Genomic DNA, 231,995 nt, shown 5'->3' with positions numbered 1-231,995 from the left:
TGGGGTTGGGGTGGATAAATGAAGGAAGTATCCGACTTGGAGCTGACCCCTTGGCAAAGGAGGGCAGGTAGCAGGGAGGAGCCAAGGGGCAGAGAATGCTATGACTGGAGCTTGGGCTTGGTAGAATGGAGTATGAGACTTAGCACTGCCTGGCAGTAGTACGGTCATGAAGGTTCACGCTTAAAAATGGGGAGGATCAAGTGTAAATCCCAGTCCAGGCAATGTCCTTGAGCCATCACCTGATTGCAGTGATAGCAGGGACAATAGAGCCAGGGGATAATACTGTCCTGCTGTTGGAAGTTGTTTGCGGAGCTCCACTGACTCAGAATTTAATTGACTATGTTTTTTTAAAGGTAGTGATTGCAGAAGAGTATTGTCCCAAAACTGGTTCTTTCACCTTTTCGGTGTGCAAGAAATTGATTCCCACAGCGAGTGGAGGTTTTTGATTTGTTTACAGTTGTGTGCAGAAAGGGGAGCTGGCTGGTGAATTGTCAGAGCTAGCATGGAGACAGACCAAGGCAGGCACACCTATAGGTTCCAGTCTCAGGCCAAGCAGGTCTTTCTTCACTCCATGGTTAGGTGGCTGTTAGCTTCTCTCTGTTTCACTCTCAAGGTATAGTGCCCAAGAAGTCGTGGTATGTGCTCAGTGAGCAGCGGGCTCTTGGTGGGCAGAGAGGGCTGAGCTAGGAATGTGGCTTTTACTGTTATAATTATGATCTAGTGAGGAAAGTTCATGGCAAGGGCAAGTTCTCACCACAGAAGCAGTCAGACTTGGGGGTTTGTTGGCCCATCATATAAGGTCCTGAATAAGAAGGGTGTGATCTTTTTATTCCCTCCCCTTCAAGGACCTAGGACATCAATTTTCTGTTTTCTACATTCCTGTGGCTGTTTCTCCCATTGCTTAACTGCTTTGTTCTCTGTCTTATTATTTGGAACTTTGTTCCTGTTATTCATCAGTTCCCCACTTCCATACTTATGATGCTTACACATATCATAAGTCTCACTTTGGAACTGTCACATATTTTCCTGAAAGGAATCATGGGGCTGACAGGTAAATCAATTGCTTCATGATTTCCCAAATGCAAACACATAGTGCTACAGTTAAGACAAAACATGATAGGGTTAGTATTAGGAGAACAACAAGGTAAGACATCTCATTTAAACTCCCTGTAGTGATGGTTAGTGACCATCTGAAAAGTGTCCTACCACCCCTATGCTCTGTCTCACTTCACTTGTTCTTGCTTTCCACATCGTGATGGACAGTGATCAAAGTATTTTATCCATTCTTCTGAGCTTGTTTCAGCAGTTGTTGAAGATCATCCCGCTATAATAATTTTCTTACTCAAGTGAGATTCATCCCAACAGGAGTGGGCAGCAGATCTTGAATCAGTGTATAATTATACTGCAATAGCTGATATAATGTGACAGGAGCTGAATAATTGAAATCCCACCCATTGATTTTGGAGAAATTGCGAACACAAACATTAGAGTAATTATCTGTATCTACAGTGAGGTTATCTACAAACATGAAGCCACAAATTGTTCTCATATAAGCACATTGTTTTCCAGTATATAAAAGTACATGTTCATGAGCTTCATCAGGATGGACTTCAAAATGACAAACACTATTCTGGATGCAGACAAATGTCAGGCCTTTGGTGTTAGTGCACAAGTGAGTCCCTGCTCCCATATAGTGCATGTGCTAACACTGATGGTTTGCCATTCCCCATGGGCATGTGGCCTATGCTCCGGGGAAGGGTTTGGTTATGATTCCGGCCTGGTGGTGACTGAGTGATGGACACCGAGGCTCCTATATGGATTAGTACCCAGGACTGTGCTATTGATGGTATTATAACTGACTAAATGCCACCAAGGCTGGAATTCCTTTGCAAATTCAGTCACTATTCCAAATTACTTTTTGAAGTTCAGTGGGTGAAGCTGCCTTCTTCACCTTTTCTTAAAATTGCTGCTGCTGCTGTTGATGGTATCCACAACTGAGCTCAGACGTAGCTGAGAGAAAAAGAACCTTCACCTTGGTTTGCACCAAGTGCCTCTGGGATCAACTACGAGCTCGCTCATTGATTCTTTCCCACTGAGGCAATGTGTCAGACAAGAGCCATTGATTAGTTTCTAATGCTGGTAGAGAAGACCACAGAGGGTGTTGCAATTTGCTTAAATCACTTGTGGTTGTGCTGAGGTTGTTTATAAGTACTTCAGCATCTGTACAATTTAAAACTCCCAAGTCCCTGTGGTTCCAGTCACAATTCTTCTTATTCCTTGTGGGGGTTTGCCCATGTAGCCGAGCTAACTGTCTTGCATGGGAAGCACTTAAGGATGGTGACCACATTGGTTAAAGTGTAGAAATATTAATCTGCATTAGTTCTATTTGTATAAGAAACCAAGGTGGATTAAACAACATTTGTAGCTGATCTGCATTTTTGATCGCATGGTCTAATTTCAAAAATTTGTGGGGATTGAATTTCCTCATCCTCTTTGACTGGGGCAGATGTAATTGTTTTGGCTTCAGTAATATCTACCTTGATTTTAAATGTTAGTCCCACATTATGGTGGTCCCAAAGTCATATAACAAAAACAGGTTTAACCAGGGTAACATTAGACCAACAAACCCACCTTTTGGTGGCACAAAATTTTGAGTCTTCTGCACTTGATTCTGTTGTACTATGAAGCATTGAAATCTGAGTGGCTTTCCCATGTGTAGATCCATTGATCATTTTGCACCATATCTGAATTTTTTCTTGGGTTGTTCCTTTCAAGAGAGGAACCCAACAATACCTATCCTAATCCTACCCATGTTCTAAATACGCTTTAGCTCCATGCATAACCAGAGTAGTGAAATTGTGCACTAAAATTGTATGCTTAAATTCATGCTTAATGTGAAAGGTGATACTCAAAAAATGGTTATACTGTCAATGAAGATTCTTTTTAAAGTGCACTTTCCACATGACTGCAGTGGAAAGCTATTGCAAATATGAGACACTCCCTGTAAAATCAAGGGATCCTGGGAAGGTTACCAGAGTTGGTGTTGCCATTTAACAGTAATGTCTGCATCTTTTCATCCATCCATCAAATGTAAATACCCTTGTGCTCATGAAAGATTCAATTATGATCACAGGAGGTGGTGGTTAGTAGCATGTGCAATAAATAGTTTTGTTACACCTTGAATAAATAGAAAAAATTAAAATACTGCTTCTCCTTTGAAGACAACTGTTTTTTTCCTCTGGTTCCATAACTGACTGATAGCCACTTGTGAAATACTATCAGTGTCATCCTGGACAACAGCAGCAGTATACTTTATGGGTGTTGAAGTTACAGGTATGGGATTTGGAAGCCAGTCTGCTTTTCTATTGTTTACAGCACACTTCTGTTCCCTAGGCTGGCTCTATGGCAGTGAATACTGATATGAATGTCAGTGAACCAACAGGACTTGAGTCAAAGTTGTCCATGTGTCAAATGACTGTCCATGGTCTCAAAGCCAAAATTTGCACGGTGCACTCTAATGTATCGATGGCCAATACATGCTCCCTATACAAAGAATATTTGTAAAATCTTTAGAATTTTAATCTTTATGTTTTTTGTTTCTGAAGAAAATCAATAACTAGGGAAAACTTGTAGAGTCTGATTCTTCAGGCCTTTATGAACATCAGCTTTGTATGAAGCTGAACGGTACTTAACTGTTTAAGGCAGTACGTTCAGGGAGGAGGGATGTGCTTGGTGTAGAAGGGAGCTGTAGTAAATCCCTTCTATAGCACTAATCAGGCAGTCATACAGGGATTGCTAAGGATGGAACAGCTCTGTTAAAAAGCCCCAGGCACTGCTATGTGCAGTGCACACTCGGCAAGTGCAGTCCCACAGAGATGAAGTAAGTACATTCAGTAACTCGAGTTTCTGGCAAGACCATGTCTGTGGGCAAACAGGAGTTCTGCAGCATGGGCTCAGCCCAGGTATCTGAGCTGCATCAGTCCACCCAGCCCAACAGATCCAGGTGTGCCCTGCAGCAGTGCCCGGGCTCCTGTGTACGCGGAACACTTCTGCAGGGTGCTGTGGGAGTGCCCAATGGCCTGCCAGAGAGCAGGCTGGAATGGAAAGGATCTTCCAGGTGCTACCTGGGTAAAACTTTCACATGTAGAAACAGGTCCAGACAAGAACCTAGGAGGTCTAGTTTTGATAAACTTTGTTTCATGGGTTTGCTAAATGTAGAGCAGGTGCAATCTCCTCTTCTGCTATAAGATGAATCTTGCAGAGCAGGAAATCCTGGCAAGTGTTCTGTTCCATGTCCTGCTCGTTCAGGTGGTGTCCAGTTTGTGTTTGCACCATCACTGATGATACTGTGATGAGGCTGTTGTGCCTTCTGTTGCAGGGAGTTTGTTTTATTTAGTTCAAGCTGTAATACTTAGCTTTCATTATTTAAATATTAATTGCCACCAAATTCAGCACATAAAGAACAAATACAGTAGGTTTGCTAGAAAAATCAAACTCCTGCAGGAAGACGGTTTTCAGGCTTTTTATCAGCTATTTCAAACAATGCAGGCATTCAGTGAGAAGGACATGATTTCAGGAAAGTATTTCTGCTCCTGATCTTCATTTCACCATATTGGAGGACACGATGTTGGTTAATATGTAGTTGTTATTAGCTGTAGCCCTGCCCAGAGATGGGAAGCCAAGGGACAGTGAAAGCTGTGAAAAGAGATTTCAGTACATGTTGGTTGGCTCAGTGTCTTTGTCAGCTTGGTAATGTCACATGTGCTGTTTGATGGCCTGAGACACGCACAATCTATTGGACTTCTCTGCAGGGAGGAGTTTCCTCTGGGGCAAGGAAGAGTCTCTACCCTTAGAGGTTGGGTGGTGCTGGACAGAGCTGCTTGGGAATTCAGAACCGTGCAGCTCGTCACTGGTCTAGCAGGAGCTACAGGATATGCTGTTCAGTGCACAGACCAAGGCCTGAGTTGAGACAAAGGGATTCCTGACTTTTATGTGAAACTGCAGCAGATGAAAATGGCAAAGAAATTACACATGATGAGACTGGGAAGCTGCAATAAAACAGAACTACAGCACAAGACTTAATTTTAATAAACAAATACTTGCTGTTGTTCAAAGCCTTTGTGCGTTCCAGGATGTACTTGTTCAGCCTGTTCCTCTCTAAGTGGTATGCATAAATCTGCAAATCATTTCAAGCACAGTAACCTTTGCCTGCCATATCAGCTCCAAAAGTCCTGGTAAGTGGTGCATTCATAAGTCAAATAATTTCCTGAGTTCACCTTTAATTCCAGCATAGAAGACTTTATTTCTACAATGTAAAAAAACCCAAACAAACAAACCACCAAACCAAATTCAGTGGTCTAATCAGTGTCATCTGCCATACTCGTATTGTTCCTGTTGTGGGCAATTCCCACACCATGTTCCCAGGAGGGCACCTCTTGGTTTGGAAAATCTTGCTGTTGTTGAATGCCCTTGTTTTCACATGTTGTCATTTCTCCTCTTCCCTTCTTGCACCTTCTCGCTGCCCTTTCCTCCTCGGCCTGCACCGGACAGCCAGCTGGTCAGGTGGCTGGAGGAATGTGTACTTTTATAGTATGTTTATGGTTCTTGTCATACATGGCCACAGATTCTACTTGTGGCCATTATGCCACTCTTGCTCAATTTTAATGAAAAACTTCTAGATTATATTATTAACAGAAATTTCAGTCTGACGCTTCATTTATAATGGGCTACCGAAGTTTAATTCATTCTAGAATTGAAGAGAAGGACTACTACAGCTCTGAAGTCTGAGTACTGTTGAGTGTGCAGCTAACAGGGACTCTCCAACCCTCCAGCTGTTTGTTAAAGCAATTTTATAGAGGTTTGTAACTCGTATCAAGAGAAGCTTATGCAGTTTCAAAGGTTATTAATTATTACATGTGTAGTGGATTTGCCACAAGAGGTTGCTGTATGCCTACAGCTTGTTCCAGCTCTGGCAGCTGAGCTGCCCTCAGAAATACTGCTGTTTTCTGCCAAGGAGGTATATTTTAATCTGCTGGAAAAGTTTCAAAGAAGAAGAATAGATAAGTTTATAAAAACCTCATTTGGTATTTCATGGGGGACATGACTACCTAGAAGCTGTGAAGATACAAAGAGTATCCATGGTACCATAATTCCAGGGTAACAAGAAGTTACCTTGGAATTATGACTTGGAATTATTACCTTGGAATTATGGGATATCAGACTCGCCACCCTTCCTCCAGTCTCTGAGTTCCCTGCTGGAGTCAGGTGCAGGTGAGGCAGCACAAGGAACAGGAAAGAATGCAGACTGTATTGGTCTTAAGTACATTCAGTATGATTCTCTCAGTTTGTAGATGCTTACATAGTATGTTTCTGAATGTGGTCACTTCATAACAAAATAATTGCTCCATGAACCAGGCAACACTAGGAAGTTGGATATAGCATCCCACAGTCAACAGTTATGTATCGAGAGATGAAGTTTCTGAACCCCTCTCTATACACAGTGTATTTCTTTTATATTTGGTCCTGACTTCTGGAGAGCAATTCAGAAGTTATGGTTATGTAAAGGAATTATTAAGACTTTTCTTAAGTTATGATACAAATGTTTATATAATAGGTATCATTTTAGTTGCAAAATATGCAATTACCATATAGTGAAATAGAACAGTCACTAAAATGAAGATTGATATAAAAATTTAAATTCAACTTTCTACTTTCATTGATCACAACTTTCTTAAACTCCTTCTAGTTTAATTTTTTCACATTCAGTATGTTTCTTCAAAGTCAGAGAGAGGGTTGGAGCAAACTGAGCTATCTTTAAGCTACATAAGCGTGATATATTTGTTTTTTATATGTTACAATCAAGAAATATTAAATAATGAAAAGTAAGGTTATCTATTAAAAATAGCTGAAATTGAAAACTTTCAATTTGGTTTGTTCTGTGGATCTCAGAACAAACTTTTTTTTTACTTAAAAAGTAAAACAAGTAAAAAAGAGAAATTTAGACTTAATTTGCTGAAGCTGTTCACAGGTGCCAGCCAAAGGTGATAGGTGTGTTGCTCATCTCTGGTGTGTGTGCATTTGAACTCTTCTCCACTAAAGTCTGTTGAGGTTTCTGTAGACGGTACTTGTAAATATGTCACAAGGAGCTCTCCAATTATGTCAAAAGTTCTAGCTGCTGGTTCTAAAATTGGTTTTGATGCCTTGAATTGTAATGAATAAAAAGGACAATAAAGGAGGTGACAGGGAGGTGGCAGAATGTCCTAACCCTTTGCAGACCTGGGCTGTGAGGAATTCAGGAATTTGGCTGGCAGAAGTGGCTACACTGCATGCTTCTGCTGGATGAAGTGCATATACTGCTCTAACAAGCTTACAGCTCACAAACAGGACTCTTTTTTTCCTTGTCTCATGCTCTGCCAGTGAGGAGGTTCACAAAGGAAACGGGGAGGGAGCTTAGCTGGGACAGGTGACCGAAGCTGACCAAAGGGATATTCCATAGCTAAGAATTTCATTCCCAGTCTGTGAACTGGGGGAGGTATCCAGAAGGGCTTATCTAGATTTGGGAAACAGGGGGTCTGGCATTATTCAGCCAATGGTGAGCAATTCCACTGTGCATCACTTGTTTTGTTCTCTTTTTATTATTTACCATTATTACTGTATTTTACTTTATTTTCAATTATTAAACTGTTATTACTTCAACATGCAAGTTTTACTTTGATTATCCTCCGCATTCCACCGGGGTGAGGGTGAAGAAAGCGGGTTGAGGGAGCAGCTGCATGGTGTTTCATCTCCAGGTAGGTTTAAAATCATGACAGTCTACTGCCTTAAAATCAGTAAATTGAGGATTTAATTCCAAATTACTATGTTGCATGAGAATGAATCTGCTGGGATAAAAGCATCTACATTGAATGGAAGCCTCTAAAATTTACAAATTACCTTCCTTGAAAGCCCCTTCCAAAACCAAGAATTGGAATAGTAGGTTAAGATGAGAAGCATGAACTAACATAAACAACACTGAAGCTGAGCTGAAAAAGGGAAAAAGTCTGATTTCTAATTTCTCTAGCCCCAGCATGTACGCTAATACAATGAACACTGCTGCCATTATATTGCAGTGTGATCTGATTCCTGTTTTCCTAAAATAAAAAAGCTACTAGAAGCTTGTGTGATAAGTGCGAGACTGAGGAGAGCCATAAGCTTTGTGAGAAGAAAGAAGGAAGAGCTGAAGAATTTCAGTGGCTAGGAATGGATAAATCACGTGAACAAATGAGTGGAAAGAGCAGAAGGCAGAACAGTTAAAGTAGAACAGCTGTGAGCTAAACACTTCCCAGAAGGAAGCTACTGATGAGAGCAAAAATCTTTACATTCCTGATATCAAAAGCATTGCTCTACTGAGACAAATTGGGAGGCACTAGAATCCATTGTGAGCTTTCCTGTGAAATAGCAGGACCTAAATCCAATTGACTGTAAATACTATTTCAAAACTTTGGTGTTGATATCTAGAGGAAGAGAGTGCCAGCGCTGGACCTGCTGAGGAATAGATCCCACAACAGTGGAGTCACTGCTCAGTTTCTTGTCTCAGATTTCAGAGACAAAGACAAAATCATAAAACGCTGCCCAAACTTTTGACATTTCCTCTTAGAAGGAAAATTCCTTTATTTCCAGATATAGGAAAGGCCTCATCACACTGGCAAAATGTAGGGAAGAGGATGTGATTAAGAGGATTCTCCACTGGAGAAAAGATACTGTATGCTTGCTGCGGGCTGAGGTGCATACAGCATCCTCCCCTTGTTTTGGAACCAATCTTCAGCTACCAAGTTGCTGAAATGACAGTGAAAGAAGAGTAATGTCACTAATTGCTGTTGTTCTTGTCACCGTGAGGGCTTTGTCCCCAGTTGCTCTGCTCTTCTGACACCAAACAAGGCAGTTATGGCCAATGTTCTGCAGAGAATGTGCTGCTTGTGTATCAGCCCGCCACTTCTTTCTGAAAACACGCATGGATTGTCTTTGTGCTCCCTACAGACACATTGGAAGACATTTTGTGAAATGCTTGCATAGTGTGAAAAATGTTCTAGAATATTCTGGCACTGTAAGTTTGCAGTTAAATTCAGATTTGTTTTGTCATGAGGAATTACATATGAAAATCAGAGTTTGCACAGAAAACAGCAAATCCTTATTTATCCATTTATAAATGTATTTTGGATTGTCCCTACATTTTCCTTCTTGGTGTGAGGAGGATTCATTTTTTTAAATTTAATTATGTGAAATTGTAGAGGTTGTGTGTAGCAGGGCTAAGCACTTTGGCCTCTATGCAGGGAATAGCTGCAGTATTGGACACTGAGGGTGGAAAAAGCAAGCAGCTTCATGTTGGGAGAGAAAAACATGTCAGCTGAGTGTTTCTGCTGACATTTTTGATTGATGTGCCCATAACAATGGCATGCAGATCACCACTGCTAAACCTATGTTACACTTAACATAGTTAATCCCACGGGGCACTTCAGTGCTAACGCCATTGATGTAAGACAGTTATCTCTCTCCGTGTGACATTCCCAGCCAGAGATAATGCTCTTTGGTGGCTACTTTGGTACAGCTCATCGGGGTTACCATGGGTGACCCACAGTAAAATTACCAGTACCTCGGGTTTTTGCTCATAAGCTACCATCTGAGCTGTCTTTTCGAGGAGCTAAATATTTTGACACTCTTGCTGCCTGGCATCATCTTCAGCCTTCAGTTTTGTGGATTTCTTCTGCAGTCTCTCATTCTTCAGTATCTTGGAAAATATGGATGGATGACTGGGAATGCTGTTCACGGCTGTATTCAGAGGTAATGCCACCTCTCCACGTGCCTGCGATCCCTCATTTGTACCGGTAAAGAACACACCGGCTTCTTTTGGAGCAGCGGCACTGATGTCATGTGGTTTTGCCATGGCAGCCCCATACCCTTTCAAAGATGCTGCTTTCCAGGACGCCGTTTGTCTTTTGCCGTGTTGTGGGCAGGGCCACACTCCTTGTTCCTACACCTGGCATTTCAAATCTGGCTGTCTGAAATGCCTTGCGTGGTCCAGTTCAGAAAGGAACTAGGATCAGTCTGAGATCTTCACAGAATCACAGAATGGGTCAGTTTGAAAGCAACCCCAGCGGCTCATCTGGTCCAACCTCCCTGCTCAGTCAGGGTCATCCCAGAGCACAGGGCACAGGATTGCGTCCAGACGGTTCTTGAATACAAGCACCTGTGGAGGGAGACTCCACAAGCTCTCTGGGCAATCTGTTCCAGACTTGCCGTTATTATTTATGGTATTTATATTATTTATATTCCACTCGTCTTTTGCCCTGTGCAGCTTTTATAAGCTCCGATGCCATTACTTTCATGTTCCCGATGGAAGGCTGCTTTGGTGGAAGTGGACGGCCTCCGGTGCGGGGCTCGGGGCAGGAGCCCGGAGCTGTGCCAGTGCGGTCAGAGGCAGAGCTCAGCCGGGCAGAGCGCACGGATGCGGGGCGCTCCGAGCAGCACACGCTCCGCGGGCCCGGCTCTGCGGGGCTGCGCGGGCGGTGTTCGCGGAGCGGCACGGCGGAAGGGCGGCCCGGCCGAGCGGGCACGGCGCTGCCGCGTCTCAGCCGGCGCTCCAGCCCGGCGCCGCTCCGCCCCAGCCCGTCCCGCTGGGCGGGCGCTGCCGCCGCCCCTCCCGTGAGCTCATCCCGCCGCCGCGCCTGCCCAGCCCGGAGGAGCCCGGAGCAGCCCGGGCTGGGCCGCGCGCGGAGCCCGAGGCGAGGGGCCGGGCCCGCGCTGGGTGAGACTCCCTGCCTCTTCCTCACCCTGCCTTTCCTCTCCTTCCCTTCTGCGCCCCGCGCCCGCCCGGGCCGGGGGCTGCGCGGGGTCGGCGGGCGCGGAGCCGCCGCTGAAACTTTCTGGCGGAGGAGCGTGTGCGGGCATGTCGGCAGGCACGGCCGGGGCCGGGAACGGGGCCGGGGCAGGGCCGGAGGGGCGCGGCCCGGGGCCAGCGCGGGTGGCCCGTGGCCCGTGAGTGGCCCGGGGCGGCCGGGGCCGGGCCGGGCCGGGGGGGGCGCTGCCCGGGCGGGGCCCGGCCGGGATTTCCGCCTCCCCGGCCCGCGCTGTCACGTTTCGGTGGCTGGGGCGCTTTCCATGCCTTTACCGGTAAAGATTGGGGGGAAGAAAAAAAGAGCTGCTTTCTGCAAAACTTGGTTTCTTGGCGGTGTTTGGTTTCGGTATTAGAAGGCGAGGAAGAGCCGCTGAGAAGAGAGGGGCGCACGGCCCGGGCAGAGCCGGGCTGCGGGTTCGGCCGTGCGCGGGCAGAGGCGGGGATGGCATGGCATGGCATGGCATGGCATGGCATGGCATGGCATGGCATGGCATGGCATGGGTTGACATGGCATGGCATGGGATGCGACACATGCGTGTCTGTGGGCAGCGACCTTGTTTTGACGGCTGGAGCAGAAGGGCCTGCCCTAGAGGTCATCAGTGTTCCTGCTAGGATCCCAAGCATAAAATGATAAACCGATAAGTTGATTAGTTTTTAATACATGAGTTACTGATAGTGTGTAGTAACAGTGTGTTGTAAAGCAGACTTTCTTAAAGCTTTCCGATTTCTCAGTATTTGTTTGCCATAGCCTCCTGAGGCATATTTGTTGGATAGGGGACTAGGTCCTGAATTACTGTTTTCAAAAATAGAATGTGGCTGGAGACCTCTTTGTGTGAGGCTGGACCCGGGGGCTGGCAGGAGATGCGCCTGGGTGTGATGCGGAGTGTGTCCCCTGCCCGTGGTCCCTGCTCTGCAGCCCCGGGGCCGGTGGCAGTGGCACTCGCCTGCTCTGCCTCACATGGCGCTTTCTGACGAAGACACTGCTTTTGCACCGTTTGGAAAGCTAACAGCTGAGGATGTGGGAGGTTTACTTTGGGCTTCTGTGACTGCTGGGTGTAAAAACAGTTGGCAAGAGGTTTGTTCGCTGGTCTGGAGTATTTTAAATGTTTTACTCATCCAGCCTACTTCAGAGTTTTGCAGGATTATTCAGTGTATGCAGAAGTCCTGTTACCTCATATTTTTGATAGCTGTTGCATAAAAATAGCCTGATACTTGAAAATACCATGGAATTAGGGAAATAAGTGTGATGCCTTAGATCCTAGAAAATTTCCTCCCACTGTTGTTTAATATACAGTGGCCAAAATGAACCTTTCCCATTTGTTCTGATCTGCTGTATAAGTGCTGTTTAAGTGACAAATGGTAATATATTATTAAATAGTGCCAGTGAGCAAGGTAAACACAAGTACTGCTTCTTTTTGCCACTACTCGGGTAGTGCATTCAGCGCTTCATTTATGTGGATGCTCTGAAGTTCTGGTTGCCTTGCTTTCTCAGTGTAGCTAACCATTGGAATGTCCAAATGGTGATGAATTATATCTGCTTTAGAGCCAAAACATATTTGGTTCATGGCCAGAGTTGCTCAGCTTCCCATAAGAGTATGTAGGAAAAAAGACATTTTGTGTGTATGGCCACAGTCCTGAAGTTGATGCCATGGCAACTTGGTGATCTGAATTATATGTTGGAAGGCAGCTGAGCAGTCTTAGCAGAGGTGTTTATTTTTCTTTAGCTGAACTTCTTCCTCTTATCAAGATTAAACCTTTCTTTGAAGGTGAAAGATTATTTAGCAAGCTTTCAAACTCCTGTGCATGTAAGAATATCAGCCTGATCTGTTATTTGTAATGACATCCATAAATATCTGTAAATTGTAATTTATATGCATTATTTTAAAATTAAGGTTTATATGTTGGGATGCTGTTTTGACTAAAAAGTGGTATTTCAGGCTCTGTCAGGAGCTAGATCTTCATTTTCTGGAAATATAGATAAAGGTCAGCTATGTGTGGGAAAGTCTGAGAAAACTGGGTTAGTTCAAGTCTTTTTGTTGCTTTCAGCTCCCTAGACTTGATGTGGAGGTTGGAGAGTTTTAGTCACAAAGCTGTGGCAATGGAAAAAAAAATCTCAGCATATGGCCTAAAAAGTGTGTAAGGTTTTATTTCTTAACAATATGTTCGTGTACCACTGTTAGAAAACTGACCTCTGAGTATTGAAGGCGTAGTGTAACAGCAAACTGAAGAAACCCCAGAAGCAACCTCTGGAACATTACGTGGTTCTCACTGCATTTGCTTTGTGTTTAGTTTGATAAGTGCATTTTTTTTAAAATTTTTAATAAGTTTGTTTTTGTAGAGCCTTAACCTCTCTGATCTTATCCTGAAGGGAAGTAAATAAAGGGATCAGTTGCTCATTAATGCAGAATATCTGTTGTGTGGTCTAATGTTAATATGTCTGTTTGCTCTGCTGTCTCCTACTATCCTTTCCTTTTAAAATTCATTGTTTAGCAGGACTGAATTAATCCTTCAGTATTCATTGTACTTGAGAAGTTCTGTAGAGGTATTTCAGCATGCTTAATCGACTAGTTTATTTATCTAAGTATAAAACTGTAGAGCTTGGGGATGATCTCTATGCTGTGTTTGGGCTTTCCACAGATATTTTGGAGTCTTCTGTGGTGTCCATCTCCTGCTCACTGGGGTGTAGGAGAGTCTGAACTGGAGCACAGGTTTTATTTCACTTGGTTTGTGCTTCAGTCAAACAGGGTGCTTTTGGTCTCCTTTCATAGCTAAAATGTCCTCTGCTCCCCCTCCCTGTCTTCCAGCTTCGTAAACCTTGAGAGGCTTTTCCAGCGTAGTGATTTCAGATTTTTGTGCTGTGTAGATGATACATCCCTGCGTAGGCTTTTTTCATCCATCATTGCCACTCCTGCTTCTTAAAGTATATGCATTCTAGTTCATGTTCATGGAATTACCTTAACTTCTAAAAGTCCTGTTTCTCTTGCTGTGTTTCCATAATTTTGGTTTTGCTCCCCCTCTCACCAGGAGGAGGCTTGCTAAGCCAGAGGCTTAATCTGTAAAGGTACTTTGTTACTAGAATATTCGACTTTGCAATATCTTGGTTTCAGTGCTTGGCCTCCTTGTGCAAAGTATGGAGATCCTCCTGTGCCTGAGGGATGTTCTTCAGAGTGTGGGAACGAAGGGCCAGGCAGCTGTGCCTGTGAGAGGTATTGCTCCAGTGAGTGATTGGGAGCATTGCTGGCACATGGGCTTTGTTTCCTGAGGTGGTGTCACCAATTTCGTATTTCACATATTTTCTCCTCTCGATCTGGAATACTGATGAGTTTCTAATGAGGGTGCCAGTTTGAAAGCAGAAGCTCCTCTGTCTTTTGGAGTGACCAGCTGTGCAGATCAGCCAGCTTGGCAGGTGTGAGGTGTCCATTGGTGTCTTGTCCCACGGGACAAGTCCTTGGGTGCTGGCAGAGAGCAGTTTGCTCTCAGCCTCATGGCTGGGGTGACACCTCAGCCTGGGGTTCTTGCTGGGCTGCAGAAGTGATGTTCAGTGATGGCAGCAGTGAGTTCTGCCACAGCCCTTACTGAAATTTAAATCTCTGTGGTCGGGTCAAAAGCTGCCGTTACAGTCTTGGTGCTGTGGAAGTTGGTGGCAATGCTCACTGGATTATGCCTGCCTGATCTTTTTCTGTAAACACTCTGTGGCAACGGGTGCAGGGGTTTTGGTTTGCAGGGTTTGTGAGGTGACTGACTTGGTGAGGCACTCTTTGTGAAGCACTTCTCAGGCACTTTTGCAATCTAAATGGCAAAAATAATTTTGGGAATGCAGCTGGTCTTGAAGTCATCTAGTTCTTCCTCATGTGCATTAGGGAATTCAGGTGCATCTAGATGTGTATGAAATGGATAAACTATATGCAGCCAAAAGTTCTAGTGATCTTAAATATTGTAACTGCATAATAAATATATACAATATAGAAAATATATACAAAGTTACAGATACGTATTTTGAATATTGGAATGTTTTTTATCAGCTGCCCTTAATTCATGGTGATGCAAGTTAGAGCTTGTGGATTATCATTAAATACAGATTTCCTCCATGTTTTAGATTTCTGTAATACAGGGTGGTCGTAAAAGAGAAAAAAGTCTCCGCAGCCTGCAGTGGAATTGTTCACAGTCTCATTTCCCTCTGCAGCAGAATTCCCCCCGATTAGTGATGCAAGTGTTAGTGGAATTTATCATCTTTTATTTTTAAGAAATGACACCTGGTGGCCCAGCTCTGTCAGAATGACCCCATGTAGGAGGTGTGCCAGGTGACAGTGGAACATAGCCCACCTGACACAGAGGTGTCACAGCTGTCAGGGCCCAGGGGGGATCCTGAGGGTGGCTCAGGACAAGCCATGGGCACACGGGGCAGTTGGAGTGTGGGATCCTGAGGGTGGCTCAGCACAAGCCATGGGCACACAGGGTGGCTCAGCACAAGCCATGGGCACACAGGACACGGGGCAGTTGGAGTGTGGGATCCTGAGGGTGGCTCAGGACAAGCCGTGGGCACTCAGGACACAGGGCAGTTGGAGTGTGGGATCCTGAGGGTGGCTCCGGACAAGCCGTGGGCACACGGGGCAGTTGGAGTGTGGGATCCCGAGGGTGGCTCAGCACAAGCCATGGGCACACGGGGCAGTTGGAGTGTGGGATCCCGAGGGTGGCTCAGCACAAGCCATGGGCACACGGGGCAGTTGGAGTGTGGGATCCTGAGGGTGGCTCAGCACAAGCCGTGGGCACACGGGGCAGTTGGAGTGTGGGATCCTGAGGGGGCTCAGGACAGTGTGGAGTGTGGCCATGGGAGCGCGTGGCTGCAGGCAGGAGCCTGAGTGCTGAAGCTCCTTGTCCCTGAGTTGTTTCTTACCTTTCTGCCTGCCTGTGCCCCATCTAGCTCAGACAAATCTGTAATTAAAATATTCAGGAATTACAATGTTTGCAGCAAAGGCTGAGGAGTTTGTAAGGAACCCTTTTGTCTTGAGGCAGGCTGTGGTGAGTGCTCTCCTGATGGCCAGGCACCCTTGGCCGCGTGGAGCCCCTGCCTGCCCTGTGGATGTCCCTAGCTGTCACATTCACCTGCTGAGCCGTGGGAGCTGCTGCCACCTGTGCCTTGGAGCCCTTAGAGTGCATTTTCAGGAATGTGTAGGATGAGAGGGTGAGGGGCTGCTGCTTGTTTGCTGCATATTTCATATATTTGATAATTAACTGCTGTGAGACCAAAGGGTTCTGTAACATGTTTGCTGCGCTACACTGCAGTTGTGTATATGGTGTAGGTTGTTTTTTTGTGTTGTTTCTGTTTGCTAGTGGGGGTTTTTTGGTTTATTGTTCGGAGGTTTTTTGCTTTCTTTTTTTTTAAAGACTCATCTTAGTCATGGTTAAATTTAGCTCCAGCAGGAGAGAAGCTGGAGCTTGTTAGCACGCAGGAAACACCCTGACAGGAGGTTTTTGATCTGTGTGTTTGTGTGTAAATGTGAACTCTGCAGCTTCACAATGGAGTCGGGCCTGTGGACCTTTGGGTAGGTCACAGTGGTTTTACGTCTTTAAATGTTGTCTTAGATCCTGGTGGAACTTTGCTTCATTAAGTAGTAAATATGTCTTAACTTGTCAAAAACTGGTAGTTTTAAGTTAAATCCAAAGCTGTCCCTCATAAAACAGCAGAGGTGTTTAATTGCTGAAAAGACAGTTCAGATTTTATCTGCTTCAGCTTTGTGTTATCTAGAAAAATACTAGAATTTGTGTAGTCTAAAGGCTGTGCTTTTCTCTTTTCAGTCTGGTACAGTTAAACTAACCCATTTCTGTCTTAGCAGGTGTCCCTTCCTTAGGATCTATATTTCTGACCATACTTTAACAATTCAGTGTTTGAACAATACCCAAGTAAGAGTAAATAGAAGCACAATATGACCTTTGCTTTTTGGAATTTAAATGAGGTGGAAGTTGGTAGAGGCTTGGGTTTTTTACTTTTTCTGTGTTGTGTGGGGTTTTTTGTTGCTTGGGTTTTTTTGTTGTTGCTTTTGAACAAGAATGACAAAACACAAAATATTCTTAGTGTGAGTTTTAGGGAGACTGGTTTTGTGTTTTACACCAGAAATGCCTTTGAGTTCAGCTGATTATTTAGTTAATATGCTTCAAGGTCTATTTTACACTGGGCTAAATACCTCTGAGGTCGCAAAGGGATTTTTTTGGTGTTAGTAAGGACTGAGTTCCTGGATTTTTCTATGAAATTTTCCAGCTATTGAAAGTTTGAAGAGGAGTATTGCTGCTACAAAGCACAGGCATGGTAGGATAAAATCTTCAGCACTTCCTAACTACTGATACAGAATATTTGTGTTCATGCAAGGTTTCCTTTGAAAAGTTGGGAGACATTGTGACAAAACATAAAGGGAAGACTTTGCTTTACTCTCAGATGTACTATACTTGGCAAAGGTAGAGTGGAGTATAGGAACATTGTGCCTTCTAGCATCATGTACTGATCTGTTGTGCAGTTTCAGAATTCAGTGGTGCTGGTATATTCAAAACTCCAGCAGTACAGAGCTGGTGTATATGTTTTTGTTTATTTATTTTCTGTCTAAGCCATTCTTTGTGCCACTATGGTATGTCACCAGCAGCTTATAAAGTGTTTTATACTCATTTTGAGGTACTAGGCATAGTTTGAAAGTCTGAGGAGAAAAAAGACCTAATTAATACTGTTTTTTTCCCCCTGACCAAAAGTGTTGCACTTTGTCCTTTGAAGACAATAAGAAAAGAAGAACAAAAATGACATTAAATTAATTTTTTCCTGCTGGAGTTCAAAGGTTGGTAAAGGTCTGCACCAGAAGAATATGCTGAATGGTTTGCCAGGCAGGACTTGTTTCTCTTTTTGCTCCTCCCATGCCCGTGCAGAAGGTGTCCCCAAGGCTCTGCACTCTGTGTGCAGCGTGTGCCACCAGAACTGCCCTGGGTCTCACTGGGGATCTGGGCTTCTCCAGAAAGCTCCTTTTGTGCGTCCCAGGCATCTGCCTCTCTGGCATTTGGGGAATCTCACACTGTCCTGCAGTCTGGTAGAACAAAAGTTTATTTTCTACCTGTTTTCATCATCTCTGCTAATAGGAAAAACAGGTGCTTTTCTTGTCAGTGAGCCTTGCTTGAGCCTCCTTTCTTCAATTCTCAGCGTTCCCCAGGAGAAAAACTGAATTTTGTTTCTTTGCAGTATTTCTTCTTTTGGCAGGATTTTGACCTGAGTTCTTGTTGGTGTTGCATTGCTTCTCTTGGTATATCAGTGGTGTACAGTGGGCTTGTAGGGTCTCAGGAGCAGGTTAAGGGGAGGCAGTATGCCCTGTCTTGGCAAACTTTTAAAGATTTACACAGACTGAAGATTTTAATGAATAATTACTTTTTTTTTTTTAAAGTATGAGAGTTTGTGTTCCTCTAGTACTCAAATTCTGGTTGTGAGGATTTAAATTTATTTGGTTTGGACACTTTCCTGTGGAAGGAATGCTTTCTGGCATCTGAGTTAGAAACTACAGTGGTGCTTGGCTGTTTAATTACTGAAAACAACAGGACAACTGTAAAATTTTAAGAAATACGGGCTTGCCGAGTATTTAATATTTTTGGTAAGAGCATGTAGGATCTTGTCTACACCAGGGAGTTATTGTAGGATGGGGGAGGGTGTGAGTGTGGAGACTTTCCCCCTTGTATAGACAAGCCTTTAATTTTCTGGAGTGAACTCTGGGATGTTCTGGGTATTCCATGCTCTTGTCCTTAATTTGAGCTCTGCAGGGGCTGAGAGGAGTTAGTCATACCACAAGCCTGTGTCTGGCTCATGTGAATAATCTCCCTAGTCTGGGGTCTGTGTGTGTAGAGAGAGCCCCCACCTGCCAGGCTGGGGCTCGGGGGAGGCCTCGTGTGTGATCCCATGGGCAGGAGCGTGCACACAGCCGATGTTAATGCTGTGGCAGGGTCTCTCCATGCAGCTGCTCTGTACCCTGAAATGAGAGGGGAAAGCAGTTGGGAGAACGTGGATGTTAGAGTGTTTGCTTGTGGTTTACACTGCAGAAGAATGCCTGAGTCTGGTCCACAAAATAACACAAGCAGGTAATTAAAAATGGAAGGTTTGCATTTCACAAGAGACAGAAAAAGGCAGCATCCCAGGATCTGAGGTGGAAAGCAGGGAGAGTAATATTTTTGTTTTGCCTCATTCTGATGAGTGAGATTTCAGGAAATAGCCAAGCTAATCTAACAGTTTGTTGTGATTCGGGGGAGTGGCATTCCTTCCTTCTGTATCTGCTGTGAGATCCTTCTTTTTTCCTGCGTCATCTCCTGTGTAAGCACAGAGAAGATGAATCGCATCTGACACAATGCAGCAGGAGCACAGGGCTGACCCCACTAGACATCCTCTAAAGGCTCCACCAGTATGACCTTGAGAAAACTGGGCTTTGCTCCCAGGTGAAATGGAAATAAGATTGTTCCCCTTCCTGCAGGCTGCTGAGATGCTCTGAGGTTGAAGGGGCAGTATATATAGATACCCAACATATCTATCTACTAAGATATCCAATGCTTTCTGAATTATGTGACTTTCATGTCTGTTCTTTAGGCATCCTCAAAAATTCCAAAGTTTGCTAATTTATTTAGTCCACAAAGATATACACCCTTCTTCTTGTGTGTGCGTGTGTAGTTGTGCAATTGTGCTAATGTGTCCTGATAGTCCAGAATGTTTGAGCTTTGTGTTCCTTGTGCTGCTGCTCATTCCCACTTTTTAGGGTCACTTAGCACTTGCTTTTCTTTTATTATTTTTGGGAGGAGGAGGGTTGCAGGAGATACTGTCATGTTGTATTAATTAACTGTCTAAGCCAAAACCAGCACAGGGATCAATTTCGACAGTTATGTTCTCTGAAGGAAGTAATTTTGTGTTTTTGATAGAGGTTTCCAAGATTTTCTTGTGTGACTTGCCCTGACCAGGGGGCTGGACCAGATGACCTCCAGAGGTCCTTTCCAACCTTAACCATTCTGTGCCTCTGCCCTAGTCAAGGAAGTCCTAGTGAGTCCTAATGTTTCCTTTCTGTCATTTTGGATATTTCAAGCTGTTGTTGCACACGTATCACTCCACCTCTAGTAACTAAAGCTAAGGATAGTTATCCTAAGGAAGAAAACATCAATATCAATTTGATGTCAGAGTAGTGTATTTTAAAAGCCACATTAAAACCTTCAAAAGTGTTTACATAGTAATATATATGTTCATCTCTGCCTGTGAAGCAGGAAGTAAGTAACATGCTGTTTGTGTACAGATTTTGGATTGGGCTCTGCATTTGATTTCTGGAAAAAGTGAGTAGCTGTGATTCCCAGCCATTTCAAGATCAGGTATTTTGCGACTTGGGTTTATAGAAAACATACTGTCCCAGAATTTCTAAGGGAAGCTGACACGGGGGAGAAAAGATTGACACCAAATACAGGTGCGTGTTCTGGTCTTTGTTTAAATAGAGATCTGTAGTGTGAGGAGAAAACTATTAGTAAAACAGGAGAAAAACTCCATGAAAAAGCAGACAATAAAATCCTGAAAATCCTGATAAAAAGGACAAAGAATATAGGAGATTTGAAATTAGATATGATAAGGAACTAAAATCGAAAGAAGTTTTGAGTTTTATCAGCACTGTCTTATGTTAGCATTCAAGGAAATAACAACTGTCATTAGTGTGATGTTTCTCTAAAAAAATAAAAATCTCAGGCATACTAGATTAATTGAGAACCTGCAAAGTAGCTGCGATGATGAAAAAAGGTCACCTCTTTTGTATTCTGGACATAAACTGACCTTGTTTGGGGTTTTGTTTGGATTAGTTAATTTTGTTTCATAAGTCATAAGTGAAGAAAGGAAGGACTGTAGAAAAAGGTAGATGGCTGTGGTCTTGGCATTTTCTCTGGAGGGTCTCAGCAGAATGGGAACAAAATGTCTAAAACACCTCTGCTGTAGTCAGAAAAGCTGTGAACAGGTAGTTTTCAGGTTGTGTTGGCAGCTGCTGCTCTTCTTTCCCAGTGTAGCCAGACAGGTGATTCCACTTGTGATTCTCCATCTGCATGATTGCTGAATCCTTCAGGTTGGTTCAGACAGGGGCTTGTGACCTTTGGAGTGAATAGTTCTGGCTTGTGAGTGCTCTCCATCTGCTTCAGGGTGGTTACAGGTAGTGGGGAGCAGTAATCTCTGAAATGATGATAAAGAGTAATTTTTGCAGTGTCTGGCACCTGCCCAAGGTTTTTGGATGGCAATCAAGTGAAGTGACCGGCTTTTCCCCTGTGTTGGCAGCCCTCAGGGACACTGGCCAAAATAATCAGCAGTTTGGTAAAAGAGAAACGTAGCAGAAAACTAGGTGATTGCGGGCATAATAGTTACATCTCTGGCATCTGAGAAATGAAATCTAGATCCAGACTGGTGGGAAAAAAGCTACTGCAGAAGCACATTCTAACAGCTAACATGGTAATGAGGTTTTTCTCACACTTCCTCATCTTTCACCTCTTACTGTATTTTAATAGTGCTTCAGGGCATGATTCCACTTCAGAAGTGAACAACAAACTGGAAACCTTGCTGTTGTTTTGCAGTTTTCTTTTAAACTGCTGCATAGCTTTCACTGGGTCAGATGAGAGGGAGAAAATGTGGAGTATCTCACTGGTAAGTTTAATAATTATTAGATGATTGAGTGAAGACCAAATTATGCAAATGTACTATGCCTTGTCAGTTTTGTATCTGTATTGTATCTGTTTTGTACTTAGATTGATCTTTCTGCATGAGAAATGCCTACAAAGGGTAAAGGCTATAATTGTTTAGGGTATTGTATAAAAATATTTCAATAATAACTATTTAAATTTGGTGGGTCTGGCTAAATATAGCGTATTGGAAACATTATATATGCCACTTTTTACTTGGCTGTAAGGACAAAGGGTCAGGGACAGACCTCTCCAGTGTATGCTTTATCATTTTCGTTCATGCATTTGAATCATCATAACACAAATATATCTCACTGGAAATTGTATCTTAAAAGTAAAAACACTTTTCTCTTCAATTGTCTGTTCATTCATGAATTAGTAGTTGCATATCTAGGGGATATGCCCTCTGTTTATTACAAAATGCTAGATATTGATGGCCCAAAATGTAGTCATTTTAAAGGATTTTTTACTTACTTGTCTTGGTTTGTTGCATCATTAATATGTTGCTCCTTTAAGTATTTTTTTTTGCTGCATATTCCTCTTGTTTGAAATCTGCACTTCAGCTAAAGGACTTTGAATTTGCCAGAAAAGGGAAATGTTGGAACTTTTCTGTGTGACACATGGAATGACACTCTGAATGTGTTGTAGGCAGTGAAAGCAGTTCTGACTAAATGAAGTTTTCTTTCGAAGCTTAGGATTTTGGGATTCAAAGATTTGAGTCTTTGGATTCAAAAATGCAAAATACACTTTAAAAAAATACAGTTTATTTGAAGTATGTGTTTAATAAATCCCACACGGAAAGGTGGCAAATACTTAAGTACTTCTGTGCAGACAGTAGGCTAAGGTGTTCTGCCCTGTATTTCTTTGCAAATAAATGCTCACTGGTTTTCAGGTTCTAAATCTGGAAGCTTGAGCACAGCTGTGGGTAGTAATGTAAGGAGTGTAAATGTCAGGAGTCCATGGGCATTGGCTCAGGTGCTTACCTGCCATGTGGGATTAGTTTATTTGACCTCTGCAGTAGTAATGAACTCCTGTGGATCTTTGAAAAAAACCCTCTCCAAAAGGTGAGGGAGGTGCAACAAGGGCTGGGAATCATCTTGTTCCTGATGTTGGTGTCTTCAGTAGTAGTTTTACGTGGAAAACACTCCCATGCAAGGAAGTTGCTGAGTTTTAAGGAGAGACTTGCAGGCTGAGTGAAAATGTGGGGAGATTTTTCCATCTCTGCTTTTCAGAGGGGATTCCTCAGGTGATGAAGTACTTAACTTACAAAGGTTGAGACATGAACTGTTGCGTGTGCCTGTGCTCCTGACTCTTTCCATGACCTAAGATTTGTGTTTTATAAGGCCGACCATGCTTTGGAGTTGTTCATAGAGAAGCTGATCATTATGAATTCTTGTATCAAGAGACTTTCTGCCCTTTCCCTTCATGCTCTGAGCAGGAAGCATGTATGGAATGTCTTCTGCATGTGAAGAAAACAGTTGAACTGGTAGGAGGACAGCATCCGTTTGAAAATGCTCTTGGTGTGAGCTGGGAGTCCACCTTTGTCAGGAGCTGACAGGGTCTTCAATTCAACAAGCAGAAGAGCTCTGTTGGGATGTTATTATTAGCACTCTGGGATAACAAGTCCACATCTAATACCCATTTTAAAATGGGAATGATAGTTTTTAAATCTTTAAAAAAACCCAACAAACGCCAAACAAGAGGTTTCATGGCAGAATTTAAAAATTGGAATTAAGACATCATGAACTGGAGTTGTTCACCAAAGTGAAGCAATTGCAGTAGCTGAAAGGGTTCCTGAAGTCTGAGTCAGGGAGTTTTTCTGCTTCAGCTTAGCTGTGAGAAGAGAGAAAGTGCAGTGTGCTTAGGAAGACAACTAATGCCAGCATTAGTGTGAAATATCCTATTAATACACTTGTCTTTAAAACAGAACAAGCTCTAGTATCTTGTGCCTGGTTCAAGGGATGAGAAATTACAAGTGCACACTATCGCTGCTCACTTTATTGGTGTTACTGAGGCGTGAACTATGGTATGAAGAGATACGTACCTGAAGCTTGAATGCTTTTGGATGTATGTCAGTAAGCATCACAGTAGGTGCAAATAACTTCGGTGTATCTTCTGGGTTTGTTTTTTTTTATTTTTTAAGTAACACTGTCTGAAGTATTTCTGAGCTGTAGTAGTTGGTTCATTCCCTCAGCGTTCACCTGCTCGCTCTGGAATGCGAATGATCTTTACTGGACCCAAGGGGGTGGTGAAGACAGTTTATCTTTTATACCTTGCAGCTTGCAAACAAAGAGCATTGCTATTGCTTTGCTGTTGCAGCCCTTAGGATTAGCTCTCTCTGTGTGCACAACTCACATAGCAAAAGGTGAGTTGCTTTATTTTTGCATTTCATTTTATAGGGGATAAGGAAGGAAGTGGACTTTATTTCTAGGTAGTAGGCACTTTTCATATCCACACTGATTGTGGTCTGAATAAGCAACCATCTTGCATGCCAGTTGTGTTCTGTGTTAGAATAGATCAGTGAAGAACTCTTTGCACAGTAGGGAAATTAGCCTCAATTCCAAAAAGAGAAAATCTGGGATGGAATTGTCCTTGATTCCTTTTATTTGGTCTCTCATTATCCCTTATCTATATTCTAAGAATAGGAATGACATATACTGTAGAGTTTCAGTTCTATATGAAGCCTGTCTGTCCTGGTTAATAGAAAATTCACACTTGTATTTGCAAAATAAGAAAGTTAAATATAATATGTGACTTTTCAGGTCTTTTTTTTCTTCCCCCTGCCACTCTATTCTAGCTCTGTATGTAAAGTACCTTTCTTAGATTCTGAAATTCATTAACACCTTCGGGTCCTACCATTGCATAATGCAGGCTTTCTAACATGGTGGATGGTTTTTGTACACTTATTTTGATAAATTTATTTTGCTCTGTATCCAATAAGTAATCATAAATTACTTCCTTTCAGTGTATTTCATTTTCCAGTCAGATGATCCAGTTTTGGGGGCGTGTTTGCGAGCTTTTTCAGTTTTGTTGATGCTGAACTTGGGGAGGGCTGATAAATTTCCATCCCTGGGGAAGCAGCGGGCAGTGCTGCAGAGCCCGCTGGCCCCGGCAGCGCGCGGGACGTGGCGTCTGCGCTGAGTGTGCGGCAGAGCCGCTGCCCGCGCCCCGGCCGACCCCAGGAGTGCCCCCCTCAGCACAGCTTCTGCCCAGCTGTGTGAAGCTGTCAGAGAGCTGCACGGGGAGTGTGATCCAGGCCCTGGAAACCCTCCTGTCTGCATATGCTTCAGGTTATTCGTAGGAGCTGAACAATTCTGTTGTACTGATTTCTCTTTCTCTGCTTTATTTCATCAAATGAGGAGAACTTTCTGAGGAATCCGTAGTTTTTGGATGGAAGACTTTTGCTTTTCCTGTTGATTTCATGTGGCGTTCATGGCAGTCTGTTACATAAGACAGCGTAGTCAGATTACCTTTTGCCCCCCCTTCTTGTTGCATATTCCATACTGAAAGTTTTCATAAATGAGATACCTTTGGAATTTTTCAGTAGAGAAAACAAATGAAATTACAATTCTCAGATGCTTCCAGAAAGCTTTTTGAGAAAGAAGTGATCTTCATAATTCCTTCCATTCTGTTTTCCTTGCTCTGCAACTGAAGTTACTTCTGTGAAAGAACTGTCTTTCAGGTTTATCAGCCCAAATACATTTTTCTTATACTTCATACTTCTCTGAAATCTGCAGCTGTTGCTTGCTTGAGGTTGACTGTTAAGTGTGCCATGTGGCAGGCAGAAAGCGTTGTGGGGATGGAGGGGTTTGTTCCTTGGCTCCCCTGTATGCCGTGTGTGGGCACAGGACGGGGGTGGTACCATGTCCTGCTGTTATCCCTGCTGTACAGTCTTGCAGTTGGCATTCCCAGCTGACACCAGGCTGTTCCCATTGCTGCCAGTCAGGCGGCTGAACTCCAGTCAGAAGTTAGAGCTTGATTTTAGTTTATTTTGCTGGAGTGTCTTACAGCAAGTTACTCAGGTTTAGCCCTGCAACTGCAGTTGGATGTGGAATGTGGAGAATGTTGCATTACTTTTCTGTACCAGAAGACAGCAAGCTCTTAGTTGCTTAGTGCAAGTATTGAAACATTTCTTGTGCATCAGTACTTTGCTTAACCAAGTGACGCTGTAAGAAATAAATGTGACTACCGAAAGGTTTCTCATAATTACCTTGCTGGTTTTTTTGTATTGATCCTGTTTTTTGTTTCGACTTGTGTGAATGGACATTGCATTTATTTTTGTTTCTCTCTGTTATTCTCTAGGAGCAGCATTTAAAATGTTAAAGGCTGTTCTAAAAAAGAGCCGAGAGGGTGGCAAAGGGACCAAGAAAGACGCAGGTATGAATATTATTGTGATGTTTTATACCCCAGGTGAGTTGAGCACTGCAGACCAAGGACTGTCCATGCTGTGGTGCAGCAGTGCCCGTCCCGGGGGCAGCTCCCTGTCCAGCTGCTGCCTGGGAGCAGGAGCTGCAGCTCTGGGCCTGCCTGGAAGGCAGCTCCAGTGCCCTTAGTGCTGCATCTCCCGTGGGCAGCACGGGGACAGCAGCTGGCTGTGGCTGTTCCCTAGAAGTACTGAGAGCAGGCTGTGAGTGCTGTGCTGCCAGCTCCTACACGGCCTTGGGCCAGGCCTGCTGACCACAGAAATGCACTTTAAACTGCTTATAAGTTACCTTACAAAAAAACTCAACACTGGTTATGTATTATGGGCAATAGAATTTTTATTTTGTATGTCTTTTGAAAAAAAAATTGAATTAGTGAAAAGTTATTAAGCTGGTTATCAGGTGGCTATTATGTTCTAATTTTTGCTTTAACTACAGAGATTTTTTGAAGGTAAAAGTAATCATTATCAACAAATTTTACTTAAAAAACCCCTTGTTTTAATATTAACCATAAATTTAGTAGGCCACTACTTACCTGCATTACCTTCCAGGAAGAAGGGTAACTAAGAGCTCTCATTGCCATTTTCAAGGGCAGAGAAGGCCCAGCAGTGCTTGTTGAGGAGGAGCAGTAGCTGTAGATGTGCAGGTGTTGGTGGCTGGTTGAACCTGCCTGCTCTGTGGCAGGCGTGCTGAAGCCTTTGCTGCAGAGGCTGGAGAGCTCATGGACCTGAGTGAAAGTCACCTGTTTTTTAGAGTTACATTTTTAACTTCAGACTATTAATGTAGACTAACATTTCTGATTTTCTGATGAGTTTGATCCTAAATTATCCATTAGAGTAAATTTATGCTCTTTGGCAACATGAACTTCTTACTCCCAGTGTAAAATACAAATAAATGTGAATACTTCTTAAATGTATAAAGAACAGAGCATAAAAAAGCTGCCACGTCCTTGTTTATTGGAATCTTTAAAGCAGCACCATCCCGTTTTCTTGGAAAGCAAGTCACATACATGTCTTGCATTGCAGCTTTTAAAACTATGCAGTAATAATGTAATGTGTTGTTCTTCAGGAAATTTCTGTGGTCTTGTGAAGTTTTCACTCTGCCACAGTTCCTTTCTAAATGACTGAATGGTGGGAGCTATGCTGATTAGAAAAAACATTGACACTAGATGAGAGATGCACAGAAATGATCAGAGAGCAACACGAAAGGCGTCCTGTTAATTTTGTGTGTGCTGCTGACTTGAAGTCACCAGCTGGGGTCGTTTAAACAGAGTGGGCTAAAGATTCCTGTGGTATCCTGAGGCTTTCACTGGTACATTTTTTGTTAAAATACTAGATGGAAGTTGGTTTTGGCTCAGAAGGAAAATCGAGCTGTTCAGAATGGAGCTCGGACCAGGCTTTGATTAAAATGTGAAGCTTGGAAAAACCCTTTTCCTGTAGGTCAGAAAGCATGGCTTTTTATTTTAGGATCTCATGGCATCTGTCTGTATTAATGTGTGCAAAATAAGTTTTTTCTCTGTTTTTGTAAATACGAGGCTGCTGTATTTCTGAGCAGCAAGAGAAGAGTTAGAGTGTGGGAAGTTTTTTGGTTTAACTTTTGGTTTGGTGGGTTTGTTTATTTGTTTGGGGTTTTTTGTTGTTGGTTTTGTTTTGGTTTTTTTTTTTAAGCAGAACTCTAGAGTTTCATGTATTAATCAGATGTTATGGAAACCAAGTATTGGGGAAAATTGGTGAATAGTGCCTGACTGGTGAGAACTAGAGCAAGGAGGAGTTCAGGAGCAGCTTTTTAAAAGGAAATAAGTAATTGATAGGTTGGATTTCAGAGATTTTGGGGTTTTTTTTTGTATTTGAAGATGATGTTAAAAGTTTGAAGAGAGATGTGTGCATTTTATTCTGTTCTGTTTTTTATTTTATTCTACACCAGGACTTTCTGTAAAGTTATGTCCAGTTCATTAGCTTTCTCTGTTGTTCCAAAGGACATTCCAATTCTTCCAGCTGTAAGACATTTCTCCACTTTTAGAAAAGATGTGAAGCAAGGCAAAGAACATTGGTCTTTGTAGAGCTTATTTTTGCTTGCTCATCTCCCTGGCCTTTAAACTGAAATCAGGGAGGAGCTGTTTTTTTGATTGCAGAATTTTCCCACTTCGTGGCCCTTTGGATATGGAATAGCAACAACAGCTTAAAATTTCCTGCTCTCTGAAGAGAGTAGAAATGCACCCCAGCGATGGGAGCTGACTAGAGAGATAAGACTGTTAACGTGGCCATGGCCATTCTTCAAACTGCTGTTGGAGAGATGAATGCAGTAGTAAATGCAGATGCTTCTTGCAGCTCTGTGGGCACATGGGCTTGATGTTTTGCTTATGAGGTTTTGAGAAATTTTTCAGGTTTTTCAGAGCTTCCGAATGAGGGAGGGAGGAAGGAGACGGCACATCTCAGCAGGCCCACCCTGAACGCAGCTGGGAAGACTGCATGGTCTTTTTTCAGTATATTCATGGTTTAGGAGCGATGCTGAGGAGCTAGAAGGTAGTAAAATCTCCATGGGTCGTGGTGGGCAGCCCAGCCTGCGTAGGAGGGACAGCAGAGTGATGAGCTGCAGCTGTGCCTTGACCACGTGTGACCATTTGGAGTCAAATTGAAAGGGGTTTAGGCTAAACTGCAGCAGCTTATTCTTAAACTGAAGTAACCCCAGTTGTCCCATGGGTTGCATGAAAGGAACGCCTGGAAGTCTGCGTAATTTAGATCTGAGTGGGATGATTCCTGTTTTACTGAATAGAACTTCCTGTTTGTGTGTTAACTCTATTTTATGGGTTTTACAGCTGGTAGGCTTGTGGAACCTGTGTGAGTAGGAATGGTGGTGGTTTTTTCTGGATTGAAGGCAGGCACAGCTGTAATATTAAAAAGTGTAAAAGGGTTAAAGGACAAAAAGAAATAACTCTAACTGTTTTAGCAGTAGGTTGTGTGGATTTTAATACTAGAATTTCTCATTTGCCCTGACATAAGGGCTTAAGAGCTGAAGCTGTGCGTAACATTTTTGAAATCTAGCTGCTGGGAATGTTGATTGCAGGTTTTAATAGATTCTTAAATTCAGGATTATCTTGAAAAAGAGGATATCAAGAACTAGTATTGATACTTTGAGAGAAAGACAGAAGTGCTCTGCTGAAGAGTGGTAGAATGTCTTTGTAGAAATAACTTCTGCCTTAATCAGATGGAAGGCTGTCACGTGGGAATGTCACTTTTGGAAAAAAGATACCTCAAGCAGCACCAGAAGCAGTAGTTATAGATACATGGTTGGGCTCAGACCCCAAGGTTGCTTCAGTAGAAATTCTTCTACAACAGTTTTGTAATAAACCCATTTTAAAATGGGTGTATTTGGATGTGTCTGGGAGGCATTGATAGGTAGGCAGGTGGCTGTTGTAGAATTAGATAAAATCTAAATGAAGCAAAATTAGTGTGTTTAAACATGCACATATGTAATTATCAGTTTGTGCAAACATGCATGAGCACAGGTGAAAAGAGCTGTGCTGTCAGCAAGTTATGTGTAGAGCAGCTTTTGCAAGCAAAACTTAGGGATAAATTTCTAAATGTGGATTTGAAGACAAGGTAGTTGGTATCCTACTTAGGTAAACACATGTGCCAAACAAACTAAATTTTTTACACAGACATACAACTTTTTCTGCATCCAGATTTTTTCTGGTTTTCTGCAGCATGAAGAAACCTGTCTTTACAGCCCTTCAGACATAGTTATTTCCATACAACAGAGATAACTATCTGTAAGTTGATTTTTCTTTTCTCTTGTCCTTCTTTGCATTAGTGATGTACATACTTGGTAAAGGACAGAACCTGAGGGGGAAAAACCCACAGTCTGCACCTGTAACCTTAAAGTAACAGAAAACTCCTTGGGCAATGTTTGAAACCAAGCAGGAAGGGAGTAAACAGAAACAAAGTAAAAAGTGGTGCTATCTCCTCTTTGTTAGCTTATTGTCATCAAATAGGTGTTATCTCTTTAAACTCTTCCAGAGTTTCCAAGTCTTCTAGAGATTGCTGATTGTCTCTACAGTGGGACGTGGCAGAGCTGTCTCCCCTTGTGCCCTCTCGTCTGTCTTTTGTTTTGCTTTGTTAATGGACTTTATTTTTGACATTTAAGGTAATCCTAGCTCTTTGTCTGTTTCTGCCCTGTGTTTTTCTCTACCTACCACAGAATTGTATATTTCTGCTCTCTCTCCTGTGTTCTCATAGTTGATGTTTACTTGTTGACCAGTTTATTTCCTTGAGGTTTTTAACTTGATCTCTGTAACCACAAGGAGATCTTCTGCCTCTGGCCTCAGCTGAAAGCAGCTGACAGTTTTTATTTTAATATAGCATAGGAATTTTGTGTGTTAGTGACACAATTCAAGCAATCAAAGCCAGAAGACTGTTGTTCAAGTTTTACTAGGTTACCTGTAAGTCCTGTCTGTGCCTATGAAGAGGTGATAGTATAAAGAATATGCATAATAAGCTTCAGAATATAAACAAAAAGTACTTCTTCATTATGATTGGTTTTGAAATTCTACAGAGCTACTCATTCTTAAATGCTTAAAAATGCTTCAGAGATAAATTTCTATTAGTATTTCCTGTTGGGTTTCTGTACTGCCAGCTGCTTTCCAGTATATAATTACATTTGTTTTTTTTAACTGTCCCAAAGTCAGCAACTCGCCTGCATTTAAGAATCTGCTTTTTTTTTTTAAACTTACTAAGCAAAAGCTTATTCAGTATAAAATACATGTAATGCATTTTAATTTAAAAAGAAAATAAAATCCTGTATATTAAGTTTCTACAGAACATACTCAGTTATTTCAGATGGCTTTGTAGTAGCGTGACCATTGTCGTTCTGTTGACCCAATATCAGGCCTGAAGGAACACGAATAATGGCAGTATTGTGCTTAGTTTGCAGTGTTCTTCCTGCACTAAATCCCATCAGAAGTTGAACATCAAATGTAGTACATGGTATGCCTGGAAACTTCATTGATGTCAGTAGAAATTCAGTGTGGTAAGTAGTTGGGACTTTCAGGTTTTCCAGATTCAGGGCTTGTTAGATATTAATAGTAGTGGTCAAAAAACAAGGGACAGATTATTACGTCAACAAAAAGATGATGTTTAGAATGCTGCAACATAGTGCTTTAAAGGCAGAGAATCTGGAGAAACAAGATGTGTGGTTTTGGTTTCTGAAATAAAAGTTATTGAAGTACTTACAGATTTGTATACATCAGACTTTCAGTGATTGCCTGCATATTTAGATTTTTTTTATTATTTCATCTGCAAAAAGGGTTTGTATTAACAAATCTTTCTTGCATCTTGTTTGATTCAGATCTGGTAGATCAGACCTAAATTTTTTCAATACTCTTTGAAACTTAATTTTCATTTGCATTAGCTTCCTTCTTATATTCAGGTATCTTCATGTAAGTATCTTTGGCTTAAATATGGGTGTACAGACTTCTGAATGTCTGTGTAGAATGGAGGCTTTATTTCTGCATTTTGTTCCGTTGCAGGTTGGCACATTGTTACTTTTGTTTGTCTGCCTTGCCCTTTAGGAATATTGTATACTGAACAAGCTGAATGAAATCTGTGAATTCAGAATTTCCTCTCTTTTATTCACATCATTGGATACAATTAAGAAATTGAGATTATACTTAGTATTCATTTTCATAAGTAAAATGGCTTTCGAAGGCATGAGCTGTGATCACTTGTATGAGCTTCCACACCCCTGTTTTACTTTCTCCTTTTCCTTTCAGCCAAGGCTCCTGTTACAAGCCTGACGTGCAGCACTGGGGCAGCACTTGGAATGATAAACAGAAATGTGCTGAAATTTACTGTCACTGGGTTTTGAGGTTTTTTGTTTATCACTGTTTTTTTGTTTGGTTGGTTTCTTATTTATTGTTTTTATTGCTAGTGGCAACTAAATTGCTACTCTGAAAAGTGAAGCTGCTGTGCAGAAAAGCCTCATTTTTTTCTTAAGACCTAGACCCACTATTTAATCTTTATTTTAAAACTGAGTGTTTTAAGAATTATTTGCCTGTAGCAGTAAAGGTTTGATTCTCAGCTGACTGTGGTCAGCTTTTAGCACCCCTGTCTTGCATTACATCTCACTCAGCGTTTCTGACTAACACACTGAACCCAGCTGACAGCATCAAGGTACCATTCTGGAAAACTGAAGGGCCATTAAATAAAATAAGTTTGCCTTTTTAAATCTAAGTACGTAAATTCAATTGGCTTTTTCTGTCCAAATGCTCTGTGATAATAGGCTTTGAATTTTAAGAGCAAAGGACATTTGTGCTGCATAAAGTACACACTCACTGTCTGGAGCATTGAACTTGGAATGGAATAAAGTTCCAATTTTAAGTTTCGGTTTGACTTTTTATTATTACTCTAAAAATACCTTGCAACAGAAGAAGCACTGTTTCATGCTTAAAATATGGAGCTGTTTTTGATTATCTTGTGTTGCTTTGCCCACTTTCAGCTGCTCTTGTCAGTTATTTAAGAGCTTAAGCTTTTTTTCTGAGCACTCAGTATTTAATGTGGTGAATGTCTTTTCAGAAGCTAATTCCAGTGATGTATCCCATGTACATACAAACATCACCCCTCAAAAAAATTCTGCCCTTGAAACACGTATGCAAATTACTTCTGTGGTCTGAATAACCTCTATTTTTCCGTGTTTTCTTTTTTTTTTTTTTTTTGAGAGCTACAGGAGAATGTTAATATTTTGTGTACTGATAAAATAATCCAGGGTGCAGAAATAAATGCCAGAAAGTGAGCAAATAATGTCAAGTACAAGCAGAGTTGGCAAAGGTTGGCCATTTAAACCATTTATTCTAATTTTGCCTGGGTTGTTTCTCACTCATTGCACTTCACTGCTTCCTTTACTCAGGCCATAATGCGTTTTCTTCCCATTCCATGCTAGTTTCTCCCTTTTTCTGGTCTTCCCAGAGTCTCGAGAGCAAAAGAATTAAATGCTGCTCTCCCCTCATGCATGTATTTTCCGTGCCAGCAGCCTGGGTCCTGTCCCAGAAGGCTGGCGGTGGATGGCTTCACTTGGCAGGAGTGGTTCTGCAGCTCCTGGTCAGTGTTTGTGCTGTGTGACTGGGCAGACTGGGACACTGGACTCCCCAGGCCTCCTGGATTGCCCTCTCCCGAAGCTGGGCTGGCTGTGTGTACAAGCACACACATGCGTGTAAGCAGTTTGGTTTTGAAAGGCACGCCCCTTCAAGGGCAGTGCTTAGTGTTTTACAGTAAAAATGAAGCACCTTATACTCAGTCACTGAGCCTGGTTGCAGAGTTCTGTGTACACTTGCCTGTCAGTTCTATTGAAAGAATATCAAACCCACTGGGTTTCGTAATCCTTGAACAGTTTCTTACTGCTTAGACATAGAGATGCCTTGTTCTGGAAGGGACTTTCCAGTTTGGATGGCTTTCCTTGTTCTTACAGCTGTTTTCTTTTTCCCATGTGTAGTTTCCTTCTGAACTTGTCCGTAAGGTTGCATCTTTTGTTAATATTTGTTAGGGTGAAACACATCCTGTGGAGCAGAGTGGACTTTGTTAAGACTGTCAGTGGTAACATGTAATCACATCAGTGTGGTGGTGTCCTTCACTCCCTGGGGCTCACAGGGAGCATTGGTCAGCAACAGCATCCTGCACTTTTTTTTTCTTTTTAACACATCTGAAGCAGAACTACAGAATTTAAGATTTCTTCCATTGTAGCACGATTTTATATCAAATTTTTTTCTTAAGTGGGTTGAGAGTCGTGTTTCACTTTAGTAGAAAGGTTAAGGGAGGGAAAGACAAAACAGGCTTTCCCAGAAGGGCCTGTTGAGGGAATCCATGGAACATAGTTTTCTCTGTGGCTTCTCTCAATATCCAAAATCAAAGAGGCTACATGGTCATTGTTTTAGTTCTCAGTGTTGTAAAGGTAGTGGTCCTGTTCCTTCATGTTAAAAAGTGATCTGAATTCCCACATCTGCATCAAACTCAGTTTACACATATTTTGGTAATGTAGGTGGCATTCTGCTTTCTAAGCACCATATATTGAATGAAGAATTAGATGCATTTTATAATGGTTAATACTGATATAGACAGGTGTGAAGGTTTCCATTTTAGTTATCCTCCCTATTAAATAGGATTAGTTTGATCTTCAGGTTCTCTTTTAGAATATTAAGCTCTACAAAATCATCACTGTAGTCAGTCATCCTTGTATCTCTTTTTATCTAAAGGGAAAAAAAAAAAGTAGTTTGTAATCAGATTATGCCATTCAGTTGCATCCTTAGGTGCAGCTAAACTGGGATTTGGTTTTCATTCGCCAAGCTTTTTGTGTGTGGTTTTTCAAACTTTTTGTTTCTGTGGTTGCATTGACCACTGAGTAAGAACTCTAGTGTTGATTGATGCTTGTGGAAGGTTTTTGTTCCGAGGCTGCTTGGCAGTGGAAAATGTACAACTCGGAGGTTTTAAAATAAATGGAAATGGGGTTTCACAAGACCTTCCCTTACGTGTTTCTTTTACACTGACAAACTTCTGAGAGGTCATCTTCCTTCCACTCCAGCACTGATGCAGCCCGCTTTATACTCTGGTAGATGCCAGGCAATGTCATGTAATTTTAAAGTATTTTTCTGGTAGCTAAAATAATTTAAATGACTAACCCTTAAGTTAGTAACAAGTGATTTTGGGATTTTTTGTTTGTGTGGCATCTGCTAGTATCTGGGCATTGTAACAGATTGTATTTTGACAGGTATTTCTCATGCATTTTTCTAGTATTGTTTCCCTAATGTTAAATTGCTGTGTGGGAAGGATAATCTATCACTGGGTGGATCCCACAAGCTTGGTAATTTTGGGGTTGTCTTGTCCTGTGTAGAGCCAGGTATGTTACGGGAATTTTCCTGTTATTTGGATGAAATGTGGAGAGTGGTCATCAATCCAGTTTACACAAAATGGAAAGTGCAGGATTAGAATCATTGAAATCTCTGGGATAGATATAGAGACTTGGGAAGGGATGATGTAAGCATGTCAAAAGCATGGCACCCCTCGTTATCCCACATGTAACTGAACTGGAGGCAGCCACAGATGAGGCTCCCCGTGCGGGTCTGGATGCTGCCCTGCGGGGGCCACGCGTCTGTGGCTCCATCGGAGCTGCCCTCGCTGAGGCAGGGACACCGAGTGTCCCCAGGGGAGCCCTGGCAGCCTGCCCCGGCCACGGAGCGGCCCTGTCCCTGTCCCTGCTGAGGGAAGGGAGCCACGGAGCGGCCCTGTCCCTGTGCTGAGCTGAGGGAAGGGAGCCTCGGAGCCGGCCCTGTCCCTGTGCTGAGCTGAGGGAAGGGAGCCTCGGAGCGGCCCTGTCCCTGTCCCTGCTGAGGGAAGGGAGCCTCGGAGCGGCCCTGTCCCTGTCCCTGCTGAGGGAAGGGAGCCTCGGAGCGGCCCTGTCCCTGTCCCTGCTGAGGGAAGGGAGCCCCAGAGCCGACCCTGTCCCTGTGCTGAGCTGAGGGAAGGGAGCCTCGGAGCGGCCCTGTCCCTGTCCCTGTCCCTGCTGAGGGAAGGGAGCCCCAGAGCCGACCCTGTCCCTGTCCCTGTGCTGAGGGAAGGGAGCCTCGGAGCGGCCCTGTCCCTGTGCTCGCTGAGGGAAGGGAGCCCCAGAGCCGACCCTGTCCCTGTGCTGAGCTGAGGGAAGGGAGCCTCAGAGCCGTCCCTGTCCCTGTGCTGAGGGAAGGGAGCCCCAGAGCTGGCCCTGTCCCTGCTGAGGGAAGGGAGCCTCGGAGCGGCCCTGTCCCTGTCCCTGTGCTGAGGGAAGGGAGCCTCGGAGCCGTCACTGTCCCTGTGCTGAGGGAAGGGAGCCTCGGAGCCGGCCCTGTCCCTGTCCCTGCTGAGGGAAGGGAGCCTCGGCCTGTTCAGCGAGGGATGTGCGCTGTGCCAGGCTTCCACTGGAGCTGCTCTTGGGCTGTCAGGGAGTTCTGGGGAGGAGCTGGTCTGTGCCCATGGCTGGGGCAGCATTGCAGGGGCTGTGGTGTACATGCTCTGCTGGTTCCCTGCTATTCCTGCTGTGCATGTTTTTTGAGCTTGCAGGTGTGGCGTTGGTCCTTGAGTTTAACAGCTTTTTAGAAAGGGCCTGGAGGATGCTCCTTTCTTGGAATGATATTTGTCTAATAGGTGTCTGTTATTCCATTGTATCATAACCGTTTTACACTTAACACAGGGGTTTTTCTGCTTCAGCAGAATGCAGCACTGTTGAAATACACTGACCTTCACTGAGGATACAACACCCTTAGGCTGAAGCCTTGGGTTTTCTCAAGGTGTGGGTTTGCTCCAAAGAGCTGTTCTGTCTGAACACCATGGCGATGTGAGTGGTAATGTGCAAAGGCGTATTGCAAAATTAGGAAATGAAGTGACTGAAAAGGGGAATTTCTGTGGTACACATTTTACATTTCTGTCTTTTAAGTCATACTGCTCTCAGAATCTGAGTCATGGAAGCCTGCTCTCCACAGCATCAGGAAAAAGAAAAACCAGAGTACTGCTGGAACAAAAATTCCTAAGATGCAGTAGTGTCTCTGTATATTGATGGTAAAATATCTTTCTTGTTACTGTCATGATCAAATACTCCTAACTTACTGATTAAAGCTATTTAGCTCCGTGCAGCTCTCTTCCATATTGTAATGTTTCATATACAATAGAGACAAGTAAATTAATTCAAAATTCAAAAGTCTACTAAGACGGCAGTGAATTACATGGATTATACCATCATAAAAGGGAAAATAGAAATGAAGGAATTGCAGGTGGATGTGTCAACCCTTTTGCACCCCCCCCACCCCTCAGCAGTCTGCCTGGAATACTTGCAAATTCCAAAGTGCAGCCTGGATATGTATCTAGTAAAAAGCTGTTAACAGGAATTCTAGTATTTTCTAGTTACATTTAGCTGCATTACCATTCTACTGTGTTTTTCAACACCTTTGAAGCAAACTCACATGTTCCATATTGAAAAATAAATAATAACATCACCAATGTTAAATCTATGTTTAAATCGGCTGTTGTAGAAGTTTAATTTTCAAAAGAACAGAGAAAATCTTTAGCCTCTTTACTAGCACTGAAAGTGTGAAAACAAATCTTAGCCCATCTCTGTACGTATTAGTAATCCACCTTTTCATTACATGTAAGGGGTCCTTTAACTAGTTCAGTAAACAGTATTTCAGGTGGTCCTGGTTTCATGCTAATGCAGTGATGCTAAAACACCTTTTTAGGTTGAAAAATACTGTTATCTTCATAGGGAACTGGATGTTAGCCCTAAGGATGGAGTCTGAAAAGTGCTGACTGTTGAAAGTGAGATTTTTCTTCCCCTTTTTTTTTCTTTATTACATTAGGTTAGAGTGTTGCTTATTTGTGCATTTACATTTTCCCAGTGGTTATCTGTATTTTGCAGTGGAGGTGGCATAGTAGGGCGAGTCATGCTCAGTTGTTGCTGGCAAGTGTTTTCTTGTGTTAAATACTTGTATTTCAATGCAACTCTAGGCTGTTTATTTTGGCACATCACCAAATAGATGACAAAATTTTATTTTTAGCAGGTGACTGCTGCCCAGAGAATGCCTCGCAGGTTACAGCAACATCTGGCCACAATGCAGATTTCCCCAGTGGCGAGCAGCCAGGCTCCCAGGACACTTACAGAACAAACTTGGCCAAAGGAGTCTCAATGTCACTGCCGTCCTCGCCTCTGCTGCCACGGCAGTCCTATCTGATGCAGGCGAGAGCAAACAAGAAGTCTCCAGGTAAGATGAAACAATGAGCAACTAAAATCTTCATAACATGTTAACTCAGTTATTGATAAATGCTGCATAAATTAATGTAGTAAAATCACATTGAACTTTTGCAACAAGAACAAGAGTAGTGCATGTTTCCAGGTTAAAAAAGTAATTGGTTATTAAATAGAATGTATTATTTCATGTGGCAAAAAATTAATCTCTTTGGTGTTGCAGACACTTATATTGAGGTGTCTGAATATGATTAAACCTGGTTATTTATGATTAGTGTATCAGGTAGAGGACTGCTGCAAAAAGCTTTGTTTGTGCATGTGTTAGTGACTGTGTAAGAGTGAGTATTGTTTGTGGCTTTTACAGTTCAATTCTTTTACTTGTATCTCTATACACAAATGTATTAATAGATAAATTGCTCTGGCAGTGACAAGGAAGTTGTTAGTTTTCAGCGGTTGTATCCTCAGTGGTGCCTACCCACTGGTGTGGGAGCCAGACTAAATATGGGGCTCCATGGGGCTCCTTTTATCAGCATTCTGTGCATAGAAATCATTCCAGCACGCCGGCATCACTTGGGTTCACTCGGGTCAGGGCGAGAGGGACAAGTGAAACTCTCCCTGTTGCCTGTGGAGGCACTCAACAGGTTTGAGTTTATAAGGTCTGGGAACAGAGTGTCAAAAGCTGGGCTTTGTCAGCACAGAAAATGCTGAACAGTTGATGAGTAGGGACTGAAAAGCCATATTCACGATGACTGCAGAGTCATTCCACTGTGACCCACAGCCAAGGGAAAAGATTTCCTGTGATTCTGCAGTGCTGGGAATGCACTGGCATTTATGCATCATTATTTTGTACAAAGACCTAACCAGGTCTTTGATAGGAGGCTGACAGAAACATTGTGCTATTCCTTTGACTTTCACCAAACTCTAGCTAATGGAAGATGATTCAATATAAATTAGCTGTCTAGTATCTGGGGCAGGAGTAGTAACAGGATTATACTAATGTCCTGATTTCAAAGCTCTCTATTTCAGTAGCATGACACCAAGTTACAGATCTTTCAGGATATGGTGAGTGAAAGAAGAAAGGACTGCACAGGAGGCTGAAGTAGTGTCCTGAAGTTGGGTTGTAGTGATGAAGTTGTCTAACAGTAATTAGAACAAAATTCTAATTTCAGTCCTCCCAGCTGAGCTGCTTCTACTACGAAGCTAGAATGAGCATTGTTTGGATTGGTTATCTTACAGATGTGCAGCCAAACCACTATTTGTTTTCTCAAAGGGGTAATAGTTGATTGTAGTCTGATTTAGGAGGCTCAACTAAAAGAATGAAAATACTGATTTATAAGGGATGTTCCAAAAAAATGGATTGTGGAGTTTAAGATATAAATGAAAGATGATGCTGTTGCACTTGTAAAAAAATGCTTGCTGCTTTCCTTACATTAATGACACAATAATGCTTTAACAGAGAAAGGTTTCCTTGGAAATCAGTGAATTTCCATCAGTGCCAGAGGTGACTCCTGGAAGAGTCTTGCATAAATGTACAATAGAACTTTAGTAAGTTTTGAAATTAAACTTCAATTAAAACTTCTAATTAATAAGCAAATTAATCCTCATACTGATTGTTGAGACTAGACTAGGTCAGAGAACTGGTTTCATCTCAGGCTGCTGTTCTGTGCCCTACCCTTGGGAGCCCTGGGGACTGTTCCTCCTGCAAGCACTAAGCTGTCCCAGCTCCAAGGTCCTGCAGCGGGCAATCTCTGGGGTCAGTACAGCTACAGATCCACTTAGTGCTGACGAGAGGGAAAGGATGGAGCTGCGCAAGTTACAGTGACCTTCTGAGACATCAGCTCTCCTGCAGTCAAAAAAGCGTTAAGAATTGCTACAAAACAATAGATGACTTAAAAAAACTATTGGTATGGAATTGTATAAATCTATAGTTTGTCCCCCTTGGGAGGAGACCAGCTTTAAAAATCTGCACTAGATTTAGGACAGAGCTAGAACAGGCTTCAGGAATGACTGTTGGTGTGGGATGGTACTGAAGAGAAGTCGTGGTGATAGACTGGAGTGGTGTTTGTCTGCCTAGAAGAAAGGCAGCTGTAAAAAGGAGATGGTGCAGTCACTGTGTCTGGCAGTGTTGTGTTCACCTGCTGATGTTACAGAGCATGAGAGGAAGGCTGGAGTTCGTTCCTGGAAGAAAAATGCATCTAGAACTCCTAAAGAGCAAGTGGCCGCTTTTGCCTCAGGTTATGATAGTGCACTCAGCAGCAGTCACGAGAGCATAGCAGGGAGTGTGTTTTCCCTTACTGAGATTCCTCTGCAATTCGCTGCTGATAAAGCCCTGTCCCAGATGAACATTCCATCAGACCTGATTCAGCCATCCTACGCTTCTGTAAAAGAGCTGCTGTTCTGCTGATGCACTTCACATTTAAATGAGTCCTTTTCGTCTAAGGGTTCATTTATGTGTCCTGTTCTAGATTAGTGCATGAAAATAAATTTACCATGAATTCTCCTACTTGTTGCAATGTTGTATACTGGATTTGCAAGTACTGTAAGTCATTTCCACAGCAGTTTGTGAGGAACAAAATTCAGTAAAGGGTTTTCCCCACAGCTTAAAGCATGAATGTTAAAAATACATCCTGAAGATCTTTCTGTGTTGATCTAATTTTACAACTGCTACACAGTTTTTTGGTTCTTCTAGAATGAGTGCTTTTTGTTGTCCAACTTTGATATATTTGATTATACTTCTGCTTACAAATGACAGGTGTGGACTATTGTCTCCTTAAAGAATGTGATTTTGTTTCAAAGGAATGCATTTTTAGCTGCTTTCACCAGGGCCAATGGCCCTTGTTTTTGCTAGACAGTAGTGTTGGAAGAGCCCCCTCTGGTGTTGGTGCTGAGCTGTTCGTGTAAAAAGTGAATTGACTCAAGAATCTCTGCTAGAGATATAAATATGTGTTCATATAGGACTGACACTTCCTCACCAGTATTTCTTAGCTAAGAAATTAGGTTGTCACCATGTTCCCATATTGCGCTTCTAGGTGGAAATCTGAAAGGGCAGATAGGTCCAGCCAGATTGTTCTGGGCAAGTGATGTGTGTTACCCTGTGATGGGGTAGCCAGGCCTCCACAGCTCTGTGGCAGTGTGACCCTGGGAGCCTGAGGCCACAGAGGAGAGATGCAGCTTTTCTTTAAAAGTAGTCATGAGTTTTAAAGTGCTCAGGAAAAAGAGCAAGAAATCGATGTAATTTTCAGAGGCTTAATGTAGCATCTGCGGCTGCTGCCAAAAGGAAAGATGGGCTGCTTAATATGGCTGAAGTGCCACAGCCTGAACATGGGGTGGGGTTTTAATAAACAAAGTGTGAGAGAGCTTTGGTGTACCCTTGAACTCTGAACCAAGGAGAAGGATGCTTTTTGAAGACCTGAACTGAGGAAGGGAAGAGTCTCTTTATGAAGGGCAATGTGGGACAGTTGGCATCAGACCCACAGTCCCCCTGCAGTGCTCCCTGGAGAGGCTTTGCTCTGTTAGCGTGGGAAGTACAGAGCAGGAGGAGGCATGGCTGGGAGCTGAGGTGTAGTCTTGAGTTACACAGCAGTACTGAGAAAAGTAGGGAGACCAGCTACTGGGGTTACATGCAGTATGCAGCTTACACACATACACTGGGTTTATTTTCTAGCAGCCTTTGTGTTCTGAAAGGCCTGGCGCACGTGTTTCTCACGAGAGTGGAAGTGCAGCAGCTTGCTGATCTTTGTGATAACAGCTGTGTGTGTAAGAAGTAATTTCTCTGCTTTTTTTACATCGTAGAGAATAGATACAGGTCACAGGAACCTTTTGGTCCACGTGGAATCAGTTCGGTATGCTCCGTTCATTCCCATTGCAGGTCCGGTCCGGAAGCCCAAGTATGTGGAGAGCCCCAGGGTGCCAGGTGAGGCAGCCCTGGCCCTGCAGAGGAGGCCGGAGCCGGGAGAGCCCAGCGCCAGTGGTGAGCATCCGCCTGGCCAGCGTCTGTCTGTCCGCGCGGCGAGCGTCTGTCTGCTTGCTGAGTGTCTGTCTGCCCAGCCGTGCTGCCATGTGCTGTGGGGTGAGATACTCACTCTGTGCAGGAGGAGCTGCTTGCTGTTATACCTGCACTGTCTTTAGAGCTGTCTCAGTTCCTGGGGCTGGTCATGGGCTGCAGGCAAAGTGATGTCCCGGTGTCGTTGACTGCCACGTAGAGCAAAGGCCTTCTGGCATTTTTCTGAACTTGTTTTTTATTTTAAATTGACTCAAATGTGTAGCTTTGCATTCCTTTTAGTGCTTCATTTTAGAAATTTTGTAAAAGTTTGCTGATTAAGGCTGTAACAGCTAACTCCTGTGTTGGCAAAGCTGGGAGAAGCCACCTCCCTAGAGTTGATTTGCATTCTTGGAAACTTTTGTGTTGTTAAAATCTGACTAGTACATGACAGAGTGTGGCTTTTACAGCGAATGTCATGGCATATGTCAGTATATGTCATGAATTTTTAGATTAGTTTTTAAGTTTAAACTCATTAAGGTCAGTGGATATAACTGATGATGTTCCAGGTGAAAATTCTTTTGTCTTTCTTTTGTTTCAATAATGGATGAAAGAAATAAATGCCCTGTAAAAGTTCCTGTCAGAGCAGGTGGTCACAGGTTGGTGGGTGATGCCAGATTGTGGGCACCAAAGAAGGAAAAGGGTTGGAAATGCTTGTTTGTGAGGTGTCATCAGCAAGAGTGTGTGCCAGAGCAGAGCTGTGCTTGGCTGTTTTTGTTGCAGGTTGCCTCATTTTGAGTTTTGTCTTGTTATGTCTGTTGGATTCTAGAAGACATTTCAAAGCACTGTACTGATAAAATTAAATATCTTTGCGCCAGAAGAGTTGGGACTTTTAGAACTGGTGTCACATCTTTTGCATAGCAAGCAAAACAAAAATGTATGGTACTAGTTCTGGTGTTAACTGTGAGATTACAGAGCGTCTGTGTTATTAACCTCTACTCTTCACATTTTTATATGACAGAAATGTCAGGCCACAGGCCCTGAACACCAATTTCAGCTTGCCACAAAGCTTTGATAGCATTGAGCCTAATACTGCTCTTAGGAGAATCATTGTGTTGTGTCGCTCATCAGTCCAGTGATTAACTGATTGCTCTTAAACATTTCTGGTTTGACTGGCAGGTGGGTTTTTCCTCCCCTAGATTTGTGCAGTTATGCAGAGGATCCAAGACCCACCATCAATTAAAAGTCTGATGGACAATTTGTTTGTACATTTTCTACCTCTTTTAGTAGTTCCCAAATAAAAGACTCTAACCTTCAACTTTTTTCCTCCCAATCCAAAGCAAAGCCTGACAAAGACTCAAGCTGTTCTCCTGCAGCACAAGAATTGATGACAAGATTGGGGTTTTTACTGGGAGAAGGGATCCCAACTTCTGCTCACATGGAAGAGAAAAGCGAAGTTATGGTAGGATAATGGAATAAAATCTTATCATGTTCATCCTGTTTCGTAGAGGACTAATCTTATTTTGTCTATCTGCTAGTTGCAGTTACTTGATATCTACCCAAATACCATCCATTTTAATAGAAATATAGTAATAGGATCGGACTTCAATTTTAGCAAGTGTTTGTTTTCAAGAATTCAAGATCAGTTCACAATTTCAAAACACACAAGCTGAATAGATTTCTCATCACTTCTGGAGGTTAAATCTAGTCTACTATGAATGTGAATAGCTTATAGAATTCTCTCTGCATTTAGTATTTAGGAGGAAATTTTTGCCTTCTCTTTTCAATGATTTCCAAGAATGGAGAAGGCCAGCATTTTGTTAAAATGGGAGCATGCTTGGGGAGAGGGGTATGTTTATTTCTTCCTGAGAAGTTCTCTTCAGTCAGACAGTCCTTCTCTGTCATTTGGGGTAGAGGGATTGGAGTGAAGCAGGCAGCTACTGTCCACATGAAACTCATCTGCTAACTAAAACTTCACAGTAACTGCCAACCTCTGCTCCTCTCCCTTGCTCTCTCCACTTTTAGTCCCAGCCCTCCTAAATCTTTGTGCATCAGTTTGGGTTTTCACACTGATAGTGAAAAATTAATAAGACTGCAGTTCTAGGTTTTTTCAACTCAAAGAATAAATACAAGAGGTGGAGGGGAGGGATATCCAGTAAAGTGTTAAATAGAGAAGAGATCTGCCTCGCTACAGCTTTTTTACTGAACTGTGAAATTCTCTTTTTAATTCAGTGGTCACTTTTTAAGAGTAATGTGGAAGATTAAGATTCCCAGTCTAGACAAAGCTTTCACTTCCTGAAGTTTTTACTTGAAAAATGGGCTCTTTGCTTTGCTCTGACTCGACCTCAGCTCAAGGTTTCTAGTTTTCAGCCCAGCAGGGTCCTGCCTGCTGTGCAGTGAGTGTTTCTTGCTCTTCCCTGGCAGTGTGCGGTCGCCAGCCAGGGAGTGAGTCCCTGTTCCACCCTCACCAGCAGCACGACGTCGCCCAGCACCGACAGCCCCTGCTCCACCCTCAACAGCTGTGCTGGCAAAGCAGCAGCCAACAAGGGCAGTCCCTGCGGCACCATCAGCACCCCCAGCTCCACCCTGGAGAGCAAGGACAGTGGGATTATAGGTGAGCATTTTCATTAGCACGTAGTAGAAATCAGTTTCCTCTTAACTGTGCAGGTCTGAGCAGCTGCTTTATGTCACCGTGTTCGGTTTGACACTGTCTGTGGTTCCCATTTTGAAAGGTTGGAATCCTGTTCTTGGCTACAACAGCTGCTGTTATGTGTGCATTTCTCTTCTTTTGTTTTTCTGGTGCAATTCTGATTTCTCCACTTTTTCCTTTCAAATAATTAATTTCCTCTGTTTTTTCTCCATTTCTTCTTTTCTTCTGCCTTTTTTCTTTTCCATTCCAGAGGTCTTAATGGTGCTTTTCATAATGGTGAAGCACAGCAGGGCTTGAAGTTGATTTAATTTCCAGCTGAGGAAACAATAATTGATGTGATTTCTTATGAGAATAACCTAAATTAAACTGTTTAAAAGTGCAAACTTTTGAGTAATTGGCATGAAAATGAAGCTGATACGGGGCATTGTGGAAGAGATGAAATGGTGTGATCCTCTGTTGAAAGATGGCTGAATTGGGGGTATATGTGCATCTTGTGTGGGGAGTCTATGACCACTGGAGGCAGCCACCCTCTCAGCCCAACTGCTACCAGCTCCTTGTACCAACCAGCTGAGTAAAAATCATTTTTACTGATCAGTTACCCTAAGAGACATTGTTTGTCATGGGTCAAAAGACTCCTGTATAAAACTTCAATGTTTCAATTGAAGAAAATGATGTTGTGTACTCATTCCATGTCAGATTGATACTTGATCAACTTTGTATAAGATCTAGTTTTGAGATAGCATGAACATCTTGATGTAAAGGAAAGGATATATCAGAACTGTTGCTTTTGGAAAGAGAGCACAAATGTAGATACTGATATGAATATACTAGCCATGCTTGACAAGCTTGAAATAGTCCAAGAGTATGTCCATGCTCTAAATAAGGTCAGAATGGCCTCATGTTTGTTTGAAATAGTGTACTGGCATGATGACATCATTACTATATAACCTTGTAAGTACCAGTGTTTTAAAGAAAATGTTTTAGAACAGTGATAAAAGTTACTTATTGAACTACTGAAAAGGAAGGATGAGTGTATGAGTGCAAGAGCAGGAGGAATGTCCTGGTGGCTCCTTCAGTGAAGTTCGTGTGGTTCGTGGCTGCGGGACCGCGTGGAAATCATCCGCCGCTCCTCTGCAGAGCTGCCGTTCGTGTCTCAAATTCCAGAGGAATTTGAACACCCTCTGTCTCTTGGCTGCCCATGGCAGCACCCCTTACATCTATAAAGGCATGAAACCAAGAAGGGAAGGAAGAGACACCTTTCTGATAAGTGACCTGTGCTTTTGGATTTTATATACGAGTGTGTCTGTGCATTCAAATTTGTTATTAGTACATGTGCATTTTAAATTATGTTTAGCAAGTGTATGTTTTCTAATGTCTTTGACAGAGTTCATCCAGCCATGAAAATATCTTGCTCCTTCGTGCTACTTATGTGGGCCTCCTTTGTATTTCTACTCCCACAATGTTTTCTGGACCAGCAGACTGATGGGAAATCAGTCTTTTCTCCCTTCTACTCTTTTTTGCTTACAGTTCATGTTTTCTGTAGTTTTCCAGTGTTTTGCTGCTGTAGCTGAATTCTTCTTTGCTTCTGTAGAAGTTGATGTAGTAGCAGTAAAGGCAAGTTTTAAACTTCAGCAAGCAGCGAAGCAGGAGAAAAGATTGGGCTGCTGGCCAAAATAAAAACTTTGCTGGATCCTTGCTGCTGTGTCAGGATGGAAATCTTGAGCAGCCAGGTTTCCTGGAGCTGTGCTTCACTCCAAGGGGAATCAAGGTTTTGAAGATTTCATACTTCAGGAGGAGCCAGATTTTTTTTGACACAACAATAAAAATAAAATAAATTTGTCATATGGAAGTACAATCTAAGTGTGTGCAAATATTAATGGGGTGCCTGGAAACTTGGGTTTTTTTCTTCTACTGCCTCTAAATTGTATGTCATATTATTGGCATTTCTTAGAACACAAGCTGTTGAACTGAAGCACCCAATTTTCTATTTCTTATGAATGTGAGCCTAAGCTGGAGGAACGCAGAGTTGTACAAGTACCTCACCATCCTGCATGGCTGAAGCTTCAGTGCAGCTGGTGTGGAAGAACAGTTGGTCCTTCCTTGACTGGACCAGGCTCAGCATTGCAGGAGCCACCCCTGTGGCTGCCTTTTGTTAGCAGTCCAATATGCCAGAATGTTTTCATTAAAGAATGGGCCAATTGAGTGTAGAATAGCCACAAATATGGCTTTAACTTTTAAATTGGTAGCCTGGGAAGGACCCAGAGTTCACAGAGATATTATAGTTTGAGCTGGTATTGATTTTGTTTAATGGGTTTTTTTTTTTGATCCTGATGCCCTTTCTTCCTATTTTGTATTTTCTTCTGCTGCATTAAAGTGTTCAAAATGCATTGAGTGTTGGCTTAATCTTCAATAAATATTTGTTGTTCAGTTATTTTGTGAGAGTTTAATGTAAGTAGTTGAAAAAATTTTAAATTAAACAGAGTGGTTTCAGTATTAGTCATACAAAAAAGTATATATCTGCAGAGTGTTCCTAATTAGCAAGGAAGTTAGCATAGTTTTATCAAACATTACTCAAGTAGGTCTTCAGGTATATAAAGTCTTCACATTATTGCAGGAGGCCTTGATTAAATACAATCTCAGACAAGTACAGACACACTGATAGCCCTGAGCTACCAAACTGGAACCTTTGGATCCTTCTGGATAATGCAGTTGGTGTTGTCTCTCGTCCAGGGAGTCACTGCAGCAGTGGAAACTGCTGCTCTGTACCACAGCATCCAAAAGCACCTCAGTGGTCTTAGCTGCTTTTTAACTGAGAGTCTCTCTAGGTCTGTGTTCCTTATTGCCTAGCATATGAAATTTTCATAGCAGAAAATGCCCCGTTTCCCCCCAGGCTTTTATTTGCGCCTCTGGTTTATACTGCCGCACTCTTTAAAAACATAAATCAATATATATAATATAATATAATCTGAAATTTTCTTAATACATTCTGGTATATTAGTATACTACTGGTTCTGATTCATCATGCATCTACTCCTGTCTGCTCTTTCTGACAGTGAAATGTAGTAGGCGCTTAAGAAAGGAACCTTCCAGCAAGTAAGCTATTTACTGTTCCTATCAAGATTGGTTTGCTAGGTATATGAGTACAGGCTGATTGTCATCCTGATGTGATTATGCATTTTAGGTGAGACAGACCTCTGAACAACATTGAATTTTTGTCATTTATGTTTCACAATGCTATTTGAGAGTGAAAATTCTTATGTGTGTGCCAAATTCCTCTGACTTTACTTGGGTTTTTTCCCTCTTTTTCAGCCACTATAACAAGTTCATCAGAAAATGATGATCGTAGTGGATCCAGCTTAGAATGGAATAAGGATGGGAGTCTCAGAGCTGGAAAACACCAAGGCATCAGCCGTGATCGAAGAACAGATAATTGTTCACCGGTTGCAGAAGAGGAAGCCATTGGCTCTTCTGAGAATTTGCCAAAAGAAGTACCAACAGGAGAGGGTCCCCTTCCTTACACTCAGAGTTCTGCCTCTTTAATTATGCCTCGTCCAAACTCCGTTGCAGGTAAAGTCCTGAGGTCAAAACCCAAGGGTGTTCTTAATGATAAGACATTTCTTTTGAATCTTTCTGTTGTTAGCATGAAAGTATCTCTATAGGATAAAAAGAAAAAAGCCTATGTTCTGAACCAAATAGATGAGCATTACCTCATTTGTTTAAAACCCTGATCCAGAAGGCTTTTACCATGCTTTTTGGTAGGTATTGATTAGGTCAGGACTTTTGAAACAGTTCAAAAGTCCATCAGTTATTCCAGGACACTGCCTGGTGACAGGTAGTGTATTAGTAGGTAATACCTGAACCTGTTCTAACACTTCTGACCTTGCTCTCGTGGTTGTTCCTACAGTAAAAAAGAAAACTCTTTCAATGGGAGAACTGAGGGCCATTTAAACAGAGAAAAACCCAACTAAATCTTTAGTCAGCTTGATTGAAATGCATTTTGTAAATGTTGCAACATTAATGACTTTGTTGCCATTGTCTAGAAAATCTTCTCTGTAAGTAACATGCAGATGAAGGACTGTAATAAATAATAACATTCTTTGTAACTTGTGTTAAGAGAATAATAAGCTTCAGTTCTTTTATACTCTAGCAACAAGTTCAACCAAATTGGAAGACTTGAGTTATTTGGATGGACAAAGAAATACTCCTCTACGAACTTCAATTCGCTTACCTTGGCACAACACCGCTGGCGGAAGAGTGCAGCAGGAAGGTAAAGGCAGAGATATTTGCACCTGCATCTGTCTGGCACAGTCTCACATTCCTTCAGCAGTTTGGAGCATGGGTGGGCTGCGAGCTTTGTGAACAGCCCTGTCCTACAGTGTTGTTGTGGAGTGCTCCTGGCAAGTCACTCTGCATGTTTGCCAACAAGATGCTTGCTTACACCTTTTCCTGCACTATGCTGTGGTTTAGAGATTGAGTGTGTGTGCATCTGTTACAACCAATAACTATTAAAGGCAGAAAAATTTAAGCGAACTCCTAGTAAAGCTGATCTTGAGGATCGTCTGTAGATACTATGCTGCCCTCTTCCATTTATGGCTTTTTGCAGTCATAGATTAATGCTGAAACAGAAGTTGTGTAACATGACATTTGGCTAATGAATCTTCAGAGCACATTATTGGTGAATATTATTATTCCTGTAAATTTTAATGTATTTTATGCAATTTAACGCAAATTCTTTCCTAAATCATCAAGTGTTTCCCAAATGTTATATATCAAAGTAATCAAAGGTGTAACTACTGATCCTTTGACTTGAAAAGTACAGAAGAACAAGGTAGTAATTTTTTTTATTACTTTAAGGTTTTTTTAAACAGAAAAATTATGTTATTCTCTGTACCTTTTTCTGTTTCTCTGTAAATGTTTTACAGATTTGAAGACCTAACACTGTGATGCTCAGCACATAGTTCACTCTAAACTGAAAAATTGTGCTTCCTCATTTGTAGAATTATTAATGCGTTATTAAGAAAACTTTTTTGGATTCTACAACTTACTAACTCGAGTTCAGTTGTAAAAAACCAGATTGTACCTGTAGCTTCTTTCTTCTGCAATTTAATTCATGCAAAAATTATGGAGATGACCTGAATTGAGACAATCAGATTTTATTGCTTTCCTGGTGAAAGCACTAGAATATCTGATTACGACTGATAGTAACAAAGCTTCTAGATGATGTTACCTTCTGAAACCGTGCTCTTTGATTGCATGTCAAGTTTCCTCTGGTAAACTTTCCTCCCTGACACATCTTTTCAGCTCGTTTCATCCCCTATAAGCCTCAGGACATTTTGCTGAAGCCGCTGTTGTTTGAGGTGCCAAGCATAACCACAGACTCGGTGTTTGTTGGAAGAGAATGGCTGTTTCACACCATTGAAGAAAAACTGCAGAATCCTGACCCAGCAGAGAACAGGGGAGTAGTCATTACTGGAAATGTGGGATTTGGGAAGACTGCAGTCATTTCACGGCTGGTGGCACTCAGCTGCCATGGAAGTCGCATGAGACAAATAGCCTCCAACAGCCCAAGTTCATCTCCTAAAAGTATGTTCTTTTTCTGGGTAATGGTCTGGGTTAATGTGCTGGCATCAGGAGTCACATATTTGCTTTTTTGGCTTAAAGTAGTCAGCCCTCATAAAGTCTTCAGCAAACACTTTTTTCTTCCAATGAGCAAAGGAAGGAGTTAAACTTTTGTGTTCTGACAAATACCTTGAAAGTGACATCATGTGGGCTCAGCCCATCAGACAGGTGGTATAACACAGGCAGTGTGCAGGATCTCTTCTTTTTGTCAGGCAGTGTGTACCCCAAACTCTGAGGATGTGACTGCAGCAGGCTTTGTCTCTCACAAGTTTGGCAAGGGAGCAGTGAGTGTTTTTCCCACTGTGTACCCACTGTGTATGCTTTCTATAGAATTTTTGTAGATGTGAGAATAAAGCTGTGGAGAAACCTCTTCTGTCTTCTACTGGGATCCTGTAGAAGATCCTATAGACAGGATCCTAGCATCCTGTCCCCAGACCAGTCCAGTGCCTACATTAGCTAGAAGGATGGTGAGACTGGCATTACTGCTGTTTCCCTGCCTGACACGTCAAATGTTATTATTACTAATAATAACAATGATAAATTTCCCAAGAGTTCAGTCATATAGTAACTACTGGTTTAAATGAGGCATTGTATGTGTAATTTTCTGAAGGAAACTCTTCACATCGCCATGGTTTTTTTTTCAGTAATTCTATAGTTTTGATCTAAAAGTCAGTTGAGTTGTTTTAAAATAGTAAAGTTGCAAATGCGTGCCTGTATTTATGAGACTAGTTGCAGGCTTCTTTTATAATGGTATCGCTCAGTTTCAATTTTTACTCTAGCAGTGAGACAATCTGTGGTGTTTTCCTAGAAAGCAATGTCCTATCAGCAAATTTGGTTTCTCTTGTATTTGTTGCCTTTTACAAGCAGGTGGTGACTCCTGTCAGGAGATTCCCTTAAGCCAGTTACCCCCGTGTCCCCCTCCGCCAGGTGACACCAATACAATGAAGACTCTGACTTGTCCTGGTGCTCTTGAAAACAAAACCCAAACAGGGGATTCTGTGAGACGCCTCGCTTCAAAGGTGAGTTTTCACCTCTTGAGAGAAGTTCAGTGTGTTGGAACCCTCTAGCCTGGGGGTCAGTTTGCTCTGCAGAGCCCCCGGGAGGCTGTGGGCGGTGCTGGGAGAGGGACAGCGCCTCGGCACCTCAGCATGATGGCTCTGTTTGGCTGGTGAAATCAGCTGCCTGCCTCTTGTACTTGTCAGGTGATATCTGAATCCTGCGTGGCCTTAGAAAGAGTTACCTTAACAATTTCTCATCAATTTTGCATGGGTGTGGGACGTTGGGATCCTTTCCTTGCCAAAGCAGCTGCAACTTTTCTGCAGGGAGCTGCTCAGTGTACCTTCAAAAAGCAAAATTTGGGGTAGGGGGAGGCAGGGAAGATAAAATGTTTGGTTCTTGTATGACCCATCTATGTGCTATGATACAGGTTGAGTCTGAATGTAGTTTTATTTTCCATCCTCTGAAAGCCTGAAGTCATTTTTGTATTAATCAGTATGTTAGGTGTTTTATTTTTTGCCTAAGTAGTAAAATTAATGAGTGTCTGAATTGCATATTTTATTTGAATAATTTTAAGGAAAACGTGAGATCTTTAACATTTGCAGTCTTTAAAGTGATACATACTCATTTGAAGCAGTGTTATGAAAACTTCTGAAGTTCAGGCTTTTTATTCAGTGTGAACACCATGTTTTCCTTATGGTTTGTTCTGGGGTTTTTTACCCCAAAGAAATAGGGGTTACGTCCTGGTTTATTTTTAAGTAATACACAGCTTTGAAATACTCGGAATAAAGCCGGTTGTTGTATTTCTCCATTTGCTTGTGTAAGCATGTCTTTAATAGCTGTCTGTCATTTACTTTTGCCTGATGATCAAATTAGTCCTTAGGTCATTACAGTGTGGGACATGGTCTTGTTAAATTACAGCTACTAGGTTACCTAGTCAGACCCTCAGGTTACTTTTGTGCTCAGTTAATCAGCTGGTTACCCACTGTATCCCAATGCCATGAACTCAAATTATGTTTTCCTGCCAGAATCTGACACTTTGATTCCTTTTCCTCTCTGCATGCCCTGCAAGGTCAAAAACCTATTTCATTGCCTTCCTCCCTGTGTTTGACCCAGGCTACCAGAGACTGTTACAGCATGGGATCTTAATACTGAAAAGGATTTTTTAGTTGAGAGAGAAATTTAAAAACACTTTATCCTAACTGCACTAACTAGTAACCAGCCAAAATCCTGAAAGAGTAATGCTTTTTACTTTGTAATTCTGCAGGTCGTTGCTTATCATTACTGCCAGGCTGATAACACATACACGTGTCTCGTCCCCGAGTTCGTGCACAGCGTGGCAGCTTTGCTGTGCCGCTCACATCAGCTGACAGCCTACAGAGACCTCCTCATCAGAGAGCCTCACCTGCAGAGCATGCTGAGCCTGAGGTCGTGTGTCCAGGATCCAGCAGCAGCTTTTAAAAGGGGAGTGTTGGAACCACTTTCAAACCTCAGGAGAGGTACGTTAAGCAGGAAATTACTTGGAAATGGAATCTAAACTGCATAAATAGTGGAGAAAGGGATTAAAGATAAATAAAGCAGAACATTCATGGACAAAGGAATTCCTTAATCGTGCTAGTTGTTTGTAACAATAATAGATGGGTTTTAAACAGGTGATTTGTGTTTAAATTATAATTCTGTGAAACTTATTAAAGGTTGTGGAAACTTTATATTAACTTTTTTTTTCTAGAAAGTGGGAATACAGCTATTAGCTTGAAGTTAAAGCTGGCACATTACCATTAAAGGATTTTGTTTTAAGATGCATTTGAGTTTTGTCACATACTTTATAATTTTCTGGGGCTAAACATCTGCAAAGTGGATGTAGGTTTTGCTTGCTTTTAAAATGGATGTGGCAGTTTTCAAACAATCACAGAATCTCCTAAGCTGAAAAAAACCCACCAGGATCATCAATCCAGCTCCTGTCCCTGGACAGACACCCCAGCAATCCCACCCTGGGCATCCCTGGGAGTGGTGTCCAAATGGTCCTGGAGCTCCAGCAGCTCTGGGAATGTGACCGTTCCCTGGGAGCCTGGGCAGTGCCCAGCAGCCTCTGAGGGAAGAGCCTTTCCTGATATCCACCCTAACCCTCCCCTGACACAGCTGCAGCTGTTCCCTCCAGTATGGTGTGTAAAAGGAAGCATGTAGCAACGTGATTTTTATATTTAATAAAACCCTAGCAAACTCCCCTTGAAAACAGCTGCTTCCCAACAAATGCTAGCTTGAGCAGATACCTGATATCTGTGGCAGAATGGGGGCTTTGCCTACATATGAACAGAGTATATCATTCCTGTTAAAACTGTTTTTAGTCTTCTAATATTGTTTTTAATCTCCTAAATAATGCTTAAATGCCGTAAGATGTACTGGTGTGCATAAAGATACATTTTTGTTTCTTGACATAGGGACTTTGAAGATAAAGGTGTGTCACTTTAAGGGAGAATGGGTTTTTATCCTTTCCTTTTTTATTCTCAAATTGCAGAGCAGAAGATTCCTGAGGAAGACTACATAATTTTGGTAGATGGTTTAAATGATGCTGAATTTCATAAACCTGATTATGGTGACACAATTTCTTCATTTATCACAAGTATAATCTATAAGTTTCCTCCCTGGCTGAAGCTCATAGTGACTGTAAGAACTAATTTCCAGGTAAAACCACCTTTTAATGCTTTTCTTACTCTCAAAGACCAAATGATCACTTATATGGGTGCAGCTGCATTATTATGAAAAATACTGGGTTTAGAGGAACTCAAAGTCTCCTGGATTTTTTCATTGCTTCCTTTGTTACATGTTTATTTGCAGTGGACAGATACAATATTGGAGGCCTTTTCCATTGTGAATCACTTTATTGCAGCTGTCAGTAGAGTTGCTGATACAAGAAATGATGAAATTTGAGTCTGTTCCCTTGTACCTCAGGAGTGCAGTGTTAAGGTGCAGCTGAGCAGTACTGTCTCTGAGAGTTTATTTCTTCTCTGCCTTCGTACCACTAGCACTCAGAGTGTTTAACTGGCTGAAGAGTTTATTTCTCAGCTGAATTTTTGGGTTTAAAAAGGGGTTTCTGTAGCAGAGACTATTCCCTCTCTGGAGACTGGAGAAGTGTGTCTTTGCTTAAAACATCTCACTAGTCTGAAAGTGCAACTTTCTGAAATCCATTTAATTACACAAAGTGGAATAGTTCCTTTTTGTGTTGTGAAGGTTGGGAGATGTTTGCTAAACATTTCTAATATATGACTCTGTGTAAGAAGTTTCTGGTTTAAGTTAGAAGTTACAGAAGTGTTTCTTTTAAATAAAGGTCTTTTGGATCTTTGTTTACATAAACATAAAAAGCATTCTGTGTAACAGAAGCATGAAAGTGTGTTCTGGTGAACCTGCTGAAATGTCTGTGCTGTACTTGGTACTTGTACCTTCAGGCCCATGGGGCTGGGCATGTGTGCACAGCACCTTTCTGGTACATTGTTACTGGAAGGTGAGATGATAAGGGGAGTCTTTTCTCTCTTGCCATTTGTGATACTTCTTAATAAAACATTCCTGCCTGATAGATCATTCCTTTTGCCTCCCCCTTTCCCTGACCTGTCTTAGGGTCCAGTTCTGGTAATTGTTTTCCATTTCCTTGACTTTGAAGTGGTCATTTCTCATCCCCTTCAGTTGTTGAGTTTGGTCAGTGAAATATTTGAGACCTTCCTATGAAAAATGATAAAATGTAAAAATACTGTTCTACCTCTTACGAGGAGGCAATATTTGCAAAACCATCTCAGGGTTACTGAATTCCTTTTTAATCTGGTACTCACTACAGAAGGGAAATGTAGCAGAGGTGCATCGTTGAGTTCTCAGTGCTGGAATACTGTAATGTCTTTGATTTTTTTTTTATTTTTTTTTTCTGTTTTTCCCCCCTCTCTCCCTCACAGGAAGTGGTAAGTTTACTGCCATTTATCGCAATATCCCTGGATAATTTTCCAGACAACAAAGGAATTCACGATGATTTGAATGCTTATATTCAGTACAGAATTAATAACAGTCAGGAAATTACAAACAACATGTCTTTAAATGGAAAAGCTGATGCAGCTACAATTGGGAAAGTGAGTAACCACCTGATCATGAGAAGCCTGGGATCTTATCTCTATTTGAAACTCACTCTGGATCTTTTCCAAAAAGGTCATTTAGTAATCAAAAGTGCAAGCTACAAGGTTGTTCCTGTGTCTCTGTCAGAGCTGTACTTGCTGCAGTGCAATATGAAGTTCATGACAAACTTTGCTTTTGAGCGAGCTCAGCCCATATTGAATGTGGCATTGGCATCCCTGCATCCCATGACAGATGAGCAGATTTTCCAGGCTATTAATGCAGGACAAATAAACAGTGAACAACAGTGGGAAGACTTCAGCCAGAGGATGGAAGCCCTTTCGTGTTTTCTGATCAAGAGACGTGACAAAACACGCATGTTCTGCCATCCTTCCTTCAGGGAATGGCTTGTCTGGAGAGCAGAAGGTGAAAATACTGACTTCTTATGTGAGCCAAGGTAAATTAAAACTGCAGTAATTCATGTTCAAATAACCAAAATTAGGTTTTTTATATTTGATTGCAACAACTGGTGAGAGGAAAGAGTGATGTTAAAATACAAGTGCACCTAATGTTTTCCAAAATGAAATCCTTTATATATTTAGAGGTAATATGACTTAAGATTCAAAGTTTACAATGCATAATTGACTCAGTGGAAGTCAGAAGTTTGCATCTGACTTTTCTACCTTCATGGAGAAATTAGAGTGCTATATTGTTACTAACACAGCAAAATTGTTTAGAATCCTGTGCAGCAGCACTTTGTCTATGTAATGTAGAATGCAGGAATAGAAGGAACAGATCATGTGTGCTTTTTTAAACGTAAAAATAATGAGACATTTTGTGCTGTAATTATATCCTGCTGGCATTGTTCTAGTTTGTTCCAGCTCACTTTCTGTAACTTTGGGAGCCAGAGTTGGTTGAGTTGGAGACAGTGGCTGTTACTGTTTGCCATGTTCTCACAGTCAAATCCCTTTTTTTTTTTTTTCATGTTCCTTGGGGTTTACAGCTTTTGGGTTTTACAAAAAAATAAATAATGCTGACATTTAAAATTATCACCAGTCCAAGCCTTGTCTGAGCTTTCAAGTGTCTGTAACTGAACAAGTTCTGTAGGTGGGACTGGGGGCTTGCAGCCTTGTGGAGCTCTGGTCCCACCACACTGGGAACTCCCAGCGCTTGCCCTAGCAGCAGTGGGAGCTGCCTGGGCCCAGCTAAAGCTTCTGATTGTGGAAAGTTCTGTTCAGAAATGTCTGAAGATGGGGTGAGAAGATGCTTCCCACAACTTTCCCCCTCAGATGCAGAGTCCAGCTAGCATATGGCTAATTGCCCAGCTCCAGTGTGTGGTCTGATTAACAAACAGTATATGATAACCTTGTTTTCTTAGGGTTGTGCTGCTCTCACTGTTTCCTAGAACATTGACCACCACTAATGTAGATGCAGAATTACTAAATACGTGTTTTTGCTCAAATTTCACAAGCATTCTGATCTTGTGCTTCTAAAAGGATTGGCTTCTTTCTGACATGCCTGCAGTTCCTGGCTCTGAGAATGCAAAAGGGAGCAGTATGTAAACCACTTCACAGCTGACACGGCCCCCTGTGAGGGGACAGCACAGAAATAAATACCAGGAGTTTTTCATCTTCAAAACTTGCTGGTTTTCATTTTGCATTATTTCATTATGGAAAGAATTTTGTTTAGATGTGATGCTATGTTTCAGTAGTGTGACAAAGTCAAACTGTTACAACAGGCATAAGGATGTGTATTTACTGAAATACAGTTATAAAAGTGGTTCTCTCTTAATCCCTTTTATTAGGAATGGACATGCTCTACTGGCTTTCATGTTTTCTCGACAGGAGGGAAAGTTAAACCGCCAACAAACTATGGAACTTGGCCATCATATACTTAAAGCTCATATTTTCAAGGTAAAGCTTGCAGCTTAGTAGGCTTTATGACTTATTCATATGAACACATCGTAGAGGTTCTCCTCTGACTTGCTTGAATAATTTGTTGGGAGCTTATGCAAAATATTTGTTAGTGCTATCGATCCAGATTTTATTTCTTTTGATACTGAGTTGTAGATTAAAATAGGATTTCTAATTCTATAGAGAGATTTCCTGTTGTGTCATTTCTCTTAGGGTCTCAGTAAAAGGACCGGAATTTCTTCCAGTCATCTCCAAGCCTTGTGGATTGGTTATAGTACTGATGGACTGTCTACAGCCCTGGCTTCTCTAAGAAACATCTACACACCCAACGTGAAGGTAAGAACATCAGCAGGGCTGTACAGCTTTGTCTGGCACTGGGCAGGGGAATGCTGAAGTCAGTGTAACCCTTCAGCAGAAAAGCACCTGGATCTGAGCTCTTTAGTGACAAGCTTTCATGTACTTTTGTAAGCTGTTGCTAAAGTTCAAATCAGTTTTCCTTGATAGTATTGATGGAAAGAAGGGTTTTTACTTTTTTCTTCTGTGGCTGTGCTCTGTAGCACAGATGAGTGTGTGGCTGCATTTTTGGGGGTCAGATGTCCCACATGGCCTTGCTGGGCAGAGCTCAGTGCTCTTTGCTTCTGTGGGAAGGTGTCAGTTGTAAAAGGGGAAAATACTGTGAGAGGAAGGGATTTAAAATACCACAACTTTGCACTGTTATTTGAACCCCCAGATGATGGATAGTTAAATGCAAGTCAGTCAGTTGGAATTTGAGCCACCTGCTAAGGCTTTTAACTGGAAATTTGTGTGTACAGAAACACACACATGCATGCTCTGGCCATTTTTTTTTTTTGAGATTTTCTTTTTATGCAATCTGGTTCTCTCTTAATGGAGGTAGTTGCAGAGTAGCAGCAAGTCACACATGCAATTGTGATGAGAGTAGTGAGTTTCAGGGGAGAGACAGGTCTTCTCTTGGGAGTGAAGTGCTCAGTAATACAATAATATATTTACTAAGAGAAGATTTTAAACTGCTATATTGCTCTATATGTGTTAAAGTTGATGTCTGCCAATAAAACCTGCATCAAAATTAGGGCATAACAAATGAGTACCTGATCAAGATTCAAATTCAGACAAATCTGAGGAAAACATTGTTTTGTTTAAAATAAATTTTAGGTGAGTCGGCTGCTGATTTTGGCAGGAGCAAATGTGAATTACAGAACTGAAGTACTGAATAATGCTCCAGTGCTGTGTGTTCAATCACACCTTGGCCATGAAGAAGTGGTCACTCTTTTACTCGAATTTGGAGCTGCTATTGATGGAACTTCAGAAAATGGAATGACAGCCCTTAGTTATGCAGCCGCTGCAGGTCACATGAACATCGTGTCACTGCTGTGCAGAAAAGGTGCAAAGGTAAGCTGGTGCACAAAGATTGCCAAGCCTGCAGCCAGAAGAGTCATACAAATACCTAAAAAAGCTGTTATTGATTACTTAAGTGTATAATTATCAGGCATAAGCTTGAGGGTGAGTCCAGACTTCCGTGAAGCATTTTGCACGCGCCGCTGGTCACAACCCTCTGGCAGAGCTGTTCAGCCAGTTTGGGTGCCCCTCACTGGGCACCTTCACGACCTGTTGTCACCAGCTTGTCAGTGACTGTTACCGAGAGAGTGTTGGAGCCCTCTAAAGTCGAGGTCAAGGGCATCCCCAGCTCTCCTCACCCACCCTCTGGTCCCCTCAGAGCCGCTGGCTGTCCAGCAGGCTAAGCACAGTCTCCCCTTGGCCAGCCCATGCTGACTGGTCCTGCTCACCTTGTCCTCCCTGTGTTTGGCAGTGCTCTCCGGGATTAGTTTTTCCATCACCTTCCCAGCTGCTCAGGTGAGGCTGTTGGGCCTGTAATTCCCCAGATGTTCCTCCTTGTCCTGGAAGTCAGGAGTGAGAGCTGCTCTCTCATAGGGCCCTGAAGCATCTCCTCCCCACAGCCTTTCACTGCATCTCTTAACCTCAGGTGTTCCCTTTTCCCCCCTGCAGGCTGACCTTGCAGACAAGAAGGGCCAGTGTGCTTTGGTCCATAGTGCACTGAGAGGGCACTGTGGAATCCTTGAGTTCTTGCTCGGCCTGCTTTGGGTGGCTCCCTCCCAAGAACAGGATTCACTGAGGAAGCGCCAGGCACTGCAACAAGCTCTCACAGCAGCTGCCAGCATGGGGCACTGCCAGGTGGGTTGGGAATACAGGTACTCCCAGATCTGTTTGAAATCATCAGAACTCTACAACAGTGCTTGCAGCTATTTTTAAAAGAGGCTTGGAAAGAATCGTTGACACTTCTGATATTTATTGTAGTATGTATTTGCAGCTGGTTTAAATGCTCTATCTGAGTATCTGATAATATAGTTTGCTTCAGGATTTGTTTTTATGTAATTTTCTGTCTACTTTCTCCTCTCTGTCCTTGGAAGTAGTCCTGAATCTTTAGTGGTGGTGATGATTTTCTGTATCACTGATCCACCCAAGTATGTTTCTACTTCAGGTTGAATTTTTTCTCCCAATTTTTCATTGCACACAATCACACAGGCTTCAGTTTTAGCTTGATGCCCATGCCAACATACAGACTTCAGCTCAGTGTCACTTTAGACAGAAATTTGGGAAGGAACACTAAAAATAAACACATAAGAAGTACTTAAAATGCTTTAGATATTTAGGTAATACAAGGGTGTCTTCTGTTCATTGGGAAAATGAACTGTAAACTGTTACTTGATAGGAAAGTAATGGGTAAGTAAAGATACTTGAATGAGGATCAACTATGCAAGGGGACTTAGTTATGTAGTAAGTGATGAACCAAAATGGAAACAAATTCTTTTCAATAAAGCTGTTTCAATACTTACTTCTTTTAATTCTAGTTTTAAGTTGCTATAAGATAAAGAGTCTGATCTTTTAAGTTTTTTTAGATGATCCAAATACAGAAATATCTATGTGCAGTTAATTTAATATATGGTATACAAGCCATTGCTGTCTTACAGTATAAACTTGAGGATTCTGAGCTGTGGTTAACTTGGATGAATGGATAATTCCTTTGCTGCCTTGAAAGTTCTTGTTTGCTGTCCACTGATTAAATGAAAGCAGTCAGCTCCTGAATATCAACAAAAGAGATCACATTAATCATAAATACATACTTGAAAAATGTCCATCTTTCTCTATTTTTAAGACATTAAGAAGCTGTATTCTTAGCTGGAAAGAAGATCTGTGTCTTTCATGAATTTTAATAAATTATGTCCTAGCATTTTGAATCCTAGGATTTTCCATACATTGTATACAACAGTTTTCAAACAGCCTGAAAACACACAGAGCCTCTCTCCTTTCCTGCCTTTGTTTTTTCCTGTAGCACCCAAACTTTGTTAGTATGATTCTCCTCCCTCGCCTGTTGACTGCAGCCTCAGTGACCATGTGCCCCATTAGAAAATCTATTTAAAACAGTCATGAGAAAAAGTTTTCATTTAATGATCTTTTAGGAGGTGGTTTCAAAACACAGATTTCCTTAATATTGTAGTAACACAGCAAAACTTAAGCTTATCTCAGCTTTAAAAATTACCATTTATTGATGTGTGCTTAGACCATTCTGGGAAGAAATTTAGAAAAACAGGTAAGCTATAACCAATGTGGAAGGAAATACCTAGGTATCACCATTTTACAAAATTCTCACTTTTGCTCTCTTGTTTTAGATGATCTGGAATTTCCTCTCTGAAGCGGGAGGCTTTATTCTTGCCGTTGTTTATTTTGATTATTCTGTTCTATATTGGCCACATGGGGACTCATTAAATCATAGTCATGCCAAACAACAAATTCACAGAAGAGCACTGGGCTCTTTTTAAACTGTTTTCAATAACATTCACTTTAGAATGTCTTCAGGTCATTGTAAAGTCCTACTGAATTTGTTTTGAGTAATACTGATTTTCTTTTCTATTGATTATATGCATTGAGAGAGAAGCACTCTCACTTGTTTTACATCTTTTTCTCCCTAGTATCAGATGAGTGACAACTGAGGCTCTTGTCTCTGCTCTCTGTTTTTGGCAGGTGGTTCGTTACATCTTGACAGTTGAAAAAGACCGTGACATGGACATCAATGACACTGATGCGTTGTGGGGAGAAACAGGTATTTCCCTTCTTGTGTGTTTCATCATTAGCATTGCTAATTTAAAAATAAAGGAGTTTTTAATATTTTTAAATTTAATTCTTCTTAATAAAAATAATTGAAAATACCAGTTTTAATAATAAAATGGAGTTTATAAGTATGGTTTTAACTTGTTGAATCTATGCATCTCAAGTATTAATATTTTATATTAAAATTACTGTAAATTACGGACTTTTTGACTAAATGGAAAATTGTGGAAATACAGGGCTTAGGTTTTAGTGTGGAATTTTATGGGATTCTCTGTCTGAGAACCTTTGTTTAAATGTCATTAGTTTCCTGAAAAGGAAATGCTGGGCCACAGCCTCATTTGTTCTGATTAGGCAGTGGAAGGACAGACCTGCCTTTGGACGTCTGGGAAAGGCCAAATGTAGTTTCTAAGGCAGACTGTAGTGCCTGCACTGCAGCTCCCTGGTGTGCCTTGTGAGTGGCATCTTCATTCCATGGGAGCAGCTCTGGGATGGTGGTCAGTGGCCTCACATCCTAGAGAAGCACATGGGCTTTGTTTTTACATGTGTACAAAACCCTTGTTGCAAATCCAGTGAATTCCAAAAGCCATACATCTGTTTCTAAATTAATTTTGTTCTTCAGTGTTTTCCTGTCAGTGTTTTTAATTGAAATCCTTGCATAATACATTGGGAATCTTCACTCACTGAGGAAGTGAACTCCCTAAAAGGGGGATTTTTGAACAAGACTTGACTCTTTTGCTTGTAATATTGATATCCATAACAGTTACTTTCCAGTTGTTCAGCTCTAAACAGTTGTTACAACTGTTACACAGTGCAGTTTCGTCAACTGAGGAGGGAATGGGTAAGATAAGTGCTAAAAAAGAAAAATTTACTTCTTCCTGTAGTGTTTGTAGTTTCCTTTACTTTCAGCATTCATTAGATTTTTTTTAAAATTCCATTTGACCGTGTTTGAAAATTATAAAAATGAGTAACAGGAAATTCACAATTTGACTCGCTTCTCAGAAGAAAATGGAAGTTACTAGGCTTTAGAAGCTGGAGGAGCAAGTCCTTTGCTGATTCTTGCATAAGTCACACATTAACTAATTTCTTAATACTTATTGGCATGACTGGTGAGGCTTCAACACAAACAACAAAATTTAAATTTCAAGTTCTATTTAAAACACAATATGAGCAAAATAGAAGAGGGGGAAAAATCATGATGAGGAAAGTATTTTGTTTTTTTGTTCTTTTCAGCTTTCAGCAAGTGTCACAGTGAAAAGCTGAAAGAATGGGGATTCAGTGACACATATTGTGCGTGTGTCCAAAGGCCAATTAAGCCAAGAGCTGATGTTGATGCAAATGCTTTCTCTAGCCCTGACAGCTGCTGCAGGAAGAGGAAAGCTGGAGGTGTGCAGGTTACTCCTCGAGCACGGAGCGGCCGTGAGCAGAGCCAGCAGGAGAGGCGTGCCCCCGCTCCTCTGCGCTGTCCGGCAGGGCCACTGGCAGGTCTGGCACAGCTTTGGGGATCCTCTGGGAGGTGCTCCCTGATTCCTCCCATCTCTAGTTTTGAAAATAATTAGTGTCAATTTTCTAATACATGTTTGCATCTGATTCAGAGGGATGTACTCAGAAGCTTCACTTCCAAACCCTTTGTATCCCTGGAAATAACTTAAAAAGCACATTGGCGTCACAACAGTCTTAATTATAATATACCTGAAAAATAACATGAGTTTAAAATACTTTATTTCCTACACCAAGATCAGAGGAGATTTCAGATCTTTTGTACTGCTCCTGTGCAGAGAGAGATCCTTGGATTCTAAAGCCTTCCTCATGCTGGTCTCTCCTGTCAGGAGAAGGCCTTGAACTGCACTCAGGGCTTGAGCTACATAGAACTTCTCAGTGGTTGCCATAAATACCACCTTAGTCCTCTTTGTTAAAAGTTCATGATATTATGGCTGAAATCTCATCTGCCAATCTAGTAAAATCATAGAGTTGGTAAGATTGGAAAAGCCTTCCAAGACCATCAAGGCCAGTTGTTCCCCAGGACTGCCAAGGCCACCAGTAACCCATGTCCTGAAGTGTTGCATCCACGTGGCTTTTAAATCCCTTCAGGGATGAGGCGGGTGGGAAGTCCACCCCTGCCCCTGTGCCAGGGCTGGACAGCACTTTCTAAGACATTCTCCTGATATCCAATCTAAACCCCCTCTGGTGCAAGGAATGTATTTTTAAATTGATATTTTCTGTTTCAGATTGCTAAACTTCTAGTGGAGCATGGGGCTGATGTGAATTTAAGTGACAAGCAAGGCCGGACACCACTGATGGTGGCTTCTTGTGAAGGACATTTGAGCACTGTGGAATTTCTCATTTCTGAAGGTAGAAAATAAATAGCAGATTACAGCTGCACCAGGGATTGCATCTGGGTGAGTTAAGGAATTTTTCCATTTAAACAGAGAATCTTCATAACAAAGTTCATATTAATTTTTCAGGTGCAACTGTTTCATCTCTGGACAAGGAAGGACTGACAGCTCTGAGCTGGGCATGTCTGAAAGGCCACAAGGAAGTAGTTCAGTATTTAGTAGAGAAAGGTGCAGCAACTGATCAGACAGACAAAAATGGACGAACACCCCTAGACTTGGCAGCTTTTTATGGGGATGCTGATATTGTAAGTATAACAAGACATAACATTCAAGAAAAAATTAGAAAAATTTAGAGTTTAGAAAACATATTGCCTACCATAATAGGAAATTTGGGGAAGTAGCCAAGAGGGTTACACTGCTCTCATCTTGACTGCAGTGAAAATCTTTGCTCAGGAAAGCATTTTCTAGATAGGTTGAAGCCCAGAATTACACTGCAAACCCACAGAGGTCCCTTCTTAGGGTCCTGGTCAGTTGGTGCCTTTGTAGAGGAAATACCCCAAGAAGAGGTGTAAGAAGAGGAAGGGCACACTCAGGTCTGCATCACTGTGGACAGATCTGAGCAAGGAACTGGACGGAACAGCACACACAGCCTCTCACACTCACTCACATCTGTGTTTCTGCAGCTCGCATACACAAGGTCTGTTTCAGGTGCTGCTGTGGCATGTTGGCTATAGTATGTTGTCCCATTCAGCCTTTGTCTGAATTAACTTGAAATTGTAAGTCCTCAGGTTCCACAGTGGCTTTGGTAGTTTTCAGATGCTGTGTGTGTTTTTGCCCGTGCCACTGGGTACTGGAGACTCTGCTGGAGAATGAGGGGTGTCCAGGTTCCTTCCTGTCCCTACATTTGCTGTAGGTCATTGTCCTGCAGTGGTGCCAGCTCCCATTTCCCTGCCTAGACCAGTCCCATCAGTGGCTCTGTGCTCACCTATTGGCCAGGCTGGAGCAGGGACAGTAGCAGGGACAGTGCCAGTAAAGAGGTCCTTGAGCAGGCCCATGGCTCTGGGTCGTGGGGCTTGTCCATGGGCAGGACTGTTGCTGCCTCTTCCCTTTCAAGATCACTGCTGGTGGCACTTGAGCAGGTAATTGTTATGGGAAGGAACTGCTGCTTCCCCCCAGGCTGCCTGTGCTGTGGTGCCTTTGGTGGGTTTTAGATGGCTGTACTGTACTCAGCAGCATATGCTCAGTGTGTTTCAAAGAAGATTACATGGTACCTTAAATATTTCCTTGGTCTGCCTTTCCTACCAAAAGCCATGCTACAAAACATGTCTCATTTCTCTTCCCAGGTGCAGTATTTGGTGGAGAAAGGAGCAATGATTGAGCACGTGGACCACAGTGGCATGAGGCCACTGGACAGAGCGATTGGCTGCCGCAATACCTCAGTCGTGGTCATGTTGCTGAGAAAGGGAGCTAAGCTGGGTTAGTGAAACTGCCCTGCACCGTGACAAACACCTGGCTTCTGCTCTGCCAGAATTAGTTATTTCTGTATAGTAGATGAAATAAAACACCAGATTTTTGCAGGCTGTCTGGTTGGCAGATGCCCGCCCAAGAGAAACAATCTCCTTTAAAGGCAGACACGCAAGACTCACTTTAGAAGTGAGGAAATGCAAGGACTTTTATTTTACTCCTTCTTTGATGTCTGCTGATGGTCAGGTCTGGAGGAGTCACTGTATATGGTTACTCTGTCTTCATACATTGCCTTGAGACAAAAAAGTGGTGATTGTGCTATTACTGATACATAATTGTGGCACTATTAATGATTTAGATTAGGAAGTTTTACTCTTAAATAACATTCTTCTAATAAACTATAGAACTGTGTATTTTTGCAAATTGCAGGCCAAAGAAATATAAGTTATGTATTGCCAGCAGGCAAGTACATAATACAGTTGTATACGTGATAATTACTGAATATTTAATACATTTGAATCACTGTTTCATATTATTTGGGTAGTAAGTGTGATCAAATACAGGTTCTTACTTAGGCCTAAATTTAATTGTGACTTCTGTACATTTCTTCACAGGGGTAAAATGTCTCAGACCATTTAATACCTGGCTGCTGTCCAGGTGGCGGCATAGATGCGTTTTAAATGTGTACACCCTAATTACGATGACAATAGTAATACTGGTGCCATGTAGGTGGAATATATACTGAAGTAGGACCAGGCTTTCTACTGTGGTAGACAGCAGAAACATGCTTTCTTCCCTTTTGTCAGAGAACCTTAAAATTTAACTTGCAGGAAATGCAGCGTGGGCAATGGCCACTTCCAAACCCGATATTCTCCTGATTCTTCTGCAGAAACTGATGGAAGAAGGAAATACACTCTATAAAGTAGGTGGATTTTTCTTTTTTTCTGGCAGCAGAACATTGGACTTCTGCCTGAAGGTAGACTGAATGCCTTTATGCCTCTTCAGTTATATAATCCAATATATTACAACTCTGTTTAAAACAGAGTAGTAATATATCAGATTATATGATTTTTTTTCTGGTACTAGTAGTACATATTAGTGCAAGTATTATCCTTGTCAAATGCTATTAAACATTTGAGTTCAGAAAGGGACACAAACTCTGATTAACAGGCAGGCTCTCACTGTGCTTTTCTGACAGTGTAGTTCATACTGTGTATATTTATTAGAAAATCTGTCTCTCTGTTTTGTACTTGAAGGGCATCTCTTGGTAGATGTCAAATATAAATATGCTTTTTGGCAACAGTATTGCAATATTAAAAGTTTGTGAAAAACCTCTTGTTCCTTAAAATTTGCAGAAAGGCAAGATGAGGGAAGCAGCACAACGCTATCAGTATGCACTGAGGAAGTTCCCAAGGGAAGGGTTTGGTGAGGAAATGAAAGCCTTCACTGAGCTGAGAGTTTCATTATACCTGAACTTGTCACGATGTCGCCGCAAAACAAATGTAAGCTCTTGCTGTTAGTCTGCTGCCTCTCTGGTGTTGGGAATCTGAGACTTACATCCTACTGCATTACTGGGGCTGTATGTGGCCATCTAGCTGTGCTATTTTAGAATCCTTTTCACTATATCCTGATCTTGGGCTTTATCATGTCAGTTAATGGGTGGCTTATAAGATGAGGGCATGTTGCCGTGGGGCATTGTTACAGCTGGTCTTACATCACACAGTGATGGTGGAACGATGAACTGCTGGATCTCTGCTGTACTTTTAAAAGACTGGATGAAAAACACTGCTACCTTTGTTATCAGCCACACAGCCAGGTGCCACAGCTGTGCCCGTGTGTGCTTTGAGCAAATACCTGCTCTTGCAGACTGGGGCAGGAGCCCCTGCCACGTGAGCCTGAGCTTGACCTGCAGCTGGCAGCTTGCTTTGACTGGCGCTGTGTAACGAGCGTGTTTGATTCCTTTATTAGGATTTTGGAATGGCTGAAGAGTTTGCTACCAAAGCCTTGGATCTGAAGCCTAAGTGTTATGAAGCCTATTATGCCAGAGCAAGAGCCAAGAGAAACAGCAGGTACTGCAGAGATTTTTTTTAACTTGCTATTTTTATTAACTTTTGCTTTTCTGCTAGTTGCATTTCAAATTTGCAAAGAAAAAATTATTTTTTAGTGCACCTTGCATCTGTACTAGGTCTCTCTCATCAGATAAAGCCAACCACATCCAAATAGTGATATTGAATATTCTGTAAGTACTTATGAGGCAGTTCAGAAAGTAAGAAATTCATTTGAAGGGGATTATTTTAAATGTCACAGTGAATGGGTCTGCTGCTCCACATGACTCAGCAGAATGTGACCAGCAGTGTGCCACCCAACTCCAGCACATCATTATTTATTGCCAAGCTTACAATTTATTACTGGCTGATTTTGATAGGAAAGAATATGATGAATCATTAGCAGTTGAAGACAAAAACAAGGAGAGAGAGAGAGAGAGGAGGAACTATCTCTTTAGGTTGAAAGAATAGTAAACTGTAGTGGTGTAGCCAAAGTACAGGAAGAGAGGTGCCTTTTTGATTCACCATGTCTTTTCTAAACATCAATAAATGGTCATGAAGTAGAGTTCAGCAGGTTCCCTACTCTGGAGGTTACTGTGGAAGAGCTTGTGAGACAAATTTTCAGTTCCTGCTGTTCCCAGCAGAGAGTTCTGCCTGCCTGCATGGAGTGTCAGGATACTTTAGAGAAGCATTCAGGGTTGGGTCTGCACTTCCACCCTAGTTAAGAATTTCCTGAGGTGGAGAATTTCCAGTTCTAATTTGTCACCTCCTGCAGCAGGAAGCAACAAACCAGGACATTTCACTTAAAGGGTGGAGATGGATTAGTAGCAGGCAATGATGGGACACAGATTTGCCCTAATTTTCATTGTTTACTTATTTCTTCCTAAACAGAAAACTACTTGCTGCTCTCTCTGACCTACGGGAAGCCACTCAGATATGCCCCAGCAACCAGGAGATAAAACGTCTCTTGGCTCGGGTGGAAGAGGAGTGCAAACAGTTCCAGAGAACACAGCAACAGAAGCATCAGTCTCCACAGCTACTTGAACAAACCAGCAATTCTGACAATGAGGAGGAAGGAATTGTACCAGGTGTGAATGATAATTTGAATCTTCAAGACAGGGAAGATGACCTGCCACACCCCAATGAATCTGTTTCTCCTCCACAAAGGCTGCAGTGTTCCTCAGCTGCTTCATTATTTAGCAGGACCCTTCAAGAAGGTGTTCAGAAAGCTCAGTGTGTGTCCCCTCAAAGCAGAACAAGCAAGTACCTGAGAGAGCCAGGCTTGATTATGCAGCCAACAAAGCAGGCACAGATTGTAAAAACAAATCAGCATCTGAGCTCCATCCAGCCTGGATCTAAACCAGGAAGCAGTCAATGTAGCACCAAGCCACAATCATCTTTGCAGCATCTTCCCCACAGTCCTTTGCCCCTCCGGCACTGTGGAAGTCAACAGGTGGATGGGGCAAGCATATTGTCATCCGGAAGCACTTCCACAGATCCCACTGCTGAACTGCACAATGAGAAGTTTGTGTCCAGCCAGCGTTCACATCCACAGCATCATGAGACCCTCTCTTCTCGTTCTTTTGCTACTAAATGTAAACCTGGTGACACATCAACAGCCTCTGCTCCAGTGAATTTCAGTGACTCAAGGCAGCAAAGCCCTGTACCCAGTGGTGGCTCTTCTGGCTCTCCATCCAGTAGTGTGGTTCTCGCCAGCTCATCAAGCAGCTTCACTTCAGCCAGCAGTTTGTCAGGCAGTGTTAAGGGGCTGGGCCCAGATGTTCGGCTCAAGGAGACCAACATCAGTCAAGCTCAGGGCACTGAGCACCGGCCCCGCAATACCCCGTTCATGGGAATCATGGACAAGACTGCAAGGTTTCAGCAGCAAAACACACAGTCTAGTCGCACTTGGCACTCTCAGGCAGCAGATGGATTATCCACAAATGTTGCTTCTGCAGGCATTCAGCCCTCCAACTTGGAGCAGTTCTCAGTTAAACACTACTCAGCTAAGGGATCCTCTACAGGTGCTGCCCCGGGAGATGGCAGCCAGAGCAGCGTGCAAGCAAAAGATCGTGAGGAGCGCCCGTGCCAAATCCCTCCCCACTGCACAGACAGCAGATCACCCAACCAAGGTTCTCATTTGTACCCCGAAGCTGTAGCCAAACTGCCATCCCACAGCACTCAGGACAGCCACCACAGCCACGTCACCACGGCAAAACCAAAGCGATCGTTCATTGAATCAAATGTATAAATACTGTTCTGTACATTGACAGGGTAGACTGGGCTCACAACATCTACAAAACACTGACTGCCTCGGCATGGCTGGGTCCCAGGGAGCAGTCTTTAATGGGAAACAACCACTTCCAACTGTTCCTACCATCACAGGGCAGTGACAGTAACTGGAATAACAAATTAGCGTAGAAAGACTCAATTAGGTTGGCCTAGGAGCTCGAGCAGAGAAATCCTTTCCATTACATGTTACCATTAAACAAGCCTTTCCTTTCATAGACGGCTTCAGTCTTGGCTTTTGGTTCTCTTGCATCTCACACGTAGTACTCGTGCCTCTCATATGCTTACGTGCTGACGTCTCACAGCAGCGCTAAGGGAGATAATCTGCTGCAGAATACTCAGATCCATACATGCATGCATTTTTTTCAAATCAAATTATTTTATCACTTTTCTAGTGGGATCTAATTTGGGTTGCATGATGTACATTTAGGAAGCATAAATAATTTGTGTATGAGTAAACTATAAGCAGCCATGCTTTGAAGTGTAAATATAACTATTTTTAGTAAATAGAAGAAATTAAATAAAAGAGTGACATTTGCATGTGTATTGGGAGGCTTTGACCATATTGGTTATTGCACTGAAGAACACACTATTATGGCCTATTAACAATAATCGCACTTTATATAGGGTATCTAATCACCTTTGGGTGCTATCTTAAAGCAAAATGATTTCTTGTTTATTTGTGACAAGGTACAACAACTAAATGCTTAGTAAATGTTTTTATGGGAAACCCAAGAAAGGGATGGAGTGAACGTGAAAGTTTGAGGAACAGCATATGTGCAGTTGCATGACAGGATGAAGTTGAGACGTTGGTTTTTTAAGGAAATGAGGATTTTTATTGGCAAGAACATACTAAAGCTGAACTGCTGCAGTGACATTCCTATGAGTGCAATTCAGTTGAAGTGCTCAGCTTTATACTCTTCCCATCATGCTTGATTCCAGTGTTCTGTGTACATTGTAAACAGCTGTACCCAGCTCTACACATTCTTTTTGCAGTTTGTATCGTTACACTTTAGCTTATTTATTGTTTACTGTTTCTTTGATATTTTGTACAAGTCCTATATTAGTCTTGTCCTGTAGTTCTATTTTTGCACAGCTACTGTACTCTTTCCATACAAAATAAAGATTATTAATATACCTGTGGGATGAGATGCAGTCCCTGATGGTTACAGGAGAAACTCTCTCCCAGCTTTTCCAACTATGTGTCCAGTAATGGGGAACAGAGAAAGATAGACACATTTTGGTTTGTTAGAGTAGAAAAAGAAATACAGGTCCTGTACTTTGCTGTTTCTTACCTTCTGAAAGACTGACTTGGCAAGATGAAGACTCAAAACTCATAAACGTAGTAAAAATGACAAGAAAATTTTATTTGAAAAACTGAGTTTGAGTACTTGATTCTCAAACAGAAATACCACAAAGTAGAACTACCAGGAACTTAAAGTTGTTCTGGGAGTTTCCACCAGTGAAGGTTGAACCAGCCACAGACAGAAGAGAAACACAAGTTTTTCTTTCCATTTGTTTCTGATACAATTAATTCCTCCAGCTGCATAAAATGTAAGTTAATTTTAACAACCAACTTCAAAATTAAGTGGTTTAACTATTTCTGCTGAGTCTCTAGCCAGCGACTAATGGCCATTTTTAGCGTTCTGTTTGGTGTGAGCATAAGAGAGTGGAGAGGAAGATTCGTCATGGGACTGGATCGTCTATTGCTGAGCCAGTTTTCCATTGCTTCCCTTTCATAGGAATAGCCATCTGCAAAGAAACCATCAACAAGAGCTCATATTACAGAGGCTTGGCCACTGTGGCACTGTGCAGATGTTAGCTGTTTAATGTAAAAGGGAAGTAAGGAAATACATCCAAACAGGAAAGTTGAGATCTAGAATAAGTACACAGTATGTGAAATCTTTACTGTGGATATAAACAGTTCTGGCTAGGTTCATGCATCTATCTCTGCACCAAAATATATTATGCACAAGTTAGATAAGACTTTCTTTTCAGTTTGAATGATCCATGATGTGAAGTAAAAGCTCATTACCAGCAATTGCCTAACACAGCTAAAGCCTTCTGCTTTGCTCAACAGGGGGCTTGTCCACCTGGCTGGCCCAGCCCTGAGCTGTGCCTGTGCAGAGCCCTCACCACCTGCCCAGGCTCAGGACTTCGGCTCTTAGAGTCGGTATCTGAACCAGCTGATCCTCAAAGAACAAAAACTAGGCCCCAGCTAAGTGTCAGTCACCCAGGAATATCTGTGGTGGAATACAAGCCCGGGCCCTGTGCCCCTCCTCTTGTCTCCTTACTCCTTATTGAATAAATCACCTATAACTCCAGCAGTTAGCAACTGTCTTCATATTTTGGCCGTTTTAATTCTCAGAAGTCTGCCCTAACACCTCAGAACTGGATGAAGTTACTTACTGTTACAGAGCAACAAAAAAATTATACTGATCTTCTGATGTTTGTATGCTCCTCCTTCCCTCTCTCCCCAAGAACAGAACTACAAAACAATAGTTCTTCATAAAATGTTTTAACTACATAACATCTTATGCTGCTGGCATATCACAGTTCCAATGGCTGCTGCATTTAAAGGAGTCTCATTCTGTACAACCTTTCAAGTGCCCTATAGTGTGCTAAGCATAGAAATGAGCCTGGGGTTTTTTGTGGTTTTTTTTGTGGGGGGCTGGTTTGATTTGTTTATTTGCTTTTTGCCCCACTGAATGCACAATTCTATTTTGCATTTACTGAGCCAACACTGTAATTAGGCTTGTAATTATATTTACAAAGGCACATAAAGGGAGTTACATTAAGAAAAGGAAGAAGTTGCTTGATACAGTATTTTTGTCCATATCAGAGCTGTGATTCAGCAAATTAATTAATTCTGGTTTGTTGCAACAGCTATTTAGAATAGTTTATCTTTCTAGGTCTGCTGCTAAAATAGGTGTGGGAACACAAAAATGGGCCTATCTTTACCCTCACGTAGTTAGTTTTAATCCATGTCTCATAAAGACATACCTGTGGCAATGACAGGATCGTTCATAAGCTCTCTTGTTATAGGACACAGGAACTCATCAGGAACAGAAACTGAGGTCATTGTCATCCTCAGTTCTTCAATTTTCTGGAGAACTTTGCTGCGCAGGCCTAGAGACTCTGAAAAATTATTCGTACATGAAGTGGACAGCACAGACAGATAAGGCAAAGAGGTCAGGTCTTGGAATAGTCAGCACTGTGTTACAGGAGACATAGCTCCATCTCACCACCCCCGAAACCAAAAGCCTGCATCCAGCCCTGGCTCCCACTCCGCTCAGCTCTGCCACAGGTTCTCTCTCCTGCTGTGCAACAGGAACTTCGGGTAGTAATGACAACAATCAGTAAAAGCAGTGCAAGTGCAGCAGAGCCATGGCAGAGCAGCGGCCTGGTGGCCGTGCAGCTGACTGACACAGCGCGAGTGCCCTCAGCCACACCCTGCCACGGGACACTGCAGGGCTGGCCCTTGGCACGGGACAAAGCAGTGCCAGTGGGAAGGTACAGCTGTGCTGCCAGCACCTCCAACAGACTGGATTTCCCTTCGCCTTCACACTGGCATTCAACAGGCCAGGTCATACCCACCTCTGATGCACTACACCTGCCGAACAGCACTGCTGTCTGGGGCTTACAAAGGCTCAACTGAAAGGTGCCGGAGCCTGTGCTTTTTTTAAAGAACACTGATGTCCTCCAAACTGCAAAGACTGTGAAAAACTTCTAGAGATCTGATGTAAGATCTTCTTAGATCTTCTAGAGATGATGTAAGATCTTAGCAAGATGTTACATCACAGTCTCAGAGGAAAGAAAACAGGTTATCGAGAGAAAGAACACGCTCATGTCAAGAATTTGTATGGTGGTAGACGCCTAAAATTTAGTTAAACAGGAATTTAAGTAACAGAGAAAATGTTGTCCATTTTAGGCAAATAGTATTTTCCTACTTTGTAAATGCTTGAGCTATGGCAGATAGAGAGCAATATTTCAAGTCAGATATATGAGGCCATATTTTCTAGATCTCTGTTGATTTCTTTCCCCACAGAGAACTCTCTTTGTAGCAAGTCACACTACATTCAATTCTCACAGGACTTTCTAGTCAGTGTTATCTGATTAGCCTCAGCTGGCAATTGCTGCAACAAAGTTTTAGGCTACTTCAATGCTAAGGAAAACGTTTGCATAAACTGAGGAAGCCAAGTGTCTTTCATGGATGACAATTCCTGACAGATTCCCAGCATTTCTGTTATTTCTAGATTTCAACAAAGCCAGCTGTTACACAGAGATAATATGATCCAATATGGACCAATTCCACACACAAACACAAAAAGAAAGGGAGCGGTCTTCCTACAATGAACAATATTCAACTGTACTTTTTAACAGGTTTTTTACATCATTCAGCCTTTTGTCATACTTGACCTCATTTTAACAAATATATTAGCACCTAATTTACACCTAAATTTGGCCATCAAAATTAATAGAGAACTTGTATTTCGAAAGTTCCAGTGCAGTTCATTATCTTTAAACTTCTTATTTCATAAGGACCACTGTGGAATCATTACTAGTATGGTGCTTCTTTTTGATTCCTTTTAAATTGTAATCACAGTTTTGCAATAAAGCAATAGGACAGTGTATGAACCTGATGTATTAGAAATTGTCTGAGCCAGGCAAGCTTTGCTTGGTCCTTACCAAAAGTCATCTTAGGAATTCCACTGTTCAATTCAAGGTTGGTGACCACCTGCAATTCTAAACATGGCACTTTGCAGACTGATAGGAAAAACTATAGACCCCCCTATTTACCAAAGTGAGAAACATGAATTATAGAGAAAAGCTGAAATTGCTTTTCCATAGCTTAATCATACAAGATAGAACAAGGAAAATAGAAACAAAATCAGGTAAGACTATTTAAAAGTATCATTAGTAGAAGTGCATTGTATGTCTTCAGGTATGAGCAAACACACACACAAAAAAAAAGGAATACTGTGGACAATGTAAAATAAGGGGGTTTTTAACAGCCCTGGAAATGAAATAAAAAAGGCATTTCAGGGAAAAAAAATACATGTATGGAACTCCTAACTTGCTTTCATTTCAACATTTCAAAGTACTCCAGAGATTAAAAACTATTTGGATTTCAATACTCTTACCAATTTTTAATTCATTAGCAAGACTTTCCTTAGTAAGATTCAGTAGTTCCTTGCCATCAATATTATGCATTTTGAAAAGTCCAACAAAGTCTGCTAAATCCTGTGCACAGAGCCAGGCTGAAACATCATCCTCTGACCAGTCCTCAACAGCCACCTTGGATTCATTTTCTAAAGTACCTCCTTTGAAAAAGAGTTTAAAAACAAAACAAAACAAACTAATTAAAAACAAACAACACCACTCCCCTCCCCCACAAAAAACCTCACCACAACCCCCCAAAAGAAAACAACAATGAAACTCTCAGTTCAAAGAAACAATGCCATTAATAGATCCTGTTTTTAAGTGTTCTCAGTACTATACATGCTTCAAGAAAATAAATGTTTCTTAGACATTGCTTTGTGAGGGAGGGCAGTAATTTGGGTTTACCTTTTACCTATCAATTTTCAAAGTTTAGAGGAATTTAATCTCTTAGATGCCTATACTTCTTCAATTTGACTATACTGTCAAATTTGAATTGAACAAACAACCAGAAAAGTGCTAGCAGACACTGGAATCATCTTGCACATCCTTAGAAGGCACACCAAAATCCAAACTTACTGGTGTGTTTTGCAAAAAGACAGTATGTACCTTTGTTTGACAAACTTTAGGTGCTGGTGTAATTTGTACCATTAGTTATCCTATGTTAATGGCACTAATGTAATTTGTACAATTCATTTTTCACCTATAACGACTGGTAAGGTGCATTTCTAATTGACAATTACACTTGCAATTAGCATATTTTCAACTCGTCACAAATTATGGGTGTCCAAGAAGTCTTTCAACACTCTGGCAATAACATTCATCTCTTAAATGCTGTCCAAAGAATAAGCAATTGCAGAATATCAGAATATCAGAAAAACAGATAGAGCAAATTAATAAAATTAAGATACATCTAGTATTTTTTTCTTTACAAAATAACTAAAAGAGAATACCTCTTCTGGACATTAATCAGGTTAATTAGAAGATAAAAAGCATGCACGCAATCCTGATGTTACACATTAAGTGCAGGTAAGAATGAGGGATTTTTGCATCCTCAGAGGGTGTTTTGAATTTAAAAGAACATATTTCAAATACTTCACACACTGACCTGCACAGGGTTGCTTAAGGTCAAGCTGCCATATGTGCACAGTTTTATCCATTGAGCCTGTGGCAAGTAAGGGACTACGTGGTGCAAAAGCACAAGTTGTAACATATCTACAAACAACAAAAAAAAAAAAAGTCTGAAAACTCATTAGAAAAGGATTTCTTTTATCAATGAAACAGAATAATCATGCTGATTTCTTACCTTGTATGCTGAGACAAAGTATGAAGGGTATTGCCAGTACTCTGTAAAAGAGTTTTTGTGATTTTAAATCTTAAAGAATAAAAAAGTGTTTCTTCACTTGTTTGCTTCCTTTCAAAACAGGGAATATTGCTTCTTGAAAGGTGACAGAAGGTACCTTCAGAGAAGTTACAGAACCTTGACAAAGCTGATCAGCAGCTGAGTCAGAAACACAACTTGAATTTCCTGCTTTAAGCCCCTGTTCGACTCCCTGGAGCACTGCTCCCCTGCACAATCAGCCAGCATGGAACATGCAGGGAGAAGAGTGCTGGAAACACTGACCAAATTAAATCCACATTGGCTGGTTGGCTGTGTAGATAAAGACATTTCTTCTACAAATCTTCGATTAGAAATGACCAAAAGGGTCATTGTGGGGGTCAACCCACAAGCCTTCAATTGGACCAATAATTAACCACACCTATTTGGCCTATTCTCTATTTGGCCACTAAATACTAACTAAAAACAAAATTCCTGAATTTTGGCAGTTTTAACTTATTATGGAAAGATTTTCCCTTCTATGAAAAATAGCATTTTTTTGACAGGTACATACAGGTTGGAAAGATGATGAGCAAAATTATTCTGAATCACTAATAGATCTGCACTCCAATACTTTGAGCCGTCCAATATGATTAAAGTTCCCTAATATAGGTTGAAATCTCTCTCCCTCCCACAAAGGTTTATTGTCCCTACTTTTCCCCACAGAATCACAGGATGGCTGGGCACCTCTGGAGATCACATAGTCCAATCTCCCTGCTGAAGCAGCACCACCTAGAGCAGGTGTCCAGGCAGGTTTGGAGTATATCCGAAGGAGAATTTCAGAACTAGAAAAGTTATTGTCCCATTTGATAAAAACCTAAGGCCACAAAAGCTGATGAACAGTATTAAGAAATGTTTAGGCTGTGGTTTCCTTCATCTTCCAATCTTCTGAGGCTCCTGAACTCTAGAGGACATCTTACATACCTGTCTAAACTTCAAACTACTAAAATAATTGGGCCAAAAACTTTGCAGGTATTGTATTAGTGATTTTGGTGAAAAACTTTAATGGTAATTTAAAAACTGTATCAATACACCAAGTATGTGCAGAGCAAGCTGAAGTTGTTTAAAATTTGTTCATCCTTCATTTTCAGCAAAATTATTATTTTTAATACTATAAAGTACTGAAGGTATATATACCACATACAGGTGAATCATAAAGGAGATAACAACAATATTATAGAAAATACTTAAACAACAGGTTTTTTAAGACATTGTAATTAATATAAAATTTTTCTTGAATTATTTATTATGCTTCTATTTTATGTGCACTTTACATATAACTAACTACAGAATTTCTGTGTCCACCATTTCTGATTTTATGTCAAAAGTTACAGTCTTGCTTTGGAAGCTAAGCTGAAGTTAGGATAAGAAAACAATCCTTCAGCTTCAATATGAATCTTGCAATCCTCCTAAGTATGGAATTAATTAACACCCTGCAGCAGAGAAATCAATTGACAAATCCTCACAATGTAAATAAAAGTGAGAAAGACTGATCAACTCTCAGGACATATTTTTCCTTAGACTCCTTCCCACCCTTCCCCCAAATACACAGTAGGTATTTTGGCTTAGTGTAATTTGTATTCTTTAGTATTTTTTCCCTGGTACGACACTGCAGAAGCAGTGCTTATATTTAAAGACAACCCCAACAAATGACCCTGTATTATGCTATACTTACAGTCTCATAGATTATGACGCACTTGTCCACAGACCTTAAAAAACACATTGACATGAAAGTGATGCAGAGAAGGAAAAGGAAAATGTTTCATTAACTTTTTCAACAACCCGAGATTTCAAACTCACTCACCTACAAGACACAGACTGATTGTAAAGACACTTCAACAGCTCTAGAGGTCACAGAACTATTCCTTAATTATTGATAATAAATATTTAGAAATCTTTAACTCTTTTGAACTTTCTGTTTTACAATACTGAAGCATGAACCTGGACATCCTGACATTTCAACAAGGTGCTGCTTACCCCGAGACTACCATCTGTCCATCACATGAAAATGCACAAGCCAGAACTGGGGCAGAGTGCCCACTCAGTGTGCATTTGTATTTTAACTGGACACCTAAAAATACAAAAAGTAAATTATTACATATGGCTATATTTGACAAAGTATAACACAAGCTGCACTAAGAAGCCCAAAGCTCCCCCAAAGATGTGACTCTGTGACATAGTGTTCACAGAAAAGGGGATAAAAAGATCACAGAGACAACTTCCCCTTTAAATATCTCAAACTTTATCACTTTGTAGTCTTAGCATGTCTCACAAGGTTTTAGATAATTAAATGTGTATCTGGACACACAATATTAATCCTTACACACTTTTTATAAAGGAGATTACAAAAAAGTACCCACTGAAGATATTTTTGGCGATTTACTTAGTCTCTACATTGTAGTTTTTGCAGGAGCCAAAATTCTTTTCTCCAGCTCTTACTCAAGGCCCAGGATATACTAAAACATGAAAACAAACCTCTCCCTCCCTGGCCAGGCAGATGAGGAGGTTTCAACCCATCGACCCGTTGAAAGGCCACCGTAGAATTTTTTTTAAATCTACTTTCAATACTTGTTGATAAATAGATGCTGATAAATGTTGATAAATTGTTGCTAAATAAAATCTACATGGTGCAGCATCACAAAGTGCTGAATGCCTTAGCTGTTCTCCAGCTAATAATTAAAAGAAAACTTTCAACTTGTGGTTAGTTTGGCTGTGAATCCAGTAGTATAAATTTGATCTTCGATTTAAATTGTCACAAAAGACCTAAGACATTGGTATATTCAAAAAACATTTCTATACAAACCTAAGAAATCTGCAAACAAAATAAGCCAGAGTTTGATATGATTATCTTGTCCACAGGAAGCCATCTGGAAGTATTTGAATCCATTTTCACTATCTGATAAAATTAAAATATATAAATGGGAGTCAGAAACATTGAAAATAACAGCAGATCAGAAAACTACACCAGCATAAAAATCATTGCTGAAGTTCTAAAATAGTCTGGATGTAAGAAATAGGTATCATTATACTCTTTCCTGAATAAGTAGATTAAGACCAGAGCTGTGCTCATGTTTTAAGTTTTCTTGGTGGGAAATGTTTGAATCCTCTGATTATACTCTTAGAGTCTTTAAATCTAAATGATATGGTTATATCTATTTTTCTACAGTTCTGCAATTCTCAAAATTACCCACATACACATGTACAACATTTGAGAGTATCTGACAGGGAATTTTCATACTTCTACACATTCAACTTTTCACTTTTATAATCTGACATTTCATGACTGCAGTCCAGCCAAACAGTAAATACTGCAGTAAGTGTGAAATACAATAATCGTTTTATAGCTTTCCCTTCTGGATTCAGTGGCTATGAACATTTCTGAATCATGTTCCATGCCTGAACTCTTAGATGCATAAGAAAGTGGTTGGATGGTTGCAACCTGTGGGTGGAGGTGAATGGCTCTGAGTCCCAATGGACGGTGGTGTCCCTCAGGGTTCTGTATTGGGAACAGTGCTATTTAATATATTCATTATGATTTTTAATAGGCAGCAAGAGGGAAGCAAGCACACCCTCAGAAAATTTGCAGACGACACCAAGCTGAGTGGTGCAGGTGCCACAAGAAGGACAAGGATCTGGGATTACCTCAGAGGGACCGGGAAAAGCTCGAGCACTGGCCCATGGGAACCCCAGGTGCTGGTGCAGCAACCAGATGGGGGCAGCCCCCACAACAATCCAGGCTGGGGGGAACAGGGGAGAGCAGCGCTGCCAGGAAGCATCTGGGGGTGCTGGTGGGTGAGAGGCTGTGAACATTGCACCACTTGACAGGTTCAGTTCCAGCTTCACCTCGGCCTTCCTCATGCCCTCCCCACACAATCGTAACTCATCTCTACACCTTTCCCAGGTTACACATCTTTGTTCCCGCTGCCTGTGCACTTACTTCTTGCCTTTTAGTTTGACCAGCAGTTCTTGACTCAGCCATGCAAGTCTCCTGCCCTCCTTGCCCAGTTTCTGGCTCCTGGGGACCACTGACTCTTGCACTCAGTGGAAGACTTTCCTAAAGACCTGCCAACTCTGCTCCATTCCCTTGTCCCTGAGGGCAGTCTCCCAGGGGATCCCACTGACAACCTCTCTGAAGATGTGGAAGTCTGCCTTCCTAAAGTTGAGGAGCCTGCCTCTATTCCTTACCTGACCTATATTCCTTATGGTAAACTCCACCAAACTCCACCACAGCTGCTCTAGATCCCATGAGCTCCTAGGCACCTGTGACTGAATCCACTCCAAAGGCAGAAGAACCACCTGTTACAGCCTAAAGCACAAAGAACCTATCAGACACTCTGGATCAAAACTTGCTCAGAATTAGGCAGGTAAAGAGAGTCTCAATTTAAAACTATCTCTAATTGTACTGGGTAAGCACTACTTGTATGCATTTCATAATGTGTTACATCTGGCAAAAATCCCAGAATGTTCAACCACTGATGATTAAGCAGCAACACACAAAAAGGAAATACGTTGACTTTCAATAATAAATAGATAAAAAATCAAGAATTATCATAAGTCAGCCAGAACAAATCCACAGTGTAGGAAATACCTGCTTTGTTGTCTGTTTATCTTGGCAGAAGGCTGTAATTTTTAAACCAAGAGAATAATCTCAACATGAAATGGAGTGGTGAAAATTACGCTCTGATCTGTTTCAGCTGCAACTTATTTTTTGCCCTCAGATGCAACTCTTAGTTCACTATGGAGTTTTTTGTGTAGTATTTTCACCAAGTAAGATCCTACACCTTTCAGAGGGCACATATTTGTTTGATTTGGTATTGTCAATCACTAATTCTCTGTTCTGAAATGTATGTTCACATCCTTCTTCCTCAGACTCCTCCTGCTTTCTTCCCCACTGCTTCTCTCCTGTTTTCTTCCGCTCTGCACCTCCTCCTTAAGACAGGGTGGTACACAGACAGCAGTACTTATTGCCAGGTTCAGCACTTGAAGATGCAAGGGGCCGCTCAGCTATAACTTTTGGGGCCTTTGAAAGGGCAGCTTGTGTATTCTGAATACAAAAGCCTAAATACATCTATGAAGATCTGGAAAGCACAAAAGTATACACACAAGGTTGTTAAGTCAAGTTGCTTCATTACTCCCTAAAGCTGACAAAGAGTTTCCTTCCCAATTTCTTAACCTCCATCAGAAGCAAATGACTATGTGATCAAATGCTAAAACAGCTCCAAGATTTTCGAACATCTTAGTGGAATGCAGGAGATTCTGGGCTCATTATTCCCGCAAATTCCTCTAAATGACAAAGTCAGGTGCAGGAAAACAGCCTATCTGCTCATATTCCACAGTTCAAGCACTTAGCTTATTAGGTTTACAGCTCTCTGCATTGTTTAAATCCAGTCCTGCTCCTTGGGAACCAAAGTATGAAAGAGTCAAGTGGGAATGGTAATCAAACACTGCATCTCCTAACACCCTTGTCTGCCAGGGGGGTAATTAGCTACTCAAAGTTATCACCTTGTTTGTTGACCTAGTACATTCCTTGCCACCAACCTGACCACAACCGCTACTGAAGAATATTCAGAATATTCCAAAACATCAGCTCTTCACAAGGTCATTTGTATCTTGAACACCAATGGCAAAAATAATATGAAAACAAGAGCTAGGGAGAAATAAATATCTCTTTTTTTAAATGTTCCTCCTCTGATGAGCTGAATAACTAACCAGATACTGGATGTGAAGAAATATCACAGCAGGTAACGCCAAGATCATGTGCTTTTTCATTACCCAGGCATCTCATTTTATCATCCCAAATGGTTAAATCACCACTTGATGATCCAGTGACAAAGAAGTTTCCATTGGGAGAAAATGCACAAGCCATCAAAGAACCACCTTTAACTTTCCCAGATCTGAAAAGCAAGAGTACACAGGATTTGAATTTAGAGTAGGTAAAGTTCTACAAAGTGACCTCTCAAATGCAGTCTGATGCAATAAGCCAAAGTCTTCTGAGGTTTGCACTTTGGAACTAGCTAACAGAACAAAGAGAAACTCAAACCAACTATGAAAAGAGAGCAAAATAAGCTCTGCAGCAGGCACCAGACTGGCTCTTTGACAGCAGGAGGAAAAACATGAGATGGAGGCCCAAGGCAGTAATTTTATCTGAGTGATAAAATAATTTTCAAACTAAAGACAATTTGCATGGATTTAACACTTAAAAGGCACAATGCACTGCTAAAATTCTATGGCAGGACACATTTTAAAAGTCAAAGATAAATATGCAACTATAATTATATATTTTATATATTATATATAATATATATATAATTATATATTATATTATATATATTATTATATATTTATATTATATATTATATATATTATAACTATAATTAACACATGTACACAAACAAGGGGGGAAAAGACTGACAATTCTTCTGGTTTTAGAGACAAAAGAGAACACCTACTAGCCCATATGATAAGCTGTAGCTGAGTACAATACTTCGTGATTTATGATGTAGGATTCATTTTGCACCACTTGTACACAAGAGAAAGCAATGTGGAAAAGAAATTCTGTATTTTAATTAAGTCAGCCAAAGCACTTTGTAAAACTGATCTTCAAAGAAAACTTCTAGCAGATATGGAAGTGTGGTCAACCCTCAGGAAGGAAGTGGGGTGAACCTGACATCCTTTACATTATCTGACAATCTAAAGTTAATGGAAAGAGTCTCACTCCTTTCAATGGACACCAGATCCAGCCAGGCGTGCACAGCTGGGCCTTTAAGTGCAGGGAGAAAATCACAGAAAGAGAAACAGTCACATGACAAGAAATGTCAGAACTATTTACTCTGTCATCGTACTCTGTAGAACAGCTGCTAATGCTCCTTACTGATAGAAATTTTATTTACTGCCAGAGGTTTCACACTTGATGTCACAGAAAGCAAGTCAATTAAATTTTCCTCAGTGTCACACTAATCAGACCCATGACCTTCTAAAAAGCCTTGTCTCCCTTAATTCTTTTATTAAGAATACTATCAAATCCACTACAGTGCTTCCCATTTTTATATGTACAATCTTTTTTCCTTAGTGTAGCTTTTACAAATTTCCTTCTTTCACACAAGAAGTTGCAGATTCTGCTCTGAAAGCAACAGTAAAATAAATAGCATTGTGCATGCATTTAAAATTTGCAGGCAGTTTAAATAGCAGTTTTGTAACTTACTACTGAACAGGAAATGGAGACCAGTAAGAAATACACATAAGTCAACTTGCTTTCCTGTTTTTCACATCCAACATAGAACTTATTTAAATAGCCACCTTACTTCCCAATCTGAACTGTCAATTACAACAGCTGAGTAGATAAGGAACAAATTTTATGTAATTTTATTATAGTTGCCATCCATATGTTTAGTCAAGTGACAAAACAGTGTAGTAAAATGCTTTCTCATTTTCAGCATCAACACAATCAACTGTTTCAAAAGAAACAGAGGACCACAGATTGACATTAGATGGTTAACTAACTTCCTCTGACTTAACTTTGATGATTTCTATGTTATACTGATTTCAACTATTAAAAACAGGACATGTGCATTTTCCTACCTGCAATTACAAATCACAATAAAAATATTCATCAGCTTAAAATACATACACACATACACATCCCAAAATAGATATAAAGTTGACTACTGCTGGCCTGTTAACACTCTGAAATGAACTTTTAATGGCTGAAGGGGACAGGAACGTGATGTTCAAGTTTTTTCTTATTTCTCTACAATGAAAACACCAAAACAGAATAATTTCTGCTTGTAATAACAATATAGTTTCTAAGTAGTCATTACACAGCCCCCATTCAACTAGAAGAAAATTAGGATGTAGGTCTAAAACGTGCACCACTGCATGTATTAAGAGCATACAATTGTAGGAAATGTTGTTTTCACATTTCTGGGTTTTTCCCTTCAGCAACAAGCATTCTGAATTTTAAAAAAAAAAAAAATCTCTTCACTAGTAATGTCACAAAACAAATAAACCAGATTTCAGAACACTAATGACTGTATTTCCCAATTTTTCTGAAAGATAAAACTAGCAAAAAATTTGTTTCTTTATGTATTACAAAAAACATGATGGCAAAAATCTTGGACAATTGATGGACAAATTTCCAGATTTACACACTTTCAAGTAACTATAATCAATTATTTTGAACAACTGTACAGTTTTCCACATAAATCACCGCTGTGGAAGGCAAAGAGGCCACAAAACAAGGGACATGCTTGACAGGAGACTACCAACATCAAACCATTCTGTCTTTCAAAAACAGCTGCTCCCTCAATCCTGAGTGAAACATCAGTTTGCTCAAATTCTTAACTACTTTTCTAACTTTAGAGAGTAATTTTGCTGCATAATAAGCCCTAAAACCTAAATAATGTCTTGCCCAAGTACAGATTACAACAACTGGCCTAAAGAATTCACTGAAAGAAAAAGATGTAGAGGACAACCCTGAAAATAGCTCTAAGGTTCATGCCTTTAAGTATGCAACACCAATAAATATGCTCACCTGCTTTGTTTCAAATGTTTCTTGGAAACCTACGTGAAATGTTGACTGTCATGCTTATTTAGCACCAATACTTCTTTCAGTCACTTTATGTCTTAAAATGTACAGTTTCAGGACAGGTCCATAGTTTCCAAACTCTGGTTGCTGGACTACCAGCAAGCTTCTAAGACTTTCCTGGACTCCATACTCCCAGTAATTAAACAATTTATACTACTGTGCGTAACGCAATGCAAAGCACACAGTACAGTTAGGCTCCACTAACTGTGTATTATGTACCACAGGTTGCTGACCCAGTGTTTAGAAACCAGATGCATACAGTGTGCAATACATCCTGATCTCATGTTAAATCAATGAAATGAACTTCAAAAAAATCAGGATTTAGATGTACAATAACCTTATAAAAATTGAAGCTTCTTGAGTTAGGATTGTTTAACTAAAAAAACCAAAAAGCTACTTAGCACTTCTCCCTCTCCTACTGATAATCTTTTGGTCATCTGAATCCCATCCCTGTTTCGTTGTGATATCCATCAGTGGTGTAAGCCTGCGTATCTCGCATACAGTACAGCATACTGCTTGAACTACATTCACCTCGAAACAAAGTATTTGTCAAAAAATATCTGGCACTCACCGGTACAGTTTCGTGGACTGCACGTTCCACAGAACCACGCTGCCATCCGCCGCCCCGGCCAGCAGGTAGGCGGCCTGAGGAGAGAAGCGGCAGACGCGGACGGGGCTGGCGCCGGGCTGCGGCAGCACGGCCAGCCGGCGGCCGTCGCGGCTGTCCCAGAGCGCCGCGGTGCCGTCCGTGGAGCACGAGGCCAGCAGCAGCCCCGAGGGCGAGAAGCAGCAGCAGTGCACGGCGTACGCGTGGCCCTGCAGCGGCGAGTACGGCAGCTCGGCGAAGGTGCTCAAAGAATAAACGCGAATTGTTTTGTCCAAGGAACAAGTAGCCAAGCACGATGATGAGAAGGCACAGCAATTGACATCGTCGCTATGATCTGCTAAAGTGTGAATTAATGTCGCCATTTGAAAAAACAAAAATCTGAAAAAGAGTTTAACAGACTTAATTTTCCTGTTTCGTAAATGAAACACGCTACCTGAGCAAGACAAACTCCGAAGGGAAAAAAAAGAAAAACTCATTTGCAAAGTAAGATTTTCCCCTAGCACTGTTTAAGCAGAGAACCATAAAATCACAGACTAGTTTGGGTTGAAAGGGACCTTAAAGGCCATGCAGTTTCACCCCCTGCCATAGGCAGGGGCACCTTCCACTATCCCAGGTTGCTCCAAGCCCCATCCAGCCTGGCCTTGAATGCTTCCAGGGATGGGGCAGCCACAGCTTCTTTGGGCACCCTGTGCTAGGGCTTCACTACCCCCACAGCGCAGAATTTCTTCCTAATCTCCAATCTAAACCTATTCTCAGTTTAAATCCATCCCCCTTTCTATCACTGCATGCCCTTGTAAAAAGACCCTCTCCAGCGTTTTTGTGGCTGGAGCACTTTCCAGAGAAGACCGAGACAAGAAAGCCATTGAGTACCTCAGCCTTCTCCACATCTTGGGTAACCAGGCCTTCTGTTTACTTCCAGGGGGAGGCCACATTTCTCCTAATCTTCCTTTTATTACCAACATACCTATTAAGGCTTTTCTTGTTGCCCCTGACATCCCTGGCTGGATTTAATTCCATCAGGACTGTAGCCTTCCCAACCTAATCCCTGACTGCTCGAAAGATCTCTCTGTAGTCCTCCCAGTCTACCTGTCCTTACTTGCATCCTCTTCCTTTTTGTTTGAATTTGTCCAAGAGCTCCCTTCTGCTTACTCTCACAGACAGCAACAGCAGTGATGGCAAAACATCAGCGGAATACCACATACTTGCATTGCCAATCCAAAGTTTGAGCAGACTGACTAAAACATTTAAGTCAAAATGTGAATATTAATTGGGTGATCAGCACTGGAACCTCTCCAGAAGGTTCAGAAAGTCCAGAAGGTTGTGTTTGCTGCTACACAGAACAACAAAAGGCAATGTGAACTTCATATGCATTTTCCCAGGATGTAAAACTGCTAGAACCAGTTTAAATTGTATCAGACAAGTGATTTGCACTGCCGAGGTCCAGGAAATCCCCAAAGAGGTACATTCCAACCAGTTACTCCCCATGCTGCAGATCATGGACAAGTTTCCTGAGAATAAATGCACGGAGCCAAAATGAAGTGCCTACAGCTCTTATAAGCTGTTTATAATGAAAAAAAAAAAACCCAAAACCAAAACAGTAATACTATGTATATTGAGTTAACTTGTATAATAGTCTGCTGCTTTAGATAAGTGCTTCATTCTGAATAATTTCAGTGCTGAGGCATCTGCGAACAAAACCATATATACTCACACTTTTTTTTTTTTAACATAGAAACATACATACACACATGTTTGTATGTATGTGGACATGTAAATATGTATAAATGTATGCACACATATGCAGAGGTATGTACATATACACAGACACAAAGGTGCATATGTAAGGGCAAAATACTTGTTCTCTTCAGACAGCACACCGATTTAGTTAAAGATCATTGAATACTACCTACTTTAGCTTCAGGAGGCTCACTTTTACTACCACTCTCTTTAAAGCCATTAAACAAATGAAGGAGTATCAATAACATAGCTGCAGAAAAAAAAATAAACATACTTTCTTCAACTACGAGAAACCGAAGAGTCAGGGAAAACTTAACATCTGGAAAGATGAGCTGAAAAAGGCACCTTGACCTCACTGTCAGGAGACTTTCAGGAGCTCACTGCAGGAAAGCAAACCTAAGAACAAGAGGTTTCAATATCAATAAATCGACTGAGGGAGCTAGGAGCAGCGGGAGCATTCGTCACCAGAGAGATGTTCAGCACCACAGCATCATCTCTGGCAATTACGTATTATTCTCATAATACACAAATAATAGACAGCAGCACCGGCCCACAGGAAGAGCTAGAGCAGTTCTCGACAGGCAGGCAGCCCCTTCCCTGTCGCTCCTTCCCGCAGCCCAGCCCCACCCAAGCCATCGCGCTGCCGGCGCGGCCGGGATGCGCTCGGAAGGTCGGCGGAGTCGCCCCGAGCTGCAGGGGCCCGTGTCGGGTAGACAGGGCCGTACCCCGGCAGCGCGGGGCCCCGCGGCCCCCCGCCGCGGCACCCGCCGGCCCTGAGGGGACCCGCCCGCACCTCTCGCGCTCCGCCCGCGGCGCCTCCGGCCCCGGCCGGCCCAGGGAGCTGCGCACGCGCTGTGCCCCCCCGGCCTCCCGGCATGGTGCGCTCCGGGCCAACCCGCCCCGCCCCGGGCCGCGCCACTGCGCGCCGGCCGCGGGGGGAGCCGGAGCAGCGTTTCCCGCTCTCCCCGCCGCCACCGGTGCCGGCCCCGAAGCAGCGGGGGCGCGGATCGTGCGACCTTCAGCCCTCCGCGCTCCCAGCTCCGGCCCGGGGCCGCACTGCGGCCGCTGGCGCTGTGGCTGCCTTGGCAGGAAGCCTGCGTGGGCGCGGGCCGTGCCAGCGCCTGTGGGATGGTGGCGGGGCCGGATGCGATCCCGGCCGCGCCCTCACGTCAGAGCGGGGCAGGGGCCGGCCGCGTCCGAGCGGGCAGCGGGGCCACGCTCTGCCGCCGAGAGCGGGGCCACGCTCTGCCGCCGAGAGCGGGGCCACGCTCTGCCGCCGAGGTCCATGGGCACGGGGAGGGCCTCAGCCCGCCGCGGGCGCGTTCCTCCAGCACAGCGAAGGGGAGCTCCCACACAGAGCGCTCCCCCGGGCACAGCAGCCGTCAGGTAACTCACACCACCGTCCTCTCCCGCCCTTCACATACACGCTCAGCAACTCATACATAATAAATGCTTTAGCCGGCACCTACACGTTTTGAGGAAGACAGAGTCACTTTCTCGGAGTCACTGTGCCCATTCCGTAAATGATCAGCCTTCCGTATTTAGTCTGTACCATCTCATGCTCTGTTTCACAGCATTTTATTTGATTGCACACTCTGTGATCCACGGCTGAAGCCTGGCCTTTCATTGTTCTGAATCCTAGGTGACAGCCACTGTTAAAAAGAAGGCTTTCGACCTCCTTTTAAAGATACATATTTTGATTTTCAGGAGCTTTTATATAATCCCATTTTTTCCAAAGAGATGACAAGAGACAAAAGAGAACTCCCACTCCACCATTAACACTCTTCCTTGGAGTGCCATTACAGTATTTATAAAATAGTAAGTTTGAAAGTTTCAGAATAAATTCTGTAAACTAAGACTGGCACACTTTGTTCAGAAAGGATGAGAGCACACTGGAAAATTTTTCCTCTTAAGAAAACATACAAACATCAACAGCAGAGAAAATGAACAAAGAGGAAACATTGCAAACATTTTTCTAGTGGTTAAATCCCTGCTCTTTTCTATGGATATATGAGGGCATATGCACGACTCAAGCTTGCCATTCAAATACAGTATTTCCTGTAAATTTATTTTACTGCAAGAGTAATGAAGACACTGGCTGTTAGCAAGGAAATTAATACCCTGGCCATGTCAAGTTAGAGGTGATGCTTGTCTCACTGTCATCACTATAGTAGCAGATGTTGCCACCTTCCCAGCTGTAAGGCTGAACTGGGATACAAACTGAAAAAAATGCAACTTGTATTATAGATATTGTATGTAGTGTAACTAGTGACCTGTCTGATATTTCAGAAAACTAACAGTTCTAGTATTGCAGACAAAGCATTAACCACCACAGAATCTGAGAAAAAATAATTTTCATGATTTCTCAATTGCCTAAGCATATTTATAACATCTTCTTACAAGTTTACCATCTTAAATTCAAAACATTGATTAATCTTCACATCTCTGGTACATGTCAGCAAACCTCTTCACTGAAGTCTTCTGAAAGGTCATGAAAAGGAAAGGCACGTAGCAGTCTGTGTGGGAGTTCACGTTAGCATGCAGGACTGTCTGACACCCAAATGTGATTTTTTATTCAAAGTAATAAAAATTATTCTAACAGAACTTTGGAATAAAGGAAAATATTATTGATCAAGATATTCTGGGGAGAGCAATGGAAACGTTAATTTAAAAATAGGCACTAAGACTCAAACATGGCAGACCTAGTTTAACAGCAAAAACCAACACCCCAACATTATTTTGAGAGAACTACAGATATTGTGGTTCCACAGTATCTGTTGGTAATGTCTGTGTTTTCTGCAGTCAGAGCAAGGATTATGATTAATGCCTTTCTACAGGCCAAAAAAGGGACAGAACCTTACATGGACAGTGGTTTTCAGAAACATGACCAGACATGTGCATTTCCATGTCCATAAGGACAGTGATCAACCTTGCCCACCTCCGTTATTTACAGGCAAGGAACTTCTCTCTGACTGCTTGGCAATTGCTTCCATATGAACTAGCATTAAAAGCCCAAGAGAGTTAGATGCATCATAAAAAGAACTCAATGCTAAATGCAAGACTCCCAAGATATTATCTAAAAAATACCCCAAACCAAAAAACCTGTATACATAAGACCTGAAGTATTAAAATTGTCAAGAAAATCTGGTTTGCAAAACAGTCTTTTATTGTATCCGTGCCACACATACTAGTGAAAAATAACACTCCTAAAAAGGGAAAAGAAAAAGAATGCTACCTTTCCACAACATTTCTTTTAAATAAAACTTCAAGTACTCTTACATTAGTACAAAAAAAAATCCGATCTATGTGCCCCAACAGGCCACCACAACACACAGTAGATAAAACACAGTGGTTACAAATGTCTTCCTTTGTTATTCTGTGGCAAGGCAAATGGAGGAAATGTTTCTATGAAAAAATACTGTGTGTGTAGGAAATTGTCACAATTTTCTTCCACATGGATACAAATAATGATTATACTTGGATTTGAGGCCGAGGGGGCTTGAAATTATATAACAAAATAGAAAAATGGAAAACTAATATCCCCTACACCCTGTTTTAAAGGCAGGCACTACCAAGATTAAGGAGACTCCACAGTGTTGGTAGAGGATAATTACTGTACAAGCCATAGAGCTATAATTACCTTAAGACTAAAATAAAATGCTACCATCCTCCTAAGGCATGAACAAAAATGTCTGCAAACAATATGTACACATCATACATATTTAAAACAAGACTTAATATAAACAATAATGAACAGTATATACATGTCTCAATTTTTCTTCACTGTCTTGAAATACAATTTAACTACACAAGTGATGCAGCAACATATATATAAATGTACTTGTAACTCTACAGTAAAGTTTAATTTTTAGTGCCTTCACAGCACATCAGTGTAAACAGTTTTACTTGGCTTTGTTTTATATTTTAAAACATTCCTTGTTGTATTTTCAATATTTAAAGCAATTTTCTAGTTCTTCCTTTTCACAGAAAACGAAGATTCTGAATGCTGTATAATCATAAATAATTCATAAAATTAAATACATTCACTAAAAAATAAACTACAAAGTAAAAAAAATGAAAAATAGATATTTATTGAAAGGGAAAAGAGAACCATTTCCCCAAGTAGAGCTCTGGTGGTTGAATATTCAGTGCGTTTTGATAAATTGCTATTGCACTATAACACCCCTTTCTTTGAAATTCTTTGGGTGTGCTTCCCTGTTCTACCTAAATTAGTTTGTTAAAACACACAAACCAATAACCAAGGGGCCATGGTTGCTGTAGGAGTGAAGCCTTTAAAACTAGTATCACAACACCGTGATATTTTGAAGGAAAAAATTAGTTACGTATGTGCCTTGCACTTCCATGTAAATATAGTTCACATTGCTGGTCTTATCAGTCCTCATTTAAAAGAAGGAAAAAAAAAAGAAAAAAAAAAGAAAAAAAGAGTCCTAGTAGCTTCAGCTCACTTTGAAAATCTCTGTCCATTTTTTTTCAAAATACTTCCTCATGTTGTGGCCAGCCCTGCCTATGTCAGAATCATCTTCATTGAAAGTTTCACAGTTGTCAAAAACAAGCCTGACATCCAGCGAAAATGCTTCAAGGTTAGGGTACCTAAAAGAAGAAAAACGTGAATGAATTTTGGAACCCAGAGAATCAGAGGAAAAATATTTCAACTACATGAGAAAATATTTAGGTAAAAATTTAAATGAATATCAGTGAAAAAAAATACTCTCTTGTCACTGTTTTGTTATTTTCCTCACAAGTTTTGTAAGGTAGAATTTCATGCCTGCACTCAAAAACAAACTTTCAGAAAACTAATTCCTTCCTCTCTTCAATAGCTTTCTAGCTAAAATGCTATGGCTGTTTTCCGTTTATGCATCTATTCTTGCGTTCAGCGTCCTTTCAAAATGTTGAATAGAGCTGAATTTATCTAATGAGGAAGAAATGGGTACAAAAAAAGGCTGCCCAAATAATCTTGTGATGCTGTCTTTGCTAATTCTTTTTATTAACCTGAACATACCCCCTGAGTGGCCCAAAGAGTGTTCCAATATTCATAGGAATTATTAAAAATAATAGAAGTTACAAGTCTAGTGATATGAGCACATGGGGAGCATTCAAAGCTCATATTCATGGAAGAAAAAGTCTGAAGGGGTTAAAAAGCTCCTTGTGCTGTCCTGGGGAAGTTGCTCTGTGTGGAGCCGACAGACACTGCAGAGGGTCCATCTTCACAGATTCACGGGAGCACAGGGATATTAACAAGGAGGGAAGGTACACAGAGCCATGCAGTGTGGTCTTCTCTTTTAGGAATCCGTGCAGTCTAAATTGTAGGACTGTGAAATGATTAACCACCCTTACAGGAGTGTTACCTACAACAGAGCTGGCATTTCACTCCACAGCCTCATCATTTACAGGGACTCCAGAAGCTTAACGCCTACACAGCTGGTTCTCTGTGACATGCAATAACACTAAGGTGTCTCCATGAAAAAAGGTTCCTTTTGATTGTTTTGGTGCACTTGACCTGGCAGTTTTATCGTTTTTCAGCCAGTTCCACACATTCTCCCATCCAACATGCTATTTCACTTGGATATGGCAAAGATAAAAGCATACAATTAAGAATTTTTATTTTGACTGTAAAAGTAATCACAGATGCGTCAGAGCAGAACAATATGGTTTGGCTAATTTTAAACATGTATTGTATTTCAGTGTTTAAATATTTTTAAAATGTAAAGTACAATTTACAATAGGTTTACTTACTGTCCACTACTTAGCTTGTCTCTAATGGTAGAAAAGTCCATAGGTTTTTTAATAACTTTCTTATAACCAGGAACAAGTTTCAAGTTTACAGGAAGTAAGAAAGGCCAGGCATCTTCATGAGTTTCCAATTCTGAGAGAATCATACTAAATAAAATAAGGTTTCAAATCAGTAATTTTAAATTTTATTCATACATTCACAGTGTTTTCACTATTAAATTCCCTATGAACTGCCAAACTATTCACTTTTAGTAAAGAAAAACACTTTATTCTGCACCCCGTTGAAGGCTGAGAACAACGTCCGTAGAGACAGACAACTCAGTAACTAACATAGCATTAAGTTCTCTCCAGGTGACACATGTGAGATGAAATTCTAATGATCAACATTCCAAAAAGAAAACACGGTCCTGCAACTTTGATCCTCAGTGTAAACCATTTGCAAACCAGCTGCTAGTACTGACTTTCCAAGAGTGTGACAAAGCTAAAGGAGGCCTGTTGACTGAGCAGCAATGCTACCACAGGAGATGGTTCATGCGTGCCCGTGTGGACGCAGCAGACATTGGCTGTGGTACCCCTGGGAAAGGTGCCAGTGCCACTGCTGCTGGGGCTGGGCTTCACTCCTCTCCCAGAAGACACGTGTGTGTAGGTACACATACACACACACACACACACGATGCGTATAGATACATACATTTGTCAAAGAATACCATTCCTGTTTCCCAAAACAGAGAGAAAAAGGATCAAATACTACTTGTTTCAACAAGACTTAGCCCTAAATTTAACATCTGACACTTTACCTGCATATAGCCAGGTCCTTGGAGTCTCCATCTCTCTTAGGTTTCTTAACAGCAGTGCAGGTTTCTTGCTTTAACTGGCTTACACAAACATTTTCATCCATTTTTCGTTTTTTAGGGTCTGTTTTTCCTCTTTTTAAGGCAACACTTGTAGTTGCAGAGTCTTCATCCTCTGTTTCCCCTGCTAATTTCCTGCTTCTCTTTTGTTCATTACTTTTTTTACCTTTAATTTGAAGTTTTTTTATCTTTAGAGTTTGACCACTTGCCTACAATAGAGACAACTGAAATAAGTAATAACCTAGAAATTACAGAAACCTCTGTTACCATTGACAGACAGTAATGAAGATCAGAAACAGAAGCACCAAACCAAATATTTAATATTAGAGATTATTCACGTTTTGGTCTTCTTCAAAGGCAAATAAGGCAGCAGAAATTCCTGGTACTCATGACCTAGGCTCTCAACTTGTGACAATATAAAAGCACTTGACATTCAAATTAGTACAACAATACCTCCTAACAACCAAGCTGGCATACTAAATGATTGATACAAACATTGCAAAAAAATTCACTATGTTTTTTCACTGATTTTTCTTTTGAAACAGAACCTGAGACATTGGTCTGTCAACACTTAATGATGAAATTTCAAAGACAAATACTGAATACATTTTAAAACTGAAATTAAAAATTATGGTATTGAATAAGCATGAAAATTCTGGACTTACCTTAAAAAACCCATAGTTTAGAACAAATAAAACTGTAGCCTTTACTGCCATTAAAATACAAGTTAAATAAAACTACTAATTTCATAATTTAATGAGAGCTCCCCATAAAACACGCAGACAATTATTTCCACTGAAAAAAAGCACTGGTAGACCTGCAACTCTACCACATATAATAAACCAGTCACTTGCTCCAGCCCCTTCATCCTGACAGGAGTGTTACCTTTGCTATGCAGGCAGGACAGAACCAGTCCCCATCTGGGATGGTGCTGATCTTGGGCCTGTGGCAGTAAGTGTGACAGCCTTTATCACAACCATCACAAAGGAGCAGCAGTTCCTCATTATCTCCCTTTCGACAAATTTGGCAGTACTGCAATTGATGAAAAATGGGTTTAATTCAATTTTTAAAATTTTAAACACATAAATGGTATCTAAATTACCCTTCTCCTTCAAACACATAAATTCACTCTCAAAAATACTTTCATTTTACTTCAGTCAGAATCTGCCAATGATCATATCCATAGAAGAATATTCAGATATGTAAGGAACTAAATTAAAGGCTACATTTGGGGAACATGTTGGAAAAGCAATTCATTTATTGTAAGACAGGTGTCCCTAGAGCACAGAAAAAGATGAGCACTTTTTCTAATTCATTAATGTCAGTGAGAAGTAAAAAAAAAAACCTATCAAAACCTCTTGGCCCAAACATACTATCTCAGAAATCTTCTCTTCATTTATGCCCATACTGTATGTGAACGTTGCTATTTAATAAAGAAAATTTATATTTTACAAGGGCATTCCCACCTAATAATTGGTAAGGATCTTATCCAAGGGCCACCATGAACAAATGCAGTAAAGCAAAACAAATGATCCCAGCACTTTCTAAAATTCACACTAGAAAATATCTACAGGACTGCCAATTTTCTTAAATACATTGTGTGATTTTGCTAATTGCCTTATTTTTAGACATCTTTTTCAGGAACTTAAAAAAATCTCCAAGTATTTTCACCAAATATGTGATTAAACATATTAAACATACACCAGTATCTTTAAACATACAGTTTAAGCATACACCAGTATGTTTACTGGTATCACAGAATATTCTGAGTTGGAAGGAACACATGAGGATCAAGTCCACCTCTTAAGTGAATGGCCCATACAGGGACTGAATCAGTGACCTTGGCGTGATGAGCACCCTGCTCTAACCAACTGTCTTGTAATTAAATGCAAAGAACATTTAAACCAAATTGAGAGTGATACATTTTTTTTCTGAATAATAAATTACTTAATCTTGAAATGTTTCAATGCCTTTTCAGGTGCTCCTACCAAATTCATAAGCGTTTTGCACTAAAGCTACTGCTTAAAACTAACAGCTATATAAACCCAAAAGTAAAGCCTGACATTACAGCTTTTATTTAAATCATCCTTCAATTGTCCAGATGTTAATTAGAATTTGTATAGGAGTGACACAAATTTGAAAATTAGGAAAAGGACCACAAATGGAAGAATCACTTTTGCGACCCTCTACACAACACTCATCATACTTGATCACATCATAGTCACTTCTGCTGTAGTACTAAGTTTTGTTTTCAGGAATTTGATGTTCAGAGGTCCTTGCAAACTTTTATATATCCCCTTCGTGTGCTTTTTTTGTGTATGTAGTTGACATAGATTGACCTGCTGAGTGTACAAGGAAACAGATATTTCAGCTTGTCTCTCCACACACTTGCCTAATCTGTATGTTCAGCTGTGAGAACTCTGCATGCAAAGAAGCTGCATATTTGGAGCATCTCAACTTTGTGAAAAATGAAATCCTTAATGAAGGATATATGATGCTGAACCTCCATAAAACTTGCATCACAGGTGAGGTTAGAAACACTCCATTAGAAAGAGTGTATTTCATCAGATGGAACAAGGTGACTTTTACCTTGATGTCATCATGAAAGAATAATTATCATCTTAAATAAGGTAACATTTACAAGAGCTTTCTATCTTAGCAAGTTCAGGATGCTGAATTTGGCAATCCAGGGACAATCTTTTCCATGAGGCTTATTCATCTGTGCACAATGTACAGTTCAACTTTGTGAGGTTTTATGTGAAGTAATAAGAAATACATTAACTTAAAATGCCTGAAGTTGGAACACAGGATACAGCAAAAGCAGTTGAGATACTTACAACTTTCATAATGGATTTTTCCCATGCTATTGATTTCTGTAACTGCTGAATGCACAGAGCTACCTGGGCAGCACTGCGTGCTTCTGACAGTGCCCTTCTCCACACCCTTAGCCCTGGAGCAATATCCTCTTCAGTTCTGCATTAAAATACAAGCAAATTAAGTAGGTCACACCTGTGTTTGTTCATGTTTAAATGTGAGACAATCATTATCACACTGAAAGCCAAGCAATGACAAAACATACACAGCCAATAAGTATAAGGTTTAAGCAACTAAATTTCATGTAGTGCACAGACTGTGGCTACGTGCCTCAAAGCTTAGTCACAACCAGTTAAATGTAAGATAACTTTGCAAGATTATTAACAAACATAACAAAAAAATTCTTTACAAAGCACCATGCAGAATAAGATGATCCATATGGATCACAGACATACAAGAAAGTACATAGATAACAGGCAATAAGAAAATAGGCTCCAATTAGCAAAGAAGCACAATAATTTTTCAAGTTAATCTCAATAACCTACCCGTCACCATCACCACTAATAGATGGTGCAGGAGCAGGGACAGTAACTGTGCCCACATTATCCAGTTTGATCTGAATGGTGGTACTTAAGGGGCTCTTCAGATACCTTCGCTCTATGTTCCGCTCCAAGTCAGCGAGCCTGGTTACAGCTATATCTAGAGGGTTGTCACTCCTCCGCTCTAGAGAGCTGGCATTGCCTTCTCCGCCTCCAGCACAATCGCCATCGTGCTTCTTGTGCAATCTAGTAATTGACTTATGTTCACGATATACCAAGTCGTCTCTCTCTGATGCAGGTTCAGGACACAGCCAACCCTATGTCAATAGAAAGGTTTGGGCATTTATTGGTTGCTGTTAACTCAGTGTGTAATCAGAGGAACTGTTTTATGGAATCAAACTAAGTAACTGAAGCGCTGTTTCCAGTAGATCTTGGTTACTTGTAATCCATCTGTAGAGACATTTTCCAAAATATCCAGAGAACTAAAATGATTAATCAAGAAACACAAGCATTACTGGACTTTCTGAAGGGCCCTTTCTGCAACAGTCTGCATTCTTATCCCCTTGTGAAGTATTCTTTTCTCTTGGCTGAAACATCAGAACAGGTCTACCTGTTCAGTAGACTCAGGAGGCAGTATCAGGACACAGGAAATTAACATCCATCTCATGCCAAAGACGAGATCCCAAACACTGCACCTGTACTATAGCCAAACATACGCAATTTGATAACCTTACACCCAACTTGGAAAAATTCCGAAATCCATTGAATTCTTAACTGTATCACACTCATAACCATTACATGTTCTCCATGGTTCTACAATACTCAAGCAAATTATTCTGATGTACTTGTAGGCATTTCTGAAAGCATTAACAGCAAAAATCACACAAACCAGGCAGAACTGTGGCAAACCCCTCAAGAGTTAAGCAGTATCTGTGAAATACGGTCTTTGCATTCAGAGAAGGTTAACAAAATGTACATGGAACTGCACTGTAGGAGAACACTCTCCAGGAACTGCCATTCTGAGCATCTTCAGCTGAAGACTGAACTGCAATAAAATGTTTCAAACACAAATCTCCATGATACTGCACAGTATATTTGTTTCATTTGCAGACAATTAGAATGGAATGAGAAGGCACTTACCAATACACAAAGACCGCTATCTGCTTTACATTCACACCACTTATTTTAAAGAGACATTTTACTGAAAGTTGGTTTTACCTTAACTTGTAAACTAGCTGATGCAACTCTCCTCTCTAGATCTTCCACCTGCTGAAGAACAGCAAGATCCATCTCCATAGCTTGTTCTTCTACTGACCAGTTTTCCACAACATCCCGAGTTACCTGGTTATCTTCATTTTCATTGATATCAATAATTGCAACTGTATTTGAGAATCACATTTTTATTATTTTAATTAACATTACAACTGCACTGGTAAATTCAAGCTGATTTACCTGTCACTCCAGTCAAATGCTGAAGAACTGTTGTGAAAGTACACTATTCTTAAAATACCCAATATGGACAACAAATTCTGTATGCTTTCAAACTTGCAATTTAAGGGCAAGAAGGGGAAGGAGAGGTCAAGTGTTACAGAGATGGAAAGAGCTTCAGAAGGTTACCAGAGCTTAAGAAGGTTACTTATATCACTAGAACTATTTACATTACATGGCATTTCTCTAATCCAGTAATTTTCCAGAACAGGGCTGGTGAAAATGCAGCTACAGATGAGGAGACCTTTACCTTTTTTCTCCAACCATTACTTTAACTCTGCTGCTAAACATACCCAAGGAGAACTCTGTCTGTTGTCTGGTGCCCCAACACCACATGTAACATAAGTATCAGCTACGTACCATCCTTGTTTTTGATGCAGGCCAGAGTGATATAATCCATGTGTTTCTGTATTTGCTTTTGTAAGGCCTTTTCTCTTATTCCCCTGAGATGCAGCACTTTAAGCAAAGATTTTAGGTCCTCTGGATCAGTAATCCTCCACCATCCATACTGCATTTCTAAATCAAGACAAGCATACAAACACTTTGCAGGTGCTTTTTTTATGTGATCACACATGATCAGATTAGAAAATCAATAAGCAAATGATTAAAACAATTGTAACATGATAGAGACACTGCAGAAATTATCACCTTACTGTTGCATTACACTTACCTTCCGGTATAGGCTTTGGGTTAGGATAATCTACAGGCTTGGCCACTTCAGCTGCTGTAGAAGGGGCAGAAGCTATTTTTTCAGCTTGTACTGCTGGTGATTCACTTTTACTTGCAGGAACACTAGATGCCAAGAATGAGTTACCATTCACTTCTGATAATCCCAGCCCTGATCCAAGAGCAGGTAAAGGAGATGGAAATGGAACATTTGAAGTAAGAACTCCTGTAGGCCATCCACAAAACTGAAGTCCCATTATAGGTAGTCCTGTCTTCATCTGCTACAAAGCACAACTACCATTACTATAACCAAGAAACCTGAATTATGATTAGGATGCTATTTGTCAAACAATACTCAAAACACAAAGAAAGCCTTTACTCACTCAATACTTCAATTAGTTTCAGAAAAACTAATATAACACTGACAAGTAATACTTATTAGAGCCCTGTTAATGCTAAAAGACAATAGCTTCTAAAGGTAGGGTTTGGTGTGTTACACTTCCAAAAACTAGTTTGTATTTACTTGCTTTTCATTTAAAACCAGTAGCCGACACCCTAAAAGCCAAATTAATTACTGAAATGCATGTACAAAATATCATACATTGGCTTACTTGATACATCATAATCTAGTATTATAAAATTTCTGTATTTAGTTACTAACATTTAGAAATAGAAAAAAAATAAAGAAATGCAGATATAATGATGGCAGGTCTGTGAAATAATTTGTATAAACAGACATCCTGCCCAAATAAATTCTAAAGTCCACAAATTCAAGATACTCAAAAATTAATTTATTTACCTGCAGCGGCGACAACGCAAAAGGACTTAATCCCATGGGACTCTGTGCAGAGGTTGAGCCCAGAAGAGGAGATGGAACAGGTGATGGTGAGTTTGATGGTGGATGTGACTGAGGAGTGAGTGGAGCTGTAGTGGCTGGTGTGTCCACGTGGGTGACCGAAGTGTCATCACAGGGCACCCGCGGTAAGAGGCTGAACCACTGTCTGCTTTTCTCAGTAAGAGTCTTTAACAACTGATCATTTGGAATTAGTGGAGAACTGTAAAACTTTCCTGTCCCACTGGCATTCGGACTGAAAAGATTATTAGACTCAGGCTTCTCAATGGAGCTTTGTGATGCAGGGGGTTGAAGACTGCAGAGAGAGTTTTTGGAGTTACCTGGATAGGATAACGTGCAGCCATTTGCTGCACTGCCATTAGGTTTTGGCGACATAGTATCAGACTCAGGTGGCATTTTTGCTACCTCTAACAGTTTGCTTAATTTTGAAAATGACCCTGGCTTTTGTAAAAACAGGTTAGTGCTGTCCTTTTCTTTCAGATTTTCCTTTTGCTCACAGTGAGTTGTAGCTAAGCAATGCATTTTTTCTTCTGATTCAAATTCTTCTTCTTTGATGTGCATACTTTCCTCCTTTTTTAACTTCTCTTTTTCTTTTGCAATTTCTTCTAGACCTAAAAAGGTGCAAGAAACACAGATTACCTGTAACACATCAAGTATTTTACAAACTTTTTATAATCATAGTTTGAATTAAAACCAACTTCGTTTATGGCTCAACACGTGTTAGATTCCCATGTCTTTGCTGTTGTTGCTGTTAATGAAATCCCTTCTCGTTTTACAGCACACTTTGCAGAAGGAAACAAGTTCCTAGGCATACAGATTTAAACACTGAACACCTCTAGGAAAAATCACCTCAACATGGCTAACACACTGCTGGATTCACACATCTGAAGCAGTTTGCCAGTGCAAAGTCTCTGAAAGAGACAAATTTTTGCCTGCCTTTTTGCAGGACTATGCATGCCTCATCCAGAAGCTTCTCTGGTGATATCAAGAGAGTGCAATGTTTACAGCCCTAAGTTTGTTTCTGCAACAGATTGTTTCATTAAACAAACAGCCAACTATGAAACGGAGAACCAAAATTCCTGTTACAAAATCAAATATTCCCCAAATACCAAAATAACATTAAACATTTTACTTCTTTAAATACAAGTCATTAACAACTTTAACTGTGCAACAATATCAACAGTCTATGAAGTTTAATGAGTCTTTCAAGAGCCACCTAGCATGACTGGAACTCTACACAACTAAGCAGACAGCTAACATCTAATCAATTTAAATTACAGCAAGCAGAAGCTGATTTTAAAAAATCAAGTTTCTTCAAACATAGGAGGTGCAAAAGATCTGAAGATCTAGCTTTTATGAAAGGAAAAGACTTGGTTTTTTCTCTTCTTTGCGCTACTAGTCTTTCTTAACCATTTCTCTTCTACCTTTATACTGACTGCTAATTCAGACAAAAAGTCTTTAAAAGTATAAAATGCTTTAAAATAGAGAACTGTTAGCATAAGGGGAAGGAGGTAGAAAATCCAGCTCCTTATTTTACATTCATCAGATACCGTAGTTACAAATAAACACAAGGCTTATAATTCATGGCAAGCACGTCTACAAATATTTACTTGCTCCTGAAAAATGGTAACTTCTATAAAGAAGTTACATCTCCTCCTATTAAAACTCCAAAACGTGTTCACAGTTACGGTCTGTATCAAGATATAAACAATTTAGGTACCACCATAAACATGAAAACGACTACACAAAAGGGATGGAGAAGTTTTGTTTAAATGGAGAGATCATTCAAGACTTTATGTCTCCTATTTCCAAGGTTTAGGGTTAGGGAATTAGAAATAGAAAAACTGTAGAATTTACATAAGGAAGGCAAACTAAGAGCTGAGGGGAAGAGGAGGTAGGTGAGACTGTAAGAACACATCTGTTTTCCTTTTCAGGGGAATTAAACTTTCATTAAGACAACAGTAAAAAACAGAGGTTTGCCCTACAGCTCTTGGCTAAAACTTTGTGTGGGTTGGTTTGGGTGCGTTTTTTAACTATTTTAAGACAGGTAAATATATGTAAACTATTTTCTTTGTGTACCATTTCCAAAGCGTTTGGGAATTCATCTGGCTTAAATATAATGAAATATGGCAAACCAAAGAAATGCAAGCAGCACATTCTGTATGCAGCTACTTGTGCAAAACCATTTGTAACACAGAGCATAATTTAATGCGGAGCAAGAGACAGAGAGGAAAGTACTTTTTATCCTACCTACTTTTCATCCTATTTTAGAAAGAGAACTTGATGATCAAGATTACAGTTAGGAGAAGTTCTAGGGCTTATTTTTGAACCACAAACCAGGCTCAAATTTCCTACTATGCTGTATTGTTACAGTTAATTAAACAGCTCTCTAGAATGATGTAATTCTCGTGAGATCATGCAATTCTGATGTGCATCAGATCTTTTTCTTGTTATTTTTTGAAGGAAAAATGTTAGAGAAATGAGGTTTTGGTTCATCTGTATGAAAATTAGAAAGCATGTCTCTGTGGCCAAAATGAAGGTTTATGTTTAAAAATTCTAATACCAACAAATAAGTCAGAGTAATACATAATTTCTGCACCTATCCAATTAAAAGTGTGTGAAAAATTCAACCACAGTTAATATACAACTGTCACAAGCCCAAAATTACATTTTAGTTTTAGCAACGTGATTTCAGCAATTGCTGGTTAAAGAAACATCAATTGGTAAAATACAGACACTAAATCATGTGGTTTATTAGAAAACAAGGTACTTCACTGCATGAAAGTGAAATAATTGTCATATTTTTGCCAACATCTATCATATCTTCATGCACAGAATAGTCTGTGCATTTGCAGAAAATCTGAGGATGAAAATTTTTTCTGCATTCTATGGTGCTCCTAATTTTCATACACAGAGATCACTGCCATAGGGAAAGGTGAAATAGCTCTGAATCAAGAAACTTTGCAGGTAGGTAAAAGCATAACATGTAGAAGTATAACAACGGAAAACTTCCAAAATACCAATCCTTGTTTTGAAAAGTATTACCTGATCTTTCATAACCAGAAAGAAATACCAGAGAACCACGTAAGGGGAGAGTTCTATTGACAGCAGCCTGAGGGCATCTGGCTGAGGGTGAAGACCCTGTTGCACAAAGCCAGCACCTCCAGAGACGGGCAGCATGTCTTGGCCTTGTATGCCTCTGTGTGCCACCATTCCTTTATGGCTCTTACCTTCACCACTTTCCATGCCTTCCACAAAAATACCACCACACTGGGGCAGGATCCAGTACCGGCGCCTGTAACGGTCCTGACCAAACATCATTGAACGCAAACAGTGCGAAGCTTCAAATAACTTCTTTCTGTACTGGCTTTGTTGCTATTTAAAAAAGGGAGAGCATTATAAATTAGTGGGGGAAAAAAAATATTTCATTATTACAGAAAACATCTGGCTGCCAGACTGAACAGAGGGTCAAGGGTCAGAAAAGGAGGCCCTCTCAGAGACTCGGGATAGTGGTGTGTCTGTGTGTTGTGATATTCTACTCACAACAACTGCCTTGATGATTTTACTTACAAAGCTTCCTTTAAAAAAAAATCCATCAAAGCACTCCCTGGCTCAGCCTAGGTTTATCCTCTAAAAACACACCGCAATGGCGCACCTTGTCTTTTTATCCTTGACTCTCAAAAAGCAGTGGATTAAAGAAAGATATCACTGCACGAGAACAGCTGAAATCCTAATAATTACACAGCATCAGCAAAGTGGTAAACAGAGCCCTGAAGACAGATGATACTGCAACTGTTGATGGGAGACTAGTGAGATATTTTAACTCTTCATAAAAGAATGACAACAACAATACACAAAAATAAACTCTGTCTTTGAACATAACACAGCTCTTTGAGGGGGGCCAACAAGAACTTCAGTTAGTTTATTCAGTTCTTGCTCTGCTAAATTGACACTGATGGGAGTCAGGTGGAATCCTGGACTGCTAATTTACTGCAATTTGGAACATGAGAGAAACCAACACACGAAGTCTTAAATGACAAATTTTCTAACAGGAACAATAAAAACATAGGCATGAGTACCCCTAATTACAGCACTACATCTTCCTCATTTACAATTCTCTTCCAATTCTATTGCTGCCTCTTTCAAAATGCGAAGCCCAGACAGTTCTGTATTGGCTTGGAGCACAACAGCAGAAATCAGCATGAAAAGGAGGGCATGAAAACAACAATCCATTATATAACTGAAGCTATTGCTTCTCATATAAAAAAAAAATTGTCATCACTTTCTAAGACCAACAAACAGGAATATGTGAAGTAGATCTGGATAAAAATTACATTATTCTCTGAAGTGCAAATATATTGTCAACTATTACTATTAACTGCCTTTTGGGTGACTTCTACTTAGTGCCACCAGACTAAACTAACAGTTCAGGTGTCATGAATCGGAGCATTATTCATACTTTCACAAAACAAGAGTAGATACTCATCTCAATTAATATTAACTTGGAGCATTGAAATTTATGTTTAATATACCAACTCATAACACCCAGTGATCACATTTGTAGTAGAAAAAAGAGTCATGATCTCTCACCTTTGTCAGCTTTTCAATCTGCTTCTCTAATTCTTCAACACTTGCTGTCTGATCCCCATCATCCTATAATCACCAAATATACTGTCATATCACCTTTATTTCAGGATAAAATCATACTACTATGCCTTATCATTATTACAGGAAAAAGATGTAACAGAAAATGAGACGAAAATACTAAAGAGAAAAAATAAGTTCAAATTGTGTGCCTGTGCAAAATATTTCACTAGCAACAACACAACTGAAAAGAGGATATACTTTGAATCTTGAACACAACACTACAGAATTTAATCTGAGTTTCTATGAAGCTTTTTAGATAGTCAAAATAATTTTAAGTGTTTCTTATGCATGAAATAATGCATCTCTTAAAATCCTATCAGTAAGTCTTTGGTCAGTCCACATTTGCATTTTATTTCAACGTCTACATGAAATTGTAGAGCTACTTTAAATTATAACTCTGCTATAAAAGTTACAGCATCAATCCTGCTGATTTTTTAAGGGGAATGAATTCATGATTAAGTCTGCAGTTGCCTCCTTCTTGCCTGTTTAGAGTCTTTTCCATGATGAGAGCTTTAATTTAGTTGAAGAAAACCTTTGGAGATAGTAGTAAGTTTCCAAAAGAATATGGTCAAAATCATTTCCACCCTAAGATACAAGTCTTGTATTTCTTGACTTCGTAAAAGTGTACCAGAGTAAAGCTGCCTGAAATACTACATAGACTACAAATGCAATGGAATTTCTGGTAGATCAGAAAATTAATTTCTGTACTGTTACTGGAATTTGTCTATGAAACGCCCAGTGCACCAACACAGGAGATTGTACAAGATGGAAAAGGATTAAGGGATCAACTTGAGATTAGATATCTAAATATTACTCTGTTTAAAATTCTGAATTATTTTTAAGAACTTTGGGCTGTTCCTCTAAGGCATTTTCTTAAATTCATACAAATTGTAGTACTTGAAATAAATGCACAATAACAGCACAAAGGGCTATTCCTACACTACAAATTAGCTGGGTTTCTAATTAAGGGTGTATGCAAACGTCTGAGTTCACATATGCTGGATACATGCATTGTTCAAGCAGTCTTAAAAATCTTCGAACCTTGCATGAATGGATCATTTTCTGGCAAACAGAAAACACCCAGTGCAGCATCAAGTGCTTTAAAACGTATTATTTTCTATTGCTTGTGTCTTGTATCAGGTTCCATCCACTGGAAGCCTGTGCATTTCCATTAAAAACTAGCTCAACAAGGTAAAAATCTTTCATTGATACTTCCTGTACTGTATCCGACACTGACAAACAAAATTTATCATTGTGATCAAATAAAATCAGGCAGAGATCACGTGGGGGAAGTTGTGAAAAAAATGCACAAGATCACTCAAGCTTCAAAACAGAGAATGTTAAATGTAATGGCATTGTTTTTTAGTTAACAAAATAGAAATTAATAAAAATTTAAAAACATTGGACGTAAGTTATTCTTCCCTCCTTTTTATGGCAACATTTTTGGGTAACAGTGCCATATTATGGAAAAACAGAAGGAAAACAAGTTTTAGCTTACTTGCAAATAAAGTTTCACTATACTGACAATTCCCCACCTCATCCTCACAAACTTCTGCCTTTTTTCCTTTTTTATCATCTTTGTCCTCTTCATCCTCATCATCCTCATCTGCCTGCTCATCGCTGTCGTCATCATCGTCGTCGTCGTAGTCACTGTCCCCTCCCTTCCGCCGGCGCTTGCGCCCGGGTGCGGGCGTCTCCAGGGAATGGAGCTCCTCGCCTCCGTCCCCACTCCCCGCAGCATCTCTTTTACCAGTTTTCTTGGCATGAATGATTCTAAGCCTTGGAACAGATGAGAAAGGGAGAAATGATGGATTATGGCTGTAGCATAAACATACCTCTCTTCCTATGAGACTGAAAGAAAATCATACATTTCAGATTTGAATTAGAGCTTCTGATCTATCATGACACTGTATTTTCTCAATATTTATTGTCACTAGTTAACAAGAAAAACTGATGTGATAAAACCCTTAGTACTCGTGGTTCCGTTCTGAATAGACTTTGCTTCTCCCAAGTCAATTTTACGGTGTAACTGTTCAGAAGAAATGAAACACAGGAGGGATTTTGAGAAGTCAGGAAAGACAATACAGAAGAAAGAACCATTTCAACTTCTTTATCTTTTATTCAATACATTTAAGAACATGATGATTAAATACCTGTGTCTGAGCCAGAGAGGAAAAGGAAAAATCCTCACTTGGAAGTATGAAATTATATACATTGCATGGCAACAGCAGCTGGGTTTTTTCGGTCAGGTTTTTGTTTTGTTTTGTTTTGTTGTTGGTTTTTTGGTTTTGGTGGATTTTTTTTGGGGTTTTTTGTTGGGTTTTTTTTTTTTTAGATTTTTATGAACTTTAAATATGACTTCAGTCCTTTAGCTGAGCTTTTTATTTTAAGATATACTTTTTTTCCTGGGGAATTTTAGTTTTCTCAACTACTAAAGATTACTCAAACTGTCATTTTTCCTTTTATGAAAGAAAAGGGAAACTTACATACCAGTTATTATGGTTGTAGTAGACCTCCTTCTTCTATAAAACCCCTATAAGACAAGATTCCACACAGCAAAAATTACAGTTCCACCTATCAGGGAGCTTGCAGGCAAACATGCTGAACCACAGGAGGTGTATATAGCCAGGCTGAACCAGTCACTTATCACGCAGACCAAAAACGCAACTGACTTAGAAGAGATTCATAAACGTGTAGAAAAGACAAAGATTTTTTAAAGAGATGACTGAAGAAGGTAGGATGGGAAAAGCAGAACGGTAACGACAAACACAATTACCAGGATGTAATTTTTCCTTGTCGTACTCCTCTCTCTTCCCATCCTACAGAACAATATTCCATACAGCAAGTGGCTACAAGTACAATGAGTGCTGCCCAAGTACTGGTTGCAGGGAATACTGCCAAATGGACCAGCCTTCTAAAACGCTGATAACCAGAGCCAGTTCTCAACAGCACAGACTGAAATGAAGGTGTCACTGTTCAACTGGGAGCAGCACTTCTTTTAGAAAAAGACTGTTAGCCAAGAAATCATCAAGGGGACTTGAAAACTGCTGGGCTTTGGTTTCTTGGTATGATTTTGTTATTGCTGTTGTTTTGGGTTGGGTTTTTATGCACTAGTTAATCCACTGGAGAATTCATAAAGTTTTATACAGTAATTTTTTTCCATATCAAGTGGATGTTTACCTGTTTTAGTGATTTAAAATATGTTTAAAAAAATCTCAGGTCCTTCAGTGAATTTGGAAGCAAGTAACATTTTCAGGTATGGTGCAAAAACCCTCAGTCTCACTGTGCATCAATATCACTCAGCTATTAAGTTTTTTAGAAAACTAATTTCCTTTTTACGAGGTTAACGTCAAGCCTCTTCACGTAGACTAGAAATTCCTGCCGATACACAGGAATTAACTACCAAAATCCAGGTAATGACTGGATTGCCTGCTGCAGTGCTGGACGATTTTAGAGACAATTTACATACACTAAGATAATCTTGAAGACAACTCAGTAATAAAGTTGGCAAGTGAATGTTCCTTAACCTGCCAACACCTCTTTCATATACCTAAAGGAAATCAGAAGAAACAAAAAAGGCTACTTTTGCTGAAAGCAAAAATAAAGATGTAATGCTGTCAAGCACTAAAGGAAGCTTGCACGATACTGCAAATTATCAAGCATGCAAATGAACCAAAGATGCTCTTCTTTGACAGCACCACAAGCAGAAGAAGGCAGCAGTCCCTACTCAAAGCAGGGCAGAGGCAGAGGCAGAAACCAATGCCAGCATAACTTTAAAAATGTACAGTTATTTCAAGAAGCAGCATGATTTTTCTGTTGCTACCTAGACATATGGCTCACTGAGAGAAGAAAACCCTCACTTGTGAAACTGTTCTGTCTTTCTCACGTTCAGGTATGGACCAAATCTGCATCTGCAACTGCTGAGAGAATCATAAAGTCTACTGACCTATAAAAAGAGTGGGTGGCCCAACAGAGAACCAGATGATTGACTTAAGCTTGCTCTAATCTGACCTGTAATGCTCACTAGATCACAGAAGGAAAATTCACCTTCTGACTTAGTGCTCATGCCTACCTTGCTTCTCAAAAAATTAAAGTTTGGTAAATCAGCATTAGCATCTCCTACCTAAACTCAGGGTGTAATTTCTCCCCTTAGTGACACTGCTTTTCATATACCATCATCATTTAGAGTTGAAATGGTTTCATTCAACAGAAATTAACTTACACAAAGCATACCACAACACTGGCACGTGAAAAGAACACTGCTGCAGTGAAAAACTTAAGTCCTTTATAAAAACAAATTATTCTAATAACTGAATTATTAAACCTAATTATTATTACCTAATTCTTTAAGAGGCAGTATTTCATTTTTATTCTGTTTTATGTTGTTCTGGCTACAGAAGAGATGCCAAAGAGAAGACATGTAATAGAAAAGGAGATTCTGTGACTTTGATTATCTAGTTTAAAAAAAAAATCACAGAATCATCTCAGGTGAGAGTCTGACCACAGCTGTCACACAGAAAGCACAAAGAAAGATGACGTGCGCATACGAGATAGGTGCCTTTACAAAAAAAGGGATTAGTACCAAGGTTCACAGAAGGAATTAGATGCAACCTCTCATTGACGATCAGCTAAGCAGAAACAGTCCAGGCAGTTCAGAACTCAAATTTCCAACCATCTATATTACACTTATTAAGATCCTTGAGGGAAGGAGGAGAAAAGGAGGGAAGAGTGGGGAAAGAGGTGAGAGGGAAAGTACCCCTTAAAACAAAATACAATGATTCTGTTTTCCAGCCTGGGATTTTACTGTTGCTTATTTGCATCTGTCAAGCACAGGCTTTTGCATTTATTTTTGCCCTCCTCCCCAGCTGAGAAGCTTATGTCCTTAAAAAATGAGACTGTAAGCACAAAAAAAATCCTTCATCAAACACATGTGATGTAAATAGAATCTTTTCTCATCCCCCTTGGATATACTTGTAGCCAACCTGGACACAGTGGTTTGAAGATTAACAACAGCAAACACTGGCCAACCAGGCTGAGATTAAATAAATCCATTCCTCAGCCGCTCTCATTCATCTCCTACACATTTCCCGCAGGAGGGGCACGTGCTGAGTGGCACATAAAGGTCTGTAGGCATGTGAAAAAAGGTCACAGCTCTTGATCACACAGTGAGTACTCAACTAACCAGTTACTGCCATGCAAAACGCTTTGGGACTGGGATGCTTAAAAATTAGACCAAGATGTGGATGGATGGGAAAGATAACATGTAAGAACGAAGTCTGGAAGTGGAAAAAAATAGCAAAAAGATGACTGAAGTGTACAGATTTCATTTCAGAGAAGCCCCAGACCAATTTTAAGGGTTTATGGAAAACACAATTGACATAATAAAGAAGAAAATATTGTTTAAAATAAGAACGCTCTTCTAGAACCTTTTTGGAATTCATCAGAAAAAGTGGAAAACTCGAAAATTTTGACTCAAAGATTGAGAGAGGTGAATCAAGCTCATTGAATTCAAAGAAGCAGAAGAGCAACATTTCTGAGCTCTGCTGCAATACTTGCACTCAAAAATACGGAGAGCACTACTCGAACCTGAAATCCACACATGAGGGAGAAAAACCCAAGAAATGGAAAAAATATTGTAGCAAGGAGGATGAGCTTGGGACTTCAGAGTATGATGCTCACTACTTGACAGGGAAGAAATGAAAGATTATAAGGAAAAGGGAAGATCCTACATCTACAAGTACTTACAGTTTGATGGAGGGAGAGAAAGACTAAGCAGGCCCTAAGAAGACAAGGACAGGGAAGGGTCCCATGTTGCTAATGGTAAGTTGGCTACATCAGAACCTCATAAACACTTCTTAAACCATATCCCATAGAGGGGACACAGATGAAGACAGGAGAAAAGTAACTGGGTTATCCTGAAGGTTCAAATACATTAACTCTGTGCAGACTGGGACTTGTAGTATTAGTAGAGAATGCCTTTTTATTGGTCTAATTTTTTCCTCTACCTCCCTCTTGTCCTTCTTCTTTACTTCTTTCCTTCTTCCTTCTGAGATACATTAAAGGGAAAAAATGGAGACATAAGATTAGAAATGAAAGTACCTAAAGCAAGGACTAAGAAAGGATTTACCATTCCTAGCAAGAGGTAAAGATGACAAAGAAAAGAAAAAGCAAAGTCTGGCTATGCGTTTTTACCCCCTGTGATTCATTAACTTTATGCCGTCCAGCTTCGTGGTAGTTGGAGCCAGTATGGTTGCTGTATGGAATTTTGTCTTGTAGGATGGGAGAACAGTGAATATGAAACTGACAACCCTTGAGAAGTTCAAATTTCACCTTAAACAGAAATATAAGAAATATAAAAAATACCTCAAAGCTTGCATTCTACATATGAACCCTAGCTATAGGGAACAACGTGACATTGACAGATGAGAAACATTAAGATAACATAAATTAACAAAATTCAATTGACAATTGTTGTATGAAAACCACATTGTCTTAAAATGCCTTTCAGAATAAACACTGGAAATTATGGTAGGTCCAAATAAACTCTGACTGCCAATAGCAATTTTATGGCTCCTTTAATATTCCAGTTAAAAAGTTTTCTGTTTCCTCCAAAAATTATACAATTAGACTTGACTTTGCTCCAATTCTGAGTGACACTAACCCTCGGAATCTCATGCATCTTTAATAGACTGGAAAAGACTGGTGTTGCAACATCCTAAACCCACACCTGTCTTAATTAAGCAGTTTGATTACTAATGTCTTGGTTAACCTGTAACTTCATCAGTTGATTTCGTGCTTAGAACCAATTCCCTATATAGCAGTGTATATGAACAAAGGCAAAAAAGCAAAATATTGTAATATTTAAGGAAATGAAACTTACTTCCGAAGTTTGCCTTCAACCATCCATTTATCTCTCCTTAAGTTTGACATATAATCAATGTTTTTATCGATTTCACTGTCAAAGATGAAAATAATCCATTAACTGTGAACTTACGTATCTTTTTTTCTGACAGACATTTATGTATAGACACTTTTCCCTCAAATAACTATCTTTTGAGAAATCCTTAAAATTCAGAATAAATAATTTTACAGATAGGAAATCACAATACTAGCAATGCCAGTGTAGCACACGGCTTTACTTATGTCAAGTCTTTATCCCCAATACCACCCCAGCTTTCTTTCCGCAAGTAGCATGGCATTCAACATTTCTTTTCATAGCTCTAGCTCAGTGTCAAGCCTCCAAATGTCTTTGCCACAAAGCATGTAGCCCTGTGATGAAAAAACAGCTACCACTAGGTACATCCAAAGTATTCTACCTAGGATCTCTGGGATCTACAATCCAACATTGACTTTTCGCTGCAGAAACTGAAGAACCAAAAAGAGGGCTTCGGTGCAGTCACCGTCTGCATGCCCATGTTCGAGACATCCCAGTCTCAGCAATTCAGCAGATTACAGTTGTTTCTATGATCAAAATATAGAAACTCAAGTTCTAAGTGATCATTTCTACAAACAGGACCTAACAGTCATCTGCAACAAGAGGAAGTTTCTTTCTACAATGAATTTGACTGATATACATGAACTTTCTTGAACAGTTGATGCACAGCACTTGCACTGCCCACTTCTGCTATTTTTCAGCTTTGGAAAACCTGAAGCATCTCTTCCATTCCTGCCTTACGCAACCCTGATTAACTTTCGCAGCACAGCATACCAAACCCAGCAGAATACACCAAGAAACAAAGCAGCACTCAATTAGGTGATGAAACACATTACCACAGACAGTCAGTCTGTGGAAGAACAGGCATCCCAGAAAATGGCATTTCCGAACTTTTTGTTGCACATTGGTGGATTTTGACAAGTTGTTGAACATAGGGGGGATTTAAAATTATGAAATGCTATACACTACTGACCACAAATGCAACATATACACCTTCTTGAATTACTATGATGATATATCAAGCTTGCCACCTCACCTTATGACCCTACTTAAAGAAACATCTTCAAAAACAAAAGGAAAAAAGGGAAAATAGTGTACTGCAGAAGCCTTGAACAACTCTTCTAAATTATTCCTTAGAATACCTAGTAAATTTCTTGGCAATCAACCTCATCTTTTATTCCTAAAATTGCTAGAGAAATTTTGGTTCAAGCTTTGAAAAGAAAATTACAGACCAAATATGGAAAAGTTATATTCTTCCATCATACCAACAGTACATAAAGTTAAGAAGCAGTAACTCAACCAATTTCAGCTGTCATTGTAAGAAGAACATAGTCCCCCTGTAAGAGAATCAGTGAATACACAGTGTTTCTGAACTACAACATTTTTTTATGATTTAATTTTCACACACCTGTTTAGGAAAAATCTTACCTTACTACACTTTTGCTGCATGCTAACTCATTGACCAGAAAAGCAAGTACTGATGCTTTCTGAGCTGGAGAATGTGCCTGAAAAGCTTTTGTCTTCAAGCTCTCTGTCAGCTCTGTTTGCCCACAATGAGCCTCCATGAAAATCTGCAGAATCTCAGACACATTATCTCGATTGATACCAACATTCAGTAAGTGTTCCCCAAGAATAGTTTTAGCCTAAAAAGAACAAAGACATTTCAAACAGTCATGTTTTAAAAACACCATTTTCCTTTGTAAGCTATATATTGTTTATAGAAAATGGTATGGGTTTGTTTGCATTTTTAGGTATATCAAACATGATTATTCTTTGAGACTATTCAAATGTAAATCTTAAATACAGTAACAAATTAGAATGTCTTCACCTCTAAATTTTTAAAAACAGAGATAATATTAGCAGTAATGAAATGGATTACATGTAAAAAGGCATGGTCCAACTGAAAATTGACGAATATTGCTGTGTACAATGATACTATGAAGAGCTCTAGAGTGGAAGAAAGCTGTATTGACTTGAAAAAGAAGGCCAGTAAGAAAAAGAGCGATGAATGAATTGGGGTTTTCATGCAGTGACCTATACAGCAGACCTTAGGGAAAGAAATAGCAAGATTCACTGAAAATATAACACGAGGATAAGAATGCAAAAGAATGGACGGAAAGGAGTTAAAAGACATGGCCACAGATATGACAGTGCTCTACAAAAGGTCCAAATAAAAATGGGACGTGTGTTTGTGTGAAGAGAAAATGCACAGAAATTTATCATGTCTGGAAAATGGGAAGGCTGATGGGACACAAAGTTTTGGAATAACATAAGAATCGTGACACTGAAGAAAAGAATTGGGAAAGACAAAGGAAATCCATAGGAGAGAGGTGTCAGAGGCGCGTTATGAAGAATGCATTTGTATATACAGGGTGCTTACTATGGATTTTTTCTTTTTACCTTGTATCCTGTACCAAGTCCAGGATCGCACACAGCCGCAGAGACAAGTTTCACAAGCAAGTCCTGTACTTCTCCCATGCTGTCCCCTATGTTGAGCAAACCCTCTTGAAGAACACTCAGGGAGGGAACATCTATGGTTACATCAAAGCCAAGAACTTTACCGAAGTTACGCAGGAACTGCACTACCATGAGACAATCTGAAAATGTGCTTCCATCAAGAACGAGGCCTGGGATGCGAGGCAGCTCTGGGAAAGGCTGGAAAGCAAAGAAAAAAGTGAAAGATTCAGTAGCATATTTCAAAAGAATTTTTTTTAATAACAGCTGGGAAAATTGATTTGACACTTCCTTCTGACCTACAGCATGACAATGCTGGAAGGTACAGGCAACCTTCCTTCCATGGGGTACCCTGCACCCCTTGTCCATTCAATGCTGAAACACGTTTAAATTTTCACAAATTGCAGGAGGCAAGAGATTAAGAAATACTTCCTTTTTGGCCAGGAGACACTGTAAGGATCTATTCTGAGCCAAATTACTATAAAAGGTGGTGTAAAATTATTTAGGGCAAAAAGGGAAGGGATTTCTCTGGAACAGACTTTGAACTCAACCTTCGTCAAGTCCTTACAGACAAAAACGAAGAAGTTGGAAGACTGGGAGAGCAATTCTTTTTGAGCAACAGCTTATAAGAGTTCTCCAGATGACTATATAGTGCCTGTGTACTGAGACATGATGCACATTCCTGGTGTAAAAATACCTCGAGTAAAGAATTTTTAAAAAGCAATCATGCTTTCAGGAAGCAGGCCTCTTTTAAACAAAAAGCTTTTAATTAACTAAACATACGCTACTGTGTAGTGTTCTAGTATCTTGTATTTGTATATATTTCAAATAGCTCTCTAATTATTACTTCAATTAAAACTTGAATGCTTTGAGAGTGGCTGCAAGAAGAAAGTTATCGACAGAATTATAAAACACACAAAGAAGAAGCAAGCAAGTTAGTCTATGTTGTTGTGATTACCTTCTGGTCTGCTAAGCACATATCTTCATTAGGTTTCTTTAGCTCCTTTGCCATTTCTAATTCCAATCTTCGCTGTTCCAGTTTACGTTCCTTATTTAATCTTTTTTCATCACGTTTCTCTTGCTTTAGCCGCTCTTTTTCCTTAGGAGAATTAAAAGGGAAAAAAATAAACCCCACATATTAAACTTACAAAGGAACAATTTAAGAATTTGAAAAGCACTAATTCTGTAACCTTAATAATCGCCACATCAGTTAAGGAATCTGCATTAAAGTAAAGGGAAGGGAAAAACTAGAACAAAATCACTGAATTTGTAAAGCAATCTAAGATTCACGTTTTTCTCTTCTGTCCACAGACACAGGAGACACAGGTTTCAAGTATGTTTGCAAAGAAAAACTCTTTAATGTACCATTTAAGAAAGATGACTGAGTGAAAATATGGCAAAGAATTGCCATGCAAGGCACCTGACTTTAAAGGCTCTGCTTACACCCCAGTATTGCTAATCTGCACCTGCTACAGCAGAGACCACTCAAGAAACCTCTCTGGACAATACATGGGTTAAAAAGTCCCATAATACATAAACTAGATATGAATGCCTTATAAAACACCACTGATCTTTTCAAACACAGGTAGCTTCTGGCCTTGAATTACCATACACTTTGCACGCAACCTAAAACTAAACACTTTGTCCTCTATGTCTTATATGCACAACAAGAACACAAGCATCATCAAGTGAGAAGCCAAGCATCTACTGTCTCTTCAACACCCTCCACAGCGGAGTCACACCAATACTGCACCAACTCTATGACTGTGAACCTAGAGCTCCCGTGGCCTTTCCCATCCCCGGTGCCAGGGTTTCTGCTGCCAATCCACTGTCCTGATGACACAAATGCCCACACACCTCTGTGCAACCAATATCGAGAGTAAAATGTATGGAATCTGCCACACATCAGCGCCACCTGTTCAGAGCACAGAACTGTGTGTGTGAACAAACACACGTATGTGTGTGTGCCTGCACTCAAGAACCTGATACAATACAAAACTGAAGATGCTGCAGGAGCTTTCCACCTGTGGACACAGAAGGGCTAAAGAACCAAGCCAAGATGCCTCCCATTACTCAGAACCACTCCCCACTATTCTGTTAGTTTGAGAGGTCACTCTAGTCTCTTCCATTTACCACCACCACATTTTGCAACAATGAGAGTACAGGCTAAGTCAGGGCTCAGCTGAATTTGTAGGTCAGTATTAACCACTGACTTCTCTGTAGAGTTCTGGCAGGCCCCATGACTTCCTATTCTTCCTTTTGATTCTACACCACTAGAGACACCTGTGGATAACCACTGTGAGTGCATAGACATCATGACTTCTGCTACTACAGTTTTTAGTGGATAGCAAGATCGAATTTCACATTACACACGAAGAACATATTTGGACCAGTAAATTTACACTGGCAGAAAAAAATGCATTGACATTCAGAACTACGCATCTGTCCACCTGCTTGCTGCTCTACAGCTGTGTAAGCACCCTCTGCACTGCCAACGCAGGCCCTCTTTATCTACACTGACTTCATAAGAGTCATCTTGTATGGAAAAATCACAACACTCTAAAGCAGCACTCAAAATCCCTAACTCGATGCCCTCTGATTTGCATTTTGAAAATGGTTTATTGCATTTTATCTTAGCCTATGTCCATGTCCCAAGGTCAACCAGCATTGCTTACAACTTCTTTTTGCCAATTCAAAACACTCTACAACAGAAGAAAACTAGAGATGCATATATGGATATTTATGTGGCCACACAGTAATTTACAGTTATGATTAAAACTGAAAACTTTAGCTGCACTACGTTTCAGAAATCTATTTAAACATTACTTCTACTGATTGAAATAAACACTGTTCTATGTCTATTAGAGTAAGAATATAATTAGAGCACTGGATCAGACTAAATGACCATTTGGCCTGGTATCCTGATTTTCAACAGTAGAATGGGTGCTTGGGGTATCATCTTCCTCTATTTCCTTGTAATGAAGTATTATTCAGTTTTTCTTGGGTTTGATCAGTCGCTTTTATTGAAATTTGCAAATACATCCTAGAGAGAAGTTTTAAAATTTTCTTAACAGCTACTTGCTATAATCATGGTTATCTTATTTCAATATCTTCATAATGTGCACTTAATATACAAAAGTTTCAGGATATGGACATAAAAAAAAAAGTCCCAGGATATAGAAATACATAAATGTAAAACAAAAAGTAAATTAGTAATTGTGGGGTTTTTGTATTTTACTTATGTTTCCTCTCCGAAACATCCAGAACTCTCAAAACTCGGCAATCTGTGCCAATGTTCAACCATCTCTCTCCAAGTAAAAAAGTTTTTTTAAGTTAGAACAGAACTTCCTGTATTTCAATTTGTGCCTAATGTTTCTTGTCCTACTGCTGCAATGTACACAAATCAAATTATATGTAACGTAAAAAGACATTGCTCTTCTACAGATGACTGCAGAACAAAACTATGAAAACCTTAAACTTTCAGAGTAAATACTCACTTCTGCTTTTTTACGTGCTTCCATGGCTTTCATAAGCATCATATGTTGTCTTCTCCGTTCTCGTTCCTATTGAAGCGGGTAATATTAGAACAAAACTAAACCACATTTTCAAATCCGTAAAAAAGCAGAGTAACAAATTTAGCATTAATAGACAAGTCACAGTAAATACTAAATATAGGACAAGAATGGCCAAGTCTGTGCATGTTTTAGTTCAGGTTTAGAAAGCAAATACAAGAACAATCAAAAGCAAAAAGGTAAAGCAATGAACATGGAGACAGTGTAAATAAGAAGCATACAGATTTACTTATGGTCAGTTGTGATGCTCCTTCATAAGCTGGCCGAACAAAAAGCATAATGGTTGGCTGGAACAGGTCAGTTACCTTACATCTGCTATGATGGCACTTGCAATTTACTTCTTCAATAGCCAATTCAGCAGAAATTTTAAACTGGTCTTTTTCAAACATTGCAAGTATTAACATTCTTCTAACCAAGCAACAAATGAACATTATTAATTTTATCAGCTCTAGATCAGTTTTAATCAAGCCAGTGGTGGTGCATATACATATGCAACAAAACTTGCATTTACTGATGCCTGTCCTTCAGTAAATTATGTCAGTAGCAGTATTCTACGGCACTAAGTACAGGGGATTTGCCTTCAGCTTAACAGCTGAAGAGCAAATCTTGGCCCCAGTAAAGGCTATAGGAATTTTATAATCTAATTTGGTGAGGCTAGGATTACATGCTAATATTTCATTGTATACTTATAACATTATGTATTTACCACCAACTGAAAGCTAATTTCCTCAGTATCTTACAAGGGGAAGACATTACCCTGATTTCTACAACAGGTTAATTCAAATTGTATTTAAAATGACTAGATTCATTCCCAGTGAATGGGACAAGGCTTGCAAAAATCATCCAAGTGACCATCCTAGTGATTTTGCATAAATCCCCGATTTTATATACTAGTCAAATTTTTACTGGGACATCAGTAACATAGATCCCTGGTTAAAAACTACATTTAGTTATTGCCACATTCAATTTATACACATGTTCAAGACATGTCTTTTTTTCCTTAACAGACAAGACAAGCAGATGTATGCAATGCACTGTGCTGTAAAGCCATGCAGCAGTATGTAATATGACAGCAGCCAGTGCTACATTTTATGCATTGCTATGACAACCATATCACAACCAAATCACAATGCGGTGTTAGATGTACAAAAATAAACATACCCATACCATATCTAGTCTATGCCTCTCCAACTCCTGGTAGAAAGAGTTGGCACAACATTATGAAACAGAAATCACAAAGTCATAAAACCACTTTATAATCCCCCAAAAGACCCCAATACCAAAGCAAAGCAAAAAATCGTAAGGCTAAAGAAAATCTGTGTAGGAATCAAACCCAGAAGTTTAAAAAGGGCATATTTTGAGGATTCCACCCCCCCCCCACATACAACTAAAAGTAGTAGCTGACAATTGTCATTCTGTTTGTTTGGTCAACCAAACTTATACCAACCTGGTGCTTCAGAAGAACAGCCTGCTGCCTTCTCATCTCCTTCTCCTTCAACAGAAGAACAGAAATGTAGTTTTTTAAACATCAGTCAAAATTTACTTAACAAATTGCACAGTTCTGCTGCACTAAAACAGCACATCTGACTTAAATTCTAACTTACAGAGAAATATACACAGCATACATGACAGTAAGTCTGGTGGGTTGGGAGTTCCATGTTAGAACACACCTAGAATGCCGAAGCAGCAATAGAAGTACTTATATACACACAGACACTGTATTATCCAGTATTTGTAAAAGAGTTCTATAGTCTTGCATGCATTACAGCCTAGAAAAGACTATGCTCGCCAAGAAACAACAATTTTTCGATAGTGTGCTTGAAAGAATATTGTGAATAATACTCATTGAACACTTTGTTACGCTACCCATGGTAATGGCATATAAAGTACTGTCTCTGTATATCTGTGTGTATATGTCACACATACACAAACTCCTCTGCATATGCTTCATGCCTTTTTATAACCACACATACATGTCATTATTTGCTGTCTCTATGTACAGCTTCATTATCAATGAACAGCCTCCCAAATATATTGCTTTTATACATCAACATATGTTGTGTACAATAACACAGTTCTTGTTTTTGGAGCTCCTCTAAACTAACCTTTATTCGTTTTTCCGCTTCCAATAATTTGGCATTTGCTGCTTCTTCCTTCTTTTTCTTTTTTGCCTGTGCATGCAAAACAGGTCACACAACAGCACAATCACAACTTGAAAATAACCTGACTAGAAGTAAAGTTATGTGTCTTTAAAAGTTAAGAACATCATCACTTATTGCGTACATTGCAAGAAAGCTCTGATGCAGCTTTCACAATCAATCAATTCACATTTCAGTTACTTAAAAAAAATTCAACAAGAATTTCAAATCCCACTCAAAATTGTTTCACCTGGCTATTTTTATAATGCAAGTACACACAGAAATGGCAAAGGGATAACTATTAATTTTTATGTCAATGGAGACTTGAAAACTAGCAATCTATCTGCTAGTACACTAGCAAACCTGTAGAGTATACTCTAACACAGACATAGTATTTTTAAACCCACTACACTTCATACAGAACAGAACATAGTATTGTTTTAACATCCTACTACTGCAAAATTTTTCTCTAAGGAATTGTTCTGCTGTTAACTTATGTACACACAAGACTATTCTGATAGAAAATCGTGAGCCCAAGTGTGAACACTTGTAAGATTATGGATCAGTTTATGCTGATCTTTTAAGAGAAATAATTTAAGACATCTTTGAACTGGCCTTCAGAAATAAGGTTGTTAGAGCTGCTATATTTAGTTACTCTTCTAATTACATGTGTGACTACTAAAATACATACTAAAATGGCAATGGAAAAATTACATTTGAGCCATTATTTTTACCTCCAAAATTTGCTGAGCTCGAAGTTCTTTCTCCATTCTAATTTGCTGAATTCGCTTAATTTTTTCCTACAAGGGCAAGAAAGTTACTTCTTTAAAAAACTATGTAAAGGAAATTATACTTTAAAAAAAACCCATATACTTCTACCTACTATACATACTATACCTTTTTTATACACATACTCTTACATTTTAAAAATGACAAAGTTTATACATACTTTTTTGTTACTGAGTTTCACCCATTTTAGTCAACTGTTGCCATATGTTTAGAAATTTTACTAGTATTAGATGCCTGGTATAACCCTGAAGGAAGCCACACCTAGTTATGCGTGGGTGCTCATGTTTAAGTTGTCAAAGTTTTTATTATTTTTTTAACACCTTCAAGAGGACCAGATTAATGACCAAGTAAGGAAACTAGAGCATTCCAATTCCAGCTGACAACTAGTGAAAGTAGTTAAGAATGAACAAAAGGGTGAGCTATGCCATGAAATACATGATGTTTTGAAGTGATCTCTTTGACCAAGAAACAGCAAGGTCTGTCCAAGCACTGAGGCTCTGTTTTTGCCTCAGTTCTTACAGCCTCTCTCAGGCCTTTATGATCCCATGGGCAGCACAGCGAGCTGAGCTCAGCAAAACCAAAGCTCATGCTCTGTCAGCCAGAAACACTTACCCACATGCAACCTGGGTAACATGCTCAGCTAAGTATACTTCAGTCTCTCCATAGATTTAAAGCACTCAGGTAATTGATGCTAATTTTGGAAGCTTTAGTATGCAGTTTAGTGATGGAATTGTATACATGCTGTAACAAAAGTAATTGGAACGGGAACCATGGGTACTACAACACATTTAAGCATGTTTCATCATGGTGAGAAGAAAATGATGAAGTTATGCACTCTACAGATGGATGCTGGGCAACTATATTCTAATATATTCTTCTTCATAAATTAGTTTCTAAAATCTGAACCAAGTCTTATTACATTGATTGAGAAATGTAATCATTGCAAACACTGGAATCATTTCACACTGTGAAATGCACACACCTGTGCTGCATAGGTTTGTCTGTTAAATTAGCTATTAAAAATTCATTAGCACATTATTTGAGATTATCTCAAAAGAGCTGACTGAGCCACAGTGACTAGGAAGGACCATTTTGAAGAAAAGTGCATACATCCAGCCAGACCTCCTGCAAAGTTTCAATAGCAAAGCCCAGACCATGGAATAGCCCTGCAAGCTGGGGGAAGCCTAGACCAGAAGCTTGAAAAGGAGCTCAATGAGCTTCTCTGGAACTGCAGACGCTTTCCCAACAGTGAGGGTAAAGCCCATCTGTACCATCTGTACGGAATACATTGTTGTGAGCTGGCCTGAGACTCTTAGAACAGGGATCACTCTAAAATTTTACTCTCTGGAGAACACAGTGATACACAGTGATACACAGTGACACATACAATAAAGTATATACATAGTGATGTATGTACTTTATTGAAAAGTAACTAAAACCAAAACCAAGCTCCTAAGAAAAGATAATCTAAAATATTTAACAGTAAAAGAGCAATCACAGATGAGAAAGACATACTAAGTTTTCTGACAAATAGAGCTCTGATACATGAAGTCTAATAAACTCCAGACAAATCTTACGAGCTCCATAAACTGTTGAGAAGTCAAACATAACACAACCTTATCAAGAAAATTAACTCAAAGGCCTTGTTCAGACAGTGCTGAACTTTTTCCACGTGAAGCTTCCATGTGAAGCTCACAGCATGGACCTTACGTCTCTATTATCCCCCATTATACTTTAAAACAAAACAGTGCAAAAGTTGAAAGCATGTGCTACACCCTCTCACAGAATCACAGAATGACCAAGCTGGAAGAGACCTTGACGATCAGAGTCCAACCCATGCCCCAACACCTCAAATAAACCGTGGCACTGAGTGCCACATCCAGTCTTTTGTTAAACACATCCAGGGATGGTGACTCCACCACCTCCCCAGGTAGGCCATTCCAGAACTTTATAACCCTTTCAGCAAAAAACTTTTTCCTAATATGCAACCTGTATTTCCCTTGGTGCAGCTTGAGACTGTGTCCCCTGGTTCTGTCAGTGCTGCCTGGAGAAAGAGCCCCACCTGAGCACAGGCACCTTTCAGAAACCTGTAGTGAGTGATAAGGTCACCCCTGAGTCTCCTTTTCTCCAGGCTTAACACTCCCAGCTCCCTCAGCGGTTCCTCACAGGGCTTGTGTTCCCAGACCCTCTCCAGCCTCGCTGCCTCCTCTGGTGCTCGAGTGTCTCAACGTCCTTCCCAAAGTGAGGGGCCAGCACTGGACACAGCACTCAAGGTGAGAGCTCACCAGTGCCAGGTGCAGGGGCAGAATCACCTCCCTGCCCCTGCTGGCGACACCATTCCTGATCCAGGCCAGGAACCATTGGCCTTCTTGGCCACCAGGGCACACTGCTGGCTCGTGTTCAGCGGGCTGTCAGCCAGTACCTCCAGGCCCCTTTCTGCTGGGGCACTGTCCAGCCACAATGTCCCCAGACTATAACGCTGCAGGGGTTATCGTGGACAAAATGCAGGACTCTCAACTCCATAAAGGTTAGAGTTAATACAGAACAAACTTTTCAGCAGAGATCAGAATAAAGAACTATTATCAGAGAAGAAGGTACTCTGCACATTGAAATAATGAGTTTTACTAGGTTACACATCAAGAAGGAATATGATGATGACAAACAAGGTCTGGATTTGATGCATTTGACAATTTAAAAATTCTTGCTCCCTGGACCCCTCAGAATGTAAGGACCACTTGAAAATCACAGTGTGCTCCTTTTCTTTAATAAATATGGGTTGCCTTGAGAAGTGGACAGGTTGAAACTGTCACGATCTACAAAAGAGCAGACTGGCTGAGGCTGGGAGGGACATCTGGAAGTCACCTTGTCCACATCCCTCTGCCCAAGAAGGGTCACCTAGAACCAATTACCCAGGACCACATCCAGGCTGCTGTTGAAAATCCATGTGGAAGGCTCCACAGTCTCCCTGGGCCACCCGCTCCAGTTCTCAGTTGCCATCTTGGTGACAAACTGTTTCCCAATGCTCAGAAGGAACCTCCTGTCACTGGGTACTTCTGAGAGAAGTCACCTCTTTGCAACCTCCCCTCAGGTGCTTAGCAATATTAGCAAGATCCTCCTGAGCCTCCTCTTCTCCAGGCTGAACTCTCCAGAGTCCCAGCTCTCTCAGCCTTTTCTACTGTAACTCATATATGGTAGAGTGACAACTTCGAGCTCTGTATCTACTACACTGAGCACTTCCTTAAAAAAAAAAAAGAAAAAAGAAAAAAAAACAATTTAAGGTAGTCTGCAGTAACACCAGTTCTGGTTTACTACCCAGAAAAAAAGAAGCATGTCAGGATTTAATACCTGGATTTCAAAGATGTGAAAGGGTTTCATATTTTCATTTTTTTTAACACTTCAAGATGTCATAAAATCACAGAGTTTGCTGAGCTGGGAGGGACTCATCAGGATCATCAATCCAACTCCTGGCCCTGCACAGACAGCCCTACAATCCCACCTTCTGCCTGGGATCATTGTCCAAATGCTCCTGGAGCTCTGGCAGCCTCGAAGCTATGACCACTGCTCTGGGGAGCCTGTCCAGTGCCTGACCACGCTCTGGGTTGGTCAGCCTTTATTCTGATACCCAGCCTAAGCCTCCTGACTCAGCTCCAGCAGCTCCCTCAAGTCCTGTCACTGGTCACAGAGAGCAGAGATCAGCACTGCCCCTCCACTGCCCCTCCCGAGTATGTTGAAGACCACAATGAATTCCCCCTCAGTCTCTTCTTCTCCAGGCTGAACAAACCAAGTTCCTCAGCCACTCCTCTTAAGACTTCCCCTCCAGTCCCATCCCCATCCTCATGGCCTTCTTTGGATAGCCTCTAATGGTTTACTGTCCTTTTTATATTGGGATGCCCAAAACTCTCCCCAGGACTCAAGGTGAGGTCACCCCAGAGCAGAGCAGAGTGGGACACAGCCCTTCCTTCCCAGCCAGCGAAGCTGGGCCTGATGCTCTCCAGGGCAAAGATGTCCCTCCTGGGTGCCGGGCACTGCTGACTGACACCCAGCTCGCCATCAACCAGGACTCCCAGATCCCTTCCTGCAGCTGCTCTTCAGCCCCTCATTTCCCAATTTATAAACACAAGCAGGATTGCCATTAATATATTTGAAAAAACTTTTTTCCCTTGTCCCCCACATTTCTGGCAGCTTCAACTTCAACTGAGCTTTGGCCACATGAATTTTCTCACTACAGTGGCAACCAGCATCTCTGTCTTCTTCCCATGTCACCCTTGTCACTTACAGGAAAACAATATTAGCACTTTTTCCAGGTGTTGGGATGCTGAGATCATATACAGACATTGAGGGGATGTAGCATGTCCAGAGCAGAAGGACAAGAGAGCTGTGGAAGGGGCTGGAGCACCAAGAACAGCTGAGAGAGCTGGGAAAGGGGCTCAGCTCGGAAAAAAAGGAGGCTCAGGAGGGACCTTCTGGCTTTCTGAAACTCCCTGACAGGTGGGTGCAGCCAAGTGAGGGTCAGGCTCTGCTCCCTGGAACAAGGGACAGGACAAGAGGAAATGGCCTCACATTGTACCAATGGAGGTTTAACTTGGATATTAGGTAACATTTCTTCATGGAAAGGGTTGTCTAGCTCTGGCACAGGCTGCCCAGGACAGCAGCAGTGGAGGCACTGTCCCTAGAGGAATTTGAAAGATGTGCTGATGTGGCACCTGGGGACATGGGTTAATGGTGAATTTAATGGAGTTTAGAATTTTAACACATTTACAATTTAAATACATTAATTTTAATACAGTGTGTGCTCTTTAAAACTAGATTTAAAATATACACTTTGTAATCAGCATACTTAGTAATTTACTAAATTTCTGAAATACACTTTATTGAATGATAATGAAAACATCATTTAAAGAGCTTATTTAGCAATTGCATAGTTTACCTGTTGCTTCATTATCTTTATCTGCTCCTTTTGCTTTCGCTTTTCTTCAGCTGCCATAATAGCTAACAAACAAAAGCAAACAATATCAGCAGAACACGGCAAGAGACAGGTAACTTTTCATAAACACTTTTCAAAATAATCCCCTAGCATGCACAACCTTGCACAAGTACCTTGCTGTTTTTTTGCTTCTTTGGCAGCTCGTGCTTGTTCCTGCTTCTGAAGCTTTCTCAGTAGCTTTATTTGTGCTGCTTGCCTAGCTATTTCTGTTACAAAAAGAAAATATTAAGTTCATAAAAACAGTGCAGTCCAACAATAAAGATTCAGTTCCTGTCCAGACATTTGCATGTTGTAAAGACAGAGCAAACAGAGGATTTGTTTTGCACACACTGGCATCTACAAAATTTTTCTATGAACTATCATTAATGGCACATCAGGTATCAGTAACTGTGTCAACAGTGCAAATAAACATGGATGAACTTTCTATATAAATACTGGTTTTGGAGGAAAAAATTACTTATTAAGTGACAGAATCATACCAATAATGCTGGTTCATTTTAAAACCGTTTTCCTCTTTCTTCTAAAGCAGAAAACATTTGTTTCAAAACTACTAAATAAACATTTTATTCAGAAAGCACGGAATTAGTTTTCCTTACAAGTTACCTCATGTAATTATGTAATAATTTTTTCATAATGAAGCAAGAGCACACTCACCTGGGTCACATGCCTCTTTCCTGTGCCTACCTAAAGTCAGCCATTCTTATGCTAATAAGTAACCTCTTGAAGCACTCTACCACCCTGTGATACATTTCTGAAATCTGAATTAACTGTTTATGGACACACTCATAGAAGACAACTGTAGGAAGGATTTTCTGGAGGTTGAATTCAGCTTCCTTTTCAAAGGACTGAGGTCCAGGACCTGGCAAGCCTGAACTCCCCAAAACACTGTCAGCTTCTTGTGCAGTAACTGCAGAGTAAGCTTTTAGTCACATCTTTACATATGCACTTCCTTCTTTAAAACCTATACTGATAAGCCATTTACTGGTCTATCAAAAAGTCTTCAATAACAGCATGTAACAAATGCCCAAAATAAAATGCTGTATACTAATATCCTAGTGAGACAAATCACTGTCTTATAGGAAAAATACTAACTCTATATACAGATACCCTCTCTTTGTGAAAATATTAACACAGCTCTTACCTTGAGCCTGGAGCTTTCTCAAAAGCTTTGTGTCAGCGTTGTCCAGAAATTCACCGCTTCCAACGTTGGGAGGTCGGCCTTTGCGGCGCCTGGTCCTCGACTCCTCTCTGGAGTGCTGCCTGTCCGGATTTGGGGGGCGTCCCCTACGCCCCTCCATAGCTCTGATACGGGGAATGACCTCCTCTTCTTTCAGAAGACACCACTGCACACCCTTTTAATTGACACATTTCACAGAGAAGTATTACAAATGCAGATTAAAATAACCCGAAATCTAAGATGAGTTGTAGATATTAAATATGCAAGTGCTGTGATGTATTATTTGGGCAGGGCAATTTCTTGATGATGCACAGAAGCTACCTATTGAGAGACTATGACTAAGAACTTCTGTAAATTTCACCACTAAGATTTTGAAGACTATTCAAGCACATACAAAGTTTTTACCTTGTAGATATGCCATTACTGTTGTTATTTTTAATTATTTCTCATCAAATCAAATTGTTCAACCCTTTCTAAAGGGCAAAATAAATTTTTCCTAATTATGCAAACTCAACAACAACTATTCTGCTTTCATATAATCCACTGTTCAACATGAATGAAAAAATGTGTCAAGCTATGAGGTGCTGTTTTCCAACAGAGTGTGTTTACAGAAATTCTGGCACATATAACAAGCAAATGCAGTAATGTATTTTCAAATATTGCTTTTGAGTGTTGTAGAGCTCAACAACTGAGCTGAAAAAACACAGATGCATTTTAATCATCAAGTTTTAGTTAGTGCAACTGAGTTCTCCCCTCATTCACTGCAAAACAGTTTCTGCACCAGCTTGAATCAATGAAAAGTAACTTCTAAGCACCCACGTATCTAAAGCTACATGAACTATATTCTCTAACCAAACAAAGCATGCACTGCGGTATTTTGAGGCATCACGAAAGCAGATTCTAAAATACTTTTTTAATAAAAATATCCAAGTTAATCCTCATGAAGGAATAGCTTTATTTAACTGGCTACTAAAACTGGAGTTCATTGTGTCTACTGAGCAGAAAATGTGTACTGTCTAGGTAAGCCTGTTTAACTGAACACCAGTATTTCAAAATTTTGAACTCTTTTACCATTTCCCCAAGTTTTTGACAAATGCGGGGAAAATCTGCAAGTGAAGCATCCTTTAGGACTTCTTTATAAGTTGCCTTAAAAAGGTTTGTAAAAAATTTTGAAAATGTCTGCTAAAGCAAGAAGAAAAGTTGGTAATTTAAAAACTCATTAAATACCAGTTCAGAAGAAATATATTTGGAGTGCTTTAGTTTTCACATTTATATGTACATAAAACCTAAAATCCAATTTACCGTACCACAACATAATTGATTTTTGCTTTTTTTCATAATTTGTCTTTTAGTTATTTCTGCTCATTCTTCACAATTACAAAGGTTTTGAATAACTTCAGCAAAAGAAATGGCAGTTTGTTAATGAGACATTCAGATTTCAAAGGAGTTATCAGTATCTGCAAAGATACTTATCTAAAGTCTGAATCATTCCCAGTTAAGACCATCCCCCAAAGTACAAGACACACTTGGTTTGCACACATTCCAAAGGGCTTTGTTAATAATTACGTTCTGAAAATGCTCTGTTCAGAACCAAGACCACATCATTAATGTGTACCACATCATCATGTGCCCCCCCTAAGGACTTTTTAACCCAAAATATTCACCTCTACCACTTGACTAGAAGTTAATTCTCTTACTTTCTTGAAAAGTATTACTTAAGTGTAACTTTTATTTCTCTGCCTAGTACTTGCCTAGTACAGTTTATCACAGGTTCAGTTTATTGAGGTAGATTTAATACTTACTAGCTACACCAACTTCCAACCTAGAAAACCTAATCTTATAAAATGTACATGCCAAGGGAGGCAAAACAAATCCAAGAAGAGGAGGAGATGCAGCCATAGTTCAGAAAGTACCTTAGAACAGCAATGGAGAGATTGCTCTTGCCCTGTATTTGTATTTTCTGCAGTTAATGATACTAATGATAATAAATATGCACCACAAAAAAGTAAGAGGTCTACCAGATCATGAGTACCAGAGACCATGTTGGGTATTACATTTTCCTAATGCCACCTGAAAGAGAAACTAGAGGCCATCAAATGAAGTAAGCAATGGCTCAGGAAGCAAAAGGAGCAGGTGCTTCAAGGGATGGGAGAGACAGTTTAATGCCCTGTCAAAGGGCATTGTGGATGCACAAGTTTTCACAAACTTAAGAGAGGACAAGACAAAAATAGTCCCATTAAGGGTTAAGCAAGAGTTGATTGACCATCTACATTTTGTGCTCAAACAACTTTCAAAATCTAACCCAAAATACATTTCTTTTAAAAGAATGTACAGTCAGGATGTTCTATTAAAAAAATGTACAAAAACTCTGGGTTTTTGACATTTCAAAGATAAAATATAGGGGTTGTGCCCTAACAGGGGAGAATCACAGGCTTCCATAAAATTAAAGCTTTTAGAGAAAAAATGGGAATAACATTGTGAAATGTTGTGGTGTATTGTTCAAACTAATCAAAATAATAACTTTATTCAATTTGTCACCTTCAAGCATCTACCATGTACCACAGTACTGTGCTGCCATCAGGACATTTGCTAAAAAGACACCAGACAACTATGTATGAAAGCAGAATCAAGTTCAAATCCTGTTAATCAAGCTAATGAACAAAACCACAGGCACTTTGCAAGAAGCAACAATCCACTTAAATTTCAGATTAGATTTGTGGGGAAAAGTTAACATTGCTTTCCAAACTGAACTGCAGAACTCAGAATAGGACAAAGACTCCTATACATATTACTTAAACTCATGGGGACCCATGTTTATTCCATCAGCCCAAATCATATTCATACCAATCTTTCTAAATCACAGCAGTTTAAAGCTTCCAGGGCGAGTCACTGAATTTTCACATTTGCCAAACTTCAATCATTCTTCTAATCCTCCTCCTTTGTGGCCCACTTCTGCCAGATATGCTTCTGTTACAGCATTCAAACACTGCTTTGAATAATCCATAATATTTGATGGTTTGCATACCACAAGAGAGAAACACAGGCACTAACAGAAGCAGGCAACCCACATACTTTTGGCTTGCTATAGGTAAATATTTAATAATACTTATTTAGCCTTAAGATAATTTTCTTCACATCTTGTTTCATCTTAGAGCTGTGTGAAAATTAGACCAGCACATGCTGCATGTCTCAAAAGATAACAGAAATGTATAACGAAGGAAGGGAAGAATAATCACTAAAGGCTATGCAGAATAATTGAAATTACCAAAAAGCAGAAAAAAAAACTTCTGGAATTACCTCCAGACATGCATGAAGATGTGATTATCATATATTATTTTGAATTTGGATGATTCAAAAAACTTTGGTAAAGAGGGTGCAAGCTCTTTTTATGAAGTATAGTAGCACATACTGTTTCACTAGGCAATATTATCAGCATGAGTGTAGCTCCACTGTTTTGTAACCCCTCATGCACACATAAAATGTAAACACATCTTAGCACATCTGACAAAGCTGCCCTCAGTCTCTTTTTCTAGTAAGAAAACTTCTCCCTTGTCTACCCAAGTCTTAGTGGAACCTATCAAAAACCACATCAGTACAAAGTTCAGTGATGATATGTACAGAAAACTAATGTTCACATTGCCAGTCTTGCCTGCAGAAATCTTCCCCTCACACTGCCTTAATTTTCAAGTTTTATCATAGGGCAAACTGCAAATCAACTAAAGGGAGAAGACAGTTATAACTAAAGAAGGGGACAAGACTAATGAAGGTAACAGACACAGAAAATAGAACAGGGCAAAAAGAGAGCAGATACCCTGCCATTACAGTACATCACAGTAAAATGAATTATTTCAGTCAAGACACGCAGGTACTTAATGAAGTTCATAACTACAGGAACTTGTAACTGTTAATGGCCAAACATGAAGCAAGTTTAGCAATGTTTTAGCCTGTAAGCCAGGAAGCACCACCTAGAAGAAGCTGCTTACCATGATTTCAGTCTTTAATGCTTTCATTAAAGACATTCAATTTCATTTCACGCTAACATTATGTATTTCTACAAGGTATTACAAGAACATCAGGCTTAACTCAAACCTGAACTCAAGACTGTTGAGAGCTAGTATCATGCTCAGAACACTTATCCCTTAAAGAAGCAAATACCTTCACTGAGAAAAGTCCAAAAATTTTCATACACATCCTAAAGAAATGGCAAAATGGCCAAAATACAGTAATACAGCATGGCACAAACACAGTAACAATTTCCTTAAAATTTTAGTTTTAATTATCCTGAAGTGGTTTGTCTATACACCATCTAACAATTATACCACTGTATGGCACAACTGGTATAGTTCTGCATCTCCCTTTGTAAAAGTGTCATGCTTCAGGATGCTCAGAGAGTATTCTTGATACAGGAGACACTTGTATATAAACATGCAATTTACATATATATATAAACACACACATACACACATACATCTATTATGAACACACTGAGAGTGGGATTTAACATTACACATAAATTACTATTGATACAAGGCTGTATTCAATAAAAGAAGAAACAAAGTCTTAAGTCAGAAAGACCTGAATGCTAAGATAAAATACATAGCTCTGAGTTTTCAAACTAGACCAGGCCAGGCTCAGAGCCGATCATTAAAGCACCCTCTGGGCAAAGCCACCTGAGTGCGGCCCTCAGCACAGCCCAGGATCAAGCTCTCCACGTCTCAATCTAACTGCTGTTAAGAATACGTGCAGCCTTAGAAATAATTAGCTAAAAACAGGTAATGCTTCAGATCGTAGCAAAAATTACTTTACCTAAACTTAAGTTAATGGTCCTTGGATCAAAAACTTTACTTTTTAAAAAGTGGATACCTGCGGTCCATCTCTGGCTTCATAGAAGTCACCCACTCCTATTTTTGCACTGAAGCTGAAATTGTCCCTTGAGATATCCATTATTCCATTTCTGCTGAGATACTGAAAAAATCACATATTTTTCCACTTCAGCTTGTAAATAATTACAACCCAGCTTTGATGTACAGCTAACTTTGTGACTGCAATGTTTTGCATGTTCTGTCAAAGGGATACGCATTTATAAGACATCAAATCAGTAACAGACTGAGATACATTACACCTCACATCACAGAAAGTAAGTACCTCTACTGGAGAGAAAAAAAAAATACATATTTTAATTGCAAGCATGCTTACTAGCATTAGAACACAGAAGTTAAAAAGTTAATGTACCTTTACTACTTCAGGATACTGTCTCAGCTTCTTTCCACAAGGTGCAAAATATGCTACTTCTCCTTGAAGACGACCACCAAAGTTTCTTATTCTGGTTTCTCTTTGCCAGCTAGAGTAATATGAAACAGTTGCATACAACAACACACTTTTTAAAAAACAAGTAATTTGTGTCAATTTTAGAATTCTACAAAAAAAAGGAAGAGGAAAATGTGACTACGGTATCATAAATCAAACAGACCAAACCAGAAACTCTATCATGTAGATTGTCCAAACTGACTAAATATATGAATTTATTTGTATCAAGTGACTTACATATTACCAGATTTTAAACAGCTTAGAACTATAGGGAGTTATTTGTAGTCTATATTGGCTCAGATCATTAGGATTAATTACCAAAGCTAAACAGCTAGGAGATGGGTCATCTTTGCAAAAGAGCAAATTTAATGCACCAAAATTAACACATGAAATATGCTGACACTTTTTAAAGAGATTCACAGTCACTGGGGAGTCAGAAATCTAAATTGTTGAAGCCCTCTCCTTAGTATGCAGCCACAAAATTTTTTAAACTCATTTCTTTACCAAAGGATTTTTGAAGGCATTATCTCCCTCTCCCTCTAAGGAAAATCAGGTACATACATAACATACCCATAATCAAGAGGAACACGCAGCTCCCGTTCATCTGCTACTCTTCGTCTTTTTGAAATACCTAAAACAGAATCATTGATTAATACCTAACAGAGCTTACAAAAGAAAACATGTTCGTAAAATGCACTTTTTATGTTTCCATCCCCAAAACAAAAGAAAACTGGTTTTCCATTCTCGCCATTATGTACCTCAATTACCAAGAAAACTGATGGAAGTGTTCTTCTTCTGAAATACAATTTCTTCTAAGTTCCTGCAACCTCATCCTCTGAAATTGTAAATAGAAAACCTAACTATCCCATACCTATCAAGCATACCTATGCTTGTCCTGTTTAGTGCTCTCAATTATTGCTAGTTTAATTCCTTGCACGCCTGTTTTTCTAGACAATACCATGTAAAATTTTTTTCAGTGAAGAAGATGCAAATAAAAACACACTTTACTTTAAAGATCCATATTCTAATAGGTCTTGTCTTCCTAGAGCACTGCCTATAGACCGCAGTCAAATGCCAAATGCAGAAAATTTTCAGAACTACTTCAGCTTTTCCCAGTTCAAACAGATGTTGTGTTTGGTGCTTGTCAAGCAACTGAATCAGTAGTATCCCAGAGACAACTGCCAAATGTGGGGTTTTTTAGTGTGAAAGGCTTTCCTCAGGCCTCTCAGGCAGCGTGAACTATGCACACAGACCAACTTGTGGAAGACGCACTTCTGAAAAAGGTAATTTGGACCTTCGGTCGAGAACGTGACACATCTCTCCCCTGGGAAGGGCCACGAGTGAGGGCTGGTACCAGAGTGACCCCTGGCACCGGCTCCAGCCGCTCCCAGCCGTCACAGCAGCACCACGCCCGCTGCCAAGGGAGCTGCCAGCAGCTCCTCCCACAGCACCTGGAGACAGCCCTAGAAAAAGCACCATGGAAATCTCTGGGCTCAGATCCCAAAATTTAGACACGGGTCTGCACTCTTAACCTAACATGAAGGAGTACTGCATTGTTTTGAATGGCCACAGTACAGGGAGGGAGGCTGCTTTTCCAAATATAAGTGAAGTAGAAAGTCCAGTGCAAAACAGATACAGAGAAGAGACAAGACTCCTTCAGAGACCAACCAACTCTAGGTAGAAGTTTCACAAAAATATTTTTGTTGTATTGTGTTGGTTCTTATTAGGTGATTCGTGGGTGTAGTATTATCCTACATAAAGCAAGGACAAAAAATTTATTCTACCTCCTACTCCTGTAAACAGTAAAATCCGCTATCAGACTTTTCAAAGCATCCCAAATCAACACAGATTCTTGAGAAAAACGTCATCTTTTTAATTTACCCATTTGGATTACTCCTAATCCATATTAAATCTTTTATAAACTGTACAGTAAACAACCCTGTTTCTGGGATAAATACTAAGTAGATCACATTATACTTCTTCAAAGCTAATGCCTTTGTATGACATGGAATGAAGCTCCTATTCCACTGAATGCAAATATAAAAACCTATTTATAAGGAGATGTCCCCATTTAAAAAATCTGCTTACACTCATGTTAATAAACAGCAAGTCTCTAATTCAAAGTAGGAATCATGAGATTTAATTTAATTGTTAGCAAGCAAAGAAGAAATGTGACTTTCAAAAATGCACTCTTTACGGTAGCCACAGTAATTTCTAAATCTTACAAATTAAGTCACCAAATGATGGATTATAAGAACTATATAGTATCAGGCAAATGCTAAACGTACTTTCTATGAACTTTAAAAAAAAATCATTGCGAATAATCCATAAATTCTAGTGAGAATTTTGAAAGACTTATTAGAAAATTATGTTCTAACAAAATATGGTTACAAAGTTTGTTGAGGAAGGGATAAAAACTTAAGATTCAGAACATAAACTACAATGTTCAGAAATCAGAAGAATACCTAATTTAAAATAAAATGGAGAATTCCAAAGACTTAAGGGTTTTAATGTAATAAATATCAAATCTGGATATTTAATTCTATCTTCTCTAAATAATTACACGAGTCAAAATGTCCTGGTCTGTAATGGCATAATGTTCTAGTCTGGAGAACTTGCAATTTGGCTGTCAAATCTTAATGACTGCTGCAAACACCCATGAAAAGATCACAGAGTCACCCAACAGTCAAAGTCAGAAGGGACATCTGAAAAGACACCTGATCCAGCCTTCCTTGGGAAAGGAAGCTTTGCCAAGATTAACCTGCACCCTGACCAACTGGCATCTGAAAAGCTCACGTGAGGGTGACTCTGCCACATCTCTAGGGTGGCCGTTCAGTGAATCCCTGTTCTGAGGGTAAAAACCAGCACTGGACTAGTTCTGCAATTACTTTCACAACACATGGACCTCAGCTATCACATGGTAGTAGTGTAAGAGAAGACATTGAGGTACCACAATGTGCACTTGGCGTGAGGGTGGAGGCTGCTGTCCCGAGGAACACTGCAGGCTGGGACTCAGGACACAAGGCAGCTGGTGTCGAGCTCGACGTCTTTGCTACTTGGAGATTAAGGGGGGTGGAATGAGCTGCAAGACCGATGGAAGAGCTCTTCACAGAGGATGAAGTTTTACTCAGTTTCAGCGGGGCTTTTTCTCCCTCAGTGTCAGTATCCGATTCATCTTGGTCTTTATCATCCTCATCATCTTCCTCCTCAGACCCTTCTGTATCTGACTCAGAATTACTGTCAGACTCTGTTTAAAGAAAGGGTGGCGAAAGGCACATTATGACTTGGAAACTACTAGCAAGTACATTGAAGTCCTAACACTTGCAAAGTCTTTTCTCTTCTTATACATGCTTTTTTAATAACATCTCTTGAGTATAAATAGGAGGTTCCAATTAACTACCTAAGCTTTAAAGTTACTACAAATATGACAGCACTAAGTAACTCTGCACAATAATACACTGTTCTTTTGAATGCAAACAGATGAGTGACAGAAGCTGCAGTATTTCAAGACTGTTTACCCCAGAATGAGCTACAGCTAAATCATCCCGTTGGACGGGCAGCAGCTGGACATCACCCCAGGAAGGGCATTTCACAGGTGTGAAATCCATCATGAAGAGGAAGAAAACAACAGAACTGGATACGGGCTGAAAGGTGTCAGAATCAAAAGTATGGAAATCTGGGCAAAGGAAGAGTAAGAATTGAGGACAGCCAGGGTAAGGAACTAAAGGTGAGATACAATGCTGAGATAAAAAGATTAGTAGAGGGTGTGTGGATGAGAGGTGGAAGAGAATGATGAAGGTGGAGGCTGGACACAAGGGATATCAGCACACAAGACAAAGCAGTGACTGTGAATACAGTCAACTCTTTAAAACAGGCCTTGCCATTCCAAATTGCATAGACTGGTCTATAGACCTTAAAATTGTCCAATTACTTGCTCATGGACTACTCTGCTCCTGGATGAGGCACAGAAACACGTTTTCTTGCCTGTCTTGACAATTTGAATGCCCTTGTTTAGTCCCTCTCTGGCTAGGAAACCTGTTTTGCAGCTGGTCTCTGTCTGCCAGGATCATCAACCATCCATCAGCCTTAATGTCAATCCCTTCCTGAGCACTTTGTCACATCAAGCTGCAGGTTGGGTGACTAATGTGGAAGGCAGATCTCTGACAGCCTTTCCAAAAGACTAAGGAGCCACCTCCCCAGGACAGCTGACCAAGTATCTGAACACCCCAAACATGATTTTTGGACACGAAACAATGGAGAATGGGGACATATGCTAATTTCAACAATATGTGTAGGGCACTGTGGGGGCCATGCTGGCCCAGTATTTCCTGCCCCTATTTTAAAATATGGTGGGAAATGCATGTTTTCAAAATGCAAAAATTAAGTTTCTGCTTTTCCTATTAAAAAGGTTAAACCACCTGATTGGCTATCATCAGAATCATCTTCTTCATCGTCCTCATCTTCATCTTCATCATCGTCGTCATCATCGTTTGAGTCGTCAGAGTCTTTACTGCTGGGGGCATCTGAGTCTACCCCTCTGAACTGCTCCACCACCAGCTTTGCAGAATGAAGGCGGTGTTGTGGTTTTACTGCATTTACTGCATTATTGCTGACTGCTTTATCCTTTCCTGAACCAGGTAACACAGGAGAGGTAGAGGGCATAACAGCTGTCCGGTTACCAGTTGGCTTTTTCCCACATGCACTCAAGTTTATTGGCAAAGAAAAGGGGGCACTACTGGAAATGGCTACACTTTCATTGATCTTGGTCTGGGGTTTCGGTTTCGTAGTGAGTGCAAGAGGAGCCTCCTGGATGACGCTCTGAATAACTCCATTGGGTTGGTGATTACCTAAAAGTGCATTTGTCAGGAATGGGTTAGAATGGTTGTTTTCCAAGGATGTGAGTTTTTGATGAGCTGGTGAGCTAGATGTTGGTTTGGGGCTTGACAAAGCTGCAATAACCTTCTTCAGGCTCTTAGACGATTCCTGTTTCTTTAGCTGTGCTGGGAATGTCTGTTTATATTGTTCCTAAAGAAGTAAGAAGACAGAGAAATAAAATGTGGAGGTGTTTGTTTGGCTTTCTTTGTTATTCAGGCAGGTAAGCTCTAGGAAATTTTAAACATCTGCTAAGCCGTTTCCAGAAAGCCAAAAGCAGATACTAGCTAGAATAGAAGAGATGAGTAACTACTGGTTACACAAGTCTTGCATGATTTTTTCACTGTAAATCAAGTAGGGAAAGACAAATTGAACTCAAGATGAAGTTGATTCCAATTATGCAGGGAAGCATTCCCACCTGCTACAATGCTCTAGACAGAGACATTCATAAAGGTATTAATCATTCTGAAAAACACCATTTTTAGAAAGATACTTACTACTCTTGTGTACCAGCACAGAAAAACCTCTTCTTATAACATAATTCAGTGTATAAAAATGTGAATGTACAGCTACCTTTAACAATTTGTTCACTTTAAAACACAAGGTAAGTAAAACACACCAGTGGCCACAATACTAGAAAACCAACAGAGGACTCTTGGTGTAGAAAAAAATTATTTAAAAGAATAAGGGAAAAGGTATTACTCAGAAATGCTGTGATATGTTAACTGTTTAACTGAAAGAGTACTTGAAATTCTTCATGTAAAATTTAGTAATTGCTCAGTAATTGCTCAGAAATGCATGTAAAGCTTACAGTGTCTTTAGTCTAAAGACTCTTCCAAAGAAAAAATCCGCACATCATCTTCAAAAGAAAATACAATGAAATGAATAAAGATGGTACAGTTTAAAATCAATTTTTAAAAATTAAGTCAAACACAATACATTCTTGGAAGTTACTAACATTTAAAACTGAATAAGAAATTATGAAGATCTCTAAAATAAATATTCACACAGTGTATACCTCCAGTAAAAATTTTAGAGAAATCAAACTATGAAATGTGTGGTCTATCATCACCTAAAGACTCATAAATTTGAAAGCGGAAGCCTCTTTCAACAGCAAAGACCTATGTTATCATAATTATAATTTATTTAGCTACTCCTGGTAAATGACAAGCTTATTTGAATTTTACCTAGTAACAAGAAATTGGAAAGGAAAAACAGTTCTTATCTTCTAGTCTAGCAATAAAAATTAAGGATTTTTCAGTCCTCATTGAGGGCCTGTGAGTTAGCTGTGAATCAGAATTGAGTTTACTACTCCTGAATACTACTAGCTTAAAACAAAACTTGAAAAAATAAAATAATAATAATGACAGTTGCCTCTGTAAATGTATTTTTAATATATTTATTTCTGTATATATCCTGAACCTTGGTGTTTGTAAAATGACAGATTTCTAATTTCTTCCAATCTCCATTCAAATCTCACTGAATAGAAAATTCACCAGCAGTCACCTTAATTACTATTAAAAATAAATAAACTGAAGATCTAAAAATTCTAGAAGCCTCATAACTGTTAAGACAGACACATAAACTTATTGTACAGTCCGGACCAGTAAAAAGGAAGATAAATTGAAGGAGGGTGGGCAGGCCTGGCACAGGTGCCCAGAGCAGCTGGGGCTGCCCCTGGATCCCTGGCAGTGCCCCAGGCCAGGCTGGACAGGGCTGGGAGCTCCTGGGACAGTGGAAGTGTCCCTGCCATGGCAGGAGGGGACAGGGTAGAGCTTTAAGGTTCCTTCCAACCCAGACCATTCTAAAAAAACTACTGAAATGGCCATACTGAGTTTTTACAGCTATCAGTGCATAAATACTTGTCTTTAAAGAGCAAACAAAACTCAACATTACAATGAGCATTTTTTTAAATGGCTTTCAGCTTCTTTGTTTAAAATCATGGTTAAAATAGGTGATTTCAATTACTTTGACTTGGAACTATCTAACTTGAAAGAAAGTGAAGTCATGCTTACATACCAGATATGGGAAGTATTAAATAAGCATTTTCACTGAATCTAGAAGCATAGGAAAAATATCCAGGCCACACAATTTACATATTTTGATTTATAATTTTCTTATTTTGACATTGATTTCAGGTGCCCATTGTTCTTAAGAGATGCAAGACCCACACAATCTAGTTAATTTACACCATTCAGAAACCCAGATCAACAAAAACACAAAAAACACAAACTCCCACGATTATGAAAATAAGTATACTTATAATTTTAATACGCTATATTTAAAAGAGTTTGATGGCAATGTTATGTCTTTTTAAGCAGATGACACAGGTTACAAATAATCAAAAACTTCACTCACCCGTTTAGATCTAACATCGCTGGTCAAAGTGACAGATTCTTCAGAGGTATTTTTATTCCCTGCTTTGAGTAGATCAGGGGAAGGAACTATGAGTTTTAAATAGGTCTCCTTTTTGGCTTCATGTACCAAAGACAAAGGTTTCACATTAGGAACCAATCCCGTAGACTGTATTACACTTGTGTGTTTGTTCACAGATTCCTCCTTTGCCTGAGAGCTTTGAAAAATAAACGGAAGCTGCTGTGACAAAACCTGAGGCTGCTTCTGCTGGGACTGGAATGATGAGTGAGTCTGGGAATCAGACACAAGAGGTATCTGCTGGTGTGTTCTTTTTTCTTGAGATTTGTCCTGTGACTTTTGTCCATCGGTTTTCATATCTGTTACACCACTATGCATTAGCACCTGCAAAATATTTATTTTTGAGTGTTCATTACATAAGTTAAAGATCCTTTTAAAAAGGCTAAACATATGATCAGTCTCCCTGAACCAATTACACTAGTCTTGGCAGAGGATGAACAATAATAACTTTTAAATCAGTCGTGTAATATATTTATTGTTCATTTCCAGTTTTTTCCCCCAGATAGTTTCAGCATGTCACAACAATGTTTACTAGAGAAGGAGTATTAAACCATGGTTGCTCTTAAATGTATTTCTGACTGTAAACCTAACAGGATACCAAAGATTCCAATCTTGTTGTTCTACTACTAGGGAAAGGTAGGCATTCTGCTAGGAAAAAAGTAACTCCCAAAGCAATATCCACAATGATATATTTTCAATTCACCACCTGCACATAGTACGTAATTTCTTTCTATTTCCTACTTCATAACAAAAAATAACAGTCTACCAACTGTAAACTCCTGGCCTGTAAAGAACAGCAATACAAAGACATGCATGCACACAAAAGAACCAAAAAACCCCTCCCAAAAACCCCACAAACAGAAAACCCTGAAGCAAACCTAAATCGAGTATTCTTAGCATTTATTAATGTGCAGTTAAATATTTGTTGACTACTTGTTCACAGACGTGAGTAGGTCAGCTTGCCACACACAGCTTGTAGCAACAAGACTGTGGACAGCAGAGTGAGGTGTTATACCTTGTTCTTGCTTTTGTGATGTGCTTCATTTTCGGAATCAGATTCATCATCTTCACTCTCTTCAGCACTCTGGTCCTCCTCCTCCTCCTCTTCATCCTCCTCTAGGTCATCAGAGTCACTACTACTTACACCTTCACTTGAGGTGTCTGAAGAGGAGCCCGAATCACTGTCGCTGTTACTGGAGCTTTCCACTGCTTTTTTTCTGGGCTTCTACCGGGAAGATGAATTCTCTGTTAATGCCTCCAATTTAATCTGTTATGTAATCTTATTATTACACATAATTTTTGAAACAAAGAAGAGTGAGACTTTGGAGTAAAGCGATCTGCAATGCTTAAAGAAAAAGTGCTTCACAAAGTGATGAAAATTAAAAACTGGTCACAAAGTTCCAATGAAGTCTTTTTCTGACCACTGCTGGCATCACTACATCACAAAGTAAAACGCCAAATTTAGGACTAGAACACTGACCTAGAATTTGGGTCTAGTAAAGCTCCACAGAATGTGCCAATTTCAAAAAAAATCATACCTAAAACTTGTGGTGCGAGTCAGCACAGAAAGAATAACAAATTAGGTTTATTGAAAGTTTCAGTGATGCATTCATTTAACTACTTTCACAGTATGGGCTGTACAGCAATGTAGATTTTTGAGGACTGAAAAGAATATGTTCATCAAATTGCTTCTGGGATTTGCTTCTGAAAAATGGACCAGAATCTGCTGAAATACCCTGACAACTACATTATATTGACAGTAACTCTAGATTTTCATCAACTGTAAAAACACTTTTTTCAGGCACATATTGGCTGTGCCTTTTTCTTTTTTTCCTAAAACTAAATAAATATTTTAACAATTTTTTTAGATACCATCCTCAAAAAGAAATTATAACTAAAGAGATGACTGATGAAATCAGAAGATGAATACTAAAAAACCTAAAACCCTAAATAAAAGAACTTTTAGAAAAGTATATTAAAAGGTTTTAAAGAGCTTTCAAGAAGAGGTAAGTTTTTACACTTAAAAATTTAAAAGCATAACATCACTTGTAAAAAGCTCAGCTTTAATAATCATAATCATCATCATGTTAGAGTTCTCATTCGGAGTAATTTCTGTCTTTTGATACAAAAGGTTGTTCAAGTCATTACACTGACAAATACCATTTACCTCATAAAAAGTTTTAGAAGAAGTTATGAACATCAGCATATCAAGTAAGATTATGAACAAAAAACTCCATTTCAGTATTTCAAAATTTACTACAGGAACTCAAGAAAAAAACAACCTGACATTTATCTGCATGAGACAAAGGACTTAGAAGTCAAGATACGGAACACAACATTCTTAAGAAAGGTACTTGTACATCAAATCCATCCTTTTACAGCACCTCAGTATTTAGCCAATAAAACTGGAGTTTGAAATCAGTGCTTGCATCAAGAAATCTATCAACAGTACCAAATTTATACTTCAAGATGAAAGGTAACACAAAGGAGAAGATAACAATGCTGACAGACATCCTGACAGAAAATGGGGGGGAGGAACCAAAACAACACACCGACCAACCAACCAAAAACACAAACAAACAAACAATGGCCAAAAAGAGGTAAAATTTTCTGAATAAAGCAAAGAGCCAAAAAGTATCTTTTGGGAAGGTATTTAGAGATATTAAAATAGAAATGTATTTGGTACTCTGCCCAACTGTAGTAATAGTAATAGTCAGAAATACAGAAACACCATCTGGAAAAACCTTTACCTCTGCACCACAGAAGGAAAGCTAAATTTTGCATGTGGATACCCAGGATAAAATCAGAATTTTAGAAAGAGCCATTTTTAGTATTAAGCCTGAAAAAAGGTCAAAGATTTCCCAAATACCTTTAACCAGCTTAATACTTTCAAAAGGTGTCAACTGTTGAACATGAAGAGTGTTTTGAGGGACAATATTCTTAATAATTTCCCTACTGTCCATAACCTAAACATTGTATATCACTATACAATAATAAGCAGCCATTTCAGTGCTAACCCCTATTTTTATGCAGATACATCAAACACCAGCTGTCCTTTGAAAATGCCAATCTCTCACCTTCAAACATTTGGACTTGGTGGCTGAATGTAGTTCAGTAACAGAAAGCAAGCAAGAGGCCCAATTCACTCACAAAACAAAAATAAATAGATATAAAGAAAGAAAAAGATTTTAGCCTAAATGGCTATCAGTAGAGAGTTACTCCCTTAGCTTCTATTCTGAGTAATCACCTTCCCGGTATACAGTTTTCTGTGTTTTGCTTCAACAGTTTTGCTTCCAAGAGTAGCAAAGTTCTTAGAGTGCTTAGGTCAGTATATAAGGTTTACTAACTCACTGAGACTACTCATGTCTTTCATATTAGATAGCTAAGATTACTGCTGAAACACAGCAGTGAATAATAGTTCTTTCTTCTGATAAAGAGGAAATGACTTACAGAAAAGCATTTTTTACATCTAAAAATTTTCTGTTTTTATAAGATACATGAAAACCTAATTAAATTCACAAAAATAATCAATAATGTTATAACTGTAATACCAATATATGTGTATATATATACTGTAACAAATAATATCAAATATTAGTGTTAAAAATACAATTTTTAAAAAATTAGATAAATTAAATGAAAAAAGGTGTTGGACACTGCTATTAACTTATCATCTAGTGAAATCAGCATTAATAGCAACTTTTTGTTCCTAAGTATGTCAAAAAACCCCCAAACAATTTTAAAAAATTTCAAACACCAATACACACCAAAAAAATCCCTACAGAGACAAGGAGATAGATTTTGCTCTAATAGATCAAAAAGAACCCAAAACATCTTGTACTCAGAAAGAAAATTTAAAAATGCTCCTGCGTGCAGAACATTTATCATGACAAATTTTTTATCTGAATCTTCAGTTTCTTTCAGTGTACTTACCTTGTCTTTGATTTTGTCAGCCCTGGTGTCCAAAAGCTGAACTTTGCTTTGCTCCTGGTTGTATTTGCGTCCTCCAGCTCCTGAGGTCACATTTTTCACTGCTCCTGCCGATGTTGCAATGCTAGTGGAGAGCACGGACGTGCTGAGGGCTGAGACTGCAGTGGTACTGCTGCCATTCAGTGATCCATTCATACCTAAAGATGACAGATTTACTAAGTGACATTTAAAATTAATCTGAAGTAACAGGTCATTTCTTTGAGATGCTCCAGTCACCTAATGTTGCATAGACATGTAACAAGATCCTAGACTACTTACAAGTTACTCACCACATATATTAGAATTTGTCAAAGTGTCACTCTGATTTGGAGTTATTTTAGTTTAATCATAGAGAGCATCCGTGATTTAAAGGCCAAACACATACTTGGTATGTATCATCCTTACCCAACAGAACCAATTTTTATAGAACTGTTTAGGAATGGGAAAAATGAGGAAAGTAAAGGTGGAATTCCACATCTTTCTGCACATGCAGAAGTTCAATATGATTATTTCCAGCCATTACCTTTGTCTGTAGTGCTCCGACTACTTTTTCCTGTAGCTCTTGAATGGAATGAAGCAGAATCATGATTCTGTGCAGGAGGAGCAAACAATGTGGGAATTCCCAAGAGTGGTGGGAAAAAAGCTGCCCCAGGACGAGAGTGCGTGTCTGCTGTTCGCCACCATTCTGAACCGCAAAGGAAATAAAAACAAACTTCAGTTGTTCTAATACTGTACTTAAGTATTTCAGTAAGCATATTGCTGTGCATAATCCAGAACAGATTTACTAAATCTAGAAGTAAGAACAAAACATTAAGGAACTTCTCAATGACATACATTTCCTGAAGCCACTCTGGTCTTAAGGCATTAAAGCCATGCTGATAAAGATTGTAATGCAGTTTTATTTAAACGCATTCTAAAAATTAATACTTAATAGAAAGCTATATGACACTGATCACCCCAAAGTGAAACTGCTAGTCTTATAAACTGAATCAGTACTCACAGATCACCCTTTAACATTTATTACTATCTCAGCACTCTTCCTACATCAGAACTACAAAGTAACACAACAGCTTGACAACAGTCACCTCTGCAATCTGAGTCTTGCAACACTCCAAGGTCTCTACCACAAAACCACATCTGAAGCTGTTCCTCATGAGAAGACCTTTTAACCAGAGGAACTGCTAGCTACCCAATGCTAGCTCTACAGCCACTGCAAAAGGTTTCTATCCTTGACTTTGACACTGCATTGCAAAAACAGCTGCCTCTATTTTTTTTCCTGTAACAACCCTATTCAAATACCCTAGTATCAACCAATGATCCTGCTTCTAACTTCAGTATGTGTTATGCCACCTCTCAGACTGGGAGGCTGGAAGACAAAATGAAGATCAGACATGATGAAGAGGTGTCCTGGTTCTAGTCAGGACAGGGTTAGTTTTTGCAGTAGCTGGGAGGGGGCATGGCCAGGACCCAAAGGTTATTCAAATAAATCTTACATCACTGGCAGGGGAAAAGGACTCGCTTCCAGGGAGAAGGGCTCTCTTCCCAGTTGGTGCACCTGTGGCAGAAGTCAGTAATTGTCTACTGTTGGGATGGGAGGGGTTCTATTTGAATAGTTTGTTTGTTATACCTTCTATCAGTACTGCTGCTGTTAATACCTGTTTTCTTATCTCATCTCTGTTTCCATTAAATTGTACTTATCTCGACCTGTGACCTCGGCTTTTTGTGCCTCCAATTTTCCTCTCCAGCCCTCTTCAAGGGCAAGGGTGGTGGTGAGGGGCAGGGGAGAAGTGAGTGGCAATGTGGTCTCAGTGGGAGCACTAATGCTAGATGAACCACACTAAAAATTACGTGCAAAACGTAAGCACAGTCAGACCTGTGTTTACCTTAAACAGTAAGAAGACTGAAGCTAATACAGAAAGGAAAACATGTGAAAATAAAAACAGGGGGAAGGGACCAGGAAAAAGTAAATACAGAAGTTATTTGAGCTGCTACACACTGGAAGATTGGGGAAGGGCAGCACAGAAGAGAGCAGGCACAGTACAGTATTCATAGGGTAGGACAAGGTAAGAATATATAATAGCTGAGATGACAGACAAAAATCAAAGGCCTAGAAATTCTGTAATCCTAGTAGAGGAAATCTCATAAGAGTTTCAGAACTAAACTTCAGCTTTAGCGATAGCCTGAACACAAGTACGGAAAACAAATAATGGAACTCTCAGAATGTAAAAGCATACATAACCAGAAGAACAATGTAGTCCCTAATGGAGATAAAAAGCAGGAAAAGACTGACATTAAAGAACATTAAATTCGTGTGTGCCATCCTTTAATATAAACAGCATTCACATCAAAAAGAACAGCGTAAGAAAGACCAAGCATTCCCTGTTTTCCAGGAGACTCCCGTTATCAACAAAGGCCTCTGCACATTGACCATGCTTCTGGTGGAGTTCTACACACAAACCATTAACTTGTTAACCTCACTTCTCCCTCTACATGTTTTAAACATTATTACTGTGTTTGTGTATATAAGGAATAATTCTGGAATGAGTTCCTGACTGCAGTAACTCATCCTATTAGGTGTTAGGAACACAAGGGCATTCACTAGGATTTTTCATTTATTAGCAACTACAAGGCAACATAACGGGAATACTACGTAGACAGTGCAGGGAAATTCCTCTTACTGATTTGATATTTCTGGTTCAGGTGCCCTTTTTTCCTTCCTCCAAGACAAGAAGGGATTTTCACTTCATTGATGCTAACTACTGCAGGTGATGTGTAGAGTATTTCTCTAAACTTCTGACATGAGTTTAAAAGCATCATGTTTCAGGTCTACATTTGCTGTATTTAGTTCAAATGGCTTTAACATCACTTTGTAAATTACCACAAAAAAGACCCAAAAAACAACCATAACCAACCCAAACCTCAGTTGTGTATCTTCTTCCACAATGCTTCTCTCTCACAGACCACAGCGGTGATTCTCAATCATGCTGATGAGCAACACTGCATTGCAAAGTTTCATAACAGTTTGAAGACTTTTCAAGTTAAAAGAATCCTTGAGATTGTTCATCAACTTTCTTCATCATACAGAAAGTACAGCTAACTACACTATATTACACACCACAACGGCCTTGACAGAAGACATACTAAATGTGCTATCTAAGGCATTACCTAATGTATCTAGGAAAGGGAAGCATCCATTTTAAAATACACATTTAAACATGTGGAAGAAATAAAACACCGACAAAAAAATGGTAAGTCTTGTAACACTACACTGAACTTTAATGACATTTCTCCTCTTTCTTATCTCACGAAAATACTAACAGTCTGCTTACCAATTAATTATAGTATTTCCTTACTTTTCCTATTTTAGTGTTCACTCTTCAAGTCACTAACTTACTTTAAACATGCTCCACATAGCTAAATTTCATATTAAATCTCACTCCTTAACATTCTTGGCTTACTTTTAAATAGGTTAAATATTTTTGATGACAATTTTTGAAATTCTACTAACCACCACACAGGTAAATGATTGAAAGCATTATTCCAAAGGGGAAAATACATTTCAACAATGCTGGTCTCTTACTAACAAAGAATGACTTTGTGCATTTATGTACACAATTTTTAAATTGTTATGGATCTCATTAAGGAGAAGTAGGGAACTCCAAATAAGATTGAAGAATTTTGCTGTAACAAAAACAGCTTCTGGTCTGAGGGGAAAAAAAAAAGGTATTTAACAAAAAGTTAATGATCTTCCCTTTTCTGAAAATTAAAAAATTAAAGACCTTCCAGCTCTGATAACATCAAAACAATACAGCTAAAATGTTCAGCTTAGAATGGTTTCACACACTAGTATTATTGCTTTTCATAAAGACAAAACATGGAATTATGGTTTTATTTAGAGAAAAATCTATTGATTTATATTCTTCCAAAGTTGATAACATTCTCATGAGGGTGAATGTAAACCTATTTCCAGAGGCAATGTACTTTTCCAATGCACCTTATTTTCAGCAATGGGTGAATAAGAAGAAATCAAATAAAATATCTGTTTACTTGATTAGGATGCTTTAATTATTCAGGAACTAGTGCAAATTAACCAATTAAACTAACAGTATGTGATATATTCCACAATGGTTTCACACAGGTGTTTTGTCTTTCTGACCTGGGAATATGCCAAAATAATTTACTTGTATTTTAATCTCCCTGGCAAAGCATAAAGACTCCCAGTTCTAACTCACCATGTATCATGGGCACCTGACAGAGTATGCAATCAAGTTTATTGCAGAGACTACTTAATAGACTACTGATTGCTGTAAAGAAAATAAAGAGATCTTTTTGGGCTAAAAAGAACCTCTCTAATCTCGTGCATTAAGATGCATTACCTTTTCTTAGTAAGAATAATTGCTCATTCTTAAAAAACTATTTTATTAGATACTAGAAAAATGCATTTTTAAATTTGAAGATAATTCAATTATCTGTTTGACAGACATTGTTGGGTTTTTTAAAGTATTACAAGAGTGAAGAATGCCACAGTTTAGAACTGGCTAGTATATAGTCTATCTTGGCTACAGAGTATCTTGTAAAATCAAGACGCTGGCTGGCAGCATGAACACTTCAGTGGAAGCTTTCCACAGTGGATACAACAGTAACCACACTGCATTGTGTCAGCAGATAAACAGACATAAATAAAACTGATGGTATTGATAGCAAACTACATTCCAGCTTGGATTTGGGAAGACAAAGTGTGCTTGGAAAATTGTGTATGTTCTTAAACATCAGATGCAGCCAAGCAAACAATCTGACCATCAAAAAAAAAAAAAAAGAATGTTGGTAATTACTATCAGTCTTTTTAACTATTAGCTATCAGACAGAAATTACACTTTTTTAAAAATGAAAGATGAGAACAGAATTTTTAGAAGGCCTTTATAAAGAACCACCTGCATTTCCTAATGAAGAACAAAACTGACAGTTTAGTACCTTTATTACATTATTCATCTGCTTCAGTCTTACTGTGTTTTGGCAGACCAAATACATACCCCTATAAATGCACAGAACCTTAGCAGTAGATATAGAATTACATGATGTAATACGCACACAGCAAACGCAGCAAGGAGAAGTAAATGAGTCACAGAAATCCTCAGGTTAGGACTATACATTCATAGCCATGTGGAAATTAACTCCTGCTACATCCTAGGAACCACCAAAGGGAACCCATTTCAAGTGGCATGGGCTAATGAATATGGACAAAAAATTCTTTTGGAGATGAATCTTTAGTACTGAAGTACTGGAGTACTGAAAAATGAAACACTTTGTTATTTATACCAGGAGAGTTTTAGTTAAGAATTTTCTGGCTGATTTTAGAGAAATTAAAATAAGTAGCTGAGATGTAACTCTAAGTCTGGAGACATTCTGGTTTCAGTTTCTTGGGGCAGCTGCAAATGAACAACTGCAGGATGAAACTGGGGACTTGGAATCTACTCATTACTTATTATCAAGCTGTATGAGTTTGAAGAATATACTTTTGCTCATTTTGCTGCAAGAACAGAGTTTTTTCTGAAAATGGGGATTACCATTAATTTAAACTGAAAAAAATTCCTATTTACCATATATCACTTAATAATCAGGCTGACAAAAACAAGTTTCTTAAAAAAAAGATCTGTTTATGGAAAGTTAAGTGAGAAACAGTAGGGAAGAGTTTACCATTTCTTGTTCTGTGGATGACGTTTACATCATTCAGCTGAAACGGGAGTTTCAATCACAAAAATTGGATTCTTGCATGGAGAAATCTTCCATATATATTTCTGATTCAAGGTAAGATATTTCACTCTAGTCAAGATTACTCAAGACCGTGACCTTGTGAAATTTATCTTTTCCATTTCAAGCTACATTAGAAGAAACTATTCTGTCCAAATGTAAAACTACAGTATGGGCTGGGTTAAATGCTGAGAACAAGATGTACATTGAAGAAGTTGATTATTACAACTTAACCTGAAAGTGGCGCAGAGTTTGCTAGATGAACCCTTTATTTGATCCTCGCTCTCAAGGCAGCCTTGCAAACTGATTTTTTTTTTCCACATTTTAAAGAGGTAATTTTTAATTAATTTCATTCCTTCAATAACTAAGTTCTATGTAAAATGTATTCACAGCAAATGAATGTCACTTGGCAAAACCAAAAACCTCAGACATTTTTCTTGGATGCATCTGTGCAACCTTATTATGCTTGACTTGTAATAATAATTACAAGTGCTGACAAACACTAAAATTACATTGCAATATAGACTTGAGTCATTTTTACCACATGTGTTGATTGTGGAGTTCAGTGTCGTGGCTCCAGAGGAAAGGCCACCTTTCGACACTTCTGAAGTTACCGACGGTGCTGAAGATGCTGGAGTGGAAGCAGCTGCAGTAGAGGAGACTGATGATGACGTTAACCGCTCTCCAGACTCCATATCTGGAAGAGAGAAGATAAGTATCTGTCTTCTATGGCAGCAAAGGAAACCACAAGGGACTATGGTGCTGACTGTGTCTCAGGATCTGCACTACATTCTCAAGAGGTTCCCCGAGACCTTCACATGAGAGGTACATCCCATTAACAGCACCCATCTGTCAAGGAACTCAGCAGAGCTGCAGCACTATGGGAATTTGGTACTGCTAGTCAGAGTTACACCACATTTCAACTTGAATGCCTCTACCACACCCTGTGCTCAGGAGCTCCACTTCAGCACAGGACGGAGCCCTCAGCTCTTGCCAGAGCCAGCCCATCACTCTTGCAGCCTGCCTGTGCCCCTGCACCTTGGCTACATCCCATGTTCTAGCTGCCCTCTAGGATGGCATCAGCTCCCATCTTCTGCTACTTCTGATCAGACAACTGGATGGTTGCTGGGCCTGACAGATTCCACTATTCTGTCTAAGCCTGTGACCAGCACTCACTGGAGTAGGCAAAAGCCCTGCCTGTGTAATCCTCAACTACCAGCTTACCCCTCCTTGCAGAGCAGCCCTGCTCTTCGCTGCTCTCTGACAGCCAACTTCAGAGAACCGGTATTGCATGACAAAATGTCCACATCTAGACTCTTAATTTAAGGAAAGACCCAGCAATTATGGTGAGACAGTATAAATACAAGAACTCCTGTAAGTTGCTAGGAGTTTTTACTGGTCATATTGTTTCCTGGTGAGCTTTTCATACAAAATAAGACATTTATCTGTGCCATGAATTGTCTAAATCAAAAGTCACCAGACTTATTTCATGCAACAATCATGTGTATTTTAAGAGAAACAGACAGTAATGTTATTATTAAAAACACTAGAAAAAGCGTTTGGACAATACTCTCAGGCACATCATGCGGCTCTTGGGGACAGACTTGTGCAAGGCCAGGAGTTAGACTCAATGATCTTTGTGGGTCCCTTCCAACTCGGCATATTCTGTGAAGCAGTTTCTCAAATACTTAAGAAGTGCAGCCAAGCCAGTGATGTCTTTTCACAGTGGTAGCAGCATAAACAGACTGTCTGACTCAATCTGCCAGAGCAGAAGATGATGGTGAGTCGAGATCACAGTATAAATAAGGTGGGAAAAAAATTCCAAAGTCCCGTGCTATTAAAAAATGCCGTGAGACAAAGCACATTGAACTCTTAACTGGGAAACTTCCAAGAAACCTGTTCCCATTGTGGACTCTCCCTCACGGACACAGGCAACACCCTTTCTCAGATTTACACCTGAAACCTGAGGGGTAAGCACTGAACCTAAATCAAACAACTTATAAAATCTCATTCCCAGTACTTGTAAAGCAGACTGCCAAGTATACAAGACACACTTTTCTAAATTATACTTTAAACAATTTAGAAAACTGGTATGTTAAACACCACTTTTTATTCAAAGCTGTATTAAACAATGACTTCACAAATGCACACTTGGAAAGACAGCATAAAACCTGTTACCTGCCTCTCCAGAAAGTAGATCCTTGGTTTGTCTCAAACAGTAAAAATGAAATTTAAAAAGCCATAGCAAATACGAAAACAAAATCAATGGAGAAACACAAAATACTGTGAAGATACACTGTGCCCATTTTAATGAAACTGTTCATTCCTTGTCACTAATAGTTTTTATACACTGCAATTTCTATGCATGAGGAAAGTCTCCAGGCTTTGCAAGCTAGCAGAACGAGGCATACTACTTTGGGAAAGTGAAAACTGCTAACACGGGAGGTACAGTCTGTCATCGCCTACCCTCTGTGCCAGCTGCAGTCACTCCAGCCTCAACAGCACCTAAAGACTTCACTCCTTACAGCCCAATTTATCATGAATCAATGTCCTAGGGGGATGTTATGATGCTTGTATCCCCAGTCATGTGTTCTGTTTATGCTGGAAATTATATTCTGTGCCCTCAAGACTGACTGAGAGCAAAGGCGGGGAGCAGAAGCACAGAGTTTTGTTATCAGAGACTGGACTCCTCCACAGTCTGCTGGAACACTCAATGCCTGGGCATGGATGGGGCAGAACACGGCACTCCTTTTGCTTTTAGTTAGTTTGGCTCAGTTTAGCTAGCTGAGGCAGTCCGAGCTTTCCCTGGACTGTTTTTCTTTCCCTTTTCTTGGGACCACTCAGACCCGCTCCAGACCGGGACCTGGGGAAACACCGAGAGCTCACACTCTGCAGCCTGCCAGGGCCCACTCTCAGCCTTTCCCAGGGCCAGAGGAACTGATAACAGAGCGACCACCCAGCGGAGAGACTTTCTGAATTTGTCATCTCTTCAGAGCAACAAGTGAGCTTTGTCATCTGGTATTGTTCTTTTTCTGTGCTGGTGAGTGCTTTGCCTGCTAAATAAACAGTTTTTTCCACTTCTCTCCGAGGAAATTCTTTCCTGAACCAGCTGGGGGGAGAAGGCTGTGTGGGTTGGCTTTCTGGGGGGCCCCCTTTTCGGAGGTTTTCTCCCAAATTTGCCCTAAACCAGGACGAATAATTGGCACCCAACGTAGGGCTCAAGAGAGTGGGAAAAACCCTGTTCTGATTGCATTTTGGTTGCAATTACTCTGTGCTGGTATAGAGCACTTAATAGCCATGTTGTTTGAATCCATAACGTCTCTTGGGGGGGAGGCTTGCATGTGTTTCTGGTCCCTAGGTTTTTTTTACATCTTAAAACCTCTATGGTCCCTAGGGTTTTTTTTAGGTCTTAATATCTCTATGGTCCCTAAGTTTATTTTCTTATCCAGAAATAGCTCCGGTATTGTCCCTAACACATAGTTTTTGCAGTAGAGGGGCACTGACTAGAATAGCTATCCTTCTGGGCTTGGTGGTAATGACTTGTAGGAAGTTAATAAAGGTGCTAGGGTCTGTTCCAGGTATGAATGGTTCATGGTTATGGGTATGCACCCAGTTTGTAAGAGGAGGAGCAGGAGATAAGGCTTTTCAGCCTTTGCTTTCCTTCCTCTCCTCTGAATCTGTCACCTCACTATTGGAGAATGTTCACCTTCCCCTGAATGTTAAAGAGACTGTCTTTCTGGTATTTAATCTGGTAAGCTTCCTCTATACAGTCTGCAGCTTCTCTAGAATGAGGGCTGCAATTTCACACACGCAGAAAAAAACTTATTTTTTTCTGCAAATACAGAAAAATCAGCTATTTATACTGATAGGGTGCCAAAAAAAGTATCTAATACTATACTGAATATTAGGGGTATGACCTTCTCCTTCAGAACAACAGTAGAAGTAACAAAACTACTTCATTCAGAAAACTTAAGAAGTGAAAATGTTATTAAACATTTTAATTTTTTTCATTCAGGACTCCTAAATACATACTTTTCTCCAGTTAAGCCTTTTTCATCCACAGTTAAAGAATACCTAATTCATTTTTAACAATCAGCAACTACAATCAATCTGATGTGCTCAGATCAGGGGAGGTAGGTCACTGGAAAATACTACATATAGTGTTTATTACATAAATATGTCCATTAACTTTTACAACTATTCTGAAGGATAATAATTAACAAAAGTCCGATTCCTAAGGGACTGTGGTTTTAGTTTGCATTTACGGACATAAGTCCACAGCATTTGCAAATACACAGTAAAAAGATTTACTGTGTTTGGTATACAGACATCAACAGACACAAATTGTTATGACTGTGATTTTTTTTAGTCACTATACATGACCAAACTTATTTGAGGCTAACAAGTATTCCTTTCACAAATTAAGATTTGTTGTATTTTGATATTGTTTTAATTATGGCTACAGCAAAGTCATCATATTTACAGAGAGCATAGGGAAAATTAGAAACAAATCAAAATAGTATTGTTACATTATTTCTTTGTAAAAGGAAAGGCATTTCTAAACTTTAACACACTCCATTTGAAACTCGAGACTGAAACTTCGTATTTTACATTCCCTCACAAAAACATCCAGAACACTTAAAATTTCTAAAAAAAAAGAAACTGTAGTTCTGTGTGTAATAATAAAACACTAAAATAAGCCTTTACCATAAAATCAAAGAATCCAACCTAAATGGGTGGAAAAGAACCTTCCAGATCATCAAGTGCAACCTGTGTCTGATCCCCACCTTGTCACTCAGAGCACTGAGGGCCACATCCAGCTGTGCCTGGAGCACCTCCAGGGATGGGGATTCCATCACCTCCCTGGGATGCCTCTCCCAGTGCCTGACTGTCCTTTCCACTAAGAAATTCCTCTGATGTCCAAGGAGACCCTCCCCTGGCACAGCCTGAGGCCATTCCCTCTTGTCTTCTCCCTGTCCCCTGGGAGCAGAGCCTGACCCCCACCTGGTGGTTACACCTTCCTGCCAGGGAGTAGAGAGGGAGGAAGTCCCCAGGAGCCTCCTCTTCTCCAGGCTGAGCTCTCCCTCAGCTGCTCCTGGTGCTTCAGCCCCTTCTTCAGCTCTGTTTCAGTCTGTGGACTAGCTCCAGTCCCTCAGTGTCTTCCTTTTTGTGACAGACTCAGAACAGGGCACAGCACCCTAGTTGCCTCAGCAGTGCCAGCTAGATGTCCTTGCCCTGGTCCTGATACAAGCCAGGTGCCCTTGGCCATCTTGCCCACCTGGGCTCATGTACAGCCACTTCCACCAGCACCCTCAGGGCCTTTCTCAGCTTACCAACCTCTGCCCCTAGCCTGGAGCACTGCAGGGGATTGCTGTGATCCAAATCCAGGACCCAGCACTTCACCTTATTGAACCTCAGCTGCCCTTGGCCCATCTATCCAGCCTGTCCAGATCCCTCTGCACAGCCTTCCTAACCTCCAACAATCCCGCCCAACTTGGCGTCATCCACAAATTTACTGAGGGTGCCCACAATCCTCTCATCCTGATCACTGATAAAGATATTGAACGGGACTCGCCGCAGTGCTGAGCCCTGGGGACACCACTGGTGACCAACCCCAGCTGCAAATAATTCCATTCACCACCACCCTCTGGGCCTGGCCATACAGCCAGGTCTTAACCCAGCAAAGAGTACACCTGTCCAAGCTATGGGCTGCCTGTTTCTCCAGGAGAATCTTGTGGGACACAGTATCAAAGGCTTTGCTGAAGTCCAGGCAGACACATTCACAGCCTTCCCCTGATTCGCTAGGCAGGTCACCTGGTCATAAAAGGAGATCAGGTTGGTCAGACAGAACCTGTCTTTCCTAAAGCCCTGCTGGCTGGGCCTGCTCCCCCTGGTTATCCTGCATGTGCCGTGGTGTGACCGCACCCAGGATGATCTGTTCCATAACCTTCCTGGGCACTGAGGTCAGGCTGACAGGCATGGAGTTTCTCAGATGTGAGCATCTAAAGTATTTTATAAATAAGCATAGTTAAGAACCACCTACAAGCAATCCATGTTTGAGTCATAAATAAGAAGACATCCTTGGCAAATCAATACTTTTCAAATACAGAGAAGTAAATATAGCTATACTTGCAAGCTTTTAACTAACATAAGCCATCTGTTTGATCAAATAAGAACTGGGAGAACAGTAATAAGCTGCCCTTTTAAGGCTCTCCTCTCTCTCTCACCCCCACCTTGCTCCTATTATTTCAGTTTGCAGGGGTCTGGGAAGTCTTTTGGAGAGGGTGCTTTTTCAAACTTTATTTTAGCTGCTTGTTTAATGTCTTTAATAGAGAACTGGAATATTGGTATTTCTGAATTATTTTGAATGGAAGAAATTTACACTCTTCTCCTAGAGACATACATAGTTTTGATTTCAAACTAAGTTAACCCTTAATTATGCTTAATTACTCTAACCACAGCAGATGGCTAACTCCAAAAGCGATAATCCCCAAAACAGTCATTAGACAGGATCAGCAATAATTACACTGTAGACCTAATGCATTCTGTGACTAAAAAGTCCTTACCAGTTACAGCAGATCCATATCCTTTTCAACCTCAAGTATAAGTGAGACATTTGTTTCACTGGAGTTGTCAGTCAATAGTTATGAACTGCTATGACTGTTTTTTAATCTCTCATATTCATGAAAGAGAAAAATCATTAAGTAAAACTAGGAAGAAAATGACTTTTTAAAATTTTCCTGGTGTAGTGATTTATGTCAGTTCCTCTCAATGCTTTGCCCGAAACTCCAGCTATTTTCCCAGAATTTCCCATGGTGAATAATCATCATTAATGCAGCTTAACCCAATGAAAACACAAAGTAATCTCTAAGTAAAAAGGAACAAAGAAGGGAAGTATGTGAAGCTTTACACAAGAAAAATGTTGTCTTTTTGGGGAAAAAAAAATACTAATGTTTAGTAAAAACAGAAACACAAAAAAAAAGATTTACTGAAGGAAACAACAATCAAATAATTTTCAAATATATCAAGTTGAAATTTCTTTACAGTCAATCACCTACCTATTCTATGCTCAAAATCTTCATGGAAACGTACCCTAATGGAGAAGAAAAATCCTTTTCTTACTCTTATCAATGTTAGCTGGGATGTCTGAATATTATGAAGTATGTTTTGAAGACATCTAAACACTAAACTCATCTCCAAATTCCAGTTTAACTTCTACACTCCCATGTACTGCTTCCTTATTTCAATTATTACCTCTAACACAGTGAAAAAAAAGTTGGGTAAAAATACACTTCAGTTTCTCTCAACGACCAAGTGAAATCTGTAATAACTTTATGACCCCAAACTATAGACGAGTTCCACAATACTGTGTTCTCTTGCCTCACAGCAAGGTATTTAATTGCATGTTAATAATATTGTCAGTCTGCCACTAGTTCTCGTGTCAATGAGTGCTCCAATGCCAGAAATATTGCAGGTGATGAAGGGAAGCCCATCAGAGTCCCAGAACACACGGTCCAGCACATCACTGCAAAATGCAGTGTCCGAAAAGGTCATGCTCAGAAGGTAAACACAGAGCATAGGCACTGGCTCAGAGGTGACTCAGCAGGCCAAGCAGTACCTGTGCATTCCACACCTTCCACAAGGGCCACAGAACCAGGGAGGAGTGTGTTCAAAACAAGTGGTGTGACAAAAAAACCCACAAAACAAGCAAGCACACTGACCAAACCTCAGGTGAGAAGGAAGTGAGGTACCCACAGGAATGGGTGCAGCTCCTTACAGACAGACTATGGACACCAGGGGCTCCCACAGATGCTCCCTGCTCTCCCGACAAGGCCTGGTCACAGACCTTTCAACACACAGTCTACTACTGCTATGATCTTTTACACACTGAGATTTTTAAACTCAAATAAAAGTGCCTACATACTTAGTGAGATCCACTGTCTCAAATATTGTACAAACCAGAAAAGCCAAGTTAACTGCTACATATTGCAAATTTTGCAGAATGTCACTGCAATTATGTCCCTTTTCAATAATTTGCACTAAGTACTTTATGTAAAATTCTCCAGGGAAAAAAGCCGCCGTAACAAAACTTCTTTTACTAAATCAACCACCACAATAAAACCTTTTTTTTTTAATCAAAAGCAAGATTGGCTTGTGTTTCAAAGATATCATACAAAGACACTTCTATGCACCAATACACTTAATACCTTACTGCCAGTTACACCATGTGAGGCAGACTGTACGTTCCTGTGTTATGTTCTAAATGGGCTTTATAGCCTTCCTCTGACTTACATCACCCATATTCAAACAGTGATACGACAACTCATTGTTTATCACATCAGAATCCACAACAGTGAAAACATTCATAAAATCACATAGATATCACAATTCCATATATATTTGTTCAAACAGTCTTTACCCACATAAGGTGACTTACTAAAAGCCACTTCAAAGCAGACTCAACTCTTAAGCTCGGTATAACTGAGTCATGACTGGCCTGGCAAAAACAGAAACAGAGAAGAGAATCAGTTGCCATTCTACTCTTTAATAATAAGTAGTGGCCATTTTAAATAGTCTCAGGATAAAATGACATTTTAAACAATGCACCTGTTTTGACTCTATCCAACAGGACAAACTCATCATTAAAACAATACACGCAAAATAAGTTGCAACTCAAAAACTTATTTTCTCCTATTTTACAAGCAACTGTGTTGCTTTCCATTAGAAATAAACATAACTTTGAATATTTCTGCACTCACACATTTCATGATTTTCATTATCATGGTAAAGAAAGAATAGTTACAAATGATAGAGGGCATTATAATTCACTTTACATTCCATGGAGGGAGGCGGGGTACACAGGTCAGGTTAAACTACAATCATTCATATGCCTCACTTCGGGACAAACCTCAGAATATATTTCTAAAAGCTGCATAATGCTGAGTAAAAAAAATCTAACTTATCCAATCTGTACCACAAAAAGTGTATGGCCATACTAAGTATCCACGAGGCAATACAGCACCACAGAGAGGTACTTAATGTTGAAGTGACCCAAGCCTCCTTAAATATTTCAAATCCAGAGTAACAAACTAGGAGTCTGGTTTAAACAAATAGATAAACAGAATCATAGGATGGTTTGGGTTGGAAGGGACTTTAAAAGCTCATTTCATTACACATACACACACCACCACAGGCAGGGACACCTTCCACTGGATGAGGCTGCCCACAGACCCATCCAGCCTGGCTTTTAACAGTGCCAGGGATGGGGAGATCACAATCGCTCTGGCCAATCTGTGCCAGTGCCTTACTATCCTAAATTTCTTCCTAACATCTAATCTAAACCTACCCTCCTAAAATAAAATCTATCTGCATTATCTGTTATTCTGTAGGAGGTTACCAACTTTATACATCCATGTTTAGCAGTTACTGCTTTTATTAAGAACACACATCCCTTCACTTATTTTCACTTCTTTGTTGGTTTGGAAAGAAGTTGACACCATCACCCTCAAAACACAAAAGTAGATGGGTGGGATTAGCTTCTTACACAGATGAACACACTTTCAGTCAGGAATGCTCACCCTACAAAAGCAGCTGCCCAAGCCACTTCTTTCAGCACAGCAAATTTCAGATGACAAGAAAGGAACCATCCTGTAAGTTACTTTTACCAACAGAAAAGCTGTGCAATTCATCCAGCTCAAGAAGAGGAGTAGTCAGGATGCAGATATGCAGGTATCAGGGTGGCAATTGTACAGTGCAACTCTGTGCAGACACTAAGGCAGACACTCCGCTCATGGAGTGGAGATGACAGCACTACACTCTCACATCAATGACTGAGTTCTGGCACCTTGACTAAAAAACTTATCATTGAGGAATGCTAATTCCTCAGTTTTGAGCTCCTAAAAGCATCTTGCAGTGTCATCTAGCAGGAATGTGCTAGTTCCCACTAATAGGCTGAGACACAGACAAATGGTTTCCACATTTTCATGCAGTTGCACTCTCATGGTTCCTTGGAATTCCAGAACAAGTTCTTGAAGGAAGCGTTACGTGCCATAACAGCCACTGTTTTGAGTCAGCTTCATCACTGGCATCCATTCCCTTTTCCAAAATATCTTTCTTAGGTTATTTGTTCATTGCTTCTTCCAGTTGGAAAGATATGATGATTTTTTTTAAACCTGAGACAACCTTAAGCAAAACAAAACCCCCACAAAACAATAACAGAGTCCACTAAAGTTTAGGTAAACAGAATAACTAGAAGGAAAAATAATGGGGTGTTAAGACACAAAGAAATAAAATTAAGCCTTAACAGAACCCACAGCAGGTATTACTGTGTCAGAAGACTATTCTGGCTGACTCCTTTCACAACATTATTTTTACAAACCAAGCAGATGCAAATCTGACATCTTGATGTTATTTACAAACTTGAAATAAGTGCCTAGACAGAAAAAAACCTGCCAGATCGCAATTTTATTTCCATAAACTGGAAAGAAAGAAGATAATATGCCATCCATACTTCCATCTTCGAAACAAAAGTACTGTATCCAGATATCAAGCTCTAACAAAGCAACATGCTAAACATTACATTTTCCTACATGATCACACGAGCCCACTTTTGCTGTACACCATGTGTTGTTTTCTTGCAAAGATTGAAAACCCTTTAAAGATTAAGAGTGATACACATTGCAAATAAGTCATTCTTTAAAAATTTGAAGGCACTCTGCAAAGGCAAGCAGTCAATGATGGTCATATCTGACAGATAAAGCTGGGGCTGTCTTATGGGGTGTGGGAGCAAGAAGCCTAAGCAGTCCCAACTCCTGTTACCCAGTACTCAATTCAAGAGCTCCGTGGGGACCTGTGGCTGGGCCAGGGCTGTGCAGCCCTTCCCTGCACAGCAAGAACAGCTGTATCCTTTGGCCACTGCTGCCTCCCACACTTCCCTTCCCCCAGGCAATGGAGCTCCTGCAGCTCCCATCAGGGCTGCTCTACCTGCTCTGCAGGAATAACTCCCGTAAATTAAGCTGAAGCTTGAGCCAACAAGGTCAGCTGTGAGGCACCAAGCTTTAAGAGTCTCTTCAAGAGAGGCAGAATATGCAAAAAGATTACAAATAGCAAGGGAAACCTTTTCAAAACACTCAGATTGTAGGACATTGGAAAGAATGGAGCAGGGGTACAAGAAGACGGCTGGACAGCAAGGAAGTCTGCTGCTGGAAGACAATATATATGTTTTGATGGTCCCCCAACTAGGACATTTCATAGACATAGTCAATATTAAGCACTACTGAAATTATCTGGAATATCATATTATATAAATTTTATCTATTAACAGAAAAAATTCAGTATTTTATTTAAAAAATCAATAGAATCTTGTTTTGTAAGAGACATTAGGATAGAACAGTACTCCAGGTCACTGGGCTTCCAAATTAAATACCAGTATTAAAGGGCTTGTAAGGAAGGCAGCATCTGTACAAAACCTATGGCTATCCTGTGAATCCTTTATCTTTCACTCAGTGTTCTCAAGATGAAAAGGTCATAGTTTCAGAGAGAATGGCACTCATTCCTCAGCAATCCTCAGAATACAGCACAAGTATTTTGGGGAAAAAAACAGTTCAAATCAATGGCTTCCAAATACCAGGTCTTCACCAACTCGCAGGAAGAGAACCCTATAAAAATATTCATTGAATCCCTCTTCCTTTCTTCCCCATGGCATGTTTCCTGCCTTGTTCTCCTTAAAACAGACCTGTATCTACATGCTGCAGCCACTCCATTGTCCACACCCTTTTCTCTACAGCTAACAACTCATGTGAACTAATAGGTCAAGCACGTCCAAAAACCTCTTTCTACCTCAAGCTGAAGGAACACTGTTCCTCACCTACTTATTTTTCTCACAGAGTGAACAAAACAGATTTCTCATATATGCTGTCTACTTCACAAGTATTTTAATAACAGTTGTTTAATTCAATGTATTTTTTACCCATCTATTATAAAAAACATCTCTTTCTTTTAACTGAATCATACTTTTTCTCCATGTTTCATTTTTGGTTCCAGTTTCTGTTAACATAGTGCATATGTTCTGTTACTAAATTAAACTCTACATCCTTTTATTTCCATGTAAAATACGATAATAGAAAAAGTGGACTTTTGAAGAGCAACAATTATTTTGGTTAGGAATTCACTACAACGTTTTTCCTAATCTAGTTAACAAATGGAGAGAAAAAGTCTTTGGTACCAAGAACACAATATTGTTTTATTATTAATTTAAATCAGAACTGCAAAATTTAATTTAGCCCTTTTCTAAACTTCCACAAAATAACCAAGAACACAAATTGGTATTATACACTATAGAACGCCAGTAATGTTCATCGTGGTGCGTACAGCACTATCGCAAATGCTATGCCATTTATCCTAGCACAACAGAAGACCAACCTTAAGAAGAATAAAATCATCACAGACCCATGTAGCAAGCCAGGAAAGACCACAAACACTCTGTAACCATTGTCTGACAACATGAAATCTGTTAGACTGACAGTCTTGAGAAAAATAAGACCACACCTGTGTACTGAGTGGTAGCTCACACTCACCTGGTCCACAGCAGCAAGAGCCAAGAAATTACTTGAAGTAAAAATAACACATCAACTCTAATAAAGATAGAGACAGCACTTATAAGATCATATAAGGAAGGTTGACAAAAAGGCTGTTTTGTTTTATTTGAAGACTAAGTTTGTTACACAGGAAAACAGTTCTGGAAGTGATAAAAATATTATAAAAATACCAATACTTTAGAATTTGCATGAAACACACATTCTATGTCACTGCATTTGTCCAGTGAGTATTCATCAGAATTTTTCATAAAGTTAATACTAGTTGGCTGAAACCTAAATAAACTTCAGTGGTTTGGGGTTTTTTAATCTCATGAAAATCAGGATTTTTGCTCATCACTATTGTCAGATAAGCATTACAAGAAGCAGTAGTTGTCTTAGAATTTAAAAAAAATTGCTACTCTATATATTCTTTTTGTATTCTTCAATCTATAAACATTTCAAACTATTAACCCAGGGAAGACCGGGGAGGGGCAGGTGGGACGGAAGGAGGGGGAAGCGGGGGAAAGAAGCACAGAAGAAAAGCACTGAACACTTGGCATTACAGGAGAATAGATAAAGAACACAAACAGCTTACTGTGGAGAGGGGTTTAATCAGGAAGTAGCCATTATCCTGTCGCTACAGAGCAATGACAGCACTCCAAAAACAGGCGTTGGTTTGGTCTTGGAGGTTTTTGTTGTTTGCTTTCTTTTTCAGTCAAGAAGGAAGACAGCACACATGCTATCATGTCCGAGTTCGCTGAGCCCAAAGGTCGCCAGATGCCTATTGTCAAAAACTATCCTGAAAACGAAATCCAAGCAAGCACTGACAAAGCTGTATTTAAGGAAGCATCAAAAATCTGCCACAAGCTCCCTCTGTGTTACACACAAAACATGGCTGTCTTATTCAGAGATTAGCAATTATTGTAATGAGATACTGTCGGAGAGGGTCAAACAGTGCTTCCTGCAGTTTACACATCTTGATTTCCTGGTAAACAAACCGAAAGGCAGGTGGAGCACTTGGATCACCAGTAACACAGCTGCTCACGAACCAAAACCAGCTCAAGTGAAGTATGCAGCTTTATCTGTACTTTAATTACATGAGGGGAAAAGGTGGCAGAAAAACATAAGACCAACTGAACTATAAAGGAAAATTTTCCCAGTGTTACACAAGCATCAGTGCCAGGCTGCATTGTTTTCTCGTTTATGCCAAGCCCAAGGAAAATATCTCTATTTTTATGTAGATTATGCATATGTACACACACACTCTCTCTCTCTCCAGAACAAACTGCTCCCCAAGTTGTTTTGGTCTGTAAAAGTGCTATGAAACTACAGCCTGAAACAGCCCTGGAAAAATCTGAAACTAAGAAAACAAATTATAATCACTGCATGTGAATTTAAGCACAATTAAATCTACTAACAATATGCAGAAATCATGAAAATTAACACAATTTTAAAAGAAAAAAAATCAAATTACTTTTCTTGAAACTGCCAAAAACTTTTCCTCCACAAATCAAATAGTTGCATATGGACTAAATACATGGCAATGATTCAGTGAGAAGAGATTACAGGTTGTTCCCTACCTATAATCATTCCAAAAACTAATTTCCACAAGCTTCAGTTTAAAAACTGTATTTTCATGGTGGAACTGAAGAGGGTACTAGGTTACTATGAAAATTAAAGGGGAAAAAAAAGACAAAGCAACCCCAAAAAAAATAAGTAAGAACACTCCCCACCCAAAAAAACCCTTGACTAACAGAACTAAAAGCTCACTTCTCCTAAGCAAGTAGAATAAAGTATTTGGTAAGAAAACAGAATACAGAATTTCTGCAAGAGATCACTACAGTTAACTTACTAGACAATCTGTTGATACAAGTGAAACTGTTACAGTGACCTAAAATAACAGCACAAGGGCCTGAACCACAACATGTAATCTGAGAAAAATCAAGAAAAATCATTTGTATGGCAGTAGAGAGATGCAAAGGTACTGGGGGCTGGGGGCAGTGGATCAATTCTTCCTCTCTCAGAAATTCAACAGCATCAAAGACAACCTGGGGAACACACCAAAGTAACATGTCTGAAAAAACAAATCAAGAAACAAGACACCAAAAAAGTTTCTAATAACAATGTTAGAAATACATGGCAGCCATTTTTCACAATTACAAAAGAAAAAAGGAAACTCTTAAAAAAATACAGAAAGCATTACTGGAAAGATAATGCAGTATGAAGGGGTTCATCTGTATCAGCAAACACTGACAGTGAAAATGCAGCCTCTGCCAATGAAGAAGTGTTTCTGTCCCCACAATCTCCCAAATAACCAAACATACATCAAGAGGGATCTCTGCAATCAAAACAACACACCAAGAAGGTGTGTGTTTTGCAGGCTGTGATTGTTACAGACATAACTAGTGCAGCCACAATTTCCTCATCAGACACTTGCATATTAACTCATTGCCTTAAGTTGAACTACACCAAAACATCAGCATTTCATTCACACGATTTTTTGCTTCCTGTCTTGCAAAAAAGTAGTTCTGTCAAACCATGTACAGGGTTTCTGAAGAGAACAGTAGAATTCCAAACCATCAAATGAGAAAAGCCTTTGCAAAACTAAAGACTATCAGCAGCACTCTTCACAGTAGTCTTAAAATAGTTTTTAAAAGCAATATATGCTGTATTTAATTGGGGTAGTTTGGTACTAGTATCACTGCAAGATTAAGGAGACCATGATCTAAATCCTCAATCTGCTAATATCAGAAATTTGCATGCTAACATACAGCCATGATTAATTTGGTTCTTGTATGACTCCAGGAGAATCACGTAGAATAGTTCCACGTCTTAAAATAATAGCTCATAAATGATGATTTTTCTAAAATTGTTTCAATCCATATAGCTCATAATGTGAAAAATACTTAGTGTGGAATAGCTGTTTAGCACTGACAGAGCAATGAAGGAGAGAGAAACAAAAACATGCCACTGGAAGCAGCAAAACAGAAGGTCCATACTTATTCTCCAAACCCAAGGCTCAACCAGACCTTACTCCAGTAACAGACAGTGAAACACTAAAAGCACAGATCTGGTTTCTATCACTGTAGCCATCAGAGAGGCTAAATATACCGAACTACAACCCACTGCCTCCATGTAAGTCAGCAGGAGAGTAACAAAGATTCAGCAATTGTTCTCAGACAGAAGTTTTTACAGGCTACCAAAACACTGGTGGTCAAACACCTCAGCTTCATGAAAAAAAATATGTTTATAAAACTGACCTAATATGATATAAGAAATCAACTACTCCAGCTGTATCTCAAATACTCATCAGCCCCTGCCCTCATGAAATGGCATGGCCTCAAAATGCAGAGTTACTGTCTTTGTGAAAGATTTTCTTTTGTTAACAGTACCACTTTCTATATAGCAAATTCTAAGTATAAATATGGGTATTGAATACATCTCTAGCTATGGGTATTATTAGGTAAACTACGTAAATGAAAAAATTAAATTTTTTACTAAACAATACATATGATAACATTAAGTAAAATACTGAAGGGCTCCTCTACTGAGATTTCAAACACGGCCCATGGGAATTAAATCTATGGTCATAAAGAAATTACAAAATCCTGAAAACTTCACCGACTAGATTTCAGTCTATCTGGAATTATCTATAATCATTGAGGTAGCTCTATTCCACACATTTTGATTTAGAACGTCTCAGTTTACCCTGTGATAAAGAAATATAAAAGCAGTTAAGCCACGAATGTTGCTTACACACACTTGAGAAGAACATGTAATCCCTGCAGAACCTGCAGTGAATGCTAACAAAGCCAGAGATCTACATTTCACATCAGAACTTGATCCATCTTCAAAATTGTTGCAAAAATCACGTTACTTCATAGTAGCAATACTTGCTCAAAATAGCAAACATTTATGAATATACGCCCGATATCTGAATCCAGTGTCATCTGTGAACACAACCTGCATCAATGGTGTTGGAGAGCACAAACTTTCTGCAGTTTATTAAATCAATATGCTTATTTTTAAAAGTTTCAGATGCAGCATTAACTCTGCCTTTTGCTTCTAGCTATTTTAGCTGGAATACTCTGACACTAACTGCATCGACCAATAAGGAGGACACAAAAGGGTTAATTCATTACTTAAGGAATAACTGTGACTCTAAATAATCTTCTTATTCAAGAAAAATCTAACAAGCTAATAGAAGTGACCTCCAACTAAACTACAACAGATTGGCAGGAGGTGGGAAGTGTCCACAAAGGACAGGCCCAACAACCAACTTTCTTCCCCTCATTCAGCCTGAAACAGAAGTCTCAACTACCATTTACTCCTCAGAGACCTTCAAGCAATGGCACACCAAACCAAGTCCTACTTGCATCCCTGTAAATTCAGACTCTGACAACACTTACAAGACTAGGTACCATTTTTTCCTTACATATGCTACTGTACGGAGCCCACTCTTGAGTTCTGCTGTTACACTGAGTACCACTAGAACTCACTGGATCGGTCTAAAGTTTGGTCCCCAAACCGAAAACAGAGGTGCATCACAAGAGACTGATTACCTTACTTCAAATAGTTTCTCACCACCAAAACAACTACATCAACTAATCTTTAAAACCCATCAGCTGACAGGAAGGAATCTGCATCCTTACATTGGTTATAGTCCTTACCAAAGCCAAGGGAAAGAGGTGTCCTTTCCCAAGGAGGAGAGAGGCAACAATCCTCCCTTCCTTCTACCGCCTACATTTCCCAGTCACATTTATGGGTCATATTGCTCATGGTTTGGCTTTATTTTAAAGGCCTTTTGGTCCTCATTGAATTGTTCATAAAATGCATGAACACTGCATCTGTCAATTTGATCCTGATATAGTATCTTGAATTTGAAATGAACACAGTAGCTACCAGTGAACCATCACTCAGAGCCATATTCTACTCTTATGAAATACATCTCTACCAAAACCCTAGTAAGTACAGAATTGTTTCAGTGCACATAAGAAGTCACACAAAACCCCAGAAAACTAGCTTATTCTTTGCATTACTTCAGTGCTCAAAATCATTCTTCATGCAAGCTCGTTACCTAAAACTCATCACAGAACTACAAAAAATTACAAACTAACACTTACTTAGTAGCATTTCAACCATTTGCCGCTAGATTTCAACCCCACAAAATATATATACATGGAATAAATATTCAAAGAGCACAGAAAAAAAAAACCTAAATTAAATAATTTCAGTACATTTTCATTTTGCTGTATCACAGCATTCTTGTATATTCCTTTTCATTCTTAGCATTTTTGATTAACAAAATGTCTTAGCATAACTAAATGGTTTTAACTAGCAACTTGGAAAAAACAAACTTAAAAAAAACCCCAAACTAAAGCATATCAGGATCTCAAGGAACACACTGTCCTATGTACCAAATCATGTCATTTCATAATAAAGTTTATATAGCTTACCATAAAGTTAATATTTTTCAGTATAATCTACTAAAATTTAGTCATTTGAGATTTATGAGATTTGACACCAAGATGAGGTTTATTTCCGTGTTCTGCATACATTACTAACACCCATTTTAAAAAGCATTACAGAAACCAATATTCTTAATTTTCTTTACATATATGTATTTGGGGGGATAAATTCAGTGTTAACTGTTATTTGGTCAAACAAGATTTTGGAGAAAAGATCACATAGGTACAGAAATATACATAGAAGGAGGGTTAAACTGCTATTTTCCATAAAAATAACCATTAATTTACCACATTATTGGAAATCTGAAAATAAATTATTTTGAAACTATAACAATATTTCAGAAGTTATAAAAGCTTGTAACAACAATAAACATATTCTTTATCTACCATCAAAGTACACATACACACACAGACACTCTGAGAATACAATATTCATTTTGCTGCAGAAGAACAGACATTGCATAACAATGAGATTTGCTAATGAAATCAGCCATCAACCTGGAATACATTTGTATTAAACCAAGACCTCAGTGTCATTTTCTTTTTGCATCATTTGTTCTCTCATTTTTCGACCTTTCAAGTATCCTGTCCTCCTACTTTCAGTGCTTCAAGTACAGCAACACTGCAAAATATTTTAACACTGTATGAACAACACTTTTTATTTTACAAAATTTCTCTGCTTACTACTAAATGTAGATTCTAATTGCATAGCTCTTATCAGCATTGTGAACATAGCCTTGAAAGAAAAATCAACGGGTACTACAGAAACAAAGGAGTTTTATTTCCTCTGTAAAACTGCAGGAACATCTAATAAAAACTGGCTGTCACTTGGAACAAACTATACTTTCATAGCTCAGGTTGCATGCCCCTTAATAAAAGAATTTAACAGAACACCACATTTTAGAAAAATACCCTCTCTATTTATCTAATGATTAAACAGGAGAGAATTTAGCATCATTACATTAATACAGGCATACTTTCTTTGCCTGAACGTGCAAGACCATAATGAAAAAAAGTAAAACAATCCAGCAAGCTCAGTGACAGTATGTTAAAGTATGCACTATATATAACAGGTACATAAGACACTTTTCAGTAAAGGAGATGAATACAGAATGGAATTATTTATTCTACTACTCAGAGGTGACCATAAAAAATTTAAAATTACAAAGGTATTTTAAAAGACTTTTTTCTCTCATTATACTAATATCATATTTTGGTTTTGCAGGTTATATGCTGTCTTCATAGATAAAAAGCAACCTGTTTGCACCCCTAGCTCCAAAAGCATTAAACCTATGTTTTGAAATCACCACAAAACTATGGAAACTAGAATACAGTGCACTAATTTTTTCTACTGTTCTCATTTTACAGATTTTTTTCAACTGAATTAATACAAATAACACATTGTGACCATGTGATACTATCAAGTTAGTATTATTGTTGATAAGCTCCAAAGTCATACCAAAACCAAATACAAAACAATAGGGAATAAATGTTTGTGGACCTGTTTGGCAGGGTGGGCTTTTTTTTTTTCAGAAGCGGGTGGCAGCGGGGGGTCACACATTACCTGGTGCTTGTTTGGGTAGGCATGAGTGGGTTTTTTGGGGGCGGGCGGGGGCTGGTTTTTTTTTTAATTAACACTACAAATCTCTAACTCCATGGAAAGGGCAAATAATTACTTACTCTAGTACACAAAAATTGCTCACAACTCTCATGGAATAAATGGAAGCAATTTGTAATTTATTTTATCTGGGGGATGTAAGGAAGCCATTCAGTCATTCTATAGTTACAACAGCCATCACAACATCAAAAAAATCCAAAAGGCATAAAAGACCACGGAAAAAATAGAGGAGAAAAATAATTACACGTCAGAATATGGACTTAAACATCCCAGGAGCTAGTTGTATCAAATGGTCTCTATACAGCCCAGGAATACCATCAAGATACTGGACATAATGAACTAGGTAAGGAACTGAAAGCAGAAAAATTTCCATAAATTGTCTTCATATGTGCTACACTGCTAAGTTAACAAGCACCTATGTCATTAAGAGCCTTTGAAAGCTGAAGGCATGAAACACATGGCCTTATTTTTTCTTCCATTTTCCTCAGTTTTAAAGATATGTGGCTACAGGATACAAACATCCAGGCATATGCCATATGAAAAGGTCTTACTCTCATCCTAATAAAAAGATGTATGAAGACTATCACACACTATCAAAAAGGCTTCTTTCAATTATGAAGCATTTGTCCTTCTGCAATAAAACCATCCACATTAGATCTCAAAATGACTGAAGCTGAAGAGATACAGGAGGCATGATTAATTTACACACAGGACTGTATGACCTCTAGGCTCTGAAATAAGGAAGCTCTAATGCAACAACTCTGACCCTTGAAAGTGATAGGTCATTTTCTTCTGTGATTGCTTTCTGAAACTCCAACAATTGTCAAGTAGGCTAAAGAGTATGGCTAGCAGATGATAGCTGTGAAAAGCCTGCACTTTTAACAATGACTTACTGCCATGTCGTATAGATCAACAGTCCAATTGAGCATTTTCTACAAGATGTTACAGGCTCTTGAAGCCACATATTACAGCAACTGACATCACTGGTTTTATTGGTGATCAATCTAGTGGATATGGAATCTAAGAATATAGAAAACTGTTAAATGATACAGTATTAATTCAAATGAGAATGACAAGATGTGAAATGTACTATACATATGAAATATGTGATTCTGGTACATTGCTGTTGACACTAGGCAATCATGCATACACCTTAAGCACACAACATAAAAACTTCACAACTCACGCAACTTGGCATAAATTTCATAGGCATGAGAACACAGAAACCAGTCATTCTACTAATGAAAGTGAACCCTTATTTTAAAAGTATAGACAAAAATACAGATGAAACTGTATCAACACCACACAGAATAAGATAATGCCAGGTGCTAAAACATTTTTAATTTTTATCAATAAGAAAAAGCATTAATCCAGAAATTTATTTATTCGTATTTAAATTCTGTATTTTGCTGCAATAAAGCACAGATATAGATGCTCAGAGTACGAGCATATTCCAAAATTTAACACTATCCATTTTATAGTGTTTCAAATATTCCAGAGAATATTCATAAACATATACACGTTGACAAACAGAATACGCACATATACATATCCAGTTTGCATATACCGGTTTTGTGTTGTGCTGAACTCGTAGTCCTACTCGGGCACACTAACACCTACACTTTCAGCATTACACAGTGCTTAGTTAAATGCTATTACTGGCACTTCAATGCAGAAATTGTAAGCATCCTTCAAAGCTTACTTTTAAATACCTAGCAATAAAGCAGGCTTACACTTTTTTCACAATGAAATACTGAATTACAATGACTACCATTTATCTGCTTTTAGGGAGTAAAACTAGAGGACAATTTATTAAAGCACAGGAGGAACTCCTGAACACTGGAAGGTCACAGGCTATGTGCTGAGCTGCTAAGCAAAAGTGTCTATGATGTTGCAGAGCTGCCATTTTTCTTCCTTGACAAAGCCTCCATCTGCCACAGAGCCATTTACAGCCTCGGAGTCAGAATATCAATGATTCCCAACCATTCTGCAAGTCTGCTTTCACCTTGACATCACCTCTGTAAAATATCTAAAGCAGATAATACATATAACCCTCAACTATCTCTAAGCCCATGCTTTATTCAACTGATTCGCATTTAAGCTGTACTCTAATACACCATTTCTTTACTTCCTCTAAATTGTACAAGAATATGAAAACTCCAAATTGTACATACTTTTCACTGTTGTGTTTGCCTTAAAGAAATTACCTTTGAAAAACCTAAAAAGAAAACCTTTGACTATTGCAGAACATGTAAAAATTAGTTAGAAAACATCTGTATTTACATAATGTACATGCACACCATCACAATTTACTTAATTCATTCCCTTATAAACAAAACATGCCTGGTAAGATACTTACAACGCAGAATAAACTATCACAGCCCCACTGAAACCAGCAAAACTACTTTCAGCTCTTGATGTATTCACAACTGATTTTTTTTGTTTTTAATCCAGATTAGAGATAGGTCAGAAGAGGAAAGAGAATCTTGACTTACTGAAAGAATTCCTAATGAATTAGGTCCTCAGACAAAACTGATTATACCTGGATCAATAAAACCAATCAAGCACACATATACACACACATATATATATTGATAAGCACTAACATATATACACACATATATATATTGATAAGCACTAACATATATACACACACACATACATGCAAACACATGCTCTCTGTCAAGTACAGGAATAGACACTCCATCAGGCTCATTACAACACGACTTTAATGAAGGCATTCATAGCAACTTCTGGAGTCTTGAAATGCAGGTGAATGTCAGTACTCTAGACTAATTTCAAAACAAGTGAAGTTGCAGCTTGATTTCATAGTGAAACTGGACCACAGAAGAAACAATTTTGTATTACAAATATGTATGTAATCACATATGATAGCCAGAACTTCAACTACTGCCATACAAACTCTCAAGATGCTAAGTATACAGGAGCAAAATATTTGAACACTAGATGAAGCTTGCAAGCATCTTAATGAAAAAATTACTTTATAACATCTGTAAAGTACCTATTTTACAACCCCAACTGAATAATCAAATGTAAAATTATCAATGGTAGTCTGGGTAAATAGCAAAAAAACCCCACATACAATACGCCTCCCTCCTTGAACTCATAGCCCTTACAAAGACCAGACTCTTTGGAGCTTTCCTTGTGTGAATTAGTCAAGTCCTATTAAAACAAGCTTTCTAGTTGAAACAGGGACACAATACTCAAGATGAGTTACCAGCGGGAAAATTCCTGAAGACTTAGATTGAAAGAATAAGGTGGCAACAATTTACATATGGAAAAATATCTTTTCAATAGTCAACTAGAAATGTCTTCTTAACCTGCACATCTAGATTTCAGAGCTACTGTATAATAAGACTCTGAAATTTAGTAAGAAAAAAATATTTTTCAGTTCCAGTAAGTGGGCAAAGCTTTATTTTTATATGCTAAGAACATTTCCTTCTGTAAGAAAGCCAAAGCAAACAAAGTGAAAATTCTAATCTAATCATGTGTACTTGGAAAGATTTCTGAACTTTTAAACTTTTGAAGGAACTCTAAACAACAAAAACACTTTCCTGTGCAAACGGAATGTTGCTATTGCAAAGATAAATCAGCTGATCTAAACAACACGGTGATACTACCAAAAACTGAATTTACATCTGAGCTCCTCCAGTTGTCATCTGTACAGTAAAGTTTAACTAACCTCTTATTCCTCCTAACAGTGGATTTACAATACAAATTTAGAATCTGCCCCTCAGCAGATAACCATTATTAAATCTGGTTTGTATTAACAAAGTTGGGAGTAAGTCTTACAGAAACTGTCAGTAAAGGGGCTTTGTGCTTTGTTTTGGTTTTTTAACTGCCTTCCTATTATAACTTACAACACATCAAATGTAGACTATTAGTTTAGAAGAAAACTATAATAAAAAATAGGTGTTTCACAGAGAAATATGCAGTTCATTATTCTTTCCTTGAAACTTTCAGGCCTTTCGTAATTTTAGTTGTTTGCTCTACCGTGTTGTTTTACCCAATAAAGGCATCTAAATACATACAGGCAAGGATACACAAGCACATACGCACTAACCATGTTTGCAGACAACATACAGCAATAAACTACTTCCAACTTTTTAATAAGATGATTTTCTAAAAATAACTACATAGAAACAAGTAGGAAAAAAGGCACAATTGCCCTGCGTTTCATTTATGCTCAATATAATTACTGCAAGCACATAAAACTGTTACAATCATATTATCTTTAGTTTCTTAGTCAATGTTAATTGTTAGTATACTAAAGTGAAGATGTAATTAAATCTCCAGGTGTTACATGTGTATGAAGAAAGCAAATTCTCATGTTCTGCGGGGAATGGCCTGTTTTGGAAGCTTTTAATTTTTTTCTGAGCTTGCTAAGTGTATATCTGCCAACACAATTAAAAAAACCCCAAACTGCTACTTTTGAAACATTATTACCACAAACCATGAACAGCCTCCTTTTCTAATCTCAGAATGATTCTGTTTAGAAGGGACCATAAAGACCATCTCATCCTGCCCCCTGCCATGGCAGCGACACCTTCCACTATCCGAGGCTGCTCCAGCCCCAGTGTCCAGCCTGGCCTTGAGCACTGCCAGGGATCCAGGGGCAGCCACAGCTGCTCTGGGCACCCTGTACCAGGGCCTGCCCACCCTCCCAAATTCCCAATCTCCCAAACAGCCCTGCCCTCTGGCACTGGGAGCCATTCCCTGGCTCCTGTCCCTCCATCCTTGTCCCCAGTCCCTCTCCAGCTCTCCTGGAGCCCCTTCAGGCCCTGCAAGGGGCTCTGAGCTCTGCCTGGAGCCTTCTCCAGGTGAACACACCCAGCCCTCCCAGCCTGGCTCCAGAGCAGAGGGGCTCCAGCCCTTAGATCACTGTTGCGGCCTCTAGACCTATTTAAGCAGCTCCACATCTTCCTTGTACTGTAGGCACCAGAATGTTTTGGGGGTAATATAAAAACAGATACCTTTTCCATAACCAAATGCACATTTCCAGGAATTCTCTGCATCTTTTTGAGTAGTTACATGATGTAAAAAGGCAAACACAGCTATGCATGTAGACGTTTAAGTTAACTTTTGATGAGAAGGGGAACAGTTGTGGAGAGGGAGCTACCAATACCAATTCAAACTGCCATAAAACCATATAAATACTTTTATTAACCTGAAATCAGCACATTTTTCTTCTTTTTCTCCTCCTTCCTTCTCTGTGAAGTGTATTCCAACTTGTTATCAACAGTTTCTCATTAGCTGCCCAGACTGATGAAATTTAACTTCCGGTTCAATAATCCCAGTTTTTGTTAATATTTTTTTATTCTGAGACATAGAAGCTGCAAAGATAAAGCAGATGGTTTTATAAAAATAAAATAAAAACTGTTTGCCTAACTTGCTTGTTTCTGCAAGTCTTCTTTTATTTAGCTGCAAACAGGCTATTATTTATCTATATTTAAATTTCAAGTAAGGGTTTTTCTTGTCAATTTGCTTTCATATTTTAAACTGAAATACATGAAATCTTTCATGGGTCTGACTCACACCCATTTTTTGTTAATGTTTGCTTTCACACTCCTAGCCTCCAATTCCAAGTAGGCCACTGAATACTTTTTTACTGTGAAAAGAAACTGGGTAGTTTTCAAAACCTGTTAAATCCCTACTTAAACTTTCTGTAGGACACTTGATTTCTGAATCTTCTGACAGGGTGCTCTCCTTTGCTCTTTTTTTCCCTCTATGCTCTCCCCTCCAAAAAAATGGAGAAAAAATCCTTAAGCGTAGATCTCACCTATGAAGATGCTTCGGCTCATCACCATACTCACCCCAACACCAGTATTCTTGTAATGGCAAAATCTCTCAAAAACATGACATTTACCTTGTCATGACAATTTTTGTCAAAGAGGCCTCTCTTCTTTATTTCCTAACTTTATTCCAGAAAATTTTGTTCAGCCTTTTGCTGAGCTGATCTTTTACTCTGAACTCTTTTTTATTATAGCCATTAATTACTTGTTTAGTTACAACCATGTAGAAAATTTTTTGGAAGTATTATCTGCATAACTTTCAAGTACTGTGTCAACACTCTAAATTAGCTGTTACCCCAAATAAACTGGGACCGTTAGAATTCGCCACTGCTGTCTTTTGTAACAAATAAAAATAACCATGATTAGGAATTAAAAGAATTTTGTATTTGGGGAGTAGAAATTAGCATCTGCAAGAACTTCCTATCTAAAATGGCATCACTGTAACATGACAAAAAAAAAATCCCACCAAACAAGCAGACCAACCACCAACACCACAACTGACAACACAGAAGGAATCATTACTTGCCGTTTTTCCCAATCTTTTCAAGCTCTCCCTTCATCAACTATTTGTTACAACACAAGGCACAATGAAGTGCCATTTCTTTGTTTGGATGCAAGGGTTATTATTGCTTCATAGCGAAGACAGTATGTTCTGTAAGCTAAAGAACTGACTGTACTCACAAAAATGTTATAGATTATTAAGGATACATTTTTTTATTATTATTCAGAGATTTGATATTTTTCATCTCTCAGAAAATAATTAAGCATGGTTGGACAAACTCACAAAGAAAATAAACTGGCACACTGAGTTAGTACTAACAGCCAGCATCAAAATGAAGTTTGTTGAAAGAAAGAGATCTACACCTGGCCATTGTTTCTCTTTTATTTTTAATGCCTACAAGAATACTCATCAAAAAGCATAAACCTTTCTATAAATTCCTCCTGTTCTTCTCCAACTGCATACTTAAATAGAAGAAATACATGTCAACTTGACCATTTATGAAGCATTTTTCTCATTTTCCTAAATAAGGCACTCTTTTCTTCAGCACTCACCCTGATGGCTCCACAGAGTAACAGAGGTCAGCTGCTGCCAGCAGCAATTCCCGTTCCACACTTGGAGGTCCAGGAAAAACTGCCCCACGGAGTAGGACTTGTTGCCCCTATGAGTAGGACTCATAGATAATAACTCCCAGAATATTAAGGAGGAAGGAGCCCTTGTAACACTTGAGTGTTCAGAAGTCAGGACAAACTTTTGGCTCAAGCAATGCACCTGTGTTCTCAGTAGAATTCTATCTCCTATCTCCAAGGTAAAGGACTTTTTTTAAAACAAGATTTCACAAGTCAGAAAGTTAGCAGGTTTAGCTTTTCAAAGCCAAACATACAAGTAACGTTTAATACCAATTACGTATTTCATCCCCTTATCCTCTGCAAAACTGGAAGCCTCTTCTATAAAGTTTCTACATCCTTCCAGTCACTGGAGTCTGGGAAAGTAGCACTCTCAGTACATCCCAGCAAAAAACATTACCCCATTAACAAAAAAACCAACAGGGTTAAGCTTTTATTAAATGAAGGCTTTTTCACTAAAACCAGCTCAGGTTACAGAAACTGGCAGTACACTACCACATTACAGGAAGTTCCAAAATAGCTGATTCTGCACTAAACATTAAATACTAGATAAAGCCTTCCTGTTTCTGTCTGCTATTGCAAATTATTTAATGACTTTCCTAGATCTGCTTTTTGATTTTTTTAATGGTTCAGAATGCTGCTCATGATTCTGAAATAGCAGGCTATCATATCTCCCACCCTTACCTGCTCACCTATCACTGCCTGCCAAGCAATATGTTCACTAGAAAACTGCTCTTTTGAACTTTATTTCACTTGATCCCTCCTGCTTAGTAGATCTGTTCTCTTCATATTAACCTATTCCTTCTTTGAATTTAGCAGCTGCGGGTGGTGCCCTTACCATTCCCACAAACATTATATTGAGATACATGTAGTAGCTGCCACAGCTTCTTCCACATTGAACAGAAAGCACTTCTGAAACCTAAGCCTTTTAAATTTCATCCTACAAATTACTTTAACCAGCATGCAAAAATTACTGGATTAGGCTTTTCTTCCCTACTGTCAGTGCATATTTCACTTCTACTAACCGCAAAGTTACATCTGGGATGAGGGCCAGAAGGTCGCTATTGAGATATAAGACTCCACTGTTATCACCCAGTCTAGTAAAACAAGAAAACTCATGTTCATCATCTAGCAAAATATCACATATTCTCTGACTGTGCAAAATGCCTTTCAAAGTTTCTAAAACTGATTTTGGAATTAATCTCGCAGCACAAACTCTCAGTTTTAAATACTCTGTAAACTGTACAAGGGACTTCAAAACTACTAAAGGTATACACTAAAATTACATGCTATCAAATTTATATTTCAAGCTTACATACAAAGTAATCCAGAAAGAATGATAACAGTTTATGTTAACTGTTAAAGACCTTCTCAACAGCTAAACCTGAAGTCACAAAAATAATTGCACCCACAGACTAAGTTTTACTTAGACTAATCCGTAAATTTTAGCTGAGGCTGTACTTAATGTCTGGCTGAAATCACGACCTGGATGAAGAATTTAGCACTAAGTCATTCGGTAAATAATGTTTTCCTTTTCCCTGTATGAGTCATGCTTCTCAGAGAACTATCAGAATGCTTACTGCTACAGCTTACTTACTATGACCAACGTGGTCAGTTCTGTGACATTGCTGTTCAGCCATCTGAAAACGGAAAACAACTGATGATCAACTTGAGTCATCAAGCAACTTTTGCAAGGACAAAGACCCACAAAACAGAACACTAAAATTTATTTTAAAAAGTACATGAGGCATTTCCAGCACACTGAAAGCACTGTGTTTCCCACTGCCAGATATGAAGCCATTACAAGAGGAACAGTTGAAGATAAATGCTATATAGTAACACTTTATTTGTTTGCAACCATCTGTTTAAATACACATACCCATTTTACTATAACTAAGTTGTGAATGATACTGTACAACATGCACCCCTTTGATAAACACAGTAAGCCAAAGGAATCTGTCAAAATGCAAAGTAATTCCCAAAAAATAATGGAAAATGTTGATTTTTTTTTTTCTAATGGAACCAGAGTTTCATTCCATTAATGATGCTCTCTAGCGTGCAGATTTCAAATTCTCCTCATGCTATGAGACTTCAGAAGCATCTGTGTGTCAGTACACAATCCATACATACTGCACTGAAAATTTAAAACTCAAAACAATTTTCAGCACTTGTTACTTCCCAGATTTTTTTCCCCCCCCGGGTAGATCAAGTTTTACTAAACACCTAGTTTACACACAGTGTATAGGACACTGAAAATAGCAAAACAGATGCAACATTTCCATTTCAGAAAAATGTTACTTGCTATCGTAGTAGAAATCCAATACTGTTGGGATTTTCTGATTTTTTTTTTTTCACTGAAGACATGTAAAGATTCAGTGAAATTTTCCAGCTTGGTACTTTAAAAATACCTTCTGCAAAATTAAACGTGGATTTGCTTTACAAAGCTTAGAGGTGCTCTCTTCAGCTACACTGACAGACAATTTTAACTAAGCAAACTGGCATAATTTGCCTACATATCAAAATGCTAGAGTAAAATTGTATTTCAGGATTTTTCTCTGGGTTTGCCTTGATTGGGGCTTTTAGACTGAATGCCTTTTAGAAAACAAATACATAGAAAAACTGGTATTTTTACTCTAGATCCTTTTCTACAGTATCACACTGCTGGAAGCATAAAGCTCACCTATCTCACAGTGGCACAGACAAGAAAGCACGCTAATAAGCTAACACAAACAAAACTTCAGTCATCTACATGAGCAAGAACTCCTTAAGGAGTTAGGCAAGCTAGCTAATTTAAATCTAGGTAGGCAGTTGCATCAACAGCAGCCATACTTTTTTTAAAATGTAATCTTAAAATTACAACCTGTAAATGTGTGGGCATTAACTCTGACCGCTTTTTTTTGTTTGTTCTGGCCACCAATGTCAAGCTACACTCCCAGGCCTGCCAGGAAAGCAAAAGGTATTTTTCTCCCTTGACAAAGGACAGCCAGGAACAAAACACTCCTCACAGAAGTCAGTGGCAACATCAAGAACCTATAAAGGAAAGGTATCATTTTTATTCTCCCAAGGGGAAATCTAAACATTGATATTCTCCTTCTCTACCCTACTGCCATACTTTGACACCACGAAAAAACCACAACCTACTGGAACCAAAACAAGGGAGGAGATAGAAGATACCACATAGTAATTACACCATTTAAACAATTGGAGCAAAACATTTGAGAGAAGGGAAGCTTAAAAAAAGTATGCATTTTGCTACACTCTCAATCGTCCTGCTGGCTAACTAGAGCCCTGAACTGTCTTCCCAAATGCAGAAAACAAAGGCGTATTTCCTTTCTCAAGTTGGAAACGTGGCACTTCCTGCATTAACTGAAGCTCAAAGCTCAAGTACGTGCTCTCAGCTAAAATTCTGCACGTATGTTGTACTTCTAACTACATACATTTCTGTGGCCCTGCTGAATTTGGGGTTTGGGATCAGTCCTGAAGGCACTGAATAGCCCCCCAAAACCTGAACTTTGGGACAAAGGTTAGAGGCTCAGCAGAAGGCAGTAAAAAAACTTCTTCAGGTTCCTGCTTGCCACTTGCCAAGAATGATAACCAGCTACTTAAGCACCCGGCAGGCAGGGATACTGCACCGTCACAGCTTCTTCAGCCTTGAATCAAATAATGAAATAGTTTTGAAAACAGGGTCTACTATGGCTCCCTGATTAAAAGCACACAGACTGGTTTTGGCCTCAGTGTCCAATGTACAGAGTAAACAGATACCCTACATGGAAAAACCAAGGTAAAACTCAATAGCAAAGGTATGATTTGGCATGAGCTGAAGGAAATTATACAATACCAACTTCTCCATACAGTAAAAAATACTCTAAAGGACCAAAGAATATTGTTTCTGATTAAATATTCTCTTTCTTAACATAACTGCACATACACAAACATGACAAGCTCAGGATTAACCATTTAACTGGGCAATACTGGAAGTCCTGGAAACTAGTTTCTTCTTCCTTTCAGTACTCTCAGTTATTCTATTAAGGCCCTAGAGAGAAGCATTTATTTGCGGTTTATTTTTTAGATTTGTTTTTAAAACCAATTATTAGAAAGTGAGATTAGGGAGCATTATCAATCTGTTTCATACTTCTATTAATATTTGTAACCAGTAGTTCCCAAAAACCTTATAGAAAGAACATTTGATGAAATGGGGGACCCTTATTCCCTTGAACTTACCTGGACATTTGGAAAAAACTGAAGCAAGTTTCTCTATGTAAGACAAGACATGCTATTTTTGGTAGTTTTGGCAGTTTTAAAAGCAGAAAAGTCACCAATACCTACCAAAGACTAGTGATGAGAGACTACACGATAGTGTATTTCTTGAAAACCCCTTCTATTGAATAGTCAAACGAAAGAGAGAAGTCATGGGCCCAAACACAGTTTAAGTAAAATACCCTGATTCAAAAAACCACACACACATATTTTTGCAGGTTTTTTTAAGACTCATCTCTGGGGAACTAATGTTGGAAAACCAATCATCCAAAAAAAATTAATTTAGAGCAAAAGATCAACCAAAAATAATCTCAGAAAACACTGAAATTGCCAAAGCAAATTTATCCCTTATGATTTTGAAAACTGACAGAACAACAAGAGTTCAGCATTGCATCATCATATTTATGCATTAGTCGGTATGAAGAACACTTAATTAGCATAAATCAATTGCTTTCTCTAAGACTTTGGGTTCTGGGTTTAATTTCATTGAAAAGATTCATGTAGTTGGGTTTTGACTGCTTGCAATTCTCCCCCTGCCCTCTTCAACAAACCAGTGAACCAGTACGAAAAGAGCACAGAACTGAAAATAACTTCTGGATCAAATTTACTTCCTTCCTATCCCACATCACGCAATTCTTCTCATAATGGATAAAATATCATCTTCAAATTTGGTTTCCTTCTCCAATCTTTACATCCTTCATGTTTTCAGCTTAAAATTGTTCTTCATCAGCTTGACTATATTTGCTTGAATCCTGTAATTTCTATGTTCTTTACACCTTTTTTCTGGGAGCTTGTGCACCATGGGACATGAGCATGCAAGGAGGGTGCAAGGTTTAAATTCTGCTAAACTAAAGCAGTTTAAATTCTTTCAAATACGTGTATAAATTGACAGATTTCCCTCAAAATCCTAGTGTCTGTTCTCTTAACCTATTTAAAAAATATTATTTTTGAGTATGAACAATCCTTCTGGAACAGAACAGAAATAAACCATATTCCAAATGAGGCCTTACCAGGACGTTTTAAATGCAACAATCATCTAAGAGAATCACTAAAGTCACTGCACAAAAGCCTCCCATCTAGAGACACACTTACCTCAGTGACTCTCAGGTATTGGCCCAAGAAGACTCAGCAGTCACATGCTTCCCCACTGGGCAGAACCCTTCTGTGGATAAGCTCTTTACCACTCTAGCTCCACTGTCTAAACAGAAACAATGCAACTGAGGGGGCAGGAAGTGGGGATCCCCCCAAAAAAAAAACCCCACACTCTAAACCATCTTCAATATGATCTAGTTACATTCGGCTTCATTTCTTCAAGATGTTCTTGTTTCTTCCAGTCATTTGCAATTGAACATTCCTCAGATTATGATGTGCAGAACCACAAGCATAACTTCTACTCCCCCCAAACACCATGTTTTTTCATACTATTATTTTATCAGTCCTCAAAAAACTACCCACTCTTCACCTACATTAGACAAAATTCTGGAAGTGGGAGGAAAACTAAGGCCTTTATCCACATTTTAACTTTGTACAAACAGAATGAAGATAAGAAATGTTAAATCAATTTAACTGTACTAAGAAATCATCTTTTCCACAGCAAATGGGAGTTGTCCGTTTTTATGACTAATGCCCTAAGTGCAATAAGCCATACTTTTACAGTGAGTATGGTAGCACTGCTTTTTGAAAGCAGAAGCCACACAAACCCTTAGGTTAGTACCTGATTCTGCAGTGGGCAGACTATACCCCTCTGATGTACAGGAAATACGGAAGTTAGTTAGCTGTTGGAATGGTGCACACAGGAACTATGAATTGGCCCCAAAATGCCTGACTGAAGCTCACACATAGTTTCACTGTATATTTTTTATCCAAGTAATTTGATCAATGCAGCAGGAGACATCTCTCATATTCAATCCCTGCATACAGAGATCCACTTACACAGAATTGCTTAGGTCGGAAAAGCCCTCCAAGACCACTGAGTCCAACTGTCCCTCATCACTGCCAAGGCCACTGCTAATCCATGTCTCCAAGCGCCATACCCATATGGCTTTCAAATGCCCCCAGGCATAGGGAGTCCATTACTGCCCTGAGTAGCCTGTGCCAGGGTTTGACAAGCCTTTCCAGGGAAAAAATTGTTCCGAATATCCAATATAAGGCCTTCCCTGGCACAAAACTGGGCAATCATACCAAAGTAAATACCTTCTAGACAGAATCCTTATTATCCCCTGAACTGTCATATTTCTTTAAAGTCTCTATTAATTTAAACTTGTTTGTTTGACCATTTTCACATACTTGAAAAATATTACTAATTCTCATACTAAAACAATTGTTCATTATTTGACCTCCAAATGCTGAAAAATCTCTGTATACACTATGTGAAGAATAAAGACACCCCTCTGAGCTTATTTCTGTTTCAGTGTAACAGACCACAAAAGCATAACCATCAATTGGAGGCTTTATTTAGTTCAGAAGTATTAAAAAACAAATTCAGCTTTTTAAAGTCCTTTTTGCATTTTTCAGGTAAAGCATGTCCGCAAAACATGCCACTTTTTTGCATAATTATTCTCTGGATCAAGCTTAAGAGCAAGACAGTTCAGAAAGCTGGGCTATGGGAATTTATTCACACTGTTGACCATTTTGTGCAGCCCAACACGGTGAGATCCAACACCTGGCTACTCAGAAAAAGAAGGCACTGTGGAAGAAACAAAAGCTTCATGGACTGTCAGAGCTCTGTCAGCACTTCGGAAATACTTATGCCACGAACCTTTCCACATCAGGACCTCTCACTGTTATGATGGCTGAAAGCAAAGATGTCAGCTATGACACGGCCTACATCGCAATTAGGTATTTTGATCAGGATTCAACACTTGTGAAAAAATGATCTTTTAGCAAAGCTTGCCCAAAAGTGCTGAAAGGCTTTTGCATCGCTTTAATTAGTTTTCATCGACGCCCACATTCTACAGACATGACAGAATTTTTCTCTGACTCAGCACTTCCAGGGATCAGCAAGCACGGACTAAAAAGCATGGCCATTACATATAACCTCCCTATGTGTCACTTCCATACATGTGAGAAACAAAAATTGTGTCAAGGCTATTCTCTAACAAGTGAGGACATGCTGGTTAACAACTCTATAATGCCAGTAGAAAGTGAAGAAAAAACCATTGTCGTTAAAAATTCAAAACTGCGCCTCTTCCTGTCATCACCTTCAGCAGAAGATAAAAAAATATGAAAATAATTTTTTCTTCTAGCAAAGTGCCATTTCAGCCTTTAACATCCATTTTAAGCTAAAGAACAAAAGAAAGTCTAAGAAAAACTGCACTAGCAGGACTTGATCCTCTCTTTGAAGACTGACTGTTACGTTGAGACTGCAGATTTGCTCTGCAAAGCTGGAAGCTCTTGCAAACAAGAGGGGAGCAGCAAGACATGGCTTCAGTATTCACATAGCTAGCTGCTCCAGTCTGCCAAAAAGACACAGTAATTGTTTTGCATAGCGCCCCAGTCACAGACAAAGCTTCACTGCATCATACATGATTCAGAGACTCCTAGACAGTATTATAAAAGGAAAAATTACACAGACACAAACACAGCTGAGGAAAAGACGGAGAAAGCAAGAACAAAAAGTCAAGACTAAGGAAGAAAATAAGAAAAAAGCAAAGCTATTAGAACGTTTCAAAAGCCTTTTTTTTTAATTAATAGACTAAGTTACTTAAGAACAAAAATGCAATGCAACCAATAAAGTCTCACAAGAATTGAGACTATTAGGATGAAGATGATGATGATGATGAAGGTACAGGTACCTTTATTAGGCATGTGTTTATCACACAGGCAGCACATAGTTGAAACATATCTAAAATGTCAGTAAGTCATTTTTAATAAGTTTCCCAGAACTGAAGTCTGGTAACAAACAGCTAGAAAAGGTGTAAAATACAGGTTTGATTCACAATTAGATTATGTCAAGTACACAAGCTAATATAAGAGTCTTACTCTGAAAACTGCAACAAGAAGATAATACCTTTGCATGGAAAGAGTTATTTCCAGGTCCTTAAAAAACAAAGTTTGATCTCCAAAACTGAGATGTGACAAACAGTAAACATTTTCTCTCTTCTCCAATAAAAGCAATTACCAGCTGCATGCTAAAGCATTTCAATCAAATGAATTTTGAATTGGAAATTAATTGGTTATCAAGCACAGCTACATTTCAACATCCTTTGTATCAGATCTTCTGTGTTCATACTTCTGCATCAGTCACAGAAACCTTGCCCTGCCTGTCTACAAAATCAATTAATCCAACTTGTAAAAATAAATTTTCAAAGATGTATGTATATGTATATATATATGTGTATATATATATGTATGTATGTATATATATATATGTATATATACACATATATACGTATATATATACACACATATATATATACACATATAGATATAGGGACACCTTCCACTACCCCAGGTTGCTCCAAGCCCTGTCCAACTTGGCCTTGGACATTTCCAGGGATATGAAGCAGTCACAGCTTCTCTGGGCACCCTGTGCCAGGGCTTCAGCACACTGATGAAGAAGAACTCCTTCCCAATATCTCGGCTAAATCTGCCCTACCAATCACCTGGTGTTTAAAGCCCAAGATACCATGACAGAAAAAGATCCCCCATATTGTGTGACACTGAAGAGTATGCAGATGCAGCATTTTTGAGGCAGAAACATAGGTACTGTTTACAGTTTCTTGTAATTATTCCCTTGATGGACTACACATACATAAAATCATTTTTCCAAGTCAGTACGCAAGAAACCAGATAACCCAAAGCAGGTAGGACACAATGGATTTTCATAAAGCAGAACTCACAAATTAAAATCTGGTGAAAAATAATCCTAAGTAATGTTTTGGAAGGCTTATTAGGCAAAGAAGTACTGGAAGACAAGAACAAATCCATTTCCAAAAAAAAAAACCAACTTAGATAATGCTAGGATCAAACCATTTACCACATATCATTACTTATATTTTATAGGTGCATCAGATAAAACAGGAACAGATTTAAAAAATAAGAGCATTTTAGCAATAGAGATGGCTTTTACCTATGAACACACGTTCAGGAAAAACAATAATCTATTGCAATTCTAATTCACTCTTGCCCAAGATAGCAGTAACTTCCTTAAGCACAAATGAAACACTTATAGAGACTGGAATATTCTCACAGGGACCTACAGTTTCCATCTATCCACAAACCAAGTCAACATAATACAATATTCAAACACAGCACTCCCTTTCAGCATGGCAAACCCCTATGAAATAGAGATTTTTGGAGTTCACCTGAATTAGTAATATGAATTAAGCATTTAGAGTTTAGTCTGTAGAACTATGTGTTAAATTTTAACCTCTTTACTTAAGACACCTCTGCCATGGTACAAAGGGCATAGGAAAATGCAAATTTCTGAAGTTTCTTACACAAAGAACAATACCAGAGAAGACCAAGAGATACAAAAAGTCCAGATAAAGGAACTCTTTTGTCTCCAAGCTAATTAAAGCCTACCGACGTACTCAGATAAGTACCAAGGGACCAAAAGCACATGCACAAAGGAGAAAAGTTCAAAAGTTCAGTCATGAGGAAAACCACAGCCTTCAGCCTCAGAGACCCCCGTGAGACCACCACAGCAAACAATGCATGCCCAGAAGGGCGTGGATCTGATTACCATACGAGGCGAGGACAGGCGGGGCCAGGGGTTGAATATGCATGGAAAAGTTGTGCAATGTATTGCATATGGAACACCTTTGTGAATAAAGATGTGGGACAGGCTGAAGCTCGGGGCACAAGTTTTCACGCGAGCTATCTCGCTCGTGCCAGGCACTGATATACATACCCACTTCATAACTATATCTGGTTGTGGAGTTTATTTATTCCGCGCATCGCTTCACCTACAATTTTAGGCTCTCACTCTTTCTTCCAAGACAACAATCAGGCTCCTGCACCGGCAGTTGTCATACAAAACAACCAGAGCAACGCTTACTTCACATATTGCATAGTGCTTAGCAATACCACATTCCTTCTTCTGCACTTCCCAATGCATACTCGTCCATTCTGCTCTTGAGAACCAGAGTCTGACTTCATGCTTCGACAGAAGAGGCACATATTCACTTCTGACTTGCATAGCCTCGTATCGAAAGACGCCAATAACAAATATCTAGTAATATAACTAGCACAGTACATAAGAAAAATAGATCGCGATTCAAAGAAGCTGGAATAATAAAATACCTCATATCTCATTCAAATATTATATCTTCATTTTAATGTAAATAAAATATTTTACTAAACACTGTAAAAATCTTGTAGGCATCTTTATCAGTTTGCATAACCACTACATTTAGATCAAAACACTTCTCATATTAATCACAAAAATTACAAGATAATGAATCATACAGTAAGTTTCCTAGTTACATGTCTAGTACTAGGCAGCATTACTTTTCAAAACAACTGCTAAAAATGAAAAAATGGGGGGTTTCATTACAAACAGGGGGGGGGTTGGGGGTTTTCTGTTTGTTTTTTAACATTTGTTATATTTAAGTTTACTGCCTGTTAGCTGATAAGCTAACTTTAGCATTGCAAAGGCCAAAGGGAAACACAGGTTTTCTTAATTTCAAAAATCACAGTATGTTCATACATATACATATACACACACACACTTTATGTATGAGAAGGTGGAATTACAGCCACTAAAAAAAACCTAGTGAACAGATTTATCAAATTAATACAGTAACTAATATATTACTCCTCTGGAACAACAAAAGGCTTTAAATTGGTCCATGTATATCAAAGGCAATCAAAAAGCCTGTATCACAAAAAACCCAACAGTACTAATGGACATCTTCTGTTGCTTATCCCTGAGTCATCAGGGCATGACATGAGCCACCTACCAGGCATATATAGTTGATTTATCAGATCACATGGTAAGTACCAACATGTTACCTGAAAAAAAAAACCAAATAATCCACAACAGTGGTAAAGTCTATTCCACAGATTTTTCTAAATACAGAGTCCTGCTACAGAAGGTTCATTTCCCTGAAACTAGAAGGCAAAGCAAATCCTGCAACAGAGACAACCACTAAAAATTCTGGAATAGAGAAATTATGTTGCTCCCTGCTAGCATGCAAAATACAGTTGACAGAATGGAGCTACACACACAAATACTGAGTATTTTGTTTAGGCATGGATGAATTTGAATGGAAATAACTGCTGGTTTTCAGGGAAAAAAATGAAGGAGCAAATTTTACTTAAGTAAAAATCAACCCTTCTCCCTTTCCCCTCAGACTTTGGGTAAGGGAGAATTTGACAGTGTAAATATGTGAGGTAATCCATCAAAAACAGAACTGAAGAACTTCCTACTACATTCATAATAAAACAATCTCTAAAAAACAATTCTTTTTATTATTCTGAGGAAAAGCAACAAAGAGAACGGAAGTTTAACCTATAATACTCCGGGTTCCCTGTGCTCACACAGTTCAGCATGAAGTTACCAAAAACATCTGTGTCAACATTCTCTCCTAACATGATATAAAAGCAGCACAAAAAACCCTATTTTATACTTGACATATTTGTTGATTTTCTTCAGGCACACTTTTATTAAGTCCTCCTGTCCCAGGACATTGTGCATTAAATGTCAAAGCAGTATAAACTAAGAAATTGCAGAACAACAAAAAGTTGTCTTTTTAAAGATCACACTGGAGAGCCTGTAATTTAATCCTCACACATTCTATTTCAATGAATTCTAAAGACCCCAGAATTTGACAGTCTTAATTCAAGACTGTAGCAATATTCTACACTTCTAGTCAAAACTCATGACTCTGCATGCTCTCCTAGTACCATTCTGACACAAAGTAAGTTTAAACAGTTCACCAAAACATCCTAAATACAGAATAAGTGACACACAGGGTCACAGAGTGGTTGAGATTGAAAGGGAGACCATCCTGTCAAAGCCTTAGCTCAAGCAGTCACTTAGAATCAGTTGCCCGGATCTGCGTCCAGATGACTTTGGAGTATTCCCAAGGGTGAAGACTTCACAACCTCTCAGGACAACCTATGTCAGGGCACAGCCATCCTCACAAACAAAAAGTGTTTCCTGATGTTTGATGGCAACTTCACAGAATGGGTCAGTTTGAAAGGGACAGCAGCGGGTTATGTGGTCTTGCCTCCCTGCTAAAGCAGGGTCATCCCAGAGCACATGGCATGGAACTCCTGTGTTTCAGTCTGTGCCCATCTTTGTCCTGACCCCCTGAAAAGAGCCTGGTTCTGCCCTCTTTGCACCTTTCAGACAGGTATTTATAAACAGTGGTGAGATTCCCCTGAACCTTTTCTTTGGGCTGAGGAGTTCAAGCTCTCTTTCCTTGCAGGTAAAATGCTCCAGACCCTTCAACTCCTTAAGGGCCATTTAACAGATGCACTTCAGTAGTCCCATGCTGAGGAACTCAGAGCTACACACACAACTCTACAAACCTCACCTCTGTCCTTCAGCATGTATTTAACTGTACTTTGAACAGTGAAATGCCATAAAGAATTATAGTAACAACTTATGAACTGTAGTAATTTATTGGAACAAGAGCAGAGCCACCACCAACACCAAAAAAAGCTCCAAACATCTGCCCTTTATTGTTCTTGAGTCCAACCTTTTATACCCTTTATCTTACATGCATTCCACCTGTGTGTGCTCTGTACCCTTTTGTCATTGGTCAGTACACCTCGGCACTCCATGTCTCGCTGCCTTCAATACCGTTCACCTGTCCAGCACATCTGTAGCCCATTAGGGATGAGGCTCGGCCACAGCCCCACTCCCAATTACCACAAACTATGAGCCTACAACAGTAATTCTTCTGGCAAAAAGATTTATGGTAACAACTAGTTCAAAGAAACAAAATTTGCACACCAGTTCCACGGAATTAATGAACAAAAAACACTGAGATAGTGTTGTGCCAGTAAAACAATAGACTACAAGATATCACTGGAAGTTGAAAGTGTAATGCAAGCTAGCAATCTTACCTAGTTTAAAATAAAATTGATAATTAGGTGTGAGTGATGGGCTCTGCTGTCAGGATTCTCCACTCCCCCTATTCCTTCGGTCTTGCTGAAGTAAGTGTATTAATCTTGGCCACATACACAAGTGGGAAAGAAAACCCAAATAACCCTGTGAACTGTACTCAGAAAATAGAGTGTAAAAATAAGGAACTACTGGTAATCATAATTTTTTACTTCAAACCATTCACATGTATTACATTCATTATACTAGCATCATTCTAGTACAAAAGTAATGTACTAGACATTCTACTAGGTTTCTGCAAGTTGGGAAGCTAACAGCAGCCTGAAGATGCTATAATGGGTACCTATTTGAAAATCTAGAACTTATGTTTCAAACTATTTTTCTTCTGCTTCCTTACTCTTTCTGGGCAAAAATAAGCTTGCAAGTATTTTCTTCTGCTCTGTGAGCTTTCAAGTTCAGGATAAGAACACAGTGTCGGTAAGATAACTAAGGAATCTGCAAAAGGAAGTTGATTGTCCACTGATTAAAAGAGAAAATACTGTAAAAACAAAAAAAAAAAGCCTTAAGACTGAGAGGAAAGGACCACTACAGGGTACGACATGACAAGAGGCCACAAACTAGCAAGTCTGAATTAATAGTTTCTTAGAATAATATCCCTGACTTTTCAGCTCCTAAAGGCTGGAGTTTGAGCTCAAAAATGAAACTTCTACCACTGCTTAGCACTAATTTAACTCTGCTACTAATGGAATTCAAAATACATCTAAGAATATCAAGAGAAATGCTACACTTTTTTTAAATATTGCCCTAAGTATCAACCAGTATCTGAGTATCTCAGACAAGAAACACTGAATCAGATTAGTAAGAATCCACCATGCAATAGTTTTTTGTTCTTAACAAACTACATTTATTTAGAAGGAAAGATGGTCAAGATATAAGTTTGTTCTAAAACTCACTTTTGGTTTGATATCTACAGATCACTGATCATTTGACCTCTGCCTTTTGCTTTAGGGCTCATTAAAAAAAAAAAAACAGAACAGAAAAGCAAGCAACAGGCAAGTTGAAAATTAATCATCCTGAGGCCATACGCTTTTAAAAATGCAACTTCTGATTATTTCATTGATTTTTATATATAATCTATTTACAAGAAAAAATATTAAAAAAGGAACTTAAATGTCTTGTTTAAGAAACTAAGCTTCTCTTCAAGTCCCGTAGAAATTGTAGCCTTACACTTTTGCTGTTCAAAATTAAATTTATACTGATCTAATGGCACCTGACTTCTTTTCAACAAGTGAAAACATACTGAAACCTGTTTTTCAGCAATTCTATGACAACTTATTTTCTAGCATCCACAGAAGTTAATTACTGCCACATGCATGAACCAGTACGATTTATACTACAACAGGAGTAGCTATCTATGCAGGCTTTTTAATATCTGACAAACAAGTCTGATTCTTCTTAGTCTAGTTTGCAATTTACAGGATGGCAATGAATCTTCTTCGTCACTGAAATCCAGTCCACAATATGTAGCAGGTTGCGGAGGGGCAGGTGGTGGAGGAGGGCAGACACCTCATTTGCCTTAAAATATAACTATGACTACATCTTTTAAAACCTTGTATTTTTCACTTATATTTGACTACATAAGTAGTAGTCATTAAAAAAGGAAGCAATAAAAGCAGGTCCTGCTTTTATTAATGAAACAATCAGCTGCCTGTAAGCCATCCACGTGACACATGCACATAATCCATTTCACAGGGCACTGGTACGTTCACAGACTTCGGTTCTGAGAAGCCCTCAACTAAAATGAAAGCTCTGGAAAACTGTGTATTATTATGTGCATGCATTTCATAAATGCAAATGCTTGTTCTGTCATGTAATACTGCACTGGAAAGATAACAAGTCAGCACGACTTATGCTAGACTATCTGTGTGCCCTCAATAAGAAATAATGCGCACATGGGAATGATTATAAGGTATTTTCACCAACAGAAATTACTGGAGTGCTTACTGCTTGTAGTTATGGATGTAAACATCATTCTAGTTATGTTACTTAAAAGTGATCAACATTTTCTAATTGAAAAAATACTGAATTTATTCTGATAACAAAATTTTGATCCAAAGAAAGTAAAATACAGCATCCACTATCTGCATTCTACTGTGCACAAAACCCATGTACAAAGTACCATGCAAAAGCTTTTTACTGCAGGTCTCCTCAGGTGCTACTTTTGAGGTGGCTGAAAAAATTCTCCTGCGAGCAGTGTTCCCATGATGGTCCTCTGCATTTTCCTACTGCCATAAACCAAACTGCATGAGGAAATACAAGTCCACTTCAACACCTCAGTGGGCAAGGACAGTGCTGACAGCACATATACTTGTTGGACAGTGGGCACACACTGAGGAATCAGACAACTGCTCGGGGCATTGGTGAAGTACATTAATACTGGCCCTACCACTTCCTCAGCTGGCAGGTCTAATCTGTCCATCTTTTCAACATAGTGATTGATTTTTCAGAAAACTGTAGAACTTTACTGTTGAATATCTAGCCTACTTTCAATTATGTCTGAAAAGAAATGACAAACAAAAGTTATGGCATGGAATGGACAGGCACATGGGCAAACAGGAGAGCATGAAGCAGCATGGTCCTAAAACTTTAGGTGTTGACCACAGGTACTTGAATGGAAAGAGATACACGAAGCAAAAAAAGTAACTCAGCTTTACAAAAAGACCCCACTCACACGCATTTCCAATGCCTCCCAGAACATATAACACAGACTATTGCTTAAGACAATTGCTTAGCTATTTATTTTAAACACATTGCAAGGTATAAAAAATACCAGAATTATAAAAATTAAGCATTTAGAGGCCAAGAAATCCTTTTAAAGGGATTGCCCACGCTTGTTTTAACATCAAGTCTTTACACTATTCACAGATCTCTCAGAACACATAATTCATTTCCATGACCGCAAAAAGACTGCAGGCAACATTTCAACACTGCTCTGTATAAACTACTTATATCAACACAATAAAGTTTCCAATATGCTGTATATCTATAATATCTTAACTGCTAACACTGAAAATTTACTGGCATCGGCAAGAGTCAAAAGATTATAGATTTACCTCAATCATAACCAGAAACAGGTTGACACAGAAACACATCTCCCAAAAAACAGGCAAGTATTCCAAGCTGCTCTGTATCTTTCTCGCATATAAATAAAAAGAAAATTACATAGCATAATCTGTTCCTTTCAGTTCCCAATACCAGGCAAAAAAAGAACATTTCATAATTGACTGCATTTACTGGTGCACTTAACATTAGTTTTAACCTAAAGTGAGAGTGAGTTCCTCCCTTCCCCGCATGCCCTTTCTTTGTATAATGAACACACTACTTTTTGCAAATCATAAAAAAATTAGCTCAAAACTAAGCCTCTGGATAAGGCTCTACCATGGACCCAGTACTTCCCATTCTTGCTCAAAAATACATTTGGTTCCATGAGACAACTTGCTATACCTTCTAAGCCTTAAAGTGGGAAAATCAGGCCTGAAAAGCACTTCTAGAAAAGAAAAAAGAGAACTGCAGAAAAAAATAGTGCTAATACCACAATTAAAGGCTGAACAATAAAGGACCCTTACTAAGTCTGTTGTCATTTTAGTACTATATTCTTTCCATATGCATTTTTTCTCTTTTCTGAAATTTACTGCTCCAAACACTCTTACATGCATTAAGTGGCAAGTATATAATTATAAAAACCCTTTGGATATTTTTTTATTCGGCAAGTAGTTGGCAAGTTAAAACAAACAAAAAAGACATGAAAAACACCAAACAGAGGCACTTCAGTATGTCATCCAAATTGGGCGTACCCATTTTGTGTTCAAATATACACCTATTCTAAAACCCTATCCTCTAAATCCTCTGTTATATTTAAGGTAAGACTAAATCCAAGTGCACTCTCTACTAAGCCGGCAGAAAGATAATAATTCTTGGAATGTATCTCTGTGATTTTTTTTCAATAATCCACAGTATTTCACTCCCTTTAGTCAAGACTTGGGATCTCAACTTGCTTCCCATTTCTCACACTTCCTTTGGGACAGTAGCATTTTAACATGGTCTCTGTTGACAACACAGTGAAAAAAATTTAATCACTGTCTGCTGTTAACCAAGTGTCAGCGATTACTAAGAGGAGGGTAGGTGTGTAATCACCTAGTATCAGAATATCCTGCAATGGAGACCCACAAAGATCACTGAATTCAACCCCGACCCTGCCCAGGATACCCCAACAATCCCACCCTGTCCCTGAGAGCACTGTCCAAACACTCCTGGAGCTCCGGCAGCCTTGGGGCTGTGACCATTCCCTGGAGAGAGCCCGTCCAGTGCCCAACAAGCCTCTGAGAACAGAACCTTTTCCTGATATCCGACCTAAACCCATCCCTGACACAGCTACAGCTGTTCCCTCAGGTCGTGTCCCTGATCATAGAGAGCAGAAATCAGAGCTGCCCCTTCACTTCCCCTCATGAGGAAGCTGTAGACCCCAATGAGGTCTGACCTCAGTCTCGTTTTCCCCAAACAGAACAAACCAAGAGACCTCAGACATTCTTCACATGGCTTTCCCTATAAACCCTTAACAATTTACTTCTTTAGACTCATGTGTAAGGTAATTTCACTGAAAGAGCCAAAATGGGAGCATCTATTGTTTCTAATATTAGACTCGGTAACTAAAACCACCCAAAAACCCAAACAGGAATCCTCCTTGCTGCTCTGAAAGCTCCTACAATCGTGCTATGAAGAAACTGCTTCTGGCAATACAACTGTTGTAGAGGTTGGTCCCCCAGGGACCTATTGAGCACCCTTCCACCCCACTTCTCTCCTAAACCACACAGTTGTAGTCTCATTTACTTCTGATCTAGCTCTTTCTTCAACATTGAAAAGAAGCAGTGAGGTGCTAAGGGTAACTCCAAGAAAGAAGAATGATTGGAGATGAGACGGAAAAATACTGGTTTGCATTTCCCACGGTTTATCCTTTTTTCAATTGCCGTAACTACTCAGACAAGACCAGAGCTGTAAGGAGCGATAACATCTTTTATTACATCAACTGATACAGCTTGAAAAACTAGACTCTTTCAGGCACGTATGTTTGATATTTTTGTCTTGCTGACTGACACAGTAAGAAACCTCTCTTAATGACTTCCCATTTTCCTGGATCCATACATATGAAATAAGAATTTATTTACAACTTTCCTCAGCAATACTTTCTATTTACATGCCAGCTTATAAATTAGTAACAAATTAACAACTCACAATGTACTGGATCAAAAGATGTATGGAGAGCAGGAATTCTGGGCTCCCTTTTATTCCCACATGAACTAAGGATGTTATGAAAACTGACTTTTATTGTCAAAATTATATTACTCCTTATAAAAGTTCCAGTAACTAGGACAAACAAAAATAAGGAAAAGTTATCAAACTATTCTGCATAAGCTTGATGTTCAACTGAAAAGCAAAACTGAATGCAGGGAGATCAACTTTACATCAGGCTTATATATATTAATAACTAATATTTCTAAGTAAGTACTTTTCACATCGTAATAATAGATAAGCATACCTTTATAAGAGCGCAGTCATTCCTAATGCATCCATTATTTTCTCCATGGGATACTCAATCATGGGATACTCCACAGAACTGCTTACTTCTACTTTACTATACCTTCATTTGTGTAATACAATTACATTTTATACTTCCTGGCTTTCCCCCAAAACCATTGGGCACACAATGCATGAAAAAAAAAATCTGCAACTACAGTGTTAGCAAGGTAACACTGAGTAAATCTAACAAGGATTGCTTATTCAGAACAACAAATGTTACAAAACTACTACAAAGCTTGGCTGATGTCACTTTTTTAGTATTTACATAACAAGATTTCATGTTTAAGATGTATGTCACTGCTCACCCTTACACCTTGTTTCTTCAAAGCACAGAGTTTAACATTTTATTCTGCATTTAGTTAAAAATAAATATTTAATACAGAGGTTGTTCTATGATGCAAGCACAGCTAAAATGAAGGGCCTCTGTGGCTGCAGCGACCAGATTTCAAATGCAGGTAGATCAATAAAAAAGAAAGCTCAAGTACAGTCGCCATGTGTGAGTAGAATGGTTTATAATAGCTTGCAAACGACTATGCACTTGCTGTAACCAGCTGTTCTTAAATTATGAATATGCAATCAATTCATGTTAAAGCCAAATCCCAGCACCGTTTTTACAGGGAAATCCTAATAGTTTTTTGCTTCTTCCACATGTTAGTTCTGTTAAGGCTACATACAAACAGCAGTAACTTTGGAACAAATAGGACCAAACTGTTTGCATTTCATTACTAAGTCCATTAGCACAGCAAGGGTTGTCAATCTTTAGAACTCCCCTACAACAGCACAGGCAATACAACAATGATCTCCAAGCCAAAAAAAACCTCCACAGCAGACACACAAGCCCATTTGCCAAGTTTTCGCTTCAGCCAATCAGCTTGTCTGCCCTGACCTGTTTGAAGGCTTGCATCAAGCTTCAAACACTAAAAAACATCCATCATAAAAACAAAGACAGGACACTGAATTATACAGTATTAACCTCCAGGGTTTGCATACAAAGATGTAAGATTTATTTATGTCATAGCACGTTAAGAGCTTCAGCACACTGTTCTTTACACCAAAGTAGCTGCCAATTTGATGAACCTCTCTGCCCTCAGCAGTACAGTGTCTTTGATTAATGAGTGCATGCTTGTGGAAAAGTGCAAGAACAAAAAATGGGGCAAAATCCACACAATTATGTCCCTGTGCACCAATGGACCACTGCAATCATTTCTGTCCAACTGGCTTCCTGCTGTAGAAAGACTGAGGGCTGAGGAGGGGATTGTGGAATTATTTTGCTGATTATACTTGGATACTACGTACCACTCTTCTCAAATAGATAACTGGTAAAATGCACTGCATTGTTTATGAAATAATCTTTCAGCATTAGAAAAACATTAACACACTAACACAAATTGATTAATAAATAGGGTCACAATCCAAAAACATCATCTATGTACTCAGTGAAGGAAAAAATACTCTCAGGAAGACTTCAAGGTTTTAGCTTTTAATCCAAAAGACTCAAGGCTCAGGTTCAAGAACAGCTAGGCAGATTATTTTGTGCCTTTAAATTACTGTTTAAATATTCTAAAGAAAATCTACCTCATACTTCCTGTAATTTACAGGAATAAGAATATACTGGTAGGGTTCATCATTACTCAAAAAATGAAAAATGTTCATTATCCTTTCCAACAATTCCAGAGTAGAACTAAGTTCTGTGTGAGGATCCAAAAAGACAACAGCATTATCAGACAGTCACTGTATAATTTTTAAGCCTACCATCTTTCCCAAGGCTTTACAATGTAAACATTACCAGTGACAAATACTTAAATTTAGCAGTCCCACTAATTACTAATGTAAAGAGTCCATCAAGTAGAACAATTTTTCAGGTAGTTTTTTCTTTACATTTTTAGTAGTTTGAATTGATTCCTCCCTCAGCAGCTAGAAAAATCTCTGCAATCTCTTTTTGCAAACTACCAAAGCTTAACCCATTCAGCTCTTTACAATGCCTGACCTACATCAAGTGAAAGGAGTCTTATTTCCTTTACACACAGAAAACAAGGCGTTCAAGAGGCCCTGAAGGGCTTGGGTAGCAAGGTAAAAGGAGAGAATTCACATTAAAGGCAACAGGCATCATAGAGACACCGACAAGCCCAGCACATTTTTTCCTAAGTTTCAGAGACTATGTTTGAAAGATCATCTGTCCCTAAGCAAGGTTTTTAAATGCACACTAGTTTTGATATTGGTCTTTTTTCCAATGATCTCAAAGATATTCTATAAAAAGAGAAATAACAGGTATTAGGAATTGTGTTAAATACATAAATTAATTCTGTTAAACTAAGTTGGGGAAACCCTTGTATCCTTTCTTCCTTACTGCTACATTAAAAAAAGTGAAATAGCCATTAAGACCTCCTCACACTCCAAGAGTTTCTTTCTGATGTCTCAAGACCTGGTGTCTCATGAAATGCTAACATCACAAAACAAACCACAACTTCTCCTTCCCAAAAAGAAACAAAAATCTATTTTATACCATAAAATTACAATGCACATTTTTTATTTCCATTTAAATCTGAGCAGAATTTTGGTACTGGACTTAAACAAAGTCTACTTGTTTTCTTCTTTTAAAGGAATGGCTCGAGTCCTGGGCACTAGATAACGGCAAATTTAGGACAGTAAAAAACTTAAACACTAAAGAACTTGGATAAGAACTTAACACAGCTAATAGGTGAAACTCTATGCTAACTCGATTATATGTCCCACATAGCTGTTTTCCCCTTAAAATTTTACGATTAAGAAACAAAATAATGGCAAAATACTGCATCTTGCCTGGCCCTTCTGCAGAGGCTGAATAAATACATGGTCCCAGTTTTGTTTAATGACTACGTGCTGCATTCTGCTTACCTACCCATAGCAATTACTCTGGGCTAACAAACCACGCGTTTCCGTTTTCAAGGAAACAACTACCCAGCACACCACACATTAAAGTCAGTGAAGACAGCTCTTTCTTCATCCTCTACCACCAACTCCTTGTGATGTTGGTAAAAGACTAAACCCTTCAAGAGTCCTTATCTCTGTAACAGTGAAAATAATACTGTCTTGCCTTCACAAAGCCCTAAGAAAGACAAACCAAAAAACTAATGAGAACCTACTGTTTTCCTCACACAAATCTTCTGGTGATTCCTTGTTGGTTTGTTGCTATTTACAGTAAAAATGGTTTTAATGTAAAAATGCAGTAGCATAACAAAAAAAAAAATCTTTAAAAGCATAGATGTCCTTTTAAAAAAGGATGTTTCATTTCCTTCTGTGGTGCAGCAGGGAAGATCATCTGTACCTAGATTCCGAATAATGCATAATGTTCTTCAATACAAAACTTCCCATTTCTATAAAATATGTTATCCAACATATACCTACTACATTTTGTCTACATTCAGAATGTTGTAAACTATCAAACAACCACAAAAATCACTGCTAACCTTGACAACTGTTTCAGGGTTCCTTGTGGTGGCAATTAACAATCACGAACTAGTTTATAATGTAGTATGACATAATTCACTAAATGTACTGTAATAAAACTACAGTATTAACTCAGAAGTTGATCCACACTTGGGAGAAAACTGATAGACTATAGGAATCTTCCTGGGGCCAAATTCTCTACACGATGAAAACATTAGTATTCTACTACTTAGTATTCTACTGGAAGAGTCTGTTTATTAAAAAAAAATAAAAATAAAAATTAAAAATCAAACAAACCCCCATTCCACCATTATTTACACTTTTAAGTTTTATTTAAAGATACCTATACATTAGTGTCTCAGAGACGGATCACAGCAAAGGGATTTGAACACACAAAGTTCACACAGTGAAACCCTTCATGTGCCAGAGGGAGAGGGGGGAGTAAGGGTGTAAGAAACTGCATTGTTGGTTATACCTCCCAAGAGTCAAGATCTCCTATTCCCAAATATGCCATTATAAGAAAATTAGAGAACTAACAGCAGTGAGGTATTCCTTCCCCTCATTCTGGGATATGAGACCGGGTGCACAAGCTTCATTTTATTTGCAACTCTGATATTCCAAGTCTTGCACAGGAACAGAAATTAGCAACAAAGACCTTAACAATTGCAGTTCAAGCTGGGAGGGACTGTACTACTTGAATTCAATGACACCACTAATGGCTTCTTAGCAGTTTCATGAAATCAACCAGCTGTCAAATCGATGCATCAGAAGGAACAGTTATGCACTCCCATAAGAAAAAAGCAACACATCAGGATGTTTTGCAAAACATCTGCTCCTTTACAATGCAGTTCTACAATAAACGCGCAAACAAAGAAAACATTAAAAAGGGCAACGGGACCTATAAGGAAAGGCTTCTATTACCTTCTTATTTGCATTTTAAGTGTTGCCCAAAAAAGACCAAAAAATCTCGTAGAACTTTCTTCTTAACATAAGGTCAACATAAAGATTAAACAAATATACTACAGCAGTCAACCAATGCTCTTTCCCTCCATGATATATAGATACTGTTAGTTTACCTTTTGAAAATGCAAAACATTTTATTACATGTTCAAGAAAATCAAGACTTTTTCACCAAAAGGTATGAAGTACGTATTCAGTGTTTTTCCCCCTCTCACACCACTCAAAAAATTTTACAATGGCATTGACAACCTACAAGAATCTTAAAAACAATTATCTTTTTGTGGGAACACAGACCTGTAAGGAACCCAGCACAGTGGAATTTAGTTTGAGAAAATAATTTGGATGAGAAATACCAGTATGTCATGGTTTAGGACTGGTATTCTCCATTTCAGTGCTCCCACTGAAACCATGTGCTGCTCATTCACTCCCTCCCCTTCTTCAGTATGGAGAGGAAAACTGGAGGCACAAAAGGTAAAGGTCGTGGATTGAGATAAGAACAATTTACCGGAAACAGCAATGAGATAAGAAAACGAATAGTAATAGCAACAATACCAATGACAGAGACTACAAAAAAGCGTCCAAAGATTCACATGGAAAACAACCATATCCTAGCTTCACTTGGAAGAGAGCCCTTCTCTCCCCAAAAGGAATAGAGTGCCTTGCATGCCCTTCCCACCCGCAACAAACAGAGGTAAGGCAGTCACAACTACCGGGTCCTGGCCATGCCCCTCCTGGCTGCTGCAAAAATGAACCCTGTCCTGGCTGGAAGTAGAACACGGTATCACAATTCCAATTGATTTTCAATACAGAATAGTCACAAAACCTTATACTGTGCCATCCAGAACAGACTCTGGATTAGGAATGAAAAGGAAACAATACCTGATCCTCTAAAGAATTCTTTTTACTTTCTAGAGAGTTCTGTTTATGAACAACTTCATCACAACCTGATATGAATACTCCCCTCGCTTACAGGAATTGGTACAACCTATGATTAAACCAGCATCACACCTGCCTGAAGTGAACACAGAATTTCTTGAACACTGAAGATTGCTTAACAATTCCTATTCCTTCCTCTGCATATACTTTACAAAAATTACCTTGGCTACCATTTTCTTAACATTATGCAGTGTACTGATTTTGCAGCATTTTGACAAAAAATTGTATGTGGTTTATTATGAGATGTCAAAGCTACACTGCCATTTTCAGAAACTACTCCTCTGTTGCTCACCATTTATATAACAAATCCAATCTTCTAGACCTTCACTACATTTATAATCTAGAATCACCTGCTGTACATGCGTTCAACTGTTTAAACGTTTTCATTTACTCAGCATTCACACATACAGGAAATAGCAAATCCAACCACACTTTCTGATGCTTTTAGGAAAGAAAAATAAAGCATCTGACATTTGTTCTAACATAACCTTACGGCTACTTTAAGTACAGCATTCAATACTGACTTGGATAGAAAGAAAGTCTTGACGTACAAACAGCTATTCCTATTACTTTGTATGTTAACTGTTGTCAATATTTTCCCCAATCCTGTAGACTAAGAAAATGTGAATTAAACACAAGTAGTTTCATGTTCTCCATAGTGTGACTTTAAATATGGAGCAAGTCAAACAAGCATAGAAAAAAGAATGGAAAAACAAAATTTTAGCTACAACAATTACTCCTTACCAATTACATATTTCGCTAGGTCATGTGACCAGAAAAACTTTCATGAGATTAAAAAAAGGGCAATTGAGAACCAAATTAACATGTTGAACAATACCTCTTATTGTTCTCCCTTTCACAACAGCTGATGCAAAACTTGTAGTCAGAGGAAAAGAGATTTGTTGTCAGGTTTTGGGTAAGGAGTTGTTGTAGGGTTGGTTCTTTCAGTGAGTTTAGTATAGTTACTACATTGAGCCACACACATTATACAGTACCTGGAACATGACCCAAACTACATGTAATATTTATAGGTACTTTCCAGATGGAACCTTTTCATAATATACCTTAATAAGTTCATTGCTTCCAAACATACCTCCAAGTCTGTAACTTAAAAATGGAGGTCTGTTTAGCCATGTTCCTCATGCCAAGAAGACTCTATTTATTTCTCAGGGAAGATTCTGTAGCAAGTGTTTAATGTAAACTTCACATCAGATTCATACTTTCCATAAACAAAACCAATGCAGATATCCAGATAATTTGTTGTTTAACACAGTAACTTCAGAATGTTTTTTTAAATAACCCAACAGTTAAGCATTGCACATTAAATACTAAGGCCAGGGCAGGGGGAAAAAAAAAAAGGGGTGGGGGGGGGGGGTGGCACGATTGTTTTTCTGATATGAAACCAGACACCAGATAAAGAAGCGTATTCTCAGTGTCCCCCGTACGTGCGCGCTCAACTAGGAACCTTTCTCTTTAAAGTGCGGTTTACAACACGTTAGATCAGGGATTCCAGGGGAAAGCACAGAGTCTTTGGACGAAAATCCCCTTAAACTTTACATGACGTCACTATCTGTCCCTGTAACATTCCCTAAACTTTAATGCTTATCCAGAAGTGCTTTCAGGTTTTCTATTCATTCCCTCCTAAAAGAGACGGTCAGACTTTGGAATAAAAATTTGCCCAAGATGGCGAAAGGCTTGTTGTTTAGAGGGCAGAAAAATGGAGGATATTGTAATATACACAAAGGGATAAATTTCAACAACTCGGCCCAGCGCTGCAGCTGCTTGTTTCTCTTTACAAGGACGGGACACGCACAAAGCAGCGGACAGAGGGGCCCGCAGTGAGCCGGGTGTGCGGAGCGGCGCCCGCTCCCGGCCCGCGCCGCGCCCCGCGGAAGGGAGGGAGGCAGGGAGGGAGCGCCTACTCACCGCGCGCGGGAGCGGGGGCTGCGCGGGGCCGAGGGTCGCCCGCGGAGGGGCATGGCCCGCTCCGGCCGCTGCCCCGCGGCCGCTCCGCGCGGCCCCGCCTCGCGCCCGCCCTGACAGCCCCGACCGAGGGGAGCGGGGCAGCGCCCGCCGCCAAGAGAGGAACGGGGCGGGAGGGCCGCCGGGCGCGGAGCGTACCACACAGCGCCACACAAAAGAGCCTCCCGGTGGCCGCTAGCAGCCGCCGCGCCGCCCCGGAGGCTGCGGGCGTCCGTCGGCAGAGACGTGACCGGCACCGCCCGGCCAAGGCACGGGCGTGCGGCCACGAGCAAAGTTTAAAATCGCTCGGAACACGGCCGTCCCGTCTGCAGACACCCCGGCCCCGGCCCTTCCCCGGGACTCACCTCCACGCAGCCACTCCGCCTCCCGCCCGCAGCCCTGCCCGGGCAGGGCCCCGCAGCGGGACTCGCGCTCGGCCCACACAACAAAGGGGCGATACGCGCCGGCGGGGATGCGGCCGGCGAGGCGGGCGCTACTCGGCTTCGGGAACCCCGGCGCGGCAGAACACCGTGCCACTCCAGCCGCTCACCTGGGAGAAGCTCCGCCGCTCGGTGCGCGGGTCGCGCGGCTCCCGCTCTCCCGCTCTCTCCGCTGCGCTGTGCGGGCGGCGCGCGCCGGGCCGGCCCTTCCCGGCGCTCCCCGGAGCCGGGCGGGGGCGCGCGCGGGCGGCGGCGCGCACGGCGGCCGCCCCCAGCCGGCGGGACCCTGGAGGGGGTCGCGGACCCCGCGCCCCGGTGACGTCACCGCCGGCGCTGCCGCGGGGCTGGCGGCGCGGCCGGGCCGGGGGCGGCCGGCGGGAGCGCGGATCTCGCCGCGGGACCCGCGCCCGCCCTCGGGCTGCCCAAAGTTCTGAACAGCCCGCGTTCTTCACACTGCGACCGAAAGTTCCAGTCCGCCGCGGGTCATTAATGATGACTTTATCGGTCGGGGGAGAAACAAAGTTGCCCACCTTAAGAACCTACAGATTAAGTTCAGGTTAAAAAAATTAGTAAAGCAACAATAGAATCTGGGGTATAAACAACTGACGTCTACGAAACTAAAAAATAAGGTGATCCACTTCTAAAAGAGGAGACATTTTAAAAAAGCAACGTTCAACTTTTGAGTTCTTGAAGTACTCGATAAATTCAAGCAAAGGAAGCAACAAGGGTGGCAGAATAAAATTAAAATCAAGGGGAAGTATTAACAATCACCAGGTATTGACACAAGAATTAAAATTAAAAATACATTTTTTTAATACAAATCTTTTCGCCTTGCCTGAAACAACCCACAGAGGTTGTAGAAAATTAAAAACTATGCTTCCCTACACCAACCCTTCACACTACACACATGGTATCCTCCTCCTTTTTTTTCCCCCTTCTTTGGCATAGTCTCAAACTCAAGCAGGGTTAAAGTACACTGCTAGAGCCCAAGGACTGCTCCCTACAAACCACAACTGTAACACCATCAAGTTAAACCACAGTACAATGAAGAAAATCTAACTGATTTCAGTATGAGTTGGTAAAAACATACTTGCAGAATTCAAGAATATGTACACCTTGTTAACTTTATTAAATACTACATATAAGCATTTTAAAAATCAAGAATATTTCTAAATAAAGTCGATCTATGCATAAAGAAATGTGCACATGTAGAAAGATGCCATTGTCTTCTGTTTCCTCTTTAGCCACTGGCTGCGATTTTAATTGTGCTGGAGGATCTTCATTAGTATTAACACATGGGGAGATTTCACAAAGCTGCTTCATTAGGGGAAAAAAAAAGCCTGGCAGACTAGCTCTTTTTGCATGCAACGAGAATGTCAGCCTTACCTCGGTCATTTGTAACATAATAAGTGCAAGCACAATGATTGCAGTGCAGGAGCATTGGGGGAAGGGCAAAAACACTGCCTAACACGGATATGAGGAAAAAAAAGCTTCTCATTACACAGTAAAATTTATGCTAAAAATTAGTGAAGATGATGTCTCGTGAGACTCATGCTAAAAACATTAATGTGCTGATATGTTTTTAATTATTATTTTTGTACCAGGCTATTTCATTCCAAGGATTCACATCCGGCAGCAAAGGTTTCCTAGCATTTATTGATTTTTTTTTTTTTTTTTTGTCCACCACATTCCCGGAATACAGATTTTAATCATTTCACTACACCACACTCAGTAATTTCATTAAAAAATGGAAGCTTCCATCCCCAGAAAGGCATTTAATTTCAATGACACACAATTTCTTTTAGCAGCAAACTCTCTCAACAGTAAAAGCTGGCCTAAGGTTCAAATGCATAATTTATTCCCAAATTCTCCATGCTCTGCATTCCTTTGAAGCTATAATTTGACTAACTACCTAATAACTGTAATAAGGACAATGATTTCCTTATAATATACTATTAACCCACATTTAATTAACTCAGAGGCTGAGCTCTGTACATGTTTGATTGGGTCAGTACCTCTCTAACCTCAAAACTTACTAATAATGGTCTAAAAAACAGTGTGAGGTAAGAACTAGTACAGATTCAATAAACAGCTGCTTTGCTCAGAATGTTATCCATCAAAAGCTCACACATTTTGCAATACAACAGCACTGTCAGTCATGAGATAACAGAGTTTTGTAAGGGGAAACAAACAATGGATTTAGATAATTCACTATCAAATTTACTGGATGTTTGGTGCATATTTAATATTGCTGCTCGTAACATTTAAAAGAAATTCTAGTAACAATAGAAATTGTATTATTACAATCTCTCTAAATAACCATTGTAAATATATTTTTTTGTTGTTACTAAGAGGAATTATAGTATCTTGTGACAAATAGAAATGTGTGTATGTTTGGACAATGTTATGTAATCTTTATTTTCTGTAATGCTCAGCAGGACAGAATTTCATCTGTGAGCACAGAACGACAGGTCCCAACATATATTTCTCTTCACAAAGTTCAGTCAACTATCCAAATTTACACCACTGGGTTATATTTGTCATCAAAATATGAAAAATATCTTTCTCATTGTGCTGAATAATTATTTGGTTTTTGGTCAACTATTTAATGTAGTCTTAGGCAGCTATATAATATTTTATAGTCTACACCAAAATATGTTCAAAAACCGTTACAGTTTTTCCACTAGTCACAAACAAATCAGTTTTAATATTGCAAAAAGTACTAATGTTTTAAAAACATATTATAATTCCTTTGTTTTAATATGCTTGTTCAACAGAAGCTGTTGTTAGTGGACATTACTGATGCATTTAAAGTGATTAACTATTACATCAGAAAGGTCCCTAGCTTTCAAATTTGGCTGTTCTCCCTCAGGCAGTATGAAAGATGGAATTCTCAATTTTAAAAAAATGCAAATTCAAACTGCAGCACATATACTACAAAAACAAGATTCTTTTTTCTTTTCCTTCCTTTTCATGATGAATTAATTACAAATACAGTTAGCCTTTGCATTTTCAGGCTTCCAGTGTAAATACCATTAAAAAAATACACCATGCCAGAGTTTTGTAGTTCCCTTAGTATTTTCTGCTATGCTTTTCGACCCTATCATTATATTTTTTAATTAGCTGCATGCATCAATGCATTCATGATCTTAACTGCTGAATCGAGAGAGAAAAGAATAACATAAGCACCGTATTTACAGACATGTAACCTCACATTTGAATAAGTACACTGATGTCACAAGGGCCATTTACATACCATGCATAAATGTCTGGAAGGTCAAATCCAAAATTCCTGTGGGACCACAGAGGTAGATTTCACTGTAATGATCTCTCCAGAGGCACAGACAGTTCAAAAGGTTTCTCTCTTCTGCACCTCTATGCACAGGCTAGCAGCACAGGTTTACTGCCCTTCATTTGTAGCAATCCAGATGTTTGTGAGGCTACACTAAAGGTAAAACTCGCACAACATTTCCAAAGTCTGATCTTGTAACAGGATCTGTTCTAGACAGACCTTCTTATACACCTAAACAAACAACAAGTCTTTAAAAGTGTTCTAAAGGGCAATGCAGTATTCACTAAGGACTAGAAACTACACTATAATTCTGTTAACAGGTGTCCTGCGCACTGTTTGTGAAGCGGGCATCTTACTATCATAAAATATATTAAAACTGATTGGCCACACCGTAAGGACCATCAGAAAGTTACCATCAATCAAAAATAACAATATTTTTAAAAGGCTAGTAGGGCTAGTCCATCCCCAAGGAAGGGTTGAAATAGTTAGCATTTAATGAATACTATTAATAAAGAGATTTAACAGTTGATTTTCATAAAAACCTGATTATATCGTTCAATTGTGATGTGCAATCTGTTTTTAAAACATTGCATTCAAAAGTACTGCAGAGCCCTTTTGCTGAATTTGCTCTGTGTTTAGGAGGTTTATTGTCATCACAGACACTTGTAAGCATTTGCAGAGGTTATGCTACCACGTTCTGACAGCTATTTAAACAATTTAGCATGTCTAAGTACCCCTGGCTTTATGCTCTTATACACATGGTTTTATTATGCTGTCCTAGAGTGGTCAAATGAATATATACTTCACTGCAATGAATGAGGGTCGAAGTACAAAAGGCCAAGGAATCTTTAAAAACATAAACAAGTTTATAAAAAGTATAAAGCTAATTTAATAGTTTTGCAACTGGATCAATATGTTCTCCACTAAGCTGCTTTCATTAAGAAATGCTGTGTAATTGTTGAAAATCAGTATGTAGGGAAATTTTGTTTTGAAGTTTTGCAGAGGAGCTGAAATAAATTATTCCACAGAGCAGTCATAACTGGTGTGCTGAAAACACAGATTTGAAGTACCAAAATAAGAACTTCTGAAGGATGGAAAATAATCTAGACTGCAAGAATCTAGACTTCACACATTCTATAAAAGCCTAGAAATCTTCCTTAAGGAGTTTCTGCATCAGCCTGTGTTACAGACAACTTACCAAATACACTGCATAGGAAGTGCACTCTTCTTACAACACATCTCACTGGGAGAGAGGTGAAAGCAGCTATGTGTTATTTCCCATCACTCATAAATTCTTAAAAGATACTTCTGCTCATCTTAAAAGATAGAGAAATCTGTGATCTGTTCTTCCAATCCCATTTCAGCAGTCTCTCATACCCCAACCTTGCCTTCCATAGCTCCTCCAGCATCTCTTTCATGTCCACAATCAAAAATAGTATTTTTATTAACCAATTAAATCTCTGAAAGTGAGAAATGCCAGTTCAATTGAAACAATTAAAATATTAACCCTCTGGAAGTAGAGAGGTAAAAGAACGTTCTTCACTAGGTCCCTTCTGTACCGATATTCCTGTCAAATTTTACAGTCAAAATATCTGGCTCTAACTTGTACTCAGAACCAATGTTGGATTTTAAGTACAAGGGTGCTTTCAACTGCAAGTTGTTTGGGACATATATCCAGGATGTTATATTTACCCTTGGAATGAATTAAAAACAAGGTCATTTTAAATGTTACAGTCAGGCAATAAATTACCTCCACATTAGAAAAGACTTAGGTTTTTCTGTTTGGCTAGAAAAGCACCAGCCTCACCAACAGCAATGTTAGCAAATAAGGTATTGAAAATCTTTGATTACCATGACAGTTCACATTGTTCTATCAAAATCTTTGCAAATTAAAGTGTTTAAAAGACATACATAAAAACAAAAGAATCAGGGATTACTTTTGTATAATTTTTTTCACTAGGTGCTTTAGAAGAACTAAAGCAAGGAAATACTAACTTGCAAATTCAGTTAATTTCTATCTTCTTTCAAAAAAAAAAAAAGGCATATTTGGCTTTTTCCCTTCCTTATGTAAGTCTACAAAATACCTTACATAACAACTTGGTTAATTTTTCTTATACCTACAAAGGTCTCTTCTTCTGGACCAAAACTGCAGTTAGTTTGATCAAAGGATGTAGTGTGGGGCTTTTTTCCCCTGTTGCTTCTTTAACCACAAAGATGCAAAAAGGTCTACCTCAAAATTTAGTGTAGATCTGTAGTAATTGCACCCACAGGTGAAAAGAAGCTCTTTCAGGGTGGAACACAACAGCTGTTACATAGCAGACAAGACTACACAATAGTTTAGGACAGGAAGTGATGGCATCTCTTATCAAACTATATTTAAGCAGGAAGTAATTTTATGTGATTAGCCAACTTGGAACCTGGCCAGGTCACAAGGATTAAGAACTCTTGCAAAAATTTCAGCACAGCCTTAGTTAATTGCCCATGAACTTTATTTAAAATACAGCATATTACTACTGCATATATAGTGCTGTGTGCACCAAAAAGACCTATGGCAAATTATTTTGTAAGTATATACATTTTCAAGTTGCACTTAGGCTATTAATGATGTTGCCTTTAGTGTTCTTTTAATAGTGTTATCCATAAAACACCATCCAGTTGACTACCTTTAAGGCTACATCAAATGTATGCATATTGTCTAGATGATTTTTATATATTAAAACAGAATAATGCAGAACACTAATACTGTGACAGAACAAAGATTCTTTAGTTGTTTGGGTGGTTGGGTTTCTGGCTTTTTCTTTTTTTTTTTTAAGAGGCACATGCTGCTCAAGTTTTATTTAATTAAGGTCTCGTATGCCTGCAAAACCTCATTTCAAGGCTGAACCTGGCTTTGCTTACACAGTTCAGATTCTTCAGCTTCTAGCTCTTCTCTTAGTTTATCCTTATTCTGTTTGCCATGTTGCTAAAGACATTATAAACACATTCCTATATTTTAAGACCTTGGTGATGCATCCATAAACCAGAAAATATGTAAAACAGAGCAAGGATTAATGCAAAAAAAATTTTAGCTGGAGAACAAATGCACTGACACTTCTCTTCAGCCATTGAGTTAATGACTTTTACAACAATGCCACTAACTGAAGGAAATACAGAGGACATGTTTCTAATGTCCAAGAATGTCCTTATCATAATGGAATCAACCCATTAGTATATTTCATTTCCCCCCACCAATGTCATAAATGCTATTCTAAATGAGAGCTATATTGAAAGGTAAAATATACAAAGGCCCTTAAAGTTATATTCATGCATTGCCTCATGAACAGTAACTCTTAAATTTAAAAAATACTAACGGGTTATGTCCTTTTTATAGACAAGGATTGAGGTAGACAGAACTAAGAGCTGAAATCATAAGCTTGTGATTCTAATCCTGTGAAGTTCCACCTTCCAAATATTAGAAAAAAACTTCTTAGAAATAGTTTTGTACCGTGATTAGTTGTATATGTTGATAAAGAAATACACATTCCCCAAACTAATAGTTTTCTAGGATTTTATAATAATACAATTTGCCAGAGAGTTCAGAAATCATATTCCTGAGTGCAATTCTACTGCCATTAAAAAATAAAAAGTGATTATCTTATAGCCATGTCTTCAGAATCTCTTGCTAATCTGTTATTTCTTAATCTGAGCACATTTTCTGCATCATCCGTTTCATGTCACATCTATTTGCACTATCTTAGAACCCTCAGAATATTATCACCATGCATGTCACAACATAACCCAAATAAAGATCTGGCTTCTTTCAGGACTACAGAAAGATGAACTATGGATCTAGAGATTATTATTGCACCTATCTGAATATGAACCTGAATATTTTTAGTGTTTCTGAAAAGACTGCGCCATGTAGTATGGAAATTTTATACTGTTTTTTACATAAGTAACTAACATTTCTTTGCATGAAAAGGACCTTTTCCATACTACTGAAAATTCTAAACACCCTACCTTTATTGTTATATATTTGGAGATATCTTAGGCCAAAAAAAAAAAAAAAGAAAAAAAAAGAAAAAAAGTAACAAAAAGCTACTTAATGTAACTGGAATAGTAGAAATCGGGCATTCGTGTGTTGATAACACAAAACTTCCAGTCTTGGCCTTTCCTGTACCTTTTCCCTTCTCTCCCTCCAGAGTATATTAACTTCCTTTGTTGAAAGCTAAAAATGCATAAATTTATTACTATCCACTACAGAGATCTCTATGACAAAGCCTTACCTAAATCACTTCCTAGCGTGGTAAAATGACTGATTTGTGCTTCTGTGAAAGCCCATAAGAATTATCCTTAGTGGGAAAGGTGTATCGTGTTTGAAATTTTTATGACTATAACAGGTAGTATTCTCAAATTTAGTATGTCATTCCAAATTTTAGCTTCTAAAAATTCAGGTTTCCGATCACATTTTGATCATAGAAATCAATAAAGATAACTTCGATGCTTCTTGCATCTTTATGTTTTAATATTAACAGAGAAATAAAAAAAAAAGCCAAAAACATTCCAAGTGTCTAGTCTTGAATGTCTACATTAACTCATAATCAGCAGATATAAATACAGCTGCATTTTATGCATCTCATAAAGATTGTGTATGTTCATGAAGTGAAGAGTTAGAAATAACCTCAATGCTTTTCCCAGTATATTAAGCAGATGATATATACTTAATTCAATCTCATTTTCTTTAGTACTTTAGCAGTTTAGGAAAAACTTTAAACAGCTATTAAAAAAAAAAAAAAAAAAAAAAGGGCAAATAGTGTAATACCTCTGGAGGTATTCCCGCATGACAAGACCCTGCATCTTTTCTCTGGCTTCATCATGTTAATGGCCCTTGACCCACACTCAGCTGTGGCTGTAATTTCCATCTGTTGAAACAGTGCACACATTGCAGTCTGTTGACAGTGCTACCCCTCAGAGGAGAAGCAGCACGCCGGAGAGCGCCTCGGGGCCGCCACGCCCGCCGAGCCCAGGGCGTCCCAGCCGCGCACGGTCCCCGGGCCCTCGCGGGCCAGGCCTCTGCCGGCCGTGGCGGCGGGTGCGGCCCCGCCCGGCGCCGTGAGGGGACCCAGCGGCGGCCCGTCGCCTCGGCTCCCCGGCGCCGCTCCGCACGGCCTCGCGCCGCCGTAGGCCGCACCGGGCCCGCGAGGGAGGCGACCATGGCTTGCAGTGATGGCCTGCGCTGGGGCCCGGCCTGCGGGTGAGCAGAGCTGGCCTGCGCTGGGGCCCGGCCTGCGGGCGAGCAGAGCTGGCCTGCGGGTGAGCAGAGCTGGCCTGCGCTGGGGCCCGGCCTGCGGGCGAGCAGAGCTGGCCTGCGGGTGAGCAGAGCTGGCCTGCGCTGGGGCCCGGCCTGCGGGTGAGCAGAGCTGGCCTGCGGGTGAGCAGAGCTGGTCTGCGCTGGGACCCGGCCTGCGGGTGAGCAGAGCTGGCCTGCGCTGGGGCCCGGCTGCGAGGGCAGCCGTGGCCTCACAGGCCCGGTTGCACAGCAAGGCAGCTCGGACAGGTGGCCTCGGACTGAGCAGACCCTGCCTTTTGGAGTTTGTGCTCCCTCTGCCAGACTAGCTGCAGAGTGACTGAAGCACTTGAGTCCAAGTCCCATCTTGGCTATTAAGCCATATCTATGCTTTAAATTAGTTTTCGCTCATACAAATTTGACTGGAGGTGACCTCATGCTCCACTGCAGTGGTTTATTGCACAATTAAGTTTTCTCACCTACTTCACTGGCAAGGATTCTTCTTCTTCAAAGAAGGCAAATAGGTACTTCTTAAAAGCACCAATAGGTGCTTCTTAAAAGGCTGTGTTTTGTGAAAGCACTATGAAGAAGCTGGAGTAATTATTAAAAGCAAAGAATTATTAAAAAGGTTTGATCTCTACTTGATGTACTCTCTGTTCTCAAAAATCCGTGTTGGTAGAGGCAGTTCAACAAGATTTTCCAGCATTGAACATTGTTTAAGAACAAACTGCCAACAACAGGCAATTTTCCATTGCAGACTAACCTGAAATGATCTAATTCTGTATACTTCAGTGCACATAGAAGACAGAGACAAATTCTATAGATGCTGATGACCACAAGAGGGAAGATCAAGGTAAGTCTCAGACAACTTGAAGAGGTAACTAAATAGTATCATAGTTCTTCAGTCAAGAGGTCTAGATGATGTCAAAGAAACTGCTAGCAAAGAATTCCCATAGTTATATTTGAGACCTATCATTAGGCAAGTCCTCAATAGTCTGTCCTTCATGGGTATTTATTAAGAAAAGGTGTTTACTAAGGGTTCACTGAACCTGTGAACCCATTCTTACTAAGCATTAAATTTCTGTCACAGAAAGTACAAAAGTATATGCTTCTGCTGTGAGACCTTGAACTATGCATTATTTTTTACTAATATTTTTCCAGTCTCTATGAATTATCAATCAAGTTAGTTCTTACAGTAGTCTGAGACTCACCTTGATCTCCTCAATTGTGGTCACCAGAATCTGTAGAGTTCTTGGCTGTCTTCTATGTGCACTGAAGGTAATGGAACCGAAATAAGTTGGGGAGTGGGGGGTTGCAGGTTGCATGGCCTTGCCAGTGTAAGCTCCCTACACAATTTGAGGAAGTTGAGCAATAAGGCTTTTTGTTCTCAAGTCCAAATATTAGTTGTATTTCAACTAGGACTAAGTTGAAATCCCAGCACAACTAGTGCACTGAACAGCTTAGGTCTTGAAAGTTCGGCTTGATGTAGTCAGCCCTGGAAATTAAATCTTCCACACCTGCCCATATGTTCTTAATTTGAGTGGACACGAATTGGTGTTCATGAGATCCCCTTTAATCTGATCTGTTTGAACTGTCATCACCTTCTGTTGTTTCAATTATATGGAATCACAGAGTGATTTGAGTGAAGTATCATCTCATTCCTATGAATGTTAAGATGTATGCAGAATAGTAAGTGCAGTCACTCAGAATTCCAGATATTTTGTCAATATTTGAAAATCCACACCAGAGGACAGTACTGGGGTTGCTTATATGCAAAAGAGCTTCATCACAAAAGACAACTACATATTGATGTGTATGTCTAAGAACACTCCAGGGCAGTAGAGATTCGGATGGCCAAGAAAGAGGCATTTGGCTCCTTAAATTCTGGGCAGCTAAAAAAATAAAAAAAAAAAGAAAGAAAGAACAGACTTTTGGAGGGGAGCAGGGAAAATCGACAACTTTGATTCGTATTCTATCAGTTTAAATTTTTCGGAAAATGGAATAGACAAAAATCTAAGATTCATCTTTCTGAAAGGGACTACAAAGTTGACAGCTAATTAAATGTCAGTCATCCATGAAGCTGAGCTGGCCTAAGGACTGAAAATTAACATATTATAGAAATAATCCTGTACTATTTGATGGGCTCTACATTTTACTATTAGAACAAAAAAATATTTTCAAGACCACACAGATAAGCTCTCTGAGCTAAGAATAAACAGGACTAAAACTCATGCGTGACATCAGTTTGGCCTCTTTGTTCTCATGAGCTTATTATTCTAGTGTAGTTTGGTGGAGTATTAGGGCAGTAAACAAAGGAGGCAGTTGTCTATTCAATTCCTGAGCCAGTTGCTGCAGAAGTTGGACCACAGAATGAATAAAATATTGAGTTGTTGCTCTTTATGTTAAGGAAAATGAAAACCACTCAGGAAAGCAGACCTTCTGTCTCAACCTCTGACATGAAATGTTTTTTATTAAACTGAAGGTTCAGTAGTTAATCTTTATTACCTAAATATGCAGTTTGGCCACCTGTTTTCTAAAAGTATTGGGTATTCACCAACTTCCATTCACAGAAATTTAGAGCTGTTTTCTGAGCAAAGATCTTCACCAAACATAGGTGCTTGACCTGAGCATCCGAACTAATCAAGCAAAGTTGGCAAATAGATATTTTAATATGCCACATATGAAAACTGATAAAATCATTCCTAATACATATAAACTAGTGTGCCAAATCAGGACTACTTATTCCAGAATCAATTGTCACATAAACATGGTCTCATATATGGCCTAATGACCATATTACAAAGTATAGGTTTAAATTCATGTCTGCTCTTGTTCCAGATTAATTTTCACCTGTAAAAAAATCTTAAAGCCTACTTATTGTCTCTGAATTGATAAATTCCTCATGTGCCTTAATAGTGTGTATGTTACTACCGTACATGAAGTAGAAGTTTGATGTCTTTCATTTTGCACACACAAGCAGCTATGATAATCTTTGTATTTTGACTTCAGTTGCTTTCCAACAGATCACTTGATTAACAGTCAGTGCAATAACAAACACATGAAGATTTATTTAAAATATCTCCTTGTAATCTGATCTGTATTGCCATTGCTACAATTACACAGCAGCAATTTGAGACCCATGACTAGAGAGGTGTTTCATTAAAGATTCCTGTTCTCAGAGCGCTGGCATTTTTGACAGAATGATTTTACTTTTGCATCTCAATCTAAAGTTGAGATGCAAAAGTAAATTTTCACTACTGTTGCTTTGTAAGCATGGCAAATTAAGTCAAAAATATTTTCTCTAAGTCCTCATTCTGTGAAAAGGTAGTGAATCTATTTTATTTTGTCACTAATTTCAGGAATGTTTTTGTCTCTATAAATTAAACATTTAGTCTTTCATAAGCTTAGTACTTATTTAGAAATCCAACTTGTTAAAGAAAGTGAATTAAAAAATAGATACTTTAGTCTAAAAACTATGTAATAACCCCTGCATTGATTCTATGCTCTATCTCCTATTAACCTTCTGTTAACTACAGCAGAAGCTGTAATGTGGCCTTCTGGAGAGGGAAAAGAAACTAGGCTTTGGTAGTTCCACTAGCCATAGAGCTATTTTAATTTGTATTTATTGATGTCATTTAAAGAAATCTGAATATTTGTGCTTGCAAAAAATGCAAGTTTTCAGTTAAAAGAACAATCAAGAAGGGGGTTTTGTCCTTTGACTCCTCTTTTATCACAGTAGTCCTGTTTAGCCCATGATCCCTTTGCTGTCCTTTCCAGGACTGGAGACAGCATATGTTATGCTAATGTAAATCCATGAGAGTTGGCTGGCCAGGAGGCTTGTCCCAACCAGAATATACAGCATATGCATCCTGCGTTCTTTTCTTCACTCAAAGAATTAATTCTTATTACTCTCCTTCGTGTCTGGAAGGATACAGCCACCCAACAAGACCTCCAACAAGTTTTCTTGCTATCTGCTTTTACTGCTTACTCAGGATCTCCAGTTAGCATCTCTGTTGCAACAAGCAACTTCTCTCTCTGTCTGTTCAGGCTCAGATCTAGTAATCTCCACTCCTGCACACCCTGAGTTTATCTCTCAAATGGCTGCTGTTATTTTGGCATTCGCTTTTGCACAGACACTGATTTTCAGGAAACTTGCGGGAACACAGATTTCTAACTGTCATTCAAAATGGGTTGAAATTGGTCAAGACAGTAAACAATGGGACTGGCAGGGCATTTGTATGAGCCTCATTTCCTTGGGAATGCACAATTGAATCATGTCTCTCAACCATGCTGGTGCAAGCACTGTCACCTCTGCAGGGGTCAGTGGCTCCAGATATGGGGTAAGCAGAGATAAACGGTTGCCCCTTTTCAGAACACACCTCCATCAAAGTCTGTCTGTCCATCAGACCTGGGCACATCCATTGCTAGGATTTCACAAAAAGTCTGTAACAAAACACTGAAATTTATGTATGCTAACTGTTAACATCGGACATGTAAGTATGAAAGAAAAAGTAATCAGTGAATGGCTTACATAATTATTCCTGTCTTTTTCAAGTCTAAAAAAAGGTGAGAACCAGGAATGGCAGAGGTTGAAAGTAAACCTTACTGGAAAGGCAGCAGGAGGCAGATGTGTGCAAGGACAAAGCAAGAAGGCAGGCAAAACCAGGTATTTTTGAGAGCTGTGAGTTTCTTCTACCTGCAAAAGATCATTTGCAATATAAACAGACGCATGTTGTGGGAGGAAAAATTACTTAGGGCTATGGAAAGAAATATCTTACCAGAATTGGTTTCAAATAATTTTTAAAATATTTACTCTGATCTTCACTTGAAGTTAATTTCCTCGGCAGGAGCAGAAGCTTGTCAAGGCGTACTTTAACACAAAGCACTCAAACTAACAGACTGGCTCACTACTTAAAACTAAGCAGATAAATTGACTTTATACAAGACTCAGATGTAAAACTCTTTTAGCAATCATGTAGACAAAGGAAATAATTGCCATGTGCCATAAACAGTTTTGGAAAGGTTTTGTTTTAAGTAGGTAATTGGTAAGAAGGCTGCTGGCTCCTGGCATTTGCAAGTTTCCCAGCAGCAAGTTACTAGCTGCTTTGCTGTCCTTAATGGATGCATACAGACAACTGCACACTCCTCCAAAATTGTGTACATGTTGCTATTTTTTTATTGCAGATCATTGGATAAGATAGTGAGATAGATATAATTTTTAATGCAATATTTTTAGTACAAAATGGAGATGATTTCTTCAAAATAATGAGACTGCTTTTTTCTTTTTTTTTTCATTATTCCTAAGCTTTCTTCCATTAGCTTTGTTTCCATAAAGACACAAGTTTCTCATGTTTATTCTTTTTTACTTTGACAATTATGATGGTTTCTTCTGAGTCTTGATTTGTTGTCTCTAACAGGAGACTCCTTTTCCTCATTATAAAGTACCAGTGGAAAGAAGCATTTATTTGGCAAAAGTAGGCAAAAAGTAAATTAAATAGTTGGCCTAGTATAGTGTTAAACAAGCTACCCTACTTCGTATTTGGAGGACTCCCAAATCAATCCACATATATACACAACATAGCGGAAGCAAAGAACACAGAAAATTTTACCAACTTCAGAAAGAGATGTGCAACAGAAGTTGGATGGAATGAGCAGACTGTGATAAAGTGAATTGTGGTATTAGTGGTTATTTTTTCCCGTTGTCATAATGTCATTTTTTTCTGTGGGCAATGGACTTACCTCACAGTGCAGGACTTTTTTCCTAACGCTATGTCAACTATACTGCCATGTCTTAGCACGTGAGTGAAGGTGAGCACAGAAAGCCACACCAATGTCACCAATATCTCAGGTCAGGATAATAACTACCCATCTGATGAAAAGTCACTGCAAAAAGCACCAAACTTTTTAGTAATCAAATTGTTGGAGGGGCGTAATTTAACCTTTATTTTAGTCTGAGGCCAAACCCAGCAGTCTGGATCCTTATAAAGTACTTCATATTATGCTAGGTAAACAGGCACCAGTGAGCCCAAGGCTTTGATTTTATCCAGACTTCAAAAAATCCTGAGTGAATCTTCAGATGGCACTAGGCTTTTAAAAGTCTAGAACTGTTGTCTAAATGAGCTGTGACAGAAGTTCTGAGAAGGTGTAACATGCAGGCTCAGTACTAGTCTGGTTGTCTGTGGCCTTCCTTCCTTCCTTCCTTGCCTCCCTCCCTCCGTCCTTCCTTCCTGTCACTATTTGGATTCAGGACCATAATCAATGTTAATTGCATATATTTGTTTTGGATAATTCTTTGAATGACTCTTTATCATAACATAAACAATACCTGTAACCGGTTATGTTAGAACTGGCAATGAGGAATGCAGACCGATGATTTTAAAGGAGTACATTCTATTTGTTCATAGAACTTTGTTATGGAACTAAAGTTATGTGTTTGCTTTTCTCTGCATTATTTCCTTATATGAAATTGGCAGTCGTGCTTATTTACTAAAGTAAACAAAAGAACCTATAGTTTCGATAGCTACCACAGTAAGTTATTTAACTAATGCTGTGAATGTGCCTTAAATGATGAGAAATTGCAAGTATTTTTTACTGTATTTGTTTTTTATTTTAAGAAATTACAATAATGCAGAGGCTTCCAAAAACCCCACATTCTAAATTTAATTGTGCTAAGTGTAATCATGGGAATCTAAGTGTATTAGCATAAGAAATTTTAATTCTGCACAATAAATAGAAGCAGGCTGAGTTATGTTATAAAAAATGTCAGATATAAGCTTTATTTTGCGAGACCTTTATTTTGCTCTCCAGAGTTAGTCAAAATCTGGGATTTAAACTTCACAGATAAGCAATAATCCATAACTCAATCCACCTTTCCTCAAATGTAAATATTTTTCTTACTGAATCTACATTATTTAAATTCCAGGCAATATTACTTGTTCAGCAAAATGCTAAATTCTTGCTGTACTCTGAGCTTGGAAGATGCATGATCTTGAAGAAGAAGCAGGAGACAGTTAAAAAATCCATGACTGATTTCAAACCTAACAATTCTTAATGGATTGAGACTCAGAAGGCATAAAGTGGCATCAGCCTTTGTGACTAACAGAAGTCTCTAATATTTTATGAAAAGAATCTTTAATATTGATAAGGACATAGAAACAAGGTGAATCTGGTGTTTTGCAATCTGGTGAAATTGCATGCTTTTACATGGATGCAAGCCTTATTAGCAAGGGATACAAAGAAAAGTAGTACATTTATTAGAAGATGCAGATGCCATGGGTATTTTCAAAGATTAAAGAGGCTGACTTATCCTCAGTATATACACTCAGCTATTTCAGTGATGCAATAAGTGACCTTGTCCTTCTCATATAACTACCAAAAAGTATGCACAAATTACATAATAAAGCAGCAGAATGGGCTGCAACAAAGCAATTTCTCAAAGGGTATTTAAAAGCAGTTTGAGAGTACTAGGATTGGGGTGATAGAGTTTGTCTTGCAGTGTGGTCTTTCCCCTCTTTGTACATCACTGGGAATCAGTTAATCAATAATAATTCAGTTATAAAAGTGCTTCAATGTCTTGTTTTCCAGAGCAAGATCTACTCACGTGAACAGCAGCCCTCACAAGAGAATGGAGAAATACCATCCTGGGATACATCAAAATCAGTTGTTACTGCAGCCGAAGTGTCTGATTATGCTTTCACCAGTAAGTGCTACTGTGTCAAGTGGTGCTAATAAATGGTTACAATAAGGGGGAAAGAAACCGTGCTGCATCAGCGAGGGAAATGGGTACTGAGGTAGAAAGAGGGAAAAAAAACTCACATGTGACTACACAATAGAGGAACTGAGCCTGGGATATGTTTTAGAAACCTACTTCTAGGTACATAGGGGTATTTTAAAGTAAATAAAATATTGTGGAAGATTTTTTTTCTGCTTCCTTGGTGTACTATTGCTTTTTTTACTTTTTGTACACGACATCTTGGCAGTGTATAGTTTCAGTGGTTAACTGATAAATGCCACCCCCACAGGATTGTTTCCAGCCCCACCTGCTGGTCTGAAACTCTCCATTTCCAGCGAATTCTGGAGTTGGCTCTGTCTTTGGTTCTGGCTAAATTCTTCTTGTTTTTAGGCTTGGGCGTTCAGGTAAAGGCTAAATGCATTTTATTTAACCAGGATTTTTTATTTCCCAGGATTTCTAATAAAGCAGTAGATGTTTTACAGCTATTTAGCAATTTTCCTCCTGCTGAGTCGAAATATTTTATAACTACGACATGCGGGCCCGGGCCCTGCGGGGGGACCGGCGCCACCGGGTGGATTGCCGAGGTACCGCCGCGATTTGCCTCCGAGCGAGACCCGAGTTGCGCTGCGACACGGAATAGCAGAATAATTCTCCCTTGGAAGCGACCCGCAAGGATCATCGACGCCTTACACACTTACGTCTCAACAATCTTTACATTGGTCTCCTGTACCTAAGGATTAGAATTCGGCCTTTAAAAACATGGCCTTTTCGGCCTTTTGCTGAGACCACTGTCCATCCGATGGAGAAATATGCTTTCATAGTCTCCTGTGCTGTTTACTCACTACTTTGCCTGATATTGGGGTTTAAGACCATCTCTGATTCTCCCTCTATATTAGAGCAGCAGATATCTCAAAAATATCCTGTGGGTCATTACAGTTTATGTATGTTTCATGCTACAGATAATATGAAAGTATTATGAAGGCATTGGCTAAAACATGATGGATCATGTAGGAAGCATCAATAAGGCAAGAGAAATATGTTTAACAGAAAACTGTATGTCTTAGGGAAGAAAATATAATAGATCAGCAAAAGGAAAGTGTGATTTCAAACAATTTTTCTATCCGGATTTTGGATAAGGCCTTTATTTATGCTCATTAACATTCCAAATAGGTCCTTAATTTTTAAATAATGTCTTGGATGTGAAAATCTATATGTAAAAGTTATCTTTTTATCCAGAAGAACAGTTTGTTTCTGAGAAAAAACCCTAATTTTTCATGTGTGAATATGTCTGATTATTAGTAGTAAAGGCAGTGGTGTTTTAAAAGAAATAATCCTTTTTCCTGGTTTCATGAATATTGCATGATTTTCAACCTTTTCCTGCATAACAGCTTACAATGACAACTCACTTTCCTTATTGTCGTGTATACACAGCCTAGCCAATAGTGTAAGCACATTTCATAAAAGATAGGGAGAGTTTTCCTAGAAGGAGACTGAACTTGATTTTTCCCTCTCCTAGGCAGGGATCAGTTGATCTCGAAGAAATGCAGTTCTTGTATTACACAGCAAATTCCTCTTACTGATCCAATTATGTAAGAATGATCTGGCAGTCCTGTGTTTAGCCAAAGATGTGTTTCCTGAGTTTCCGATTGAGTATTTGCATTTGTGTTCTTCATTTACTTCTTGCATAGGAGCATCAATGGCTGTTACACTTTCAGTTCCCAGCCCGTGGGTGCCGATTGGCAGCAGCTCAGCAGGAGCCAGATGATGACGAAAGGGCTTGGTCCCTCTGAGCTCGCCATCAGTGCGGCCTCGCCACGCAGTCCATGTGCAGCACTGGGCCCCAGCGCTGGGGAATGACATGGAGGTCCTCAGATGCTGCTGGAGGAGGCAGTCGAGCTGGTGAGGGGCTGGAAGGCACGTCCTGGGAGGAGCAGCTGAGGGCTCTGGGCCTGTCTGGTTAGGAGAGAAGGCAGCTGAGGGGCGACCGCTGGGCTTTTTACCAATTCCTGAGCAATGGACGTGGAGAGGCAGGTGCTGTGCTCTTCTCCCTGGGATCCAGGGACAGGATGTGTGGGAATGGCTCAAAGTTGCGCCAGGAAAGGTTCAGACTAGACATGGGGGAGCATTTCTTTACCAGGAGGGTGGTCATATGCTGAAACAGATCTCCTGGAGAGGGAGCTGATGTCCCAAGTAATGAAGAGACATTTGGGCAGTGACCTTAAAAACAAACTTTGACTTTTGGTCAGCCCTTGAGAAGTCAGGCAGCTGTACTAGATGATTCTTGTAGGTTTCTTCCAACTGAAATAGTCCATTCTATTTGAAACCTTTTGGCTGAGTACAATATCCTTGTTTTAAAATCTCCATCCATTCTTTTTGTTTTTCATAAGTAAATTAGATGGCTATTAATTAGAACTAAGATTTAGTGCATTTATACAAAAGCATTAGGACTATGTACATTTAAGTAAAGGAGATTAAATTGCTTTCTAGTTTTGCATGGGTCTCACTGGGAACAAGAAATACAGCATACATTATATAAGCAACCTGACTGTAGGCTTCTCAGCATTTGCAAAATAAAAAAAAAAAAACTACTGTAGTTAGTCCAGAAGAGTGGCACATCTCAAGATAATCAATGAGTAAAAACAAAGTTACTTTTCCAAATGAGTGAAAACAGATACTCCCATTTTGTTTCCAGAGAAAACTGTATGTGTTAAATAAATTCTGAAGTATACATTTTAATATGTGTCAGTGGTATCCAAGCCCAAGTTCGTATTGCAAACTTGGGAACACAGTGCTGGTACAGACAGTATCTTCATATCAATTTTATTTTTTGCTTCTTTTAACACCTTGTATTACAAATATTTATGAGTATGCTAACCATTGTGGTTTGTGAGAAGATCCATAAGCCCCACAGCATATCAGAGCTGTTGCTTGATAATCAGTCTAGAGAGCTAAGAAAGAATGTCGCAGGCTGTCTTATAGAGGATGTCAGTAATATTTATAAATTTATTATTAGTCAGTTACATATACAAAGCTTATTTACTTGAGTGAAGTCTGCAGAACCACTTCCAAGATATCAGTAATCACACCACTAGCAGATACTTGACTCAGTATTAGTTTTACTAGAATCTGAAGAGACGTCATTGTCTGCGCAGGTGTCCTGGTTTAACCTGGACAGAGTTCATTTTCTTCTCAGTTGTTGGTCCAGTGACTGCTGTGTTTTGGATTCAGTATGAGAATAATATTGATGTTTTGATGCTTTGTTGCTCAGCAGTGCTCATCCTAAGTCAAGGACTCTTCCATTTCCTGTGCTCTGTCAGCAAGGAGGTGCCCAAGAAGCTGGGGAGAAGCGTGTCCAGGACAGCAGATCTGAACTGGCCAAAGGGATGCTCCATACCACAGAGCGTCACAGGACATGACAAGCCATGTTAATATGTATGAACTACAGGTTCTGTAAATGCTTATAACTAAAAATTCAAATTACAGATTCTAAGTGTGAACTCATATGAAAGTACTCCAGTAACAAAGGGGCAACTTCCTAGGGAAAAAAAAATACATTATATCCTTTCCCTACCGACAAGCTGATGCAAGATGCTTATTGTAAGTTCTTTATTCCAGCAGTTGTCTGTGTCTGAATTTCGAACCTATTTGTATGCTGGTCTTTGTTAGGAGCAGTAAATTCTTCTCTGTTGCCAAGAAAACCTTATTTTGCAGTGATTTGTCTACTTTCTTGCATAGCACATGCCTCCTGTACATAAAAGAAGTTGGAAATACTGCAAACAATTGTCTCTGGAGATCATGATCTCTGACCTTTATCTGCATTTAACAACAGCTTAAATTCCACATTTTGTTCAGCATAGGATTCACACAAAAGTCTTCTAAATAGGCTCTACCAGCTGCTATTCAGAGCTGCTCTCATTGTAAAAGCCTTTTCCCCCACAGTTCATTGTTTTAGAAGTAAAATGTTACTGGTTGTATTTTTAGAATTTTTTATCCTTTACATCTTTAATGAGAAGTGAACATGCTTAGTCTGCCATGCATTTTCTTTCTATGACTTTCTGCAAAACACAACTAAACCATCAGTCAAAACACTAAAGGTTTTCATGTTAATAATAATTTGAATAGTGGTTTGAAAAATGCAGTTGTTTCACTAACATTTTAGTTCCCATCTACTCAACAAACATCTACAAAGAAAGCAGATACTTCTAGCTGTGATAATTTCTTGTTTTGACAGCTTGTGGCCAAATCTCCTTTGGCTACTTTTGGAAGCAATAGATTTGTCAGTGGTCTCAACCTCTAAGAATGAAAAGGTTAAGAAGTGCTACTTAACTATACTAAGAATCTGATTTAAAATGTAAGATCTAAGTTTTCTTATTCAAAATGTGATGTTATATATTTCTTATTTAGGCTGCACAGTTTGGATAAAACTAATTCATTATTTATAGAAGTCAAAAATTGTACAAAGCATCTAAATGAAAGCCTTTCATATTGATTTGCTATTTAAAATAAAGAGAAGGAGAAAAAAAAAAACCAAAACAAACAGAAATAAATTACTTGAAGCTGTGGAAGACAAAGCCATTCTTGTTTCCTTAAAACTCAAACCCACCCAAAGTTATAAAGTTAAGATTCATGTGAAACAGGAGAAGCCTGCATTTAATTATTCCTGAATCTTAGATCCTGATTTTCCACGATGAAGAGCAGAGCCCTCTGAGTCACGGGGGTATGACCTCTAAATGGAACACAAAAAAGCAATAGGCCTTGTATTCTGTAAGGACTAGGTGTTTCTCCTAAGGCTCTGACCAAAAACCCCCAAGCAATTGGTATCTGCAGGGTGGGAACATGCTACCTCACTTGCAACACCCACAACTCACAATCCCATCCTGGGTAACCCTCCCATCCTTTTCCCCTCTGCACAACTTCTCAGGCAGTGGGTCAAAGCTTTTAGAACTTTCTGGATCACACATCCATCCTGGCATGCAGGAGAGGGCAAAAAGTGATCCTTGAGACTGCAGAGAAAAAGAAAGTAATGAAGGTTATTAACAGCTGTCACTTCTTTATGCATCTTGAGAAGATAGCTTCACTAGCTGTAATACAAAGTAAGACATACAAATTTCCCCTTTTCCAGATCAAGGTAATATGATAAAAAACTAATCCCTTTTTTTGCAAGGCACTGCATGTGAGACACCCAATGGGTTTGGGCACATTATTAGAAAGGAAATAATCTAATTAATTTATTTCAGACTTGCCAAATTTCACACAAGCTTGCCTCAAATGAAAAAGCCGTATGTCACTAACCAGAGATTCAGATTTCAGGTTCAGTCCTTACAGGCAGGAAGATTTAGATTTATTTAGGGGTATGTGCATCACAGTAATGGAGGCATCTTCCCAGTAGCTATCAAACTCACACTTGTGAGAAAGAAAAAGTCAGTAGTTGACAGAGATTTAGTTTAACACATTTCCTACTTATAGAACATTCAAGGAATAAACAAACAAGTCTGACTATATGAGATCAGAAAATGAGCATCCAAGACAGTATTTTTTCCAACAGTGTCTGTGTGGTGGGTTAACCTTGGCTGGCTGCCAGATGTCCACTAAACCACTCTCCCACTCCACCTCTTCAAGAGCTCAGGGGGAGAAAACAAGATGAAAAATTATGTGGCTTGAGATAAAGACAGACAGATCACTTACTAATTACCATCAGGGCTTAAACAGAACTGACTGAGGGAAGATTAATTAAATTTATTGCCAATTTAAAATTGAGCAGGATGGTGAGAAACAAAGCCAAAATGAAAATCAATCTCCCCTCCTTTCCCCTGTTTCCCAGGCTCAACGTGGCTCAACATCACTGATTTATTCTGACTCTTCTACCTCGTCTCACATGAGCAGCACAGTGGGGAAGGGGAATGGGGATTGCACTATCACAATAAAGCATTCCTGTTATCAAAACTGTTTTAATCACAAATCCAAAACATAGGACTGTATGAGTTACTATGAAGAAAACTATCTCAGTGCACACCAGCATGCGCTTCTCTACCACACCTTCCCCTTCCTGCTGTTTCCCTTCTCCAGCATAGGATCCCTCCTGCAGGGTACAGTCCTTCCCAAACTGCTCTAGCACAGGTCCTTCCCATGGTCTGCAGTTATTTAAGAACTGCTCCCTCCAGCATGGGCTCTTTCCGTGGGGTACAGTTCCTCAGGAAGAGATTGCTACAGTGTGGGTCCTCCACCCCCCCACCCCCCATTCCCCTCCTGCCCAGGCCACAGATCCTGCTAGAAAACCAGCTCCTGTCACCTCTCCCTGGACCACAGTTTCTGCCAGTAGACCGTCCTGGTGTGGCGTCCTCCATAGGCCACAGGGCCTCAACACACATCACCGTGGTCTTCCTCATGGGCTGCAGGTGAATCTCTGCTCTGGTGTGTGGAGCACCTCCTCTCCCTTCTTCACTGACCTTGGTTGTCTGCAGGATTATTACACACTTTTCTCACTCCACTTTCACCCAGCTCCTCCACAGTGGGTGCTACACTTACATTTTATCACAGAGGCACCACCAACATTGCTGATGGGCTCAGCTTTGGACAGCAGTGGGTCTGTCTTGGAGACAGCTGGAACTGACTCTGTTGGACAAGGGGGAAACTCCCCCCATGTTTTTTCACAGAAGCCACTCCTGCAGCCTTCCCACTACCAAATCCTTGCCACGTAAACCCAATACAAGCTAATAGCAGATGTCCAGTGAAAGTATGGGAATAACACAAGATACAATGAAGGCAGCTTCTCTTTACAATCCAGCACATGAAGTTCTGTTCAAGTCTCCTTCTGGGAAGAAGCGTGAATTTCATTCCAGACTGAATCCTTAGGTGTCTGTATTTCTTCATGGCTTGTAGTGATAAAACCCCAAGTACAGTGTTACAAGTGCTTAGAAAGGGAACACAGTACAAATGTGAAGTCACAGAAAGGGAATACATTACAAATGTGAAGTCACCACTAAACCACTATTAGTCTGTGGTGTGCCTACACCCTGAATAATGAGTTCAGTTACAGCTACTTATGACAGAAATTATCTAGTAGGACCAGAAAACTAAGATAAAGGATGTTAAAAGTTACAGAAGAACTCATAAACTGAAAAATGGACTAGAATCCTGTAACTCAGGAAAGGCAAAACTCAAAGTCAAGATTATAGGTATCTATAAAGTCAGAACTTGAAAAGGAAACAAGTATTTGCTCTTTCTCTTATTTCAGAAATTAGGAAGTATCAAATTAAATTATCAGATAGTGAGCTCTAAGAAAACAAGACAATCCTTTTTTTGCACATCACAAAGCTAAATTCTGGGATTACTACTGCAGGACGTGTCTGTGAGGGTAAAATAACCACTCATCATAAAGAGGTGTGTCACTACCTGTTTTCGATCTATAGCTCTGAAATGCAAGTCTAGTATTTGGTGTTCCTTTCCTCAAACTCTGTGGGTGTCCAGTCTCACAGTCTGTGTAACACGGCCAGCACCTATCATAGCACCAGTAAAAAAATTAAGGTGACAAAAGTACCTCAGTTGTTGAATATCCCATCAAGCCAATTTTCACTTCTCAAACTGTTTCTGGCATTGGCTATGTTGTGTTCTTGTTATTTCCAGTCCCCTCTGTGTGAGGCAAAGGGGAAGATACACTATCTCAGCCCCATGTGAGCCTCCCAGATAAAAACCTCCAAGAATACCTTGTGCCAAATGCAGGACTGTGACCTCATCTACCTTCTTCTCCCTTCCCATCTCTGCCAACTGGTGGTTCCCTATCCTTAGTCAAAACAAAATCCTTTCATTTTCTCCTTCAATTTCTTTATCTTAAGCTGGTTTAAAATGGGCACAGTGGAGCACATAGGGCCTTTTTCATGTAAATCACTTTTCAGGTAAATTCCAGCTAGGCCTTTGTTATAGTTATGTACACACCCTTTAGTTTTAAATGAATGACTATATATATTTTAAATGCACCACTGTATCTACCACATCTGCACTGTAAAGCAAAATTACAAAAAAAAATTAAAACAAACAAAAAAAAAAAAATCAGTGAGACGGGGAGTTGAGCCACTTTTCCACAGGTGAAATACACTTGTAGTACATACAACAGTAGAAACAAGGCCTATGTTCCTAAGCCTGCACATGATTAAGTCAAATCTACTTGATATTTATTTTCTCATTTGTGTAAGGCACAAGAGGAAGAGATTTACTCTGGTCCTATTAAGTGCCCGGCAAAACAGAGATGTTCATTTTCATTTTTTCCTACTGGAACCTTAAGAAGGGGATGTTAATCTCTTAAATCATAAAGCAAGAGCAAGAGAGAGGTATAGTTTCAACAACAGTTGCAAATGCTTTCTATTTTTAATTATGTTTTAATCACAGTCATTTTTTTCTACTCATAAAAGTGTTTGACATAATAAAAATTAAGGTAAATCAATAAATAAATTTGAGACAACTTTTGAGACAATTCCACTGCCAATTACAGGAAAAGCAGAATGAACTCCTTGTTGAATGTACTGTAATAATAATTCCTGATGGTTTGCTCCTCCCATTTCCTTCTCTGCTTTAACACTGAATTAGTCACCATGTGACAATAACAATAATTAGGTTGTATCTGGATTCCAGTCCATTCTCATCAACACGGAAATAAAACATATTTGCATTCCTGCGTTCTCCACCCTACTTACATAGTATCCTCAGTAGCAGAGCTCAGATGGATTTTGGTAAAACCTTACACTGTTATTATTCTTGCTCAAAAACTCTTTTAATGTCATATGTTTATATATTTATTTATTTACATATATATATATGTGTGTGTGTGTGTGTTGGTTTTGTGCAACTATTAGATACTTATAATAGGCATATAGAAAGACAGTTTAAGGCTATCCAAGCTTTTAGTAGCTAAACTTTCTTGCTAAAGGACAATAAACAAAGACATTTTCATCTCCAGTGGAGTAATTTCCACTGCTCTAGACTGGGTTGAAGACATCTTCCTGGAGAGGAAGATGAAGGAAAACACTGATGTCTAAACACTCTCTCTAAAACATGTGACTTTTCACTATTAGCTTTTTCTATTGACCTATGTGATTTAAGGTGAAGAATTCTTCCTATTTATTAAAATATTTCTTCACAAGGTATACAAATATTTAGATTTTTCTTTTTAAACATAAAAGCTATTGGAAAGGGAAAAGGTAGTTTTTTCAGATGTCTGCTGAAGTTCTGAGTGGTTTTTTTGCTTTAACTTTTTATATCTCTATTTAGAATACTGTTTTTTCCACAGAAATGAATGAAAGAGCATGTAGGTATTCTGAGAAAAAAACCCAACAGAAGCATTCTGATCAGTGTTCTTTAAAATGAGCAGTAAGAGCTCCCTGGTGAATAAAACAGTACCATAAGTACAATTTTGTGCTTCAAAGAGCTTTAGTCTTCTTCCTGACTTGGAACATGGGAAGAACAAAAGAAGTAAAGAAAGATTTTAAAACATTGACTTTTTCTATAGTATTAGAATTCCAGAAATAGTAATTGCAGGGGAAAAAAAAGAACTTTATAAAATAAAGCTGAATAATTTTAAGCAATTCTAATGATTTCTGTAATTTTAAGTACACGTTCTTTTGGCTTCCAAAACATAAGTTTAGCCAAAACCTAAAATTTCAAAAGAAGATACAGGTACACTTGATCCATCTGCCCAAGGGATAATAATATATATAAAATTAATCTGTTAATGTGGTTTAATTGCCTTTTACTTTACCCTGATGTGATTCAGAAGGCACAAAGAAGCTTCTTGATTAAAATAAATTGGTAACATGATACAGTAAATCTATTTATGCTTAAAAAAATTCTCAGGAACACTGGACAATGATTTCAGATGGATATTAAAAAAGTATAAATTTGTAAAGTAAAACAACAAGAGGGAAGCGAAACCTTTTTTAATATGGGTGTGGACCACAGTGTTTTATCTCATAAAACTGGGATCCATATAGGCCAAAATTATTTCAGCTTGATTATGATAAAGTTAAAAAGTATTTTAGTTTCATAAAGCTTCCCATATCAAAATTAGGTTTTAAGTTAATTTCCCGTATCAAAACATTTAAAAGCAGTTATTTTAACCTTGCCTTGAAAAAATTACTAAGTTCAAAGTGCCTGCATTGTAAAGTCTCTCTATATATTTTGATAAATTATTTATTTCTATAAGAGTTATGCCATGTTTCTGACTGTCAGTATTACAGTAGTTTCTTTAGGGCTTAATCTGTTCTAAATTCTCTTGTCTCTGCAATGTTTATTTATTTTTTCTTTTTTTCTTTTCTTTTTTTTCTTTTTTTTTTTTTTTTTTAAATATCACTGTTGTTTATCTTTCAGTTTGGGTAGAGATCACGAGCCTTTTACAGACACCACATTTACCAGATTTGTTTAAGCTATGAACTGTGATTTGGCTTTGTTTTCTGAGGACAACTTTCTGGTTTACTGTCCACTTTCAGAAATCTGTCTTGTGTAATGTTTATCATAGACAGTTGAACATGAACTCTGCTTTTCTTCACATCCCAGTTTTCCTTGCTCTGTAAAACCTATATGGTGCAGACCTACTGTTTAGCAAGTCAACCAGGAGCAACCCCACAACCCCACACAGCAGGCTAGAAACCAGGGAACCTCTAATACATTTAGTGTCATGCTCAGTAGCTCTAGAGCACACAGAATCAGAGAACCTCCTGAGTTGGGAGAGACCCATCAGGATCATCGAGTCCAACTCCTGGCCCTGCACAGACACCGCTACAATCCCACCCTCTGCCTGGGAGCACTGTCCAAACGCTCCTGGAGCTCTGGCAGCCTTGGAGCTGTGACCACTTCTCTGGGGAGCCTGTCCAGAGCCCAACACAACAGCCTGCAGAAAAAAGAAAAGGCAAGGGTTAAATTCATTAAAGACAGCCCCAGGAATGTGTATAGTGTCAGCCATAGGGACTATCTTCTTAGTACTTGTTCTAGCTGACACAGTAAAAAGAACAAGTCCACGTATAACCAAAAGTAGCACTTCAGTGCAGAAAAAAAAAAACATTAAAAGGATGATTTGAGATTGCCTGGGTTTTTTGTCCTGTCTGTAAGTTCTTCAACCTATTCCTTTTCTGCTGTCTAAGCCATACACCCATGGCAGGGGGTGTATTTAAAAAGCTCTATTTCATAGTGAATGTTGAATAAATGGACTTTTGTCTCAAGGATGCATTTTTCTTTTTCTAGGACACAATGGCTGCTATCCATGGAGGTCTTCTTCCTGCCTCTGTCACCTTCAGAAATGGCTACTGCAACATTCAGGATCATCTGTGTTATAACTTGCCATATCAAAAACCATTTTCTAGATTTGAGACCTTTTTGCTTCCTTTTCTCTCTGAAAAAAGAAGGTTAAGATTCTTAGGATATTGCCTGAGATCCTTCATAACAAATGAATATTCAAGATGCAGTCTAAATCACATTAAAAAAAAATGTGCTCTCTAATAAGATTCTTGCAGTTTGCTCAGAAATTTAACAAAAAGTCTTTGGAAACTGTCTATCTCCAAATGGTTATTAAGAGTGAATTTTACCGAAGAATGACTTACTTATAGGGACAAGTATAAACTATTCAGCTAGACAACACCAATTTCTGATAATCCTAAAATTTCAGACTATGACCTATTAAAGTTAAGGACAGACACTAGAAGAAGTTTAGCCATTTGTGGAAAAAACAGTTTTTGTGGTTCCCTTTTTGTGAAGAGATGTAAGACTAGACAGTTAAGGATAGAACTTGTTAATAATTATGTGATTTAAATCTGCCTGTTTCCATATCATTGATGTGGTTAAAGAACATGATAAAGCAGATGTACTCTAAACCTACTGCTTTGCCATTTACAAGCACACTGTTACACAGGATTTGTGACTTCAGCCACTAACGCCGAATACTACATATTTCCCCTGAGACAAAACCCAAATTATACACATGTTCGTAAGATGGTGCCATTTTAGCAAGGATTCAGAATGTGGAGAAGTCTTTGTGCTATGTGGCAGTATTGAACACTATGTCTTAACCTTTCCTGATTTTGTATATTTGTAATTAACCTAGTTGTTACAGACTAGATCTTTGATCCATTATGCCGATTAAAACAAACAAACAAAAAAAAAAAAAAAAAAAAAAAGCAAGATCATGAACTCAGGTGATAGTCCAATTTCTTCTTTCTGTGAGCTAGCAAATGGCTCATAGAGCTCATAGATTGTTAATAAAAGGTTTTTGCATCAACCCTCCAGTAATACAATTTGTGCATTGCAGTGGACAGGGCTAATGTAGTGAATGGTATAACATCTTAGCATTCCCAGTAAATCCTCTTCTGATGTTAGGAAGACAGAGTCCAAGACCTCTGAAATTTTGTATTGGATGGGGCTTTCCCCACTTACCTTCTAACTAGCTTTTAAAAAGACAAGCAGAACTCCCTTGATTAGTGGTGGCCATGATCTATCCTGGCTGCAGGGAAGGCTGTACGCTTCATGCTCCACATTTACACAGACACTTCACTAGATTTGTGAATAACACTTGATTTGTGCATTACTAAACACAGAATGATGCCTTTAAGGATTGAATTTATTATAGATCTAAGTGCTCTTTCTGTAAGTGCTCTTGTTTGCTAGCCAGGAAAAAGAGCAGCTGCTACTGCTGAAATCATTCATGAACCCATTCTAGCTGTCCTCTTCCCCCGGAGAGAGTTATGCCAAATTAATGGTATTGTCTGGGGCAGTAGGCCTGCTTCTGGGTGCTATAAACAAGATTTTCCCAAGTCTAATAGGCATTGCTCTTGGCATGATGGTGAAAGACAACATGCCCATCAGCAAAAAAAAACCCAACAGCCTTTCTCTCCCTCAGGTTTTGTTCCATTGTTCCTCTCTTCCCAGCTCAATTGTACAGCTCTTCCCAGCTCTTCATCTTTGCCTCAAATTAAATAGTACTTTGCCCATTATTTCTCTGTGTGAGGAAGTGAATAAAATGCAATACAGTCCAAACATATTTCAAAGCATGAATGGAAACAGAATCAAGGGTATTGCTAAACATAGCAATAGGATGGTGAACAATTTAGGTGCCACCTGTCCAGTTTCTAACCAGCCTGGCTGGTCTTACGCAGGTCCCAGATCTGTCAGACCTATTAGGCATGGACACATTGAATTTGTATGTCTTGTAGCCCCATGTCAGGGTGTCTTGATTGTGTTTTTCTTCCTTTTTTTAAATTTTCTTTTTTTCTTTTTGTTTTCCTCCTTTTATCCTCCCATAAAGAATAGCCAGCCTGCTACTGTTGCGCACCCCTTTATTTTACTAGCAAAGCGTGATCACTGTGACACTGGGATTCAGGAAAGCCCTGCTGCAGACTGATGAGAGATGGAGATTGGATCAGTAAAATACTGAGGCTCATGACAGCTGTGATACAAGTCTAGACTCCTTAGTAATAACCTGTCTTCTTCAGGGCCTGGCTCAGAAACACAGAATGAAGTCTCTGCCATGTTCTGTAGTGGCCAGGGGCACTGGAAATCATAATTTGTTTAGGATTGCTAATCTAAATACTGTGATTATTTGAAGACTTGGCATTTTAAGATTTTGGGAAGATTATCTCCTAATTTCCAACATCTTGCAACATCTTCCTCTCAAGTAAAAATGGCTGCCAATGTCTGTTACTTTCAAGAGGACAAAACTGAGGCCTCAATGCAATTAAAATGAATGGCAATTCTGTTGCTTTGCCGTTGAGGGGGCTGCGTCCAACATC

At 39.5% G+C, this 231,995-nt stretch overlaps 3 protein-coding genes across 38 annotated transcripts; 1 reads left to right on the top strand and 2 right to left on the bottom strand.

The window, feature by feature from the left end:
• The first annotated feature begins 10,353 nt into the window (after window positions 1–10,353).
• On the top strand, window positions 10,354–70,400 carry TANC1 (tetratricopeptide repeat, ankyrin repeat and coiled-coil containing 1). 13 transcript variants are annotated; one of them, XM_038141977.1, is made up of 27 exons: window positions 25,868–25,942; window positions 29,690–29,755; window positions 30,909–31,011; window positions 37,553–37,753; window positions 41,606–41,707; window positions 43,057–43,178; window positions 44,141–44,330; window positions 47,676–47,933; window positions 48,514–48,633; window positions 49,668–49,949; window positions 50,850–51,004; window positions 52,249–52,480; window positions 53,497–53,663; window positions 54,920–55,527; window positions 56,875–56,983; window positions 57,197–57,319; window positions 58,154–58,390; window positions 59,006–59,191; window positions 61,040–61,118; window positions 62,475–62,608; window positions 63,352–63,475; window positions 63,589–63,764; window positions 64,803–64,935; window positions 65,754–65,845; window positions 66,279–66,425; window positions 66,892–66,992; window positions 67,860–70,400. In XM_038141977.1, the coding sequence occupies exons 3-27, from the start codon at window positions 30,966–30,968 to the stop codon at window positions 69,217–69,219; spliced, it is 5,484 nt and encodes a 1,827-aa protein (XP_037997905.1). In that variant the 5' UTR covers window positions 25,868–25,942; window positions 29,690–29,755; window positions 30,909–30,965; the 3' UTR covers window positions 69,220–70,400. The 13 variants fall into 13 exon arrangements, with proteins under 13 accessions (XP_037997895.1, XP_037997896.1, XP_037997894.1 ...); XM_038141974.1 differs by having other exon boundaries at window positions 37,550–37,753; XM_038141967.1 differs by lacking the exons at window positions 29,690–29,755; window positions 30,909–31,011 and adding an exon at window positions 10,354–10,780.
• WDSUB1 (WD repeat, sterile alpha motif and U-box domain containing 1) lies at window positions 70,071–89,547 on the bottom strand. 5 transcript variants are annotated; one of them, XM_038141993.1, is made up of 11 exons: window positions 87,740–89,547; window positions 84,951–87,119; window positions 81,505–81,689; window positions 78,599–78,691; window positions 77,773–77,866; window positions 77,471–77,504; window positions 75,724–75,764; window positions 75,526–75,632; window positions 74,402–74,581; window positions 72,261–72,395; window positions 70,071–71,009 (listed from the first exon to the last, which is right to left on the bottom strand). In XM_038141993.1, the coding sequence occupies exons 2-11, from the start codon at window positions 85,460–85,462 to the stop codon at window positions 70,855–70,857; spliced, it is 1,536 nt and encodes a 511-aa protein (XP_037997921.1). In that variant the 5' UTR covers window positions 85,463–87,119; window positions 87,740–89,547; the 3' UTR covers window positions 70,071–70,854. The 5 variants fall into 5 exon arrangements, with proteins under 5 accessions (XP_037997921.1, XP_037997920.1, XP_037997923.1 ...); XM_038141992.1 differs by lacking the exon at window positions 87,740–89,547 and adding an exon at window positions 87,517–87,647; XM_038141995.1 differs by lacking the exon at window positions 87,740–89,547 and adding an exon at window positions 87,517–87,605 and having other exon boundaries at window positions 84,951–85,364.
• Window positions 89,548–89,868: 321 nt separating this feature from the next.
• BAZ2B (bromodomain adjacent to zinc finger domain 2B) lies at window positions 89,869–202,169 on the bottom strand. 20 transcript variants are annotated; one of them, XM_038141947.1, is made up of 36 exons: window positions 202,053–202,169; window positions 149,251–149,406; window positions 143,485–143,646; window positions 142,926–143,119; window positions 140,008–140,217; window positions 138,918–139,316; window positions 136,106–136,712; window positions 134,638–134,934; window positions 132,258–132,318; window positions 131,613–131,721; window positions 131,244–131,345; window positions 126,345–126,555; window positions 125,317–125,409; window positions 125,147–125,208; window positions 120,165–120,230; window positions 119,398–119,463; window positions 118,740–118,784; window positions 118,454–118,486; window positions 117,218–117,283; window positions 114,679–114,819; window positions 113,667–113,921; window positions 112,695–112,909; window positions 111,213–111,287; window positions 105,868–106,111; window positions 104,276–104,338; window positions 102,916–103,060; window positions 99,632–100,296; window positions 98,837–99,113; window positions 98,527–98,682; window positions 97,897–98,057; window positions 96,685–96,995; window positions 96,163–96,298; window positions 94,211–94,357; window positions 93,272–93,534; window positions 92,478–92,621; window positions 89,869–91,334 (listed from the first exon to the last, which is right to left on the bottom strand). In XM_038141947.1, exons 2-36 carry the CDS (start codon window positions 149,402–149,404, stop codon window positions 91,181–91,183), a joined length of 6,489 nt encoding a protein of 2,162 aa, XP_037997875.1. In that variant the 5' UTR covers window positions 149,405–149,406; window positions 202,053–202,169; the 3' UTR covers window positions 89,869–91,180. The 20 variants fall into 20 exon arrangements, with proteins under 20 accessions (XP_037997875.1, XP_037997879.1, XP_037997878.1 ...); XM_038141951.1 differs by lacking the exon at window positions 202,053–202,169 and adding an exon at window positions 201,868–202,040; XM_038141950.1 differs by lacking the exon at window positions 202,053–202,169 and adding an exon at window positions 201,467–201,848.
• Window positions 202,170–231,995: the final 29,826 nt, after the last annotated feature.

The sequence above is a fragment of the Motacilla alba genome, chromosome 7, assembly GCF_015832195.1.
Source record: "Motacilla alba alba isolate MOTALB_02 chromosome 7, Motacilla_alba_V1.0_pri, whole genome shotgun sequence".
Lineage (NCBI taxonomy): Eukaryota > Metazoa > Chordata > Aves > Passeriformes > Motacillidae > Motacilla > Motacilla alba.
This window is presented reverse-complemented; position numbering and strand designations above follow the sequence as displayed.

What these genes read in the sequence shown, in the direction of transcription:
- TANC1 (XM_038141964.1), top strand. Translation starts at nt 10,360, where the DNA reads ATGTTCCCGATGGAAGGCTGCTTTGGTGGAAGTGGACGGCCTCCGGTG. An exon ending in TGAGACGCCTCGCTTCAAAG is followed by an intron (nt 51,005 to 52,248) that starts GTGAGTTTTCAC and finishes GTAATTCTGCAG; the next exon opens with GTCGTTGCTTATCATTACTG. An exon ending in AAGGAAATACACTCTATAAA is followed by an intron (nt 65,846 to 66,278) that starts GTAGGTGGATTT and finishes TAAAATTTGCAG; the next exon opens with AAAGGCAAGATGAGGGAAGC.
- WDSUB1 (XM_038141993.1), bottom strand. Translation starts at nt 85,462, where the DNA reads ATGAGTTTTTCTTTTTTTTCCCTTCGGAGTTTGTCTTGCTCAGGTAGC. An exon ending in TTTGTTTGCAGATTTCTTAG is followed by an intron (nt 77,867 to 78,598) that starts GTTTGTATAGAA and finishes TTGTATTTTTAG; the next exon opens with GTGTCCAGTTAAAATACAAA. An exon ending in CCTTAAGCAACCCTGTGCAG is followed by an intron (nt 74,582 to 75,525) that starts GTCAGTGTGTGA and finishes TCTTTTTCAAAG; the next exon opens with GAGGTACTTTAGAAAATGAA.
- BAZ2B (XM_038141942.1), bottom strand. An exon ending in CTCCACAATCAACACATGTG is followed by an intron (nt 143,647 to 149,250) that starts GTAAAAATGACT and finishes TTTGCGGTTCAG; the next exon opens with AATGGTGGCGAACAGCAGAC. An exon ending in AAGCGGAAAAACGAATAAAG is followed by an intron (nt 118,785 to 119,397) that starts GTTAGTTTAGAG and finishes CTTCTGTTGAAG; the next exon opens with GAGAAGGAGATGAGAAGGCA.